This window comes from Cynocephalus volans, chromosome 1, assembly GCF_027409185.1.
Source record: "Cynocephalus volans isolate mCynVol1 chromosome 1, mCynVol1.pri, whole genome shotgun sequence".
NCBI lineage: Eukaryota > Metazoa > Chordata > Mammalia > Dermoptera > Cynocephalidae > Cynocephalus > Cynocephalus volans.
Window position 1 is genome coordinate 2,097,981 of NC_084460.1, and position 288,358 is coordinate 2,386,338.

Below are 288,358 nucleotides of genomic sequence, written 5' to 3' on the forward strand. Positions count from 1 at the left end.
TTCAGTGGCTATGTCCTCTGCCCGGCTTCTGCACAGCTCCGCACACTGGGGCTCCACCCTGCCACACCTTCCAGCAATTCCTCTGCCTCCACACCTCCCAATTGCCTTATGGTTTGGACAAAGAGCCTAATTATCATCATTATAGATTGAAAGTTTAAAATTGTTCCCCAGGGCCAAAAGTTTAAAGTTCTCAGTCTAGTGTTGAGTCCCCCTATAATCATAACTCCCACCCTGTCCCAGCCCCTTGGACTACTTAGCCAGTCCCCAAATAGTACATATGCAGACAAGTTCTGAGGCAGACATGTGGGTCAAAGTAAAGAAATGTGACTTTAGGAAAGGCAGGTAACACAAAAAAGAACAAAATGAAAAGTAATGAGTTGTTTTGTTTTTTATCAATAGAAAGTCTTTTCTAGGCTTCCACCTGAAAATTAGAGTCAAAACAAATTAAAAATGTGCAGTGCCTTCCATTTCTGGGACAAGATGGAGTAGACAGGTTTATCTCTATTTCTCCCCACTAAGGGCACCTAAAAACTCAGGGCATTATATACAAAAAAGAATAATAAATAAGAAGACTCTTAAAAGGGGAGAAGAGAGGGCAGACTGGCTAGACATCTTGGGACCTAAAGAACAACACAGATGTGAGCTCCCTGTTTTTTTGGTGCCTAATATTTGGGTGTCCTTGTCTGGATGCTGGAGAAGTTACAACCTGCAAATGCTAATAGACACAGACAGTAAAAGCCGCAAGAAAAACCTGTTCTAATGACAAAGGTTCTTTCCTTGACCAAACTGTCATCAGCCTTCTGAACCTTCTCCTAGGCCCATCTGTGCACTTCCTTGTAAAATACAGTGTTAGCCAAAGAACTCTGCTAAGTCAGTGTTGCCAGAACCCCTCATCCTGGCTATCCGATCACCCTTGGTACCTGATCATGTTCCTCATCCTCCACCATCGCCCAGGTGATGTCTGAGCACTCTGGCCTGTCTTCAGCAAGGTTGGTTTAGCCAGAATTCTCCTTATCCCCGATGTTTCCTCTTAGTAATTTCTCATTCACTAACCCCCAACCTGCTCCCTGGCTGTAAATTCCCACTTGCCCATGAGATATTCAGAGCTGAGACCAATCTCTCTCCCCCACTGCAAGACCCCGTTGCAGTTCAGGATCACAATGGTCTTGAACTTTATTTATTTAAAGTCACTTACTGCGCTTTAACAAGTATTATGGAATAATTTTTTAAAACACTAACCAAAGGAACAGGAAATGGGCAGCCTAGCAAGACAGAAAACATTTAGACCATTACGGCCCTACTCCAGCCGAACACTCCTGAAAAGCTTGCTGTGCCACACTCATTCCATCCCCAGGGCCATGTGGGGGGAGCATAGACTCCCATCCTCACCCTCGCTGTGGCGGTGTGTACCATCCCCCGTCCCCCTCCAGGGTGGCATCACAGAAGACCTAGTGGAGAGCCAGAACTGTTTCCCCTGTCCCCCATAATGTCAGTAAGGGAGCAGTAATGAAGTGACCGTCCCCCTCTCAGTGAGTGTGGTGTCAGTGCAGACCTAGTGGGAAACATGGACTTCCTCCCTCACCCATCGGGAATGAGGCAGCCCTTCCCACCAGGTGACAATGGAGGCCGAGGGGGGAACCTGGACTTTCACTCCAACCTGGCAGTAATGAGATGACTTCTCTCTTTCCCCACCAGAGCAGTGTCAGAACGTTCTGCTAAACCAGAAGATCTGAATAAGGTCCAGAGTCTCATAACGTAATATTCAGAATGTCCATGATGCAATAAAAAATCACTGAAATGATTGAGAAAAGGCAATCAATAGACATCAACCTCAAGATAATACAGTTGTTAGGTGCTGGCCGGTTGGCTCAGTTGGCTAGAGCACAGCCTTATAACAGCAAGGTCAAGGGTTTGGATCCCTGTACCAGCCAGCTGCCAAAAAAAAAAAAAGATAATACAGATGTTGGAATTGTCTGATGAGGATTTTAAAGCAGCTATAGCAACAAGCAATTATGAACATGCTTGAAACAAATGAAGAAAATAGTAAGCCAGCAAAGAAACAGAAATCTCAGGAAAGAAATAGAGGACATAAACAGGAACCAAATGGAAATTTTAGAACTGAAAAATAAAATAAATAAAATTTTTAAATTACTGGATGAGCCTCAATAGCAGAATGAAGAGGAGGGAGAAAAGAATTAGTGAACTTGAAGACAGAACAATAGAAATTAACCAACCTAAACAACAGAGAGAAAGTGGACTGAAAAATAATAATGCATCTCAAGAGTCTGTGATTATAACAAATGATTTAATAGTCTTGTCATTGGATTCATAGAAGGAAAGGAGAAAGTGTGGGGCCAAAAAAAAAAAAATTAAAGAAATAGGGGGTGAAATTTTCCCAAAATTGGCAAGAGACAAAAGCCTACAGATTCAAGAAGCTGAGTGAGGGCCGTCCCGTGGCTCACTCGGGAGAGTGCGGTGCTGATAACACCAAGGCCACGGGTTCAGATCCTTATATAGAGATGGCCGGTTGCTCACTGGGTGAGCATGGTGCTGACAACACCAAGCCAAGGGTTAAGATCCCCTTACCAGTCATCTTTAAAAAAAAAAAAAGAAGAAGAAGAAGCTGAGTGAATCCCAAATAGGGTAAACTCAAAGAAATCCATGCCCAGATACATGATAATCAAGCTTCTGAAAACTAAAGACAAAGAAAAATCCTCGGAAGTAGCAAGAGAGAAATGACATATACAGGGGGAGAAGAGTTCAGATGATAAATTTCTCATCAGAAATCAGAAAGACCAGAAAGAAGTGTCACAACATTTTTCAAGAGCTGAAAGAAAAGAGCTGTCAACTCAGAATTTTACATCCAGCGAAAATATCCTTTAGGAATGAGGGGGAAATCAAGACATCCTCAGACCAAAAAAAACCAAGAAAATTTGTTGGCAATAGACCTACTTTAAAAGAATGGCTACAGAAACTTTCTAAATTAAGAAATGCAAAGGAAGGAAGTTTGGAACATCAGAAAGAAAGAAAGAGCAATAGAAAGTGTAAAAATATGACTAAATACAAAAGACTTTCCTTTTCCTCTTGAGTTTTCTAAATTATGTTCCACAGTCAAAGCAAAAAGTCATAACACTGATATGGTTCTCAAACTGTATAGAAGAGATATTTAAGACAATTATATTATATATGGGGGAGAGTAAAGAGGCTTGAAATAAGGTAAGGTTTCTGCATTTCATCTGAACTGGTAAGATGACAACACCAGCAACTGTGATAAGTCATGCATGCACAGCAGCAATGGAATAGTTCTGACGTATCTTGACTGTAGTGGTGGTTGCATGAATCTACACATGATAAAATGGCATAGAACTATCTACCCACAATACCAAAGGCAATTTTCTGGTATTGCTATTGCATTATAGTTATATAAAACATATCCACCGGGAGAAACCGGGTGAGGGGTACACAGGACTGCTGTATTTTTGCAAATTTTTATGAAGCTATTGTAATGGATTGAATAATGTCCCTCCAAAACTCCGTGAAGCTCAGATTGTGTCCCCAAGTTTTATGTATTAGAAATTTAGCCCCCACTGTGATTGCTGAGGGTGGAAAATCCTCTTATGGTAATTTAAAGGTGGAGGCTTAAAGAGGTGATTGGGTTGTAGGACCGTGCAGTGGTGAATGGATTAAAAATGGTGGTCAGGAGCGTGGTTCTGAGGGCTTTAAAAGAAGAGGAGAGTCTCTCTTGCTCTCTGCTCTCTCTGCTTCCACCGTCTTGCAATGTGAGACCCCTGGGTCACTGTCACCACCACCAGACAGACTTTGGACTTCCCAGCCTCAGAAACTGTAAGTAATTTCATTTTCTTTATAAATCACCCATTTCCATGTACTTTGTTATAAGCAACATAAATGGACTAATACAGAAAATTGGTACCAGAGAAGTGGGGTGTTGCTTATAAGAAATAACTTGAAAATGTGGAAGCAGCTTTGGAACTGGGTGTTAGGCAAAGGTTGGAAGAGTTTTGAGGAGTCAGAAGAAGACAAAGAGATGAGGGAAAGTTTGGAATATCTTACAGACTGGTTACGTGGTGATGAGCAGAATGCTGATAGAAATATGGACCCTAAAGACCAGTCTAAGGAGGTCTCAGATAGAAATCAGAAGGAGTTTATTAGAATCTGGGGCAAAGATCACCCTTGCTGTGAACTGGCAAGGAACTTGGCTGCATTGTGTCCATGCCCTAGGACTTTGTGGAAGTTGGAACTTAGGAGTTGTGAACCAGAGTACTTGGCTGAAGAAATTTCTAAGCAGCAAAGCATTAAGGAAGCTGCATATCTACTTGCAACAGTGTATGCTGAGTTATGGTGGCAAAGACATAACATAAAGCCAGAATTTAAAGGGGAAGCAGAGTATAAAAATTTAGAAAGTTTGCAGCCTGGCCATGTGGTAGAGAAGCAGAGAGCATGCAATGGTGCAGCCCAGTGAATATTAGCTAAGAAGATTAGTACAAAGAAAGGGGACTATCAAGAGAAGGGGAAAGGGGCCCTGAAAACATTGCAGAAGCCTCTGGGGCCAATCCTTCCATTTCAGGCCCAAAGACCTAGGGAGACAAAATGGTCTTGGGGAACAGACCTGAGGCACCTTCCACAGGCTGACTGCTCAGGACCACCTCGGGAAGCTGCTTTGGCTGCTCCAGCCATGGCTAAATTAGTCCTAGGTGTGGCTGGACCCACCGCTTTGGAAAACACAAGCCAGAAGCCTTGTCAGCATCCACGTGGTGTTAAGTCTTTAGGCTCACGGAATTCCAGAGCTATGGAGGCTTGGGATCCTCCACCCTGATTTCAAAGGATGTGTGGAAAAGTCTGGGGGCCCAGGAAGAGATTTGTCACAGGGGAAGAGTCACCATAGAAAACCTTCACTAGAGCAACACCGAGCAGAAATGTGGGGTTGGAGTTGCAGCAGAGAAACCCCATCAGTGCCATGTCTAGTGGAGCTGTGAGAGCAGGACCACCATGGAAACCCCAGACCTGTGGAGCTACCAGCATGCAACACCAGTCTGCAAGAACTAAAGCGTCACCTGAGACCAAGAAAGCCATAAAAGTGGAGCTGCCTGAGGGAATGGGGACCCAACCCACACACCAGTGTGCAGACGATGTGGAATATGGAGTTGATATACCAGATTCACCAGCTTTGATAATGCCTGCCCTGCTGGGTTTCAGACTTGTTTGGGACCTGTTACCCCTTTCTTTGGGCCTATTTCTCCCTTTTGGAGTGGGAATATGTACTCTACGTTTGTCCCACCACTGTATCTTGGAAATAGATAATTGGTATTGATTTCACAGATGGGACTCTTGTGTTGAAACAAGTTAAGAATTTGGGGATGAAATGAACGCATTTACATGTGAAAAGGACATGAGTTTTGGGGGGCCGGGGGCAGAATATAGTGCATTGAATTATGTCTGCCCAAAACCCCCGGAAGCTTAAATTGTGTCCCCCCAAGTTTTATGTATTAGAAATTTAGCCCCCACTGTGACTGTTGAGAGTGGGAAATCCTATTATGGTACTTGAAAGGTGGAGGCTTGAAGAGGTGATTGGGCTGTAGAACCCTGCAGTAGTGAATGGATTAAAAATGGTTGTCGGGGGCATGGTTCTGAGGGCTTTAAAAGAAGAGGAGAGTTTGTCTTCCTCTCTCTCTGCTCTCTCTGCTTCCACCATCTTGCAATGTGAGACCTCTGGGTCACTGTCGCCACCACCAGATGGACTTTGGACTTCCCAGCCTCAGAAACTGTAAGTAAGTAATTTCATTTTCTTTATATATCACCCAGTTCAGTGTACTTTGCTATAAGCAATGCAAAACGGACTAATACATCTATAATCGTCTCAAAATTAAGAGATTTTAAAAAATAATAATAATAATAATCCCTACTCTACACAAATTGACTGCTGAAGCAGATCACTTTCTGAAATTACAAATCCTTTATTAAAAACACACAAAAAATAGTGGCAACCTCTGGAGGTGGCAGAGACTGAAAAATCAAGGGACAGAGATGGGAAAGAGGTCACTTTTCACAGTTTTTTTAGGTATTTTACATTTTGTATATTGAAATTTAAACTTTAAAATAGACTTGTCTACTAAAAATCAATAAAATAATTTGATAAAAATCACATCCTCATGTGTCACTTTATTTCAGTCTAGAATAGGACAGAAGTTCACTCAGCTAGAAAGACCAGCAAGTCTTTCTTTCATTGCTCAGAACACTGGGAACAGTGGCCTCCCAATGTTAAGTTCATAAAAATCACCTGGATAGCTTGGTTAAAATGCTGATGTCTATGTTCTAGGCCTAAAGATTCTAATTCTGTAGATCTATTAGGGGACCAGGGCATCTGTATTTTAACAAATGTGTCATATAAATAAACTTACATTTCTGTCCTGAGAAGCTCACAAATCCATGAGGGAGATGGGCTGATTTACCATCGATGTGATTACAACACTGCAGGAGACACCAACATGGGCCAAGGACCACCAGAGGACAAGTGAATGCTGAGCCTGGGTGTGTGGTATCTTGTAAGCTACATAAGGTTCAGTCCCTGCAGCAAAGGGAGCACAAGTAAGGAAGGTTAAAGGGACAAGAAAGTACAAATCACTTTAATGAAGGACAAATAGTTCAGGGTGGTCAGAATGTGGAGATGGGAACTGGGATAAGAATGATGACAGCTGTTCACGGCATTTTTGAGAAAAAATAATGAAAATAAGCTAACCTAAATGTCCCAGCCACAGAGGAATGATTAAGTAATTTATGATGTATAATAGCTAAGTAAATTATGGTAACTCCATTCCATAGGATGTTAGAATATTACGGGCAATAAAGAGAGACTATTGGAGAAAGTGCAGATTTTAGAGTAAGATAGTGATTCCTTTCCTTACTAGCCAGGTAAACTATGCATGTTATTTCACTTCTCTAAACCTCATTTTCCTTAGCTGCAGAGTTGTTATGAGATATGGGATAACCTTTGTAAAGTGCTTGGCATATTCAGTAAGCATTAGATACTATCATTTGTATGGTTCTTGTTTTTTAAAAATGTGAAGGTCGTACTGCAACATAAAAAACTGCTTACGATAAAACACTAAGTGAAAAAAATGTCTAGAAACTTGTTTAGGTTCCCTGAGCTTCCTAAATGAGGTCTTATAGGAGTTCCAACAGTGTCACAGTGCCACTAACAGCCAAAATTTATTTAACCCTTAGCATATCTGCTGTTAGAGGATTCCAGGCCTCTGCAAGATTTCCTTAAGTATTTCTAAAAGTCCCGAGAAGGGTCTCAGAAACAATCCAGCCAGGCTCCATGTAGCATCTCCTCCTTTTCATCCTCTAGAACCCCCTCCTGGATGGTCTCTCAACCAAACACCGCAGGCTTGCACAGCACCCCTTGCTTTATTCTGTGGAATACCAGGTACCTACTGCTTCAGGAGATGTACTCACAGGCATCTTAGAAGTGCCGAAAACTATGAGACATCCTGTGTCAAAGCTAGGAAAATGTATCCCTACTTTTCATGCTCATATGGTTGGGGATGGGGAGTAGCAGAGCCAATCTGTTTTGTAACCCACAGGACCACTCAGTGGAGACTGGTCAGGAATATAGAACTGTAGGGGGTACTGTTTGCTGAAAAGACTCAGGCCCAGACCAGAGTTTCCACACAACCCAGGTGTCCCAGACCTCATGAGACCTAGAAGTACATACAAGGTTGACAATTAAAACCTGAGCTGCACAAAAAGCCTTCCCCAGGGAAGCAGCAGCAAAGCAGCAATTTAGCTTAGCTCAATGACAGGGCTCAAGTGCTGGTCCCCACAGGAAGTTCCCCCATTTTAGAAGCAAAGGACAACAAATTAGTTCCGACCTATTTTTGTAAATAAAAAATTGGGGGAACACATAAATGAATTGCCAGTGGCTGTGTTTGTGCTACAACAGCAACATTGAGTAGTTGTAAAGGAGTCCATATGGCCTTCAAAATAGTTACTATCTGGCCCTCTACAGAAAAAGTTTGCCGACCCCTGGGCTAGATTAGATAAAAAGGCAAAGCTCGACTGTCTTTGGTCTATAAGAGACTCGTGTTATATATAAAGACAAAAATATGTTGAAAGTAAAAGATTGGAAAAAGAAATACCATGCAAACAGTAAGCATAAAAAACTGGTTTGGCTATATTAATATCAGACAAGGAAGACTGCAAACAAGGAGTATTACCCAGGAGTACTTTAAAAGAGATTTTTAAAAAGTAATTATTATAGTAAAAGGGTTAGTCAGTTAGTCGGACATAACAATCCTGTATATGTATGTACCTCATAACAGAGCATCAAAATACATGAAGCAAAAACTGACAGAACTAAGCTAAATAAACAAATCTACAATAGTGGAAAGAGTAATCATTAAAACAATTAGAGCACAAAGTTAGTAAGTATATTTATTTTCTGTTACTGAGTAACAAATTACTACAAAGTTGGTGACTTAAAACAACACGGCTTTGTAGGTCGGAAGTTTGGGCAGCGTCAACTGCATTCACTGCTAAGGGTCTCGCAAAGCCAAAGTCAAGGTGTCAGCTGCTTTGGGCTCTTATCTGTAGTCTCTGGAGAAGAATTTGTTTACATGGTCATCCAGGTTGTTGGCAGAATTCAGTTCCTTGTAGCTCTAGGACTGAGGTTCCCATTTCCTTGCTGGTTGTTAGCCAGGGCCACTCTCAGCTCCTAGAAGCTACCTGTATTAATTCCACCTAACCCCCTCATCTTCAAAGCCACCCATAGAACATCACATCCTCCCCACACAAGAACTCACTCTGAGCTCCTCTTCAGTTACCAGCCAGAGAAAACTGCTTTTAAAAGTCTCATATGAATGAAGCGGGTACACTCAAACATCTCCTTCCCTTAAGGTCAACTGATTAGTGACCTTAATGGCCATGTAACATAATATAATCATGGGAGAAACAGGGGGTAGAGATCACGGGGCCCACCCTAGAGTTCTGCCTACCTCAGGAATGCTAGAGAAGAGCTGCGCAACACAATCAACGTGGCCTAATTGGCATTTACAGGACACTCATTTATGGGTGAAAGCATAGGCCTACCTTAGCTTGACTGTGAATGTAGCTGATGTATTCAGACAAGTAATTGTACGACTCTCAAACTGGCAGGGTGGCTCTGCTAAAAGCTCTGTGCTTCAGGGCTGAGGTGGACCCTGGGAAACTTGACTCACCCCTTTATATTCTTTCTCCCAGCCCAGCGCAGCTGGAGATGAAGACTTTCTAGCCCATCGTTTCCTTTCCGGGCACTTTGCCATTAGGACACTCTTCTGCCAGTTGTAAAGTTAATTCTATCTTCCCAGAGAGCTTGGCTTTTTATCCCTAGTGCTCCAAGCCCGTGGTTTTTGCAGCCTCCTCTGAGAGGCTCTAGGAACTCCATACAGATGGATCTGGGGACGATATAAAGGCCAGAAGGTGGACAAGGAGCTAGCACAGTACTGGGGCCTCTATCCTCACTTCTTCCTGACTCCACCAGAGTATCTTGCTCTTATCTGTTTCACAGATAAGCTCCTAGAGAAGGAAGATTTCAACTGAAGAAAGTGTTAGGCTGCTCAAAAAACCTGAAAGAAATAACTTTCTATTGTTTGAAATGTGTTATTATTGATGTTTTTGTCATTTATTGATTAATATGAAAGGTGGAAAATAGCTCATTGTCATTTAAATTTGCATTACTAATTAGGTTGGCCTTTTTCATAAGCTTATTAGTCAAATATCTTTCTGCTTTCTGAATATTTCCATTTGTATCTTCCACAAACACCTCCAAAGTTAGTTTATCTTTTTCCCCTTGTAAATGTGCTCTCCTTCCAATGTTCCATGCCTTGGTCAAGGGTGCCACCGAACAGCCGGGTTCCCAAGCCAGAAAACTTGGAAGCATCCTTCATTCTTCAAATTCATCTTCCATATCCAGTTTATCTCAAGATGTATGGATTCAACTCCCTAAATATCTTTCAAACTGATCTCTTCTCTCTATCCACTCTTCCAAGCTATCACCATGTCTTGGTTGAATGACTTCCCCAGACTCAGCTGGTCTCCTTGCCTACAGTTCTGCCCCTTTCTGATCCCCTTTGCACGGAGTAATCAGATCTTTCCAAAGCACAAATCTGGTATTGCTGTTTTGCTTCAAGCCGTTCATTGGTTCCTGTTTCCAGCTGGATGAGGTCCAAAGTTTTTAACACGTATAAGGCCTGCACAACTGACTCCTGCTACTTGTTCAGCCAAGTTTCTTCATAGTACTGTCTTTGTTTCCCCTCTCTAGGATGTCCTTCTCTTTTTGTCCAACTTCATGGTGTATCAAACTCTTATCCTGCAAAGTCCAGCTTAAACATCAGCTTCCCCGGGATGCTTTCCCTAATTCCCCATTCAGCCAGTGACGTGCTCCCGTGTTCCCATGTTGCTTTGCTGTTATCTCTGAAATAGCACTACCTGGCTGTATTTTAACTTATCTGTTTACATCCACATCTTCCCCACTAGACTTTCACTCCTTAAAGGCAAAGAAAATATCTCCTTCATCTCTGATTTGCATAACCTAGAATAGAATTCAACAGACAGTACTGTCTCAATAAATGTTGAATAAAAGAATTAATATGATTAAATCTTATATAGCTGCTGGATATTTTACATACCAAATTATGTCACCATTTGGGTCTGTTTTGGAGCTCTACTGTTTCACTGATATATCATATTTTGTGTCAAGTTGAATTCTATTTTAATTATTGAAGCTTTATAGTATTTTTAATATCCATTTAAATTCCCCTTGGCATTTGATGGATCAAGACCCTGGATACAAATGAGAAGTTATAAAATTGGGTTTAGAAAGGAAGAGCACATTTTCTTCGAGAAAATGTTTTGTAGAATCACCAGTTGACTGTATTGTTTTATTTACTTATTAATTCCTTTTTTTTTTTTTTTGGCTTTGTCGTGACCGGCACTCAGCCAATGAGTGCACTGGCCAGTCCTATATAGGATCCAAACCCGCAGCAGGAGCATCACTGCGCTCCCAGCGCCGCACTCTCCTGAGTGCACCATGGGCTCAGTCCCATGTTTTAGACATTCTTCTAAGTACTCCACATACATTAATTCATTTCTCACAGCCATCATATGAGTAGACACTATTATAACCATTTTACAGATGAGCAAACTGAGTCACAAAGGGATTCAGAAATTTACCTAAGATCACCAAGCTATCAATTATTGGAGTTGGGATTTGAAACCAGGTAAGCTGTTTTCAGAATCTATGCGGTTAACCTCTATCTTATAACAGAGATGATATCACAAATTACTGGCTAAGGAAAAGATTACTTACTAAATAACAGAAAAAAGAAAGTCACAACTTCACTATATACTGTGCCCCAAAATAAAATTCAGATATTTTAGAGTTAAGCATTTAAAAAACATAAGAAAATATAGGTAAGTAATAACTTGATATTGGTAAAGAGAAGAATAATGGAAGAATCCACAAATGAAACTATTTAATAAATTTGACTAAATAAAAATTTAAACTTCTACATACTAAAAATCAAGTAACCAACTGGAAAAATATTAGCAATGTATGGTATAGGGTTAATAAACTATACCATGTAAAATGTTTTTACATGTTAGTTAAAAATAGTTCATCTCAATGAGATAATATGCAAATTGTCTTCAAAAAAGAAGTACAACGACATATAAACATATGAAAGATATTTTAATCATTCATGATTAAAGGAATGCATATGAATAAACAAGATATTCTTTGTACTCTATCAAATAGGCAAAGATTTCAAAAAAAGAAATGTATTCAACATTAGCAGCTTTCCATTTCCTGAGGAAATAATCAGAAATGTAGGCAAAGTGTACAAGACTGTTCTTTGCAGAAGTACTGAGTTAAGGCCATCTACGAGGTAACACTTTGTCACACCACACGGGACTCTCATCTCCAAAATGGGAAAATGTAATTTGAAGATTTATCTCACAGTAACTTACCTGCTTTCCTGGAACAGTTTTCTCTGGGAGTGGGGATAACATATGAGAGGACTTCAAACAGCTCGTGAGAAAAATGGAATTAAAAGATATGAATAAAAAACATGAATTTTATTTCTCAACATAAGTTCTATGAAGTTTAAGACACTTTTGTAAGTGATGATACCAGTCATTTAGATCATCCCTAAAGAATCAAGGGTTCTGGGAATTTAACCATGTCAATACAGTCTTTTTTCACATTATTAACTGAAGAAAAGTGGGTGTCCTTTAAAGATTCTTTAAGTTCAGAAAACAAAAAGGAGTCAAATCGGGACTGTAAGGTGGATACCTAATGATTTCCCATTGCAACTCTCACAAAATTGCCCTTGTTTGATAAGAGGAATAAGCAGCAGCATTGTTGGGGGGGAGAAGAACTCCCTGGTGAAGCTTTCTTGGGTGTTTTTCTGCTAAAGCTTTGACTCGTTTTCTCAAAACAACTCTCATAATAAGCACATGTTATCATTCCTTGGCCCTCCAGAAAGCCAACAAGCAAAATGCCTTGAATATCCCAAAAAACCTTTGCTCTTGACCAGTCCACTTTTGCATTGACTGGACCCCTTTCACCTCTTGGTAGCCATTGTTTTGATTATGTTTTGTCTTCAGGATGGTACGGGTAAAGCCATGTGTCATCTCCTCTTGCAATTCTTCAAGGAAATCCTTCAGGATCTTGATCCCACTTGTTTAAACTTTCCATTGAAAGCTCTGCTCCTGTCTGCGACTGAACTGGACTCAACAGTTTGGGCATCTATTGAGCAGAAAGTTTGCTCAACTTTTTCAGTCAGAATTGTGTAAGCTGAACCAAATGAGATGTCTATGGTGTTGGTTATTGTTTCTGCTGTTAATCACAGTCCTCTTCAATTAGGCCACTGTGAAGGTTAATTCTAGGTGTCAACTTGATTAGATTAAGAAATGCTGAGAAACCTGGAAAAGCTATCTTTTTAGGTGTGTCCATGAGTGTGTTTCCAGAAGAGATTAGCATGAGAGCCTGAGTGGACTGGGTGGGAAAGATCTGCCCTCAATATTGGCAGGAACTATCCAATCTGCTAGGGGCCTGGAGAGAACAAAAAAACAGAAAAAAAGGTGAGTCTCTCTCTTCTATCTGCAGAAGCTGGGATACAGTCTTCTCTGCCCATGGACATCAGAGCTCAAGACTCTTCAGCTTTTAGGTTCCAGGACTTCCACCAAGGACACTATCAGCTTCCCTGGTTTTGAGGCCTTTGGACTTGGACTGAGCCATGCTGCCAGCATCCAGTTTTCAGGTGGCTTATTGCGGGACTTCTCTTCACAAATGCATGGGCTAATTCCACTAATAGATCCCTTCTCATAGATTTATAATGTATCCTATTGATTCTGTCTCTCTGGAGAACCCTAATACAGGCATGAACAAGATTAATTTTTCTTCCCAAACTGATGTGGCTGGTCTGCCACTGCAGGTGTCATCTTCACCATCATCTCGTCCTTTCTTGAACTGAGTTATCCATTTGTAAACTGCTGATTTCTTTGGGGCATTGTCCCCATAAACTTTTCATAAAGCATCAGTAATTTCATAACTCTTTCACACAAGCTTTACCATAAATTTGATGTTTGTTCTTACTTCAATTTTAGCAGAATTCATGTTGCTCTGAAAGGGGCTCTTTTCAAACTGATCCTTCTTACTGCCTCAAACTAGATCCTGTTCAGACGTGTTATAACAAGTTAGTATGAGTTTATTTTGCAAAAAAGAAAGCAAGCATAGTTTTTTCATAATACACGCTTTTCATAAACTTTTCAAAGACTCCTTCAGAAAGATTTCAAAGACTTTCACTCTGGAGTTCTAATCCTTGGGATGTGTTGTGATATCAACGTTGCCATTTTCATCAAGAGCAAAGGAACCAAGTGCAGCAAGGAGTTGAGGTAGCCATGTTGAGATCCCAGAAGTCTGAGAGTTTCTAGATTAGTCTCCCAGTGTCCTTGGTGTGTCTCCCAATTCTATCCTCTTCCAAGGACTCTTCGCTCCTCTTGGCTTTCCCTCAGCACTGATGGCTCCCAAATCTGTACCTTCGGTCCTGACTTTAGCCACAGTGCCAACCATGGACCTTAAAATTCTCCTATCTGATTCCTCATGATCACATCAGAGTCCACGTGCCTAAAAAGAACGTCAGTATCCCTATCAAACTAGATTCCCTTTCTGACTCCTGTCTGATTCTGGCCCCAATCCAGAGTTTTTACCTTATTATGGGGAAATCGTTTCACTTTTTTAAATAAGGGAATAAAAATTCAGCTTTTATATTCAGGAGAAAACTCTGACAAGAATGAGATTTGGAATGAGTAGAGCTCAAAGGTAAAAAGAATGATTAGGAGGTCTTTGGAGTAATGTCAATTTCTTAGTTATCTTTGACTCCCCAACACCTGGCACAAAGTCTAACATGTCATGACAGTTCAGCTAAATAGAATCAAATGGAAAATCATGCGACGGTCAATGAAGGCAACTGAACCAGAGTTATTTTCTCCCACCCAGATGCTACAGAGCAGCCATTTCTCTTGTTTTTATTCAATTTCTTCAATTATAAAATATGGAGGTTGGACTAGATCATCTAAATATCCTTTCAACTCCTAATTCTAATTTTTTACTAGTGCTTCCATCCAACACCCTCACCCTCACCTCCATAAATTATTCACCCTTATGCAGCCATTCAGGACCTTATCAGTGAGGCGTAGCTACTTTAATTTGTGCTAAGGTGTTAATGTGCAATGTTTTATTAATATGATACTTTATCCTCAGCATCTACTTAGATAGCTTCAGTTACCATCCCAAAACATCATCACTTTCCCAAAGGTACCCCAAAAGAGATTCAGCTTTAAACATCTGATGCTGAGAATGCTAGACCTGCCAACAAAGATCCTTGCCCCATAAGGCTGACCTTTTCCCCCAATCTCCTTTTGGCCCTTGGCCCAGTCTCAGAGAAGACAATCTCTGTTGATAAGCTGGGGGTGAAAATACATGACAACACAGAAAAGTAGCCAACCACATTGTCTTCTTGGACCCCAGATTGGGGGCAGAGAGGAGATTTAAGGCTGCCACCTGGAGTTTTAATTATTACATGAGACAGGGCATCCTAATTATCAAATTGAGCCTATTATCATTTGAGATTTTTAATACAGCATCAAAACTGTTATTACCTGAACAAGACCAAAACAAATACAGGCCAGATGGAGTTTTCATCTACTAGTAGGGAAACAATTTCCCCTACACAATTCATTCATTTATTTAACAGATGCCTGGCACTGTTCTAGGTGCTGGAGACATAACAGTGAATATGACAAATAAAAAGTCCATAGGTTTTGTTTAATATGCTTTCATGTTACTGTCAGACCACTCTCTCCTGGTGTTTGAGGCTAGTCCCCTGTCTGTGCTCTGGGTTCTGTTCCTTCCACACGTTGTGCCCCTCTCTCTCTGCACGTCACCATCTGCTCACATCAAGGTCCTTGTACCTTTGCATCCCCCTGCCCAAGGCGGCCTTAACACTCCCTTCAGCCTGACTAAACTTTTGTCTGGCTTCTTCCTGACATTAGGCCCCTGACCTCCCTTTTCTCAGCAATGTCCCTCTCAAGGACCTGGGAGCCATCCTTTGAAATGTAATCAGCAAAGGAGATAGCACCCTTCTCTCCTACTTTCTGTAGGTAGGTGCCCACCTAACCTCGGTGGGCACCTTGCTCCAAGCTGCAGAACTACCTCCTGTCATAAAGATAAAAAGGTTTATTTTTCCATTGGATAAAGCCAATCAGCAAACACAATGGCCTAGGACCTCCCTCTCACCCTGACCCTGACAGAATCCAGATGCCTCATGTCCTCCAGCACTTCTCCACTAGCTCACTCCGCCCTTAAACCCCACCCCTCTCTGCTTCTGCAGAGCTGATTTCAGACTTCCTTCTGGTCTCTCTCCCTTTCCCTCCCTTGCAAGAATCTTTTCAAATAAAAGTCTCTCCTACTAAGCCAGATGTGTTTTTCACTGACATCTCAGCTTTCAGTGATGCTCTTGCTCTCTGTCTCTTCGGGTTTTCCTTCACAGGAAAGGTTTCTTCGAATACGCCTTCCCTTCCACTACACCTCCCATTCATTCCATGACCTTCTAGCATGTAAATCTGATAATGTCTTTCTCCTGAGCATCCTTAAATCCTTCCTGGAACAAGTCATCTATTTTGTAGCCAGATTAATCTGGGTTAGAAAACCAACTCAGCTTCTTACTAATGGGGCCATATACCTTCTCTAAGTCCCTGTTTCCACCAGTGAGAAAGTAGGGATCCCTCCCTCCCTTTCAGGAATGGCAGCTATTTTATTAAATCAGGAGACAAAAGTATGGACTCAACCACGCATGGCATCCCTACTTAAATTATAACAGCTCGCATTTACTCAGCACTTATGACGCACCGGGCTCAGCATTTCAGGTGCATTCTCTCATTTAATTTCTTACCATAGTCCCATGATGTGGTTATTATTACCATCCCCATTTCACAGACAAGGAAATTGAGGCTGAGAAAGAGAAGTCAGGTGACTCGTCCAAATCTCACAGCTAACAAGTGGAGGAGCTCCTATTTACAGCCACATCTGTGTTTACCTGCTAAACCACTCTGCGATTCCTCTGAGATAAAAGTTAAACTTGTCCTCGCTCCCAACACACTGACCCCACGTCCTACTGATCACCATCTACTCATTTAAGCCCCTGTTCTCTTCACGGTGAATGACGGCTTCCAAGATAAAGGTTAAACTCCTAAGTGTCCCTTCTCGTAACACACTGACCCTGCCTCCCACCGTAACCTCCTACTCACTCCTGCCCCAGTGCATTTGCTCGTGCTGTTCTGTTCATGGTGAATGATTGCTTCCTCCTCACCCAAACACACACACATACTTCCCCTGGTTAGCTCTCAAGACACAGCTTTAAAAATCCATTTTCTATGGAGTTTTCCCTGGCCCTTCCAGAGACAGACTTTTCCTTACACTTCAAGCTCTTTGCATATATTTCCATATATGCTTCCACCTCAGAACTTATATTTGTCACTATGATAAAGTGTGTGAAGGATTTCAGGGCCTAGCAAAGCTAAGAGAGGTATACAGGAGGGTCCCAGAAGAACATGAAAGGAACTTAAGAGTAGAATCAGAAGGGAAATAGACTTGTTGAATTATGCAGGTTCAATGATAAATGTTAGGTAAATGATAAATGAAAATTTAATGATAATGGGGTGGGTTTAGTCTTGCAGGCTCAAATCAGCTGTAAGGATCAGGTAATATGCAACCTGAATCCAGAGGAAATGGGCTACAAGCAGACCTCTAGGAGGACATGGCTCCAAGTCCCTATAGAGCAGCCCCCACAGGTGAGGACTTTATTCATCCTTCCTCAACATGAAAACAATCACCCTGGATATGTGTATCAGATCTTATGCCCAGTTCAAGTTCCTAGTCATGTGCAATCTTCACTGGAAATCCCAGCTAGCTCGGGATGGTAAAACTGCTTCCTTAGTTAGTACTATGATTTGAATGTTTGTGTCCTTCAAAAATTCATGTTCAAACTTAACCCTCAATGCAATAGTATTAAGAGGTGGGGCCTGTAGGAGGTGGTTAGGTCACAAGAGCTCTGCTGTCATGAATGGATTAGCGCTGTTATAGGAGAGACTGAAGGAAGCACCCTACTCCCTTTCTGCCCTTCCACCCCCTTCCTCCACGTGAGGACGCAACAAGTTGCTTTCTTTGAAGCAGGAAGAGCAGCCCTCACCAGACACCAAATCTGCTGCCTACTTGATCTTGGACTTTCCAGCCTCCAGAACTGTAAACAATAAATTCTATTACTTATAAATTACCCAGTCTCAAGTATTTCATTATACCAGCAGGAACAGTGTAAGACAGTTGGTAAAGGCCTTCTACCTCTGAATGACTTAAAATTAAATATAGAGAGTACAGTAATCCAAACTCATTAATATTTTACGTTAAATTTGGGAATAATCTCTGCATTGTGGTATTTAAAGTATTTGTAATATTTAAGAATTTAGCAGTTTATATCATTTAGGTTTTTTTAATTGACACATTAACTATACATATTTATAGGGTACAGTGTGATGTTCTGATACATGTATACATTGTGTAAGGACCAAATCAGGGTAATTAGCATATCCGTCACCTCATTTGTTGTTTCTTTGTGATGGAACAATGATTGAAGGGCACTGTGGGCATTTAGTGGGTGGGAACCAGGAATAACAGACATACCATGGTGTCAGAACATTAACACAGAAGTTAAACACATCCCACATGACTCTCAAAAACCTATGCAGTCATCTGAACTTAGAATCTATTTTACAGATATAAATGATCCTTGGTATGGGGTTAATATATCCTGAGTTTTCTAAGAATGCAGGTACCATGTACATCTAGGGAGGATTCTATCTTTTGTTATGAACTTTACAAGAAGTCGTTCACTATTCCAGACATTTGACATCACAAATAGCAATGCTGCTCACTGTATTTGTGGCCAGCACAGCCTACACCTGCAACAGAACAGTCAGCATTGGTCGCTGTCGCATCCATGGTGATTGCCCGCAGGGATGACAGTGACTGACAACTTCACTACGCCTTTAGTGTCCTTGTGCTCACACATCTATATACATGTTATCTTATTGTGTGCGATTTTCCTTTAATTTCCTGTTTATAAAGGCTTTATTTTATATTTTGATTACATGTGTAGATAGGTTAGAATAACTATGACTTTCATATGAGGATAATAAAACGTGCATTACAAAATATTTGTTACAAAAGGGGGCACTAGGTGGGATAGGAAAGAAAAACTATCCTGGTTGAATTACAGTTTTAAAAAAGCAAGTACGTAGCATCCTGAGTCATGATACAAGTTAAAGAGATGAGAAACAGCATTGCTAGAAAATGTAGACATTGTAAGAGAGGACACTGTACTTATAAAAGTACTGTTTCTTTACAAATCAAATCCACCCATCTGTGTGCCCACTGGCCAGCTTATGGCCAGCAGGGGTGTCAATCAAAATAATAGGAGATATTGTCTGAAGAAAAAACATGAAGCTGGAGTTGGGCTCGTTTCCTTAGTACACTGGTTCTTACATATTAATGTGCGTAGGATTAAACTGGCATATTTAATAAAAATAAAATTCCTGGGCCCTTCTTTCAAAGATTCTGATTCAGTAGATCTGGGATGGGGCTCAGCAAGCTGGATTAATAATAGGAATCACGGAACTCTGACACAGCTCTTCTGTACAGCAGTGCTGCTCACACATTAATGTGCATACAAATCCCTTGGAGACCTTGCTAAAATGCAGATTCTGATTCAACAGGCCTGGCATAGGACCTGGGATTCTGCATTTTTAACAAATTGCCAGTTGATGTTGCTGATCCATGGACCACAGTCCTGACCATTTTGAGACAAAAAGACCCTAGGGGATGCAGAGTGGGCAGGTAGAGAACTCACCTTCAACATTCTCTGTAAGGATGGGATGGGCATTACTATAACCAAACAGGGTTTTTATTGACATTCTCATCCTATAGATCAGGAGGCTGAAATCCAGGGAACACAGTGACCGACCTAGGCTCACCTAGGATGGTGATGTGTTGGCTTCACCACAAATTATGGGAGTTTTTAATTATACTGTACTGAGGGATTTGCCAACATTAAATCAACTGTTCATCTGGATCTTGGCTGCCATTTTAACAACTTAAGCAAAAAAGTCCTAATTCCTAAGCACTGGAATCACTGACATAGAGGCTGTGGCATCTCCTTTGCATGGTACAGAATCTATCTATACCCGTGTGTCTGAAATAATCTAGATGTGGTCCTAACAAAATGGGGACGGAGGCTTCAGATTGCTCAGATCCAAAAAGACTAAGGAGTTACTGCAAGGGGTTTGAGAATCCATGTTTACAGACAATTTATACATATACACACACACACACACAGACATACACATACATACATATATATAACTATTTTAAAAATATATATAGATATTATTAAAATAAATTTTAAAAACACCTTAAGTGTGAATAAATTCATATTAGTTATGGGACACTGTATATCTTCACATTTAATGGAGATTAAAAGATAATCACATATCACTTGGGGTCTTCACAATATTTTACCATTAAAGAAGGATGCCTGTCTTTCGGAACATATGCTAGAAGTGGCTTGACATAGAGAAATTCAAACCTTCTGGCATTTCAGAGAATAAATGATATATAGGTCATTATTAAATGTATATATTTAACAAAAATTATGCTCAGGTTCTAAATGACTAATTTCTCATTTTATAAATCAAGAAAGAAAATGATGCAGAATTTAACCTTAGATGTTTTAATCGAGGGATCTTATTCAGTATGAACAGGATTCTCTGAAGAATGTAGGCTGACCACTAGCCACGTGACATGAATGACACCCAGAACCAAGAGCTACTGAGAGGGCACTAGATGTTGACGGTCCTGGCCGGCTTCACTTCCTCCATTTCAGCAGACAGCCAGCGGTAAGGGCGATGACGCCGCAGCACCTCAACAGCCTTGAGTTCCAGTGGTGTTGCCTGAATACCAAGGTCTTCTAAGCCAGGCAGGTGAGGTGATATCATGTCTGTGATATAAATCTTTGAATAAACAAAAGACCACAGAGAATGCTGAGAACTGGCCAAGAACAGAAAGTGCTATCTTAGCAAACACTTAAACACTCAAGCTGGCCTGAGTCCCATTACCAAGACTTTCAAAGAATATACGACAATTTTTGATTCTTGGAACTCACTAAAAGTAGAAAACAAAAAGGGGGATTAAGAAAAAAAATAGGCAAGACCACCAAATATCAGATCAAGGTCCCTAGCATTAGCCACAAGCACAGGACATTAGCACTAGATGTATCACTCTACATAGAGATTTCAGCAGAAATAAATCTAGGGCAGGCAAGCACAAGTCATCACATTTGCCAGAGGTGGCTTAAAGGAGGGTTCAGGAATAAAATAGGGGCAGAACTAGTCCATTCCCCAATCTCTCTTGCCCCTGTTCTCTGAGCACAGGCTTTCTGCCTCAGTTTTAACTTTTTAATTAAGAAGACAATGTAGCATTTGTTCCTTGCCCATTAAGAGATAACCCATTAACCATTTTTGCTCCAGCTGTTCTCAACCTAGTTGACTAATGCTCACTACAGAGCTAAAAACCAAACCCAACTTGTTTGTAGGGAAAGAGAACAGACTTTAAGACTTCCAAAATTCCACGATCATCCAAAAGCACATAAACAGAATCAATTTGCACACAGAGAAGCATCAATCCCTCACCCTACCTCCCCTCCCCCGAAAGTCTGAGATTCTTTTACCAGAGTTCTGCAAGGTAGCCTCCAGAACAAATCCCAGACCCACTGAGCCCACTGTATCAACACTTTCTCAGTTATAAATGTAAGATAAACTGCAGTGTCTGACAACCAGTTCTCCTGCCTGATCTTTAATGAACACAGAAGGGATATCATGAAAATGGCCTCAGCTTTCCAGACACAGCCTGTCAGAGGGGATGATGACAGCTGCCCATTCACACCTGTTCCCTAAGGACTACTTTCTCATCTTCTCTACATTTTAGCTTTTACGTAACATTCAGAAGACAATGTGGCTGCTTCTTGTCAATATATGGTCACAGGGCTTCAAAGGCAGAGATGGTGTAGTATTTTTATTTTATTTTGCATTCTCCCAAGAAGCCCGTGTGCACGCAGTGATCAAATGATCAACAAGGAAGACTAGGACAGGCAACAGCAAGATGGGAACAGCCAGAGATCTGCAGCTCAACGCTCTGGAAAGGGACAAGAGTGGCAGCAAGACCAGCTAAGAGAGGAATGAGAAAGGACTGCTGCTTGGATGTGTGTGGGTAGACACAATTGTATACTCCACCTTTCTCTAAGCTGAAAACGTTCAGTGTTATTATAAACATTTTCATAATAAAAAGCTAAACAAAAAGGTAAAAACAGGGAGTAGAAAGGTCTGGCATATATTTTGAGGGTTGTCTGAATACTTGCTGATGGTCTAGATCTGTGTTGTCTAACACAGAAGCTACTAGCCAAACGTGGTGATTGAAATTAATTTTCAAATTAATTAAAATCAAATAAAATTCCAATTTTACTTCTGCAGTCACACCAGCCACATTCCAAGTGCTCAATAGCCACATGTTGCTTGTGACTACATACTCGTACAGATACATAACACTTCCATCACTGCAGAAAGTCCTACTGCACAGTGCTAGTTTAGATCTAGATTGGCAAAGGAAAAACATCAAGGGAGATTACTAGATTTTTGGCTCAAGGAAGAGAGAATAGGACTATCGCTGAGATGAGAGAGCCTAGGAGAGAAGCAGGTTTGCAGTTCTACTTATAGACATGTTACATTTCAAATGACTATAATATATCTAAATAGTTGGATATAAGTCTGAAGCTGGCAGCAGGGTGGAGAATTTAGGGCTGGAGCATGGGATGAAATGAGACTGAAAAGTACAGCCTCGAAAGAGGAGGCAACACAAGAGAATGTGTACTGAGCCAAAATGCAGATGGAAAGACAGGGTGTCAAAAAGGACAGAAGGGTCCCCTCAGACAAATGCTGCTCACAGATGAGGTAAAATGAGATCAAAGCAACGACTATTGGACTGGCAGTATGGAGATCATGGGTGGCCATGGAAAGAGTACTGTCAGGGAAGAGATGAAGATACAAGCCTGATAGTAGTGGGTTAAAGAAAGAATGAGGTAAGAAGCTGTCGCCAGCAGGTACAGACAGCTCTTCTGAGCAGTTATGATGTAAAGGAGCACAGAAAAACAGGGAATTGGGTAGAAGCGATATGGGAGGAAGAGAGGGTTTGGCCTTTAAAAAAAAGGTCTGGGGAGCTATTAGGCATGCTTGCATGCAGATGGGAATGACCCAGCAGAAAAAGAAACATTGATAACAACAGAGAGAAGATAGTGGAGGAACCGCACCCTAGAGGAGGAGGTGAGTGGAAGAGTTTCAGTGCATGAGTAGATGGGCTGACTGCAGACAGACGAAGCATCAGACAGACAAGAGCATGGAAATAATCCAAGCAAGCAAACAAAAGTAAACTCTCACTTCCTGTCCCTGCAGCCCTCTGCCCAGACAGGTGTTTAACACACTCATACTCACCCGCTCCACTTTATCCCTCGTTGTCCTGGGCTCAAACAGGCTAATTTCAAAGAGTCTTCCCAACAATCTGGAAAAAGGAATATACACAGCACAAGTGATGAACATTTCTATGCCCAGTATGTAAGATAGCCTATAAGAACCACAGGAAGAGAGGCTGCTGTAGAAACAGGAATTCACAGAATTTTTTTTTTTTAAGAAAATAATCAATATCCTGGCACCACTGCCTGTGAGACTATCTCTGCTTTTTAGTACTTTCCTTTCAAGCCCACCCAGCTGAGTGCTGTAACTGCTGACACACCTTATTCTCCTCCAAAGAGAGAAGAGACCTTAAAAACTAAAAACTGGGACAAAATAAAGCCAACAAACAACAAAGCAAACAAAAAAGATCCAAACTGCAATGATGTCTATGTAATGCAATCTAATCTAAGCCTCAGACATTCAAATACGCTGCTGTCAAGGATACAAAGCAAGCTGAGTGTTTTCAAAATATAAAATGAAATCCTTAAAACAGGGACCCCTGGGGACAAAAAAGCCCAAGGTAAGGAGAAGCCTATGATCTATGATTTGAGTCAGGAAGAAAATATAAAATAGGATGAGAGGGGCTATCTCTCTCGATTACAGCCGTCTCTTCCCCGCTAATGAAAACTCAAGGTTTTCCTCACATGTCATCTGAGCTTCCCTCCTAAGTAGCCTTGGGGCAGCGGGTTTTAAACTAGTGTCTGTGGAACCCTAGGAATTCCTTGGAGTCCCCACAGAGGCTTGGGAGCCAGGGGTTGGAGGTATATGTCCTCCCATCCATCACTACAACCAGACCAGCACTGCTTGCATCTGACTTGCCTAGTAAGCCTTTATGTAAAAATTCATTGAACACAGGGTTCTGCAGCTTTTCAAAACACTGGAAAACATCATTCGAATGGATGGTGTAAATAATGAGAAAGGAAACTGAAGACTGGTCAGAACTTCTCCGCACAAAGCCTCAGATTCCAGCCAACCTGTCCCAATGGCAGAAAAAAGTAATTGACTGCACTAACACAGCTTAATAAAAACAACCCTTACGAACTTCTGGTTCTACACTAACAGATTATTTCCAGTCTCTATTTTAATGTCTTCAGTGGGCCATGCCATGTGCATATGCCAACTCCATCTATAACTCTCCATTTTACAGCATGTCAGTCCTATATAACTCTCCATTTCATGTGCAACCATGAAAGCTCCTCACTGCAATCTGGCTTACATGCCCTCCACTGCATTGAAGTCACCAGCAGAAATGACCTTACTAGCCACTTATGAATATTTTTTTTGTCATGCCATAAATATTTACAGTGTGACTACTGTGTGCCAGGCATTGTTCTAGGTGCTAGATATACAGATGGGAACAAAACAGCAGGGTTTCCCCTTCTGAAAACATCTATTCTCTCTTTAAAACACTCCCTTCCCTTTGGTATCTAGGCTTCCAAACTCTGTTCATTTTCCACTTAAGTTTCTAATCACTCTTTTAGCCTCCTTAGTAAGTTTTTCTTACTGTGCTGGTCTTTTTTTTTTTGACTGGTAAGGAGATCGCAAACCTTGGCTTGGTGTCGTCCACACCACGCTCAGCCAGTGAGTGCACCGGCCATCCCTATACAGGATCCGAACCCACGGCCTAGGTGCTCCCAGTGCTGACTCTCCCGAGTGAGCCACGGGGCCGGCCCTACTGTGCTGGTCCTTTAACGGGAGGTATTCCTCACGCTTGTGTAGCCCTGCTCCTCTCACTCCACACACTCTCCCTACCTGCTTCATAGAGTCACTGTATAAAATGAGAAGCAAATGGCCTGAAAAACAGAATATTCTGAATAAACATATCACCACACTGCATTCTAACTATTTTTCTGATAATCTCGTTACACTGTAAGTTTTTTGAGGGTTTACTGTAACATCTTGCTTACCTTGTACATGTCCTAAGACATGGTAGGCATTCAATAAATATTTTTTGAATGAATGAATGAACAAGAGAATGAAGGAGTGAATTGCCATGGTGGTCTATAAATCAGTCTCTGGCAAACGGGATGTGAAAGTCTCTGACCAGACCACTAGGGTGTGACATGGTAAGTCCAAGATTTTAAACCCACAAAGGAAAGTAGTGAACCAAGAAACAGAGAAAGAAGAGGAGGCCCTTGCAAGGCTAAGTCTGAATCAGCCTGGCTCCAACTACATGATCAGCCTGGTTTAGCAAAAAGGGGGCAGTGATGGGTTGAATGCCCCAAAAGTTCATGTGATGAAAACTTGATCCCCACTGTAACAGTGGTGTGAGGGTGGGAAATCCTTTGGGAGGATGGGGCCTTTGAGAGGTGATTAAATCATTAGGTGTGTGCCCTCGTGAATGGATTAATCCATCCATGGAGTAAGGAGCTATCGTGGGCATGGACTGGTGGCTTTATAAGGGGAGCACATGAAAGAGCTCTGGCCATTCTAACCATGTGATTGCCTATGTCACCAGGGGACCCCACAGGGAGCCCCCACCAAGAAGGCCCTCACCAGATGTACCCCCTGGACCACGGACTTAGACTCCAAAACTGTAAGAAATAAATTTTGTTTTCTTATAAATTGCCCAGTTGCAGGTATTCTGTTATAAGCAACAGAAAATGGACTAATACAGGGTCCACTTGTGGGTGAGTGGCATGAAACACAGGGAAACTTGATTGCTTCCATATACAATCTACCAAGCAAAACACTTCTCCAAATTAAAAACCGCTGGGTTTATAATTAGAGTGGTTTAACCCAGTGGTTTTTAATTAGAGAATTTGAAAAATTGTAGATTTAATTTCCCAATACATATCGTGGGTTTTTTTTGTTTGCACTAATCTACGTTTCCCCATCTCAGACAACTCTGATTCTTCCCTAGACTAAAGTGATGACACTGGGAGCACCTCCCAGTTAGAGATTCGGGGACTAGCCCTTCACTGTAACGAATACACTCCCTATAGCCCGAACAGAGGGCATTAGGAACAAGTGAATCAAGTTAGCTCTTTTTAAAAGCACATAAAAGCATGTTACTTACTGATAGGCAAAATGTGGCATGGAGTATGGGAGAAAGGGTCTGTGAGCCATAGCAAAGATGTACTGTACCAGGTCAAAGAGGACGTATCGATTTGGCCTATACAAAGAAAATACATAGATCTTCAAATTATTTTCTTCTCATAAATTTTCTTTTTTAAGTTAACAAGTAACATTTTTCTTATGAAAAAGGAAGCATATATGCACTGTGGTAAATGCAGATTAGGACAAAGAAAAATCACCCATAATGCCAGAAGATAAAGATAAAGATAATATATTTGATTATAAAGCTAAAGTTAATATATTTGACATACATCATTCTCATTCCCTTACGTACACTTATTTTTTGTTTCTATAAGATTACATCCTATTATGTGATGTCTTTCTCATTTAACATTACATCACAATCATCTTTCTATGTCAATAAATATTCTATTGCATGTTTAATGACTGTACATATTGCATTGCATGTAATCATAATTATTTATCAATTTTCAGTTTTCGGATATTTAAGCTATTAAAAATCATTTTATTTTATAATGTTTTAATGAACATTCTTGTAGCAAATATTTGCACTTATCCATGATATGAATTTAGAATATATTTCTAAAACATATTTCATGGGTAAACTATATGTAATGCTGCCTCTTTAGGAACTGGGTCAAAGAATAATTTGAAATTTTAAGGCTTTTATTGAATACTTCTAAAGTGCCTTATAAAATGGTTTTATCAATTTACTTAAAAGACTGATAGGAATGTCCCCTCACCAAAAATAAGTTTTGAGTCATAACAAATAAACAAAATTTTGCCAATCTGCTAGGTAAAAAAGGTACCTCAATGTTTTAATCAGTATTTCTTGAATACAAGAGATTAACTTTTTCTTCATGTATTTTTTGTCATTCATACTTTTCTTTCCTCCTGGGGTCCCTGTCCATAACAATGATTTGCAAGAATTCTTCGTATTTTAGTGATATAGTTAGAAATATATTTTATTGTTTACATTTTGCCTTTTAATGTTGTTTATGGTGTTTTGTGTCACATAAAAGTTTAAACATTTTCATTAATCAAAACTACAAATTTCTTTTCTTTTATGATTTGGTTTCATATTTAGAAAATCCCTCTGACAGTGACATAAATTTTTACATATTTTGTCTAATGCATTTAAGTTTTTTTTAACCATAATTACTTCTGTGACATATTTTTGTACATGATATAAAGTAAAGATGTAATTATATTTTTCCCTAAAATGTAAGCCAATTGCTTCAAAAGCATTTACTGAATCATTTACAGAATCAACCTTCTCTCCATGTATTGAAATATCACCCTTATCACATATTATATTCTTCCTTGTGTTTCTGGACTTTCTGTTCTATTCCATTGGTCTGAATAATTTTGTACCAGTATAACTTAGCTTTAATAATTATCAATACTTATAATCACTTCTCAGTCTTTTGGCTAAAATCAAGTGTATCATCACCTATAATACATTTTAATATCTCTTGACCCATTTTCCTAATCCCTTTTAACTCAGAAAATCTATGACAGCTGAGAGCTGAATGAAGGTAATTCAGTGAGAATCTCATTATTTTGACCTATCTTACAAAAACAAAACACACACACACGCGACATGAAAATGTCAGCTAGGGGAAGAATCAGACAAAGCCCTTAAATAGCTTCCTTCAAATTCCAGAAGGATTTGTAACGATCATTGCAGGACATATAATACATGCTATGCCATGAACAACTTGAGTTTTTATGATGACAGGCAAAACTGATATCATGGGTAAACTAATTATACATAATGTTGCCTCTTCAGCTGTTCTTAAAGCACTTTGTGTTCCATTAAGTGTGACTAGAAGACTAGCTTTAAGTGCCCTTGTTCACAGAGAAAGGTACATTGAAGGCTGCGTCTTCCTCAGCTTAGATGTCATGGTTCAGCATTATAGTCATGCCCCTGCAAATATCCCCAGCAAAACCTTGTCTCCCAGTTCCCTTTCCACTCTACTTGTTCAGCAAAACCCTCACTCTAGTTAATCCAAATTATCTGCCTTCTCTGGGCCTGAAGGCCCCGCAAAACAAAGTTGTAGAGAACATACAACTGAGCTGACGGACTTCACATTATATTACTGATCAGTAATTTCAGATGGAACGCTCAGTTCGGCTTGCCAATTCTACTATGCTCTCCAAGGAAATGCTCTTTCCTGTTCTCCCAGGGAACACTTCCTATCTTCTCCTCTGCCCTCAAATTTCCCATATACTTTTCTGACCCACCTCATCCTGCATGTTAGCTGATGATCACCTCACATTCCAATGAGAAAAGATACTCCCTTACATTCCCATAACCAAACCCACCTGCACCTGCACATATCCCTGCCTTCTTTTCCCTGTTGAAATGGAAGAACCTTTGCCTTCTATGGAGGCCAAGCACTCACCTGCACTCTGTAATCAACTGCCCTCAAATCCTGAACAACTTTGCTCCTTTTTCACTCCCCCTGTCTCCGAAGTTACCAACTACCCTTTTCCTGGATCATTTTTATCAACATACACAAGCTCTACAATCTTCCTACTCCAGGGTGGGATCTCCCTGACAGCACACTCATCTTCTACTGTCATCTCTCTACCTCTTTCCTCTGCTCCCTTGTACAGCAAAACTTCTCCAAAGAGTTGCCTACCTGCTGCCTCCACTTCTTATCCTGCCATTCAAGTCTCACTGCAGTCCAACTGCCCATTGTCCCAATGCTCCGACAAGGTCATAAGGTCATTAAGATGACCATGAATCTCCATGCTGCCACTCCCTCAGCCTCTCGGCAGCATCCAATATAACTGCCAACTCCCTCCTTCTGGTTTTCTTCCTAATTCACTGGATTCTCCTTTTTGGTCATTTATTTTATTTTACTTTACTTGATTATTACTTACATGTCTCAACACTAATCTATAAGCTCCATAAAAGCAGAAACTTTATCCATGCAATTCACTACTGTGATATAATATAAATATATATATATACTATAAAATTCACCCATTTAAAGTATAAAATTCAATGATTTTTCATAAAGTTACTGAGATGTGTAATCATCACTATAATCCAGTTTTAGAACATTGTTTCTTACCCCAATAAAGTCCCTCATGCCCATTTACAGTTGATCTATTTCTTACTTCCAGGCTCAGGCAACCACTAATCTACTTAGGTTTGCCTTTTATGAATATTTCACACAAATGGAATCATACAATATGTGATCTTCTTGGTCTGTTTCTTTCACTGGCCACGATGTCTTCAACATTCATACATGTAACACCTGTGAGTATTTCATTCCTTTTTATTGTTGAATAGTATTCTATTATATGGATATGCCACATTTTATTTTTCCATTCATCAGTTGATGAATATTTGGGATGTTTCCAATTTTTAACTTTTCTGGTAATGCTGCTATTAGGTCTTTGTGTAGACATATTTTCATTTCTCTTGGGTAAATACCTAGAAGTGAAATTGCTGGATCACATGGTAAATTTAACTTTTCAAGGAGATGTCAAGTGGCTGTACAATTTTACATTCTCACCAGTGATGTATGAAAGTTCCTGTTTTTCCACATCCTTGACAATATCTGCTGTTACCCACCTGTGAAGTGGCACCTCACTGTGGTTTTGATTAGAATTTTCCCTAATGACTAATGATATTGAGCATCTTCATGTGCTTGTTAACCATTAGTATACCTTCTTTGGTGAAATGTCTATTTAAATCTTTGGCTCACTTTTTAAATTAGGTTGTCTTCTCATTTTAAGAGTTCTTCATTCTGGATACTAGGTGTTATCAGCACCATGCTCTAACCAACTGAGCAACCAGCCAGCCTGGACACTAGTCCTTTATCAGATATGTGGTTAACAAATATTTTCTCCTAGTCTGTGGCTTGTCTTTTCATTTTCTTAATGGTTTCCTTTGAAATAGAAATGTTATTAATTTTGATTGTCTAATTTATCTATTGTTTCTCTTACTGATTATGCTTTTGATGTCATAGCTAAAAAATCTTTGCCTAATCAAAGGACTAGAAGATTTCCTATTTTTCTTCCAAAATTTTTATAGTTTTAGCTCTTACATTTAGGTCTCTGAATTATTTTGAGTTAATTTTTTCACGTACAGTGTGAGGTAAGAGTCTACGTTCATCTTTTTTTTAATGTGGATATCCCAACACCATCTGTGGAAAGACTATCCTTTCCCCATTGAAGTGCCATGGCACCTTCGTTAAAAATCAATTGTCCATAAAGTTTTCTTTCTGGACTATCAGTTCTGGTTAACTGAACTACAAGTCTATTTTTATGTCAGTACCACACTGCCTTGATAGTTACAGCTTTGGAGTAAGTGTTAAAATTGGGAAGCTTAATGGTTTTGGATATTGTGAGTGTTTTGCATTACCATATAAATTAAGAATCAATTTTTCATTTTCTGCAAAAAAGTTTGAAAATTTTGATAGGATTGAGTTGAATCTACACATTAATTTGAGAGAAATTGCCATTTTAATAATACTGACTCTTCTGGGGCCGAGCCCGTGGCACACTTGGGAGAGTGCAGCGCTGGGAGCGCAGTGACGCTTCCGCCGCGGGTTCGGATCCTCCATAGGAATGGCTGGTGCACTCACTGGCTGAGTGCCGGTCACGAAAAAGACAAAAATAATAATAATAATAATAATAATAATATTGACTCTTCTAATTCATGGACATGCAATATCTTATCATTTATTAGGTATTCTTTAATTTCCCTTAGCAATGTTTTCAGGTTTTGCATGTCTCTTGTTAAATTTATGCCTAAGTAGTTTATTTTTCTTTTTGATACTACTGTGAATAAAATTATTTTCTTAATTTTATTTTCAGGTTGTTCATTTGCTAGTACAGTAATTGATTTTTATTGATCTTGTACCCTGTGATTTTGATGAACTTGTTTTATTAGTTCTCATGGTTGTGTGTGTGTGTGCATATGTATGTATCAATAGGTATTTAATGAATGAATGACAGATGGAATGGACCACATAATATAATTAATAACTACAAAAAACTGAGGAGGAAAACTAAGGTCTTATGCCTCTGCCTTAGCCTCAAAATATCAGAGTAATAAGCAGTTTTTTCCTGGGGCTGAAGAGACAAAAAGAAAAGCATAGATGTCTATCTACAATTTCATAAGGAAAAATGCCTACATTGCCATGTCGAGTATGACTTTTCTCATCACTGTGCCAAACAAGAATGACTTACTGAAGCCTAGCAGAGACTATGCGGCTGGCAAAGGTCAAGAGGAAAATGTCCAACTTATCCAAAGCACTTCCACTGAGCAGCAAGCAAGCAAAGCTCACAAAGCCATTTCTATTCATTTATTCCTTGGAATCCTCATCTAAGCGCCTCTTGACTGGAGCCTCACGTCTTTTGAGTCTAGTGTTCTATGCAACCTGCGCTGAATATGTTTTTCAGTGAATAATTTTCCTAGAGTACATAACTGATTATGTGCTAATGTACCAAATTGGGAAACGAAAGAGAGACACACATTTTACAGCAGCTAGTTGCACTGAAAAAAAATCTTTACTAAACTAATTTATTAATAAAATAATAGTGGGACATAATTCAATAATATATGAATTCAGAATCCTGGGAATATATATACCATGCCTCTTGGGTAGAGAGAAAAGTGTCATTTTCTCTAGAAGCAAGTATTTCTTAGGAATTAGGCTAACACTTAAGTGCTGAATCAGATCCGTACCTTTTATAGAACACCAAGTATCGTTAGTTTACTTCACAGAATGACAAGGTTCTGGACCACTTATTAGGTGAATTTGATACTTCTCAACTTGGTAGACTGAATGTTAGTTTTTAACTTTTAGTTAATTCAGCAAAGAGGTTCTAGCTGTGACATGATTTAATAATTTCAGATAAGTCATATAACTTAACTGTGCCCCATTTTTCTGAGAGCAAATTTTAACAAAGAAAGCATATAACAAGTGATTAGTCTTCCATAGCACTAGTAATTGTGCTCAAAACCAGCTATTTTCAACCTCTGGAGGAATTGTTACTCTAAAAAATTAATTTGATTTTGCAACTATACTAACTCTGTAAAAGTATTCTGTTTATGTTTTGGAATTTATAGCAATATCCTTTTATATACAAAAAAAAAAAAAATCACTGGAGTAGTACAAAACAATCCCTACAGATCACTGGACTAAGTATACGAGGGTACTTCAAAAAGTTTATGGAAAGATTTGTATTATCTTTTAATTCTATTTTTCCAAAAACTTTTTGACGTACCCTCACACGTAATAGTCTAGGGCAGTTGTTCTCAGACTTTGGTGGCAAAAAATCATTTATTAAAGCATATTCCGAGGTTCCCCCAAATTCTGATTTAATGTAAGCATTCAAGAGATTCTAATATTGTAAAAATGCAATAAGTAAATCTAATTTAGAAATTTTTGTTGTTATAAACCATTTTGATACCTTAATTTTAACAGACAGCACTATTTTAAGGTCAAACTCCAGGTACTTACCCAACAAAAGCAAAGGTTTTCCCTTTGGCATCTGGATCCTTAATTGCATTAATAATTCCTTTGCATACATCTACAACCTTAAAAAATTATAACACATGTTTAAGTAAGTGTTGAAAAAGAGAGAGGGAGAAAGTAAGATAGAGGAAGAGATAGGAAGGAGAGAGGGAAAAAGGAGGGAGAAAGAAAAGCAGGCCACACGAGTCACTACACAGACAACGTGATAAAATTAAATAACGGCACTGTTTTCCGACAGCTTATCATATTAGAAGGCTCAACTACAAATTTTCTCTAGTCAGCAGCGTTTCTCTTCAGATGGCTCAAGGCCTTTCTGACTTGCTTTGCTCACTGCCTTGCCGACCTCGTCTCTTACCACTCCTCCCAACTGTTACTAAACCTCACAAACTATTAGGCTGAACTACATGGAACTGTTGATATTCTACCATTTCAACTTTCAAAGATAGTAATTTTATATGGTTTTAGACCCTGTGGTTCTCAATCGGGTGGGTGATTTTGGCCCCCAGGATATTTGACAACCGTCTAGAAACATTTTTAGTTACCACAAGTAGAGGGTGGGGCTACTGGCATCTCGTGGCTATAGGTCAGGAACGCTGCCCCCATAGAAAATAATTATCTGGCCCAGAATGTCAGCACTGCCCCTACTGAGAAACCGTTGTTCAACCTAATAAGGAATCCCACATGCTCTTTCACCTCTGGGCAGACTTTTCTCTCTGAGTGAAATACTCTTCCCCAACTCCCTTTATCTGACTTACTGTTAGTCATCTCTAAGGTCTTACCTTAGAAGTCATTTCTTCTGAGAGGCCCAAGTCTGAATTAGGTGCCCCTCTGATATAATTACATAAAGCCCTCTCCCTATCACACTACTTAATACGTTGCATAACAACTGCTTAACGTACCTGCCTCTGACTGAGAGCAATTTGAAAACAGCAATTTGTGTTTGTCTAGTTAATACCTCTATACCCCCAGTGAAATGCAGTGTGCCTAGCAATGAAAGATTCCATAAATTTTTGTTAACTGAATGAACAATTAAAAACACAGAGAATACAATGCACCTCTTCTTGAGTAAACTGAGAGGCAACCAGTTGAAGCAACTAATGAGGAAGAGAATGATGAAGTTACTGGATTAGGATAAAACCAGAAAATCACTCAAGCCTGACTTCAGGTAAAGCCCCTTTCTAAGCTCTTTCATCCAGGGTACTTACATATACTGGTTGTTTCACTGTCTTCTTTCCCAAGGAAATAAGAGGTACACCACCAAACCAACGACTCTCTGCCAGATGAAAGAATAAGAACTATTAGGTTAACATAATTGTTCTGTGTAATAGAAATAATATAATAAATGTAGCTGACTCTGAGGAAGCTAATGATCTTACAAGGAGCAACCACTTGTCTTCCAGTTTTGTTGTTTTACAACCAAATAGAAAGCCAAAAAAAGCCAAACATTTAAGGACATGGAAAGCAAGCAAAAGAGGCCAAATGGCTTGGCAACTAGTCTTCTACTCTATAATCCTAAATGCATGGCCATTCCCAAGACTGAATTTATCTGCACTCCATTCTAAGGAGGACTACAGTTATCAACAGTGGTATAGTTTGAATGTTTGTCCCCTCCAAAGCTCATGTTGAAGCTTAATCCCCAGTATGGTATTCAAAATGTGGAACTTTAAGAGGTGACTGAATCATGAGGGCTCTGCTTTCATGAATGGATTGATCCACTCATGGATTAATGGGTTATCACAGTAGACTGGCTTCATAAGGAGAGGAAGAAAGCACGTTAGCACACACTCTTTCCCAGTCACCATGTGACACCCTCCACAACTTGGGACTCTACAGAGTCCCCTCCAGAAAGAAGGACCTCACCAGATGTGCCTCCCTCAACCTTGAACTTCCAGCCTCCAAAACTGTGGAATATACTAAAAAGCATATGTACTTCACAGGGCCTGGTTTTCCAAAGCCTTGCAGTTTCAAATATTGACCTTGCGGAGGACTGGAAATTTCCCTCAGAATATAAGTCTCTGTTGCAAGATAAGGATTGTGGCACAGCAGGCTGCTGGCTCAAAGACAGACTAGTTACTGATTGTTATGTAAAGATACTGAGAAATTGCTCTAGGAAGGAATGTTTGCTATGGTCAAACTGTTCTTGATAGGACCACTTAATTGCCTCACTGGAATGTCATCTGGCTTATTTCACTGAAAGTTACCAGCCTATACTGTTAAACTATAACCCCACCTATGTCTCTTCCTATAACTTCCTGGTCTGGAAAATAAATGCAGGAAGAGAACCCCAATTTGGCGTTAATTTCCCAAATGGAAGGGTTGGCTCTCGCTTGAGCATTCCCAGGGAGATTAACCACTTTGAGGCCTCTCACTGCTCAGTAGAGATAGGCTTTGAGTAATCTTTTGCATCTCCGTCACCCAGGGGAAGTGGTGTGACAAATCCACGGGGGGTGAAGCAACGCAAAGCAACACAAAACTGTGAGAAATAAATTTCTTTTCTTTATAAATTACCCATTTTCAGATATTCTGTTAGAAGCAACAGAAAATGAACTAATACAAATAAATGAGTGATACGGCATAAATAACCTAGAAAAAGACCCTAGCAAAAAAGGTAATTTAGTATATGATGAATACAGTACCACAAAACTGTGGGAAAGAGTAATGTTATACAATACATGGCACTAGGATAATTGTTCTACTATTAAAAAGGAAAATCAAAGATAATGGCTCACTTCTCACCATAAACTAAAACAAATAGCAAATGGATTAAATGTAAAGATTTTTACAAAGGTTTTTTAAAGCATTTAAAAGTAGAAATTATTTACAGTAACATCAAAAAGAATAAAATACTTAGAAATAAACAAGGAGGCAAAAGACTTGCATACTGAAAACTACAAAACATTGCTGAAAGAAACTAAAGAAAACACAAATAAATAGAAAGACATCCCAAGTTCATGGATTGGAAGACTTAACATTGTTAAGCTATTGCTATGGTCTGAATATGTCTCTTCCAAAGTCCAGGTGAGGCCAACATGACAGTATTAAGATATGGGACCTTTAAGAAGTGATTAGGCCATCAGGGCTCCTCCCTTGTGAATGGGATTAAAGTCCTCATAAAAGAGGCCTCATGAAGTAATCAGCTAGCTTGCTCTTCTATGCTTCTGCCACGTGAGGACACAGCATTGGTCTCCTTTACCCTTCTGCCTTCTGTCATGTGAGGACACAGCAAGAAGGCCTTTACCAGATGACAACACTTTGATCTTGGACTTCCCAACCTCCAGACTGTAAGAAATAAATTTCTATACTTTATAAATTACCCAGTCTTAGGTATTTTATGATAGCAGCACAAAATGGACGGAAACAGATGTCAATACCACGCAAAGCAATCTACAGATTTAATGCAATCCCTATCAAAATCCCAATGGCTTTTTTTTTTTTCTTCTGTAGAAATACAGAAAAATCCATTCTAAAATTCATATGGAATCTCAAGGGCCCCAAACAGCCAAAACAATCTTGAAAAAGACAAGCAAATTTGGAGGTCTCATACGTCCTGATTTCAAAACTCATTACAAATCACAGTAATCAAAACAGTGTACAGTGATCAAAATAGTTACATAAAGACAGACATACAGAACAATGCGATAGAGAGAAATAACTCTTGTATACATGGTCAAAAGATCTTTGACAAGGGCAACAAGATCATTCATTTGGGAAAGAACAATCTTTTTAACAAATGGTGTTGGGAAAACTAGATATCCACATGCAAAAAAACTAATTTGGATCTTACATTATACCACATAGCAAAATTACCTCAAAATAAATTTTAAAAACCTATACCTAACGGCTAAAACTGTAAAATTCTTAGAAGAAAACATGGGGGGAAGCATCATAACATTAGACTTGGCAATGATCTCTTTGATATGATACCAAAAGCAACAGCAACAAAAGTAAAAACAGATAAACTGGATTACATCATAATTAAAAACTTCTGTGCCCCAATGGACACAATTAGGAGTGAAGAGGCAACCTACAGAAGGAGAGAAAATATTTGCCAATCATATATCTAATAAGGGTTTAATATCTAGAATATATTAAGACCTCCTACAACTCAACAACATAGTAAACTGAATTAAAAAATAGGCAAAGGATGTGAACAGACATTTCCCTAAATACATGAGTGGACAACAAGCACATGAAAAGGTGCTCGATATCACTAGTCATTAGGAAAATGTAAATCAAAACCACAATGAGCTACCTCACACCCATTAGGATGGCTACTATAAAAAAAAAAAAAAAAAAGAAAAGAAAATAACAACTGTTGACAGGGATATGGAGAAATTATAAACCTATGGACCACTGGTGGGAATGTAAAATGGTACAGCCACTATGGAAAACACTATGGTAATTACTCAAAAAAGTAAAAATAGAATTACCATATGATCCAGATTTCCACTTCTCAGTACATACCCAAAAGAACCAACAGTGAAGTCTCAAAGAGATATTTGTATATCCATGTTCATATAGCATTATTCACAATAGCTAAAAGGTGAATGTAACCCAAGTATCCATTGACGGATAATAGTTAAACAAAATGTGGTATATCCATGCAACGAAATATAAGCCTTAAAAAGGAAGTAAATTCTGACACATGCTATATAACATGGAAGAAACTTGAGGACACTATGCTAAGTGAAAAAAGCCAGTCACAAAAAGACAAATACCATATGGTCCCACTTATGTGAGGTACCTGGAATAGTCAAATTTATAGAAGGAGAAAAGTCAAATGGTAGTTGCCTAGGGCTATGGGGAGGAGAGAATGAGGAGCTGTTGTTCAACGGGTATAGAATTTCAATTTTGCAGGATGAAAAACTTCTAAGAGATTGAATGTGAAGTATACCCACTGTTGTTGCACAATAATGTGAATCTACTTAATACTGCTGAGCTGTGCCTTAGAAATGTTTAAGATGGTGTCTTAGTCTTAAGCCCCAAAAGTCTTAATTCATTCCAGCATCAATTCTAAAGTCCAAAGTCTCATCCAAATAACATCTAAATCAGGCATGGATGAGACTCAAGGTCAACCAGTGGCAAAATTCCTTTCCAGCCATGAATCTGTGGAACCAGACAAGTTATGTGCTTCCAAAATATGAAGGTGGGATAGGTGTAGGATTGACATTCCCATTACATAAGAAAGAAAGGGGTGACCAATCCTAAGAAGTCTAAAACCTAGCAAGGTAAATTCTGTTAGGAAAGAACAGAATCAAGAACAAGGATCAAGATTAATTCTCTTTGCCTAGATGTCCTGCCTTCTGGACCCACTGAGATGGCAGTCTTACTTTCAGGACCCATTGCAGCAGTAGTCCTACCTTTAGCACCCGCAGGGCCAGCAATTCCACCCCAGTGGCTCTGTTGGGTAGGGGTCACACCCCAAAGGTTCCAGGCAACCCTGTTCTGAAGGCTCCAGGCAGCCCCATCTCCAAGATTCTGGGTGGCACGACCCCCAAGGCCTCTAGCAGAAGCCATCTGGTCTGTTGAAACTGAGACAATGTCCCCATCCTTTGAAACCAAAGAGTCAGACCCAAACTTCTCTGAGCTGCCTTTGGGGTCACTCTTCTGGATTCTTGAAGAGTAGCTTATGGGCACAGCTGAAAAATCATATTGTCTTGTCTGACAGCATTCCTTCATTCTGTCCTGCTCTCTACCACCTCTAGTGCAAACTGGTGTTGTCTTTGCTGATATCACCCCATGTCTCTTCCTTGCTTCTGTTGAGATGCCTGGTTAGTCCATAAGTCACATCCATAATGTCTTTATGAAATGCTGTTCAGCCACCCTTTGGGTTCTCTTCAAAATAAGCTTTATCACTTTTTGCAATATAGACAGGCTGAGAATTTTTCAAATCTTCAGGTTCTGGGTCCTTTTTGCTAAACTATTCCTTCTTCAATTCATCTCTGTCCTTTAGCATTTTACTATAAGCAGTCGGGAAGAATCAAGGAGCTCCTTCAACATTTTGCTTGGAAATCTCCTCAGGTAATAACCAACTTCACTGCTTATAAGTTCTACCTTCCACAAAACACTAGAACACAGTTCAGCAAAGTTCTTTGCCAGTTCCTCTAGTTTCCAATAACATGTTCCTCATTTACATCTGAGACCTTAAAAAATTGCCCTTAACATCCATATTTCTGACATGCACCTCAAAATTCTTCTAGCCTCTACCCATTACCCAGTTCTAAAGGCACTTGTACATTTTTAGGTATTTGTTACAGCAGCACTACACTTCTCAGTACCAAAATCTGTATGAGTCTGCTCAGGCTGCCATAACAAAATGCCATAGATTAGGTGGCTTAAACAACAGGAATTTATTTTCTCATAGCTCTGGAGGCTGGGAAGTCCAAGATCAAAGTGCCAGCCAATTTGTTTCCTGGTGAGGGCCCTCTTCCTGATTTGTGAACAGCCAGCTTCTTGCTGTGCTCTCCTACGGACTTTCCTCAGTGTGTGCATGCAAGGAGAGAGAGAGAGAGAGGAGGAGAGATACCTTTCTCTCTTCCTCTTCTTGCAGGGCCACCAGCTCTATGGAACCAGGACCTCACCCTTATTACCTCATTTAACCTTAATTACCTCCCAAAAGCCTATCTCCAAATTAAGTCATGTTTGGGATTAAGGATTCAACATATGAATTTTGGGGGACACAATTCAGTCCATAGCAGACGAAAAATTTTATATGATGTACATTTTACCATACTTTTTTTAAAAAAGTTGGAATTAATACAGAATGTAAGTGGATGCAGGCAACAGGGCGAAAAACACATGATAAAAACATCAGAGTTGAATAAACAAACTGACGTACATCCATACAATAGAACGTTATTCAGCTACACAAAGAAATGAGCTATCAAATCACAAAAGACAAGTAGGAACCTGAAATGTATACTGCTAAACGAAAGAAGTCAGTCTGAAAAGGCTACATACTGTATGATTCCAATTATATGACATCTAGAAAAGGCAAAACTATGATGACAGTAAAAAGATCCATGGTTGCCAGGTGTTTGGGGCGGGGGTAGGAGGATAGGGATAAATAGGTAGAACACAGGGTATTTTAGGGCAGTGAAATTATTCTGATGGATATTCTTCTAGCATCTCACCAAGGTTACAAAGCTAGTATGGCCAAGATTTAAACTCAAGTCTCTGGTTCCAAAATTCAAACTTTTTCATTGATCTAAGTAGCTTCTTTTTGCTTGACCTTAGTGTTAGAACATCATGCTCTATCTGTTTGAGCCAACTGGCCAGCCCTGTTGCTTTTTTGATAATGAGTAACAAAGACCACGAGAAGGACCATACTAACTATGAAAACATAACCTTAGGGAAGAAAAAGGCAATTGCAGGAGAAAAAACACAGTATCCCCCCTTATCTGCAGGAAATACATTTTAAGACCCCAGCAGATGCCTGAAACCACAGCTAGTACCAAGCCCAATATACTAGGATGAAGCATGGGTGAAACCTTTCCATAAACAAGATGGTTGTCACCATCGCTTCCTGATTATGTTGCCAGAACATGGGCAGATACTTTCTGTTTTTGATTTTGAGAGTGCATTGGTTCTTGCTCTCTACACTAAACATGGCTTTATCATATGCCCTACAGCACTGCCACATAGTACCAGAGTTAATCCGTCATTCCATGTTTCATGCCCTGATGCCTCCTTCACACTTTTATGAGTCAGTAATGTACTTTCCTTGCCTAAACATTATTCTCAATCTCTAAAAACTTCCATGATGATAGCATAGCAAAACTTCAGAAACAAACTCAGTATCTGCTACTAGAGAAATGGTTAAATTTAAATGTTTTTTGACCACAGTTGGCCACCCATGTAGGAATTACTGTATAACCTTAGTTTGTCAAATCAGAGAACACTGTTAGCTTGTGCTCAACTTCAACCTGGTCAACCAGTATCTCTCTCTTCCACTGTTAAGAAAACGTACTTGCAAAATGATTGAGGAATCTGTCCTCCCTTCCAAAGATGTCCGATGGCTTTATGATAGTGGCTTCCGGAAATGCTTCTCTCACCTCCTTCTCTCCAACAGCCTAAACAAACAACCAAGCAAAACTGTTCTAAGTTCTGAGACAAATGAACAAAGTTTCCATTCTCTCCACTGTCAGGACACTGCTTGTATTTCAAAGGTCATATTTTCCTCCAGATAAAGGTAACCATACTATTCACAAAACTCAATTACAGAATTTTTTTTAAAAAAATAACACACAAAAATGCCCTGTCTCTTATGGCTCTTGTTTCTTCCCATTTCAATGGGTTTCTTCCCATTTTTACTCTAGGGAAGCTTATGTCGAAGAAGAAAGGAGAAAAATAAGGGTAGAATTTTTCCAGACTCCATTTTCCTTTATTTACAGATTCTCTGGTTTGTATCAACCATCTAGCAGCCTGTCAGAGACAGGAGAGCATGGTGACAGTGGGCAAAAATAATGGAAGTGGCAGCAGTATGTACCTGTCCAGAGAAGGCCAGGGACTGAGTCAATTACCTTCCTGATGTCAAATGCTATAACATCCTTACTTGTTATCACCTATTAACCTCCTGGACAAGCCCTCTGGTTCAGTGAAGGTATCATCACCTAGTTCAGTCTTCCTTTCCACCATAGCACCATTGTGGTGACATCAATGTCTAAGTGGACTTGGACATCTCAGGTTCTTGAGCTTCTCAACTCTGATGATCTCCTCTTCACTTCACTTCTGCCACTCTCAACTCAGTGACACCACAGCCCGTACCAACAACTGAAAATGCCCTTCTTCTGAAACACTGAATGAAGACATCCTACTCTAAGATGACAATCTCCAGCCTGCTTGCTCTTTGTCTACTCCCGATTCTGCTTTCCCTGTATCAGCTCCTCCAAATTTTCCTGCCCTCCCATCTGTACTCCAGAATGAATTTGGCCCATCTTTTCAAACACTCTCTTACCAAAATTGTAAACTACCTTGTCCCATTGTCCTTTACTCTACCCACCAGGTAAAATCCTAACCTTGGAAGAGCCCCATTAACCTCCTTTCAGCCATGCACTCCTACTGGCTTCAGCAGCTAAAGAAAATAAATTTAAAAAACAAAAAAACTATAAATTCATGTCATTCAATTTTAACTGGACCCTCAATATTTCCCAGAAATAGTGTTTTCCTCTAGTTAATTTATCTCTCATAAGACAATCTCAAACAGTTTCTATTCTATTCAAATTTCAGACTTCCCCTTCTTTCCTCCTCCTTCTAGTAAATGACTTTACTTTCTAATTCATAGAGAAAATAAAAGATAGCAGAGAAAAACCACCTCAAGTCCTCACCACTAAACCTACAAACTCAGGTAGATGAACCACCATTTCCTCCTCCTCTTTGCACAGCAGAGTGCCACACCAGTGCTTTCACTTTCTCAGGAATCTGCCCAATTTACTCTCTCCCACGTCTCAGTCTCACTCGCTTTACCAGCATCTTCCCGCCTGCACTGAAACAATATAGATCCTCTGCCTTAAAAGAAAAAAAATTCCAACTCCACATTGCCTTCCAGCTTCTACCCTCTCTCTCTCTTTCCCCTCTCGGAAGCCAAACTACTTGAGAATGTGCCTACCCGTACTGTCCCCACTGCTTCAGTGCCAACTCACTCCTCATCTATACTCTGGGTTCTGCTCCAACAGTTGCACTGAAGCTATTCCTGATAATATCACTGATGACCTCCATGTCAACTGATCCAAGGTGACTTCACAGTTCTTATCTTGACTTCTCAATGGCATTCGTAAGTATTCCCTCCTTCTTGCGACAGTCTTCCCTTGGCTTCTACAACATCGTACTCTCCTGGTGTCCCTTCTACTTCACCATGTCCACTCTTGCCCGGTCTTTTGTTTGTTTTGGTTTGGTTTTTGCAGGTGCCTCCTCCTCTACCAGGTCACTAACCATTGGTATTCCTCTGGGCCCAGTCCAAAGTTCTCTTCTCAATCCACACTTCCTCGCTTGGCCATCTCATCCTCTCCCATTACTTCAATTAACAACAAATGCTGGTGACTCCCAAATTTATACCTCCAACTCAGACCTCTCTTCTGAGCCACAGGATCATAAACACCATTCATCCCCATTACCTGGATGCTTGACACACACCTGAAACCCGAGTCCAAAACTGGATCACCTTCCATTCTCTCAAGCAAAATAGTGCTCCTCAGTGTTTCCTGTGCTTGGAATTACCTAAAGAGAGTTAAAAATACTGCTGCCCCAGTTCTACCCCAGGAAATTCTATTCAATTGGTCTGGGGTGCAGCCTGGGCATCAGGATTTTTAAAGCTCCATCAGTGACTGTAACGTGCAACTAAGGCTAAGAATGATTGCCTTAAACCCTAGTCTTCTCAAGTATTTCCTATCTCTTTCAATAGTGCCACTGTCCACCAGTGGCTTAAGCCAGAGGGCTGGACATCTTCGACTCCTTTCTTTCTCACCACTGACACTCCCTACCCCTTCCAAACAATCATAAGATTCAGATGATTTTATGAATGCTAGCGCAGAGGCAGGCACAAGTGCTCCCACTCATTTTCTCTCTTTCTCCAGTGTAGTATGAGAATGTGAATCCTGGACATACGTATGCCAGCTCTGTGACTATAAGAACCAAAGCTTACACAAAGAAAATGTCAGAGTTAAGGGAATCGGAGAAACAAAGCTGGAGCCCTGATAAACCCTGGCACCAATCTGCAGCTAAGGTTCCCTGTTACTTACCGCTGCTTCCCTGATTTGTTAGATACGAGGGCCTATAAATTCCCTTTATGTTTAAGCCATTTGACATCAGATTTTCTGATGCCAGTAATTAAATGCTCCTAATGGATAGGTGTTCTCTCCCCCATTATATGCCCTGATGGCACAATTTGCTACTTTGCAACACTTGGTACATCTGGAATTATTTTCCCCAGTGGAGTAGAAACTTAATATAAGCCAGGACCATGTCTGTTTTATTTACTACTGTATCCCCAGTGCCTAACACTCCATGTGGTACATAGTAGGTATTTAATAAATAATTTGTTGAATAAGTAAACACAGTGCGTTAAAAGTTGCAGGCATTGTCAAGGAACTCTGTTGTTCTTATCAGCATGACTTAAAACAGCCTTCCATATGGCAGAAACCAAATGTTAAGGACAATCCCAGACACTGATATCCCTTCTGAGTCCCTGATGACAAAGACATTTCAGGTTATAGACTGACTCCAAACTAGACTGGTCAATCTCTAGGTATGGGGTTTCTGGGAGTATTCACATAGCCTAAGTACCATGTGAATAGCCATTTCTCTTGGCAAATATTTATCCCCGTCATTCTCAGTGTTCACATCACCCTTTTAGGAGTGCCATAAAACCATGACTACACAGGGATTTGAGAAAGCAAGTGGTCCTATATCCATGGTAGGTGACACAGGTCTGACTCCTTTGGAAGGAGTCATATTCTACCTCTTATGATGGTTTCTTGGTAATTCTATTATCTCCCAAAAAACTTTAAACATCTGAGGGCTGGTAATAATGGTAACAATATGGTCTATTTATCTTTGAAGCCCCTTAGCCCCTGCAAACAGAAGGTGCTCAACCAAAACCTCAGAATACAACACAGTCTCATACTTAGTTCTGTATATGGAGAATTAGAAACCCTTTTAATTCTGGATATGTCAATGAGAAACCCTTCTCACTTAAATCATTTTTCAAAGGGGCCAAGAAACTCAAGGTCTGTGATCCACTTCCCAAGTCAAATTGCTATGAGGGTACTTCAAAGAGTTCGTAGAAATATTCATATTATCTTTTAATTCCATTTTTCCACAAATCTTTTGAAGTACGCTCAAACTTGCCTTATTTCTCAGATATCTAGAAGAGCTTTTAATATCAGCATTCAGATGTGAAATGTGGATGAATTTTTCAACTCCAGCTTCCTTGGACACTTGAGCAATTGCTTGGGGAATCTTCACAAAAACATCTTCAAAATAAAAGTTTCTGGGAAGGAAAAAAAAGGGGGCGGGGGGGATTAGTTAAGAACTCCAGACTCAGGATTTCAAAGCTTTCTGTGATAGGCTGGTTTTCATAACAGTACTGGAATTCATAAAAGTTGAACTTTTAAACAGCAGTGATTTAACTTAAAGCCAAAGCTAATGTTTTTGTTTTTGTTTTTTTAATTTTACAGGCCTGCTTGCCGTCATTACTGTACATAATTTAAGGTTTATTCTAAATTATAAACCCAGCATACATCACATTCTGTGTTCTCAAGGAATCCTGAGGCTGAGGCCCTTTCATAAAAACTGGCTGCACTGGTTGGTGGGGAGGAAGGAAGTGCTGGGAGCTGGAAGGGGAATAACTGGTGTTTTCTTCAGGGGGAAAAATACTAAAAAATCAGTCAGTCACCAATTCAATTCAATAACATTAACTAAATGCTTACTCTGTACAATGCACCGTATTAGTCAGTACAGGGGATATACAGTTGAATAAGACCCTCTAAGTCACCAAAGAACTTACAAAATATTTGATGAGACAGCTATATATAAATAAACCTAAGTCAAACTTTAATAAATGCTAAATGACAAGTGTAAGCAAAGTGTTGTGTAACTACAGGATCAAAATGTTATTTGTTGATAAACAACCCACACAAAGGCTAAAAAGAACTGTACAAATTAGTACTCAAACCATCTTTAATTAATAATGCAGAGAAGAGATCTAGAATGCTGTCCACGGAAGAAAAACCAATGTTCAGTTTGCTGAACAGTGAACAGGCAAATACTACCTCCCATCCCCATCCAAGATGGACAGAACGATGCACAGGTCCAACACTGGTCTTTCTACCGAACTAATAACACCAGCCACATTAACACAACCCACACTAGCTCTTTATGGGCAGCACATCACACTGCTGACCTATACCAGACTTAGTGCCAACTAAATCTTCTAAGGGGCTTCTATATAAATGGTTGTTCAATCAACCCCTACTGATGAACCATGTCTGGTATATAGAAGGTGCCCAATAAATGTCTACTGAAGCCTAAGAGAGACTTACGCAAAGAAGAAATAAGAGTCAAAAACTTACCTAGTTTCCCATTCCCGTCCAACAAGATTGATGACCACATTGCTGTGCTGTACTGCTCGTTGGATAGAATCTTTGTCTCTCCCATTCCATTCCTACAAAAGCAGTAGCCAATCAGACAAAAACATAAGGGATGCACCCTGGCACTTAACACTTCTCTGTCCACCCCCACTGGCAAGTTTCAAAATGGGCCATGAGGTCTCAAACTCCTTGCTGATTCTCTGACCCTTCTGGAGACAAATAGGTCAAAGTTTGTTGTACTCAGGTAATCAAATAACAGAACTAGAAAAGAAGCTGTTTTTAATAGAGCAAATTAGTTTTTGTCCACCCAGCTGCCTCCCCCTCCATTACCATGTTTGTACAGAAATCCAGGAATCAGTCTCCCCTCTTGAAATATAGCCAAAGAAGCAAGGATTGTTAGGGAGGTTTAAAAAAATTTTTTTTTTAGAAACAAGAAATTTCCAATATAAGTATTATACTTAGCTAATGAACATTCAATAAAGAATAAATGAAATGTCATTAAAAATAAGTCAAAATGTAAAGGGATTACAAGTAATATGTGTGAATATAATTAAGGATGTTTACCAAACATTTTTTAAAAGGAAAGTGTGTCAACGGAAGAGTTGAGTTTCACACAGGCTAATATAGTAGGAAGTTAGCTAAAAGAATAGTAGACCAGAGCATTAAGGCCCAGAGAGCACAGCAATCAATAGGATGGCTGTGGGCATTTTGAGCAGCACAATTTTGAGGAAAGGGACTGCCCCATGTACTGTAGGATATTTAGCATCCCTGCCTGCTACCTAATAAACTAGTATGGTTCTCCCATCATTGTGACAACCAAAAGAGCCCCATACATTTAAATCACTGCCTTAAAGGTTCTCCCTCACCCCCTTCCCCCTGCCTTGCCCCATTGGCAAGTACAGGCCTAAAAAGAGAACCTGTAGATTAAAGCAGGATAACAACAGTGAATGCTCAAGAAGGACTGTTCTAAGTTAAATCTAGGCCAAGTAAACCAAGTTATAAAAGACCGTATTTGTGATTTTTTTGTCTATAGAAGAGCTGTCCAATAGAAATATAAAATGAGGCACATACATAATTCTGAATTTTCTACTTTCTGAATTTTCTTCTGACCACATTTAAAAGAGCAAAAAGAAACATGTAAAACTCATTTCGATAATATATTTTATTTATCCTAATATATCCAAAATATTATTTCAACATGCAATAAATGTAGAAAATTATTAGTGACATATTATATACAATTTCCTTCATACTGTCTTTGCAATTTGGTGTGTATTTTATACTTACAGCACATCTCAATTCAGACTAGCCACATTTCAAGTGCTCAATAACCACATGTGGCTAGTGGCTAACACATTGGACAGCACAAGTCTAGAGCAGTGGTTGGCAAACTATAATCCATAGGCCATATCTGGCCTGCAGCCTAATTTTGTAAATAAAGTTTTATTGGAACACAGCCATGCCCATTCATTTTTGTATTGTCTATGGCTGCATTCGGGATACAAAGGCAAAGCTGAGTAATTATGACAAAGATTCTATGACCTGCAAAGCCTAAAATATTTACTATCTGGCCCTTTACAGAAAAAAATTGCCAACTGTCGGTCTAGAGCTTGCATGCCAAAACACGAGATGCAGGAACTCAGCTGAAAAAAATGTCCTCTGGATGGAGGAAGCCCTTGGTCCACTGTGGGATGAAACTGCTGCTTTATTATACTGGCTCTTACTCCTAAAAATGACCTTAATAATTTACATTTGTCAACTCCAATAATAATTTCTAAAGGCTTTTACCAGAAAGATAAGCTGGCCCAGGTCACCCATGGGACGAAGGTGCATGGTGTCATATCTCTCACACCGATAGGGTATTATCACCTGTGATCCCATACGTCCTAAAAAAGAATGGATTGAAACAGGGTCAACATCAACATAGCATGATTACGTTATACAATACTGATTTGGTAAATATTTAATTCTAGTATGATATGTGAACTGATATTACATTTAACAAAAAACATATTTTTGCCATGCTAAAGATGCCAAGGGACTTTTCAGAGTCCTTTATTCCCATTTTAATGTCCAACATAGGAAGCAGATAAAAATTACACAAATCCAAAACAGGAGTAATTTGTAATACTGTTAAAATGAAGAGAAACATAGCTCATAAGCTTTGTATCAGGCAATGCTAATCAACGGCAACAAAGCATACTGAACTCAGGAAACTTTACTTACCAAGATGGTTGACAACATATCGGCCCAGGAATCCTGTTGCTCCAAACACAGTGGCCACCACCCCACTGACTGAAGAACGCCCACCTTTCCCATGAGGTATGAGCGCATGATGAAGATGGCGGCAGGGTGGGCCGTGAAACAGGGATGTAGCTATTGCAGTAATGGCAGAACCTTAAACAAAACCCCAGAGTGGACAAATATGGCAAATGTTAATATAAAAGCATCTATGAATACAAATAGATTCTTTCACAAGAAACTTGTAACATTATTTTGCCATCAATACCTCAGTAATTTAAGTCCCAACGGCAATAATAAACATAAACTTTTACAACATAGATTCCATAGGATTTGAGGAAATATATAAAAATTAGAAAGTAAACTCCCTAATCTATAGGATATAACTTACCTAGGAAGGAAGATAAGTCACATTAACCAAAAACATGCAGCAGCTACAAATTAAGTATAAACCTCTGTGGTGAAAGGAACTGAGAATACAAATTAAGGGAATGATAAGTCACAATACCATGACGAAGGATTCTTAGATGAAGCATCTTGAGAAAGGTTTTAAGAAGAATAACAAAAAATAGAATTCCATGAGAAACACATAACACATCTAACCATGCAGAGGTAGAAATGAATAACCCTAATGCTGGGTAACAACAAAAGACTTACCTGAAACAGATTCTGAAACTGATGATTAATGAAAAATAAAGTTGACATGGATTGAAGGCAGAGGACTGTTAGTACAGAACTTTTTTTTTTAAGCAAAGAGTGCAGCTCAGACTTAATAAAAACCACTGAAAAACATCAAAAACTATGATAAAAGGAGTAGAGTGCTTGAGAAAAGGTTTTCCGACTTTTAGAAAGGTTAATTGCAAGTGATCTGTTTAACCTCCCACCATTTCTTCTTCATAGACTCAGTTTCTAGGTACTAGAAGAAACCCTCAAAGTTCATGCATCAATGCTTACAAACGTATGCATAGGGACCATCTGGCCTTAGCCTGAACACGTGCAGAGTTAGGAAACAAAACTTCCTGTAGCAGCCCACTCTATTTGAGCTATTCAAACAGAATGCTCTACCATAAGGGGAATCAGTGACTGCTTCCCAGAAGTTTTTACCCTATGTTCCTCTGGAATGCCAAAGAACAAATCTGATCTCTTTTCTGCATTTAAGAGCAGCACTAAGTATTCTCTTCCCCAGGTTAAACATCCCTAGCTCTGTCAACTATTCCTCATATGGCAGAGATGTAGATCTCCTTTGGATACACTCCAATTTTCAAGTCCTTTCTAACTTATTAGTGCAGAGTTGTTGTTTTTGTTTTGTTCTTTTGTGGCTGGCCAGTACAGGGATCAAAAGTGAAGAGTTTTAGAGCAAGTTACCCAACTTTCGCCAGGTATCTGGCATTGTTCTAATTGCTTAGGAGGTATTATCCTATTTAATGATATCTTTATCACCACTTTACAGATGAGGAAACGAAAGTTCAGAGAGGTTGGTGACTAACCCAAAGAGCCAGTAAAGGAGACTGAAAAGCAGGCCAGTGAGATAGGAGGGAAAAAAAAGAAATGGCATACAGAAACCAAACCAAGTGTTTTAAGCTGGCCGGTTAGCTCAGTTGGTTAGAGCATGGTGCTGATAACACCAAGGTCCAGGGTTCAGTCCCTTTACCTGACAGCCACACAGAAAAGAAAGTTTTGAGGAAAGAATTGTTACTCTATGAAATGCTGCTGAAAAGTGAAGTAGGAAGAGGACAGAGGACCATAGAATCTGGCTGTAGATGGCCTTAACAAGAGCAATGTTATTGGATTAGTGGAACTGAAAGCCAGACCGTAGAGGGCAAAATAGGGAATATGAGGCAAGGAAATAATAAGAGGAGTATCGCTAATTCTTCTGAGGAGATGTGATCTAAGAGCCAAAAAGAAATGGGACCAGAGGAATGGGACAAGGAAGGTCGTGGGTGGTTGTTTTTAATATGAGATATTATAACATATTTATACACTAATGAAAATGACTCAATAGAGGGTGGAAATTACTGATTCAGAAGAAGGAATGAATAGGTAAGAGAGGCTGGGATTGAATGCAGAGTGAAGGAAAATGCCTTAGATCAGAGCAGAAGTAGCTGATCCACTGTTAACAAGAGGAAAGGCAGAAAATTATCACAGGTCGGCTCTTAGATTTTATGGTGAGAAAAAGACTTTCTCTGTAAAGCTGAGAATGAGACAAAAGCGAATGTTAGGAGTTTTAGGAAACTGGCAATGTTAAATAAAGATTATGGAGAAAGGGAAACCAAGTTTCCTAGAAAAATGTAGTGTTGAAAGTTTACTTGATATCTGTATTCTGAATTTAAACTAAGGCCAGTTAGTTTGGAGATTTCCCTTGACCCATTCTTCATTGTTCAGGGGCAGGCAGGAAATATGTGGAAAGTTTGGTTTAATCAGGATCAATATTTTTTATGACAAAAGAACATGGGATGAGGAGCTGAGAATATATAAAAAGGACCAATTAAAGTGATGATTAAGAAAGTAAGGACCTAGGATATAAGACAGGGAAAAGATGGCAGAGTCAATAAAATGAAAAGAATTACTGCAGTCAAGGAATGAATACCTCAAAGGACTATTGTAAGGATTAGAGTAAATATACATAGAGCATCAGCACATTACCTAGCACACATTAAGCACTCCACCAATAACAGTGGCTTTCATTTATTATTACTTCAAAATTCCTTAGTGTAATGTTACATTAACCTTTGTTTTTCAACAATTGTGGGCCAAGCACTGTTCCAGAAACTGTAAACAGCAAAAAAGACAAAATCCCTGGCCTAATGGACCTCACAGTTTAGAGGGCTGACATGAGAATTAATAATATACAGAAAAGCATCTGTCACAGTGCCTTGCACGTGGTAGGTGCTCAATAAATATAAATTATTACTCTCTTAGGCTCCAGCCTCCCCACTTTCTTCCACTTATTATGAACACCACAAGGAGAATAATTTTTATTCTAAATACACTCATTATATTCCTCTGCTCAAAAACCTACATTAATTTCCTACTGCAGTATCCAAACGAACAGTCCAGACATATTTGCTTGCACACTGAATTAGTTTTTAAAAAATATTTATTTAAAAATTATATACATGTTCTATGTAGTACCAAATATTTTACACACATTATAAAGCACATATTAAAGTACTTAAAATAATGTTTGCTATACAGTTTGAACTGTTTGTATTAGCTATTGTCATTACAGAAAAGGTTTTTTTAAAGCTCTAATATTGTATTTTTGCATCCTATTGGTTCCTCTTGCACAATCCATTTTGGAAACCACTGGTCTAAGCTCTGCTTGGCTCTCAAAGGCCTTTATTATCAGATCCCATCACACATTCACCCTTCTCCTTTCCTACTATCCCAGATACACAGGTAGTCATTCCACTGCCTCTTGAACATCTTGTGACTGCATTCTCACCCCCTTGTCATGGCCAGTGGCCGACTTTCCAGACTGTAACAACCCTAAAGAGATCAGTGAAAGCACTAGAGTTCTCCACCAGTCTTCCAATCTCCCCTCACTATTTCAAGTGATACTAATCTTTCCCTTTTCTGATTTCCTATGGTACTTAACAGTCTTGCCACACTTAACTATATGCAATTGTTTCACACAGTTCTGTCCCATAGTGTTTGGATTACGTTACACACTAGAATTGCCTCTCCAAAATATACTCAAAAGCTTAGCTTACCAAAGGCAATAAAGCAGAGTGTTTAAGAGCACAAGTAATGATGTCAATTTAAAGAAAAAAAAAATTGATGAAAATATCTAGAACTGTGGTTAGCCGATAGTAGGCGCTCAAAAAAAAGCAGTTATTATCATTCACAACCTACACTATGTCATACCAATGTAATAGTTTAACAAGAACCAGTCAATGCCCTTGCAAGGAAGTCATGGCTACAAAACCATCTACTATAAATGATGTGCACGGAAACCTTCCCAGTAGTATGTAGGAGTTCTACCTAAGATGGAAAACAAAAAAGGATCGTCTAAACACTTCTGATTCTTGCCTCAGGCGAGAACTACCTATAGTTCTTTTAAAACTTCAAGGTAAACGGAGTTAATCTCAAAAATTCTGATTCAATAGCTCTACAATGAGTTCCCCCTTCTATTTCTGATAAAGCTGAGTGATTCTGACACCAGCCAATTTTGAGAGCAAATAATATTCTGTAAGGACTAAAATACACTATGGAAAAATACAACTTTTGGGGGTTGATTGTGGAGAAGTACAGAGTAAAAAAATGATGATAAAGCATAATCGTATTCTAATTTCCTTGCTTTTCTAGCCACTTAGTGAGTTGAAAAACAAATGTATGTTTCAATTTGAGGACTGAGAGCAGATCCAATCAGAACAGAAAGAAAAATGAACAATGTTGACAAATCCCACGAATCCTTCAGTCTTCTTCACTCTCCTTTCCAGCAAGCTCCTGATTCTTCTCTCCACAAACACCCCTCTCTCCCCCAGACCCCGGCGCTTTGACCTAACACACCCTACATCTACAGAGAAGCTTTCGGTTAAAAAAGGTACTTTTACAAATATTACTTCGGCTAATTTTCTCAGAGGATCCCTGACATTGCGGTATTATCATTTCCACTGTGACAGGAAGAATCTGAAGTCGAGGCCGATTGCACAAGATCACAGAGTCAATCCATGAAATTGGGCAGTCAATCCACTGCCCTTTTCCCCTCTCCCTTTCTGATTCCTCCCCTCCCCATACAAATATTGCCCATAACAACCCTATCAGAACTCTGATTCTCTCGATCCGTTACGTGTCCCCCACCTCCTCCTCTTCCCTTCCTGCTGATGTTCTCTTGTCCTCTCCCCAAATGCACAATTTAATATGTGAGCCGAGGAGGTGGAAAAGAAAAGAGAGGAGAAATGGACAGACCAGGGTACCTAGGCAGTTGGCGTGACCTCCGCAGCACGGACTCACTCCCAAAGCCTTAGATCCCCGTCTCGAAATCCCGATCCAGAGCTGCCGTTCCCGGTGACACTTACGTGACATTGGCAGGACCCGGACAAGCTGGCGGTGAACCGCGGCCGCCATCTTCCCCCACAATCCTCCACGGCCGGTGCGCCCGGATGACTACATCCGGGGTCTGGAAGCTGGGTCTGCGCAGGCGCTACCCGGGAAAAATAGACGAAAAGAGATCCGGCAGAAGAGAGGACGAGACGGGAAGGGAAGGGAAGTGAAGAAGAGGGGGAAGAAGGGAAAGGAGAAGAATTTGGGGATCTGGAATGAACCGTAAAGATGATCTCTTATTTTCGAGGAACCTGAAGTTCAGAGCCAAGCACAGACTGATTCAGGACAGACGAAATGGCTGAACGCGAGGTGGAGGAGCTCAGCTTTCCTGACTCCTTGTTCATTGTTGCCTGAAAATGTCAAATAGGGCAGCCCTGGTGAGGCTGGGGAAAGAGGAGGCGTGGCGCCGGCTCTCGGGAAGTCCAGGGCCCAGGGAAGAGAAAGGGTGTGAAAGAAGGGGCTGGAGCGGGGATGAGGAGAGGAAAGGTGGGAGGAAGAGAAGTAGAAATGAGGACGTGCCCCAAATAAATACGTGCACGTCGAGCCCGCCAAGCACATTCTCTCCTCAGGGCCTCTGCACGTGCTGTTCGCTTTTCCTTGAATGCTTACTGAGACGTCTGCACCAGCTCAAGCCTGCTTATAGGTGGCCACTTCGGAGAAGACTTCCCGGACCACCCTATCCAAGGTGGTGATCATTCCCGGTTTTTTGGTTTTGTTTTTTCATTTTATTTATCAAAATACTTATCGCCACCTGACATATGAGTCGGGAGTTCTTAACCTGGGGTGCGATTCATGAGTGGGCTTTAGGAAATCTGTGAACTTCCTGACATGTTATGTAAAATTCAGTGGCCGTGTATGCCATCTGAACATTTTTCTGAAAAACTACCGATGGTTCTCTCCAGAACAATGGTTTCTGTCGTTGTTTTTTTGTTTTTGTTTTTTAAACTATGGAGGCTTTTGAGAATCTGCATTATTCTGGAAAGAGCCATCTGGAGCTTGAGGAGATTCCAGAAAGATGAGACTAAGTACATGTATTTTAAAATACTTCTAACCAATTGTCCTGTGAGACGTGTGCTTTGGGCTTATGAGAAAATAACCTAGTTTGGAGATCTTTCTAGACTGGTAATTCAGTGCTTTGTTTTCTCAGGAAGCGTGTGTGTTGCTGGGGTAGACAAAAAGCGGTTGCCTGTCACTAGGCTTATAAGATTGACTGTTTCCATTCTATCCCAACCTTACCGTTGACTGAAGTGTCACCTACCAAATTGAATTAGAAGAGGAAAGAAATCCTTGGATTTTATCAGAGAAGCTTAGTAATGCTACACTGTCTTATATTTCTTGGCTACTTTCACTTAGCAATTAAAATTTGCTAATACTTGATTCTGGGGTCGAAATGAATATTAACATACTTTCCTGATTCTAATAAATTGACAGAGCCCTCTGTCATCAGCAACCTCCTAACCCCTGTATAACATCTCTAAGTTAAACACTGCTTCATGTTATCAATTCTACTTTCATGTCATGGGATAGTTGGAAGACCACTGATTTTAACACCCAGAATATTCGATCTCAGTCTCAGTTCTACCAGTTATTTGTTGTGACCTGAGGAAGCTTCTACACCTGTCTAACTGGGAAAATATCTGCTCCATTATCTCAAAAGGTTATTGTGAGGATGGGATGAAATAATGATGTGAAGTTGCTTCGTCAACGGCAAAGTGCTATATACAGGTACACGCAGTCCTACTCAGATACCACTGAAGTACCAAAACCATTGAATGTTAGAGTTGGAAGGGATCTTAAGAGATCGACAAGCCCAATCTTTTTATTTTAAAAATGATTAAATGACCTAATGTAAAAGATCATCAATAGATATAATTTAGTTGAAGGAAGTCTATAATAAACCAGTCACTTTTGAACCCATTACAATCTTAATCTTTTTGCTTCATGGAAACTATATTAGTCATATTTAATTGTTAATTACATAGTACCTAAGGTAACATTTCCAAAGAGAATATACTAATAAAGTCTTCCTCAAGTCTGGAAGGAATCGCCAACCAAACGCCTCTTGGTCTGATTTGTCCCAGTACAGTTCCTCAGGTCAGGCATTGCAAAGGATGGATTAGCGTTACTGTATCTCTGACCATTTAAGACAAATTATAACCCGGAGATGGTCAGTTTAGACAAAATATCCCCAAAGTTATTTTTTTTTTTGCGAAAGGCAAAATACTTACAAATGAGAGTCCAGGCTGGATCCCACAAAATGAAGTGATTCCATGGGCTTTGCTTAAGAAAATTAGTAAACCCTCAATTTCTTTTATTTCTTCTCCACAGTCATCTGAATTAAATACATAAACTTACTCTGCTGTTTTAAGCAGAATCCATTGGCAAAATTTCCCCATCCCATATTTCCCCACCTAAATTAAACATTCACAGGAGAGAATTAATTGAGAGAAAGCAAGCCTAGTTCCGTATGTGATAGGGGTTGCCTGTCACTGCGCTTATAAGATTGATTGTTCCAAACTAAACATCAGAGCCTTGGAGTGTATTTCACCCCTCCTCTTGTCCTTTTGACCACTCAATTTCTGATAGCCTCACCACTGTTGCTATAGAGACAGTGATATCACCACTTGTGATTCTGATGTCACTCTCCAGTCCCAACAAGGGGGAGTTGCATGGAAGGCTGGGGGAGGAAACAAGATCTTGAGCTGAGCAAGAACATCCCAGCATCTTCGTTGACTTTAAAAGTGTATTCTGGAGTCTTCTGTGGTTCACTATCCACTGCTACAGAGGTAGGAAATCCCACTGGACTGATGAAACAACCCATTTTTTGATCCTCTGTGGTTAGAAGGGAGAATTCAGTGACAAGTGAAAGGGCACCTTTTTATGTTCAATCCAGCCTCGTTCTTCTGCCCAGCTAATTTTAATTTTATCTCTGAGTCCTTTGGAAATAAAAGAGCCTCTCTCTCAGCAGCATTACAGCCAACGCTTTCACCTTTGCTGCTGAAGTTTTAATTTTGTTACAGATTTGACCAGATTTCTTTGGCCATTCTTTTGGAGACATGGAGGGGTCATACTCCCTACATCTCAATTTGACAATGAGAGTATAAGCTTGACTACCTACTTTTCTTCTCCATTATGTGACTATTCCAAAAGTTCATTTTTTCCAGTGCTCTAAGAACAAAATCAGACTGGTATACCTCTGAGTTCAATTCTCATCAACTCTCATCATCTCACTGTTATTTCTGAAGTTTGGCTAGGCTACAGAGAACTGGAAAAGAGCAGGATATATACTCTGTGTAGAGAAAGTGTCTGCAATAATGAGGCTCTAGAGGAAGCTATCACTAGAGGAAAGTGAAAATAAAGATCCACAGGAAAGCCTAATAATGAATGGTGCCATTGAAAGAACCACACACACACATCTAATCTTTATTTAAACAAAATCAGTTGAAACTGTTTTCAGCAACAACCAAATTTATTGAGTTTCTAAAATGTACCAGTCACTTACAGAAAGGGAGGGAGAATGAATATAATAAATATTTTCTTCCCTTTTAAAACTAGAAATAAAACCTGTTAGAATAAACCTCAAAATTTGATCAGCTATGTAGCAACACAGCAAGAGTTTCATCTATGCTGCCTGTAGTTTGAATTTCTCTATGAGTTTAGGGACCTTGAGTAAGCAGGAGCCTCTTGCTAAAGACAGATACAGGAGAAAAATGCCTTGAAGTGGAGCTGTGGTGTAGGGTACAGCAGTTATTACCAGCACCTGTGCTGCTTATGCCCTGCCTGACTGGCATGCATGACTTGCACTCCTCCTCAACTTGACGTAATAATCACTGGCATTTGTGAGGAACATTTTAAGCCAATCCCTCTATGGCCATGGGAACCCTCTATTGGTCATAAGAAAATTTCACAGCTTCCAGGATGTTAAACTGCAGAATTGGAATATCTAAAAGAATATATATATATACATTAGTTCTAATATTCCCTTTCTGGACCTCAGTTTCCTAGTCTGTAAGATGAGAGTCAGTTTAAAAGTTTTCTAATGTCCATTTGTCTTTACATTTTGTGTATATTCAGCTTTCTTAAGCTGAATGTAATAGCTTATCAAATGTAATAGGTACACAAAACATCACTTTTTCTTTTATTTTCTACCCTAACTCCAGGAACTATTCAACAACTTTTGAACTTGTAGTAAAGAAATTTATCAATACATTCATTGACTTCACTAAACTCTAGGTCTTCCTTCCTTCTCTCTATTTCATTATAGGAAATGTATAAATTGCTTTAGAAGTTTGAATATCATTATTGTAAAAAAGTATTTAAGTACCTCTTTATATATGCTATTATCCAAAACAATTTAGGGAGCTTTAGAAGTCTAAAACAAGCTTCATGAATGCAGATAAACACACAGAGGGCATAGAAAATAAAATAAAAACATTAGGACATACGTAAGTGGTGTGTGTTGGATATATTTGACTAGTAAGTGCAGTTCCTGTTTGTGAAAGTACAAGGGCATTTCTGAGATGTTAATTTATCTGTATTATTGTAGTATGAAGATCTGTTAGTAAATCACGGATAAGCCTCTGGGATGAACTTATTCCCAAAACGAGTCAAGCTTCAAGGAGACCTGAACATTGGCTTACCATCATAACAAATTTGAGCAGGCCATTTCTTTTTTGTTCTCAGATTCTCCAATTTAAGGAGGAAAAAATGAGCTGTCTGGAATTAGACATGGGCAGAATGTGTATATTCATTCTTTTTGCAGGCAATTATTAAGCACCACCTTTAACATACTAGCTATTATGATAGCAAGATGAAGCCCTCTAATAAAGGACACGTAATACTAGATAGGATGTAAAGGCTGAAACAAAATATAATGCAAGCTTCGATGAGGAGGCAATCACATTCAACTAGGTATTTAGAAAATATTTTATGAATGGGGTAACTTTTGTCCTGGGCTGTGAAGTAAGGCTGGGATTTATTAGGGAGCTGGATGGATACTCCAAGATGAGAGTTCAATGTCCTAATGTCTTCTGTTAAAATGTCTTAGTAAAGATAACATAAGGAATTAATTGATCTGGGAGACGTTAACTATAAACACCCTTTATAACACAAGGATGTATATTTCTCTCAAGTCTTACAAAGTGTTACAAAGAAGTGCTTACAAAGTGTTATAAGATCCTTGAATTCGCAGCACTTATTTACCACTCCAGCTATTTATCTTCTGACTTTCTATTCAAGCAAGTTTGAGATTAGGCTAAAAACTTTTTAGTGTCCTCATTGTTAAATAAGCACATATACCAATTATTCCAAAGTAGAGAATAACAATAGTCATTTGAGATATTATTGGCCTGGAAGTGGCTATCTGGGTACCATCAGAATACACTCAGATAAGATATGGACACCCTCTTTGAAATTTGAAAGTCATTTCATGCTCATCACTTGTGTGCACATGTGAAAAATAACAAATAAGTCAAAATCATTAATTGGTTAATAAAAGCAATAGGCTTCATATTATAAAAATATTCATTTTTATGTGTGTCTTTCCATTGCAGATTCCCTGTATTACATGGCAGGAAGGGTGGGTAAACTTAGGAATAGTGAAGACCCAACAAATTAATCAAGAGCTTTCCTTATATCTCAGAACCTATCCTCAGCAAGAGTAAGTAAGCACATAATTTCCTTCTTTTTAAACATAATTTCCATTCTTTTAAATGGTAGTATACAGCTTAAATAAGGCAGTAGATCCTATTGATTAGTCATTTTCTATTAGAAGCAACTCATTAGAATGAAATATAAACTGGAGATTAGTTTCTGACTCTAGCTTGCCCTGTCAACAATCTACTGCTTCCGAGTCTTCCTATTCTTTGGCCAAGCAATCGTGCCATTTATACTTTTCTTAATGGTAATACAAGCATAAGAATATTTATATGTGAGCTGCTGAGGACAAGGCAAGTTTTAACTTCATAGACATTAACAACTTCCTTCTTAAGGTAACAAGTCATTAAAATAAGATATCAAAGTTAAGAAATCTGTCTCAGAGAAAAGTGTTAAAGAAAAGGGTAGTTATCTTTCTGTACCTGGCCCATCTTTCTCTGGGAGGGTCCTTCCAGAAAAGCCCTAGCCCAGTAATCTCAATTCTGGATGTACATCAGAATCACCCAGGGAGCTTGTAAAAAATTTAATGCCTAAGTTTCCAAAGCCTAAAACCACTGAAATAAGATTTTCTAGGGGTAGTAACCCAGATTCAGTATCTTTACACTGTTCACTGGGTGATTCTAAGATCTAATCAGGGTGGAGAATCTATTGTTTGCCTAAGGAATCAATTGTATGATGGTATCTGCAAGAGTAAAAGAAACTATTTCTCTAGATCTCTAATCTGAGTTATTTATTTGGGTGTGAAATGGGAACAAATCCTTGTGGAAGCAAAGAACAAGTAGCTCTTGAAAGGTCTTATATTTTCTTTTTAATAATCATCCATAATACTCTGAATAACAAAAATAATATATCCACTTATATAAGTTTAAATCATGTGTTTAATCTGTCTTTGATTTGTATTGTTTTTATTTTGAGGGAGGATGTCTACCCTCACCATAGCCCAAAAGTTCTTTAAAACAAATATTTCCAATTAATCAGATATCCATCCCCTAATAATTCTCCATTTATTTCAAGAAATTCTTTATAAAACATAATTTCACTATTAAAAAAATTAGGATAAGCTTTTGGGCTTTATCATAACAGAATTTTAAAAGAGTATTTTGTTGGAATCAAAATATAAAGATAAAGGTATGTTTCACAAAGATGTTTGGGACATGGTGAGAAAAAATTGGCCATCTTATTCCACCTTGCTTATTAGGAAGTATAGACCTGAGCAAAGTTTGTAATGAAAGAAGAGAAACTTCAGGGTGGAATCCTGGAAGTGAAGGTCTGGCATTGAAAAAGAGGGCGAAGAGAAACTTCTCATACTTTTAGATTACCAGTGGATAACTATAAGTCATAGTGATAGTTGGCCACGTTTTCAAAGACTACCAAGTTAAATGCAGTGTTGTGGAAAGTGGATGAAACTAAGGCCAAAAACCAAAGAGTATATGGAATAGGGCCCATGATACTCAGTTGTGACATGAGGCAATGAAATCAGCAATTCGTTTAAGAAAAATGGCTACAAATGAGAGAAGAGAGAATCAGTAGCTAGAAAGAGGCATGGGGTGGAAGAAGACAACTAAAATGAATCTCAGCTTTCTGGCTTGGAAGACCAGGGAGATGGTGATGCCATTACTGACACAGGGAACAGAACAAAGTGTTGGGAGAACTGTGAAGGAATTCACATCAGTAAGGACATCACTGCCTCTGTGGATGGTGCATGTAACATCTCTGTTCTCCTGGCATTCAGAAATGTGGCTGAACCATGGAGACTGAGAAGGATTCCTGCCAGGATCCTTGACTAATTGGAGGAAAGACTGGTCTTAAGGAAAAGCTGCTAGACTTACTGCTAGTATGAATATTGGTCTAGAATCAATTAAAAATAAAGCATCTATTACTTAAGAAACAAGTTGGTGGGGCAAGAATAGGCAAGGGAGAAGTAAATTAATACTATTAAGGTCACATTGAATTTTGAGTGTCTACTGAAAATCCAGAAGGCGGGGAGAGTGTTATCAAGCGAGGACACAAAGAGCAGGACATGGCTGCCTATGATCATTCATTTAACAAATATGTATTACACACCTAGAGTATATGCCAGGCACTAGCCTCATCACTAGACCTACAAACATGTTTAATAAATAGTCGTACAGTTGAGAGCTGAGGATGAAGATATACAGAGTTAAGTGTGTCTGAAGTAGCCCTTGGAGAAGGTCTCTATTGAAAACACTGCTCCTATTTTCCACACCTCTGTCGTTTACCTCATTTCTCCTTACTTTTATATTACCTGCCTTTTTGATTACACTTTCTCATTTTTTTCTACTTCCAGATGTCGGATAGGGTTGACTGGTTACAAAGCCAAAACGGAGTATGCAAAGTTGATATTTATTCACCTGGAGACAACCAACCCCAGGCCTGGAAAATGGTAAGGTTCAATCTCTATGAATGCTAGGTTAGGAATATGTGGGGTGTCATTAAGAGTAGCCTTATTCTCTCCACCACCACCACCCCAAAAAGTTCTAAATAACTGTTGGATATTAATAAAAAGCAGTTCCTGATTATTTGCCAAATAGATTTTCTGGACAATAATTGCCATACGTGTTTTAAAGAATGGATTATTTCAAAATGGAAGGTGGTCAGAGAAAATTTTATAAGGTATATTTAACTGCATTAGAGGTGGAGGAAAGAAATAGGACAGGGAGGTGTATAGTTGATTAAAACTAAGCTGCTGTAACAGAAGATGGTTCAGCAGAGAAAATTAAATCTATTAACCCTCTTCATATGAACATGAAAATTTGCTCTGGCCTTAAGAAAGACTCAGAGGTAATTTGGCATTCTTCTTTCCCAACTGCTCAGGCTACTATTGTGTAAGATGAAGGTTACAAGAAGGCAAAGGGGTTTGAAGAGTTGGATGTTTGTAGACTTCATTGTGGGAACTTAGTTTTTCAGTCAGTCATTATGGGTTGAGCAACCACTTTTGCAAAATTCTTGTGGATCGAGTAGTACAGTGAACAAAGGGTGCACGCATTTTTAGATTTAAAAAAACATGAATAGACAGTAAAATCTAACAAACACAGCAAACTAACACACCTCTATGAACTCCATTGTAAAGCTCTATGCCATGCTGTAGATTTTCTGGGTTTTTTGTTTTTTGGTTTTTCGGTTTGTTTGGTTTTTTGTAATGTTCTGTGAGAAGAATTGTAAAGGATAAAAGAATAAACCCTACATCTGAATTATAATAAGGCTTTCCTGTACATGTCACAGTCCAATTGTGGAAACATGCCTATTTGCAGGCTTGTATGCCTATCTGTGAATAACTAGCTAGTATTAACTGATAATTTTCAAAAAAAGGACAAAATCAACACTTTCATACAGATATGAAAGTGAATAATGTTCATGTTAAAGATTCTATTTAACTCATTAATGAAGAAATTGGTGAGGTTTTACAACCAGTCCAAAGGAGAATTTTAAAAGATACATGTATAGATCAGGATTATTAGAATGAATGTGCAAATGGAGGCAAAACTTCTAAAGTGGGGCAGGGAAGTTGACTAAACTTCGATTGGACAGAATTGACATTTTGGTAGAAAAGAATTATTTTGCACTGCTATCAATTATCTACAGCTTTTAGAGTTATAAATGCTCCCACAGAATCAGAATCAGGTAATGTGGAAGGCTGCAGACAATGCTCAGTCTATAGACTATAAACTATAGATAATGCACAGTTTTCTATTGAAGTACAAATTTTTTTCCTATAGTCTCCTCCATTTTAATAAAAAATAATCTCAAAGTAAGATTACCCTGAATCACAAAATAAAACTGGTCTCAGATTTGGCCTATTTAGGTGCAGCAATTTATAGGCCTTTTCAAGTTTGCTTTACTAGAAGTTTTCATAAGGAATCTCAACTTTTACAGGCCTCTGTTATTTACTATCCTGAGACCAGGAAGTCAAGCCCATGAAACACTCTCCACTAGGTTTCAACTGCAGTACCTAGAAAAACAAGCACATGTACAGGTTTCTCTGAAACTATTGTTCCCAGGTATAGTCTCAACTACTTAATTAATCATAACTTTTAACCAAAGTACTTTCTATTCTTTCTATTTCACAAAGTAAACTGGGGGGAAGAGGGGCAGGGAGAGGGTGCAGTATTTCACTGTGAACTGTCACATACCAGCTAGAATACAGATGAGCAGAACTTATGCACAGACATGAGGACAGCTTCCTACAGCCATACATACCTTACACAACCTCTCTAAGTGGCAAAAATGAACACACTCTTTAACAGACCCAAAGTTATAGCCTCTCTAGAGTCATAAGAATAAGAAGCAAAAGCATATAAACTTTATTCTTAGCCATCGATGTTTCAGTATTCTGTCTTACTTAGAAATGATCTACGTATCTAATGAATATACATTAGCTAACTCAATTTAATACCAGTTCAGTGCTTTAAATTACATAAAGATTTTAGAAATTTATCATCAAGCTGACATACAAAATAACTGTTGAAATAAAGTTTGTCAAAGTATTTATTCAACTTGGTTAGGACACAAATTTACATTTTTTGTTATCTTAAAAATTAAGTAGAAGTAATACTCGTTTATTGGATCTGTGTAACCCGTAAGTTTATAAAGAGCGTTTCAAAATAAAACTAAAATGTACACTTATACTTTACACTGATAAATCAGAAAAGACATAGCTGTTTTTATGAAACTTAGTCTCATTTGCCAAAGATTTGCCTAACTTACATGAAATTAGGTCCCTAAAATGTTTTAGAGTTAGGTTCTATAAAAATACTTTTTTCCCTAGCACATTTAAAATATTAGAAGTTCGATTTCCTTATTTTCTGGGGATATCAAGAATATTCAATTTACTTATTTACTCAAGAATATTCAATAAATACTTATTTATATTTACAAGTCAATTGGAATAGAGATCTTCTAATTTAAGAGACTTTATGACCTAACTTATTAATACTATCTGGAGGTAGGAAGATGTTACTGCTTACACTTAATGCTTTTCTGAATTACAGACACATAGTGATACAGACACTGATATAGTTTGTAGCTTCAATTTGAAACTTTCAGCCATGTGTCAAAAGTAAAAACAGAAACACAAAACTCACCTGTCCAGATATCAAAGATCTCTTCTCCTTCTAAGTGGGCACAAAATTCTAAACTGATGTGGTCTTAAAATGGACAAAAGAGTGTGCACGGAGCAGGTAGACGTCCAGCAGGGGATGTGGAAGCTCCGCAGAGACCACACGCCCTGCAGTGCTGCTGCCACGTGATCCAGCAGCCCAGCCCAGTGTGCACGAAGCAGGAAGACGTCCAGCAGGGGAGGCAGAAGCTCCACAGAGACCACACGCTCTGTGGTGCCACCGCACGACCCAGCAGCCTGGCCCAGTGTGCGCAGAGCAGGGAGATGTCCAGCAGGGGAGGCGGAAGTTCCACAGAGACCACACACCCTGCGGTGCTGCTGCGTGACCCAGCAGCCTGGCCCAGTGCACATGGAGCAGGGAGACATCCAGCACAGGAGCCGGAAGCTCAGCAGAGACCACACACCCTGAGGTCCCGCCATGCCACCCAGCAGCCCAGCCGAGTGCAGGCTGAGCAGAGAGGTGGCTCCCAAGAGAGGCCCAAGACCCAAGGCAACCACACATGCAAGGCACTAGTGACCAACTGAGCAGACACTGAGGTAGCCATACCAAATTGGCAAAACCAGCAACATCCTAGCCAGACAATAGTGTCAAACCTGTGGACTATGAAACCCCCTGTCACAATGACTAAACATCATCAAAGGAAAGATACCAGAAATATGAAAAATCAAGAAAGTACACCACCAAAGTGTAATAACTCTCAAGCTCTAGATCCTATAGAACAAGAAGCCCTTGAAATGTCTGAGAAGGAATTTTGAGTGATAGTTCTAAGGAAACTAAATGAGATACAAGAAAACTCAGCTAGAAAACACAATGAAATGAGGAAAAGTATACGGACCTGAAAGAAGAAACGTACAAGGAAATCAATGCCCTGAAAAAGAATGTAGCAGAGCTTGCTGAGCTGAAGAATTCATTCAACAAAATAAAAAACACAACAGAGTTTAACCAGCAGCCTTGCAGAAGCAGAAGAGAGAACTTCGGACCTTGAAGATGGGCTGTTTCAAATAACACAGGCAGACCAAAAATAAAATAAGAATTAAAAACATTGAAGAAAATCTAAGAGAGATATCAGACAACCTTAAGCACTCAAATATCCAAGTCATGGGTATTCCAGAAGGGGAGGAAAAAGGAGATTGCATTGAAAACATATTCAACAAAATAGTGGCAGAAAACTTCCCAGTTATTGGAAAAGACACAGATCTTCAGATTCAGGAAGCTCTAAGATCCCCAAACATATTCAACCCAAAAAGGTCTTCTCCAAGACATGTTATAGTCAAATTGGCAAAACTCAAAGACAAAGATAGAATCTTAAAAGCTGAAAGAGAGAAGAATCAAATCACCTATAAGGGAGCCCCAATCAGACTAACATCAGATTTTTCATCACAAACCCTAAAAGCCAGAAAGGAATGGGATGATATATTCAAATTATTAAAAGACAGAGATTGCCAGCCAAGAATACTCTACCCTGAAAGGCTACCCTTCCAAAATGAAGAGCAAATAGTATATTTCTCAGACAAACAAAAACTGCGGGAGTTCACTACCATACGACCACCCTTAGAAGAAATTCTCAAGGGAGTACTGGGTTGGTACCTGAAAAATAACTACCACTGCCATAAAAACCCAAGAAAAATCAAAACCCACTAGTATAGTAAAAATGGCATTCATGAAGAGAAAACAAACAAACAAAAAGGCTATCTACAACCCAAGGAACCAACAAATACAGAAAACAAACAGTAAATCAGAAAGAAAGGAACAAAAGACACCAAAGACATCCAAACAGCAATCATTAAAATGCTAGGATTAAGTCAACACTTTTCAATAACAACTCTTAATGTAAAAGGCTTAAATTCCCAATCAAAAGACACAGACTGGCTGACTGGATTAAAAAGGAGGACCCAACTATATGCTTCCTTCAAGAGACCCACCTCACCCATAAAGACTCACATAGACTAAGAGTGAAAGGATGGAAAAAGATTTACCATGCAAACAGAAATGAAAAACGAGCTGGAGTAGCTATTCTTATATCCAATAAAATAGACTTTAAACTAAAAACCATAAAAGAGATAATGAGGTACACTACATAATGATAAAGGGATTGACCCATCAAGAAGACATAACAATCATAAATATATATGCACCCAATGTTGGAGCAGCCAGATTTATAAAGCAAACTCTATTAGACCTAAAGAAGGAAATAGACACTAATACCATAATAGCAGGGGACCTGAACACCCCACTGTCAATATTAGAGAGATCATCTAGGCAAAGAATCAGTAGAGAAACACAAGATCTGAACAAGACTCTAGACCAATTGGAATTGGCAGATATCTACAGAATATTCCATTCAACAACCTTAGAATATTCATTCTTCTCATCAGCACATGGATCATTCTCCAGGATAGATCACGTATTATGGCACAAATCAAGTCCCAACAAATTCAAAAACATTGGAATTATCCCATGTATGTTTTCAGACCACAATGGATTAAAATTAGAAATCAATAACAAATGAAATTCTGGAAACTATACAAACACATGGAAATTAAACAGCATTCTACTTAATGACATATGGGTCCAAGAAGAAATCAAACAAGATATCAAAAAATTTATTGAAACTAATGAAAACAATGATTCATCATACCAAAACCTGTGGGATACTGCAAAAGCAGTATGAAGGGGGAAATTTATTGCATTAAATGCTTACTTCAGAAGACTGGAAAGATGGCAAGTGAACAACCTAACACTTCACCTTAAAGAACTAGAAAAACAAGAACAATCCAAACCCAAAGTTAGCAGATGGAAAGAAATCATTAAGATCAGAGCAGAATTTAAAGAAATTGAAACCCAAAAAACAATACAAAAGATCAACGAATCAAAAAGTTGGTTTTTTGAAATGATAAATAAAATTGACAAACCATTAGCATGACTAACTAAAAAAAGAAGAGAGAAGATCCAAATAACACAAATTAGAAATGAAAAAGGTGATACTACAACTGGTACATCTGAAATACAAGGAATCATTCGAGACTACTATAAACAACTATGTGCCAACAAATTTGAAAATCTGGAGGAAATGGATAAATTTCTGGACACACCCAAGCTCCCAAAACTGAGCCAAGAAGATGTAGAAAATCTGAAAAGACCAATAACAATAAAGGAGATTGAAACTGTTATCAGAAGGCTCCCAACAAAGAAAAGCCTTGGACCAGATGGATTCACAGCAGAATTCTATCAAACATTCAAAGAGGAATTGACACAAATTCTCTACAAACTATTCCAAAAGATTGAAACGGAGGCAAATCTCCCAAACTCATTCTATGAAGCAAACATCATCATGATACCAAAACCAGGAAAAGATACAACTAAGAAAGAAAACTACAGGCCGATATCCTTGATGAATATAGATGCAAAAATCCTCAATAAAATACTAGCTAACAGAATACAGCAAAATGTATGTAAAATTATTCACCACAATCAAGTGGGATTCATTCCAGGGATGCAAGGTTGGTTCAACATATGCAAATCAATAAATGTGATACACCATATTAATAAAATCAAACACAATGACCATATGGTCATCTCTATAGATGCTGAAAAGCATTTGATAAAATTCAACATTCATTCATGGCAAAGACCCTCTGTAAGTTAGGTATAGATGGAAATTATCTCAACATAATTAGAGCCATATGTGATAAACCCACTGCCAATATCATCCTGAATGGGGAAAAGCTAAAAGCTTTTCTTTTAAGAACAGGAACTAGACAAGGATGCCCACTCTCACTACTCCTATTCAACATAGTGTTGGAAGTACTAGCCAGAGCAATCAGAGAAGAGAAGGAAATAAAGGGCATCCAGATTGGAAAAGATGAAGTCAAACTGTCCCTCTTTGCAGATGACGTGATCCTATATATCGAACAGCCTAAAGCCTCTACAAAAAACTCTTGGAGTTGATAAATGATTTCAGCAAATTTGCAGGATACAAAATCAACACACAAAAATCAGTAGCATTTCTTTTCTTCAATAGTGAACATGCAGAAGGAGAAATCAAGAAAGCTTGCCCATTTACAATAGCCACCAAAAAAATAAAATACTTAGGAATTGAGTTAACCAAGGATGTGAAAAATCTCTATAATGAGAACTACAAACCACTGCTGAGAGAAATTAGAGAGGATACAAGAAGATGGAAAGATATCCCATGCTCTTGGATTGGAAGAATCAACATAGTGAAAATGTCCATACCACCCAAAGTGATATACAAATTCAATTCAATCCTCATCAAAATTCCAATGACATTTTTCTCAGAAATGGAAAAAACTATCCAGACATTTTTATGGATTAACAAAAGACCACGCATAGCCAAAGCAATTCTGAGCAAAAAAAATAAAGCTGGAGGCATAACACTACCTAACTTTAAATTATACTACAAAGCTATAATAACCAAAACAGCATGGAACTGGCATAAAAACAGACACACTGATCAATAGAATAGAATAGAGAATCCAGAAATCAACCCACACACCTACAGCCACCTGATCTTTGACAAAGGCACCAAGCGTATACACTGGGGAAGAGACTGCCTCTTCATCAAATGGTGCTGGGATAACTGGATATCCATATGCAGGAGAATGAAACTAGACCCATACCTTTCACCATATACAAAAGTCAACTCAAAATGGATTAAAAAATTAAATATACACCCTGAAACAATAAAACTTCTTAAAGAAAATATAGGAAAAACACTTCAGGAAGTAGGACTGGACACAGACTTCATGAATACAACCCCAAAAGCACAGGCAACCAAAGGAAAAATAAACAAATGGGATTATATCAAACTAAAAAGCTTCTGCACAGCAAAAGAAACAATGAACAGAGTTAAAAGACAACCAACAGAGTGGGAGAAAATATTTGCAAAATATACATCTGACAAAGGCTTAATATCCAGAATATACAAGGAACTCAAACAACTTTACAAGAAAAAAACAAACAACCAAATTAAAAAATGGGCAAAAGAGCTAAATAGACATTTCTCAAAGGGAGATATACAAATGGCCAACAGACATGAAAAAATGCTCAACGTCACTCAGCATTCGGAAAATGCAAATCAAAACCACACTGAGATACCATCTCACCCCAGTTAGGATGGCTAATATCCAAAAGACTGTGAACGATAAATGCTGACGAGGTTGTGGAGAAAAGGGAACTCTCATACATTGTTGGTGGGACTGCAAAATGGTGCAGCCTCTATGGAAAATGGTATGGATGTTCCTCAAACAATTGCAGATAGATCTACCATACGACCCAGCTACCCCACTGCTGGTAATATACCCAGAGGAATGGAAATCATCAAGTTGAAGGTATACCTGTTCTCCAGTGTTCATTGCAGCACTATTTACTATAGCTAAGAGTTGGAACCAGCCCAAATGTCCATCATCAGATGAATGGATACAGAAAATGTGGTATATCTACACAATAGAATACTACTCAGCTATAAAAAAGAATGAAATACTGCCATTTGCAATGACATGGATGGATCTAGAGAGAATTATATTAAGTGAAACGAGTCAGGCACAGAAAGAAATATCACATGTTCTCACTTATTTGTGGGAGGTAAAAATAAATAAATAAATACACAAAAAAACTGGGGGATGGGGAGGGGCAAGCAGAAGACACAACAATTACAATTCCTTGAAGTTGGTATAACAAGCATACAGAAAGGACATTGTTGGGAGGGAGGGGGAGAGGGCAGAGGGATGGAGATTTCAGTAATGGGCACAATAATCAACCACATTGTATGTTGACAAAAAAAAAAAAAAAAAGGACTAAAAATACTAGCAAAATAGATTTTCTGTTGTCTCTCACCCAACAAAGGATAGATCTTTATAAGCCATTAATCTATTAAGGACATCACCAAATGGTCAAATAATAAAACCAAATTTCCAGTCATTGCTGCCACCGATGTTCATTGGCATAAACAAACCAAATGAAAGCCAAAAATAAAATGAGTATAGAGGAAGATGAAAACTAGAAAAATAGAATGTCTGCCACTCTGAGGACCCAGAAAAGATGTAGCTGGTGCACCTCTCTCAGCAAATCTACTGGGCATCTTGGTGGAAGACTTCAAAAACTGTTAAAAAGAAACTTTCAGAGAAGAGTAAAATAATGAGTCTCATACATATATAAAAATCTACACATACTAATGATTTTATTTAACTCATTAACAAGGAACTGGTGAGGTTCAAGAGATACATATTGATCAGATAAATTGAAGTGACTGGCAAGCTGACCTTTTGCACAGTGGTAGAGGAGGCTAGTGGAACCTCCCGCACGTGTGGGTCGACAAGAATTACATTGCACTGCTGTCCGTTAGGTAAAGTTTACAGAGTTTTGCAATTGCTCCAAGAGAGCAAGAAGCAGATAACATGCAATAGACAATGTGTAATTTTCCACTGTAGTAGCTATTATTCGAATTAGTAGAACCATTTAGGAGGATTTTGAACCAAGCCCTATGGCCCTTGACCCCAACATAGTACAAAGCAACTTATGCCAGCCCTGTAGAGGACTAGTACAGCTAGTTTTCTCCTCTTTTCAAGTATTGAAACAGCAGGATTTTAGAGTTACAGGTAGATTTAAATACTAGCCTCCATCTGTGAGATGCTAGCCAAATCATGTAATTTCTCTAAGCCTCTGTTTTCTTACCTGTAAAACTGGAAGAGTAAAACCTACTGTACAGGGTGAGCATAAGGATTAAGTAAAATAGAAATGTGTGTAAAGCATTGAGCATAGTATTTGGCAAACAGTACGAGTATTTAACAAATAGTAGCTAGTAACTATATGACACTTGGCAATAAAAATATCAAAATTATTCTTTAAAGATGGACAATACTTGTGGTAATTCCCAGAGAGACACATGAACTCCAATAATTACAGTGGTCCTCTACATTTGAAAGTAAGTGGGACACTTTCACATATATTATTTTATCCTATGTTCAAGTGAAAGTTTTTTACACATACAGATTATAATATGTAAACATATAAATATGTACATGTGCTTATCACAGGTTGTGTCCATTAGAAAGTCTATATTCACGCAAAACTAATAAATTGCCTACAGGTATTAACTCCTCAGTTGTAAATCACATTGTTAACTTAAATGATGTCAATTACTCTGTTGGAAGCCATTTAGTATATCAAGGCTGTGCTTATGTATTCTGGCAAAGAGATTAATTATGCACCACTTTTCTTGAATTTTCTCATTTTTTTGAAAACTATACTTGTAATAAGAGACCTAAATTAAAACAGGTAAACCATAGAAAATAGCAATTAATATCAATCAATACAAGAAAAAACTGATTCAGTTCAAATGCTAACTCTTCTCTGTACCTGATGATTATCAGATATTAAGGATACATGTTGTTAGAAGCAAGATAACATAGTAGCTGTGAGCATGGGCTCAAGTCAAAATTCCTGCTCCATCGATGATCAGTGATTAGCTATATAACTTAAAATAAGCAATTAACTTAGTTTCTCAGTACTTCAATTTTGTTCTCTGTAAAATGAGGATGATAAGTGATATGTTTATTATGAGGATAAAAGTCTAAAGAAACATGGAACAGTGCCTGATACATAGTAAGCACTCAATAAATGTTGGTTATTTTCATTGAGAAGACAGAGCAAGCTTGAGAGAGGTGACAATTTTGTAACTGACCTTTGAGGTTGTCTTGAATATTCCGTGTCTTTACTGTGGTATAGTCAGATGAATCCTTGTCTGTTTTTAAGGAAGCCTCAACGGATCCTATCAGAGTGCTCAGCTGGCTTCGCAGAGACCTGGAAAAAAGTACAGCAGAATTCCAAGATGTCAGGTTCAAGCCTGGAGAATCATCATTTGGTGGGGAAATGACCAATTCAGGAGACCCACGCAGGGGTTTCTCTGTAGACTATTACAACACCACCACCAAGGGCAGTCCAGGGAGACTGCACTTTGAGGTGACTCACAAAGAGAATCCTTTCCAGGGCCCCAAGGCCTGCCCTGGTAACGCGAGTTCAGTAGATGAAATTTCCTTCTATGCTAACCGCCTCACAAATCTAGTCATAGCCATGGCCCACAAGGAGATCAATGAGAAGATTGATGGCTCTGACAACAAGTGTGTCCATCAGTCATTGTACATGGGGGATGAACCCACGCCCAACAGAAGCCTGAGTAAGGTAGCATCAGAACTGGTGAATGAGACCTTCTCTGCATGTTCCAGGAATGTTGCCCCAGACAAGGCTCCTGGCTCTGCAGACAGAGCCTCAGGATCATTAAGGAGTCCCCCAAATTTGAAATACAAATCCACTTTGAAGATCAAGGAGAGCACTAAGGAGAGCAAGGGCCCAGATGACAAGCCTCCTTCTAAGAGGTCTTTCTTCTATAAGGAAGAGTTTGAATCTCGTAATGCAGGTGATGCCAGAGAGGGTGGACAGTCCTTACCTGGGGAGAGAAAGATGTTCAGAGGGCAGGAAAGGCCTGATGACTTCACAGCTTCCATTAGTCAAGGGATCATGACCTATGCTAATAGTGTGGTGTCTGATATGATGATCTCCATCATGAAGACACTGAGGATCCAAGTGAAAGACACGACCATTGCCACCATCCTGCTGAAGAAGGTACTGCTCAAGCACACGAAAGAGGTGGTCTCAGATCTCATCGACTCCTTCATGAAGAACCTCCACGATGTCACAGGGACCCTCATGACTGATACAGACTTTGTCTCGGCTGTGAAAAGAAGTCTCTTCTCTCATGGAAGTCAAAAGGCTGCAGATATCATGGACGCCATGATGGGGAAGCTATACACTGTTATGTGTGCCAAGAAACCCCCTGAGAATATCAGGAAAACCAAGGACAAGTCTGAGATTTATTCCCTTGTCTCCAGAATGGGTGACCCTAAAAACCAAAATGTTAACTTTGCAATGAAATCTGAAGCTAAATTAAAAGAAAAAATGTCATCTTCTGCATGCAAACCAGAGAAGAACACTTGTGCTGAAACTCTGGGAGAGCACATTATCAAAGAGGGACTGACAATGTGGCATAAAACTCAACAGAAAGAATGTAAATCTCCAGGTTTCCAGCATGCAACATTAGAGCCTCCCAAAGAACAGTATAAGCCTGCTCCAGATATTCCCTTTGGATTTCCTTCAGATACTTGCAACCTCAGTCCACCTATGCATCACCCAGAGAAACCTGAGAATTTTGTGTGTGATTCAGACTCCTGGGCCAAGGATCTGATTGTGTCTGCCCTACTTCTGATTCAATACCACCTGGCCCAGGGCGGAAGAATGGATGCACAGAGCTTCCTTGAAGCTGCTGGCAGCACCAACTTTCCCACTACCAAGTCCCCCATGGTTTCAGACGAGTCCGGTCTTAAGTCTCCTCATGCAGTAGGTGACCAAGAACAGGCAGAAAAGAAGGATCTAATGAGTGTTGTCTTCAATTTTATCCGGAACTTACTTGGTGAGACCATTTTCAAGAGTGACCATACCTCTGAACACAAGGTGCCAGAAAAGCCAGTTAAGGAAGAAGATAGCAACCAGTGTGAAAGACCTGTAACCCCTTCTTCCACCAAACCGCATGAAGGTGATGAGCCTGGTGGTACTTTTGCTGGGCTGACCAAGATGGTTGCCAACCAGCTAGATGGCCACCTGAATGGGCAGATGGTGGAACGTCTAATGGACTCAGTGATGAAGTTGTGTCTCATCATTGCCAAGTCTTGCGACTCTCCCTTTGTGGAGCTGGGAGACGATAAGTGTGGGGATTCCAGCAGGCCAACTTCAGCCTTCCCAGATAGTTTATATGAGTGTTTACCTGTCAAGGGCACAGGGACAGCAGAAGCTCTCCTGCAGAATGCCTATCAAGCTGTCCATAATGAACTGAGAGGTGTATCAGGACAGCCCCCTGAAGGGTGTGCAGCACCCAAGGTGATTGTCAGCAATCACAACCTCACTGATACAGTGCAGAACAAGCAGCTCCAAGCTGTCCTTCAATGGGTAGCTGCCTCTGAGCTCAATGTCCCTATTTTGTACTTCGCTGGTGATGAGGAAGGGATCCAAGAGAAGGTAAGAAGAAAACTCAGAGGCATTTTGAAATCTTTATGAAGGGCTAATTAGGGTTTTAAGTTCTGTTTTCTTTCTGAATGGGAAGATAGCCACAGGAAATATAAAAAAGGAACAGTAAGGATTTGAAGACCAAGCCTCTTGGCAGATATTAGCTTAGATTTTGCCCAATAAGAGGCATATCAAAGGGAGAAAAGAGGGATAAGTGATATTTTTCTCTGTTTTCTGCATTTAATGGTGGTGAGGAACCTCCAAGAGACTTGGTGAAAGAATCAGATTAAGGTCTGGGCTCTGTGCTGAGTTTTCAACAGGACAGCGTTGCCCAAAGAATGAGATGGAGCTGCTGGGAAGCAGCCCTGGGGTGCGTTGGGTGGGGGAGCAGAGAGTCGGGATCTATGACCTTTTAAACCTGTTGTTACTCTCTTAGCTGGTTGTCTAGGTGGTGTCAGGGGCTCGAAGGGATTCAATAAATAACACCCCTCTTCCCCCCACCCTAAGTTTTGAATCAATTGAGAGGTAAACTAAAGAATAAGGCAGATGGAAAATCAACCTATCACTGTTATTACTGATAAAGGCAAGTGTGCCTTTTAAGTCATTGCTCCTCCACCAAAGGCTCCCAGTGAGCCTTGAAACTGCTCATCAAAAAGAAAGTTTGAGTCTGAAGAGCATGGACTCTTACCCAAGTTGCTGCTTCTTACTAGAGTGGGAAAATTAAAAAAGATAATCCATCCCCACCACACACACACAGTCACACAGTCACACAGCACAGTCTCTCTCTCTCTCTCTCTCTCTCTCTCTCTCTCTCTCTCTCTCTCTCTCTCTCCCCCCTCCTTCTCCTCCTCCTCTCTCTCTCCCCCCCTCTCTCCTTCCTCTCTCCTCTCTCTCTTGGCTTTTGATGATCTCCTCTCAATAGAGAAAAGTTGAAAGTAGTAAGGAGTGGCAGAAGAGGCTGAGATTATTGAGATAAATTCATGTCCTACAAACAAGATGCGGAGAAAGAGCCTGTCTCTGTTTAGCAGGTGGTATTAATAACCCTTATAACTGGGTTACTGGGTTTGTCTGATGACTAGAAAGACAGGATTATATAGCATCCAGATTAGGCTACACCAAGCCTCAACAAGAAACTGTATGATCTTAACTTTAGTTTTAGGAAGAGTGCACTTGCTATTCAAAGTGTAGTCTGAGGACCGACAGCACTGGCACCACCTGGGAGCTCGTCAGAAGAATCTCAGGCTTCGCTCCAGACCTACTAAATCAGAATCTTCATTTTAGCAAAATGACCAGGTGGTTTGCGTGCACATTCCTGTTTGGGCTGTCCAATACTAGATATATCCCTCATGGTCCTGGCAAGCTCTGTCTCCTTTCGGCATTTCCAATCTGTAAGACAGAGACCTGTTTTGGTACATAGCAGTTAGCAGGGTAGGGAGGTGTTTTTAGAAAAAAATTAGGCTGATGAAAACAATCTGAAAATAAGCATAGCCTTCATGTATACAATGTGTTCTGTAGCCATCTTTTAAGTCAAACCCATACATAACAAAATATAATACATTCTGGCTTTAAATTATTTTGAATTAGAATGTCTAAAATACATTTACCTAAAATAAGGACAATAGACTCACAGTCCCTCCTTCTACACACATACACAACACACATACACATATTTGTCCACTCTAAATATAAAGACAATCTTCTGTTTTATTAAAGGAAAAGAGTAGAAAAAATGGGCAGCAGCACATTCAAACTTCTACTAAAGAGCAGGCTTGCACTGAACATGAGTATATTTTTAAGAACAGTTGGATGACATATACAGCAAAGTAACTACCTAAAAATGATTTCTTTGAAAAGAGATTAAGGCAGCTGAACCCAGTGACACTGGGATGCCCATTAGCCCAATTCTTTTAAATAAATTTGTATTTATTTTTGAATAGGTAATGTGTGTGCATAGTTTAAAATCCAAACCTACAAAAGGATGCACAGTGAAAATTAAAGGTTTTTTCCTCATTCATAGGCCCCGTCCCATTGCCATCTCTGGAGGAAAAAGCATTCTGATCAATTCAATTTTTTGTATAACCTTCCAGAAATACAAATACATACAAAAATAAATACTTACGTATGTACATATTTTTTAAGTCACAAATGACTTTATATATATATGCACGTACAGATATATCTTCTTCTGCAATATATAGAGCTGCCACATTCTTTTTAATGGCTTCATATTTCTTTAGAGTATGAAGGTTTTGTAATTTATGTAACCACTCCCCTATGTAAGGACATTTTAGTTGCCAATATTTTGCTGCTGTAAGCAATGCTGTACTGAATTTCCTTGAACATACATAATTTTGCACAGATTCAAATGTGTTTGTATATGCTAAGTACCCAGGAAAGGAATTTCAAGGTCTCTGAAAATGTGTATTTGTATATTTGATATATATTCTTAAATTCCCGTTCATAAAGCTTGTACCAATTGACACATCTATTAAAACCATATGCAAGTGACTGCTTCCCCACACTAACCAACAGTGAGTGCTAAACTTTATCTTTGCCAAGTATTAGCTTTTTTTTTTTGCATTTGTCCTGTTAGGAACGAGGGTGCACATCTTTGCATATGTTTAAGAGCCGTTCGAATTTCCTTTCTCATGGATGACTTGTTTGTTCATAACTTCTGCCCATTTTTCTGTTGGGTTGTGTGTCTTTTTCCTGTTGGTCTATAAGAGTTTTATATATTGCAAGGAATCAGTCTTTATGATATTAAATACAAATTTTTCTTTGGCCATTGGTCTTTTGATTTTTTTTTTTTTTTTTTTTTTTTTTTTAGTTCTGTTTTGTCATACAGAATTTAGTCAAATCTAAGATGTTGTTTCTTTTATTTTTGCTGGGTTTTGTGTCATATTTTGGAAAACGTTCTTCAATATACAATATTAACAAAACTTTCCCATGTTTTTTTCTAGTACTTTTATGATTTTTAAAATCTGTTTAAGACTTTGATCCATTTTGAATTCATTCTTATATAAAGTATGAAGCAGAAATGCAATCTCTTATTTTTTTCCAAATAGCTGCCTGTCTTTGCTTCTTTTTCTGAACTTTCTATTCTGTTACATTGAATTGTCCATCTATTTTTGAACCAGTAGCATATTATAAAATACTGTAATTCTATAATATTTAAAAATATCTGATAGGACTGGAGACTCCTGGTTTCTCTATCTCAGAATTTTCTAGGTTGTTCTTTATCTGTTTACATTCCCCCGTTTGCGCTGCTCCCCCCGACCCCCATCCACAAGCAGCCATTAACCTGCTTTCTATCATCATAGATTTGCCTTTCCTTGACATTTTATATAATGGAGGTATAAAATATGTAATTTTTTATATATGGCTTCTCACATTTACCGTAATGTTTTTGAAGTTCATCTGTGTCATAATATGACTTATGTACTACATATGTACTATGTATCAGTAGTTAATTCTTTTTTATTGCTGAATACTGTTTCATTATAAGGATATACTACATTTTGTTTGTCCATTCATCATTAATGGACATTTGGATTGTTTCCAGTTTTTGCTATTATAGAATAACACTGCTATGAGCATTCATATATAAGTCTTTATGTGGATACGTGTTTTCATTTTACTTGGGTGGATAATGAGGAGTGGAATCGCTGCATCTTATAAGTGTAATTTCCTAAGAAATTGCCAAACTGTTTTTGAAAGTACCTGTACCATTTTGCATTCTCACCAGCAATGTATGTGGGTTTCAGTTTCTCCACATTCTCATCAACATTATTCTTTTATTATAGGCATTATAGTGGTATCTCATTGTGGATTTAATTTGACATAAATGATTAAGGATATTGAACATATTTTTATGTGCTCATTAGCCATTCATATATATTCTTTGGTGAGATGTCTATGCAAATCATGGAAATTTATCCTTCTGAAAAGGTTCCTGATATTTGGCCTGTTTATTTGTCTTTTGACTCTTTCTCATAAAGAATCAAGAGCAGAATGCACAAAATAAAAATCTGGTTACTTGAGATAGTTCGTTGCCCGTAGGACTGCAGACGAATGACAATGTATTGTGTGTGTATTTGAATGGTCGCTTGGACTAACTTTTCTCATTTTATATTTGGAAAGAGAACTAAACATAGGGTTCAGAGACCTGGATGTGAGTTTTGGCCCTGCCAGTCTCTAGCAGGGTAATTCTGACCAGTCTCTTCACCTCTCGGGGGGACATTTTCATGAGGGTTGAAATGCCCTCCGAGGTGCTCTGACATTCTGGGGTCTGGTCTATGGGGTGAGGGAAGCGGCACCTACACTTGTCCATGGATGTCTGCTCTCTCACCCTTGTTGGTCTTAGGACAACAATGGAGACTGTTTTAAGGCATCAGGGTGAGCTTAGAACCTTAGAATTCCTTAAGAGCAGGAACACCATTGACAAACACCCCCTGAGAGACTTATAGGAAAAAAGTAGGAAGATTGCAGTCTTAGTTGAAAAATCACATTTTCCATATCATGAGCAGGTAGATATGAAGGGTGATATCACCAACTTTTTTCTGTCAAACAGGCCAGCAAACTTCAAGTTAAGAAAGTCTTTTCAGCATCTCATTGGAGTCCCTTTGGCTGCAGTTTCTCAGTCTGCCTGGCCTCTTTGTTTCAGCCTTGCAGGCTCTTTCCAGCCTGCCACGGGATGCTCTGCCCCTCCGCTGATGTTTTCTTTCCTTTCCACAGCTGCTTCAGCTCTCGGCCGCCGCTGTGGACAAAGGATGCAGCGTGGGTGAGGTTCTGCAGTCAGTGGTGCGCTATGAGAAGGAGCGACAGCTGGACGAGGCGGTGGGGAACGTTACACGGCTGCAGCTGCTGGATTGGCTGATGGTGAACCTGTGATCCGAGGGCACCACCGCTCACTGCCTTCCTCTTCCAGCAGTGGGCCCAGCCCTTCCTGTCCCCTGTCCTCACTTCCCCAGCTGCCCTTCTCCACATTAGCCCAGAGCCCTAACATTATCTTCATTCCACTCACATCAAAGACATGTCATCTTATGCTAGTCACTGGATTTTGCAGATTTTCCTGTCCATGCGAGCAAGGACATAAAATTTAAAAATTAGAAGTAAAGGGCTCTGGCGTTTGATTTCCTTGGGATCCAATGGGACAATAAGATAAAGAAATCTTGGGAGTGAAAAAATTCTCAGATGGATGGCAGGGGTAAAATAGTGCTGGGCTGAGAGGCACTGCCGAAGGTCACCCGGCCTGTCCCCTACGTATCCCCCGTTTCTGTGCCACAATTTGCAGTTCCCCTCCTTTATTCCCTTAAAATAAGCCACAATTTATCAATAATTCATTTTAGTCTTTTATAGCCATGAAAATCAGAAAATAGTTTCTAGTATCCAATCAAAATTATTCAATTATGATGCTGGGGACATGGCTGGTTGTCCTGTCTCTATAGAGCTGTAGAACAACTACCTACCTCCAACTTCATCCATTGATTGAAGATAGTGTCAAAAGAGATTCCCAAGACGTGAGTTCTATTGCCGGATCTGTGGCTTTCCGGCTATAGAACCTGGGACCTGTTATGGCACTGCTCTGATGTATATGTCCAGATCACCCCACTTAATATTTTCTGTTCTTATCCTGACCTTTCTGTGGACTTTATATTCTTGTCCCTTTTTTCCTTCTGGAAACTTTCTCTTCTTTTGGCCTCTAATTTTCCTCCTATTTCTCTGGGCCTCTTGGGGGCTCTGTTCACCTCTGTCAACCCTTCTATATGTATCTTTCCTAGGACTTTCTCTTCACCTTCTACTGTTCTCACTCTGTATCATCTTCCCTAGGTGCTCTCATCCAAACCCACAGCTTCAATTACCTGGTATCTCCTTTCATGGAATATTACACAGCAATTAAAATGAACGCTATGAAGCCAGGCATATTTTCCATGTTGTTTATGATATGAGCTTAATTTTCATGTAAAATTTTATCTGTCCTATGATTACAATCATATAAAAGTATGCACTTATGTAGAGAAGGACTAGAAAGGGAAATAAATAAGTGGACACGATTAGAGTTTGGTGGTGGTAGATGAGTGAATAGATCCCGCCTGTTTTCTCAACTTCCCTTCCTTTGGGAAACACTCCATCCTAGAGAAGCATCCGTCATGGGCCTTCACCACCACAATGTGGGCTTGTGACCCAGGCTGGCCATTCAGAGGACCTCAAACTCCCAGACACAGCAATTGGTTCAAATACAATCATTTCTGAGACTTCCCTGCCAGCAAGGAAGACTGCATCTTTTATCTGGACGTTGGTGGTCATCGTAACTTCTGAGCAGAGCCTGGCATAAGAATGAAGTTAACTACAAACAGAAGCAAGGCTAACAGATGAAGAGGGAGTCTGAGCCTTGTGTGACCTTGTCTGAATTCCTAGATCCTGCCATGCCTAAAACTACATCTGCCCTTCTCAATTCCCCTATTATACAATCCAGTAAATGTCCTTTGTTGTTTAAACTAGTTTGGATTCAGCTTCTATTTTTTTCAAACAAGAATCCTGACTAACATCGGTTGGCAGTCATAGGGAAGAAGAAAAACACTTTTCTTTTTGTTTAGAGTTCCATTAATGATGCTATAACACTGAGTATTTAAAACCACCCCTTGCCTCCTCCCCCGCCACCCCCCACACACATAAGAAGTGAATATAGGTGCAGGGACATCCTCCCTCATCCCTCATAAGAGGAATCATGCCAAATGGCCATGTAAATAGAGTTTTAGGCTTTTTAAAATAAACCTTTATGCATTAAAAACCCAACAATCTAAGTATGGTACAATATAACTGCTGTCTCTAATACAAATCATTGGCGGAAAGGAACGGGACACACCCTCAGCAAAGGTCATACAATAGGTGGTGAAATATTTGTGTTCTTGGAAGAGAAGTTTTTGCTCTGTTGTTCTGTGGAGGTCAAGGACACGTCTGGCCCAACAACTGCCTCTGGCTTTCCAGGAGCCTTTGCTAGATGGGGCAGCTGGACAGCATCAGCTGTGTGCTGGAGAGAGCCCTGCTGATCACCTGAACTGAATTTCAGCATGCTTAGTTAGCGGTGCCATCTTTCATTTTGTCTGTCGTCTCTTCAGTGATCTCATCCGCTGAAAGAGAGAGAACAACGAAGGAACAAGTCTTCAAATGTGAATAATGTTCTAACTGTCCATTAGCCTGTGAAGCACTTTGGGGAAATTGTGGTTGTAATGATACAAAAACTTCATTCGTAAAGCATATTCTATATGCCAGGCATTATTCTAAACACTTTACATGTACTAATTCATTTGATCCTTTCAGAGGATAGGATCAGAAAACAAGCATTATTCTCATTCTCATAAAGGGAGAAACATATACAGAGAGGTTAGGTAAATTGCCCAAAAGCCCACACCTAGTAAGTGGTAGAGCCAGAATTTAATCCCAGGTCAACTTATCCTGGTGACTGTCTCCTTGACCACTACATTATATTGCATATAAAATATTTGCATAATACTATAATCTGTCATTGATAAAAATTCAAAATGTAATTACAGGGCATGAAGGGGTGAACACAGTGAAAGAAAAGAGAAGAAGGAGAAAGGGAATTGAGTATAGGAAAAAAATGTAAAATCTGAATGACAAAAAACAAAAAAGAAGAGCCCAGATAAAGCCAAGTTTTTGAAAAGGAAATCCCAAAAGTAAGGAATGGCAGGCTAATAATGAATTATCCATGGTTGAGCTCAGAGAAATTGACATGCAAATCCTCCAGAAATGTCCGGCTCCCTGGACTATGGGAGTAGGACTGGCTGTTCGGGGAGCTATACCTTTTTTGTTTTTTGTTTTTTTGTTTTTTTTGTTTTTTTTATTTATTTATTTTTTTAAATTTTATTTTGTCGATATACATTGTGGCTGATTATTGCTCCCCATCACCAAAACCTCCCTCCCTTCTCCCTCCCCCCCTCCCCCCCAACAATGTCCTTTCTGTTTGCTTGTCGTATCAACTTCAAATAATTGTGGTTGTTATATCTTCTTCCCCCCACCCCCGGTGTGTGTGTGTGAGTGTGAGTGTGTGTGTGTGTGTGTGTGTGTGTGTGTGTGTGTGTGTGTGTGAATTTATTGGAACCAGCCCAAATGCCCATCATCAGATGAGTGGATACGGAAAATGTGGTACATCTACACAATGGAATACTACTCAGCTATAAAAACGAATGAAATACTGCCATTTGCAACAACATGGATGGACCTTGAGAGAATTATATTAAGTGAAACAAGTCAGGCACAGAAAGAGAAATACCACATGTTCTCACTTATTGGTGGGAGCTAAAAATTAAGCTATACCTTTTTTGACTGAGTCATGACATCCTTGAACCTTGTCCTTCCTTGTCTCAGAAGGGGAAACAGAAACTGGATTTCCTCAGAGTCTGAGGCCTGGGCTGTACTTGGAGGTTTCGTGGCTCGAGGTTTCGTGGCTCATGAACCCAAGCATGCTTGAGGGCCTGGTCAGGGGTCATTCGAAGAGAAGGTTCCCATCTGCATACCAGCAAAGCCCAGCTTAGGTTATTGTTTTACTTCCTATTTTATGTTGAAAAAAATTTTAAAACTTTATAAAGATATCTTTCATTTAAGCTGTTATATCTCAAAGACATGATATTATAACATATAATTTTAAAAGTGCCTGCAAACAACTACCGGAAATAATCTTTTTAGAAAATTCGCATAACAAGCCAGGGAATATGTTAGAATCCAAGTTTTTCAGAATTCCTAGAAATTCCCTTATAAAAAATATTATAAACAGTCTTAACCAATGGGATTTAGGATTTGGTAAGCTAATAAGATAAAAACAAAGAGTTGTTTAATTTTAATTCTCAAACTACAGAATTGGGCCTCTAAATATGTCACAAAGAAAATTATTGAACTCTAGAACCTTAAGATATATAAAGTAACTTCGGATATAATCCAGGCAGACTTTTAATGCAGTAGCAGAGTCCATCTGACAGAATTCCCAACATGGAACCATCCTGCCATTCTTGCATAATTTCAGTGACAAGGAAGTAATGCAGAACTACCTATTCCAATTCTGAAAAACAATTCTTTAAAAGTTCTTTATTTTTAGTGAGCCAAAATTGGCTCACTTTCCAGTTACTTTTACCCGGGTCCTAATTCTACCCACTAGCATTATACAGAATGAAAGAACAAATTCTTGTTTTCATTAGTTTCAATAAACTTTTTGATTTCCTGCTTGATTTCTTCTTGGACCCATATGTCATTAAGTAGAATGCTGTTTAATTTCCATGTGTTTGTATAGTTTCCAGAGTTTTGTTTGTTATTAATTTCTAGTTTTAATCCATTGTGGTCTGAGAAGATACATGGGATAATTCCAATTTTTTTGAATTTATTGAGACTTGATTTGTGACCTAATATGTGATCTATCTTGGAGAATGATCCATGTGCTGATGAGAAGAATGAATATTCTGAGGTTTTTGGGTGGAATGTTCTGTAGATATCTGCCAATTCCAATTGGTCTAGAGTCTTGTTTAGATCTTGTGTTTCTCTACTGATTCTTTGCCTAGATGATCTGTCTAATATTGACAGTGGAGTGTTCAGGTCCCCTGCTATTATGGTATTAGTGTCTATTTCCTTCTTTAGGTCTAATAGAGTTTGTTTTATAAATCTGGCTGCTCCAACATTGGGTGCGTACATATTTATGATTGTTATGTCTTCTTGATGGATCAGTCCTTTTATCATTAAGTAGTGTCCCTCATTGTCTCTTTTTATGGTTTTTAGTTTAAAGTCTATTTTGTCAGATATAAGAATAGCCACTCCAGCTCGTTTTTCTTTTCTGTTTGCATGGTAAATCTTTTTCCATCCTTTCACTCTTAGTCTGTGTGAATCTTTATGGGTGAGGTGGGTCTCTTGTAGGCAGCATATAGTTGGGTCCTGCTTTTTGATCCAGTCAGCCAGTCTGTGTCTTTTAATTGGGGAATTTAAGCCTTTAACATTAAGAGTTGTTATTGAAAGGTGTTGATTTATTCTTAGCATTTTATTGGTTGTTTGGTTGTCTTAGGTGTCTTTTGTTCCTTGCTTTCTGATTTACTGTTTTGGTTACATCATACCAAAACCTGTGGGATACTGCAAAAGCAGTATTGAGGGGAAAATTTATTGCATTAAATGCTCACTTCAGAAGAATGGAAAGATGGCAAGTGAACAACCTAACACTTCACCTTAAAGAACTAGAAAAACAAGAACAATCCAATCCTAAAGTTAGCAGACGGAAAGAAATCATTAAGATCAGAGCAGAACTGAATGAAATTGAAAACCAAAAAACAATTCAAAAGATCAACGAATCAAAAAGTTGGTTTTTTGAAAAGATAAATAAAATTGACAAACCATTAGCATGGCTAACAAAAAAAAGAAGAGAGAAGACTCAAATAACAAAAATTAGAAATGAAAAAGGCGATATTACAACTGATTCATCTGAAATACAAGGAATCATTCGAGACTACTATAAACAACTATACGCCAACAAATTTGAAAATCTGGAGGAAATGGATAAATTTCTGGACACACACAAGCTCCCAAAACTGAACCGTGAAGACGTAGAAAATTTGAACAGACCAATAACAATAAAGGAGATTGAAGCTGTTATCAGAAGGCTCCCAACAAAGAAAAGCCCAGGACCAGATGGATTCACAGCAGAATTTTACCAAACATTCAAAGAGGAATTGACACCGATTCTTTACAAACTATTCCAAAAGATTGAAACGGACGCAAATCTCCCAAACTCATTCTATGAAGCAAACATCATCCTGATACCAAAACCAGGTAAAGATATAACCAAAAAAGAAAACTACAGGCCGATATCCTTGATGAATATAGATGCAAAAATCCTCACTAAAATACTAGCAAACAGAATACAGCAACACATACGAAAAATTATTCATCACGATCAAGTGGGATTCATCCCAGGGATGCAAGGTTGGTTCAACATACGCAAATCAATAAATGTGATACACCATATTAATAAACTCAAACACAAGGACCATATGATCATCTCTATAGATGCTGAAAAAGCATTTGATAAAGTTCAGCACTCATTCATGACAAAGACCCTCTATAAGTTAGGTATAGAGGGAAAGTATCTCAACATAATTAAAGCCATATATGCCAAACCCACTGCCAATATCATCCTGAATGGGGAAAAGCTGAAAGCTTTTCCTTTAAGAACAGGCACTAGACAAGGATGCCCACTCTCACCACTCCTATTCAACATAGTGTTGGAAGTACTTGCCAGAGCAATCAGAGAAGAGAAGGAAATAAAGGGCATCCAGATTGGAAAAGATGAAGTCAAACTGTCCCTGTTTGCAGATGACATGATCCTATATATCGAACAGCCTAAAACCTCTACAAAAAAACTGTTGGAATTGATAAATGATTTCAGCACAGTAGCAGGATACAAAATCAACACACAAAAATCAGTAGCATTTCTTTTCTCCAATAGTGAACATGCAGAAGGAGAAATCAAGAAAGCCTGCCCATTTACAATAGCCACCAAAAAAATAAAATACTTAGGAATTGAGTTAACCAAGGAGGTGAAAAATCTCTATAATGAGAACTACAAACCACTGCTGAGAGAAATTAGAGAGGATACAAGAAGATGGAAAGATATCCCATGCTCTTGGATTGGAAGAATCAACATAGTGAAAATGTCCATACTACCCAAAGTGATATACAAATTCAATGCAATCCCCATCAAAATTCCAAAGACATTTTTCTCAGAAATGGAAAAAACTATTCAGACATTTATATGGAACAATAAAAGACCACGAATAGCCAAAGCAATGCTCAGCAAAAAAAATAAAGCTGGAGGCATAACACTACCTGACTTTAAGCTATACTACAAAGCTATAATAACCAAAACAGTATGGTACTGGCATAAAAACAGACACACTGACCAATGGAATAGAATAGAGAATCCAGAAATCAACCCTCACACTTACTGCCATCTGATCTTTGACAAAGGCACCAAGCCTATTCACTGGGGAAGGGACTGCCTCTTCAGCAAGTGGTGCTGGGATAACTGGATATCGTTATGCAGGAGAATGAAACTAGATCCATACCTCTCACCATATACTAAAATCAACTCAAAATGGATTAAGGATTTAAATATACACCCTGAGACAATAAAACTTCTTAAAGAAAACATAGGGGAAACACTTCAGGAAATAGGACTGGGCACAGACTTCATGAATACGACCCCAAAAGCACGGGCAACCAAAGGAAAAATAAACAAATGGGATTATATCAAACTAAAAAGCTTCTGCACAGCAAAAGAAACAATTAAAAGAGTTAAAAGACAACCAACAGAGTGGGAGAAAATATTTGCAAAATATACATCTGACAAAGGATTAATATCCAGAATATATAAGGAACTCAAACAACTTTACAAGAAGAAAACAAGCAACCCAATTAAAAAATGGGCAAAAGAGCTAAGTAGGCATTTCTCTAAGGAAGATATCCAAATGGCCAACAGACATATGAAAAAATGCTCAACATCACTCAGCATCCGGGAAATGCAAATCAAAACCACATTGAGATACCATCTAACCCCAGTTAGGATGGCTAAAATCCAAAAGACTATGAACGATAAATGCTGGCGAGGCTGTGGAGAAAAAGGAACTCTCATACATTGTTGGTGGGACTGCAAAATGGTGCAGCCTCTATGGAAAATGGTATGGAGGTTCCTTAAACAATTGCAAATAGATCTACCATACGACCCAGCCATCCCACTGTTGGGAATATACCCAGAGGAATGGAAATCATCAAGTCGAAGGTATACCTGTTCCCCAATGTTCATCGCAGCACTCTTTACAATAGCCAAGAGTTGGAACCAGCCCAAATGCCCATCATCAGATGAGTGGATACGGAAAATGTGGTACATCTACACAATGGAATACTACTCAGCTATAAAAACGAATGAAATACTGCCATTTGCAACAACATGGATGGACCTCGAGAGAATTATATTAAGTGAAACAAGTCAGGCACAGAAAGAGAAATACCACATGTTCTCACTTATTGGTGGGAGCTAAAAATTAATATATAAATTCACACACACACATACACACATACACACACAAACGGGGGGGGGGTAAGAAGATATAACAACCACAATTATTTGAAGTTGATACAACAAACAAACAGAAAGGACATGGTTGGGGGGGAGGGGGGGAGGGAGAAGGAAGGGAGGTTTTGGTGATGGGGAGCATTAATCAGCTACAATGTATATCGACAAAATAAAATTTAAAAAAAAATAAAAATAAAAAAATAAATAAATAAATAAATAAATAAAAAAAGAAAGAAAGAAAGAACAAATTCTTCTTTTATGTCACAGTCCTTCACCTATCTGAAAACTTTTACATCATACTAAATATTGATCATATCATGTGGTTTCCACCATCTGGCCACCTTCCGAGACAGGAAATTTCAGATGTTGTCTAACTGGTGTCCATCATACTGGGAATAGCTTCTAACTGCAAGGAAACGGTATTAACATTCCAGACTCATCAAGGTTGTAAACAACTCATGCTCCCAGTGCTTTGTCAAATGAATTGCTGTGAATCTCCCCTCTTCTGAATTTCTGGAGCGAGCCTATGAAACCTAGACACAGGGCTTTACATTTACCCCTAATGAATCTGGCTGGAAACTTTAGTCTTTCATTCCAAAGATTTGCTAATTAGCAATATATGAATAAGATAACAGGTCCCATCAGCCCTACTGCTTCTTGCAAGCTGTGAATAATCAGTCCTTTGCACTAAAAAAAAAATAATGTCTTCCTTGGTGCTGAGCTGTGTTCTGGGTGGTTGGGGTTTCTGGATAACTCACCTCTGTCTCAGTGGTCAGTTTCTTTCATTTGTTAGGGCACATTCATTCCATAGCCTCAGCAAGAGGCTAGAGTGGGGTAGGGGTAGAGATGGGGTACAGGATACTTCTCTAACTCAATTATTCAGGTGAGTAAATAGCATGACTATCCAAGATGGAATACTTTCAGCAGTACCTGATGGCTTACTCTCTGAACTAGTACCTAAACTCCAGAGTGCACAAATGCCAGAAGAGTATTTTGCTTAGATGGCTCCATCCCACTGGAAGAATGAGGGAATATAAATATACAGTCTTCTAAAAATACTAAACAAGCACAGGACTGAGAGAGCTGGAAGGGACCTTAGGGACCTTATACCCCATTTTATAGAAAAGGGAACTGAGGCCCAGAGAGAAGTGATGATTTGCCAAATGTCATGCAGCTAATCCACTTGCTACTTGCAAAAGAGACTAGCAAAACTTCTTAACAGCTGTAAAATAATAACAATAGCTGGTACTTTCTAAGCACCTTCTAAACTGGGCACTGTGCTGAGTGCTTTATGTGCCAGTTCCTTTTTTGCTATGACTTAAGTACAGAACCTAATTCCTAAGATTCAAAATGTGCATATAGGTTGGAAGAATCTGTACATAATAAATAATTTGCAGTTTGCCCTTCCCCTAATTCCCTAATACAAGAGGATCTGGGCACCAAATCCTAGGAAAATGGGGAGGGACCCTGAAAGAAGTTTACACTTAATGCAAACAGTGACCACAGGCACACTGGAGAGGCTGGCTGCCGTTTACAGAAGCAGAAAACATGTAGGACTTGCCTGCAACCTCCTGGCAGGCATCCTGAGGCCAAGAAGAAAACAAGCTCTGTCCACACACTGTGTAATCCAGGGCAAGTCACCTAATCTCCCTGAACCCCAGCTTCCCTATCTGCACAACAGAGCAAAGCCTCTGCCTGGACCATCACACAGTAGGGGGAGAGATACCTGCTGAGATAAACAGGAAGGCCATTTGTGGACTTTAAAGCTCTATCGTTTTTAGTATTTTATCATTTATTATTGTTATTTTTATAACTATCTCCTAGCTTTAGACTTTCACCGGCAAACGTGTGAAGTACAGTATTTAAGAAGAAACCCTGAGGCAAAGATACCCCATCAAACTCACGCCAAACACCTTCTGAGAAAGTCCAGGAAGCTCATGTCATAGGTTTTCAGCACTGTTGTGAGATCCTTGGAATCCGGGTATCTCTTTTTCCCCCTCTTGTTGGTTATATTTTTAGGAAAACCTTTGGAATCTTTAGAGATACAACATTCTGTATTCAGTTCCAGGTGTAAATACTCATTGGGCATATCACAGCTGTTCACTCACCTGTGCTGCTTCTGGGGGTGATCTTTGCAGCTCTTTTGCTCTCTGTCTTACACGCCCACCACATCCCACTCACCCACCCCCACACACACAACACACCCGCACTCTCGGTCAGTCTGAAAGAACCACTGTAGATTATCCAGTGAATTAGATTAACATTAGAAACAATTTTTCCCACTATTCAGTATGTTCTGAGCCTCCTTTCCACCATCTCCTTCCCACATCAAACAGTTTTAAATTGTTTAACATTAACCACGGTATTATTGTTATAATAATAACAATAACAATAATAAATCTGAAGTGACAAAAACATTCAGCTCTGAACCGAAAAGGATAGTGTCCATTCTTGGATTATCTATGCCCTTACTTGCTTCTTCATTAGTCTCATAAAGTGAGAATTTGGGACATCCATAGGGTATAACCAGAAAGCCATTTTAAGACAATGCTTTCAGAGCTCATTTATAAGCCACACATGCAAATTAACTTCATTACTTCTTTAGAGTCACACCAAAATTTTGTCCATAACTGGAATGTTCAAGCTTGGTTGGTTGCTTAAGACATAGTTTGGGACGGCGTTCTTCAACCATTTCTGCTGATTAAATCCCTCACCAAATGTATATTTGCCATCCCTGAAAAGAAGCCCTGAAGACAGCTGCAAAGGTTTCCCAAAGGTGCTGTGTGCAATGCTTTGAAGGTAAGACTGCTCCCTTGCACATCCAGGATCTGGCATGCATGTTCTGAGAAGCTGACCACTTATGCTCACACCTCGTAAGTCTGCATGTACATGGGTAGATGTGTATATGCACACACACAATTTGCACACTAAACCCGATTCTCACAAAAACTCAGTGGAGTTTATGTAACAGACCTCCTAGAAGGTGCATAATAAAGTGCTTCTGTTACTTTTGTAACCAATGTAATTTCATGGGCCTCCAAAAGAACATCTGCTCTTACTGAATTCCTGGAAGAGAGACTTCCACGAATGTGTATATGTGTATGTGTGTGCATACACATGCATATCTGTTTATTTATATGGATCAAAATATGTCAGGGAAGGTCCTGTAAACTCACACAGATCTCCATTTCCTTCTGGATCATGGCACCAGTGTTCCTTACCTTATCTGATGTTGTTCTTTTTACAAATGACCAAAGAAGAATAAATAACATAGCTCCTAAAGTCATTGCTATGTAATTGTCTCTTGTACATAGTTTTCTCATTCCTCTGGCCCTCCCCAATATCTAGTCATTCTCTCCATCTTCTTCTTGCTGCTGTGACACCTAAGCATCTTACTACCCTTGAGGCAACACCCCTTTGCTGTTAATTGGGGGCATTACCCAGGACTGGGTAGGGGATGAGGAGCTGTTGGCAGCCCAAACCTGGGAAAGGAGGAGCCAAGAACTGAAGTGGAAACAGTGTTTCTCAAAATCACTTTGTCATAAGAATCACAAGGAGCTTTTGTTAAAAACAGACACCTGAACCTACTATGTATTAGGTTATAGAGGAGGATGGGAATTAGCATTTTTTTGCCAAATGCCCAAATAATTTTTATAATTAGACAAAGTTTGGGGAACACTGGGAAGGATGCAGCTCCTAGCACACTTGCTTCTTACACTGGAAATGAAGACATGTTGATATTGCTACCAAAACCCCACCCCATCCTAAAGCCTGGTGCTGATGGTGGAAATCAGGTCATCCATGAAAGGGACATGCATAACTCTTTGGGACCTTCCTACCAAGATGTCCTATATCTCCTTCCTTCTAGCCCCCTCCTAGATACTATCTTATGATACTATCTCTTCTTGACACTGTCTTCATGATACTATCTCCTAGATACTATCTTTTCCCACAATGTCTTTGTCTAGCAGGAGGGAACACCAATATCCCCACTTTTCTTCCTCCAAACCCTTCAAAATCCAAAAGGCCGAATTATAAGTGGTAGTGGGGAAAAGTATGTTTGGGTCAAAAGACCTGTTCCATTGCTCCATGTGTACGTTGTACCAGAGAGTCAGCGAGATGCTCTGCCTATCATCAGACTGCTCCGGAGGAAAGGTAGCATGTGGGCACTGTTCTAAGGCAACCAGGACACTGCCCTGCTCGGAGGCAAAGGCTTCAAAGTCCATCCATGACTACAAGGTGATGTTTAAGAGATGTAACCACTGATCTGGCATGGCACTGACCAGTAAGAATGGATGACAGCCTTGACTGAAGTAAAGTCATGGAGCATCTCTGCTTGCTGAGCCTTCAACTTTTAGTTTCTGGATCACAGTTCTGGGAGAGGGCCAGGGAGCCTGTGGCTGTGGTAGAGCTCAGGGCTTTGGCTCCTTACCAAAAGGTAGAAAAGTAGACTACAGTTTAACTTCCACATGGCTGAATCAGTACACACCAACCAGCATGACTGAAAGCCTTTTGTCCAGAAGGATCTGCTATGAGGGTGTTTTGGCCCACCTACTACGGTGGCAAGTTGTGGGGAGAACTTGTGTGATCTGCCTACCCATTCTGAGGCTATTCTCAGGTGAAAATAAGAGGCAGGAGGGCTCAGAATGACTGGAACCACAAAGCCAGTGGGAGCCTGTGAACTAACCTCACAATGACTACTCAGAAACGTCCCTCCAGACAGCATGGCGTCCCTGTCTGTGGAGTCCCCTTTCCCTCATGTCTGGCTCTATTCCATTAGGCTGACCTTCAGGCCACGATGGCATTTTCTATCTGGGAATTCCTTAGCTTCTCATGGTTCTTCAAAGGGATTTCAAGTCTGGGGCTTAGTGTTATCTTTTTTGTGCAAAGTGCCCTGGAATCCCTGCCTTGGTACCTTGTTGATCCAACTGTCCATCTTGTGCAGCGCCACTCAAATACAGAGACAGAGGATCATAAAATCCAGAGTGTGAGAGTTGTGATGAGAGGTGCAGAGTGGGGCTGTGGGTGGGCTCAATCCTCGCCATCACCCAGATGACCTATGGAGAACCCACCAGCCGCAACTTATCTATAGCACAACTACCTTGATAGCCCTTGCTTACCCGTTTCATACCAGAGCTGCAATGAGCCTGGGATAGTAAGGGTCTGAGGGATTAAGACAATTTTAACAGGAAAGAATAATGCTCCATTAATGACAGAATGTAACAATGGAATTTCCTTCTATTCTTGAAAAGAAGCTCTGCTCTTTGATTTCTCTGTACAGTACATTGTGTGGCTCCCTTACATTTTCACAACCAAGACCCCACTCCCATTGTGATTTCCCCACCCCATCTCCATCATGCTATCTGGTGCCATTTCTCATTACCTTTTTACTTTTCTGAAAAAGGTTCATAATCACAGCTTGCCCTTTTAGGGTATGGGGCTGAGAGAAAAGCACTAAATGAGGTTTAAGGTACACGAGGTGTCTTCAAGGCCTGTGATACCTCATTAGACCCAATGGGAAAAACAGTGGGAGCTGGGGACTTACCAAAGAACTTCTGTCTTCTCGAGGCTGTCTGAATGAATCGGGCTAGCGGCAGGCCCAGCACCTTCAACAAGTACAATGCAGTCGTTTCACTCTTTGTGGAGTCACAGATCGAAAGACTTTTGGACTAGGTGAGACTTTATCCAAACTTTGCCTTCTACAGATAAGGACCCAGGGATATTAAGTAATAAAAGTCAGTGACAGAACAGGCCCAGAGCCTGGGTCTTTTAACTCCTAATCCAGGGCTGTTTCATTATCTCAAGAATCAGTACTGGCCATGTTACTCTAAACAGGCATCAGCACCAACTAGAGGTAGGCCACCCTTGATGGCAGCCAAATCTAGTTGTCAGAGCAAATAAACTAGTATACACACTACTACATATGAATTTAAGAACGGCATATCCCATCAAGGAGCACTGGGAAGGGAGGAGAAAACAAAAGATAAAAATCATCACATGGACATGGGACCATTATAAGACCGAACACCTTGAAAAGAAAAGGGTAGCACCTCTTGTTCACTGTTCCCTAGTGCAACTTATAGAGGGGCACGAAGAGAGAGAAATTACAGGGGTCACCCTTAGCCCTGGGTCACCTATCCTTGCTGCTGGGTTCACAGCAACAATCTATGTATGGCCCAGCCCTCCTGTCGTCAGACCCACTGAGGTCAAGAGAAATCTGAGTCAGTTCTAGGGCAGTAGAAACTCAACCCACACACCCTATTCTCCTTGGTATTGGAAGCAGGGATGCATCATAAACTCATCCATCATCCACCCTAGAAATCATCCACTCTGATACCCTCATTTGCAGTCCAGAGTGGGAAGTGACTCGCCAAAAAGACAGAGCCAGGGCTCAATCCCATGTTGACTGACTCCCAGTGTTCATTCCATCATAGCTACCACATAAGCAATTTTTACCTAAATTATTTTAATATTTCATTATCAGTTCCAACCATGAAATAAAATTATTTATCTATATTTAATAATTCTCAAGGGTATGTGTGTCTCTCTATCTGTAACTCTGAGACAATCTAGAAAATAGAAATTTGGCACACACACACACACATAGATATATAGATAGATCTATCTTTGTTCACAATCAAAATATCTTTGTTCACTGGGAAAATCCTAAAATGTAAAATTTCCAAACTTTAAAGGTTATATTCCCCTATTTTGTCTAATTTAGTTTCACAATAAGATGCCTATAAATGAAAGTAATACATATAATTAATGATGACGAGTCTCGCTAAAGCCTTTTTATTGGGAGATAGTCCTCCCAGAATTAAGATAGTGAATGACTAATGACTGAAAATACATATTTTTTATAAGTCAGGTAATCTCCAGTTCTTTGTTTCAACAACACTGTAATCAGGTTGTCAGCTGATAGGCTGGTAAAAATAATTTTTGATGGCAAGTCACCATTTTATTCTTACACAGAACTCAAAAGGAGTCACAGAATTAAGCAACATAGCTAGAACAGGCTTCCTTCCAGGCCTCATGACTAACTGAAACAAAGGGCATCGGTGCCAAACCTGTTCATTCTAGCAAGAAGTGATAGTCAACTATAGGTACTGAAATTGGAAAAAGAGAAAACCCAGCTCGATTCATTTTCCTAAGAACTGTATTCTCAATAAAATACCACATTTTATGCTTAATAATTACTTATCGAAGTTTGTGCACTAGTTATATTTTAATGATAATTCACCAGAAAAAACATTTTTTTCCAGATGTAACTTATGGTAATGGAACATTTTTTGAGCAATAGTGATTGATAAAAGATTTCAAAACATAAAACTATTAAATTACAGTAAAATTCTTTGAATGAAATGGAATGGAAAAAAAACAGTTCCTTCAAGGAGAAAAAAGAGCAAAAGTAAGAGAAATATAAACTGTTAAAGAAGAATTTGTTTACATACTTTTCAGATAGATTTTGTTGGGCATCATGTCACTCTGGCTTTTTGATTCTTTTGGATATATTTGAAAGACTGGTGTAACGATTTTATTTTAAAATGTCATTATTTCCAATATGGCAAAATGACATCCTTCACAACTATTTAAATTTATGATAAAAGCGTCAGATGTCAACTCAACAGTTTATAAGGGGACACGTAATTTCAAAAATACTTTTAGAAAACATTCAACCCCCCACCCCCCAAAAAGAAAGGATTCTGGCCAGTGCCCTGGGTGAGTCTGGGGAAACCCAGTGTCTGAGGGCTGAAGCCCTCCTGCTGAGCTCGGCCCCAGCCAGCAGCCAGCAGCCAGCAGCCAGCAGCCGGCAGCCGGCCCTCTCCTCACCTCCATGATGCAGGCCAGCTGCTCCACTTCATTCTCCCCGGGGAACAGAGGGTAGCCTGTGTACAACTCTGCCGTGATGCAGCCCAGGCTCCACATGTCAATGGCCATGTTGTAGGGGTGGCCCACAATCACCTCTGGGGATCGGTAGAACCGGCTCTGGATGTACGTGTATACTGTGGGGGTAAAAAGAGATACACCTGGCATGGGAAAAATTCCTCCTCTCCAGGACTCTCCTCTCCAGGATGCCTTTGCAGCTGAGGGAGGCTGATGATTTAGACTCCTACCCCAACCCCTACCTTCTTACCCCACGGGCCTTACAGAGAGAGGGAAGGAGGTAAAACTGGCCAGCACTGGTGAGTCACATCACATATCCAACATCAGCAGCCTCATTAGAATGGAGCTATTATTATCCCCACTTTATTGATAAAGAACCCCAACGTAGGCATTGTTCTAGGGAAGTGATGGAGTTTGGATGTGTTGTCCCCTCCAAAACTCATGTGGAAATCTGATCTCCAATGTGGCAGTGTTGGAAACTGATTGAGTCATGGGGGCGGATCCCTCATGAACAGATTAATGCTCTCCCTAGGTGGGGGGAGTAGTGAGTGAGTTCTCGATCTATTAGTTCCCCTGAGAGCTTGTTGTTTAAAAGACCCTGGCACCTCCCCTCTATCTCTCTCTTGCTTCCTCTCCCCATGTGATCTGCCTGAACCCGCCGGCTGCTGCCACTTTCCACCATGAGTAGAAGCAGCCTGAGGCCTGTGCCAGATGCAGCTGTCCCAGAATCGTAAGCCAAATAAACCTCTGTTCTTTATAAATTACCCAGTCTCAGGTATTTCTGTTATAGCAACACAAAACGGACTAATACAGGAAATAAATTTAAGTCAGCTAAGTTTCTTCTTTCTAAAATAAAAATTGAAACAAAACATAAGACTAATTATAAAACTTAGTTTCCAAACTGTCAGATTAATTTGGGGTAGACATCTTTTGAAAGTATTGTGATTGACAAGGGAGGAGACGTATCAGAACTGGAAAGGAAGCATGCAAGATGCATAATTTAAAAATGTATATTTAATATATTATGTGCATTTATTGTGTAATATAAAGCATAGAAAGAAAAGCTCAATGAAATCTCAGCAGATGAAGATGAATAGAAGATGGTATTGTAGGGAGCCAAGATTTCACAGATGAAGAGACATGATAGTTATTTTCACGTAATTGTTATTGGCAGTTTCCTGGATGAGGAGAGAGGCAGGGACTCCAATCGCTTCTCTGTTGTTTAAATTGGTTATTGTAAGGATGTGATAATTCTGTGATTTTAAACAAAATGAATATTTAATAAAAATGACTTTTTATACCCTACTTGCTTCCAAAATGGATTTGAGGTACTTTGCAAAGTAAATAGACACAGGATATTTTAGAACATGAATTTAACGGTACTTACATAGTGCTTAACACATGCCAGGCACTATTCCAGGTGCTTTACACAGATGGACTCTTTCATTCCCTACAACAACCCTTTGAAGCAGGTACTATAGTTGTCTCCATTTTAAAGATGAGGAAACTGAGGCATACCAAAGTTAAATAAATTGTCAAGGTCACTCAGGTATAAGTGGTAGATCTGGGATTTGAAACGAGGAAGTCTTGTTCTGGTATCCATACTCTATACTGCCTCGTGGTTGAAATAAAAGAGAAGCCAGAAAATATATAATGCAGGAAATAACTGTCAGAAGCCAACGATAAACTAATTACAAATTCAGTTCCGAGCATCCTGGCAGCCAAAATAAACGGTAACTAACAGATTACATAGCTTTCAAAATCTGAGAAGAGTAAACACAGAAGTTCTTTTCAGAAGGCGTGGTTTTCTAGCTGGAATTTCCTATAGGATCCATACATAAAAGATATAAAAGACATATGTCCTCAAAAGTGGGTCTGCAGAATATTGGAAATATCCATCTGGTAGCTCTTTCTTCAGCCTCAGGAGGCTTCCTCTGATACCCCCTGACACCATAAAGGCTGGTCCCAAAGTCCCTCTTTTGGGTGACCTTAATATAGCCTGTGCGTATCTCTAATCATTGTACTTATCTTATTATCTTTCTATCTTTCCATCTCTTACATTAGACCCTATGCAACCTGAGGAGAGGAAAAGTTCACTTTTGTTCCTGGTACTCAGGACAGTGACTGACACATAATAGATACTCAATAAGGGTTTGTCAAATGTACGTGCCTTCTCCATCAAACTTGAGAGAAACCAAAGGAACAGACTATTAAATCAAGTTCAGTAAAGGTTGTACATTGTATTCCAGGGCTACTTTCTCGATTCCAGCTTTAAAAAAGTATAAAGCCCAGAGAATCTAGGGCAGTGAATTCCAAAATTTAGAATGGCTATCTTTTCTAAAGTGTAGACTCCCAGGTACTCCCCAGAAATTTGGATTTGGTGCATCTAGGGTAAGATTCTGGAAACTATAATTTTTCAGCACTCCAAAGTGATGCTGATGCCCATCTAGTCAGTTTTGGGACCCAGTGCTCTGGGTAATTCCACACCTACAGAATATGAGAGCTCCAAAGAGCCCTGATGGTATTTGAATCCAACTTTCTCATTTTACAGATGAGTAAACTTGGGCTCAGAGAAGGGAAGCACCTTGTTCAAGACCACACTGGCAACTGTGATGGCTGAGGCCAGGACAGAAGGAGAGAAATTGCAATAGGAAAACTCAGACAAAGGGACTGGCATGGGGCCCACCTTTCTGGTGTTCATAACAGCTTGATCCAAAGTCAATAACTTTAATGGAGACTTGGCCCTTTTGGCATAGCACTATATTTTCCTAGAAAGAAGAAAAGACGTTTGCCAAGTTTTAATAATGTTGCCCTGGGCACTGTGCTCACCATCCTCGAGGGTCCAGTTCAAATACGATCACCTCCAAGGGCCTTTCTCACATCTACTCCAAATCCCATTGTGCCCCCTCCTACGACTTCCCATTTGGCTTGTGGTCTGTACTTCTTATATGGACCCAGTACTCCCTGCTTTGCAGTGTTTCTTTTGCATACATTTTGTCTCTTTCCTCATACTGATTGTGTAACTCCTGAAGATTGTGGGTTTATTTTTATCTTTGGCACCTGGTTCTATGCCTTGCTTACCTAAAGCATTAGAAATGCCATCGACTGAATTTGTTTGATGTTTCCATTAAATGCCCCCACTGACATACCACTATGACATTAGAGGACAACCCCCCCCCCCCGCTCCCACCCCCACCTCCTCAGAGGCAGTGATCTGATTGGGATTTGCAGCTCTGACTTTGGGGAAAATGTGAAACCAGGTGTTTCAGCAGAGGCACAGATAAGAAGGCAGAGATGGTGGGCTCTCCTCTCAGCATGAGAATGCACTGGCTAGGGCTGGAAGATTAAAGTCCCAATCATGTGTTCAAGGATCTCAATATCAGATGAATTGATTACGTGAGTGCCTACTGAGTACCCTAACATTTCAGATGTGACATAGAAGGCCTGGTCTGAAGCCTCTGGCACCACAAACTAAGAAAGCACAAATTCTTTTCTAAAGAATGTTTGTGTTAACTGGAGGAGGAGAAACAGCAAAAGCCGTAAAAGAGCAAGAATTTCTAGTGTGTCTCAAGCTCAATGGAAAGGCTCCTTAGCTAGACGGGGGTAGCCTTCCCGTCTCATTGGTGAAATAGCTCCACAGAAGGGATAAACACAATGGGTAATCATAGCTCAATGATAATAACCATTAAGGCCACGAGAATAATTCTGTGATTCTTGAATCCATACTCACAAAACACTGTCCTGGTTGTGTGTACACTTTCCTACCCGGGACACATATATTTTGATCTACTAGATATATTTCTGAAGGAAATCTGTCACCTGATATTTTGGCTCCCAAAATGTTTTGTGAACTTCCTTGGTGACAGTCAGTCCCCTAAGCCCAAAGACATGGGTGTTGTGACACTTTGGAGCTGCAAAGCTGAGGATTAGGAACTTGGATGTGGAGAATAAATCAGTGTACCACATCCTTGTGAGGCTCTACCAGTCAGCACCAAGAGAACATCTGTATCTTGACAATCTTCAATTATAAAAATATCCCCAATTTACCCAATGAGTTATAGTTTTTGAAACAAATTTTTAAACTATTGTGGGGGGTGGGGAGAAAGGAGTGAGGAAAAGTTGAGAGAGATTTACAAACCTGTGCGGGTCAGGCTGTTCTTGGAGCCAGCTCCTTATACCTTGTCTCTAGCAACTGTGCTAGTTCCTCATGTCTTCAATCATTAACTAATGTAGCAAGCATTACTTATTGCCTGCCATTGCTATTACCAGTACCATGTTAGGTCCTGGGAACATGATGGTGAAAAGACATCATGGTTCTTGGCCTTGGGGGAGCTCACAATCCAGTGGGGGATACAGATAAAGAAACAATTCCTACACAAAGCAATCAGTGAAGTAATGTAGGAATGCCCCATGCATTTGGAATAAAGAAAGTGGTCTGGGGTTTGCTGCACCCTAGGACCAACTCAGAGTAGAGTGGAGATAGTGAGGACTTAGTAGAATAGAGCAGTCCATCTGCTTGCACAGCACACGTCTCTGCAGAGCAGACAAGAGAGAACTCCGGGCCCCCAGGCACAATCCTAGGAGCTGCAGGTGGCTGTTAATTTTCTCAGGGAAGAAAGGGCAAAAAGGGTAAACCCAGACTCCCAGGACTTCTTACTACACATTCTGATACTCAAGACACAACCACTCACCTCTAAGCCTTCCATAGGGAAGCTCTCAGACCTTCTTGTTCCTGTCTGCCTCAGTTATACCACATCTCTCTTTGTTTCCCCAGTATCCTTGCTTTAGTCTTCCCGGCATCTCACTTGGCTTACTCACCTATATACAGGATGCTGGGCTCCTACCCTAGCAGCCCTGGCCATGCTGGCTGCCCCAGCCAGCACTAGGGAACAGAATGGGGCAAAGAGCTCCCAAGAATGGGACCCACTCCCATGGCAGGACAGAGGTGGTACTCACAGGCTTGAGATCACAGTGAATGATTTTCTCTACATAGAGCATTTGCAAGCACTTCAAAACAGAGAGGGTGAAGTGCCGAACTACTGACAGGCTGAAGCCTTGAAAGCTGTTATTCTTCATCAACTCGTACAAGTTGATTCTGGGAAAGAGACAAAAAGCGACGCGTATGGGTGTAAACAGTATAAAGGTGAGCTTGAACCGCAAACGACCCTGCATCACCTGGCTTCTCTCTAGCAGGAGGCAAGCCTCAGACCAGGAGGCAGGGCTTTTGTGTCCTACAAACTCAGCTTTCCCACCAATTCCTGGTGGGCCCCAGTGAAGCTCAACCATGCTGGCCCCTCAGAGGTCCCCTCATTTCTTATGTGACAAGGCCACTTAAGGTTCTGCTCTCTTGCCTTATTTACTCAAAATCAAAGACCTTTCCCCACGCTGAGCAGCCAGCTGCCTGTCCCTTTGGGTTCCAACCTCTGCACACAGGGTTGGGAAGCCAGTGAGTGGGGAGCATGGGAGCAAAGGAAAGGCCTTTTAACATGTTCCAGTTTAGCTCTTGAGGACAGAGGCCTTGTTCTGGTTCTGTCACACTGGTATTCAGCACCAGGGGAGCACACCATGGCTCTGCTGGCAGGGGGCAGACATGCTGAGGGCTGGGGACATGGCTTCCTGTGATCCCAGCCTCCTTGCCACTGGGCCTTCTAGATAACCGAGTGGCACTTGTGTCCATTCTAGTCGTTCAGTAGTCACCTGCAGAAAAATCTAGCATTCTGACCTCAAAGTTTGTCTTCTGTCACTTAAGCAACTTTTCAAAAGAGATGAATGAAAAGAAAAAGTAGCTGACCCCAGGAGTTCAAAGGTGATGCAGAGGTGATTGCGGAAGTAGAAGAAGTCCTTCATGTGCACTACGTTGTGGGTGTTGTCCTTGTCCTTCCTTCTGAGGGCATCCAGGATCTTCAGCTCCACCAGGGACTGGTGGTGAAATCTGAGGTGATTGGGGAATGTCAGGGAGGGTGGCAAGCGGGGCAGAAAACGCAGATGTCACGTCATGCTGCAGCAATTGGCCTCCATCCTCAGCCCCTCCCCACAGCCCCAACAAGACTCTCCAGTGGGGCAGAGAGCACTAAAAACTCCAACTCATGCCTTGTCTTTGCCCCTTTGTGGATTCAGACAGGTAGAGAGGGGAAGAGGAGAAGAGGAAGGTCAGAGGAAGAGGCCATCCCAGGGGCAGAGTCAGGAAGGGTTGGCATTCTGAAGGAGCCAGCGTCCTGCAGTCCCTCCTCTGTGGCCTGTGCCATCCACCAAGCCACACCTCTTCTTGTTCCTGATGATCTTCAGGGCCACCAGCTCATTGTTTTTGTGATCCAAGCACTTGGCCACCTGTCCATAGGACCCTTTCCCAATCATCTCCAGAACCTCGTAGCGGTAGGCGATGTGGTCATGCAGGACCTGCAAAAGCAGGCCAGGGTGAGGAGCAGAGCCACAGGCGCAAGGCTTCCCTGACACTGGGGCCCCTGGATCCCCTCCCCAGCTCATGGCTCCCTCCCAGAGGAGTTTTCTGAACTGTGCTGGGCACCTGTGCAGCTCCCATCTTCATCTCATGGCTACTGCAATGGCTAGGTTGTTGTGTGGATCCCAGGCACCAATGCAGTGCCGAAGGAAAGTCCCACAGGCTCGATCCACATCCAGCAGTGCAAAGAACATTGGATGGTCTGTGGGAGACTTGGGTTCTAGTCCCAGTCTTGTAGTTCCAGTCCCTGTCCTCTAGTTTTCTGCATATTTTAGGACCTGTAAAGTAAGCAGGTTGGACAAAGTGGCCCTGAAGGTCCTTTCCAGTCTGGACATTTCATGCTTCTTGAAGTTGAGCAGCAGCTCAAGTCTGAGAGAAGTTCTGTTTCTGTCTGCTGATGTGTCTCCCTTAATCAGAGAAGGCTTTACATCTGTTCTGTCTCTTCCTGGTCAGATTTGCTTCTCCCCTGGACTTATTCGGATTTAATCCTTTCCTAGAGCTAGCAGTACAGAACTTGGACCTTTCTTGGCTAAGAAGCGAAATATTTTTTTAATGACAATATCACCCATGTCTCTCCCTGTGCTGGAAATCAAGGAGCAGGTGTTTAGTCAAAGCCACAGGAAATTTCTGATTAAAAAGACCTTAGCTGGGTGGCTTCAGACAAGCCACTTTCCCACTTGGAGCTGTAGTATCCTCACCTATAAATTGAAGATTCTGGATAAGATAATATCTAAGGTTCTAAAGCTCTGTGAATCTGATTTCTACTGTAAAATTCATGAGTTTTGGAGAGGGGAAGGATGAGTGTTGGTGCCCATACAAGTCCTCAGGATGCATTTGTGACTGTATGGTGGGGGTCTGCTCATATAGGAGCAATCAAGACCATGAATTTGTACACATACAACTTTATAGATGCAGGAAAGTCAGTGAGTCTACTTGTAAATGTGTGTCATGAGCATGTGCGGGGAAAGGATGGGAACAAGATCTGCACGCATGTTGGTAAAGGCACATGTGTGCTTTCCCAGCAGTTGCACATAGCTTCTACATACCACCAGCTTGATTGTATCATAAGTACTTGCTCACATGTCAACGTTGGCATAGATTGTGGATACTTGAGAGCAAGGACCATGCTGCACTCACTTTTAATGGCTTTCTTTGTATTTTCAGAGTCTAGCAAATGCCCAGGCTTATGATAGGTGTTCTATACATAGGTATTCAACTCACATTTGTTGGCAGAATGAATGTGAGAATGCAGCTGTGTTGCTTGTTTGGGAATTTGACTGTGTACACTGGAATGCAATAAGAATGGAGATTCTGAGCTCATGGAGAGCACACATGATCCCTCTTTACACACCAAAAACATAGTTCTCTAACATTTGAGACCAAGGAACTGAGTTTCAGTGAATTAACTTAAGGGTAGTGCTGACATCCCTAGAGAATTTCCCAGAGACCCTAAGCTCAGGTAGGGTAAGGAGGGGAAGACAGCAGGGAGGGAGGGCTTGAAGGTGTCTGGCTGAATTAGAGGTAAGGTTTGCATTGGGGATTCTCAACCAAGGACCCATTAATCCCTTGAAACTTTGTGTATGTGCAGATTGCCTTTTCTGGGATGAGGACTCATAGCTTTTCTCAGACTCCCAAAGGGATCCCTGACATAGAAATTTTGAGAACCAGGGCTCTAGATGGAGGCTGTATGACAGAAACGAAATCCTTGCTTCTCAAAGTGTGGTCCGAGGACCAGCAGCATGGACATCACCTGGAAGTTTTTAGAAATGCAAAATCTCAGGCCCCACCCCAGACCTGCTGAATAAAAATGTACATTTTAACTAGATCCCCAAGTGTGCATTTTAAAGCTTGAGAAGCATGATTCTAAATGCCATTAAGAGTATCTACCTCTTCTATGAAGCCATTAAAGACTCATCTTATCTCCTAACACCAAGTTGCGAAGAAATGTCCAGAAGAAAAAGTTCCTGACAGCCCACAGCCTAGTGGACTAAGAATCATGCATCCAGACATCTTTAAAAATGGAAATCATTGCCCAGATTTCACCTCCAGGCTGGGAAGAGGCACTATCTTGGGGAACCCCAGACGTACACAGTTAGAAGAGGAGAACAAAGAGTTGTTGGGATCAATTTTTGAAAAATGGAATGAAGTTAAGCTCTCTGCACCAGGAATTGTAGTGACAAAAACTTTTTCTGTTGTAGAGAAAATGACATCAATGATAAAATAGAAAAATGCCCATGATAAAACAGAAACGGGCTTGTATTGAAGAGACACAAAAGGGAATGTTGGAGAGACTGCATCTTATTCTAGCCTGGCCTTTTCCAGTGGGTGCAGGGGTGTGCAGGACAAGAGCCTGTGGGAGTTCCCCCAGGATGCAAATCTGTTGCCCCAAACACTCTTGGAGAAAATCAGTGTTCTGTTAGCAGAGTATTTCGCATACTCAATTGCATGTTTTCCCATTTTCAAACATGGTATTTCTTTGGTTTAGCTTCTACTAGAATCCTTCAGGATGCCTAGTCCCCTATATATCAGCACCAAACACTAGAAAACACCCCCTGCTTCTTTCCTTTGCAGGCAATCTCTGTGCCTGAGCCCCCTGAGGTTACCACGCCCCGCTGCCCCATCACCTTCTTGTAGGAGCCATGCTTGTCATCAAAGCACGTCTCGCTGAATTTCTCAGGATCCACTTTGAGCTTCTCAGCTTCAAGACCCAGGAACCACAGCTCTGCGTAGCCCAAGGTTTCACTTTGCTCATAAGGAGACAGCTGGTTCTGAAAGGACTTCAGGGCCTCTGTGTGAAAACACTGTGGCGGTCAGTTAAGTTGAGACAGCATGGTTTGCCCTGGGTGCAGATGACAGCACCCCTTCCAGTCTGAGCCGAACAGCCTTCCCTTACCTAGTCGCTTCTAAGGACCGTGCATCTAGAATCTCGCAAGGTGTAAATGTAATGCTAAATGTCAAGGCCTTGTACATATTTCAACAGATCGGGAGGAAAACACAATGGTAGGGAAAGGGAGAATTTAGTCTCCAAAGAGCTGTGGGTTGCAGCAGCAAGGGGAGATATTCAGGAGTAAACTCAGTGCCAACAATAGTACAGAATTAAGGTGGCATTTGCCCGAGTTAATGTGGGATTAGGCTACACAAATAGTCTATCTTGAGAGGCTTTGAAAACCATAATGTCTCCAGGGGCCAGCCAGGTATCATAAATGCAACTTTTAAAGGCCCAGAAGGTATTATTCCCACTCAAATCTGCAGTGGAGCCAGTGAGGACCTCAGACTACAAGGTAGGAATGTGGTTAATCCTTCCCGGCTCTACACTGGCCAGATCACATCATGTTGGGGCTCTGGTGTTTGGTCAGGGGGCAGGGGACGGGGGGGGGCAGGTAAAATTCACACTTTAATAAATATACTGTACAGTGCTCAGAGGAGAGAAACCAGGATCGGGGAAGGGGGTAACACATTACTTGACAAACTGCTGAAGAGTTGGAGAAGAAACTGCAAGGAGAAAAAAAGACTTATGGGGGTAAAGACCTCTGTCTTCATACATGTGAAGGGCAGTCGTGTGTAAGCTGGATAAGGCAGAGGACAGAACCAGGATTAAGACATCAGGGAGGCAGACAGCAACTCTGCAAAGACAGAACTAGCTCAGGGACTAAAGTTATCTCCCCATGCATAGTGCCTGAGATCGCTTCCAAAGGACAACCGATGTCAGTTTCAAAGCTGTGGTGGAGAAGCTCCAAGCACTGGATAATGCTGGCACAGAGTGAATGCCCAGCGGATTCTGGTTCCCTTTCTTTGAATCCTAACAAGTTATGAGCCTCTGAACCCTGGGAGGAGTCTAGCTCCTGGCCAAAAACTTATGTGTGATCTTTCAGGCCCAGCCACAGGCACTTCCAAAGGCTCTGCCTGGCAGGCCCCATGGGGGAGCTGCCCACCCGCACCAGTCCTGATGCCCAGCCAGGGCACTGTACCCTCTGAAGGGAGCTGCCGCCAGGGACTGAGCCCCTGGCTGACTATGCTCCTGCACATATCTGCATTCCTAACCCAGGAGCCCCCACCAGAGGCCTTCCTCAGGCTCCTCTGCCAAGACCTCCTTACCAAGAGGAAGGGGAACACTTCAAGACACTTTTCTCTACTCTGACTTAGTATTCAATACTTTTCCACTCTCAGATCTTCCCCCTTCCCCCTTACCCTGGTCCCTAGGTCCATAAAATAACAGGAGCCTTTGGTTTGGGCTCCCCAGGCAGTGAGACAGTTCTCTGTCTGATACGGCTGGCCCTTGTCTAGTGCTGCTCCACAGGGAAAAATGGAACACTGGGAGCTGCTGCTCTCTCCTATTTAGCCTCTTGCTTTTACTATCATGGTAAGAGATTAAAGGCTTGACTTCTACTTGCATTTGGGCTTGTTGCCTTAAGTGACTGCTCTGACACCTGGCACCTTAGCCCTCTCCAGCTCAGCTCAGCTCTGGATGCCCCAACCATCCATAACCACCGCCCACCACACCCTGCTGCTGCCCCAAAGGCATACCAGCCACCGTCAGAGGCACCTTGTGCTGCTGCCTTGGTGACTCCTTCTCTGGCTTGGAATCTTGAGTTTCTAAGCTAGAGCGGAAAGCCTTGAGCTCAGAGGCTGGCACCTGCTTGTGAGTTTGGCGCTCCTGTCCAGGGAAAGAGGTTTGCAATTAATGACTACTTAGGCTTCTGCGGGGGTCATAAACCTTTGATCTGATCAAGAACACCCACATCTGGCTAGGCTCTTTTCCTTCCTCTCCAGAGAGAAAACAGTAACTAAGAGACAGTAGGTTTTCTCAGTTTTTCTCCCAAAGGAAGTATCTGTCTGACTCTCACATTCCCTGGGAGAATGTACATTACAGTACGCAGGTGACAACCGCAGTGACATCTCACTGTAGGGAGAGATGAAAACAGTTTTTTACTGCTGCTGTTGAGAAGGCCAGTTCCCGACTACATGCAGTAACCTGCCCAAGGGCACATAAACTTGAACTTCCTTAACTTGGCACTTTCCCACATACTATCTCATTTGGTCTTACACAGAAAAAGTAGGACATGGGAGAAAAACAATATTTTATATGGTCCCACCATTTTTATACCAGAACTTAATTTTTCCTTTCTTCACTGAATCCTCATGATGACCCTGTAGAGATCCCATTTGGTAGATAAGAGAAAGTCAATGACTTACCTGCTAAAGTTTGCATTCACTACAGGAAGAGTGAGAGCAGGACCAGAGCCCAGGTCCTCAGCTGACACTGTGCCTTCCCCCAGCCTCCTGGGCCTTTATAAACTTGGTTCTGGACTGAAACCAGGTCTTTCGCCTGCCTGCTCAGGGGCATGTCTACCGCCCTGTGCTCACCTGATACAGCAGGGGTGGTTTCAGCAGGATTTTGTTGCTGATGAGTGGGAAGTTTAGCACGTTCTTCTTCCCCTTGGCATCCACAGAAGGGGATGAAGTAATGCTGACGTTTGTACTCTATAGTAGGGAACATTCAATAAGTTACAGAAGCCTCAGGCAAGAAAATGCCTCCGGGGGTCATTTCTTCTAGCCCCCTCCCCACAACAAGAATGAGCCTAACCCAAATCCAGGCCCAAGCCTATTCTTGGAGTTCTCAGAGAGAAAAGCAGCCTCCAGGGCAGCACAGTAATCAAGTGGTGGGCTCTGAACTTGAATGCCTGCTCCACAAGCTATCGGCTGTAGACCTTGAACAGGTCACACTGACTCTTTCTCTAAGCCTCAGTTAATTCATCACTACCATGGGGACAAAAACGGGACCTGCCTCATAAGGCTGTTGTGAGGTAAATGAGGCAGTCTACGTGGAGTGTTCCATAAGTGCAAGCCATTTTTATTATGGTTCTGAAATCCTACCACCTTTACATGGGGAAGATCCTCCTGCTATGGAATGCACGTCTTAGCAGGTGCAGCATCAGTGCCCATCATGGCTACATTATTGACTGGAGCTACCCACTTGGATCCCTGCTCTCCTGCATTTATTGATTGATTGCTGGTTCAGGAAAGATGTAGTCTGACTATCAATGAATAGCAACATATAAAATTGGGCAGAAACGGGGCACGGTGATGTGACTAGAGTGCTCTCATTGCATGAGGCTGAGTTGACCAAAAATGCGTGTTGGAAGTCAATCCAGCCATCTGCCTGCCTCATCCTCTCCCAGAGAAAAGGCACTCACCACCTTATGCAAGAATCGGGTCATTCTGGGGTTCTTGATCTTGGAAGGCAGCTTCTGGGCTTGAACCAAAGGCTTACTCTCAACCTGCATCAAGTGGAAGAGAATTGGAATAGTAATTGGCATGGCTTCATCCTCTGACATTTTTTTGTTTCATTACAATAAACGAGATACACCTGAAGCCAGCTGTCCTGACCCCCAAAGCTAGGAAGAGCTAAGACAGGTGGACAGAAGTACTCAGTGAATGGATGAGTGCATGGCTACCCAAACAAATGATCTTTCCAGAAGTGTTAATCCTCGACTGATCTGTCCTATGGTTTTCGTGCTTTTTAAAAAAGAAATTGATGTGACCCTTTCTTCAAAGAAAATCTTAATTTGAAGCCCTGGACATGGGAAGGAATGAAAGCTGAGCTGCTCTTGCTCTTGCTCTTTGGACAAGAAAATGCCCATAACCTTGTCCAGAACTCTGCACCCTCAGTGTGGCTCCAAAGGTACCTTAGTGGAACTGCCAGAATATAGGTGCCCAACCTGAACACCAGTGACCTGATCGGAAGAAATATTTCACATCTAGAATGGGGTAGGGGGAGAAGACCAAAATACTTGAGCACCATGGAGGTATGTGACATAATTGTGTGCAGTACACAGATAAACAGTTATCTAATGGTTATGCATTTATTTTAATATCCATTCAAAAAACTATAGATAGCACATTAAACCTGTAATTTTATGGTTATTATTTAGGATGAGAATAAAACTTAAAGTTAAAAAAAATAAAATGGAGTGTGAGCACTATGGCAAAAATCATGATGGGGGCATGGAAGTGACTAAAGTTTAGCAAACAACAGGCTACAGCTTACATCTTAAATCTGCTATTTAAAGCAGAACTCAAGGAATCTCCTTCTTCCGGACCTCTCTTAGAGAATTGAAGTACATTTATCCAAAATTAAGACACAGCTAGGGCAAGATCCAAGTCTATAAAATTTGGCCACATCAAATTAAGGACTGGATACAACACTTCAACTTAATATCATCCAGCACAGCTAAGTCCTCCACAGAGCTGTAATGATAGAGACTATTTGGAATTGTCTGTCTTGACCTCCTGGAATAGGGAAGTGGTCTGAGGGAGAGGGGATTGCATAGCCTTAGAGCACATTAGTGAATTTGCTAATGTGTGCTAAATGCAAGATTTGGCCGTCCATCAGACAGGAAATTATGATATGTGAGCAAATACTCCACACACAAATCTCACTGAGTCTCAACTTCTCATCAGGTAGGTTTGTGGGGATTAAAACTTGTAAGCATCATCAATAACAAGCCGGCATTGAGGATGCGGTGGGGAGATTGGACAGATCAATGAAAAGTACATTAACAAAATACAACTTGAACTAAATACCAAACAAAGGGCAGGGACAGTGAGTGCCACAGTAAGAGATTACTATGAATGCAATCAGCCAAGGAGAATGGGGGTGGGGGTAAGGGAGTGCATTTTGGAATGGGTGGGGCTAGGTCTTAACTGCAGAGGACTTAACTGTAGAGAGCATGCTCATTCTGTAAATCAACAGTGTCACCTAATGTTACCCAGGCGTGCTCTGGGGGTCTTCACTGCTCATGCTGGTTAAGCTGAAGCAGAGGGTTGACTGTGGATTGTGGAAAGCACTGAAAGCTAGGCTAAAATACTTGGTCTTTATCCTATGGGCACTAGTGAACCACTGACAGTTCGTATGACTGGGCGTTACTTGCATAAAACAGGATTTCACAAAGACCCCTTTAGCAGCAATATGACATAAAATAATGTTCGTGGGTATGGACTCAAAAGTCACACTCTTTCATTTTGAATCCCAGCTCCACTACTCATAATTGAACTTGGGAAGTTATTAACCTTTCCTCATATGATGTGTGGGTACTCTCAGTACCAACCTCACAGAGCTGTTGTGAGGAGTAATGAGCTAATGTGTGCAAAGGGCTTAACCCAAAGCCTTGTGTGTGCCGAGAGTGTTTGCTAGAGCTCATTTTCCTCATTTGCAAAATGGAGAGAGTGATCTGTGCTCATTTCCCATGAAACAGGAAAACCACAGACTCAGAACTGATGGAGGATGAGCAAGATGGTTTGGAGCCTAAAACAGTTAAAGGAGCTGGGGATGTCTAATCTGAGAAGAGAATGAAACAAAACAAAACTTCTAGAAAATAGAATAATTGTTATCAGAGGCCAGGAAGAGAAGCGGGGTGGGGTAGATGGGAGGGAAGAGGTGGATTAATGGGTACAAAGTTGCAAGTAGATAGGAGTAATAAATTCTGGTGCTCTAGGCTGACTAGAGCTAATAATATTGTATTGTGTATTTCTAAATAGCTAGAGAAGAGGATCTTGTCTGCTCAGGGGATGGATATGCTATCTACCCTAAGTGAATCATTGTACAGTATATGCATATGTTGAAACAACACACTGTGCCCCACAAATACGTACAACTAAGTTTTTAGAAAACTTCTGTGGGTTTAACAATTATGACACTGCCATATATGTATACTGGAATTGAATAATTAAATAAATGGATGGCAGATGGTAGGAACCAGGTTTTTCACCATTGAAGTAGAAATTTGTAAAACAGCAAGATTAAATCAGCATTACCATCATGTGATAATGGATTAGAGTCAAAGACATAAGAACTCATGTTTAACTTAATACAGATACAGATGGTTACATATAGAAATATTTATAGATATGTGTATGTGCATGGATTAGCACACATGCACACACACGCTTCTTTGCTCTGTCAGCTGAGAGGTCCTAGAAGAAATAACACCCATAGAAGCAAGCATGCCTAGCACCCGGATCTTGGTTTCTGATATCATCCTCCATTAAAAGGAAGCAGGGCTCCTTGGAGAAATGACTAATTCAAGGACTGGGGCAGAAAATATACAAGGTGAGCCTGGAGCATCTTGTAGTCACAGAAAGTAAGGAAGTGCTAGAAACAAAAACAAAAAATTCCACTTTGATGGAAGCATGTCAAAGGGGCACAGGAGCTCCCAGTGTCTAAAGCTGGAACGATATGGGAAACAAAATAAAGAGTAGTATTGGATTATAACTGAAAGTAAAAAATAAATATCCACAAGTCCATACCATTCCAAATAAATGACTTAACAGAGTAATAAATGGGGGAGAAGAGACAAATCTCCCATGCAAAAGAATTTCTAGTAAGTTATAAAGATTCTCCACCCTGGAGAAGGGGGCCATAACTCCCCACTCCGTAAGTGTGGGCTGCACATGATGACTGGTTTCCAAAAAGCACAGTACAGAAAAGGGGGAAAAGATTAACTTTACAGTGGAGAAACCTGACAAACACGACCTCAGCCAGGTGACCAAGGCCAACATCAACAGTCACAAATCACACTGACAATACGAGTATGTACCCTTGACATGCTCTGATGACAACAGCCCTTTCTCTCAGTGATCTTCCTGCCAAGACCTGTAACTCCAATCTAATCATGAGAAAAACAGACGAATTCCAACACAGAAGCATTCTTCAATATACCTGACCAGTACTCCTCAAAACCGTCAAGGTCATCAAAAATAAGGAAAGTCTGAGAAACTGTCACAGGCAGGAGGAGCCTAAAGAGACATGGCAGCTGAATGTAACGTGGCGTCCTGGATGGGATCCCGAAACAGACAAAGGACATTAGGTAGAAATTAAGGAAACCTGCATGAAGTATGGAGTTTCGTTAATAATATATTAGTATTGATACATTCCCTTTGCAACAAATTCATCATATTAATATATTAATAACAGAAGAAACTCAGCATGTCCTTGTCCTTGCCATCACGGGCTGGGCTGGAACCACCTCCAGAGCCAATCCTGGATTTGCTGACTGTCTCAGGATGGGGGTAGAGCTTCCATCAAGTGCCATCTTCCTTGCTGGGGAGGAGCATGTGTGGTAGGTGGCCTCTGCAGAATGTCACAGGGAAGTGCCTCAATTGCAAACCCAGATTTATCAACACAAGCTGACTACAGTGAGCACACCCTCTCACCTTCAGGAGCGAGAGTGAGAATGCTTTTTTGAACTCACAAGTTGTCACTTACGATTTCCTGCCATGAGCAGTATAATTGTGTGAGAATAAAGATACCCCTTTAAGACTCTTTGCCTACCATACCCCCAGCTCAGGCACCTATTGCAATGGTCTACTAAGCAGTTTCCCTGCCCCTCCCCAATCCATCCTCTACTCTGCCACCTGAGTGGCCTTAGAAACTAAAAGTGAACATCTGATCATGTTCATTCATTGACTTCCCAGGGCATAGAGGTCCTCCCAGCCTCATTTCTTGTATGGCTCTGCTCCTGCTCTCTTGGCTCCTGCCACTGGGAATGGCCACAGTTTCAAACAGCATGCTGTCTCAGCACTTTTGCTCCCACTCTGTTTCTGCTTGAAAGTTTCTCCCATCACCTGCCCCACCACCATTTCCCTGATAAGACTCTGTGACCATCCCTCTTGCATTCATAACCTCCACTCCCCCAAGCCACATGCTCCATCCCATCACAGCCCCCGTGAAGGTCTGTTGGACAGGGCTGTTTCACATCTGTCTTCTGCTGGACTACAGACTCTTTAATGAAAGACCTGGGACTTACCGTAGGATCCTGAAGCCTAACATGGTATCTCACATTAGGAGTCACTTAAACATCTGCAAAAGGAAGGAAAGAACGGGAGGAGGAAGGAAAAGAGGGAGGCAGGGAGCAGGATGCCCTAGTGGTTGCCCCCCCCCCAGAGCTTTCACTTCCGCTCCCCCTCCTGGTGGCAGTCCACCCTTCCCCCACGGAAGCCTCATTCCCGCTCCTGGTGGCTTCTGTTCCCACCAGGGAGCAGTGCTCTCCTGCTCCCTGGCACCTCTTTTTGGAAGGAAATCCTCCTAATCAGCCAATTCACACAAGAGGCTCCCCTCCCAGAGGCATTTTCCAAGAGAACGCCTGGAAAAGAAAGTGCTTTGTTCCAAATAAGTGAATCTCTGCTCAAGGAAGACTTCCCCGTGCTGGGGAACTAGAGGACAGAGGCAGTTCACTTTAGGAAAGAAGGACATCGCAAACCTATCAGGCAGGAGCCTGTTCCCATTATGAACCACACTGCCCCAACCACGCAACCTCCGCATGGTGGAGAGAGGTGCAGAGAGCGGCATCCTCAGTCCTGCAGCCACTATCAGCATCCTCTCCCCAGGCTCTCTGCCTTCCCCTTTCCTACTTTGTATTTTCATTATGCCAGGCTCCCACCCCCAATACGCATGCTCCCTCACCATGGGTAAAAAGCTCTGTGCAGTTTACCCACTGGCCTGCCCCTCACGCTAGAGCTAGCTGATAATAGGACTGGTCCCTATTTAGGCCTAGTTAGGACAGAATCCCGAGAGGCACTGCCTCATCTTACTACCTTGGACAGAATCCAGGATGTCCTCATCTGTGAAGTTCAGGGGAGAAAGTAACTGGGCTCTCAGCAGGCATCAGGCCACCCTGGTCCCCTGCACCCAGGCCATGCAGCCTTTTCAGAAAGGCACACTTCCATCCACAGGTCACGCCTCAGTCATACTTCACTGGCTATTTTCCTATTTTCCCAGGTGGCTCCCCCTTGTCTCTTCTTCCCCATTAAATGAAACAAAAAATCCCCAGTTGCCTGCTTGTGGTGGGATAGGCGGGTGCAGATCAAGTTCTGTAATATCAACTCACAGCTTCCTCCTTACATGCTCCATAACCCCTTCACAGACACCAAAACAACCAGGAGTTCAAAACAAATGCATTAACGCAGGGAAGGGGTTTGAGGAGGAGAGAGAAGAAAAATCTTTGGGGATTCTCAATAGAACACAAGTTAGACGATTAGGCCCAGCAGAGCATTACAAGGAGCTGGGAGAAAGAGGGAGGTGCCTGGGCTCCTCTCCTCCCCAGCTGAGGGATCAGGCTACTGTCCCAGCCGCAGACCTCAGGCAAATCACGGCATCTCTCCCACTGCCACTTCTAGCTAAGAGTCTGCCCTTAATGCCCCATGGCTGTGCATGAGGAAGCTCAGGATGCCTAGACAGGAAGGAGATGCCTCCTGATTACACCTACAGCCAAAGCTGCACTCCAGAGACCCATGAGCAGGATGAAAGCGACCAGACACTTGGGAGGACAAGGTTTTCACCTCACTGATGCAGTATCCTTCCTGGGGTCCAGCCCACCAGGCTCTGCCCCTGGTGAAGGTGGAGGAAGGAGACCCTAGCCATCCTTGTCTGGAAGTTGAGACATGTGGAGTCATTTTCAAATGTACTTTCCCTTCTGAAAACCATGATGCTGGAGGTGACCTTAGGGAATGTGTAATGTAATGCTTTCATTCTACAGAAGGCGAAAGAGATGCTAGGCCATCGAAATGGCTTGTCCAGGATAACACAACTAATAGGAGCAAAGCTGAGCCTAGGATCTAAGCCCTCTAGGGTCTTTTTACTACACCATGCTGCCATCCAGTGATCTCCTCTGATCTTTTTTGTATTCTCCCATGAAACTTGGAGACAAGGGATTATAAAGCACTTTTTCTCCAAAGGTCTCAAATTAAAAAACAGATCATGATTTTTTTCTGATTTTGCCTGGATATTATAGTTGACAATAGATTTTTAAAAAATATTTAGAAAGCAGAATTTATTCTATAAATTAGACACTAAATTCCCTATAATATAAAGTAGAATTATACATAAGGTAGGAAAGTTAGAGTAGACAATTTCTAAGGCTCTATTTCCACGGATTTAGATTTCCTCCATGTCTTTGTATACGTTATTCCTTCTGCCTGAAATGCCCTCCCTGCAGCTCACATGTAGCCTCCTTGCACAACTCCAGGAAGCATCGTTAACTTAGAAGAAAATGGGAATGTGTCCCCACTAGACTGTGCATGCTATGCAACAAGAGGTGTGTTCTATTTATTTTCATATTCCAGCACCATGGACAATGCTTGGCTCAAAGTTGTCATTACTTGTGGATGACTAATGAAAGAGTTTATCAGTCAAGGGTCTTTAAGGTTTCACAGAATACAGAAAAGTACATGGATTGTGGAGTCAGACAGACTTTGACTGTAATTCTTGCTCTGTTACTTGCAAACTATGTGACCTCGGCAAGCCATTTGCCCTCTCTCAGGCTCAGTTTCCTTTTCTGCAAAACAAGACTAGTAACCTCACAGGAAAAACAAAAACAAACAAACAAACAGAAAGTTACAAAATACACAAGGAAATGAGGTATTGTGAGAACTGGCAGAAACTAGACACCAGGATCAGATCTGCACAACCCCCATTCAATTATCGGAATTATCAGGTAAAGGTTACAAAATAACTATGCCTAAAAAAATATAGGAGACTAAAAATGTGAGTAAAATATAAAATACCACACAAATGACCAAACAGGTTTAAAGATGAACAAATTAGAACTTTTAAAAATAAAAAATATAATAATTGACATTTAAAACTCAGTGAATAAACTTCATAACATACATAGCCAAAGAAAGAATCAGTAAACTAGAAGAGACAGTAAGCATCACAGACAAAGATGAAAAATATGGTCAGAGATTAGAAGCATGAAAGACCAGAGTGAGGTCTCACATACATCTAACTCGATTTTCCAAAGGAGATAAAGAGTACAGCAGACACAAAGACAAAATGGCTTGGAGAATTTTTCAAAACTGATAACAGGTAAAATTATGAAATTTTTAGAAGGGAATATCTGTTTATTTCAGAGTAGGGAATGATTTCTTGATCAAGACAAAAAGTGTACACCATAAACTTACCAATTTTAATTAAGTACTTCTGTTCTCTAAAGACAACACAACAAGAGTAAAAAGATAAGCTAAGATTATAGCAAAACTGCAGGATACAAGATTAATATACAAAAGTCAAATGCTTCCCTACATATGAGCAATAAACAATTGGAATTTGAAATTAAAAGTACAATGTCATTTACATTAGTATCCCCAAGAAATTGAAACACTTAGGTACAACTCTAACAAAATAGGTACAAGATATATATGAGGAAAACTTTAAAACTCTGATGAAGCAAATCAAAGATCTAAATTTATGGAGAGATTTTCTACATTCATGGATAGGAAGACTCAATATCATTAATATGTTATTTTCTTCCAACTTCATCTGTAGTTTCAATGCAATCCCAATTAAAATCCCAGCAAGTTAATTTGTGGATAACAACAAACTGATCCCAAAGTTCATATGGAAAGGTAAAAGACTACGAATAGCCAGCATAATACTGAAGAATAACATAGTCAGAGGACGGACTACCCAACTTTAAGGCTTACAGTAAAGCGACAGTAATAAAGACAGTGTGGGACTGAGGAAAGAACAGACAAATAGATCAATGGAACAGATAGGGGGCTCATAAATACACCCACACAAATATAGTCAACTGATAATTGAAAAAGGAATAAAAACAATTCAAGGGAGAAAGGACCCTCTTCAACAAATGGTGCTGGAACTGGACATCCACATGCAAAAACTGAATCTAGACACAAACCTCACACCTTTCATAAAAATTCAAAATGGCTTATGGATCTAAATGCAAAATGCAAAACTATAAAACTTCTAGAACACAATGTAGGAGGAAATCTAGGTGACGCTGGGTTCAGTGATGACTTTTTAGCTACAATGTGAAAAGTACGATCATAAAAGAAAAAACCGATATGTTGGACTTCATTAAATTAAAACTTCTGGTCTGCAAAAGACAGTGTTAAGAGAATGAAAAGATAAGCCACAGACTGGGAGAAAATACATGAAAAACATATATCTGATAAAGGGCTTGTATCTAAAATATATTAAGAACTCTTGAAACTCAACAAGAAGAAAACAATCCAATTAAAAAATGGGCCAAACTGTCTGAACAGACATCTCACCAGAGAAGATATACAGATATCAAACAAGCATATGAAAAAATGGTCAGCATCGTAAGTCATTAGGCAATTGCAAATCAACACAACAATGAGATACCACTACATATCTATTAGAATGGCTGAAATCTAAAACGCCGACAACACCAAATGCTGGTGAGAAGGCAGCACATGAGGAAATCTCATTCATTGCTGGTGAGAAGACAAAGATGGTGCAGCCACTTTGGAAGATGGTCTGGCAGTTTCTTACACAGCTAAATGCAATCTTAACATATAATCTAGCAATAATGCTCCTTGGTATTTACCCAAATAGTTAAAATTTATGTCTACACAAAAACTTGCACAAGAATGTTTACAGCAGTTTTATTCACAACTGCAAAAAAAAAAAATGGAAAAAAACCAAAATGTTCTTTGATTGGTGAATGGATAAACAAACTGCACATCCATACAATGCTGTGTTATTTAGCAATAAAAGGAAGTGAGCTATCAAGCCATGAAAAAGACATGGAGAAAACTTAAAGGCATATTACTAAGAAGCCAGTCTGGAAAGGCCACATACAACAGGATTCCACCTACACGATATTCTGGAAAAGGCAAAACTATAGACAGTAAAAAAGAGTGGCTGCCAGGGGACCGGAGGCAGGGGGGAAAAGGAATAAACAGGTGGAGAACAGTACATTTTTAGGCCAGTGAAACTATCCTGTATCATACTGTAATAGTGGATACAGGACACCATGCATTTGTCAAAACCCACAGAATGAACAGCACAAGGACTGAACCCTAATGCAAACTATGAACCTTGTCAATAATAATGTATCAATATTTCTTCATCAATTGCAACATCTGTACACTAATGCAAGATGTAATAATTGGAGAAACTATGGACGATAGCTGGATATTATGGTAACTCTCCTCCTCCGTTCAATTTTTCCGAAACCTAAAATGTATCTAGAAAAATTAAGTACTTAAAAAATAGACAAGCTAACAATGAGGAGAAGGTATCTGCAGCACCCACACCTGGCAAAGGATTAGTAGACAAAATATATAAAATAGTCTACAGCTGTCTGGTTGGCTCAGTTGCTTAGAGCACTGCCTTGTAACACCAAGGTCATGGGTTTGGATCGCTGTACCAGCCAGCCACAAAAAAAAAAAAAAAAAAAAAGATAATACAATGGCCACAAATCAATAAGAAAAAGACAAACAACACAATAGAAAAATATTTAAGTAGTAATAAAGGCATCACCAAGCATTTCATAGAAGAGAAAACACAAATGGCCAATAAATACATGAAAAGAGGTTCAATCATATTAATAATCATCAAAATGCAAATTAAAATACAATAAAATATTGTTACCTACCTACTAAAACTGGCAAAATAAAGAGTCATACAATATCAGTGACAAAAGGATGGGGAAGAACTGGCACTAGTGTACACTGCTGGTGGTAAAGGATGCTGATACCAATGTTTTAGAAAACAGTTTGGCATTATCTTGTAAAGTTAAGCATTCACACACCCTGCTCCCCAGCAATTTCCCTTCTGTGTAAATACCCTATTTACAAATGCTTGCACATATGCACTAGAAGACATGTACAAAAACACAGCAACACCATTTTTAGTGGGGAAAACAAAAAAAAACTAAACGTCCATCAACTATAAAACTGATTAAAAATGTGGTATTCCCATACAATGGAATATGGCAGTTAACTGACTGATGAACAGGTTCCCAAGAACAGAGGCGATATTCGCCATGTGTAAAGACTCAGGGCACAGGAAATGATTGATCAAAATAGGGGCCTGATCAATCCAAGCAAAAGCCAGATAATTGCTGTTCCAGTGGATGCTGGCTTAGTGCTGAGCATAGAGAGCAAGGTGCAGAAGAACACATAACAGTACATTCCATGTATATAAAAAACAAAAATATGCAAAATTAACCAGTACATAGTTTAGAAGGCTTAGAAACATATAAAGAAAGGCCATGAAATAATAGGCGTAAAACTCAAGAGAGTGGGACAATGAATAGGACGAGATATAATGGGGAGGGATGCACAGGGAGCTTCTTCCTTAAACCTTGTGTTGGGTTATTATTGAATTATTATCATATTGTTGAAAGGGATCTCAGCCAGAAAAACAACCATCTTTGTGGTAACTAAGACCAAGCGGGATGTTTCAGTCAGCCGTTAACTTGGGAACTGATAACCATCAATTCCTTGAGGATAGCAGAAGAATTGAGAGACTGACCACGTGGCTGAGACTGCGCAGAGATGAAATCACCCCCTTATGTTGATTTACTTCAGAGGTTGTGCACCTACCATTAAGGACTGAAAGTAAGTTTCTTGTTTTTCTTACCTCTCTAATCAGCTGTAAACAAGAGGAGATACAAGAGAGAAGCAAGACAACCTAGCTGGTTGTAAACTCCCCCTCTTACTTAAAGGAAAACTGCATCCACGTTAATTAGAAATTCAGGTCAGGTATTTTTATGATGTTCGACTAACGTTACTATCCTTGAGCTCTCCCTAGGAGATAAAGACTCCAACTTCAGGGTAACGTCAAGGACTTGAAGCTGACCACAGACTCTGATGCTGAAGTTTCCAGTCCATCATGGGACCCTGACATTTGACTCCGACCATCTGCTGCTCCCAGATTCCCCCCCACCTTTTCCTTCAGAACAAAGACCCTTACTTCATCTTCCTGCCTCTTCTCCTTTATAAACCCCAGAACAGGCATCAAAAGTTGGGATGTTTTTAGCCTGTTCATCCCCCAGATGCCGGTTATCTGAATAAACCTTCTAATCCTTGCACAAACTTCTGGATTTTTGAGTCATTTGTTTAATGCAAGAGGGCAAGCTGAGCCTGGTCTGGTTGTAACATTACTATTCTTTATACCTTACACATATTTCTCGAGCATTCTTTCATGTATACTTAACATTTAATGATTAAAAAACCAATTTTTTTTTAGAAAGTATTCATGAATTACAAAGTAAAACCTGAATCCTGATTTCAGTTTTTATTAACAGAATGACTTTGGGTATCTTGCTAATATCTTTGGGTCTCAGTTTCCTCATCTGTAAAATGGGAATGATGACTACCTCAAATTGTTGAAAGGAGCAAATATAAAGAGCTAAACAGACATGGGGAGAGCAGGGGTTGTATTTCCAGCATCTCCTTATCCCCACCTCCAATGTCAAGCAGATATTCTATTTTTCATGGCCTGAAGAAGCTTTCAGCAGAAGTATCTACTTGCTATAATTAATTCTAGTACTCAGGGACACTCCCTCTCTATGCCTGCTTGCTTTACATCTTTTTCACAGCAATTGAAGGTAATCACAAATCTTTCTTCTCCTCTCTCTCCATGGGAATGCAGAACAAAGGAACTGGTACTTAAGATCTCAGAAGGAAGAGTGGGGCCCTGGGAGAGAATGGAAAAAAGTATATGAGCTCTCTCTTTCAGGACCCCAAATCTACCCCAAATGCCGATACTACATAGTGGTGTATATACTTCATTGAGCCACCAGTTCTAGATTGGCTGCTTTTAAATGCTTTTAAATGTTTTAATGTTTTAGTTCTGTGATCATTAGAAGTTCTTCTAATGTGAGCCTCCCATCAAAGGCCACTGTGAGAGTTCTTTGATCCATACAACTCAACGGACAGAGAAGCTCCACAGGCAACAAAGACAAAGGACTCTCAGCGGTAGATGTTGGCTCTTTAATATTTTACCATGTTTTAACCAAGTGAATGGGGGCACTGGAAAAAGAATCCCATATTACTAGATAGAGGACCATGCTGTCGTCTTAAAGGCAGGTGTAATCAATTTTTAAAAATAACATTTAAAAACCCCCTTGACTAAAGTATTACCAAGATCCATATTTAAAATATGGAAATATTTTATTGTAATTATAAATATTATGGTTACAATTTATAACTGAAAGAAAGTGAGACACTGGGTACCGATCAAGCTTTATTAAAGGAAGAGAATCTTCTGGGCTGTGCTCAAAGTGGAAGGCAGCCTGGGGCTGCCCTCAAAATGGAGGACAGCACCAGGCTTGGGGGTGAGAGAGCTTATATAGGGCACCAAGGGCTGGCTGCTACAATCAAGGAGGGGCATCATGCTAATGTGGAAGCTATGCAACCAGGGTGGAGAATTGCGCCCTTGCAGAAGCAAAAGGGTTTCTGTTCAAGTCACGAGGCTTCTCATAAAGGGAAGGGGGGGAGAGGGTTGGTGCTGGCGTGGAAGACAAGGTCGGGGGCTATTTTGTGCTTATTGTATGCACAGTGGCACCGGTCATGTCCAAAATCCATCAATAATATGAAATACTAAGAAATAATATAAATTATAAATATTTTTCATCATTTGGGGCAGTTGATATGTTGAGATCCACAGCTCTCTTGTCTTCAGTGTTTTTTTAGGTGAAGGATTATAATTCATATAATTCATTTTCATCCTCCAGTTAATATCACAACTGTCCACTGAAACTCAATTTCTTATGTGCAGAGGACAATCATTAACTTGTTTGTTTGCATTCCCTTCCCTAAACCTATTAAATTCAATTAGATGAGAAGTACATTGGGGAAAACCAACAGATGGTAAAAAGACATTTATTTAAGGCCCATCAGGATAATGAGCAATATGTAGACAATAGTTATATGCTTAAACACTATTTAAAAATGATAATGTGAACTTGCCTGTACTTATTGTAAAATACAACATAAATGAATTGATCTTGAATGTGGTGTTTTTATTTTATTTTTGACAATTCCTGTCACTGTAACTGCAGCAGAATTTGCATTCTTTAAAATTAATTTAAATGTACAAGATACTTTGTAGGACAATATTGAACAGAGTTGGCATCACTCAGCAGAGAGGCATGGAATAGAGTGGTTAAGAATATGGGTTGAATTCTGTCCTCCACTCACTGGCTATGACCATGGGCTAGTGAACCTTGCTTGTATATCAGTTTCCCCATCTGTAAAATGGGGATAAAATAGCACATACCTCTAAGGTGAGACTCATCCAAGCATTCAGTAAATGTGCACTCAAGCAGCTAAAAAAAAATGCAAGCTGCAAAACTCATGATGATTATGCTAACATAAAATCATGACTAAGACTATTCTGTTTGTGTAATATTTTAAAACTTTAACAGGATGTTATCTTTGTTATATTGTCATGTTTTACTATAGATTTACTATTTCAAATATTTTTCAGTAATCTTTGTTTTATCAAAAGAAACATGTTTTAGGTATTAATAAAATATGTAGCTATGAATTGCAAAATAAAACGTGATTTTTTTGGTTGTATGTGGTGATGGCAGGGGCGGGGAGCAATGCAACGGACATTGCATTAGAATCGATTTTTATGGATATAATCCTGAGAGGGAGAATGCTAGAGTTAAATCAGGAACTCTGCTGGGAGGAATTGACCTGGAGTCACAAATTTAAGGAAGTGGTGTGTGATCTAGGCAAGGAGAATTTTTCCTAGGCCTTGGGTAGGCTGCTGAACTTTGGCTCTCTCTGACTCACAGATGAGAGTTAGAAAGTCAGATCTGAAAGCTGTGAGCTAAAGTTTGCTGCAAAACTTTCAGAAAAAAGATCCCAAACAATGTGATCTTTTTGACGAGCTGAGAAATTCAAATTGAGTGGTATCAGACTAAAAACTATACCTGATTTAGAAGCTGATCTTGCAGATGATAAACACAAAGTCACCATATCGCACTCTTACCTTCGGTGCTCGGGCATTTCACTAGTTTTCGAGGCAGAGTAAAAAAAAAAAAAAAGACACCATGTCTGTGTTAGGAGAAACACAGAACTTTTCTGGAAATGTTCTTGAAGACTTGCTCAGAACTATTCCAGGACACTTCTGGTATACTTCCAGACAGAGCAGAGTAAAAGACACTGTGGGTACAACAGTCCAGGGCTCCTCTAGTACCAGTTGCCTTTGCGATTACAGCCTTGTTCTCCAGCTGCTTTGTCCTCCAAGCCCACCAGCCTGGTCCTCACACCTTTCCCTCATACTGTCCTCTAAGGTGCTTGGGGCACAGCAATCACCCCTGGTCCTGGGTCCTAAGTCTTCATGATGATACCTCTCTACCCCAGTTGAAATTCAAGGCTTCTTACCTTCAGAGAGGTGAGACTTTGTTTCTTTCTTGCTTTCAAAATCGGGAAGGAAGTCGGACAGCATTTCCCTGGCTTTCTAGAGTCCATTTGAGTCCTGTAGGAGGGCGAGTGAAAAAAATTAATTGACAGTGGGAGTAAAACATAAGTAATGGCCCACACACCCAGGGGTAGAAGAAAGCAGGGCAGGCTTGTAGCTTCCTTCAAGGCAGAAAGGCCAAAAAGCAGGAACACAGCCTCTGCTTCTCCACTCGCTTCCCTCTGAAGGTCAGAGGAGGTCAAGCGGGCAGAGGGAGAGACAGGAGCCAGGGAAGGAGCAGGAGATCACCGGGTGGTTAGCAGTTGAGGACGACAAGCGGAAAGACCTATTTCCCCTAGTTAACCACAAAGTAAACCTCATTCTCTTGCCACAAACACAATATCCTCCTACAATATGGACGTATTAGAGGGATGCCTAGATAGTTTAAAAGAAAAGGGGGACAACTGGCAGAAACACGTTCCCTGGATCTCATTCAGCCATTTCTGCACCTTTTCTTCACTCAGAGCACAGTTCTATGAATAATCAACTCACCGCAAGATGAAAACACTCACATAAATTTATGGAATCTAAAGCGATGATTTATAGAAGTGGAGGGTGATTTTTACAGGGCTCTCTGGTCACTTACGCTCCTTGTTACATTAGCAGAGCACTGTTGAAACTCCACTCGGCGTCCCTTGGTAGTCCTTTTTCAGCCTGTAACACTAGCAAGAGCTAAGGGAATCAGTAACACAAGAAATAGGGACAGAACAGGGAACAATGCAAATGTTATTACAGCTTCTGCAAGTCACTTCACTGGTAGGCTCTTGCAGACACCATAATAAATGATGATGGCATCAAAATTTTGAATTATTCAGAGGACTGAAGACAAGAAACGCTACCGTTTACTGTAACATAAATATTGAAAAATCAGAACTTATTCATCCTACATAATAGGAAAAATATATCACACATGTTTTATGGAAAATGATGCAGTCATTTTAAAAATAAGGTAGATCTTGATGTATGCTCATAATGAGTCATATTTATTTAATAAAAAATAAGATGTTTGCATGTCTTTATATGGGCATATTGAAGGATCTGGAAGATGTGAACTGTAAAAAGTAATTACCTCTGAGTGGGGTAGGGGAGGTGAGCAGGAATGTTCATTTTAAGACACATACTACAAATATACACAACACTAAGAAAAAACCTGTGCAAAAGCAAACAAAAAGTAATAATCACTTCTCTGCTAATGATCATCGTTTCACTTCTTCCTGCCCTTTCTTCCTTCCTTTCTATAAACATTTGCTGAGACAATTCCACTAATAAACCAAACATGGTCTCTGCTCTCAAGGAAAACCCTGTATCCAGGAGAAGAGACACATGGGACAGGTTGTTACCATGAGTGAGATGAATGCATTCATAGAAGCGTGTGCAAAGAGCTCATGGAGCCCATTTTGAGGCGATGACTACCCCACAGGGACAGCTGAGGAGGCCTTCATGCCTAAGCAGAGTAGAACCGTTCTTGAAGAATGAGCAGGAGAGCACAGAGTCAAGGGAAGGTGGACGAGGCCACACAAAGAACAAAAGCATGAAAGATCATTGCCTTTTCCAGAAACTGTGGGTACAGACATAGGACATTGTTGGCAATAACAGTGAGGACAGAGTGGAAGCACGGACTTGGGAATGATCTGGGAGACTGAACAGGTAGAATTCTGACCATAAACTGGACATGGAGTTTATAAAATTCCAACAGTGGGGAAAAATAAATACGTTTTTCCTGCCAAGACTCTGTATCACGTGCTCCCTTCGTCTACTTTATAGGGATATGAAAGACCCTATAAGTAAATGTGCATCTTTCCAAACAATTGGAGCTCTTCCCTCTGTTTAGCTCTGGCAGCTCTGTTGGTGAAGAGAAGCAAGCCCTGGGGACTTTTGGAGTCCTGTCTCAGTGCCGCCCAGCAAAAGGTGCCGTGATTTTAAATGAGTCCTTTGTCTTATCTGTACTCAGTTTCCTCAGCTGTAAAACGATGAGACTGAACCAGGTAACTTCTAAAGCCCCTTTTGCTTCTAAGTTTCCTAAATTCTAATCTTATGTTACAATACTGTAAGACTAAAAGAAATAAACAAAAATCTGTTGAGCATTCCATAATTTTCCTTAGATAAATCTGTGCTTATCAAAGACTGTATTTTGTGCCTTTACTTCTTTATGCATTCAATCTTGCTTCCAATGATAACACTTAACCTCTACTCAAAGCTTTGCAAATGACACTTTTTATGCTCAAAATATGTGGTAAACTATATAGGAAAAAAATTGCAATATTTTTAATATTTTGTTTGTGTCTTGTTGCATGAAGGATCGAAGATAACTAATAAACTCAACTCAGAGCTACAGTGAATGCTCCTTTGAGAACTGAAGCTAAAATTTTCAAAATCCTCATTATTATTTTACATGCAGATCAGAGTGTCCCTACCTCTTTACATAGATTTCTTTCCTCTGGAATTCAATGGCACTTTTGTCTATTGAGCTCATTTTGTCACTTGGTCAACAGCCTTAGTGCTAATTATCTCAGGTGTATATATTTTTGTCTCATTTTGATTGTGAGTCTCTTGGGGATATGGATGATGAATTTGTTTCATTTTATTTTTTATTCCTCACGGGGTGAGGACAGTGACTTGTCAATTGAAAAGTCTTGATACAAATTTGCTGAAGAAAGAGAAATGTAAGATAGTTTAGATTAATTCATCAAAAAGTTTCAGAGCATCAACTGTGTGCCAGCTACTGTACTAAGCATGGGAGACTCAAAGATAAATAAAACAGAATCCTTGTTTTCAAGGAATTTGAAGTATAGAAGGCAAGACAGACCTAGGACCAGTGGTGTCAGCATGACTGCATTGCATAGTATTATATATATATATATGCATTATCCATGTATAGAGTACTTCAACATCCAGGAAGGAAGTATGTCTTTGGAGATTTACCTGTTATGATTTCAGCACATTTCTACTGCAATTGTCAGTAGCTTGATCTTTATGCCTTTGGGGCAGAAATTGTGGCAGTGTAGGGCTTGCATGGCCTCCCTTTGCATTTCTGTGAACAGCAATAATGTGCTTAACGTACTTAAGTTACACTTACTTCTGCCAAAGAGAACATGAGTCCCTCCCTCGGTATATATCCTTGAAACTCTTGAGGGTTCACTGACTCACAGACTCTTAAGAACTGGAAGTGGTTTTAGAGACCATCTCATCCATTTTCCACCCTGGGCAGGAATCCTCTCTACGGTATCCCTGACAATCACTCTATCTGCGCTGGAATATTTCCTCGACAGAGCACACTGTTTTTCCAGGCAACTCATTTCACACTTAGCTATGAAGTTACATGTGGTTGGTGATCAATAAATATTTGTTGGAAGAATAAGTTATATTGAGCAAAATATTCTCTGCTGATCCTTGCTAACCTCTGCAGAGCAACAAAGAACAAATCTACCCTCTTTTGTACTCAAGAGTTCTTGAATGTTCAAAACCTGAATAGAAAAAACAAAAACAAAAACCAAGCTTTCTCCTTTGAACCTACCCATCTCCAAGCCTTCTGTGGGTTTATTTTTCAGACCCCTCCTCCTGTGACAGAGCATCCCCAGCATGACAGAGAGAGCCCGCATCGTGGCTGTGGCCGTTCCCCTCTATTTTCTAGTTTTGTTTTGTTTTGGTTGTTTTTTAACGATCTCTCTTAAAATGGCTCCAGTGTTCTAGAGTCTAGACTATGTTCTAATCATTGCTGAGTCAGGCAGTGAGACCTGCACATCCTTTGATGTGGTCATCCTGTTTCTACTGCTGCAGCCTGGACCACCATCTGCTCTTCTTAGCCAACACAACACACTCACGTTGGGTTTGGAGTCAGCTGAACCTGTAACTCCCAGTGGTGCTCCACTAGTGTGAGAAGCATGCATCCAGCTCCGTTGCAAGCCACACGTGGAGGTGGAGAGGCAAGGTCAGGCAATAGTGGCCTCTACGCTGCTACAGACTACCCTCGGGCTGACCTCTATCCTCGCGGTGAGGACTAAGGGAAGGAGCAAGCTTAAGTCACAGAACCAATTAGATAAAGTTTATGTTGGAAGAATTCCTCACAACTCCTAGATTTTACACACCTACCACACGTAGGTGATTAACTCCCTCCAGTGAGACGAAGGACATTTACATCTGTCGTTGCCACAGTTTGAACTTCTCCATTTAGATGGCCTCCTACTTGTGCCAAGTCTCTATTTAAGCCTTAACAGTGAGGCATGAATTAAGATTGGTGACACTGTCGCTTACTTAAAAATCTGTCAGGAGGGTCGCAAGATTCTTAAGGCCTAACGGGCTGGTGGACATTTTCCAAACAGCAAATACCACAAATTAACTAGACTTTAAAAATCCTTAAATTTTCATCTGTTCATCTTTTTAAGGAAAGATTTGCTAATATTGGGAATTTCCCTAGAGTAGGAGCCAGTACCGGCCTGAGAGGCAAGTGCGGCTCTGGGCGTGTGACCCACACACCTTCAGGAGCGCTGGGCCAGGGGCTGGCTCTGCAGGGCGGAGGCGCACGGGCACGCGGGCCGGGGAGTGCGCGTAGCCGGCCAGAGCCTCATCACCGCGGGGCGCGTGGTCGCTCCCACTCTTAACTACCAAGAAGACCGGTAGCGAAGGTCAAGAGAGGAAGAAGGTGTCGGTCTCAGGGCAGGCTCCCTCTCTCGGCTGGAGTCGGCAATGCAACATTCTCTGCACACAGGTGTCCTGGGTATTGATTCTGGGTTCTGAGGACTGCTGAGACCTAAAGTTCTCCCTGCCTTCTCTGCGCACGTGCACCCGCACTTCCCTCCTCCGACCCACGCTCCGCCGCCTACTTTTCGCCCCGGATGCCTCCTCCCCTGGAAGGGCTCGCTGTGCCCGGCGGGCCCACACTCACGCCCGCGGATCAGCCCTCTGCCTCCCGGCCGCCTCACTTGCTCCGGTGCGGGTGGGCGGTGCGAGCAGCTGCATCAGGCAGGCTCGGACTGGCGGCCGCCGCAGGGCCCACCTGGAGAGTGCAGGGCGGGACCACGCCCTCGTGCCGTCGCTATAGAAACGACCTCCGCCCTTTTTGTGACTCCGGAGCCGAGGGCCGAGGCTCTGGTCCGCTCCCAAACCACCTTTCACATCAGCCTGAAGAACACAACTCTTTCCGTCCTACTCCTATTCTCTTGCCCCAACTCTTTAAAGAATAGAGCAAGAATTGAAAGAAATCCCAGGATAGAGATTAAAGTTGGTGGCGCAGACCACACACGTGAAATTATCCCTACCCTCCCCTCTTCAAAGAAAGTGCTTATCACAAGTACCTAGAAAGTTCTGGATATAATTTATTCATCAGATGAACACTTTTGAGCGCTTACTTGGCACCAGGTCTAGGAAAGCATGAAAAGTGAAGTCATCACCAACTGACAGCAGCTTGGCTGGAGTACAGTACGGTCCAGGGAAAAAACACATTCAAATAAAGCTTCTTGAGAGCTGAGTTGAATCTGAGTCTTCAAGAAGGCAAATAAACATCAGCCTGAAGTCCCAGAGCCGTGGGAAAGCCTGGTACCATTGGTGCCAGTGGCCAGTGTGGTGGCGTAGGGGTCAAAGGTGCACAGGGGCAGGTGAGACAAGGTTGAAGAAACAGGCAGGGGCCAGCCAGAAGCAGAGCAGCTTGTGAACTAGACAGGCTAAGGTGCATGTGTGTGGGCATAAGCGGAAGGGTTCATGCTCAGATTTTATTTTAGAAATCTCCCTGTAGCAAAACAATATGGGGGTAGCCAAGAGTAAGTTAAGAATTAAAGGATGCCTGTTAGCAGTAGTAACTGGTGATGTTTCAGAGTAAAGGAGAGCAGATGGAAGAGCAGTCTTGAGAAATTTAGGAAACGAAACTGAGTGTGGTGACTGGATATGAAGGGTGAAAGAGAACAGACTAAATCCCAGGATTATACCTTAAGCACTCACAGAGGTGCCATTTACTAAAAGAAAACTTTGGAAGGAAGACTTCAGGAATAAGGGAAGATGTTGATTTTAGTGACTGACTTACTACATGATATTGTCAAAGTACCAGGCAACAGGGCTTGTGTCAAGAACTAGATGTGAGCTAAAGATCTTAACTCGGCAGTCACTGTCACACAAGTGACCACTGGAGCTTGAAGTCACCTAAGCTAAAAAAGAAAAAAGAGGTGGAGAAAAGAATGGAACTGCACAGAGCATGACACTGTGGTAGGAGAGGAGGGTTGTAGGTGACGCAAATGATTAGAAGCTGCAAAATAATGAAGAGTAAGCAGGGCGGTGAGAAGAAAACTACAAAAGAAAGATATCACGTGAGCCAAAGAAATAAAATGTTTTCATTAGGGTATGCTAAATAGAGTGCATAAGATTGGGTAAGAAAAATGTAGACTGGGTTTGGCAACTGAAGGTCATTAGTCCTTTCAGCCAGGCCAGTTTTAAGAGACGTTGAGGTAATTTTCAAATAGAAAGAAACTATTAATATGAATAACATGGCAAAAACACGTTCATCAAGCTGGTGCCAGATGATTAATGAATGACATCAGTACCTAATACAGAGTAAGCTCTCAATGTTTATTGTTAAACTGCACCATATATAGTATCTCAGTACTATGTAACAATACTCATATGTTTTACAAAGGAGGGTGGGCAGGGTAGGTGAGGTGGTATATGACAGTATAAAAATATACACTAGATGAGAAAAAAAGTACAGCACCAATAAGCAAATGCTCACCTTAATCACAATTCTAAATTACTTATTTTCCTGTTAACATAAATGTTTCCATAAAGCAAGAAGAAATAAGTATTATACATTTTTTTAATAGTTAACAGGATTTAAAATTTTTTATTAAAAAGTGATCCAGAGCTGGTTGAAATTCTCACCATAAACATAAAATATTCATCACTATTTTTATTCACAATTCAGATCTAAGCTTCCTAAAAAGCTCTGTCATCTAATATCATAATAGGGATGACTTAGTACTTGACAGCCACTCTCTACAGTACTGGCTAACATAATGTAGTTATTTTAAAAAGCAGCATCCTCTGTTTATATTTACAACAAAAAGGCTAACATTCTTTGCAGAACTCATTTTATCATGAAATACAGACAATAAGAGACAAGTGGATCAATGAAAAGAGCATTTCAAAACTTTATTATTATTATTAAAGGTTTTGATAATAAAGACTTCATAAAGACTGTCATTAAATTCTATTTGCTATACGATAACCATCCATTTCTAAATAGGAGACACAGGCCATAGTACAACAAACCATTTTAATGTGTAAAATAATTCTGAATACTTACTTAAAAAGATTTGGCTGAATTACAAAACATCTTTGCAATAAAACAGACAATATGGCTTAAGCAGCTTATAAGATTTCAGAAACATCTCCTGAAAGAAATGGGGATGCTTCCCTTTGCTAGATAAACTCTGAACAGTTAAAGTTAAGGTGCCATCAACTGAAGCTAGAAAGATCGTGTTACCAGAAAAGAGCAGCATTTGATGTGGACTTCCTCCATGTCAAACTGACAACCACTTAATGACAATGGCTTATTATACATAAGGAAAATAGAGTATCTTCAGAAAGAAATGGTATGAGAAGATAATTCTTATAAGCAAACCTCTTACTTAAGTATTTAATAACTTTTCAGAGAACACAATCACAAAATGAGTAGAGATCATTTATATGACATGTTAAATAATTTCTTTATATTACAATGCCCTCCTAAAATACAAACACCAATCAAGTATAAACACGCTAGTAAAACTGTGATTCTCCCAATCAAACATTTCTTTGCTACTACACTCAGCTACTAATGGCATTTGGATGCAAAGGTCTAACTCGTGCAAATCTGGACAAACCAAGACGGAGGCTCTGATTTGGAGACTTAACGGACACCCCTGCCAGTGGGCTGCTGCTGTTGCTGCTACTTCCAGATGCCGCTGAAAGAAAACATATGACTTGATGCTGACAATGTCAGAACTCTCTTAAAGATTAATTTATAAAACAGAAGAAATGAAAAAAGTAGTTATGCATTTTTGAGCTTTCCAGGGTCTATCAAGCAATAAACTAGATCAAAAGAATGGAAAGTACTAAAGGGCAGAAAGAATATATTATTGCCTATTCTCAAACATCCCAGAAGCCAAGGTAATGACAACAAAACTTCAAACATGAAAGCTGAAATAGGAAAGCTGGGAGCAAATAACACTGGTTGTAAAGGTATACTGAAACACACACAGTTATAACTTCTAAAGTAACAGAAAAATCTAATGTATTTTTACAAGTACTTCTTGAAAAGAGTCTATTTTTCAATTATTAAATAACTTTAAAAATGGCAAATACTATTACTATTTATTTATACTATTTTTATTTATACCATCACCCTAACATAGCAATTATTTCCATCTAGTATTAAATTTCAAAATTTATCCACATAAATGTTTGTAGTTGATCATGACTGTAGTCACTGGCCTATAAAGGGATTATAAATTTAAAATAAATAATTATACCTGCTGCCCCATAACCTAGAGTGTACTGGATTACACTGCTTTATTATCTTCTAGTTTGAGACGTATAATATAGTATTTGATTATTTGAATTTACGCTTCCTTAATTACCAATGAGACTGAAACTCCTTTCATATTTTCTAGTTGTATTTCTTGGGGGCACTAGTTGTTTATGTCCCTGGCTCATTTGCCCTTTGGGGTCTTGGTGGTGTTTTCATACTTCTATAAGATTGGTAACAAACTGGCAACCTGAGGGCCAAATCTAGCTCTCAGATATATTGTTTTGTCTGCATGATGTTAAAAAAAAGTCAGATGTGGAAATACCTGGCTCATAATCCTGCACAGAAACAATCAGATGAACTAACAGCTGCTTTCTTCAAAAGGTGTGTGGGCTCTCAAGTCCAATACAACTCCATTCGCTCAAGTCTTTACATCGGCCCAATGCACTTATTTACATCACTTGCCTGACCACCTTGTGCTTTATCATATTAACTCTTTATCCATTATTCCATTATTTTCTTCTTATCTTTTTGATTATGCTACTTTTTGATTTCTATAGTCATTGTATCATTACTTTTAAATTTTTCTTTCAGGAGTCACTACTTACTATAAGGAGAAATCTACAAAGATTACTCTTTGAATGCTACGCCGTCATCACTTTGGTAATCTCCCTGCCTTTCCTTCTTCAAAAAACTTTTAAGTCCTCATTGAAAATCTTAAAATTTGTAAACCAGAAAGGACTTTGAAGATTATATTAGTTCCTGATATTTCAGATGATGAAAAGAAGACTGAGACAAATTGAGTCATCATGCAGCCTCACAGCTCACCCTAAATCTGTCTACTAATACCAAGTTATCATTAGAGAGGTGACTACTGTGGCTCAATCACAGCAAGGTCACTCAAAAGAAGTAAATCAAAACCTGAGCTGATTTGGAAGGACTTAGAAAAGGTGAGGGGACAAATGAAGCAAGACATACCAGACAGAGAAAGCTGGATAAATAGAGGCCATGACAGAAGAATTACACCAAGTGTTTAAGCTTCATAAAAATGCATCAATTTCACTAAACTATAGTGTTCATGTAGTTGGATGAGGGAAAGTCCATATTAGGGTTGTAGTAATGTCTAAGAAGAGTAGAGGTCAAAGAATTCTTGAAGGATTAGTGAGACTTGGCTGTGGAGTAAAAAAAAACAGAGAGAACTCCAGTTCATAAGAAGCAGAGGTTGAGTTTGCAAGGGCATCTGTTAAATGCTGGAATTCCCATGTATAGGCCTTGAGCCTTCAGTCAGACCATGGAGGTCAACGGGTCCTGAGCAAAAGATCTGATGCCAGAAATATATGTATCAGGAATCTCAAATGTTTATGCCCTTTAACACTGTAATTCTACCACTAGGAATTACATCCTAAGAAAATAATCAAGAATGTATCCACAGATTTCTAAAATAAGGACATTTATGCTTATTGCAACCTTATTCATAACAATGAAAAAATCATAAACAACCTGGATGCACAATAATAAGAGAATGGTTAAATAAATAATGAATAAATGCAGCAATTAAAAACACTGGTTTTGAAGAATAAGTAATAATATGGGAAAATGCTCATATATAACATTTATGACAAGGAAAATATCCAACAGTGATAGCTTTCCAAGCCCCTGCCCTTGATCGTAAGTATACCATACCTGGTGGGACCCACTTAGGTCTCCTGTTTTCCACTGAAGGGCTGTGTATTTGTAATGGTTTCCTAGTGGCCTCAGAAGAAAGAGAAACCTTTTTTGGTGAGGACGGAGATTCTGATTTGGCAGTAGCTGGAGCAGAGTCCACTGAAGTCACTTATTTTAAAAATATACATAAAAAAGTTTATCATACAGGAAGGTAAAGTTTACATCTAGCATGTATGTGTAAAAATTATAAAGTTACATAATCTTATAAGAAATTAAAAAGGCGATATCATAAATTTTAAAATTTATTAATTTTCTCTTATTAATCAGCAAACACTTAACTGAAAGTCTAAGAAAAGCCATCTTTTATGAGCATTTATATGCCAGGCAGTGTGGTAAACAAATTACACACATAACCTTTAACCCTTTACAACAACTCTGATACAGATATTACTATCCCCGCTGTCAGTTAAGGAAATAGAGAGGTTAAGCTCTCAGTTTGATAGCTAGGAAGTGTGAACTGGGCTTAGAAATCAGGTTTACCTCCAAATTTCATACTAATAACTATTACACAACAATGTGCCATCATTATGTGTTAGTGAGACGATATATTGGGCTCTAGGGTTACAAAGAGTATAATTCACGGGTCCTACGCCCAAGAAAACTATGGTCCAGTCACAGATTCTTATGGGAAGGACAGGAAAGTAAAGAGATGTGTATAATGCAGTGTGATAAAAGGATACGACAGACTCTAGAGTTGTACCCAGTAGGAAGGGAAGCTACAGTCTGGATGTGTGTGTTTAGAAGTCATGGGGAGGTAAGTGAGGATCTGAGCCAAATCAAGACTGAAGAATAAAGATAAATTTAAGGAAATTTTGCAGGCGGGGGAGTAGAGCATGTAAAGCTGGAAACTACAACAAGTTCCAGGACCAGCACTGGTTTGGTGTGACTAGAGCCGGAATCTCAAGGGTAGGAAAGATGAGAGAGGTAGACAGGGCGCAGATGATTTATAAAGAACTTTGCAGACCTTGAAGAGGAGTCTGACTAGTTACAATCATATATTGGTTTTTCTCAGGAGTGATTTGCATTTTACAAACATCTTTCTTGTGGTGGTGTGGGGCAAACAGACCACTTAGAAGGCTATCATGGTGAGCAGATGAGAGGTGATAAGGGCCTGAACTAAGGTGGAGAATGAAGGGAAAAACACATTAGATATGTTTCGGATGGGGGGAGGCGGATATGGAGATGCAGAAATAACCCATGACTTGCAAGTTACTATAATGGGCACACTGCTTTATGGTGCCAGCTACCTAGGGAAGGAACACAGGAATGGGAGTAGGTTTGGATTCTTTTTTACTGGGGGGAGGGGGTGGCATGAGGAATGAAGAGGGGAGGAAAACGGAACATAAATTCACTTTCAGATAATGCTTGCTTTGAGATACCTAAGGAGGATGTAAATGCACGTGCATATAAACATCTTCACTATATATACAGTCTCCTAATGTTAACATCTATACCCCCAGATCAGCGCTGTCCAGTAGAACTTTCTGTGATGACAGAAAAGTTCTATAATTCACCCGATATAGTAGCCACTTGTCACATATAGTTACTGTGGACTTAAAATGTAGCTAGCACAATTGAAGCACTGATTTTTAAATTTTATTTCATTTTAATTAAGTGTAATATAGCCACATGTGGCTAGCGGCTACCATATTGGACAACACAGCTCTCAAAATTTTCTCTGTCAGGAGAAAAATTATAATGTGTGCTAGATAAAAGACTCGCAAAGGTTACCCAATACGCTATAGCAGGACAAGAAATATAATCTATTTTTCCTAATTCGTAATCTATTTCTTAACAGTTAAATTTCACTTCTAGGATTATATATTAATTCCCCTTATAAAGCAACTTGCTCTAAGATATATGGAAAAGACTTAAAATGGTAAATTCCAACTTGAAAACTAAAATTTTACTTTTAGTTTTTAGTATGTTTTGATGAAGAAGCATCAAAAGAAAATATATCTAAAGAAAATATAAAATATATTCATATTGTGAATAATATTTTCATATTACAGCTTGTGGTAAGCAGAATAATGGCCCCTCAAAGATGTCTACATCCTAGTCCCTAGAACATGTGAATATGTTGCCTTACCAGGAAAAGGGACTTTGTGATGTAATTAAGTTAAGAACCTTGAGATAGGGAGATTATCCTGAATTATCTGGATGGGTCCAGTGTGATCAAAAGAGTCCTTATAAGTAAAAGTGAGAAGCAGAAGAGGCAGAGTCAGAGTGACATGACATGAGAAATCCCTGCCATTGGTGACTTTGAAGATGGAAAGGGGCCTTGAGCCAAGGAACACAGTCTTCCTCTAGACACTGAAAAAGGCAAGAAAGTAGATTCTCCCCTAGAGCGTCCATAAAGGAGCACAGCCCTCTGACAGCTTGATTTCCACCCAGTGAGAACCATTTTGGACTTCTGACCTTCAGAACTGTAAAATAATAAATGTGCTGTTTTAAGTCACTAAGTTTATAGTAATCTGTTATAATAGCAATAGGAAACTAATATACAGTTTTATCTTTAAAAGCCCCTACGTTTAAAATCTAATTTCTGGGGCCGACCCCATGGCTCACTCGGGAGAGTGCGGGGATGGGAGCGCAGTGGCCCTCCCGCGGTGGGTTCGGATCCTATATAGGGATGGCCGGTGCGCTCACTGGCTGAGCACGGTGCGGGCGACACCAAGCCAAGGGCTGCAATCCCCTTACCACTCATAAAAAAAAAAATTTTTTTTTAATTAAAAAAAAATAAAAATTAAATCTAATTGCTGGAAACTAGATGAATTTGTCAATTTAAAAAAAAAAACACTCAAATTAAAACCTCATTAATTCAGAATACAGCAAGGGAGAAATATGACTCAATCAGTATTTAATTCTTATTTAATTCTTAGTAAGTACTCAACACCATGCTATTTAATTTGAGAACAACTCCTACTAATAAATGGGAAGTCTGAATAATGGAACTATTAGTTTCAAGCAGTATATATGTTAAAAAAAAAACTAACACATAAAAATGGGTATCAATAAATAAATTCAGTTAATGAAAGTTATTTCATAATAATCTATCACAGATTATGAACTCAAAAATATTTTAACTTCTTATACACAAGTATCCCATGTTCAAGTCATCACAAATTCCAAAAGTTTTATTGTAAAAGTGGTTTCAAATGGAACTTGTTTTGAGGGGGGCAGGGAAAGGGCCCTAAACATGTGACAAAAAAGCTCTCAAATCAAATACTAAGTCAAACACGAGAGCAAGAAGTTAGAATCATGCAAACTTCCCTGTTTAATTGCCCAGATAAAACATGATCCAGTGGATAGAGCTTAGGCTCTGAATGAACAAACCTAGGTGCAAATTCTAGCCCCTCACTTAGATGTATGATTTCCAACAAATTATTTAATCTCTCTGAGCCTCAGTTTCCTCACTATAAAATGGGTGACAGTAGCTACCACAGAGGGGGCCATGAGTATTAAAGCGAGGTAACACAGAGTCTGTGCCAGCACAGGCAGCAGGGCTCTTGTCTGCTTTTCTCCCATCCCGACCCCTACCCTGCTCTCTTTGATGTATTTTAACTAGAAATGAACATTAGGAAAATGTTAAGGGGAACAAAGGCAAAGATAAGAAAAACACAGCAAACACACCAAATACATTTCCTTTATAAAATTAAGCGTTTTGAACCAAGCTTACCCAAAACGTTACATGTGGATTTAGATTTCTTCTCTTTCTTGTCTACTGGGTATTTTACCTTCACTTCTTTCTTTTTATTTTCTTTAACTTTACTTTTTCTCATAGAGAAATCTTTGTCATCATCTTCATTCTCACCAAAATCAGAATCATCCTCAGAATCTTCGCCTAAAATGGAAGATTACAGACTTCATCTCTATCCTAAAAAGTGAAGCTTCTGTACCTCAGTGTCATCCACGGCTTCTGCATCAGATTGGTTAGCACCTTGGTGCTACGCCGTTTCCGGTAGAACACTGCAGTGGAGGAGATTGTGGGTGCCTGCGTGTGAATCCTAGCCCACCATTTACATGCTGTGTGACCTCAGACAGGTCACTGACTTCACCATGCCTCAGTTTCCTCATCTAGAAAATGGGGATAACCATAAAACCTACATCACAGGGTTGTTGTGCAGATTAAATGAGTTAATACATATAATGCATTTAGAATAACTTCTGGCACATAGCAAGCAAAACATAATTGTTTGCTATTACCATTATTGCTGTAATTTCCCATCAGTAGTAATCTTCACTTCAGATTTTACCAGTTTAACTCAGTAACTTTTGAAAAGAATGGTAGGGTAAGACAATAGCTAGTCTTTCAAAACAATGACATTTATGGTAATAATGCTATACCTTCCCTTAATCACACAAACTTCAACATTCTGGAATAAAGACCTACTGGGACTTGAGAAGAGACTAAGCATACCACAACAATCTTAGCTGATAACCCTATATCTGATTTCATTTGGGACACACCTCTGTTTCGCACAAACTCTTCTCTGTACTTCACGGGGTGATATAAGTCCTGCAGCTGCTCTGGAAAGAAGCATTGTCTAACCTGAGAGTTAAGCAATGATCCTTCCATTGTGGGGAGGGGTGGGGGAGAGGTGAGGATAAACTCTGAAGACCAAGTATAAATAAGGGTTAGTCCTATATCCATTTAAAACTTTTATATATTTTTAATATTATGTACATGCTTACTGCAAAAAATATTAAAGAAAAAATCTACTCTCTAATCTCACCACTCAGAGATAACAACTGTTATCCCCACATATTAGTATGCACCTATCTATATGAATAATATATTTTATATAAAAACTAAAAACACATATGGAAATTTTCAAACCTACACAACAGTAGATAACAATAAACACCCACCCACATTCAACAATTATCAATATTTTGCTACATTTGTTTCACCTGTCTCTCCTTTCTTTTCTTCTCTTCCCTTCCCTTCTTGTAGTACCTTAAAATAAGTCCAAGGCATCACATCATTACACTCATACATACTTCCGAATACATCTCTAAAACACATGGACATTTTCTTACACAAAAATGCCATTATCATATACAGCAATATTAACCATAGTTTCTTGGTATCACCTTCTACCCAGTCTATATTAATCTCTTTTAATATAGAGCAATGTTCTCTCCCTTTTTCCTGCATGCCTTTGACTTGCTGAAGCAACCATGTCAGTTGTCCTGCAGAATGTCCTACATTCTGGATTTGTTTTCTTCCTTATAACTAATCCTTGCATTTTCTGTGAGCTGGAATTCCACTCTCAAGGCTTGATTAGACTCAGGCTCACTTTTCTTTCTTTTGGGCAAGAATATACTTCATAAGTGATGCTCTGTACTTCATAATATACCATATCAGAAAGCATGTAATGCGTGGCTGTCTCGTTCTTGGTTCAGTTGATGCCAGCCTGAATTCTCCATTGTATAGATCCTCATCAACCTTCCATTGGTGATCCTTGCCTAAATCAATGATGTCATCATGATCTTCAAATTGTGATTTCCTTATTTCTCATTCTTTCCACACAAATAAAATTTTAAAAACAAATAATAATCAACTGACATATTCACATTATGTTTACTGTGTTATGTAGAATTAGCCACAGAAGGCCAGCAGATCACCTGAAGGCTGTTCTAAATAGTACCCTGAAAATTCAAATAATTATTTCTGGAATCCCTAGAGGATCTAGGTTCAGGGAGGGCAAGCAGTGGAGGAAATTTCTCCAAAATTTCAGTATTTAAAACCTAGGAGGACAAAACTTTCTATGTATGCAGTAGTTCTGGTGTTGCACATGTTCGGTGACTGAGAAGACCTAAGGGCTCTTTTCTTGGCTCAAGAGGATAAATGGTAGGAGCTGGCTGTAACTCTATTTAACAAGCTTGTCCACAGATGGGGTCTAACTCATCTCCATCAGTCAACTCAGAAAGCAATTTAAATAAAAAAGAGGTAGGGTGAGAGAGTTCCAGAATCCCAAGTCAGGAAGCCCATATTGGAAGATCTGGAAGGCCCATACACTTGAGCTATGGATTGTGGAAATCTTTAGATGGTCTGACGAAAAGGCTTCTTTTGTCTGAAATTTTCTCTTTTCTTTCCCTAATAAGGGTCCATAAATGATCCATTCTCTTCTTATCTAGGGCAAGCTAATGCAGGGGAAAACTGAAATGTCACTTTGGGTTGTTTCCACCTGTTGGCTGTGAATAATGCTGCAGAGGACATGAGTGTGTAAATATCTCTTCAAACCCTGCTTTCAGTTGTTCTGGATATATACCCAGAAGTGGGACTGCTGGATCATATGGTGGTTCTATTTTTAATTTCTTGAGGAACTACCATACTGCTTTCCGTAGCAGCTGCACCATTTTACAACCCCACCAACAGTACACAAGGGTACCGATTTCTCCACATCCCCACCAACACTTCTCATTTTCTGGGTTTCTGTTTTCTTGTTTTTTGATAGTAGCCATCCTAATGGATGTGAGGTAATATATCATCATGGTTTATATTTGCATTTCTCTAATGATTAGTGATGTCGAGCATCATGTCATATGCTTCTTGACATGATCTTTGTTGAAATGTCTGTTGTTAGCTATTTGCTTTTAAGAGCAGAAGGGCAATTTTAAAATCACTATCCAAATCATGATTTCCATATAAACTGTACTTTTATTAAATGGTTCAAGAGAGATTATCTAAAGTTGGAATGCAAACAGCAAAATATTTTTAGATATCTATCATACCCCTTGAGACATAACTCATGAATTATTTAAACCCAACAAACAAAGCAAAGGATTCATTCTCACATATACAAGAATAGCAAACTTTTCAATCCTTTATTAAAGATACAGACATTAATTTGGCCAGCATGCTAAGTAGAGTGTAATTTATAACTTAAGAATTGCTTACTGATTTTTCTGACAGACATGCATCAAATCATGATATTGACCTTCTGGAGGTGCTACAATCATTACTCCCGGGAAACACACTTACACTGCCAAGGAGTTATTCTGACTACGTTGGTCTTTTTGTACTAAGTCACCTCAAGTTGGGAAGCATTTAGTCCATGCTCTATTATGCTTCCTGAAGGTATTTTCTTTCATTGGCTCCTCCTTTTTGGTGCTCCCCTTAAATTAATGTTTCTCAAAAGAAGATCCACAGGCAACCTGCTTTGGGATAACCTAAGTCAGGCAGAGGGGCAAATTGGTTAAAAAGGCAGATTTCTGGGCCGACCCCGTGGTGCACTCAGAGAGTTCGGCGCTGGGAGCGCAGCAGCGCTCCTGCCGCGGGTTTGGATCCTATATAAGGATGGCCGGTGCGCTCACTGGCTGAGTGCGGTGCGGCTGGTCACAAAAATGACAAAAAAAAAAAAAAGAAGAAGGCAGATTTCTGGGCTCCACACCTGTTCTGTGGAATCAGTCTCTTTGGGAGGTGAGGCCTGAGAATCTGCATTTTAACAAGCTCTTGAGGTGATTCTTAAAATCTGAGAACTACTGCCTTAAGTGCCAATATTCTTCCAGATTCCCCTCTCTTCTCTTCTCAGGCTAACTTGCCCATTCCACTAGCTTTAATTATTATTTATGTAATGATTACTTCTCCCCTTTCCTGAATTTATGTCAGCTAAGTCTTTGCACAAATATCTGGTTGGTACCTCAAATTCTAATTGCTTAGAACAAAATGCCTTCTCTCATCTGCCTAAATCTGATCCTGTGCATATATCTCTTATCTTGGTTTTAGCATTTTCATCTTTGTAATCATCTAGTCCAGAACTTGGAGGCCATGGTTGATTTTCTTTTTTCTCCCGCCCTCCCCAGATTCTAATCCCTGTTACTCTGCCTCTGCAACATCTTTCATACAGAGCCCACCTACACATTCCTGCCTCCATGCCTCCTGTTCACACCTTGAACCACTTCTTACCTTGGACGCAACTTGTTAACCATTTTCCTGCTTCCTATCTCTTCAAACTCATCCTTCATACATTTCCAGGTCTTCCCTCCTAAAACAAAGGTCTGCAAATAATGGTATCTAGAGCACTGGTGATCCCTCATATATATATATATATATATATACACATATATATATACATATATATATATATGTATATATATATGTGTATATATATATATATATTTAAGATCAGTTGATAGATAGCATTTTCTCAATTTCATGTTTTCTTTCTTTCTTTTTTTAAACCTTTGGCATCATTTTTTTCCCCTTTTTTAATCAGATCATTTCCATGAACCTACACACATGGAGTAAATATCAACCATAAAAATCCTCTATACAACATTACATTTCTCTGCTACCCTTTACAGCAAAACTCCTCAAAAGGTTATCTTACACTCCCTGTCTCTCATTCTTCTGAACTCAGTTCAGTTGGGCTTTCATTTCCATCATGCTCACCACTGACCATGCAAACCCATTGGTCATTCCCAATCATCTATTTGACCTAGTGAGTCATTAATAACTGACTCCTCTTCGAAATAATTTCTTCAATTGGCCTTTGGATACTGTTTCTTCGTTCAGTATTTTTAGCCATTCCTTTTCAATCTTCTTTGCTGAAAGTTCCTAATTTTTCTGACCTCTAAACATTAGTGTTCCAGAGCTTGTATATAGACCTCTTCTCTTTTCTATCTAAAGTCATTTTCTAAGCAATCTCAGTCTCATCCAGTCTCATGGTCTTAAATACACCCTATATGGTGATGCTTCCAAAGTTATATTCAAACCTGGGCTTCTCTCCTGAACACCAAACTGTATTCAACTGCCTACTTAACGTCTCCACTTGCAGTCAGAGGTATCTAACATGTCCAGTCTTTTGATTCCAGTCACTACCACCTCTTTATCCAGCAAACCTGCTCCTCCCCCGAGTCTTTTCAATTTCAATGAAAGACAAAAACAAAACAAAATGCAAGGCAGTATATGACCAACATACAGTCACTCAAACCAAAAACTTTAGTCATCCTTGATTACATTTTTTCCTCCTACCCTACAGCCAATCCATCTGCAAATGGATAGGCTGCTCCTTCAAACATATACAAACTGATGATTTCTCAGCATCTCTACCCCTATTACTCCGGTCCAAGCCACCATCATCTCTCATCTAGAGCACTGGATGTCAACTGGTGTCACTACTTCTGCCCTTGCTCAACTTCCAGTCTATTCTCAACCTAGTAGCTTTAGTGATCCTATAAAATTTTAATTAAGAACCCGTTCTCTCCTCTCCAAATACTTCCAATTGCCTACTACACCCTATCTGATCTGGTTTCCTCTCTAATCTCATCCTTTACCAGCACTCCCTGCCCTTACTCAGCTTCAGGCAAAATAGCCTTACTATTCCCCAACACACTAAGCACACTCTTGCCGCAGGACCTTTGTGTTTGCTGCTCCCTCTGTGGAATTCTTTCTCCAAATCTCCACGTGGCTTGCATCCTCACACGTCACCTCAGAGAAGCCTTCCCTGACGACCCCACCTGAAATAGCCTCTCCCACTCCAACCCCACCATCCTCTTACCCTCTACCCTGCCTTCCCCTTCTTCACAGCTCTTGGCACTGGACACACTATGTATTTGTCTACTGTCTGTGTCCCCTCACTAGAATTTAAGTTGCATGAGGACAGGAGCTCTGTTTGTTTTGTTCACTATTATATCCCTACTGTCTAGAATATAGTGCCCACAATAGGTACTCAAATATTTGCTGAGTAAGTGCTGATAAACATGTTATTGTTTGTCAACAGCATGTTAAAATCTAAAATAAAACATCTGATTTGGCATAAATTTATGGATTTATTCATTTTAATTTTAATTAATATATTACGATGCTCTGTCAAGGTCATTATGCTTTCCATTTCCCCTAATTTCTTTTTTTCTTTCACTTTTATATCATCATATTTTGCTATGTCTTTCTACTTTTCTCTTAGTCACCCTAATTTCTGAATGAATCTGAAAACAACTGCTGTAATAAAATACAGGTTTCATATCACTTCTACCTCAAAATATTTCTTGAATTTCTATTACCTAGAGAAAAAAGTCTACACATTTTAGAACGGGTCTGAGACCCTCCATGATTAGTGCCAGCCTGCTTGTTAGCCTCTTCTGCAACATTGTCCCCAGCAAGCCTCCCTGAACTACTGTATGTACACCTGTCTATTCCATTGCTTATGCCTATCAGTGAGAAATGCTATTTTGCCTCTTTAGTTTGTCTAAATGCTACTCATTTTTCAAGCATGGCTTAAAGGTCACCTCCAAAATAAAGTTTTTCCCCGAGATGCCTTAGCTGAATTTAACCATCCTGTGTGCTGCTCAAGTTTGCATACCCACAAGTTTAGCACAGTACTTTGCATACATTAGTGTCCTTCAAGAACTTTTCACTGAACTTCCAAAGAATTAATTTTGAAGTAGGGTATAACTTACTGGTTGCAGAGTCTGATTCGACATCATTAGCACTATTGCCATCACTATCTTCCAAAAGAATCTTCCTCTGTTGTACTGCAGCTTTAGAGGCTGCAGTCCTTTTCCCCTGAACACCATGAACATCATCTTCCTCAGTAATCTTATCCAAATCTTCAGGAAAAGCATAAAAATCATTGAAAAATTTCTTGGACAGCTGATAATTCAAGAACTGTAGAATAGACTCTATTACACCTGTTGCTTTCATTTGCCCAGGATCATCCCTCCCCTGCTTCTAGAAATGGACTACATGGCCCAATCTGGGTTAATCATAATACATCAGCCCCCTGGCAACAGATTCTTGTTTTAAGGAAAGTCTAAGACCAAAACAGAGACTTTCCCCAAGAATTTTCAAACTGAAACTGGGAAGATGTAGCCCCTTTCTTCAGTGGTCAATTGCTGTAGACTAGAAGCCATGGGTAGTCATGTCTCTCCACAAGGGAAGAAAGTAGGTCCTGCAGTAAGAGGAAGGCTCAAACACAAAGTACAAAGGCCAAGAGATGAAGAGAGAGCCTCGACAAATTTAAAAACCTTGTTTCTAGCTACAGTTTTAGAAATTTAAACAAAAGTTGGAAAAATAGCATTGCTAATGAAAAATATTATTATTAATATCAAAGACTTACCTAAAAAATCACTGGCTACACTGCAATTAGAGATATGAGGAGACTTATTCATTGTTTCTGTTTTACTATTGCCATGTTTTTCAATGCCTACATATAAGAAATAAAAAAGAAAATTCAGATGCACCTTAATCAACCAATGTCTAGAAATGGAAAGATTAATGCTAAAATGTAATACAGTATAACATCTAGATACAGATAAATGATCCCAAACTCAAACTAGCACAATGATTTTACTTGGAAAGGCTACCATATGGTTAAGAGTTTGGGCCTTGAAATCAAAAAGATTTAGTTGAGTTCAAATTCAGGCTCTGCTATACAAACTGGCTATTTGATCACGGGCAGGTTGCTTATCCTAAGACTTCATTTCCTCATCTACAATGTGGGAACAAAAATAGTGTCTCATAGGGTTATTATGAGAGATTAAATTTCAGTCTCACATGGAAATTGCTTATTACAGTGCCTAACATATGGGAAACAGTTAATAAATACTACCTATCATATCTGTGTAGGCAAATCCATGCTTTTACTAATAAGGACTCTCCAATCATTATAAATGATCTTAAAATGATCTAAAGCATTTTCGGAATTATGATAATTGGTACTATTAAATCTCAGTGCTACAAAGTACTTTATTCAATGAGAAGTGGTACTACCAAGGAACTCCTGCTATACATTCTACAATGTGTTGTAAGAGAGAGATAAATTTCATTTTCTCAAATTTTAGATATGACGATTCTCTCTTGAAGTTTCTTTGATTCCCGATTACTAAAAGTTTTGCTAATCAAAACTATTTCATTTATTTTTAAATAGGAGGCTATAGCTTTAAAAAACAAACAAAAAACCCCAACTATACCACTAAATAAGATAATGGACTAAAATATCTCTTAACATAAAAGAATTTAATCCAAAGCAATTCAATTCAAAAAGCATTATTTCTGCCACTCCAGAATGTATTATTACCATCTGCCGCATGGTTGCCAGAAAAATCAAAGGAGGAAATCCTCAGAGAAATTCAGAAATCATTCTCTTAAGTCTACTGAGCATGCTAACCAAATTAGTACCTTCAACCTTCATCAACGATAGAAATTACCATCATTAAGCCACAGTCAACTAATACGGATTTAGGGAAAAAGGAGGTGGATTGTTAGGATTGCATAGATCAATTCATTTGACCAAGAAATTAAACTTTCACTGTACACCAAGATGCAGTTTGAACACCCAGGCTAATTGTCCACGTACTCAAGCTTACTTTGGGTATTAAGCAGAGGTGTATGTATGTTTGTATGAGATTTATGCAGCTGAATAAAGGATTGAATCCAAGTGTACCCTCTGCAAATTGCTCTATTTATATTCAAAATATTTCAAATTTTATTCTCTCCTCTGTGAAGGCCCATCCAAAGAAATAATTACAAAACCAATAAGGTTTTTAAAATAAGTACAGAAAATAAAGTACTTTTCTCTTGAGACTTCTGCACATCAGTGGTGACCGTTGGGAGTTCCTTCACTGATAAAGCCAGTGCAACTTCTAAGTCTCTCTGGTAGAGCTTGTCATCTAAAGCCATCCTAAAATAGACATACAAATAATAATGAGTTTTTAAAAATATCAATCTCAACTAAAGAGCAAAGCTTGAGATTTTCCTAAATTACTATTTGAGTTGCTAATGTCACAAAAATGTTTTTAAACAATAATCATCATTAATTGACCTTTGATAGTAAGACTTCCAAAATGTAAAGATGTCATGTTAAATATAGCAAAACAGGTTTGAAACAGGAGCAGCTTCTTTGCATTATTGTTCCCTTTAATTGTAATGTCTCTCCTTACTACCAGCTTTACCTAGGTGGGAAGCACTTGCTCAGCCTAAAACAGACTTGGTTCAAATATCAATTCCAAGCAATCCTGAGCAAAAAAAAAAAAAGCCAGAGACATAATACTACCCAACTTCAAATTATATTACAAAGCTATTGCAACAAAAGCAGCATGGTACTGGCCTAAGAACAGATACTCAGACGAATGGAACAGAATAGAAAACCCGGAAATCAACCCACATACTTACAGCCAATGATCTTTGACAAAGGTTACATGAACATACACTGGGGAAAAGACTGCCTCTTCAATAAACGGTGCTAGGAAAATTGGACATCCATATGCAGAAGAATGAAACTAGATCTGCACCTCTCACCATATACCAAAATCAACTCAAAATAGATTAAGACTTAAGTGTAAGACCCAAAACCATAAACTACTAAAAGAAAACATAGGGGAAACACTTCAGGAAGTATGACTGGGCAAAGACTTTACGAATAAGACCCCAAAAGCACAAGCAACAAAAGAACAAATAAATAAATGGGATTATATGAGACTAAAAAGCTTCTGCACAGCAAAGGAAATAATCAACAGAGTGGAAAGACAACCTACAGAATGGGAGAAAATATTTGCAAATTACACATCCGACAAAAGATTAATATCCAGAATATATAAGGAACTCAACTTCACAGTAAAAAACCAAACATTCCTATTTAAAAATGGGCAAAGGAGCTGAATAGGCATTTTTCAAAAGAAGATATGCGAATGGCAAAGAGGTACATGAAAAAATGCTCAACAATCACTCAGCATCCAGGAAATGCAAATCAAAACCACACTGAGATATCATTGCACCCAAGCTAGACTGGCATTATTAAAAAGACAAAGAATAACAAATGCTGGTGAGGATGTGGAGAAAGGGGAACACTCCTACACTGCTGGTGGGACTGTAAAATAGTAGTTTTATGGAGAACAGTATGGAGGTTTCTGAAACAACTACAGATAGAACTACCATATGATTCAGCAATCCCACTTCTGGGTATATACCCAAAGGAATGGAAAGCATCATGTCAAAGTGATACCTGCACTTCCATGTTCATCACAGCTCTATTTATAATAGCCAAAATATGGAACCAACCTAAAAGTCCATGGATGTACAACTGGATAAGAAAAATGTGGTATATATACACAATGGAATACGACTCAGCTATAAAAAAAAGAATGAAATTCTGGCATTTGCAGCAACATGGATAAGCTTGTGGATAATTATGTTAAGTGAAATAAGCCAGACACTGAAAGAAATATTGCATGTCTTCACTTATATGTGGGTGCTAAGAAGGAAGGAAGGAAGGAAGGGACCAGAAAGAAAGAAAAGATCAGAAAGAAAGAAGGAGGGAGAGAAGGGGAGGAAGGGAAGAAGGAAGGGAAGAAAGAAAGAAAGAGAGAAAAGTCAACAATAGTATGTTGGTCTTTCAGAAGGAGAGAAAAAATCTATGGTTACTAGAGGTGGGAGGGGAAGAGGTGGTTTGGGGCATAAAGAATACTTACGATTTGTAATAATGATTATGCTAATAATCCTGATTTGATCAACACATGTTGCACACAGATGATGGTAGCCAATGCTGTACCCCAAAAATATGTACAATCAGTTATGCTTCAATAAAAAAAAAGAAAGAAAAAACACTTCCACGTAGAAATCTTCCTTGACCTCACTCACATCCCTTTAGCAGATATTATACCTCCCAAATTAAAATTATTTTCTTGCATCTGTTCTTCCCAATCTAGACCTTAATAAATATTTTACCAAGCACTTACTGTGTTCAAGGCACTGCACTAGCTGGAATACTAAAAGTACCCTCAAGGACTCTGCAATTTAACGAGGATGGGGAAAAAAGACATACTAATAATTATCCTATATAAGGCAGATTGTAATAAGTCTTCTATTCAAGTTGGTCAAAAATGCTATGGAGTGTAAGAGGAAGAAAAATCAAAGACAGTTAGATAAAGAAAGGTTACATAAAGGAGGGAGAACTGAGATGCATTTTGAAGGATTTAATATTCTTTAAATAACAGTTTTATTGAGATATAATTCACATACCATAAAATTCACCCTTTTAAACTACACAATTAAACGGGTTTTAGTATATTCACAGTTGTAAAGCCATCACCACTATCTCATTTCAGAACATTTTCATTACCCCAAAAAGAAACTCCACATCCATTAGCAGTCACTCCCTGTCTACCCCTCCCCCAGCTCCTGGCACCCACTAATCTACTTTCCGTTTCTGTGATTTATTTGCTTATTCTTTTGTGTCTGGCTTCTCCCATTCAGCATGTTTTCAAGGTTCATCTATTTGCAGTACATATCAGTAGCTCATGTCTTTTATTTTTAATTGAAACAAAATTATTGTACATATTTATGGGGTACAGAGTGATATTTCAACACATATAATGTGCAATGATTAAATCGGGGTAAGCACACCCATCACCTCAAACATTTATCATTTCTCTGTGTTGGGAACATTCAAAGTCCTCTCTTCTAGCTATCTGAAAATACACAATAAATGATTGTTAACTATAGTCACCATACAGTGCTATAGAACACTAGAAGTAGTTCATTTCTTTTTATGGCTGAATAATATTCCATGGCACGGACACCACATTTTATTAAGCCGTTCATTAGTCAACAGACATTCTGGATTGCTCCATTTTGGGGCTATTATAAGTAATGTTGCTATGAACATTCATGCACAGGTTTTGAGTGAACATATGTTTTCATTTCTCTTGGGTGTGTACCTAGGTGGCTCATATAATAACTCTACATTCATCATTTTGAGAAACTGCTAAACTGTTTTCTGATTTGGCTATGCCATTTTACACTCCCAACAGCAATTCCTGAGGGTTCCAATTTCTCCACATCCTTGCCAACACTTGTTGTCGTCTGTCTTGTTTATTAAGCCATCTAGTGGGTGTGAAGTATCATCTCATAGTGGTTTTGATTTGCATTTTCCTGACAGCTAATGATGTTGAGCATCTTTTCATGTATTTGTTGGTTATTTATCTTGTTTAGAAGAATATCTATTCAAATCTTTACACATTTTTGAGTCATTAGTCTTTTTATTGTTTAGTTTTAAGAGTTCAATATATATTCTGGATACAAGTCCCTTACCAGTTATATGATTCGCAAATATTTTCTACTATTTGTGGGTTGTTTTTTCACTATCTTTAAAATGTAGTACAAGAAACTCAAAAACCAAAAAAAAGAAGAAAAAAGTAAAGAGCATGACATGCTGTAAGTTTCTCTACGCTAATTAACTTTTCGTAGAGAAATCTATAGCAGTAAAACCTCACATACCCATGTTCCATCTGCTAATGTTCCTCTTCTGCCCATCTCCTCTCCATACGACTTCCTTCCCTCACTCTCTCCTCCCTCTTGGTACTAGCTTGGTACAAGTGGAATTCCAGAGTCAGTCTAGAAACTACAGGACCTTCTCACTGCTGGACAAATCTCAACAAAGTAAGGAGAAAATATCTTTCATCTACAGAAAAACACATGATTTTTAATTTTTTAAAACAGTCCTTACAAATGTAATTTTCAACAAAGTAGTCTTGTAAGATTTGAAGACTTCAGAACAGGTGCTGGGTCCTGTAAAAGTCAGCCATAACTTCTAAACTTTGCAATTATTATTGTCTTAATATCTAAATGGATATTTCCTTATGTTTGTGAATTTCTTTTTTAAGTGAGGAAGTCAGAAGGAGATTAATAGTATGTCCCTGTTCCCCTGGGTGCAATAAATTAAATAAAAGTCCTATGACTCTGCTTGAGTTCTAAATTAAATTAAGAGTTCAAATCTATGTCTCTTTTAAATTAACACATCTAATTTACTGTATGTCTTACCTCTCACCTTTTTTTAGGGGTTTTCTCTTGCAGTGAGATGTCTTCTTTCTGGAGATTCTTTGAGTTAGGTTTTGGTCTGTCTTGTTTTAACTCCTTTGGTGTTGTTCTGGATCTCTTGTTTGAAGGTACAGTGGCAGAAACAAAATCGTCTATTTATGTGTGAATTAAAAGTAAAAGAAATAAAATTATTTTCTTAGCAGTTGAAATTCATTTCAGTGCATATTCAAGTTTTACAGGTTAAGCAATTTGTTTAACTTCCACAATTCAGAAATCACTGTTGGTGTTTTGTTTGTCTTTACTCTTACTCATCTGTTTCAACTCTTCATTGTTTTGATGGCCTTTGTTTTTTAAAATACCAGTCTATCAAAAGCCAATTTGCTAAACAACTGCAAAGGCAATTAAGGTATTCTATAAATATCACAGAAAAAGTGATTAATTAAAAACCTGTAAAACCATTAGAAAAACTGTAGAAATTTATCACATTAAAAAGTGGAAGGAAATGACTTTTATGAAAACTTCACAATGTAGCCAAATATCTTCTTTCAAAGGCCCACTACCTATTCCTAGTACATTAACCAAGCTAAGGAAAGTAACAAGCATCATGAGGAAAGAGAAAGTGGCTCCTCCTTGAGGATTTTTACAATAGTAGTATTTTCTCTTTCCATTACCATAGTGACCTTCCTATGACCCTACCAAAGTAACTTCTTAATTTCTGGCAAAGATGCTCTTTTCTAGTCCATCACTGCTTCTCACAGGTTTTCTGTCTTTTCCGTCCTCAGAACTGTTGTAGTTCTCATGACACTCAACATAAAACTGTTGCTGGGACTTTTCAACACATATATGACATATGTATGCATACCTTCAGGGTTCATGTAGTCTTAATCACATACTTTAGCATTTATTAATATGTGCTTCTCTTCTATGCTTCCCCATGTAGGAATATGATAACTTATGACTTTCCACACACTCCCCTTCCCCACCCAATGTCCAGAACACAACTGGCAATTTAGAAATATCAGATGACAGACTAAAGACATTCATACAGAACTAGAAGTTATATTCCATACTATTTCTTCCAAGTTGTAGACACACTTAAGGCTGTGCTCAAGGCCAAAACAGATTCCTTCAAACTTAGGAATTACTAAGTATTTGACTTACACAAAAACAATGGTGGTCTGAGAAAGAAAACCTACTTCAAAGTATAATGCAATCACTGGCCTGTCAGTTCAGTTGGTTAGAGTGCAGCCTTATAACACCAAGGTCATGGGTTCAGATCCCTGTATTGGCCAGCACCCACCTTCCCCTGAAAGGACGAGTCGACACCAGTTGACGATCCACCAGAGAGGGCTCGTTTATTAGGCGGCACACACACATATATATAGGGCTTCTAGGGAAGGCTGATTGGCTTAAAATACAATCCCTACTTAGAGGGCAACCAGCGCCATGATGGGGTGTGGCCGAGAAGGACTTATGTGATCAGGGTGTGATCCCTTGGGGCATTTGGGTTCTTACATTCCTCCGTGTGATCCCTTGGGGCATTTGGGTTCTTACATTCCTCCCTTTTTCTTGTTTTAGGAAAGGGGACGTTGAAGTCATCGAGCTACTTCCTGCTGAACTGGGGCATTGTGGTGGGGGCAAAGGGAGGAAGGTACATAAATACCCATTATGAAATCCCAAAGGAGGGTGGAGAAACAAGTAATTTCAAAAGGGGAAAAGTCCATAAACGTTCCTTGAAGCCACAAGTCGAATATGCACCGGTTCCATTGTTCGTAGTTGGAGACTGGAGGGAGCAGCCAGGCGTAGGTGCCAAGGGCGTGTAGGAATGTGTTTCCTCTGTAAGGTGGTGTCTCTTCAGCATCAGCTGAGGCACTCACGAGATGAGGCGGGGGGTTCATTGGTACCTAGAAGCTGGTAGTTTCTAAGCAAAAGCTGGTTAAAGGCCTGATTAGAGATTTTTCCCACTTGAGTTTGAAGAAACCTAATGATGCAGGGCAAGAAAAGGCAGGTTATGAGGATAATGATTAGAGGTCCCAAAATAGGCCAAATCCAAGTTAGGATAGGGTTTAAGATAAAAGAAGAAAAGGGGTTAGAACTGGCGTAGGCTGGAAGCTAAGTCGGTGAGTTTGATGATGTTTGTTTCTCTCTACGGTTTTGGAGGGTGACCTGAGCTAAAGAGGTAATTTGTCTCTGTAGAGAGGAAAGAGATTCGGCAGTGGAGGTCAGAGCCCCTTCAAGTTTAGCATTTATGTCTTCGACCACCCATAAACTGTGTCCTAAGTCTCCTCCCAACAGGCCAGCTCCGACCGCTGATGTTGTTAGGGAAATACCAACCATGATCGGGAGGAAGGCGGCCCTTTTTTGCCTTGAGGGGGGATGAAGAAGATGGAACAGTTCTGAACTGGTGTACAGAGTGAGTTGAGGGACAATGGTGACAAGAAGGCATGGGGCAATAAGATTAGGCAGGATGGAAGTAGAGAGGGTTCCATTGCACAAGAAGAAAGAGGCTGGTGGGGCGACGGTGTGGTTATAAATGGTTGAGGAAGGGAAGCATTTAAGGGGACGGCCGCCAGGAGCGGTTGCATGAGAGAAAACAATTTCCGGGAGAGAGAGAGAAAGATGAGTGTTTCAGAAATGATCTGTTGCCAGGTGTAAATGGGTGACCCTGGGGAGCTAGCAGAGAGGCCTGAAAGCTCCCTGGGTGAAATGAAAAGAACAGGAGAAGGTTCATGTCTCCGGAATTGGGGGTAAGGCTGAGGTCCGGGATAGGCGGAGTTTGAAAGGGTCGGTAGGATGAGGGATACACTTAAAAGAATACTGTGTTAAGTTCTTTTGCAGCTTGTTACTGGAGTTCTCGGTGGCCGAGGGCGGATCCTGAGTGTAAGGCTTCAGCCTGGAAATATGAATCCATGGAGTAACATGATTACCTGGCAGGGCAAGTTTAGCAGCAGTTGGAGTGTAAAGGATGACAGGACATGGGCCTTCCCACTTAGGGGTTAGGGGGGTTTTGGGTTCCGGGGAAGTGTAGAATACTAATTGGCCTGGGCTGAGTGAAAGGTTATTTTTGGAAAGTGACGGATCTGGAAGTAGCCAGTCCTGGTACTTCCATAATTCGGTGCGAAGGTGGGAGAGCAAGGGTAAGGCCATGGTGGGTGGTATGGGTCCTTCAGTTGCTGTGATCCCCGGGGGTAGGAGGGGCCTACCATACATGACTTCAAAAGGGGAAAGATTGGAGGGATTTTTGGGGAGAGCTCTGGTCTTGAGTAGAGCGAGAGGTAGAAGACGGACCCAATCAAGGTGTAATTCCAGAGACAATTTAGATAGTATGGTTCTCTCTACCTTTCCAGATGCCTGAGGTCGGTAAGGGCAATGTAGGTGCCAGGGGAGAGAGAGTGACTGGGAGAGCTTTTGTATTATCTGGGCGGTAAATTCAGGTCCATTGTCAGATTGAATGGAAGTGGGCATCCCAAATCGTGGGATGATTTGGGAAAGGAGAGTCTGGGCTATGGTGGAGGCCTTTTTATTGGATGTTGGGAATGCCTCTACCCATCCTGAAAAGGTATCAACAAACACCAAGAGGTATTTGTGGTGCCGGACAGAAGGCATGTGCGTAAAATCGACTTGCCAGTCGGCTGCGGGTGTGAGACCTCTGGCCTGGTGGGAGGGGTATGGCCCAGGTTTGAGAGGGGTGTTAGGATTGGTACGCTGGCAGATTGTGCATGAGGAGGAAATTTTTTGTAAGAGGGCTTTGTCAGATGGGGTGCTTGAGAAGAAGGCTTGTAAAAACTGGGATAAAGCTTGGGGGCTAGAGTGAAACAGGTCATGGAGCAAGCGAAAGAGAGAGGACTTATCATCATTAGGTGGTTGAGGCTGAGAGGGTGTCTGTGAACCTTGGGAGCAGTATGGAAGGTTTTGTGTCTGTGGGTGCACTGCTGCAGTGCATGCGGCGAGGTCAGCCTTACAATTCCCGCGAGTGATTGGGGAATCGTCCCTCTGGTGGGCTCTGCAATGAATGACTCCTAATTCAAAAGGTAAATGGGATGCCTCAATTAATGTGGAGATTAAAGCTGAGTTGGTGATTGTGTTACCCTTGGTGTTAAGCAGACCGTGTTCTTTCCATATGGCGGCATGAGAGAGAAGTATATGAAAGACATATTTGGAGTCAGTGTATAAGTTAAGAGTTTTTCCTTCAGCTAGAATACAGGCTCGCGTGGCGGCGATAAGTTCAGCCTGCTGGTTGGTAGTACCCTTGGGTAAAGGTTGGGCCTCTATAACCGAATCAAGGGAGACTATGGCATAACCTGTGTAATGAGTGTTTCCTTCCTTGAATGAGGACCCATCCGTGAACCATGTGAGATCAGCGTGAGACAGGGGCCCCTCAGTGATGGAAGAGCGGTAAGGTATGAAATTTTGAAGGCTTTCTATGCAGCTGTGCAAAGGGGTGTTGGGGGAATCTGGTATAGGCAGTAGGGTGGCCGGATTTAGGGGTGGGCAGGTAGTGAAGGATAGGGCAGGATTTTCCAGAAACGAGGATAGGAGGGTTAGGATTCTGGAAGGTGGGAGGGATTGGAGAGCCTTATAGGTCAGGAGGTCTTTGAGGTGATGTGGTGAGAGAATGGTGAGAGGTGCCCCAAATGTTAATTTGGATGCCTCCTTATGCAGTAACTGCCCCGCTACTAGGGCTCTTAGACAGGGTGCCCAGCCTCATACAGTGGGGTCCAACTGTTTTGATAGGTATGCTACGGGGGCAAAGGAGGGGCCATAATTCTGTCCTAGGACGCCTAGAGCTTGTCCCGTATTTTCATGAACATAGAGGAAAAAGAGTTTAGTTAGATCAGGGAGATGAAGTGCAGGGGCTGTTAGAAGGGCCTGCTGAAGCTTGAGAAAGGGGCGCTGAGGTGAGGAGAGTAAAGGTTCTTCAGGAGGACCCTTACTCATATTATAGAGAGGTCGGGCTAGCAAAGAGAAATTGGGGATCCATGCTCTGAAATATCCGGCTAGACCCAGGAAAGATAGGATCTCTGTTTTGGTTTTGGGGATGGGCAGGTCAGTAAGAAACTGTTTTCTGTCCAGGGTGATTTCCTTCTTTCCCGGGGAGAAGAGAAAACCAAGGTAGGTTATAGACGGTAAGGAGATTTGGGCCTTGGCGGGGGACACTCGATATCCCCTACCCACTAGGAAGTTAAGCAAATGGGCAGTGTCAGCTTGGGATTGTTCCCATGAAGGACTGCATAGAAGGAGATCGTCCACATATTGTAATAAGGTGGACTCTGGATGGTTTAAGTGAAAAGATTTGAGGTCCTGTGCTAGGGTCTGCCCTAAAATATGAGGGCTATCCCGAAATCCCTGTGGCAGGACCGTCCAAGTGAGTTGTTCGTAGTGGCGGGAGTGAGGGTCAGTCCATGTGAAGGCAAAAATGTCCTGAGTATCAGTTTCCAGGGGTATGGAAAAGAAGGCATCCTATAAGTCCAGAACTGAGAAATGAGTAGAGGTCGCTGGGACCTTGGAAAGAATAGTGTATGGATTTGATACAAGGGGGTGAATGGGAATGACAGCGGCGTTAACAAGGCGGAGATCTTGGACGAGACGAAAGGCGCCATTAGGTTTTTTTATAGCGAGTATGGGAGTATTGAAAGGGGAGTGAGTGGGACGGAGATACCCCTTTTTTAATAGGTCCTGAATGATGGGGCTTAACCTGAGGAGGGCTGTTGTGGTTAATGAATACTGAGCCTGACAAATTTATTTGGAGGGGCCTTTTAGTTTTATGTGTACAGGGGAACACTGGGCCAGAGCGGGGCTGGCAGTGTCCCAAACTGTGAGATTAACAGGGTGCATTAGCATGGGTAAGGACTTCTTTGGAGGGGTGGAATTAGTAGGATCTTGGGCTTGAACTAGCGCTAGGAGGAAGGAAACGGGGGAAGAGGAAGAGGACAGGGGCAAAGTAATGGAGACTTGAAGCCGTGATAGAATGTCCCGACCCAACAAGGGGATGGGGCATTGTGGCATGACTAGAAAGGAGTGTGAGAAAACGGATTGAGTGCCTTGAAGGCAGCAGGTTAAAAGAGAGGTTTTTTGGGGAAAGATTTGTTTACCTCCTACCCCGACTATAGGAGAGCTGCTGGAGGTGGTGGGGCCTTTATATTCCCTTAAGATTGAAAAGGTGGCTCCAGTGTCCAGGAGGAAAGATATTGGGTGGCCATCCACAACCATGGATACCCTGGGCTCTTGCTTTGTTATAGAGATGGTCAGGAAGGGCCCAGGCTCCTTCAGTCCTCCTCAGCGAGGCCCACCATAGGTGGTGTCCACGGTTCGGGGGACTGTGGGGCAGTTGGTCCCTTACCCCTTTGGGTGAGGGGGCAATCAGATCCCCAATGTCCCTTCTTTTTGCATTTTGGACAAGGAGTGGTGGGTGGCCTGGGGGTGGAGCAAGCTTTTGCCCAATGCCCTTCCTTTCCACATTTAAAGCAGGCTCCAGGTGGCTTAGAGGTGGAGGCTGTGGGAGGGCGCCCAGGGGGTTTGATAAGCTGGGCCAACATCTGGAAGTTGGCGTGGTCGGCCTTTTGTTTTCGATGTTCTTTTTCCTCCTCCCGATTATGAAAAACCTTGAAGGCCACTGACAGGATTTCGGTCTGAGGGGTTGCAGGACCCTGCTCTAATTTTTTAAGTTTAGTTTTAATGTCAGGGTAGGATTGGGCCAGGAAATAGGTCATAAGGACATGCCGGCCGTCTTCTGAGTTGGGGTCTAAGTTAGTGTATTGTTGAAAGGCCTGAGTTAATCTATTGAGGAACTCGGAGGGAGTTTCCTCCTTTTTTGGACAATTTCTTGAATTTTTTGGAAATTGACAACCTTGCGAGCCGATTTTTTGAGGCCAATTATTAAGCAAGAGGCAAAACGGTCTCGAGCCTGGATTCCCTGGGCTGTGTTATAATCCCAATTAGGTTCCTGTTCTGGGACTGCTTGGGGGCCTGGCGGGTGATTCGGATTGGTACGATGGGTGTCAGTGGCATGGGTTTGGGCTGTATCCCAGACCCTGCAGCGTTCCTTGGGGAGGAGGGTATTGGCTAGGAGCATGAAGATGTCATGATGTGTGAGGCTGTAGGCCTGCAGGATCCATTGGAATTCTTTAATGTAGGTGGTAGGGTCGGTAGAGAAAGAGCCTAGTCTTTTTTCTAATTCTGTAAGGTCAGCTAGGGAAAAGGGAACATGGACCCTAACTACTCCTTCAGCCCCAGCTACCTCACGTAGTGGGGCGATTGTTAAAGGGGCGGGGGGAGGTCCTTGGGAACAGGTGAAAGGGGGGCTTAGTGGGTCAGTAGTAGGTGAGGGTAAAGACGGGGGAGTGGATGGCGCAGGAGGTGCAGAAGGTGACGCGGATGACGGGGGAGGAGGAGCGGACGCCGGAGGCACTGGGGGAGGAGGAGGTCGGTAGAGTGGGGGTTCATCAGCAGGGTTGAAGGTGGAAGAATCGAGGGGTGACTGTGAAGAGGGCTTACAGGCTAAAAGGACTTGAGAGGGAGCACAGGAGGAGCAGAGGGCGGGGTTCTGAGCCAAGAGGCGAAAAGCCTCAATGTAGGGGATCTCCTTCCATTTTTTTAGGTGCTGGCAGTAGTTAAAGAGGTCTCGTAGAATGTTAGGATCTAGTGTGCCCTCAGGGGGCCATGTGTTTTGATTATCTAAAGGATAATAAGGCCAATCGTGTGTACAGAATTTGGTAAGGAGTTTGGGCTCAATATCCGGCCTGAGGGAAAGGTTGGTGAGGTTTTTCAGAAGGCATTGAAGTGGAGAGTCCCCTAGGGAGGAGGAGGAAGTGCCCATTCTTGTCTCTTAATGGGAATTTAGACAGAAATCGAACAGAAATTTAGTGATAGGACAGATCCTTCGGCCGGTTGGGAAAGGCGGGATCCTAGAGGGCGTCCCCAGTAGGTCACGTCAGTCCCGGCAGGTTCAGGTACGAACCAGGAGGAGAGAAGGGAGGTGTGGGTCGTCACTCAGACCTCCACTTCTCTAGGGCAAAAGCCCGGTGCCTGAAGGAACCTAGCGCCAGGATTTTCTGGTCGGGTCCCGGACCCGGGGAGTGGAGAGAAGAGAGTGGTGGACAGGAGGGTGAAGGAGAGAACAGAATGGGGCTTTTAACCTCCAAAAATGAAAGTAAAAATTTACCGGGGCTTTGGAACCTGTTATAGTTTGGGAATTTATGGTGGTCGTGAAGACCGTGGTGGGGTGGGGTATGGGCGTTAGGGGCTACCGGACGATCTAGACTCCCTGTGGTAGCCTGAAAAAAGGCTGGTGCCCTTTAGGAAAGGGGGCTTACTGAATGATGAGCCAGTGGTGAGTGGAAGGAGCCAGCGCCAAAAAGAATGGACGAGGGTGGACCGTCAATGGTGAGCGGTGGAAGGGAGGCCGGTCCTGGCGGGACGGAGTTCCCGAGGGGCGACTTGGAAAGTGCTGCCGCTGCTGCAATTCGAAAAGTGTCGCCGCTCGAGAGAAGCTCCGTCCCAGGTTTCAGCACCAAATGAAAGGACGAGTCGACACCAGTTGACGATCCACCAGAGAGGGCTCATTTATTAGGCGGCACACACACATATATATAGGGCTTCTAGGGAAGGCTGATTGGCTTAAAATACAATCCCTACTTAGAGGGCAACCAGCGCCATGATGGGGTGTGGCCGAGAAGGACTTATGTGATCAGGGTGTGATCCCTTGGGGCATTTGGGTTCTTACACCCCCCACCAAAATTTATAATGTAATCTAATACAATGTTTCTCTAACCTTTCAATCAAAGTTCTCTTAACAGCAGAAACAAGTTAATATTGTGATGGTTAATTTTAGGTGTCAACTTGACTAGATTAAGCAAAACCTAGAAACCTGGTAAAGCATTATTTTTAGGTGTGTCTATGAGGGTGTTTCCAGAAGACATTAGCACGTAAGCCTGATTGGATGGGATGGGAAAGATCTGCCCTCAATATGGGTGGGCACCATCCAGTCTGCTAGAGACTAGGAGAGAACAAAAACAGAGGAAAAGGTGAACCTCTCGCTCTGTCTGCTGGAGCAAGGACACACTCTTCTCTCCTGTCTTGTAGACATCTGAACTCAAGACTCTCCAGCCTTTGGGTTCCAGGACTTACACCAGTGGCACCCCCGGTTCTCAGGTCTTTGGTCTCAGACTGAGAATCACATCACTGGCTCCCCTGGTTCTGGGGCTTCAAGACTCGGACTGAGCCATGCTACTGGCATCCAGTTTGCAGGGACTTTTCAGCCTTCACAATTGTGTGAATCAATTCCCCTAATAAATCCCCTCTTATATATTTATATACATATCCTACTGGTTCTGTCTTTCTGGAGAACCCTAACACAAACATGTAACCAATATGGCATAGCATAAGCCAAACCCTTCTTTAAGGTCTTGTTTCATATTACTTTAATATGGGGATTTTACATAATATCCTACAACACATTTGTATCTCAAAAAAACTGTGTTCCTTCTTCAGGAAAGGGATAGGAGACAAACCCCAATTTGAGAAACACAGGCCTAGAGTAGTTTAGACCTAAAGAGGTGTTTTCATTGGCCCTGTTCATTTGTCACTTACCTACACAATTCTTACCAGTGTAATTAGCAGCATAATTATCCCAAATGCTTAGAAAGCTATTTTTCCAGATCTATACCTCATATGCAATTGGGAAATATGTTCAGTATTTGAGCTCTATATATCATAGAAATCCTGAGGAAATAAATTTCTAAATCTTTAAAGTAAAAATAAGCTCTACTTACCATCACTATCGGAGTTCTCAAACTGTGAGTAATTGACTGGTTTCTTATGTCTATGACCAAGACAGAGATTTTTCATTAGTACAAATGTCAATTTCTCATCTCCATTCCTTAAGCGTATTAACTAGTCTTGAATAAGTGAAAATGTGTTTTAATTCTCTTAAAAATACTTAAACCTAAAACATGATTTGCATTTTACAGCAGGGATTTAGCATTAGCTGAAATAGTATAACCATACCCGACACGGAAAAAAATTAATTCAGATAACTAACAAAGTAAGAATAATCCATTATAATTAATGCTTAAAACTTATATAGTGTTTAACTGCTATTGAGCATATATGTTTCTGTTGTATTTGTTCTTTTGTGTTATCTGTGCATTTATCTTATTAGATTATAAACTTCTTGCACTGAAAGCCATTTTCTTTTTTTTAATTTCGCCACAATACCAAATAATGTCTTTTATGCAATGGACATTTTTAAAATGGTGAGTGGTTTTGTTCCTGCCACCTGAAACAAATCTTTATACTACTTTAGAGGGCATTAAAAAAAATGATATTCAAAGTGAAAAAAATAAAGTTATTTCCATCCTCTCTCTTCTAGGCACTAGATGAAATGGTCTTCTAGCTTTCATTCTATGTTCTGCCAGATGCCCAAGGTGAATAACCTAGTTTTCTAGTTGACTGCTCTTCCAAGTAAAAATTGTGTTCTATGAAAAAGAGCCTAGTATAGCTCAAAACTCAAACAACCTCACAAGTGCTTTTCCTTGAGATAACCATCACACTTCAGTATGTAGAAGTGCTTTACGTGTACTCCCCAGTTCCTCAGAGCATGTTAAAAAGTGTACTCACGTTACTCTCTTACTCTTTGAAGTTAAAGAATTTGAGGTCTGAATAAAATACAGAACCCCTTTAGAAATTCTGAAATTAAATAATAGTAAAATAAAATCAAGTCAATTAAAAAAAGAAGTATACTCAAGGGTTGAGCTATAATGAATATACTAATTATTATTGCTTCATCATGCATATTCTTAAGTGAAACTGAAGTATGGCAGAGTATGGCAGTAAAGAATGCAATGGCTACTCGAACAGTTTGGGGCCATTGCCTTGATTTGTGCTGAGGCATGAGTAGTTTTATCATCACTGCAGTGCAAATGGCAGAACAGTGAAAAAAGCAAATAATGTCTTGGTATTATTATGAAAATAGTTTTGACGTTATGGACCACCTGAGAAGATTTCAGGGACTCCCACAGTTCTGCAGAGCATACTCTGACAACTGCTGTTCCATAGAAAGGGATATGTCTTCGCTACTTGTATTCTTGATCCCCCAACCCCCCTGAACCTGTTCCTTTTCCTAGTCTTCCCCATCTCAGTTAATGCAAAGATCATCCATTCAGTAGCTCAGTCCAAAAATATTGTGGAGTCATCCTTGATTCTTTTTTTCCCTTGCCTCCACATCCACTTCATTAGCAAGTTCTGTCACAGTACCTCCAAAATATATCTCAAATTCATCTGTTCCATTCCTTCCATTGAAAATACTCTACCCCAAACCACTACACACTGATGTAATAGCCTCCTAACTGGTTTTCCTGCACCTGTTCTCGTTACCCGATCCCCCATTCATTCTTCACCATCAACCAGTGACCTTTATTAAAGCAAAATTAGATTTCTCTCCCCTACTTAAAAGCCTCCATTGATTTCCCATTGGACCTAGAATAAAATTGAAAATCCTTTCTAAGGCCTACAAGGCCCTACCTGCTCTGACATCTGCCTATTTCTCTGACCTAAGCATTCTCTACACTACTTGCTAATGCTACAGCTTTAGTCTGTCCCTCAAACATGGTCAAGCTCAGGGGCTTGGCTCTTACTCCCTCTAACTGGATTGCTCCATAACCAGGGAAATGGTCAGCTTCTTCTTGTCATTCATGCCTCCAGACATGTATTATCTCCTCAGAGTTGCACGGCCTAACTATGCTATTTAAAATACGGCTTTCATCCTTCCCACTCTATCACATTGCAATGTTTTTTTTCAGCCCCCTAACCTCACCTCCCACCAGAATGTAACCTCCAGCATCTAGTACAGTACATAAGTAAATATATTCAATAACTTAACTAAATGAATGGCTGACCCTAGGCTTCCATGGCACTCCACTGTGGAGGAATACTGCAGTTTCAAACAGTATAATGGAAAACACAGAAGATCTGGAGCCAGATGACTTAGGGTTTCAGTATTGTCCTGCCAATTACTAGCTGTGTGACTCAGGCAAATTGGCCTTTATGCCCAGGAGTTTAAAAGCGATAAAATAGGAAAACATGCTCTTTCTGTATCAAAGAACCATAGTGATGAGCAACTGAAATAATATATAAGGCTCTCGGTGAAATGTACAGCTCTGTCAAACGCTAACATAACAAGGTCATTTGAATGGGTTGGGTAAGAGAAACAGCAATTGCTGTGAAGGGAGGCAAAGAGAGGAAAGAAGCTGTGGTGCCAGGGCACTTCTGAGCGACAGGTGGCTCCCACCGGAGACCTGCAAGTCAACAACCCCATCACAGCCCTCCGTCTTACTCGGCTTTTTCCCCTGGATCCTGTGTAGAAGTTGCCTACAGCCTCTTCCTACTCTTTCTCCCTACCCGCGCGGATGTCATGGACCACCCACCTCGCAGGCCGCACCATGGTCACCTCCAAGGCTGGAAATTTGCAGCTCTCAAGTTCTCAATGGCAGCAGCAGCGGTTTCAATTCCCGCCCAAAACCAGACATTGACGCTCTCCGCCCCTGCCTCCAGCCGTCCAATCAGTACCAGCCATCCTTGCAGCGGCGCATGCGCTCTGGGAAGCGCTCGTTCCTCCCGCCCTCCCCAGGCTTCGCTTCCGCATCCGGTCACCACCGCCGAGTCTGTGCTTTACCGCTGCACTTTCGTCACGACCGCGGCTCTTGCACCGTCCCCGAAATACACATTAACAGTAGAAATACACCTTTTTGCACTTTTCAAATATTAAATTGAAGCGGGCTGAAACGAAGGGGTACTTGGACCGAGGATTTTTCTACAAGGTGCCAGAAAAAAGGAAAAGGTGTGGGCGAATCTACCGTGGCCGATCTGCTGGCTGTAAAAACAAGTCGGTAAGTCGTTCCCTGTGCCCCGGCTCGGTGACAGCTCCGAGTGTGCGGGCAGCTCAGGACTTCGGAACTAGGCGAGGTGAGCCCAGAACCAAAAGCCAAGAAGCCCCTTCCGGCTGAAAGTCCCTAATGCAGGAGCTGGCCCCTCCGTCGGCTGGAGCTTCTCGGCCTGGCCCTCTGCTGTCCTCCCTGACCTGTGAGCCTCGGGGCCTCCGCTCCTTGGGCTGTGGGAGTTCGGTCCAACCCGCCTCTGTCCCGTTTTGATGCAGAAAACCTTCCTTGATTTCACGGCTGCTACAACTGATGCAAGGCTTCAGGATAGACCGTTAGCCAAAAACAAAACCGGCGGGGGGATCGGAGAGCGGAACTGAGGTACCAGTTTATTGAAACACAAGTCTAAAAGTTGAAGCGATTGAAACCAGAGACAGAGGTTTTATTGAGAGAATACTGAATCGGAACTAGATTAGACCATAAACCCGTATTTCCGCAACTTTCAATCCCCTGCTACAGTGTTCCTTTACTGCCTCTGATTTTATCGCGTGTACTGAATTAGTAGCCTGTGATTTAGATACTGATATGTTCGTAGATAGCTTATTTTGTTATTATTGGCTTCCATTTTATTGATGGCCGTTTGTTTGTCGGGTGCTTCGTAATTATGATTTGGTTAATCCTTATGACAGACAGTCCTGCAAGTTACATGGCATTATCCCCAATCGACAGTTGTTCAGCAGCAAGTAAATGGCAGAGTTTGAAGCATTTGAATGACCAAGTCAAAGACCTATTCTCTTGTCCCTACGCTGCCTTCTTTTAGCAAATATTTGCTTAAAGTCTATTTGCGCCGTGTTAGGGGCTATGGTTCCACTCTAGATAAGCTACACTCTTGTCCTCAGGATACTCACAGTCTGATGAGGACACGGTAGAGATGAAGCTGGAGATGTAAACAGGGATTAGATCCTGGAGGGCCTTGTAAGCCGTGCGTAGACTCTTTCGGAGGAGGTATGGGGGGGTTAAGTGAAGAGAGTCTAAAATGAGGAGGATTAGAGAGGGTTGGCCCACTGGCAAGGAAGCCACTTTGGCTCTTTAATATAATCCAGACCAGAGATGATAATGCAACAGACAGAGTCAGCGAGCATGTCTCTTTTGGTATCATACTCCTCTCTTCCTCACTGGCTGAGGTCGGAACGTCCTGATTGCACGTAGCTTTGGATTCTGTGCATTAGCAGACACTCAGTATTGACCAACACAAAGATTTCTAATGTAGGTTCTTTACTTTTCACTACATGTACATTGCACTTAACAGAATCAGACATTTTTACATAACTTATATATGTTAGCTGGTTTTTTAAAATGTATTTTCACACGTTGCTTTATCATTTCTTTGTAGAATTTATATTTCTCAAAGGCAGAAACTGCTATATCTTTAGTGACTTCAGTACAGGACAGCCATTTCTCTCTCTTCCACTTGCTGCCTCACTCTTTTTTTTTTTTTTTAATTAGGGAATACATTAAGTAAAGTGTGAAAAGAGCCAATTTCAGGTGAATATTTTGATGAATTTACCACTCAGATGAAGATATAGATCATTTTCCCTCACTCCTTAAGTCTCCCTCAAACCCATTTACAATCAATAATAACTCTCCACCCCGAGAGGCAAATCGTATTTTTAGTTTCATCACCATCAATTAATTTTGCCTGGTTTTGAACTTATAGAAGTAGAGGCATATGGTATGTACTCTTGTGTGTGTCTGCCTTCCTTTGCTCAACATGTGAAATTCATATTTTTGCATTTATTACAGTTTTTCTAATTTTATTGCTGTGTAGTATTTCACTGTATGAATAAACCACTGATTTACCATTCTTCTAATGATAGGCATTTTTGTTGTTTCCAGTTTGAGCCATTATGAATAAAACCTCTGTGAACATTCTTCTGTGTCTTTTAGTGAAGTGTGTGTGTGTGTGTGTGTGTGTGTGTGTGTGTGTGTGTGTGTGTGTGTGTGTGTGTGTACTTGGATATATTCTTAGGAATGGAATTTCTGCCTCATAGAACAGACTTTTTGTAGTTTGGGTAGTTATTACCAGTTTTCTAAAATTTTTGTACAAATTTTCATTGCTTTACATTTAATAAATGTTAGTTAACTAATTCTGTGAGTAAAACATAAGTACCCTATGTCTTTGCATTATGGTGAAATAAATAGGCTAAAATTTTTGTATGCAGCCTACATGCAGATTTGAAAATACAGTCTGGATAATTCAGTCATCTGCCCCCCCCACCCCCCCCCCACCAAAAAAGTCCTTTGTCTGTTATTTTTATAATTCAGGTGACGTCTTTTTAAAGAACAATATGAACAATTCCTTGTTCTCTTTATTTTTTGTGAACACCATAAAATAATAACACTGTGCAATTCAACAGATATTTATTAGCTCTTGCTATTATTCAGAAATAAAATTTGTGAATTTGTGTGTTGGGGAGGAGGGCTGCAGGTGCTGGGAAGAGTCTGTAGATAAAAGCAGGGGCATTGTAAACTGGGTTAAGGAGTTTGAATTTTATTTTGAGAGTGATGGAATGTCAGGAAGTAAAACCCACAATATGAACAGATAAGCATATTCTTCTTTTTTTTTTTTCTTTTTTTAAGAAAGATGACTATGACTTCAGTGTAGAGAATAGTGTGAGAACTGATTTGATGGGGGAAAGCCTAGTGACAGGGAGTCCAGTTAGGAGGCTGATGAATAAATGTTTAATTGATGTTGATTCTTACTCCCTCTAACTAGATTTCCTTCTTTCTGAGTAGCGTCCACTTTGCCTTGTGGGGAGAGGGGCATCCTGTACTTTCTATTTTCTGTATTCTTCTTCCCATGCGGAGATCTTTCTAACACTTTCTTACCTCTCCCCTCCCCCAGTCAGATGTGATGACCACAACCTCTAAGATCTCCAAGATCACTGCTTGGTCCTTGATCTGTTTCTTTGACTTTGTTTTCTCCAACTGTTTCATAAGCTCTGTATCTGCCCACCTGGGTATCTCTTCCTAAGAATCCTCTTTGCTCTTCTCTTTATGTTCCTTCCCTGTTCTTCAGAACCCTGCCTAGGAATACAAAGTACTTTGTGGGCATTTTTTTTTTTTTTCTTTAATGAAATTTAAAAGAAACAGTGTTTTCGGTTTTTTTTAAAAAAGGAGCACTTTGTTTTTATCATGAAGATGAAAGTACAGGGACAAACACTCAAAAAATTAGAATAACTGATTCAGAGTCACAAAATCTCTGAGTGGTGCAACATTTTCGTAGAAGTAGTACAGCAATAATAAAACATCTAGGTTATTTATGGACTTATAAACTACTGCTTTTTGTTGTTGTTGTTGTTAGTTTTATAGAAATCCTGTCAAAGAATATGAAGAAAAACAGAGAAAGATTCTGCGACAGAGAGAGGGAATTTGTGTATACATTCAAGGTGGGAAGTCAGTGCTTAGAACTGAGGGTACCCCTCAAATTTCCTCTGCAAGAGAATGCCAGTCATTTGCATGGACGTCTGATGCTGCTGCACAGTTTACCATGCTTCATAGAGAATGGTGAGGCCTTTTTTTCTTTTAAAGTAATTACCAGTTTATTATTTTCCTATAGTCTCTGTCATTAGACGTTTCATATTAGAAAGCATAAACTTAAGAAGCATTGGGAACAGCCATAAAATATGAATTGTTTAACTGCTTCCAAGAATAAAAAAGGTTTCCCAGACCTTTGTTTTGAGTGTTTTTTCCTGTAACCCTCGTGGTTGTTTATAAAGCAGTTTAGTATAAAAATTAAATTATATAATAAAAAATTAGTTACGAAGTCTGATGAGAATTCCTAACCTCTGAATTTAGTTGGGTGGTTGCATAAGGCATTTCAGCTTTTACTAATTATGGTATTATAGAATTTTATTGTTAAGATGTTTGCCAGTTTAATGACTTGGTCATCAATTCCTGAGATGCCAGGAACAGAAGGAGTACTAATCTTTGAATAATCCTTGCTTACCTAAATTAGTTCCATAAAGTGATCTGTGTTAAACTGTTTTAAAAGGTTTTCATGTTCTATCTCGCAGACTAGGAAAAAATTTAAAATTGAAAATATTTTGGATCATAGTAAGTTAGAGTTATAAGTGAACCTAGAAGCTTTCTAGCACAATTACATTGTGCAAACAAGGAAAGTGGGACATAAATAGGTTAAATGATTTACCTAAGGCAGTGGTTTGCAAAATATGGTCCCTAATCAGCAGCAACAGCATCACCTGGGAACTTGTTAGACAAAATCTTGAGTTCCACCCCATTTCTGCTGATTCAGAAATTCTGGGGGTGGCATGCAGCAATCTGTTTCCAGAAGGCCTCCAGAGATTCTGGTGCACACTCAAAATTGTGAACCACTATCTAAAATCACAAACATAGTGAGAGAGCCAAAGACAGAACACAGGGGTCCTGACCTCCATGCCAGTGTTCTGTCATTACATCAGTCTCTGAGTAGTGACTCTAAAATTGAATTCTGAATTAAATCAGTTTTAATATGCTAGTCATTCAACTTCTCTCTCAAATTCAAAAGATAACAATATACCCTTTAAAGATATGTAGGAAACTCTTTTCACTTAAATACATTAACCTTCAGACCCTGAAAATATCTGGGTTTTTCATTATGTACTTATACCTACTCAGCTTCAAACTGATATACCAGGCCTAAGGAATTAACATAATTAGTATTAGGGTAATACATAAGAGTTAAGAATTTTGAGCTATCTCCATGGACTTTCACCTATAATAAAGAAAACTACTTGTGAAATCAGTTATAAGCTTGGTAAAGTAAAATTTCACATTGGACTGCTTAGTCAGGTAATGTTTTCTGCTTATGTCTGGATTTTGCTGATGACAGCAATCATTGTCCCTGTTACAGACTTAAAAGAAGCTCTGAGCCGGTTTGTAGAAGAAGAATCTCTCAGAGATTATGATAGAGATGCCGAAGCCTCTTTAGAAGCTGTGAAATCAGGTGAAGTAGATTTACATCAACTGGCAAGTACATGGGCCAAAGCTTATGCTGAGGTAAGAAAGTCGGTCAGATTATAAATTTTGAGGACATTCTGGACTTTGATGAGGATTTTTAAATTACTAAGGTAATACTGAAACAGATTCATAGAACTCTTTTTTCTCTACATACCAAGATTCCATAATATGCAGTATGTTTTGCAGCTTCTGTGCTTCCTTACTGCATTAGGGTGAGCACATAAGACAAAACACTTTATGTAATACCTTTGTAAAACACGAGGCTTCTTTTGTATTTCTAACCAGCATAGGGTTACCAGATTTAGTAAATAAAAATACAGAATAACTAGTTAAATTAGAATTTTATTTTATTTTTTTCCATGGAATGTATCTGAGAGTCTATTATTCTTATTTTTTTAAATTTTATTTTATTTTGTCAATATACAATGTGATTGATTATTTTGGCCAGTTACCGAAACCTCCCTCCATCTTCCTTCTCCCCGCTCCCTTGCAGCAACCTCATATCTGTTTGCTTGTTGTATCAACTTCAAGGAATTGTAATTATTGTGTCTTCTTCCCTCCCGCCCCCCGCCGCAGTTTATTTGTGTATTTATTTATTCATTTATTTTTAGCTCCCACAAATAAGTGAGAACATATGATATTTCTCTTTCTGTGCCTGACTTGTTTCACTTAATATAATTCTCTCTAGGTCCATCCATGTCATTGCAAATGGCAGTATTTCATTCTTTTTTATAGCAGAGTACTATTCCATTGTGTAAATATACCACATTTTCCGTATCCACTCATCTGATGATGGACATTTGGGCTGGTTCCAACTCTTAGGTATAGTAAATAGTGCCTCAGTGAACATTAGAGAACAGGTATACTTTCAACTTGATGATTTCCATTCCTCTGGGTATATTCCCAGCAGTGGGATAGCTGGGTCATATGGTAGATCTATCTGCAATTGTTTGAGGAACCTCCATACCATTTTCCATAGAGGCTGCACCATTTTGCAGTCCCACCAACAATGTATGAGAGTTCCTTTTTCTCCACAACCTCGCCAGCATTTATCATTCAGTCTTTTGGATATTAGCCATCCTAACTGGGGTGAGATGGTATCTCAGCATGGTTTTGATTTGCACTTCCCGAATGCTGAGCATTTTTTCATGTGTCTGTTGGCCGTTCGTATATCTTCCTTTGAGAAATGCCTATTTAGCTCTTTTGCCCATTTTTTAATTGGGTTGCTTGTTTTTTTGTTGTAAAGTTGTTTGAGTTCCTTGTATATTCTGGATATTAATCCATTGTCAGATGTATATTTTGCAAATATTTTCTCCCACTCTGTTGATTATCTTTTAACTCTGTTAATTGTTTCTTTTGCTGTGCAGAAGCTTTTTAGTTTGATATAATCCCATTTGTTTATTTTTCCTTTGGTTGCCCATGCTTTGAGGATCGTATACATGAAGTCTGTGCCCAGCCCTACTTCCTGAAGTGTTTCTCCTATGTTTTCTTTAAGAAGTTTTATTGTTTCAGGGTGTATATTTAATTTTTTAATCCATTTTGAGTTGATTTTAGTATATGGTAAGAGGTATGGGTCTAGTTTCATTCTCCTGCATATTGATATCCAGTTATCCCAGCACCATTTGCTGAAGAGGCAGTCTCTTCCCCAGTATATAGGCTTGGTGCCTTTGTCAAAGACCAGATGGCTGTAGGTGTGTGGGTTGATTTCTGGATTTTCTATCCTATTCCATTGATCATTCCATTGTGTCTGTTTTTATGCTAGTACCATGCTATTTTGGTTATTATAGCTTTGTAATATAGTTAAAAGTCAGGTAGTGTTATGCCTCCAACTTTATTTTTTTTGCTCAGAAATGCTTTGGCTATGCGTGGTCTTTTATTCCATATAAATGTCTGGATAGGTTTTTCCATTTCTGAGAAAAATGTCATTGGAATTTTGATGGGGATTGCATTGAATTCGTGTATTACTTTGGGTAGTATAGACATTTTCACAATGTTGATTCTTCCAATCCAAGAGCATGGGAATTCTATCTTCTTCTGTCCTCTTTAATTTCTCTCAGCAGTGGTTTGTAGTTCTCATTATAGAGATTTTTCACCTCCTTGGTTAACTCAATTCCTAAGTATTTTATTTTTTTGGTGGCTATTGTAAATGGGCAAGCTTTCTTGATTTCTCCTTCTGCATGTTCACTATTGGAGAATAGAAATGCTACTGACTTTTGTGTGTTGATTTTGTATCCGGCAACTTTGCTGAAATCATTTATCAACTCCAAGAGTTTTTTTGTAGAGGCTTTAGGCTGTTCAATATATAGGATCATGTCATCTGCAAACAGGGACAGTTTGACTTCATCTTTTCCAATCTGGATGCCCTTTATTTCCTTCTCTTCTCTGATTGCTCTGGCTAGTACTTCCAACACTATGTTGAATAGGAGTAGTGACAGTGGGCATCCTTGCCTAGTTCCTGTTCTTAAAAGAAAAGCTTTCAGCTTTTCCCCATTCAGGATGATATTGGCAGTGGGTTTATCATATATGGCTTTAATTATGTTGAGATACTTTCCATTCATACCTAACTTGTAGAGAGTCTTTATCATGAACGAGTATTGAATTTTATCAAATGCTTTTTCAGCATCTATAGAGATGACCATATGGTTCTTGTGTTTGATTTTATTGATATGGTGTATCACATTTATTGATTTGCATATGTTGAACCAACCTTGCATACCTGGGATGAATCCCACTTGAACGTGGTGTATAATTTTGACTACATGTTGCTCTACTGTGTTAGCTAGTATTTTATTGAGGGTTTTTGTGTCCATATTCATCAAGGATATTGGCCTGTAGTTTTCTTTCTTAGTTGTATCTTTTCCTGGTTTTGGTATCAGTTGATGTTTGCTTCATAGAGTGAGTTTGAGAGAATTGCCTCTGTTTCAATCTTTTGGAATAGTTTGTAGAGAATTGGTGTCAATTCTTCATTGAATATTTGATAGAATTCTGCTGTGAATCCATCTGGTCCTGGGCTTTTCTTTGTTGGGAGCCTTCTGATAACAGCTTCAATCTCTTTTATTGTTATTGGTGTGTTCAGATTTTCTACATCGTCTTGGCTCAGTTTTGATAGTTTGTATGTGTCCAGAAATTTATTCATTTCCTCCAGATTTTAAAATTTGTTGACATATAGTTGTTTATAGTAGTCTCTAATGATTCCTTGTACTTCTGAGGTATCAGTTGTAATATCACCTTTTCCATTTCTAATTTTTGTTATGTGGGTCTTCTATCTTTTTTTAGTTAGACATGCTAATGGTTTGTCAATTTTATTTATCTTTTAAAAAAGCAACTTTTTGATTCATTGATCTTTTGTATCAATTTTTGGGTTTCAATTTCATTAAGTTCTGCTCTGATCTTAATGATTTCTTTTCCTCTGCTAACTTTGGGTTTGGAATGTTCTTGTTTTTCTAGTTCTTTAAGGTGAAGTGTTAGGTTGTTCACTTGCCATCTTTCCAGTCTTCTGAAGTAAGCATTTAATGCAATAAATTTCCCCCTTAATACTGCTTTTGCAGTATCCCACAGGTTTTGGTATGATGTATCATTGTTTTCATTAGTTTCAATAAATTTTTTGATTTCCTGCTTGATTTCTTCCTGGACTCATATGTCATTAAGTAGAACGCTGTTTAATTTCCATGTGTTTCTATAGTTTCCAGAATTTCGTTTGTTATTGATTTCTAATTTTAATCCATTGTGGTCTGAAAAAATACATGGGAAAATTCCAATTTTTTTGAACTTGTTGAGACTTGATTTGTGCCCTAATATGTGATCTGTCCTGGAGAATGATCCATGTCCTGATGAGAAGAATGAATATTCTAAGGTTGTTGAGTGGAATGTTCTGTAGATATCTGCCAAGTCCAATTGGTCTAGTACATTGTTTAGATATTTTGTTTCTCTGCTGATTCTTTGCCTGATTCTTTGTCCAATATTGACAGTGGAGTGTTCGGGTCCCCTGCTATTATGGTATTAGTGTCTATTTCCTTCTTTAGGTCTAGTAGAGTTTTCTTTACAAATCTGGCTGCTCCAACATTGGGTGTGTATATGTTTATGATTGTTATGTCTTCTTGATGGATCAATCCTTTTATCATTATGTAGTGTTCCTCATTATCTCTTTTTATGGTTTTTAGTTTAAAGTCTATTTTATCAATATAAGAATAGCTACTCCAGCTCGTTTTTCATTTTTGTTTGCATGGTAAATCTTTTTCCATCCTTTCACTCTTAGTCTATGTGAGTCTTTATGGGTGAGGTGGGTCTCTTGAAGGCAGCATATAGTTGGGTCCTCCTTTTTAATCCAGTCAGCCAGTCTGTGTCTTTTGATTGGGGAATTTAAGCCTTTTACATTAAGAGTTGTTATTGAAAAGTGCTGACTTAATCCTAGCATTTTAATGATTATTGTTTGGATGTCTTAGGTGTCTTTTGTTCCTTTCTTTCTGATTTACTGTTTGTTTTCTATATTTCTTGGTTCCTTAGGTTGTAGATAGCATTTTTGTTTGTTTTCTCTTCATGAATGCCATTTTTATTATACTAGTGGGTTTTGATTTTTCTTGGGTTTTTATGGCAGTGGTAGTTATTTTTCAGGAACCAAACCCAGTACTCCCTTGAGAATTTCTTGTAAGGTTGGTTGTGTGGTAGTGAACTCCCGCAGTTTTTGTTTGTCTGAGAAATATACTATTTGCCCTTCATTTCGGAAGGATAGCCTTGCAGGGTAGAGTATTCTTGGCTGGCAATCTCTGTCTTTTAATAATTTGAATATATCATCCCATTCCTTTCTGGCTTTTAGGGTTTGTGATGAAAAGTCTGATGTTAGTCTGATTGGGGCTCTGTTATAGGTGATTTGACACTTCTTTCTTGCAGCTTTTTAGATTCTCTCTTTGTATTTGAGTTTTGCCAATTTGACTATAACATGTCTTGGAGAAGACCTTTTTGGGTTGAGTACAGTTGGGGTTTGACTTCCTGAATCTGAAGATCTGTGTCTTTTCCAATAACTGGGAAGTTTTCTGCCACCATTTTGTTGAATATGTTTTCAATGCAATCTCCTTTTTCCTCCCCTTCTGAAATACCCATGACTCGGATATTTGAGTATTTAAGTTTGTCTGATATCTCTCTTAGATTTTCTTCAATGTTTTTAATTCTTTTTTTTTTTTTTTTTTTTTTTTTGTCTGCATGTGTTATTTCAAACAGCCCATCTTCAAGGTCAGAAGTTCTCTCTTGTGCTTCTGCCAGCCTGCTGTTTAAACTCTCTGTTGTGTTTTTTATTTTGTTGAATGAATTCTTCAGCTTGGCAAGCTCTGCTACATTTTTTCAGGGCATTGATTTCCTTGTACATTTCTTCTTTCAGGTCCTGTATACTTTTTCTCATTTCATTGTGTTGTCTAGCTGAGTTTTCTTGTATCTCATTTACTTTCCTTAGAATTATCACTTGAAATTCCTTGTCAGACATTTCAAGGGCTTCTTGTTCAATACTATCTAGAGCTTGAGAGTTATTACTCTTTGGTGGTATATTTTCTTGATTTTTCATATTTCTGGTATCTCTCCTTTGATGTTTAGTCATTGTGGCAAGGGATTTCACCGTCCACTGGTTCGACACTATTGTCTGGCTAGGATTCTGCCGGGGCTGCCAATTTGGCACAGCTGCCTCAGTATCTGCTCAGTTGCCTGCTGGCACCTCAAGCATGAGGTCACCTGGGGTCTTGGGCCCGTCTGAGGAGGCACCTCTCTGGTCAGCCCACACTCAGCTGGGCTGGGGATGGGGTCCGTTGGCAGTGAGGCCTTCCTGCTAGGTTGTGTGCTTGCACCATGGCACATGTGGTCTCCACAGGACTCGGACCTCTCCTGGGGGGGCACCTCTCTGGTCGGCGCACACTCGGCCAGGCTGGGGATGAGTTCCGGGGGTGGCGATGCCTACCTGCTTGGTCACGCACTAGCGCTGTGGGGCATGTGGTCTCCACGGATCTCGGGCCTCTCCAGGGAGATTCCTCTCTGGTCAGCACACACTCGGCTGGGCTGGCGATGGGGTCTGGCTGCGGCGAGGGCTACCTGCTCGGTCACGTGCTGGCACTGTGGGGCGCGTGGTCTCCGCAGATCTCAGGCCTCTCCAGGGAGGTGTCTCTCTGGTCGGCGCACACTCAGCCAGGCAGGGGATGGGGTCCGGCGGCGACGAGGCCTACCTGCTCGGTCGCACGCTGGTGCCACGGGGCGCGTGGTCTCCGTGGATCTTGGGCCACTCCAGCAGGGTGCCTCTCTTGTCCTAAATTAGAATTTTATTTAAACGAATAATTTTTCAGTGTAAGTACATCCCACATATTACATGGAAAATCTGAAAATTCTTATTTAACTGAGTGTCCTGTCTTTCACCTGGCAACCCTAAACCAGCAGTAGTAGTTCATTTTAAGCTTTGCTTTACATTTGTCCTCTCACTTATATTCATTGTTATTATGTAGTTACATAACATCATAATTTTCCATTTAAATAATATACCTTATTTCATAAAGTCTCAGTTGCCATTGATTGTAACACACCATTATTTTATTCACTAAGAGAGAACGCCAACAATTAAACCATGATAGAATGCCAAGATGTCATCAAGTGTAAGATGCAGCAAAGAAACCAAAAATATTCGTTGGGGGGCCGAGCCTGTGGCGCACTCGGGAGGGTGCTGCGCTGGGAGTGCAGCGACGCTCCCGCCGCGGGTTCGGATCCTATATAGGGATGGCCGGTGCACTCACTGGCTGAGTGCCGGTCACGAAAAAGACAAAAAAAGACAAAAAAAAAAAAAAATTCGTTGGGTTTATCAGGTAATCCTATCTATGGCAAGATCAGTTTCAGTGGATTAGTGGGGGCAGAAACTAGATTTCAGTGACTTAAAGAATGTGTGGGAGTGTGGAAGTAAGAAGACTGAGTATAGATAACTCGAGAAAAAATTTAGCTCTATAGACAGACAGATGGGGCACATGCTAAATGGGAACACAGGGTCGGGGCTTGTTTTTTTTAAGATGGTAGAGTTGAAGACTAGAAGGGATAGAATCCAGAGCTCAAGTGGAGAATTAATCTTAACTAGAAGAGACCTTCTTCCATTACAGCAGAAGGGAAGATGGGAAGGTTGTATATAAATTCAGAAAATTTTACTAATTCAATAGCAGGAAGTTGAGGATATTCTTTTGTGATTGCTTCTACTTTATCTGAGAAATAGGAAAGATGGGTAATTTGTTTAGGCGAGATGGGGAGTGATGAGATAGTTGGGTGTTTGAGGAGAGAACTGACCAAGGAAAGATAGGATTCCCAGGCATCACTGAAGAGCAAGGTTAGAGTGGCACCAATTTGCTACCATAAACTTTGGAATTTTTAATTTTTTTCCTGCAGCTCTCGACAGCCTGACTGCATGCATAGACAAGTAGAATAATATTAGTATTTTGTTAGGTGGATAAGAGAAAGAACATCAGTCAAGGGAGCTAAGGATATTAGCAAGACAGTGATTGAATGCTGGACCATGGAATGTAGGCTATACAGGGAAGTAGAAGGGTTCATGGAGTGGAGGTCCTCATAAGGCTAAAGAACCAATTACCTGGGATTAATTGAGTGAGAAATCTTGACTGGAGGTTATAGTCAGAGACCGAAATGTTTGAATTTTAGAGGTTGAGCTGTTCCTGGTGAGGATATGGAGTGGAGACTGAGATGGAGTGGAGAATTATTAAAGATATGGAGTTCAGGGAAGTAAGAAGGCAAGGCATTGAATGAGTTGTCCACATGGACCTCCAGGTGACCCAGGAGATGGTACAGAGAGGAAGTCTGTGAACTTGGCACCAAAGCTTTCAATGAATGAAGTTGAGTAACAAGTAGGTTGTTAAATAATGATCTCCATGAAAGATAAAGGATACCAAATGGTTTGAACCTCAGAGAAGATGGACTTTATGCCTGAATGTGGAAGTGGAGAAATAATGGCCTGGACATTGAATCAGTTTCTATCTCCGGTTCCTTACTCAGTGACTATTCCTCTCAGCTATCACAGTCTCCTTTCTAGTATTTCCTCTCCTGAGGGAATGATGTGAATTTGATCAAGGAAAAACTCTGTTTAGTGCTTCTCATGTAGGCAGCTTCTACCTACTCATAAGGCTTGTCCCAGACAGAATTTAAAATTGATGCTGTGAATTTTTGAAGTTAGCTGATTTGGTTAGTGGAGTTACCAAATGTCTGTTGTTATAGGTGGCCAAGCAGATCCATATGGATCTTGCACTGACTTTCCTACAGATTTCAGCCTGAGGCTGAAAGTGAATTTTGAGCAGAGGTTAGTCCATGGGTTGGTTATAATTCCTAGAGTAGTGCTAACTCTAAAGATGTAGAGCAGTTATCAGAATGCAGTTTTGGGGTTTCGGAGGCCTAGAGTAGATGAAATCCTAATTCTAGGCTCAGCGTCTTCTTAAACTCCTCCCTCTTGATATGGCAACTGATTGAAGTATATAAGTGAAAGAGATCAAGAGGAAAGTTTATCTCTTTCTCATTAGATGACTTCAAGATACTTGTTTCTGTGATTTATTCATTTATTTTAAGATAAGTTATTACTCTGTCATATCATAGATTCCAGTTTTAATATTTTAATTGGTAAGAAAAGGGAAGAATTTAGATAGTTATTTTTTACAAGGATCTGTTTGCAAAGATCAATAATAGAAAAAACACCAAAATCTTTGTTTTATGTCCACTTTTGCCATTAAATTGTGTGATCTTTGACAAGGAACTTCTGAGCATATCAGTTTCCTCACCTATAACAGCACTGTGTCTCTCTAATGGGTTGAGGTGGCTGTCCTTGTGATAAGCATCTGTACCTACCTGGATGCACCTGTGTGTGTGCTGAGCATATCCCCATTTTGCCTCTCTCCATGTTTCTGTTTTTCTTGTTCATCAGTGTTTACTCAGTTTGTCATTTTGATAGCTACCATTTTCATATACTTAAAAGCATGCTTATATTTTAAAAAGAAAGTATAATACTAGAAAATGTCACAATAAGAAAATTGCATATTCATCTTGATATAGATATGCATGGATTGGGTTTTCAAGGTCAACATATTACTACAGAGGCGACCACATAAGTAACCTCATCTATTAAAAATAATAACCTATAAAGCCTTTTTAGCAGTATACTTCTAATAATGAAAAGGTTTTTTCTGATTATATCATTAATACATGCAAGTCATTGTATTGCGCAATACGTTAGAATATAAGGAAAGTAAAGGTTATCAGAAATCCCACTGTCCTGAAATAGACACCATTAGTGTTTTGTTGACCATCCCTTTGTGTGTGTGTGTGTTATTTCACAAAAATGGGATCATAGCATACTAACTTTATTGTGGACAGTTCTTATCCCTTCCTCCACATTAATAACCTCTCCCTCATACCTGCCATCAGGTCACTCATATTAACAAGTTAGTTTGTATCTCTCCATATTTTTTTCTCTATCAGACAGTCCTGTGTGATACACACACACACACACACACACACACACACACACACACACACACACACAATTAGAGGGTCTTTTTGTCTTTGATGTACAAAAATGGAATCATAATATACATACTTTTCTAGTAATGTGTGAGATAAAAATACTGTGTCATGATTTAAGAATGTCTGTGTATCATCTTGTAGACCACATTAGAGCATGCAAGGCCTGAAGAGCCCAGCTGGGATGAAGATTTTGCAGATGTGTACCATGACCTAATCCATTCTCCTGCCTCTGAAACCCTCCTAAATTTGGAACATAATTATTTTGTTAGTATCTCAGAACTGATTGGCGAAAGAGATGTGGAGTTGAAAAAATTACGAGAGAGGTATTTCAGATTTCTTGCATTATCATAATTAAATGTTACATTGTCAAATATGATGGCCTGCAGAACTTTTTATTTTTTATAAAATTAAAGAATAAAGTGGAAAAGTAATTTTAACATTGGAAATTTATTTTCTTGTATGTTTAAATATGTAATTTCAACTGGAAGGGTCCTCGTAGGTTTATAAAACTTCTCAAGTGATTTACCTTAATAAATTATGCTGGCCTTATATATTCTTGTTTCTAATAAGAGGAATAGATTACCTCTGTTGAAGGTTTGCTTTGTTCCGGGCACTGTGCAAAGTGCTTTGGATGCCCTATCTCATTTGATCTTTACCACAGCCCTAACTATTATTAGTCCTACTTTACAGATGAGGAAACTTTGACTTAAATAAGTTAAGTATCTTGTCCAGGGCAAGCTGGGATTTGGAACCAGGAAGTCTGACTTCAAAGCTTTTAACCTCTATTATGCTATCTCCCTATTCAGAATCTCCTTATTGCCCTGCTCAAACTAAGCCCATGGTCTCTTTCAATTCATTTTGTAAGCTTATTTACATTAGAGAAAAAAAGTATCACTAGTATTGTTTCAAGAAATTTTAATAAGATTTGAATTTATTCTGTATGGATTACTTAATAGAGTATGCAACCAATGCTTTTATAATTCGGGGTTTTTTTTGTTTTTTTGGTTTTTGTTTTCCAGAGTAAGTAAAAAACTGCCAGTATTATTTATTTTAAAGCGTGGCTTTCCAGACTGCTTCCTTATAATTCTATAAATGGTGAAATGAATTCAGGACATACTCTTCCTTCTAGATAATCCATTTTATAAAATTTTTTTTGTTGAATTCCTATTTGTCTTTTTTTTCCTCACAAGTAATTTGCTTTTCTTTAGCAAACCAGATTCTAGGTGTTTCTTTAAACTTTAAAAATGGCAATGATACTTTTTATCCACTAGAGGGAACATGTGTAATGTAAAATATTACTATATATTTATATCTGTTTGTATTTTTAAATGTTTTGCAGTTATTTCTGTTCTAAATAGAAGAAAGATCTTCACCTGACTTGTAGTAATTTTAAAAAGTTAATGGGGTCACCTGCATTAGAGCTAAGTGGAGATTAAATGATATTGAATATTTAATAGCAGAAGATGTATGTAAAAATGTGTATGTATAAGTTGTATGAATGAGTTTTATTTATCTCATATATAAATATCTTAATCAGTTATAAATAAGAATAAGTTCACTTTTAAGAGCAATTTACTTAAATTAACTACAACGATACTAAAATCCTTATAGTTTTTGTCTGTGTTTCATTCTTTCCCAGTTTGAAATATGTTTTAGAACAAACTGTTTGCAAACTATCTTGCATATTACAGGATAATTTTTAATCTGAAAATTCTTAAATGAACTTATTTATTGAAATATAACATATATACAGAAAAGGCAAAAAACCGTGGGTGGCTCAATAAATTTCCACAAAATAAGCATATCCATGTAGTCATCACCCAGATCAAGAAATAGCATAACTTCAGCACTTCAGAGCCTCCCGTATGTCCTTCTAGTCACTACCTTTTTTGCCCCCATAAATAACTATTATCTGTACTTCTAACACTATTGATTAGATTTTTTCTGTAGGAAAAACCGTTTTCAATTTTTGCTCATTATTTCTTTGGAAAATGAAGAAAGTAAAACTATAACATGTCTTCAGACTATATTTTACATTCCTCTATAAAGGTAATTTTGTGACTTAATAACAGTTTGACTCTTGACTAATTGGCAGCTTCTGGATGTACTTTAACTTTTAGAAATTGAAGTCACATCAGTTTATATACAAATAAATAGAAAATCTGTTTAATCTGAAATTGCAGAGCGTCTTCTTTGAGGAAATTTGCATATGAAAAGTGGTCTGGAATTCTAAACATTACCCATGGTGATTGAAAGGTGACTTATATTTTGACTGCTTTCATTTGTGCATTAAATTTAGATTGAAATTTAGCTGCACAAATGATGTTGTTGCTATTTTTGACAATATCATCATTATTTTCACATCTTCCTTTCCAAGGATTCAAAGTGCTTTCTGGATATTATTATAGCTGCTATTCCTGGACATATTCCTATAAAATAAAAATTTTGTTTTCACGTTACAGAGATCATTCAGTGAATCTGAAGTGGTCATATACCTTGAAAGTTTGATGAATATATCTGATTTGCTTATTTATGTTTTAGACAGGGTATTGAAATGGAAAAAGTGATGCAGGAATTGGGAAAGTCACTGACAGATCAAGATGTAAATTCACTGGCTGCTCAGCATTTTGAATCCCAGCAAGTAAGTGAAATACAATGACTTTTAGATACACAGTTGCATTTTCTTTTACTTATATTATGTCTATAAAAACGTTAACCAGTTGGTGCACTGTCTCTTTTAGGACTTAGAGAATAAATGGGCAAATGAGTTAAAACAATCAACTGCCATCCAAAAGCAAGAGTATCAAGAATGGGTGATAAAACTTCATCAAGACCTAAAAAACCCGAACAACAGTTCCCTCAGGTATGAACCATGTATTGTTCTTATTCATATAAATGTCCATTGTTGGTAATGTTTTTTTTTTTTTTTTCATTTGCTGTAAAATAATTGACCTTTTTAGTTGTATATATGTTTAAGTTGCCAGTGAAAATTCAAGATAAGTTTATGCTTCTTTTAACACCTTTTGTGTTATAGGCTTTATGTGGATTATTGGGGGAGAGGTGATTGGTTGGTTTAAAATAGTGATTTCCCCCCTAGAACTTTAGCTTTTTTGTAAATATTCTAGGCACTTGCACCTAAATACCAAGTACTATCTCTTATTTCTATAAATTGGTTTCCACTTAGTGCGATAAACATTGGTTGAATACCAAACAGTCTTTAAGCAGAAAAAGAAAAAATACCTGCTCATGTGGAGATTATATTCTTGAGAGACTAACCTATAAATAAAATAATACATATAGAATGATATCTGAATAGAAACATGTACAAGGTACAGAAATAGTATGGGGATCTTTTCATAATTCATAACTTATATGGTACCTTATGGCCCTAAATACATTATGTTTTGCATATTGCCATAGAGCTGACCATGCCTTTGTTATTTCCTAACTGTATACACATATGTTTGAGAATTTCTTTCTTCTTCCAAATCCTAAAGTATATTCAACTGGAAATATACTGAGTACAGTATAATAATCTTATTTCCAGAATATGCTAGGATATGCTGTAAACATTTTAAAATATTATTTTACTTGTGTAATGTCAGTCTCTCCCACTAGTCTTGCCTTGAAGGCAAGAATCATGTCTGTTGTTGTTTTGTTTTGTTTTATGCTGTTTTATGCCTAGCTCTTTGCCAAGTGTGAGGTCTTGACACTGACACATAAGACATGATCAGTAAATGTTTATGGGATGGATGGATGGATGGACAGATGGATTGATGATCATTAAACTCTTTACCTGATATCTATATTGCCTCTTATCTAAATATTATGATCTTTCATTTGCCTTATTGTTTTCGCCAAACTGTTGGTTACAATCTGCTAGAGACCATTATAAAGTTGTTACTTTCCACCAACCTTTAAAATGACAGTGAGGGCCGACCCCGTGGCGCACTCGGGAGAGTGTGGCGCTGGGAGTGCAGCGGCGCTCCCGCCGCGGGTTCGGATCCTATATAGGGATGGCTGGTGCACTCACTGGCTGAGTGCTGTGCCTACGACACCAAGCCAAGGGTTGCGATCCCCTTACCGGTCACAAAATAAATAAATAAATAAATAATAAAATGACAGTGAAATAAAATGGAATGGAATGGAATAGAATAGGGAAAAATATCCGAATGCATCAAGCATGAAGATTTCTATAAATGAATGTGTGTATAGAGCCAAAACATAAAATATACACTGTATATTATAGTGAAAAAATTGAAAGTCACTGATCTAAGGAAGCAAAGAAAGCCCCTTGCTTCAAAAGTTATCCCTCATTTTGCTGCTATAGTTTCAGTAATCGATCTATACAATCAATGCCATTGTATAAACATTAGCTTCTAACTGCTGTGTCTTTGAAAGGAAAATATTACTAGGAAAGAATATTTTTACCGTTACGTTGTTAGTTTGCTTTCCTTTTTGATAGGTGTTTCCTTGGATAGTGGAAACCTGTTTTCAACATAACTATTTGTAAAACCCCTAAACAAGATTGATAAAGGTTGTATTTTATTTTTATTTTCTTATTGTTGCTTTTTTTTTCATGTCAGCTTTATTACGGATAAATTGCATAAAGTAAAATTCATCTGTTTTAGATGTACAGATTGATGAATTTTTGACAAAATTAGTCAAAGTCACCTCAATTAAGATACAGTATTTCCGTTTTACACTTTCATAACAATCCCCTTTCTCCATACCCAGCCCTTGTTAGTGTATCTGATTTCTGTCCCTGTAGTTTTTATTTTCCCAGAATGTCATATAAATGGACTCAAACTGTGTGTAGCAGTTTGTGTCATGCTTCTTTCACTTGGCATAATTTTTTTGAGACTCATTCATGTTGTTCCATGGAAGAGTGGTTCTTTATTATTACTCAGTAGTATGGTGTTACCTGTTTGTTTATCCATTTACTTGGTGATGGACATTTGGGGTATTTTCACATTTTGACAATTATAAATAAAGCTGCAATAAACATACATGTACAGGTGTTTGTATAGACATATATTTTTATTTCTCTTGCATAAATACTTGTAGGAGTGCAATTGCTGGGTCATGTGGTAAGTATATGTTTAACTTCATAAGAAACTGCCAGACTGTTTTCCAAAGTGGCAATAAAATTTTGCACTCACACCACAATGTATGAGGTTTCCACATGCTACACGTCTTCATCAACACTTGGTATTGCTATTAGTCATTCTAGCATATTTCATAGTGGCATTTTATTATAATTTTACTTTGCATTTCTCTGATGACTAATAATGTTGAACATTTTTATGTGCTGATTTTCCATCCATATCTCTCTTCTGTGTTTTCTTAGTATTCAGTTCTTTATATAGTCTGGATACAAAAGTCTGTCATCAAATACGTGTTTTACAAATACGAGGGTAACTCAAAATGTTCATGGAACAATGGAATTAAAAGATAATAGGAATCTTTCCATGAACTCTTTTGAAGACCCCTTGTATTTTCTCCCACTCCGACTTGTCCTTTCATTTTCTTAATAGTACCTTTCAAAGAGCGAAGTTTTTCATTTTAATTAAGTGCAATGTATCAGTTTTCTATTAAAAACCTAATTTTCTCAGAGTAGTTCTTCACAGCAAAATTGAGATTTACCAGTAACCCACACATTATCAGCATCCCCAGCAGAGTGGTGCATTCATCTCAACTGAGAAAATCATAATCATCCCAAGGCCATAGTTTACATTAGGGTTTACTCTTGCTGTTGTATATTCTATGGGTTTGGACAAATGTATAGTGGCATTTATCCATTATTGTAGTATCATGCAGAGTACTTTCACTTCCCTAAAAACTCTCTGTGCTCTGCCAATTTATCAATTTTTAAATGGTTTGTGTCTTATCTAAGATATCTTTGTCTAATCCAAGATCACAAAGGTTTTCTCATGTTTTCTTCTAGAAGTTTGATAGTTTTAAGTTTATCTTATAAATGTATATGACAAATATCCACCAACATATATATGTATGTATGTATGTTGGTCTATGATATTTTTTCTTATAATATCTTCATTTGTTTACATTCATCAGGGTAATGGTGGCATTTAAAATGAGTTGATCTGTCATCGTCAATCTGATGTCATGTTTTCACTTCTAGTACAGACTGAGTATCCATTACCTGAAGTGCTCAGAACCAGAAATATTTTGGAATTTGAATTTTTTTGGATTTTGGAATAATTGTAGAATATGTACATACCTGTTAGGCAACTGTAATCTGAAAATCTGAAATTTGAAATGCTTCACAGAGCATTTCCTTTGAGTGTCATGTCAGCACTCAAAATGTTTCAGATTTTGGAAGATTTTGGATTTTCAGATGAGGGATGTTCAACCTATATTTCCATTTGTTTTCTCTCTCTGCTGAAATTCCATCTGTTCTCATGTGTTGTGTACCCTTTCCACTAGATCTTTTAACATATTAATCATAGTTATTTGAATGTCCCTTTCTTTTAGTTTCAATATCTGGATCATCTCTAAGTCTGTTTCTGTTGATTGCTGTATCTCTTGACAGTGTTATTTTGTGTTTTGTTTTTTTTTTCCTGAATGCTGGATATTGTACGTATTAGAAAAGAGAAGTTGTGGTAAATAGTATTTATGTCCCAAAATGAACAGGCCGTTGGCTAAATCTTAGCAATTGAGCTGAGTTGGGTTTTTGTTGTGTCTTCATTTTCCACAGTAGTAGGCTGCTGCTACTTTGTGCTTAGAGAGGGACTTGGGGGGTTCTAGAGGGTTTTTCTCTGTCATTCTGCTCCATCATCATCTTTCAGCAGTCTTTGTGTGCCTGTGCTGCAGAGATGAATCTCCCTCTATGCTCTTGCTCTACCTCCAGCAATAGACTATTGCTAATTATTACTTGGTGCTAGCCTCACAATTGAGGATTAGGACAGGTCACTTCATCCAATGTTGTCCAGCTCTGTTGTCTTTGTCCAGCTCCAGTCTTAGACAGTCTGTGTGCATCTGGGCCTTGGATATGGGGCATTTTCAGTATTTCTGCCTCTGCCCCCAAGAGGGCTCTCTAGTCTCCTGTCTTCAGTCTTTCCTTGGAGGCACCTAGTGGGGCGAATGGAAAAGAGTTTGCAAATGCATGTGCCTGTGACTCCTAACTATTCTAAACTGGCAGGCTAGGTCATACGTGGCCTTTAAGAATCTGTTAAAATTTTAGCTGATTTCTTTTTACCCCCTTGTATGACAGCAACCTATTTCTATCATGCTCTGAAAGAGGAAACTATATGTCCTGTCTCTACTTTGAGGGGCATGTCACACTTTGAAATTCAATTTACTTGGTTGCCTTGTTACCTCAAACCTCTGATGGGTTCCAGAAAAGTTATGATTTTGTAGCTTATCTGGCTTTTAAGTTGAATTTACTCTATTTACTGTTGAAGTCAGTTAGTGAGACTAATGAGGCTGTTTAGGTTAACCCCAAAAATTTAGTCAGGGGAATGGATGACTGTTATTGACTTTTATCATCTTCAGCACATCATGAAATATGAATTGAACAGCTGTACAGTTATAGTTCCTCTGTGGAAACATTTTCAGGAAATATAAAGAGCATAGCGGAGCAAAAAGAGAGGTTGTTTATTGGGAGGAGAATGTTGGAGGTAAAAAAAACAACAACAGGAAATGGTAAAAAAAAGATAGATTCTGTGTGTATACATGAAAATGAGCTTCATCTTTTTTATTATTATTTATTTTATTTCACTTTTTAATTTTTAATTTTCATTGCTATCACTTCACCTGTTTTCTAATTTTTCCTAGAACTAGCCCTGGTATAGTATGTATTATATATTTTAAAATATAATGTGATTTTAAAATAATAAGTTAATCACTTCATTTAATCTTCTCTTAGGCAACTAAAGAAATATTAAATGGTAATATATTAATTGATATTATAATGATTGAAAGGAGTAATTGGCATTACTTACTGTGAGAAAATGAAAGAAAACGTGGGAATTTTAGAACCTGTCGGTGCTTATGGTCTTACTTGTCACCATTGATTAAGGATAAGTTTAGGAATAAATTAAACAAGGACTACTTTCAGCTGTTCAGTTTTCTCTCATTTCAACATAAAGCTTGCTTTCCTTTAAGTTTTTGACAAGCATACAAAGAAAATATATCAATAATTTTATTAATTTCAGTGAGGAAATTAAAGTTCAGCCAAGTCAGTTCAGAGAATCTGTAGAAGCAACTGGAAGGATTTATGAGGAACACAGAAAGTTAGAAGAAAGTTTTACCATTCACTTAGGTAAGTATATTAATTTTTTGTGATTATAAATTATTGTAACAGTTGAAACTTTTCTTATGCTACATGAGAAAAATCCTTAGCATATGAGTAGAGTGTACCCATGTTATTTCTAATTCCAGATTGTGTTCTGCTCCAAAAAAGCCTACAGTTTGTTGGCTATAAGTTTTCTATTTTAGTAAGATTAAATTGTAATAGTTATTAAAGTTGAAAGTTGCGAGGCCCATCTTTAATTATTATTTGTAGCACAGATTTATCTGGATTCTTGCCAAAGAGATTTGTCTCCTGTTATACCAGACATTTGCAGCTATTTAAGTACCTTTCTGGGACTGTTACCTACCCCCAGGAGCCCAGTTGAAGACCATGCATAATTTGAGATTGTTGAGAGCAGATATGCTGGACTTCTGTAAACATAGAAGAAATCATCGAAGTGGTGTGAAACTCCATCGGCTCCAGACAGCTCTGTCACTTTATTCCACATCTCTCTGTGGCCTGGTTTTACTGGTAGATAATCGAATTAATTCATATAGTGGTATTAAAAGAGGTGAGTTAACATAATACCTTATTATTTCATTAAATTCTCCTTGTAATACTGTTCTCACAAAGAAAAGAATTATGGAAAAACTGAAAAATAATTGTAATCACCCTAATATTTTTGTAGACCAAACAACAAACATACCCAGGTATAACTGTTTTAGATTTGTTTCATATTTTAGCATTGGTAGAAGGCTTTGTGATATTTAATTATTCTTGAAATTCTATAATATGTTAAATAATGCTCTTACAGGATCCTTATTTCAAGGTAAAACAAAAAATAATAAAGATATAAATGTATTTTTCAATTTAGAAATAGATCCTGGCTGTATAAATTTTAGTTTATCTGTTTTTTGGTTTTTTGGTTTCTTTGTTTTTTGTTTTTGATAAACTGTGTGCTAGGTAAAATTCTACTTTCCGTCTAGGTACAATGCACTTTTTATGATTATCTGTAAATTTTTGGATATATAAAATGTATTGAATTATTTTTTGAAAAAATTCTGTTTTTGAAAGAAGCTTGAATAGAGTTTATTTCCTCTCATAAACATAAGAGCTTTCATGCATTTTGTGGCACTTTTTGGGATAGATTATGATCAAAGAATATATATTTTTTTTGGAGGCTAGCCAGTATAGAGATGGAGCCCTAGACCTTGGTATTATCAACATGATGCTCTAACCAACTGAGCTAACAAGTCAGCCCCCAAAGTATCTATTATTTAAAGAAGACTTAGAATTGTATTAAAATTTTCTTGCTTATTAATTATTTACTTTTTTAAGTGATTGAGAGATTAAGTTTCTGTTCAAAACAAAACTGGTGTACTCCAACTTAAGACATAATTATTGAAAGGATAAGTGTAAGAAATGATACTTGGAAGACTTCTTTTCTGTTTCTATTAGATCTCATTTTCTCTAAGTAAATACTAAATATTTGATGGTTCACATTTAGAAGCTTGTAAATATTTTGGGTCCCTTAGACTTTGCCACAGTTTGCCAAGAATGCACTGACTTCCATTTTCCCCGAATTGAAGAGCAACTGGAAGTTGTCCAACAAGTGGTGCTTTACGCTAGAACCCAGCGCAGGAGTAAGCTGAAAGAATCATACGGTCAGTAAAACTCAAATTTTTAAAAATTCCACTTCTAGTATGTTCTGTCCCTAATCACTCTAAGGGTATATGGGTCATCATTAAAATCATATAGAAAATTATATTGGCAGAAGTTGGAAAAAGGAAATAAAGAACAAAACCTAATTTCTTCAGAAGCTTGGATTCTGTTCTTAATTTCCTTTTTTTGGATGATTTTCTTCAAGATCCTTAGTGAAAACTATTTTTAAATTTCAGTACTGTGGTAATACTTGAAGTAGGCACTCCATGGAAAGTTGGTGATCTTTTGATCCAAGTTCTATGTCTCTAAAGTGGACATAATTATTACTACAAGGGGCATTGAAATTATAGAGTAAAAGGTAACACAAAATAATACACTTTTTATGTGTTTCATCTTTGATTGACTTAAGTAGAATGAAGTCAGTTTCATGAGTTGGTTTTGGTTCTTTTAAAAAATTGCTATGTCCCCGAATGACTGCTTTTTCTATATGTATCCCCCATACAACATCCTTTCTAACTATTTAGGAAATTTACTGGAATTTTTTTAGCTTATTGAGGTATATTTGACAATTAAAGATGGTGTATATTTAAGGTGTAGGAGTACAATTTGGTGATTCAATATACATATACATTGTAAAATAATCACCTCAAGCTAATTAACCTCACATTGGATAGTTACCACTTTTTCGTGTGTGTAGTGAGAATACTTAAGATCTATCCTCTTAACAAATTTCAAGCATGCAATAGAATATTGCTAAATAAAATCACATTGTTTTCCATTAAATCTCCAGCACTTATTCATCTTGCATAACTGAGATTTTGTATCCCTTGATCAACATCTCCCCATTCTCCCTCCCTCCATCTCCTGGTAGCCACCATTCTACTCTCTGTCTCTGTGCGTTTGACTTCTTTAAATTCCACCTGTAAGCAAGATCATATGCTGTTTGTCTGTCTGCATCTGGCTTATTTCACTTAGCATAATGTCCTCCATGTCCATCCATATCATTACAAATGTCAGGGTTTCCTTCTTTTTTAAGGCTGAATAATATTCTATAGTGTGTATTTTATTTATCCAAATGACATGTACATTGTTTTTATATCTTGCCTATTGAATAATGCAGAAATAAAGATATCTCTTCATGATACTAATTTCATTTCCTTTGGATTTATACCCAAAAGTGGATTGCCGGATCATAAGGTAGTTCTATTTTTAATTTTTTGAGAGACTTCCATACTAGGAAATGTTTTTAAAGCTATGGAAAGAGTTCATGGCATCTTTCATCAGAAGCTCTCTATCTACACATAGGGAAGATATAAGTAAACCAAAAAACTTTGACTCAAATTACAGAATAATTCAGCTGTTTTTTAATTGGAAATTTAAAGTTTAAAAAGTAGTTTCTGTATAACTTAAATTGGTACCAGAAGTTTGCTTAGTTAGGAGCTAAATATTAGGGTGATACTCATTTAAAAATATTTGTAAGGTATGTTTTTCTTATTTTTCTGGCATTTTCATGTGATATCACTGACATAAAATCACAGCAGATGGTCTTTAGTATTTTATTATTTCTTATAAAATCTTGATGTTGGTGCCCAGGAATAAAACTTGGCAAGTTTTAAAATTGGGGCTGCTCAAACCTTTAAAACTGCTTCAGGTACTTTGGATCTTTGGATGCTTTTTTTTTTTTTTTTTTTTTTTTTTGCAACTGCAGTGTTTAAAACATACCATTATAGTACTTTAGGTGCATATGTTTGTATTTTGTAGTAAGCAGAGAGATATTGTTATATCTTTGCTTGCTGTTTTTGATCCTCTATGCAAATTGTAGAAGTCCTCCCTTTCCCCTGAACTAGAGTATGGCTGTCTAGTCTTAACTTGATTAGCATTCACTATAGTTTCCTTATCTATTCAATAGACTTTTAAAAAATGTTTTATGTATTTTTTAATCATTTCCTAAATAGATAAAACTTTCTCACGATTCACAATTCAAACTGTACAAAGGAGCATGCAGTGAAAGTCTTCCTAACTTCCCCAGCCATCTGATTCCCTCTCTAGAGGAAGCCAGTGCTATCGCATATTTACCTACCAGACATATGTTTATGTATATATGAGCACATATATGTGTGTATTTATTTCTTCTTTTTATACAAATGGCATCTTTCTGTACTCTTTTATCTTGAGATCATTTCATATCAATCCATAAAGGCCATCCTTATACCTTTTTGCTGTTTCACGGGAGTCCATTGCAGGATACCTTGTTATTAATCTGTCTCCTACTAGTAGACATTTAATCTATTCCTCATTTTTTGTTGTTATAAGTAGTAATGCATGAATAACCTCGCACATGAATCATTGTGCATGTGTTTGAGCGGTAAGCATATACTATAGAATAGATTTCTAACAAGAATTCTGGGTCAAGGGGCAAATACGTTTATAATTATGAAGTGTTAGCAATTGCTCTCTACAGTGGTTCCACCAGTTTATAGACCCACTAAAGGTAACAAAGCCTTGCTGTAGCAATATGTATTACATGTGACAGTCCCAGGTTGAGTTTTAGGAAATCAGTAGAGAAGTGTATCCTAACAAAGTGACCTTTTAGAAAATTCCAGTATGCCTTTTTATTCTACCAACTTCTTCCTCCATCTCATTCAAACTAGCAATGATGTGATCAGAAACATTTTAATATTATTCTTAGTAGTGACTAATAGCCTGACGATTGAAATCATAATAGGTATGGGAGAAGGAGAAGGATTCTAAGTATATTTATGAGAGAAAGAAAGTTTGCCGTAAATGACAGGAAGTTTTTAAACCACATACAGTTAAGGCAATGCATGTATATCATGGTTTTATTTTGTTCTTGTTCAAGCAACTACTTTGTGGTTTAAGTGAGTCAGTGAAGCAAGTAGGTTTATAAAAGACAACTTTCTTAAAGGAAACTGCATGTTGTTATAGAAGAGCTTTGTGAAAATACTTTCTCTGTCTTTTCTTTTTCTGTGCATGCCTACGTATTCTGCATGTTTACATCCTGATACACAAATACCTGTTTACTCCAAGACATTCCATTGTTTTTCTTACTGGGATTATTAGCATCTTTATATGTCTACAGTCCACAATAAAAGGTCAAAACCTGTTTAATGTGCATTTTATATACATTTTTGAAAAATAAAAAGTAGCCATGTTAGTATTACTAAACAAGGTATTACCATGGAAGAGGGGATGGACTCTCTTGTTTACTTAATAGAGATTCTGTTTGTTCATATCCCATGGAAACAAAATTAGAGTCCTTATTTATTGTCCTTTGTTATCTGCATTCTGATCATTTAATCAAAGCCTATCAGTTACATGGTTCTGTATGAACAAAATATTACATTAAATATGGATTCTAGCAACACAGAGCTTTCTGTCTGTCTGTACATATCTCTCTCTCTGTCTCTTGATTTCCAAAATATTTGTGTTTACAAGATATGATGTTATAAATCAATTCATCAAAGTAGTTAAAAATATTGTTACTTTATTTAGATCATTTTTGAAGCCATAATATTTTGGTATATACAGTTTATTCATTTGAAATTCTGACTTTTCATGTGATTTTCTTTTTTTTTTTTTTTTTTTTAATAGATTTTTTTTATTTTATTTTTTTTATTTTGTTTGTCGTTTTTTCGTGACCGGCACTCAGCCAGTGAGTGCACTGGTCATTCTTATATAGGATCCGAACCCGCGGCGGGAGCGTCGCCGCGCTCCCAGCGCAGCACTCTACCGAGTGCGCCACGGGCTCGGCCCTTCATGTGATTTTCTGATGCTTAAGGCCATTCCAGAATGGATTTCAAAATAGTTTTTAATTTAATTGGAATAAATATACAGTCCCTTAAAGAGAGCCACTTTAAAGGCTAATATTAATTTTGCATTTGTGAGTTCTGATAGAATTCTTATAAATTTCAGATGTATCTTCTATTAAAAAAAATGTATGTATGAAATGCAATTTGTGTTCAACTTTAATAATATATGTTTAATTGTAATGTTTATTTTACCAACATTTATCCTTCTAAGAAATATCATGCCTTAAAAAAAGACAAAGAAAAACCATTGAATATTCAAAAAAAAAAAAAAATTCCATTTGAAACAAAGTCTCACATATCTGTTTGAAATTAATTGTATTTTGTGTCAAATAAGAAATAAATTTCAGGAATGGGCTGAATATAAAGCAATTTCTGATGCTACTGACTATTTACTTGTAGTCCTGAACAAGTTATATCAACAACAGTGACTCAGATTCTAAAAATAAAGATGGCCACACTACAACTATCTAATGAAGTTATTTTATGTGTAGTTAACTTAGTGCCCTTAACCTCCCAGAGAAAAAATAGGGTTTTGGCAAGTCTAATGTAGTTAAGGACATAGGTTTTAGAATCCAAGTATGTGGGTGCAAGACCTGATTTCATCACTTATCTCTGCACGCTTGGTTACTTAACCTATCTTAGCCTCTGTTTCCTCATACGTAAAATGAAGGTAGTAATAATACTTACCTTGTAAGGTTGTGGTTATAGGGGTTTGTAAGAATTAAATGAGACCATCCATGAGAGGTATGTATGCCTGGTATATAGAGCCCCTTAGTAAATTTTTGCTCTTATTGTGATTGTTTTGGGAATAGTAGTAGTAATGTGTTTCCACATGTTCTAATGTTCTTTCATCTTGCATTATCTTATGAATAGATACTGGAAACCAAAATGGAGAAAGTGATGACAAGACTAAGAATGCTGAGAGAAGCTACTTAAATATTTTACCTGGTAAGTATTATTTTATTTTAAATTACTATTTTCTTATAATCACATACATTAAAATCAAAGATCTGAAACATAAATTCTTATGGTATACATTAAATATTTTACCTGGTAAGTATTATTTTATTTTAAATTACTATTTTCTTATAATCACATACATTAAAATCAAAGATCTGAAACATAAATTCTTATGGTATACATTATAAAATGTTTGTTAGTATATCACTTTGAAAAAACATTTTGTATCTGTATAGTACACTTTCACAGATATTCTCCAATGTACATATTTTTATACTAGTACTTTTTTTAGATCCATATGAGAGAAATTGCTCAAGAAGTTGCACAAGTTATATTGTTATTTGTTGCTATTTCAAATTTCCTCTTATGCTTTGTTTCTTAAGGAACCAAGAAATAAGTTTTAATCAAATTAAACAATAGTACAGAGATGTAAACAGTCAAATTCATGCAAAGAACATGGGTCATCTGATTTAGAATCTTATTTCCATTTCCCCTTGCATTTTCCTGCTTTCCATTTCCTTTACTACTCTTGGATATGTTATTTAACAACTGGAAATTCAGTCTCTTGATCCTCCTTCTGAGTGAATTCACTGTAATGACCCTTAATAGCGCTTGTATGACAGGGCATAACAAGACTGGCCTATCTGTGTGCATTATGTGTATAAAGTCTTTTAAACTAATTGGTAAGTTTTACAATTTCAGAAATAGCCACTCTTGATAGTTCTTTGTTCTCCTTTAAGGGAGTTTCCTCACATTTCCTTCCCCAGGTCTTCAGCATATAGGTCACATTACATTTAATCTAAGCAAATTTCATACCCATTTCTGGTATTCATCTTGTCAGGCCCAGTCAGCTAGTTTGTGGTCATCGGCCTCTGAGTTTCCTTCCACCTTCAGATATCCTACTTTAGTGGATAATGTTAGAATCACCACATGCTGTTTTCTTCACTTTGTGGAACAGGAAACCTTCCTCCTCTCCATCTAAAAATACCTTCAATGAAGGATTTATTGTATTTCTCTTCATAGATCCATAATTTAAATCATCCATATTTTGTGGCTTTCTTAAAATGTGCTAATCTTTTTACTATTCTGGAGGTACCAATGTCTGTTTTGTTTCTTCTTTAACTTAACTCTTTATTGTTATATGTGTTTCCTTCTTTACTCTTTTTTGGAAAAAGCCTATAGGTTACTATTCTCATTATTACAACCAAATCAGGAGGGTATGTCATAAGTCTGAGTTAGAAAAGGGAATATTAAACAATTTAGTTAGATATCCTAGTAGCATCTGAATTTTCATTTAGTTAAAGGACACCTACACAATCAGGATGCTTACAGGAAATGAAAAAGATCTAAATCGCAAATTATTTTAAATTTTTAAATTGTGAAGAAAAAGTTTTATTTACGTACTTTAAAGTCAGTAATAGTTTACTTTATCATGATCTAAGTATTTACAGTTTATGTTATCTGATTCTCACAACAACCTTGTAATAAGGAAAGCAGTCAGGCAATATTTTTCCCACTTCATATACAAAGTAACAGATGATCAATAAGTTGAATTGATTTGTCCATGATTACTCAACCAGTAAATGTTAGAGAACACATCTTCTTAACATCCAATCTAGTCCTTTTTCTACGATATCGTATGAATTTCATCATTACTGCCAACTCCATGACCCCCATTTTATTAATGGGTAAAATGAAGCCAAGAGACAAGTCATTTAAGGTCAAACAAAGCAGTGCCAGTTTGGAGAGTAGGAGCACCTGACTTGTTCACTAAGTCATCCTGCCTCACTGCTGGACCATGGCCCATATTTAATACTATGATTTCCATCAGCTGAATTGTCAGTAGGAGTGTAGGCAGTAATGCACTCCATCCGGCCCAGAAGGGTATTATCTCATATAGTGTAGTGTGTGTCTTTCATTGCCTTCCTGGGAAAGTATAACTAGACTGTTCCTCCCCAGACAATTTTCTTTTTCCTGTCTCTTTTTTCAATTCATTTTGGTATCTCTGTCACTGTTCTTTCTTTGATTTCTTTTTCTGTTTATCTAGTTCCTTTATCTCGTTCAAGTTAAAAAAAAAAGAAGAGCCCTTTGCCTGGGGTCTGTCAGAGGCATCTGTGGGTACAGCTTTTGTACACTGGTAACAGAAATGTTGGACATAGTGCTAAAAGTATACTAGGTACTTGTAAATATACCATGTGTTTATAAGTAAAATCCTAAGATAATGACCTTGAAGCAAGAGGGAGCAGAATTTGTGAGGGCAAGGATTAATAGTGGAAGAAGAGAGATGAGAAAACCTTTCCTAGAAGGACATGTCAGAAGTTCCAGGGAGGAATGTGTATTTGTGAAAATATATTCTTTATATGTTTTATATTTTACTTATTTATATTGACAGAAACTACAGAAAATAGAAGCTGATGAGATTTTTCTTTGCTAGTGAGGCTACATATAAAAACGAATGATTGTAGGAGGCACAGATTTTAAGAATTGAGAAACACTGTTCCAGCATTCAGCCTAAAATCTTTCATTAAATAAATGATCTAAAATCATTCATTCAACATATCTTTATTGAGTACCTTCTGTGTACCAGGTACTGCTCTGCATGCTAGAGATAGAACATTAAACAAGATAGAAAAAATCCCTATAGACATGGAACATAAACCCTAATTTCTTTAAAATAATCTATGTAAACAAGAATTTCATTGCTAAGAGAAGATACAACAGAATAATGTGAGAAAGAGAATGAGTGAGGGCTGGGGAGTCCTATATCAGATAGGATAGTCAAGGAAGACTTTTCTGAGTGGGTAACATTTGATCTCAGATGAAGGGAAAAAAAGAGAGAGAGAGTAAAAGGTGACAAGAAGTCAGGTCAGACGGGCCTTGGAGCCCACAGTAAAGAGTTTGGATTCTGTTCTAAATGTAGTATGAGGCTCTTTCAAGTAGGGGAGCGATATCTGATTTATATTTAAATCATTTTGGCTGCAGTATGGAAATGGTTTGTAGGTGGGCAAGAATGGGCGCAGAGAGATCAATTAAGAGGATATTACAAAAACCTAGGTGAGAGGTGATGGGAGAGTGAACTAGAGTGATAGCCGTAAAAGTGGAATGTTCAGATTTGGGACATTTGTTGGAAATAGAACTGAAAATATTTGATGTTGAACTGGACCATGCATGCGGGAAGAGACATTGAGGGAAAGAAAGGAATTAAGGATAACTTCTATATTTCCATCCCAAGCAACTAATTGGACAGAGATTGGTCTCATTAATTGAAATGAGGAAGAGCAGATTTAGTGTGTGGGGAAAACAGATTGTCAAGTAACATGTTTTTACATGTTAAGTTTGGCATTTTAATCATTTACATCAAAATAAAGATAATGAGTACTTATTTGATTTGTTTACTCCTTGGTAGTCACTTCATATCAATTCATAAAGCTATTGCAAAATTGTTCTTCTATAATAGCAAAATTGGCTATTGTCTCTTATTTATATTACCATCTTTTCAAGAATTGAGAATCTGTAATCATAGTCACTTCCGGAGTCCCATTTAGGTTCCTGATACATCCTTACTAGTTCAACACATTGACTGCCCGTTGCAGTTATTTGTAAGTCTCATTGATTTGAATGAATGTAATTTGTGCATTTGAAAAATCACGATTGTATTTGTTATTCACAGGAGAGTTTTACATTACACGGCACTCTAATCTCTCAGAAATCCATGTTGTTTTCCATCTTTGTGTGGATGACAATGTGAAATCAGGAAATATCACTGCTCGTGATCCTGCCATTATGGGACTCCGAAATATACTCAAGGTCTGCTGTACCCACGACATCACAACAATAAGCATTCCTCTCTTGCTGGTGCATGATATGTCGGAGGTAAACAGATAGAAAATCTCGTAATTTTGTGAATATGTTAATATGTTTTATGACTGTGTTATGTGTTAATATTGTATAATAATCTGCCTTACATTTTAAAAGAACTTTTTTTTAATTAACGGACCTTTGCATCTCCTATCTGGCTAATAGAATTGAGTGACATATAATACAAAACGGTGAATAATCCTTAACCATTTGTGTTCAGAGAATTAAAGCATTGTCGTATAGTAGGTAAACTAGAAAATCAAAATAATCTTTAGCTTTGGATAAGGCATGTGCCCCTAATCTTTCTCCCCGTCCTTCTCTGCTTCCCCCTTCTCCTTCTGCCCCTCTTCTCTCCTTCCACCTCCTCCTCCTCCCTCCTCCCCCTCCTCCACCTCCTCTTCTTCCTTCTTTTCCTCCATTTTTGTCTTAAGTAGCATCAGATTCTTATCTCCACATTTACATTTGGCTTAGGTTAACATTAAAATTAGATTGCATTCTCTGAGTATGTATTAATAGGTAATGGAAAGAGATGGTAGGTGACAGGGAAAAGCCAGCTTTAGTTTAACATTTTCTCAAGGATGTTCTTTGGATAATATAAGTATTGGTTTATACAGTTAAGATGTGGCATAATTACTCATCCATTTTATTAGGTCATGTAATTTATTTGATATTTTTAATTCTAAAGTCTCTTAATGACTGGTTTTACTCTTGCTTTCTTTTCCTTACCCACATAAAAACTGGTTAGAGGACATAAGTTGTAGAAATAATACAAAGGCTTAAATTCAACTTCAGATGGTCTGCAGAAACAATGGAGCCTCAAACCACATGGGTGCAGACAGGTCCTTCTAGGAGAGCCAGTGGTCAGACTGGTGATGAGGACCCATAACAGTAACTCTGTGCCTGCTTGTTTTCAGGAGGCATTTTTAAAAAAGCAAAATTGCTGACTGGTAAATGCAGATTGTGAAGGAAGTTTAATAATTGATTTTTAAAAGTTATTTACCCAAATAAAAGATTTGTATAAATACTATTTTGTAAAAGACAGTGTAAAAGATTTTATGTTTTATTTTTTAGACTGAGTCTCCACTTACACTCATTATATTACAAGAGGCCTGATTTTAATTTCAATGCACTATATAAGCACAAAAATAACTATTCCATCTAAGACAGGATGATTCTAAATGGTTTCCCACTTACAGTCTAGTCTGATACATTTTCACAGACACATTGTTGTTTTAAGACAGTTCTGGCACCATCCTATGAAAACTGCATTAGACTTCCAAATTTCTCATTCCATATGCTTCTGTAGCCTCAGTCATACCTAATGTGGTATCAGGATTGATGGACAAACATGTTTGTTTGTTTGTTTGCTTGATCATTTGTTTTCCCACTGTAGCTTTCTAAAGTTTTAGTTCCATCAGGAATTTTTAGCTCTTTTAAGTTATCATCACTAACTGGTTCATCTGGTCTTTGGGGAGTAACAAAGAAAAGTTTATGATGAATTCCTTCCACAAGGAAAACATCCAACCATTCCTGCAGCTGGACTCCTGGTTAACCAGTTTATAAAAATGGTTATATGTAGGTGGGAAATAACCTCAAAAACAGTGTTTCCAAAAGTCACTAAGTTCAGATTTACTTCCAGACATCTGATACTACTAGCATTCCCTTTCCCACAATGTTACAAAAGTTACATGTTTTAAATTGGGACAGCCAGCTGCAGAACATTAAGTTTGTTTCCAGAGTGTCCAATTTAATTCACAAAAGTATATTGAGCCATGATCCTCCCATCTGTTGTATTTAAACATCCATTCAGGTCAAGAAGTTTATTCTGCAAACTCAGACAACACTACACAGGATATAGAGGTAATATTTGTTTTAGCTTTCATACAAGGATCCCAGATCATTTTCAGGTGATGTTTTTCAACTCTAACAAACAGAATCTCCGGACACTCAGTTACCATTTTAATGTGTGTATGGTAATGGTGATATCTGAAACAGTCCATGTCCTATGACAGATAAAAGAACTAGACAGATAAAAGAACTAGAGAAATTAATTGTAGTTTTAAAAGAAAAGAAAAAATAATCTATAAGCAAAAAGAAAGACATACTGGCATTATCTCTACAGATCTTTGTAATCTGAAGATACTGTTGTATGAGAGTCAATCTAACCTAATAGATGTCGAATGAACCTGAAAGTCAAGAATCCTGAGTTCCTGACTTCCTTTTATTTTTAACTTGTTGAATAATTTGGGGGTTAGGAGTTTTAGCTTTGTAATTATTTTCAATGAAGATGTTGTTTGTTTTTAACTTTTTATTGGAGTATAATACACATATAGAAAAATGCACATAAGTATATAGCTCAAATTTTCACAAAGTGAACATCCATGTAACCAATACCAGATCATGAACCAGAACATTACCAGCACTCCAGAAGCCACACTCATGTTCCCTTCCAATCACTTAAATTGCACCACTGTTTTCACCTCAAAAAGCAGGAACTGGTTGGGTTTGTTTTTGTAGTTTATCTTCTATCTGGCTTCTTTCATTCAATATCATGTATGTGCCATCTATCTATATTACTGTGTGTGGTTGTAGACTGTTCATTCTTATTGTTATGTGTTATTATATTGTGTGACAGGGCCACAATTATTTGCCATTCTACTATGTATAGACATTCGGGTAGTTTCCAGATTTTGATTATTATGACTAGTGTTACTACAAACATTCTATTACGTATCTTCTGACGTTTCTGTTGGGAATATACTTAGGATGGAATTGTTTGGTCCCAGGGTATGTATATGTTTAGCTTTGGTAGATACAGCCAAATAGTTTTCCAAAGAGGCTGTACCTACCCTGTTGTTTTTGGATGTGAAAACAAGAAACAAAGCAAGACTGTTTTCTGATAATGGCTGTGAAACTGATTAATACAAGTGTTTCAGGTACCTCATACATATATGAGGCACATATTTGAGAAGTAAAGAATAGTCTTGGAATTTTCCCCATTGATGCACAAACTCAGGGAATAATTCTTATATCTAACTTCCAGAACATACAGTGAAAACTTGAAAGTACATACTGATTAATTCCACAGTTCAGCCTTACCCTAATCAGAAGATTCAAGTTGAGTAGTCAACATATGGCCATTAACTTTAGATAGAAGGTATTATCTCAATTATAATCAGAATTGAGATTTTAATTTCAATTTCACAGGTTTAGAATCTACTCTTTGTTCAATTCTCACCTTCTAAAGCATAACAGTAGAGCCCAAGTTTCTGCCTCAGTTCCAAGGGTCTATGAAGTGTTTCACATGATCCATACAGCTTCTTCAAAGGATTTTTTTTTTTCTGAATGCATTTTTAACAGGCATGTCACTAAGATTTAGTCATTTTGCCATTACTTAGAACTAATTATCAAAATCTCTCTGTACTGTTACCTAACCTACTGTCTTGTATATCTTATCTACTGTATAATGTCTACTAAGATTTATTTCCAGAAGTGAGCTCCTTGTGAAACTACTGGCCACATTCTATGATGACATCCAAAAACTCATATCTTCTCATGACTTTATTGACTTCTTTCTTTAAATATATTTTTTGTTACTATGTTTATCATTACACAATGTAATCATTTTTTTGTGGTACTTTACCAATTTCTTCCTAACCCCCTTCTCCTCTTTTCCCATCTCTGGTGGCCTCAGTTCTGTTCTCTCATTTTGAAAGTTCAACAAATTTTTGTGATTTTTATACCTTTATTTATTTTTTTATTTATTTGTTTATTTTTTTTAGCTCCCACTTATGAGTGAGGACATGCAGTATTTCTCTTTCTGTATCCAGCTTATTTCATTTATCATAGTTTTCTCTAAGTTCATCCATTGTCACCTCTCCCCCAGGGTGACGGAGACACAAAGGATTACTCAAAGCCCATTTCTTCTGAGCCATGAAAAGCCCCAAAGTGGTTAATTTCTAGGAACCCTCAAGAAAGAGGCATTCCTCCTTGGAAAATAACACTGAACTAGGGTCTTCTCTCAGTATTTATTCTCTAGGCCAGAAAGTTACAGAAAAGGAACATAGGTGGTTACAAAAGAACAGTAAGATAATTGTCATGGCAACAATCATTAGATTTAGCTGCACCAAGGACATCTGCCCTTACAGCCAGCAACTTTGCTGTGTTACAGTTCTTTATCTGCAACAGAGACTTTAGCCCAGGGAAGGTTTCCTGTCTTTTGCAAGCTTAACATTTCTCTGTGTAATTTTTAAAAGTTAAGCTATACCTGAAACTACAGGGCCTTGGAAGCTAGGCCCTGTGAAATACATTTGCTTTATAAATGTTAGTATACTCCACAATCCATGTTGCTGCAAATGGCAGTGTTTCATTCTTTTTTATGGCTGAGTAGTATTCCATTGTGTAAATATACCATATTTCCTTATCAAGTCATCTGTTGATGGACATTTATGTTGGTTATAACTCTTGGCTATTGTAAATAGAGCTGTGATAAAAATGGGAGTGCAGGTGTCCCTTGAACATAAGGATTTCCATTCCTTTGGGTATACACCCAGCACTGGGATTGCTGGATTTTATGGCAGTTCTATCTGTAGTTGTTTGAGGAACCTGCATAGTGTTTTCCATAATGGCTGCACTAATTTACAACTCCACCAACAGTGTAGGAGGGTTTCCCTTTCTCCACATCCTTGCCAGCATTTGTTATTCTGTCTTTTTGATAACAGCAAGTCTGACTAGCATGAGGTGATATCTCAATGTGGTTTTGATTTGCATTTCCCTGATGCTTAGTGATATTGAGCATTTTTTCATGTGTCTGTTGGCCATTTGTATATCCTTTGAGAAATGCCTATTCAGCTCCTTTGCTCATTTTTTAATTGAGTCGCTTGATTTTTTACTAAGGCTGAGTTCCTTGTATATTCTGGATGTTAATCCCTTGTTGGATGCATAGTTTGAAATATTTTCTCCCATTCTGTAGGTTGTCTTTTCACTCTGTTAATTGTTTCTTTTGCTATGCAGAAGCTTTTTTGTTTGACATAATCCCATTTGTTTATTTTTTCTTTTGTTGCCTGTGCTTTGGGGGTCTTATTCCTAAAGTCTTTGCCCAGTCCTACTTCTAAAGTGTTTCTCCTGTGTTTCCTTCTAGTAGTTTTATAGTTTTGGGTCTTATATATATAAGTCTTTAATCCATTTTGCATTGATTTTAGTATATGGTGAGAAGTACAGGTCTAGATTCATTCTTCCACATACGGATGTCCCATTTTCCCAGCACCACTTATTGAAGAGGCGGTCCTTTCCCCAATGTATGCTGCTATTGCCCCTGCCAAATATCAGCTGGCTGTAGGTATGTGGGTTGATTTCCAGATTCTCTATTCTGTTCCATAAGTCCAAGCATCTGTTTTTATGCCACTACCAGGCTGTTTGGGTTACAATAGCTTTGCAGTAGAATTTAAAATCAGGTAGTGTAATGCTTCCAGCTTTATTTTTTTCTTTTTTGCACAGGATTGCTTTGGCTATTTGGGGTCATTTGTTGTTCCATTTTAATGGAAGGATTGTTTTTTCTATTTTATTCGCATTTTGATGGGGATTGCATTGAATCTGAAGATCGCTGTGGATAGTATAGACATTTTCATGTATTAATTCCTCCCATCCAAGAACATGGAATGTCTTTCCTTCTTTCTGTGTCCTCTTTTATTTCTTTCAACAGTGATTTTTTCTCTTTGTAGAGATCTTTCACTTCCTTGGTTAAATTGATTTCTTGGTTTTTTGTTTTTTGGGTTTTTTTAGCAACTGTTATAAATGGGCTTGCTTTCTTGATTTCTTTTTCTATTTCATCATTGGTGAATAAAAACACTGCTAATTTGGGGGTATGGATTTTATATCCTGCAACTTTACTGAAATCACCAGCTCTAAGAGTTTTGGTAGAGTCTTTAGGTTTTTCAGCATAGGATTATGTCGTCTGCAAACAGGGACAGTTTGACTTCATCTTTTCCAATCTCGATGCACTTTATTTCTTTCACTTATTTCTGCTATGATCTTAATTATTTCTTTATGTTGACTAATTTTGGGATTGGATTTTTCTTGTTTTTCTAGTTCTTTGAGGTGTAGCATTAGATTGTTTATTGGAGATCTGCTATTTTGATGTAAACATTTATTGCAATAAACTTCCCTCTTAGTACTGCTTTTGCAGTATCCCGAAGGTTTTGGCATGATGTGTCTTTATTTCATTAGTTTCAAGAAATTTTTTGATTTCCTGTTTAATTTCTTCTTGGACCCATAGGTCATTCAGGAACATGTTGTTTACTTTCCATGTATTTGTAGTTTCCAGAGTTTCACTTGTTATTGATTTCTGGTTTTAATCTGTTATGGTCTGAAAAGATATTTGAAATAATTTCAGTTTTTAAAAATTTGTTGAGACTTGATTTGTGACCTAACATGTGGTCTATCTTGGAGAATTTTCCATGTGCTTTGTTGGATGAAATGTTCTCTAGGTATGTGCCAGGTCCGGTTTGTTTAAAGTGTAGTTTAAATCCTATGTTTCTCTGTTGATCTGTTGCCTAGATGATCTGTCCAGTGCTGAGAGAGGGGTATTCAAGTCCTCTATCATTATTGTATTGGGATCTGTCTCATTCTTTAGGCCTAATAATGTTTGCTTTATATATTTGGGTGCTCCAATGTTGTTGCATATGTATTTATGATTGTTGCATCTTCTTGCTGGATAGTGGCTTTCTTTGTCTCTTTTTGTGGTTTTTGGTTTAAAGTTTATCTTATCAGATATAAGGATAACTGTTCCTGCTTGTATTTACTTTCCATTGGTGTGGTATATCTTTTCCATTCCTTTATTCTTAGTCTGTGCATGTCTTTACAAGTGAGGTGAGTCTCTTGAAGACAGTCTGTGGTTGGGTCTAAGTTTATAATCCATTTAGTCTGTGTCTTTTGAGGGGGGCATTTAATACATTTACATTTAGGGTTGTTATTAAAAGGTAACATCTTAATCCTGGCATTTTATCAATTTTTCTTTGAATGTTTTAAATATCTTCTGTTCTTTTCTTTACCTGTTACTTTGTCTTTGATTTTGTTGGTTTCTTAGTGGAATGATTTAGTTTCTATCTCTTTCTCATTTGCATTTTTGTTCTACCAGTGGGTTTTGTTCTTTCCTGTGTATTTGTGGTAGTGGTTATTGTTTTTCAGATTCCAGATGCAGGACTCCCTTGAGGAGTTCTTTTAGGGCAGGTGTGTGCTGATGAAGCCCCACAGGTTTTGTTTGTCTGGGAAATACACTATTTCACCCTCATTTCTGAAGGATAGCCTTCCAGGTATAGTGTTCTTGGCTGGAAGTTTTTTTCTTTTAGCATTTTAAGTATATAATCCCATTTTCTTCTGGCCTGTAAAGTTTCTGTTGAGAATTCTGCTGTTAGTGTGGTGGGAGCTTACTTATAGGAGACTTGATGCTTTTCTCTCGCTACTTTCAGGGTTCTCTTTCTCCCTTTGAGCTTTGCCATTTTGAGTATAATGTGTCTTGGACTTTTTGGACTGAATCTGTTTGGGGATCTTTGAGCCTCCTGAATCTGAAGGTCCGTGTTTCTCCCTATACGTGTTATTTTCCATTATTATTTCATTGGATAGGGTTTCTGTGCCTTTTTCTTTCTCCTCCCCATCTGGAAAACTCAGGATTTGGATGTTTGTGCACTTAGGTTGTCTGCTAGCTCTCTTAGATTTTCTTCATTTTTTTAAAATTCTTTTTTCCTTTTTTTATCTGCCTGGGTTATTTTGAAAAGACTATCTTCAAGATCAGAAATTCTTTGTTCTGCTTTCTCTAACCTGGTGCTTAAGCTCTCAGTTGTGTTTTGTATTTCATTGAATGAATCCTCCAGTTCCAGGAGTTGGGCTGCATTCTTTTTTAAGGTACTGATCTCTTTGTAAATTTCCTCCTTCACACCCTGAATATTTTTTCTCATTTCATTATGTTGTCTAACTGAGTCTTCTCATATCTCATTGAGCTTCCTTAAGATTGTTGTTTGGAATTCCTTTACAGTCATTTCAAGGGTTTCCTGCTCTATGGGGTCTAGTACTTGAGAATTACTGTACTCCTTTGGTGGTGTCATATTTTCTTGGTTTTTCATATTTCTAGTATCTCTGTGTTGGTGTGTGGTCATCTGGTAGAGCAGTTGCTTCTTCTATTACTCTGCAGTGGGCTTTGAGGAAAGAGACTTGGTCTTATTTTTCTGGTCTCCTCTGGTGACTGTCCTTATGTCGGTGCAGTCAAATGGGCAGTGGGCTGTCTGCACAGTGGCTATGGTGCCAAGCTGCCCTTGCGGTGGCAGTGGCTGTGGTGGACCACCCATGCAGAAATGGTGTTTTCGGCATGCACCTCCCTTTTCCTAGGTGGTGGGTGCTGCCCCCAGCTCCTGCCTAGAACCCTAGGCATGCTCCTGCCTTCTGCTGGGTAGTGGGTACTATCTGCAGCTCCTGCCTAGGACCTCGGGCATCCCTTATTGACTTCTGAAGCTTACATTTACCTTTTCTAAGTACCCAAAGCCATTCTTTTTAGGTGTTGGTTTTCATCAGAGACAAATGACAGGATTTAAAAAAAAAACCTGACAAGCATCTACTTTAAGTTTGGGATGGAGTCTCTATGTAGGCATATGGAATATATTAAAACAGCTCAGGTGTGTGTGTGTTTGTGCACATGTACATGTAGCTGTTTAGTATTTTCATTCAGGTTCATATGCTGCTAAGCAGCATTAACTTAAAGTAAGCTGAATATGAGGGTTTATATCATCTGAAAATTAAATTAATTTTTGGACTATGTCTGTCTCTTCAGATATATGCTGGGATCCTGCCATGATTTGGTATTTTCATATGTTCTCTAAGTAGCATTGATGACACTTTGTCATTAATTCCCATCATTCTGAGGAGTGTGAAGTTCTTAATTTGTCTCATAGATATTTGCTCTAGATCCCACTGTTAACCACACATATATAAAAAGCAAGAAAGCATGGTATTTAATGGATAAAATGTGATGATCTTTGGATAAGTGGGGCAATGAAAGGACTTGATTATTTTTTCCCCATTTACTTTTGATCATACCATCAGAACCAACCCTATTCTAACTTATGCTGCAGTCTTTCATCATTACCATCGTTATCCTGATGTTAATTTATTGTTATAATATATATTCTGTATGCTGGTGTTCAAGGCTAGCCCTTCAAAACTCTGTGCTTACAGTTCACATTAATTGCTTCATGTGAGTAGTGATGCTTAGACTTGACCTTAGCCTGAAATGTATCATAGATGTCAATGAATTACTCTACAGATTATAAGACAAATTACTGTGAGATAATGATTTTGAGTGTTTCTTTAAAATAGTTAAAATAGTAATGATTCCTTTATTCTGATTATTTCCATGGTATTTCAAAAAATATGTTTTAGAATAATATCTTAAGGTGATGCAAATACTCAGTTATACTTTATATATATTCCTACCTATGATTCTTGAACAGAATGTTTAATATAAGTGAAAGATAAGTAGGCCCTTAAAGAAATGAGACACCATGAATGAAAACCAGCAGAAACAACCAAACATAAACATGTATACACAAAGACTTGAGGCACCGGAATTCTGACAATATAGTAGTTGATTAGTGTGTTTAAAGAACTTGAAGACAAGCTTAAAATATCTTCAAGTAAAAAAGATGCTACGAAAAATGACATTGCTAAGAGAAATTTTAAAAGACCTAAATGAATGCAAATATATACTGTGTTCATGGATTGGAAGACTCTATATTGTGAAGATATCAATTCTCCTGAAACTGATTTATAGATTTAAATTCCAATTAGAATCCTTATAAGGCAATTTTGAATATATTGACAATCTAATTCTAAAATTCATATGGAAATTCACAGGACCTAAAATAGCCAAAACAATTTTGGAAAAGAACAAAGTTGGAGAAAGTACACCACCTGATTTCAAAACTTGCTATACAGCTACAGTAATCAATGCACTGTGATATTGGCTAGCAAAAGAATAAACTATGGGTTAAAAGAACAGAATAGAGAATCCAAAAATAAATTCATACATATATGATCATTTGATTTCCAGCAGAGATACTAAGGCAATTCAGTGCAAGAAATGATAGTCTTTTCAACCAGTTGTTTTGGAAGAATTGGATATTCATATAGAAAAAAATAACCTTAACCCTTACATTATATCATATATAAAAATTACCTTAAAATGGATCATGGACCTAAACAACAGAGCTAATACCATTAAGTTTCTAGAGGAAAACGTAAAAGAAATCTTGATGACATCAGGTTAGGCAGGTTAAGATTTTTTAGGACACAAAAAGCATAAACCATAAAAGAAAAACTTAATAAATGGTACTTCATCAAAATTCAAAACCTTTGCTCATCAAAAGACAGTATTAAGAAACTGAAAATGCAAATCTCAGGCCGTTGCATGACCTTGAGCAATTCACTGTACCTCTCTGAGCATCTTTTCTTTTAATTTACAAAAAGTTATTTTTTGTGAGATTGTAAAGTTCCATGTAAACATAAGACATTATTATTGTAGTTTTTAAAGCTATCTGCATTGTCTCATAGCTGTAGCATTTCTTAGTCACCTGCTCTCACTGTACATTATGTTTTTAGCTAAGAGGAAACAAGACAAAAATCCGGACACTCGTCCCTCCAGGCATGTGTGTACTCCCATGAGGCACTGTGGCTGTTTTGTAACAACCTTATGAGGAAATACTCTTCCTTTTTGTGAACCTGAAGCAGAGAAATTTTATAAACATAATTTAAAGTTAAACATCAGATAATTCTACTAGTCACTTTTAAAAGTTTCTAGGACCTTGGAAAAGAGAATTCTTTACTTTTTAGCCCACTAAGAAATCAGACTCCATCTATTTATCAATACTAAAACAAGGAGTCTTAGACACAAATTAAAAAGTAGTTTCCCATCAACCCTATTTCTAGCTACAGAGAAAGTCACTCTTTTTAAATTTCCATGGACAAAAGATAATTTACTCAACCTATATTTTTGGGCATCGGTATGCCCAGCATTGTAGAAAGCATTGCGAAGATAATAAAGGTGAGTAAAAAGTGCTTCCTGGGCTGGCCCCATGGCTCACTCAGGAGAGTGCGGTGCTGGTAGCACTGAGGCTGCGGGTTCGGATCCTATATAGGGATGGCTGGTGCGCCCACTAGCTGAACATGGTGCAGACAGCATCGTGCGGAGGGTTGCGATCTCCTTACCAGTCAAAAACAAAAAGTGCTTCCTGCCTTCAGAGAGCCACAACTTAATAACTTAATAAAGAAGAGAAAGCATGAATCCCACCCTCCTGCCTATTTCTCTGCCACCCTCCCGCACCCCCCAAAAACCCCAGGATAAAATGTGATCATTGAAATAAAAGAACAACAAAGTACTTTGGGAGTTCAGAGGATGGTGACATCATTCGTAGCTGGAGAAACAGGAAATTCTTTAGGGAGGAGAAGGCTATTAAGCTGGACATTGAAGAAGGAAGATTAGGTTTCAATAGATGGAATTAACAGAAAGGGTATTCTAGGCAGAACAAATGGATTGAAGGAAAATGGGGGGAGGTGGGTGAAGAAAGGTTTAGGTGTTATTTATGGCACATTAGGACACAATCGTAAGTTGTTAAAACAGGAATGTAATGTGATCAAAAATGTACTTAAGATAAGTTAGCAAAATCAGAGGTTTGGAGGGTAAATATTAGAGTCTAGGAAACTGGATAGGAAGCTATAGCAGCAAGGATGTTTGAGGTCACAAAGACCGTCAGAGATAGATGAAGAATTAGAATAATTTGATGACACATCAGTCCCAAGCCTGGGTGGGAGGAGTTTCATGAAAGAAGGGGAATGATCACTAATGTGAATTATACAAGTAAGGTCAATTAGAATAATACTGAACAAAGGTCTGGTGATTAATAACATTGATGGTCTCACATATGGCATTTTCAGTGGAGTGGAGTAGTTGGTAAGAAAGACATTTGCCTTTTCCATTCTCATTCTTACCCAAGTACCAGTGAGATCATGCTTTGTGATAACACAACAGATTGAATGTAGAGGCAGATATGAGAATCCAGATGTCTTCTATTCAGCCAGACACTAATGAGATTTGCAGAAATACAAAACATTACTGGGACTTCTGGTCAAGATGACAGAATAGAAGGTCCCCAGCATCACTCTCTCCTACAGTTAACCAATTTACAACTATTAAAAAGCAACAACAGCCAAGCTGGGGCCACTAGAGCTCAGGGGAAGAGGAAGAGAGACCTACAGAGTTCATGAAAGTAGGAGAAGCCACAATGAGAGAAAGAAAGGACCCTCTGATCTTTTTGAATCCCAGCCACTTCAAGGCCAGCCCTGGTGAACACATAGAGCAATAGCGGCAAAAGCAGCAGATGTGCCCTTTGTATGAAGTTGCTTGGAGACTGCAGGGGAGAAGAGGGCCTTGGTTACCCCCAGGCCAGCAAAACCACTACCAGGGTTTCTTTGGACCCACATAGGAGCACAGGGCCACAGACAAATGAAAATTGGAGCCACTCAGAGGCCAGTGAGTCATTGCAAGGGACCAGTGCACAGCCCATCCTGTGGTAAGTGTTCAGAGTGCAGGCGGTAGGGGAGACCGGCCACCAGGGGAACATTGGGGCACAGCTCAGACGGATGATCTGCCCTCCAGTCATCACAGGACCATTCAGTGGACACTGGCCAGGAATATAGAGCTGCAGATGGTGCTGAAAAGTCTCAGGCCTAGACCAGAGTTCCCACACAACCCAGGTGTACCAGACCTCACAAGACCTGTAAGTGCTTACAAGGTCAACAATCAAAACCTGCACTGCACAAAAAGCCTTCCCCAGAGAATCAGTAGCAAAGAAGTGATTTATCTCAACCACAGAGCTCAAGTGCTGGTTCCCATAGGAAGTTCCCCCATTTTAGAAGTAAGCAAAGGACAACAAATTAGTTCCAGTGCATAGTGTAAGTGGTGAGAATAGCAAATAATCCAACACAGAACTGAAAGAAAAACAAAAAACCCACAGATCGGAGACAATATTCTGGTATTAACTAGTAAAGGTCTAACACCACCAAAGAACATTTATAAAGCCTAGAAGGACCAGAAGCCCCCCAGGCTCCTAAGCTGGGTTGGGGAGAGGGCCCAGGGCCTCATCCACACACACCCCATGTCCTCATCCAGCCAAATGATGAACGAGTCCACAACAGAAGCCCCCCATGCTCCTGAGCTGGGGTTTGGGGGCCAAGGGCCTCAGCCATGCACCCCCTACATCTGTATCCAGCCCAGCAGTGACCACCAGAACACCACTGGAAACACCCTGGACTCCCAAGCTGGGGTGGGGAGGGCTGAGGGCCTCAGCCACACCCCCACAACATCCACATCCAGCCCAGCAATGACCACCAGGCCACTACTGGGAGCGCCCCGGGCTCCTGAGCCAAGGCAGTTGGGGGACCAAGGGCTTCAGCCATGCCCCCCCCCATGTCCACACCCAGCCGGGTGACAGCCACCAAGCTACCACCGGAAGCCCCCACGTCTTCCCCGTCAGAATGATGGGGGTGCCACAGGCCTCAACCACATACCTCCTCCTCTCTCCTCTTCCTGCCCTGTTCCCCTTCCACTTCTTCTCTCCCCCTCCCCTTAATTGCTCCTCAGCAATAATCTTAGAATGTAAAAAAAATAATAATAATAAATAAATAAATTTTAAAAAATAAATAAAACATTACTACTCTTCTCACTAAAATTTTTTTGTTTTGGAAAATATGGTCATTTTCCGTAAAAAAGTATGTTATTTATGTTAACATGCAGTGGGTTTATCATTGCTGTTTTTCAGTGATATTCATATTTTTATCTTTTTCTGTTTAAATTTTTAATGTAATATCAAGATATATAATTCATATAAACAAAAGGTTCATTGGAGTCCTCAGTGATATTTAAGAGTATAAAAGATCCTGAGATCCAAAAAGATTGGAATCACCATGATGAAATAATAAAAGTGTTTTATAGTTTTAATTATGAAGACTTGTAAACTGGAAAATTACTCTGGTGATAGTGAAAAGAAAGAGGATTTAAAATGGCATGCCCACTGATCATAGTATGGAAAATCATAAATGTGTTGGTTATCATCTGACACTGGTACTTGTGTGCATATTTGGCCAAAGATTACAAAGGAACATAGAAAACTGAATTCATTTGTTTTGGTAGGTGGCTAGGATGGCATATTTGTTTATTCCCATTATTTTTGTAGTAACATCTATTATATAATAAGAACATTTATTTCATTGCTTATGCAAATATCTTATAATGTAATAGAATTATTCATGCTAACATTGAGATTAGTAGGTGGAGTTCCTGCGTCACTTTTATGTCCTTAGAATTAATTATCTGGAAAGTTTTAAGGATATGTTTATTTTTTAAATTATATTTACTAGGCTAATTAAATTAGTTTGCATTCCACAAGTGTAGTCTAACAGCTGGCAGAAGCTGCATTGCCTAAAAACCAGAGGAAATACAGTTGGAATTAGCAAATAGTTGCCTGAATCTGTTCACAACATGGACAGTCAACACTATAGATAAATAAGGATCTGGCTGGGGTTTTTTGGGGGTTTTTCTTTTTACGAAGTTCTGTTAAAAATATACAATTTGTTTTGTTTCTGTTTTTAGGAAATGACTATACCCTGGTGCTTAAGGAGAGCAGAACTGGTGTTTAAGTGTGTCAAAGGTGAGCATAACCTTATATTTAACAATAGCCACCTGTATTTCCTATCAAATATTGAAAGTATTGCAACCCAAGAGAAAGAATGCAAAAGTTACTCTTGTCATCTTGCCTCAATTAAATAGTTTAACAAGCAAATATTTTATAACAAGATTTTTTATTTATCTTTTTCCAATCACAAAATAAATCTAAAATTTTCCTGAAATACAAGGATGTTGGATGTGATTTATATTTTGTTAATTCTAGCTTGGTCTGTATTGCCTTTTATTTTCTTAAAAAGAAAAAAAAGCCACATATTTAATTAACTTTTAATAACCTGTTGTAGCTTTATTGTATGGAATAATGAATAGTAAATAATAATAATGGAATACTAAATGGAATGCTAAATAGGACTTGAGAAATCATAAGAGTGTGTTAACAAAACTATGTTAAACCTCTCTGGCATGGAGAATTAGAGATTAAGGAAGTTTATCTGTCCTTTAGGCTTAACCTTTCCTATAGGCAAATGACTACCTAAAAAGTTAAGACACGAAGCCCCACAAATGAAAATTGAGTTTATCCAGACCAGACTCATAATAAAGCAATCTTTATTGTTCTATTTTAGGCTTCATGATGGAAATGGCTTCATGGGATGGAGGAATTTCTAGGACGGTGCAATTTCTGGTACCACATGTGGGTTATCTGAATAGATCTTTCCCCAAATTAATCTCTTTTAATATTTCTCACAGATATAGATAAGCATGCTGCCCTTAACTCCTAAATGTAACATAAAATACTAATAGCCTCCTATTTTTTGAGGGGACTAGTGTTTGGATGCCATAAAGTAACTTCATTTATTGTCAAAGATGTCAGTATCTACCACTCAAGGGACCTTTTATTTAACCCCAAAACCAAACTTGACTCATCTTTTCTGTTTTTTCCCACATTTATGTTATATAGATTACAAAGGGCTCATAAACAACAGCATTAGCAGAGAATGATTCTGTATTCTGTAGGACTTAGCAAAATTAGTGGTATTTTGTTATTATTTGCAGTAGTGCTATCTAGGGTTTTTTCTAGTAATCAAACTTATTAGTTGACAAACAACATAAGTTTTCAAAGGATGGAGCCATAAAAACAGCCTCTGTCCATAGCCATGCAGTTAAATCAGTCACAAAAGATAATTTTTACATATTGCACTTCATATCCAGAACTAGGTTCATATTTTGAAATACTTTTAAAATTTTTAAAAAATTGATGGTGATTTAGCAAGTGCAAACTTTTTTTTTTTTTTTTTTTACCTATTACAGAGTATTTCTGAAGAAATGTTTTATCAGCTTAGTAACATGCTCCCCCAGATCTTCCGAGTGTCATCAACACTTACTCTGACATCCAAGCACTGAACCCTTATAGAATGACATGCTTGCAGAAGAGGATTGTTTAGCTCTCCAGGAACTTCAGCTATGCTGGGATTCTTCAAGCAAAAGATGCACAGAAAGAGAACCTGCAACCCAAGCCACAAATCAAATCATGATATGTGTCTGTTAGACATTCCAAAAATTTATGTACTGCACAGACTAGTGATGAGTCCTGGCTTAAGCATTTGTTCTTAAAGTCTCTTTAACAAAGAATATCTCTTTTTTTCTACTGTTATGTCCTCCTATCTGTGAATATTAGTAAGTTAAGACTTCCTATTTATCATACATGGACTCTTGCTATAGAAGACCGTTCACTACATTTTCATGGATACATTTGACTTTTTCAGAAGTCTTAAATCGTGTCAAGTGCAAGCCTTAATTAAGCATACAAATAAAATCTTTCTTCTACTTTATTTGCCAAATCAATATTTTTTAAAAAGCACTGAAATAGGGGGTCTGGCCAGTTAGCTCAGTGGGTCAGAACATGGTGCTGGTAACACCAAGGTCCAGGGTTCGATCCCTACACTGCCCCCCCCCCCAAAAAAAAAACTCCAAGTAAATAAAAAGCACTGAAATATATGTTGCAAGTATGAGTTTATTGTGAAAATCTTTTTGTAGAAACACAAATATATGAGACAAATGTGCCTATTCTTTTAAATTCTCCTGTTTCAAGACCCCGCTTTTAATCTACTCTTTCTAAGGTCGTATAAGTTAGAAAAGGCTTTGGATTCTTTATCTCCATCTCATCTTCCCTCTTGGACTTTGCCTTGTCTATTAATAACATTTCATGGTCTGGGAAAATAGTGTTATTTTTTGCAAGCCTGCTGTAAATTTAGTCTTAACCAGCACCTGGTGGTATTTTAGTGCTCATCAGCAGTGTGACAATCAGACAGTGAGGATCATTTTTATTTATTTGTCCTCCTTCCTGCATTCTCAGCTTCCTTAACCATTTCTCTACCCCTTGCATTTCTTTGCTTATAACTATGTCCCCATTTCTGTCTCTGCTCTGTTTCCCCTCCTTTTCCATGGTCTTTCCTTGTGGTGCTGTTTTCTCAGATGTCACATATTTATCCCATTTATAACATTTTCTGAGAATAATGATTACATTAATCAAAGGCATTTACGAAAGCACATAGACATTTATTTACAAAAGCAATAGTTGCATCAAATCCAAGTCGTGTGGATGTTGTAATTGGCCAAAGGAATGAAATGGAGGGCCTGATAAGATGGCATAACTTGATTACAAGAAAAAAAAAAGCACTGTGTTAGTATGCCTAAATGTAGTAACTATTATAGAAACTCTATTGGCATGCAAGATGCTATTCCATAACAAAACATGTCTTGATTTTTCACTTAAGGAAGAGAGGTGTCCAAGTAACACAAAGGAGAACACCCACTCCAGCAGCATGTCCATTAGACACTAAAACTTTCCTTTTCAGGGAAACTGGTGATTCCACCACAAAGTAGATGTCTTGCCCTTAGAACCTATGCTTTGGAGAAATTGTCTTCCAGGCACCACTGTTATCATTGAGACTGATTCTAATGTAAAGCACGGAAGACAGAGGCAGAAACCAGGGATGTGATAGATCAGTGTCCGAGATTGAGTTGGAGGTGGGTGTAGTGTGATCAATAAAAGGCATTCAAAAAGAGGCATTGAGAGTATTTCCACAGAATTCTGTAACTGAGGTTACAGCCAACAGCTCAATGGGTACAGCCAAGTATCAGGGTGTAGGAGCAAAGGTTTGTTCATGGAAGTTTGGGAAATGCTGCTGCCCAACCCTTTCTTTGTCACCTCAAGGCTGTTTTATTAAATTACTTGCAAACTGGTGGCTCTCACCTGGGGACAGTTTAAAGGGACTCTTTGGCCTATGAAATCAATGTAACATTACTGTGTCCACTTTTCACTTGGCACTGTTATATACAGAAGCAGTAAGATTGGAATAATCATGCTTATGATGTTACATATCACTGATGAGAATACAAACACCAAGCTGATAACAAATATATGATTTAAAACACTAATAATATCCATTTGTTGGAGATGTTAGTAATTGCAGTAATTGAGGAGGTCTGGAGCTTTGTATTTAGACCAGGCAAATGAGATTATGATCCTTTTCTGAGCATTCTAGAAGGCTTGGAGGGGAGTGGTTTCAGGCCCTTCCTGTGTGATGTGAAGAACTTGCCTTAGCAGTCCAAGAATAGGAAGGTCATTCCAGCTTTTTAGGTATAAGGTGCAACAGGAGCAGAAGTAGAATGGAGGCGGTGTAGAATGGCCAGGAAGTTGGAAGAAGCTGACCACACAAGACAGGCTGGGGGCAGAGGGTGGGGCTTAGCACAGGCATTGGTGAGGAGTGTCTCAGCATAAACTAAGACAGATGACAAGGTCCTTGAGGCTTTAAGAGTATGCTTTGGACATCAGGCAGGGGCACTGAGCCCGAGGTCTCCATTCTGTATACCTCTTCCCTTCTCTTTCCCCCATTTTTGCTCTCAAAGCACCAAACCAAGCAGAGCTATAGCCTTGCCATTGATCTAGAAATGTTGCACCAGCTGTTCCTCGGCATGACAGTGTGACCAGATGGAAGAAATGCATGAAAAAGAATTTCAACAGGAAGAAATTTAGCTTGCCTGGGATTTGGCAGGTCTCTTATTACCACAGTACACCCCATCATCTGTGTCACTTCACTGGATCCTGGCTAATTCTCACAAGAAGAAAAAACATTTCACAAAGAAAAGATGAATTCACAGAAACATTCCTGTTCTGGAGGCCCTAAGGGAGAATCACAGAGCTGTGCAGAAAGAATAAAGCTTGGAGAGTAGAGCCTTAGGGCTATTTTTCAGTTTCTGGGTGAAAATGGTTGCTTTTCTGTGACTGAATTTTCCCGTTTTAGATGAAATTGAACTGTTTTGCTCAAAAAGACTAACAGCAGTGTGAAAATCATCATAAATGTGAAATAATAAAAAATTAACACCTATTTGAAAAAATTCCATGTTTTCAGAAACCTTTAAATCAGTGGTTTTCTATTCTTTAACCATCCAAGAAACTTTTAATTATCTTCCCCATATTTCTCTGAAGTGTCTTGAAAACTTACAAACAATTGAAGTTATTTGAGCAATCTTTTTTGTTAATCAAAGACATGTCTGTGGCGATGAGCTTCTGATTAGCAAGCAAGACATACTATTATCACAGAATTATCATTGTATAGTTCCCATACATAGTATTAGCACGTAAAATACATAGCATTATCATTGTGTAATTCCAAGCAAATTTGCAGAAAAAAAAAAAAAAAAAAAAACCTTGGCATTTGGTTTCACCCATAGAGTCTAATAGATGTGAAATGTATTTTTTTGAAAAATACTTTAAATAGTTCAATGGCATCATAAGGGACCACTATTCCAGGAACCCCAAGCTGGGACCCACAATTTTAGACAGAAATATTTACATGACAGTATATTACAAAGGGAGGGCAGAGATAAGCACAACATAAATAGCAGACTGACCCCAAGAAACATGTTCAATGAACAGCAAGTGTGTACAGAGTTTGTTCCATACACAAAGGCACAATGCTGAGCAAGATTCAGCCTTTAGAAAGTTATACAAAGGCCATGGGACTTGTCAAGTAAGACTTGGCAGGCTTCTCTGTGGTCTGTGATGCTGGCAATCTCTAATGACCAAGACAAAGTCCCAGCTAATGCAGGGGAATGGATGAGTCACCTCCAGAGGTTTCCTGCAGGACCAATAAGTGCTTGTGATATCCTATTCACATGTACACGGCTAAAATTATTATGATATGCTTCAGATCTCTCCTGCTGTTCTTTTCCTGTTTTCCGGGAGAATAGTTTCTGATGCATCCAAATCGAAGATATACCAGGCTTTTTTTTTTTTATTGGTTTTGAGTATTCATGAGATACAAAGCTGATTGTCATCTCTCAGGCCCAAGATGTGAAGTCTTCTGATATATCCAAATCTGACTTGGCTGAACTTCATGCCAGACATAGTCAGCCCTCATTAATCACAGATTCCATATGTGTGAGTTCAACTACCCACTAAAATGTATTTGTAACTCTAAAATTAATGAAGGCATTTACAAAAGCACACAGTCATTCACAAAAACAATAGTTTCATCACATCCAAGTCGTGTAGATGTTGTAACCGGCCAATGGAATGAAATGCAGGGCTTCTGGCAGCCCTTTCAGGGTTGTTAGTGACATGTGCAGTGACAAAAAATTTGAGTCCCCCCAATACACACATTCCAGCTCAGAGGGAACAAGGTGAAGCTCTGCCTTCTTGTTTCAGCTTTCATAATGTAAGCAAGTGTCTTTTTCCTGGTCTATTTAGTGCAACATTTTTTGCATTTTTGTACTTTTTATTGGTGATTTCGCTGTTTAAAATAGCCCCAAGCATAGTGCTGAAGTGTTCTCAGGTTCCAAAGTGCAAGAAGGCTGTGATGTGCCTGACGGAGAAAATATGTGTCTTAGGTAAGATTCGCCCAGGTATGCTATACAGTGCTGTTGGCTGAGAGTTCAATGTTAATGAATCAACAATATATGTTAAATAAAGTGTCTTTAAACAAAAGCACACATAAAACAAGGTTATGTATTGATTGGCTGATAAAAGTGTTGTGGCCAGAGACTTGGCAGGAATCTAACCCTGTATTTCCACCAGGAACGATGATTTAGTGTTCGCTAATTCAGTGCTCACAGCAAATTTATAGACCGTAACTACTGTGAATAATAAGACTTGACTGTACGTATCTTCTCTCACACGCAGGAGAGCTAACTGTGAATACCTTTGGCACATGGAGAATTAAACCTGGAACACATTACCAAAGAAACAAACAGATCCTTTCTGGACATGTTTAGGAATTAAGCAGAAACCGTGCTGTCTGTCTTAGGTTAAGTGTGACATCTGCAGGAGGAGAATATTAGTGGGTCTCCCCTCTCTCTTTCTCGCATGCTGTCTAGCCTTCTCTCCCTTTTTCTTTAAAATGAATCCTAGTTTCCTGTTATCTGCTCATCTGTGCTCAAAAGTCTCTACTCCAATCAACACTATAGCATCAGAGATCAGGAGTATAGTCCCTAGAGTGAAATAAACCTTCAAATGCTGGCCCTCTGACTTACTTGCCGTGGCTTGTCACATTGGGCATATTACCTAACCCTCCTAAGTATGTTTTCTCATCTGTAAGCTAGGAAAAATTAATAATAGTATCTACCTCATTGAGTAGTTGGGAGGATTAAATAAGAAAGTGCGCATTACCTGGCATATAGTCATTCTATAAATATTTGCTGCTATTATCCTTCCTTTATTCCTTCCTGTCTCCTCTTGCTTCCTTTCTTCCTTCCCGTCTGACCTTTCTCCTTCCTTTCCTTCCTTTCACTAGATAGGAGGGATACTAAGTCACTTAAAACACTGTGTCCTCGAGAGGTTTAGGTTTGAGTTGCTAATAGGACACACGGTGACTCCCAGTGCCAGCCAGCATATTATAAGGGTATACAGTCAGTGCAGAATAAAGAATACACAGAGTGCTGCGGAAGTCAAAACAGAAACATCAGCGATGCATTAGGCCAGGAGAGATGTTAAGCCCTTTAAGAGCAGACTGCTTATCCCTGCCTTTCTCTGGCTTTGAATGGGTATCCTCAGAGCCCTTGTCACACTCGACAGGTCAAGCACAAATCCTCCTGGCAGACAGACAGAATGCCACCTGTGCCAGTAGTGGCAACAGCTTCAGATACAAAGGAGGGCAGGTTAGAATGTCAGGAGGAAGTCACAGGGTAGGTGACTAACCCCGTATTTGAGTGGAGCAGGAAGGAGTATCATATTTTTATCAGGTGAGCCTGGATTTTAGACATAACAATAGTATGAAGTAGTTATGGAATTTAAAGCCTCCTACCCACATAGCGTCTACAATGAAGTTTCCCTGTAAAGCTTCCCTGGTTCATCTCTTATGACTCTCTTGTCAGTGAGCTGGTCAGATGTTTCCTGTTTTACTGATGACCAACTGAGGCAAGAGGATTAAATGCTGGGGAGGTGGAGGGAAGAGGATTAGAACACAGAAGCCACTGACCTACCCAGTCTACTTTGTGTGCATGGTGGTGGTGAGGGGGAGGGGAAATAGGATAAGAACTTTTCTCTGTTCTTCCTAAAAATCACTTTGGCTAGCTCGGCTAGTGTAGCACATTTACTCCTCTAGCTGAATTTGTGCGTGTGTTTGCGTGCGCGAAATACTTCAGTGTACAGAAAGGTTAGGAGAATTACATACCAAATGTACCTATTACCTGTATTTGTTAAATCATAACATTTTGCCATACTTGCTTCCGGGGTCTCTTTTCTAACAGTTCAAGCATCACAGATACAGGCTGAAACACTCCTCTTTTGCTTCTCCCAGCTCTCCAGTCTCCCTCCTTGTATAAGCTATTTCTGAATAGCAAACCACCCCGAAGCTTTGTGGCTGAAACAGTAAGCATTTATCCTTCACGATTCTATGGGTCACCTCCGCAGTCCTTGTGGTCTCACCTGGGCTCATTTATGAGTCTTCAGTCGGCTGTAGGTCAGGTAGGCAGTTCCAATGATCTTGGTGAGGATCTCGCACATGTTTGGGGGTGGCTGGCTGCAGGCTGGAATAGATGGCCTCAGCTGGGACAACTGGACTTTCCTTCCCCGGGTCTGGTCCTCCAGGAGGCTAGCCCAGACTTGTTCACATAGTGCTTGTAAGGTTGGAAAAGAGAGAACTGACACACCATCACTTCCACATGCTGTTGATTAAAGCAAGTCACAAAGTCATCCCAGACTGAAGAGGTGTGATGACTCCACATTGTGATGAGAAGTTCCACAAAAGCCACTTTTCAAAGAGAATGAACACAGGATGGGGAGAAGAAGTGGGGGTATTTTTGCTATCAGCATCATGCTCTTTTTCTCTCCTCAGCAGTAACCACTGACTTTATTTTGTTGTCCTTTATTCTCATGGGTTTATTTATAGTTTTAATGCATATCTATGTAGTAGAGCCATAAAATGTATATAGTGTTGTATTGAAAGCTATATCTTTTATGTATTGTTTAACATCTTGCTTTTTTAAAATACAATACCATACTTTTGGATTTGACCATGTTGATACACACATACAGCTACTTTATTAATCTTGGTTGCATTATATTCCTTTTTTTTTTTTTTTTTTTTTTGACAACTGCACAGGGATCTAACCCTGGACCCTGGCATTATCAGTGCCACACTCTAACCAGCTGAGCTAACTACCCAGCCCCTACATTATATTATGTTTGAACACTCTGAATTATATGCCTGTCACCCAATTTATTTATTTATTCATTCTCCTATTCATTGACAATAAGGTCGCCTTTCCTTTTGTGTCATTTTGTACTGTGTTGCAACAACCACATTCTTATATACGTATCATTGTGCACATATGTTAGGGTTTCCACAGGGTTTATATCTGTGAGTAGATTTTCTGGATTGTAGAATATTAATATCTTCAAATTTAATAGATAAGTTCCAAATTTAAATCCAAATTGGTTGTACCAAATTTTCCTTCTACTGGCAATATATGAACACTCCTTTTTCTCCATATTCTCATATAAACTAGGCAGGAATTTTCAGAAATTTTAATTTTTACCATTCTGATAAGTATAAAATAGTATCTCACTGCTGTTTTGTTTTGCATTTCCCCATTTACTCATTATGTTGAACAATACAGCATATGTTTCTCAGCCATTTGAATATCCCCTTTTCATAAGCTGCCCATCTGACTACTTTGCCCGTTTTTCTCTTTTGGGTCATTTGTCTTTTTCATATTGATTTTGCAGACATTCTTTCTATATTCTGAACATTAATCTTTTATAAGATATTTCTGAAAATCTCTTTTCCCAGTTTATGGTTTTTTTCACATTTTATTATGTTTTATCTTTTATAGAGGTTTTAAATTTTAATGTAGTACAATTTATCATTCTTTTCCTTTACAGTGTAAACTTTCTTTATCTCACTTGAGATATATTTTCTTACCCCGAGGATCATAGCTATATATTCTGATGTTTTTTCCTAAGATTTTAATATTTTGCTTTATCTTATTTAGGCCTTCCATCAAATTGATATTCACTTTTGTGTATTGTGAAGTAAGCCTTCCATTTTATTTGGATATAGAGAGAAACAGGGAGAAGAAAATAATCAAATACATTATAACTAAAACTTTTCTGGAATTGATGGACACGAATCTTTAGATTCAGGAAGCGGGTTGAGATCTGAGCAGAAAAGCAAAAATAAATCTGCAACTAGACACTTTATGGTGAAACTGCAGAACACCTAAAACAAAAATAAATCTTCAAAATTTCTTGAAATATTTTTAAGAGTCAAAGAGAGATTTTAATGACAATTTTAGAGACTACAGACTTCTCAAGAGCAAAAGTACACACCAGAAAATGATCAGTGCTAAGAGAAAATAACTGCTTACTTAAAATTTTATACCCAACTAAACTGTTATTTAAAACTTACCCATCACCTCCGTTACTAACTTGTTGTGACCTTGGACAAATTATTTTATATCTTTGGATATCAGTTTACTTGTCAATAAAGTGTGATTAATTCCTTTTTTCCTCTCTACTTCATAGACCCATGCAAGAAAAAAATGTGAGAATGGTTTACAAATTATAAAGTTGATTCTTGAGAGCAGGACCATATTTGAGTGTAGGGTCTTCATATTTGGGGGAAGATGACACAGGGTATGGATGGGTGGATATGTAGAAGAAAGGAAGAATAGGATTATGCATTAAATAAATACTGAGTTTCTGTTGTATGCCATGCACTGTTTTGGATACTGTAAACCTTGCATAATGATGAACAAAACAGGTATGATTCCATCTCCAATCAGGTAGGAGAAACATATATTAAATCAATGAACAATGTAATTATATAGTATAATAGGTCCTATGAGAAAATAACCAGGGAAATGTAATTAATATGAGAATAAGAGAAAGATTTTAGGATGAAATGTCACTTAATCTAAAACCTAAAAAATGAGTAGTAATTAGCTAGCCAAAGGGTAGAGGAACATGCTTTCCCAGGCAGAGGAAACAAAACAAAACAAAAAACAAATATACAAAACTAAAAAGCAGCGGTCACAGGATGTACACAACCAAGGGGAAGGGGGGAACTAAAGCTCCAGATTTCTGACTAGAAGACTGAAAATGGGAGACACAGGGAAAGTGCCAAGGAAATCATAGAAACCCCATAAAGTTGTTTATAAACTCCTGAGCTTACCCCAGGGATGCACCAGCACCTGACTCTAAACATCATACCAAAGACTTTGATAACTAAACTATGGAATAGACACCACCCAGATTCCAGACTGTCCACTGAGTGGCATACATGTGAGACAAATTTTAAGAGCACTCTCAAGTCTTTCAAAATGGAACTGACATTGGAACCATAACCCACAAAAGATTGGTCTGAACGTGTGACCTGAAAGAAACTGGGTTGATTACCTGCTAAGAGAAAAATGTCAACATTCTCCATAGGATTGAAACAAAACCCGGAATCTCATAACCTAATAGTAAAAATGTCCTAGATACAATCTAAAAATATTTGCCATAAAAAAACTAGAAAAATCTCAACTTTCAAAAGACAATCAATAGATGTCAATTCTGAGATGACAGAGATGTTGGAATTGTACAACGAAGACTTTAGGACAGCTATTATTAAAATGCTTCTTTAAATAAGTTTTGTTCATTTCAAATGAATAAAAAGATAAAAATTATTAGCAAAGAAGTAGACATAAAGAAGAGCCAAATGGAAATTTTAGAGCTAAAAAATACAATTTCCTAAATGAAACACTCACTGTATAGGCTCAGAGGCAGAATCCAGAATCAAGGTGACAGCGAGAAAAGTCGATGATCAAAGAACTTGAATATAGATCAACAGAAGTTTTCCATGCTGAACAATAGAGAGAAAAAAAGACTGGGAAAAAAATGATCTGAGCCTCAGAGGCCTGTGGGAAAATACCAAAAGATCTAAATTCATGTCACTGGAGTCCCAAAAGAAGAGGAGAAAGAATCTGGTACTGAATAAAATATTTGAAGAAATATTGGCTGAAAACTTCTCAAGTTTAGCAAATGACAGAAACCTATAAATTCAAGAAAGTCAGCAAACCCCAAACAGGGCACACTCAATGAAATCTACAGTCATAAACATAACCAAACTGCTGAAAACCAAAGACAAAAAAACCCAAAACACAACCTTGAAAGCAGCGGGAGAAAACCAACACATTACTTACAGAGAAACACCAATTTGAATAACAACAGATTTCTCATCAGAAACCATAGAAGACAGAAGTTGGAACAACAGTTTTAAAGTTCTGAAAGAAAAGATCGTCAACCCGGAATTCTACATCCAGTGAAATTCTACATGCATTCATCAGGAATGAAGGTGAACTAGACATTTTCTGAGGGAAAAAACACTAAAAGAATTTGTTGCCGGCAGACCTGCTTTAAAAGCATGGCTAAAGGAAGTTCTTCAGACAAAAGGACAATGACTTTCAGAGGAAACTTGGAACTTAAGGAATGAAGGAAAGGCAATAGAAATGTTAAATGTCTAGGTAAATATATAGACTATTTTCCTCTTGAGTTCTTTAAGGTATGCTTGATGGTTGAAAGCAAAAGTTGCAATGTTGTCTAGTGAGGTTTTCAATGAGTGCAGATGGAATGCATGAAATGACTACAACATAAAGGGAGACCGACAAGGTGACAGTATTTCCACATTCCATGAACTGAGTGATACAGAGTCTAAGTAGACTGTGAAAACAGCAAACAAAAATTGTGAGACAAGAAAGACTGGTGCATTCAAGTAAATGAAAGAAATCAAATAGTATCAGAGTGCTATTTGGTCACTACTGCTTCTACCTCAGCTTAGAAAAATTCCAAATGGAAAGTTTGCCTCATGGGCCATCTCTCTCACACACTCTCTTAATTGAACAGTCATCAAATCCTTATTATCTTCCAAATCTGTCCATTTTTCTCCATCCCATTGGTGCCTTCATAATTAAGGCCGTCGTTTCTTGCCTAGATACCATCTTTCCGTAAGGTCTCCCCAACTTCAGTTTTGCCTTTTCTCTTTTCTAAATCCCATCACAATTACCCAAAATTCAATATCATCATGTTGTGTTCCTGTTGAAAGTATGCTAGTTGCTCTCTTGTTGCTGTTAAAATGAAGAGTTAACTCTTTAGACTGGTTTACAAGGTCTTTTATAATCTGTCTCCTGTTTACTCGGCCAGCCTCATTTCCTGCCGCTCTGCAACCCTCCCCCCAGACTATGTTCTCTAGATTGGCATAGTAAAGAGTTTGAGCTTCGAGGGCCATATGTTCTCCATTGCTGCTACACAACTCTGCAGTGCTAGTGCAAAAGCAGCCATACACCATATGAAAAAGGATGGGTGGGATTGTGTTCAAGTAAAACTTTAATTACAAAAACAAGTGGCTGGCTGGATTTGGCTCGTGGGCCGTTATTTGGTGACCCCTGCTTTAGACAACTGAACTACCTGCAGCTCTGTGGAGATGGCATTTTCTTTCACAATCTGCTTTCTGGAATGCCTCCCTCCTTTATTTGGCTACTTTAGATTCATCACCAGGCCTCAACTTGGATGCCTCTTCTTCAAAAACTCTTTCCCAGGATTCTCTGGCCCTCTTCCACCACCGTTGCACTTACTACACTGATGTATTTACCTGTTTACTGTCTATCTTCCCCCATTGGTCTATAAACTTTTGAAGGCCAGAAACAATCATGTCCACATTTTAGTCCCTAGTGCCTAGCAGAGTACTAGGCACATACAGCCTTCAATAAAACTTTTATTTTTTCCATAGGGTGAGTGGAAGGCCAGTGGCCCTCTCTGGCTGGCCCAGCTATAATCTTAAAACTTTAGGGCTTGGGAAACATTATCTAACTGGTTAGTTGTATCTCTACAGCATCTGTAACCTGTTTGCAGCAAATCATCTCTTCCCTTTGGCCTGGCTTCTTCTCCTGGGGCAGTAGAGGTCCAAAATTAAGGACCAACCACTGTATCTTGTCTTGGGCAGCACCCCTCTCACCCACCAGGCAGCTCACAGTTCTCAGCTCTGTCTGGCCCCACTTCCGGCAAGCACTCTACTCCACTGATTTTAAAAATAAGCCCCAAGGGGGAAATTGCTACATCTCTTTCCAAATGCTGTGGTGAATGCCCAAAGTGGTGGACAATGAAGCATTTGTGGTTAAGGGCGGAGCAACCACCATTCAGCCAGGCATCCTGGGGACTCTCCCTGCCTATTCAGTGTCCTGCCTTTTCAGCCCATCACCAACAGAGTGTAAAAGGGACAACTTTCTCTGCCAAGCCATCAGGTAATTAAACAGTTAAAGGATCAGCCATGTGTCCTGTTCAGAACTAGCGCTAAATCTCAGATAAAGGCTTAGACCCCTTCCTGCGGGATCTTGCAATCTAGTTGAAAAAACAAGCACAAGTGAACCATTAAGAGGTTAGTAAAAATAAAATTTAATCATTACTCATTCAGTTTTTTAAGTGTGTACTCAGCGTCAGACATTGTATAGGATGCTGAGTTACAAAGATGAAAAAAGAAGGGTCCCTTCATTCAAGGAACTGTCAGTCTACTAAAATTTATGCCAAAGTAGGAATATTATAAATGCAAAGAGGGTTTAGAGTCTGAAGAAATCAATAAAGGCTAGAGTTTTTGGAGAGGTTGACCTCGAACTGGTCTTGAGGAAAGTATGGCATAGAGATGAATAGAAGGAGAGAAGGAGAGAAGGAAGTGACATGACCAGAGGTGTGGAAGAGGGTTGAGTGTGGGTAGTGGAGAGGGGAGCTGAGTGGTGGGAAACAAGGCTAGAGAGATAATGGAGGGTTGTACCGTGGAAGACTTTCGGGATCTGAAATTAAACTCCAAGTGGGGGATGATAATACCTTTCCTCTTTTTTTTTTTGAGCTGTAATTCACACATCACAGAACTAATCCTTTTAGTGTGAAATTCAATGGTTTTTAGTATATTTACATTAGGTAACCATCACTATAATCTAATTCCGGAACAGAAAACATCCTTCTGAATATTTCTGAATACAGAGTTTATGGGATAAAATTGTGTTTCAAGTGGATTACCCTAGCTACAAGAGCAGAGATGACTATGTGGACTTGGAGGCAAGCTAGCAGGCTCAGAGGCTTGGGACCCTGGACCAAGATAGCTCACAGTGCCACCTCCTTTCTGTGATCTTCTCACCTCATCCACAATAATGGGATTAATGGTGGGATAATTTATTGAAATAATAATCTGTATTCTTACCTCATTGTATTTTCCTTCCCTCATTCCAAGAACACGGCCAGACATTTGTGTTCCCTAGCCTAAGCAGCACTGGAAGCTAGCAAGTTGCCTGTGGACAACGTCCTTTCCTGACTTCTGTTTTAGGAATTCTGAACTCAGTGTTGGGATTATATTGGGGGAGAGGAAAAACATGACTGTTTGGAGGCAGTGGGAGCTGAAACTGAGAAAACAGAGAGAACAAAAGGCAGAGGGAGACTCCCCAAAACTTTGAGGAACCAGTGATTTCTGGTTCTGTGAGTAGTAGGGACCTCAGAAGGGGTGACAGCATGCTACTTCTTGGGGGCTTGAGCCCAGGCCCTAGAGCTCAAGGACCCCAAGCCTCAAAGCGACTCCTGTGTCCCAAGTATGGCACAGAATTCTTCTTATGGCCCCAAGAGACCACTGGACTTGGACAGTGAGCGTATCAACTCTAAGTGGACTGAAACCCAGAAGAGGCTCTCCTAAGCATTTTACTCTGCATAAAACTCCTGGGATTTTACCTTGTCGTGGGTTTCGGGGAGCCCCAGTAATGATGAGACTATGTTAAACCATCAGCTTGGCAGGATGGGGCTCAAAGTCACATTTGAAATTGACGTATTGTGTATTTCCTTGAGAGGCTGTATAAGGTAGTGGTTAACAGCACAGATTCTGGTGCCTGACTGCCTGGGATTGACTCTACTATTTATTGGCTGTAGGAACCTAGACATGTTACTAAACCTCTCTATATCTAGGTTTCCTTGACATGGGGACAATGAGAATCAACTATGTCACAGGCTTGGTCTGAAGATTAAACGAATGAATATATGTGCAACATTTATAACACTGCCTGGCACACAAGAAGTGCTGTATTAGTGTTTGCTTGTTATTATTAACAAATGAGAGGTAAATAAATCATTGGAGCAGGGTGATGAAGTGTTGTCCTGTAAGGGAGGGGAACTATTGGGTGGAAACAAGGGTGGGAAAAGGTGTAGGAGGAATGAAGAAGAAAAAATAGAAAAGTGAGGGGAATATTAAGGATGAAAGACTTTTTTAAATTAATTTATTTTTTAAGTGACAAAAATTGTACGTATTTCTGGTGTAAAATATGATGTTTTGACATATGTATACATTGTGAAAAGCCTAAATCAAGCTAATTAATGTATCTATGACCTCACGTACTTATCATTTTTTTGTGGTGAGAACATTTAAAATCTACCATCTTAGCAGTTTGCAAGTACACACGATACATTTTCATTAATTAGAGTCACCATGTTGTACAGGTAGATCTCTCGAACTTATTCCTTCTCTCAAGCTGAAATTTTTTATTCTTTAACCAACATCTCCCTGACCCTCCCTCACTCCCAGCCCCCCAGCAACCACCATTCTACTCTCAGCTTCTATGAATTCAACTTTTTTAGATTCCACATATAAATGAGATCAGGCAATATTTGTCTTTCTGTGCCTGGCTTATTTCACCTAGCATAATGTCTTTCAAGTTTTTCCATGTTGTCTCAAATGACAAAAGTGCCTTCTTTTTTAAGGCTGAGTAGTATTTTGTATACCACACTTTCTTGATCCATTTATCTGTTGTTGGACCAGTTGATTCCATTACCTTGGTTACTGTGAATGATGCTACAATTAATATGAACGTACAGACATCTTCAACACACTGCTTTTGGACGTGTACCCAAAGGTGGGATTGCTGGATCATATGGAAGTTCTATTTTTAATTTTTCAAGGAACCTCCATACTATTTTCATAATGGCTGTGCTGTTTACATCCCCACTAACAGTGTCCTGGGGTTCTCTCTCCTTCACATCCTCGCCTGTCCTTATCATGTCTTGTCTTTTTGAGAACAGCCATCTAAACAGGTAGGAGATGACAGCTCCTTGTGGTTTTAATTTGCATTTTTCTGATGCTTAGCCATGCTGAGCATTTTTTCATATCCTTGGCCATCTGTATGTCTTCTTCGGAGAAATGTCTATTCAGTTCCCTTGCCCATTTTAAAAATCAGATTGTTTTCTTACTATGTAACTGTTTGAGGTCCTTATATATTTTGGATATTAGCTCCTTATCACATGTATAGTTCCTGTTTTCTCCCATTCTGTAGGCTGTCTCTTCACTCTGTTGATTGTTTCCTTTGCCGTGCAGAAGCTTTTTAGTTTGATGCAGTCCCATTTGTCTAGTTTTGCTTTTGTTGCCTGTACTTTTGGAGTCATATTCAAAAAGTCTTTGCCCAGACCAATGTCAAGATGTTGATAGACCAATGTTTCCCTGTTTTCTTCTAGTACTTTTACAGGTTCAGTTCTTACATTTAAGTCTTTAATCCATTTCGAGTTGATTTTTGTGTAAGGGATGAGGTAAGCGCCCGATTTTATTCTTCTGCATGTGCACATCCAGTTTTCTTCACACCATTTATTGAAGAGATCGTCCTTTCACTGTTGTGTGTTCTTGTCACCTTTGCTGCAGATCAGTTCATTGTAAATGTGTGGCTTTACTTCTGGGCTCTCTGTTCTGTGCCATTGGTCTATATGTCTGTTTTTGTGTCAGTTTTATGCTATTTTGATTACTGTGGCTTCAGAGTAGATTTTGAGACCAAAACTGTGACGCCTCCAGCATTGTTCTTTTGTTCCAAATTGCTTCGGCTATTCGGTATCTTTTGTGGTTCCACATGAGTTTTAGGATTCTTCTTTCTATTTCTGTGGAAAACACCATTCGAATTTTGATAGAGATTGCATTGAATCTGTAGATAGCTTTGCGTAGTATGAATATTTCACCAATATTAATTCTTCCAGTCTGTGAACATAGGATATCTTTCAGTTTATCTGCGTCTTCTTCAACTTCTTTCATCAACGTTTTATAGTTTTCACTGTACAGATCTTTCACCTCTTTGACTAAATGTATTCCTAAGAATTTAACTTTTTTGATGCTGTTGTAAATGGGATTGATTTCTTGATTTCTTTTTCAGATAGTTCTGTATTAATGCATAGAAATGCTACTTATTTTCTTACGTTGGTTTTGTATCCTGAAACTTTATAGAATTGTTTGATTAGATCTAATAAATTTTTGGTGGAGTCTTTGTGGTTATATATAATAAGATCATGTCATCCACAAACAGAGACAATTTAACTTATTTTTTTTTAAATTTAATACCACAGATATACTATATTTCTCTTTGTGACGGTTAGTTTATTCTTTTTTTTTTTTTTTTTAATGGGTTGGTGAGTGTGGGGATCCAAACCCTTGACCTGCATGTTGCAAGGCTGTGCTCTAACCAACCGAGCTAGCCAGGGAGCCTGAGACAATTTAACTTCTGAGGATGAAAGACAAGGTTCATAACCATTTAGACATAAAAAAGAAAGGACAGAAAAATTAAACATATAGATGATGATAAGTAGAGATTAAAAAAACATAATTTGACAGACAATAGATATGGAGATACCAGACAGATAGATAGATAGAAAATAAAAAGAGATTGGAAGTAAATAGATCACAAAATGAAAACATTATAGAGACAGAAAATGGTGGCAAAAATGTATTGATAAAATTATATAAGTAAGAGGAATCAACTAATCTGGATAGGTGATAAACTCAAAATGAATATAAAAAATAGCATTCGGTGATAAATAGAAAAAAGCATAATGATAAGATAAAAGGGAGGAAGGTGGTAAGAACCAGGTGAGGAGGGAAGGACTGGCTTTCAGCCTGCGGGACGGAGGGCACTGCCGTCCTGTGGTGGCCCCTGCTCTCTGCCCACCCCACTCCCACACGGTTCAGCTCACCTCTCTGACTTCCAGGCCAGGACACTCTCTCCATGTCGGAACTTATCGTTCTCTGTTCTAAACAGTTCAGAAATCTATTTTCTTCTGTCTGGTTTTCTAATTGTTTTGTGTATGCAATTCCTGTCTCCGTTCCAGAAGACTGTGTCCTCAGTAAGAGCGGGCCTGCCACTCCACTCTTAGGATCCCACCCAGTATGGGGCCAAGACAAAATGTGTTGGAAGACAGTCCTGGTATAAAAGTTGGGCTAGTAGGGGCAGTCCAATTTCCAACTACCACTGTCATCACCCTGTAGCAGATCACCAGTCACTCCTGGAAGGGCCATCTCTAAAAGCATAACCCAGAGAGATATTGTCCAGCCTGCACAGAGAAAAACATATGCAGTATCTGATGGTATCTCCCCCTGTGCTTCTTAAGGGTCCAGAACTCTGTCACTTCACATTTTTCTATAAGTAATTGGTCTCCCCTACAAAATTGTAGCTCCCGGAGGGCAGAGACTATGTGGATAGAATTGCAAAAATATTGCAGAGTGAACAGGAGCTTATGTCTTGTATCCATCACTTCTAACCATCTAAAATTTCCACCATCTCCTCGTTGATGTGCTTGGTCCTAAGGAGAGAAATTGTGTGTAAGGAGAAGGGAGATTTTGGTATAAGAGAAGAGACGTAAGAACATCTGTTACACAGGTCCTGAATATAGGACAGGGGCCCTGTTAGGATCCAGAGAGAGTTCTGGTCATCCTGGCCAAAGGAAACTCCCCCAGACTGATCTAAACCAGTTCTCTTCCTCCTAGACAAGAGGAAGGAAAAGTCCCATTCATAACCACAGAGAAATAGAAGTTTTCCTCACTGATTATATACAATTTACAGCAGAGTGTTTCATTTGGTGCCTGGGAGCCTGTAATAGCTGGAATTACCCTTGTTCCTCTTCCTCTTTGAAGAGCCAGAGCTGAGAAGTGCTCTGTGATTATTTGACAGGGGATGACATCTCCATGCCAAACTTGCCTGGCTCTGGTCTTGTGCGTAAGCGTGTGTGTGTGTGTGTGTGTGTGTGTGTGTGTGTGTGAGTGTGTGTGTCTGTCTGCTTCCAGAACCAAAATTTTCCCATCTCCTTGCACTGTTTTTCAATTCCCAAGTAATAAATTTAAATGTTTTTGATCATTTTGCCCATCTTTTTTGGGAAGAAAGAAGAAAGAAAAAAGGGAAGGAGGGAGGAAAAGAAGGAAAAAGAAAAATACATGCCCCCCATCCCACAGCTCCTTGTGTGGATTAAGAACTCCAGTATAAACAAAGCAGAAAAACTGAAGTGGGCTGGGCTGCGATGTACTGGTGGTTATCACAGTCCAGGAGATGAGAACCTAAAGTGACAGACTCCCTAGATTATGCAGGCAAATGCTGCCATGTGGAGATATGTTGTGCCTGGTTCTCTCCAGGAGTTTTGCAGCAGAAGCCCTGGGTAGGGTAATACACAATATGAAATATTAGAAATCCTAAGTCTGGGGTTGCAAACGTTTTCTGTAAAGGGCCAAATAGTAAATATTTTAGGTTTTGTGATCATTATGGTTTCAGTTACAGTCACTCCACCCTGCCATTATCCTGCAAAAGCAGACATAAACAATATGCAAACAAATAGGCATGGCTATATTCCAAAGAAACTTTATTTACAAAAAACAGGCAGAGGGTCAGATTTGGCTGGCAAGCCATAGTTTGTTGACCCCTGCCCTGATGATTTAATATTATGAGGACCTAGTTTTGAAAAATCTTGAAAATTTTGAGTAAGTGCAGAATCAGAAAGGATGGAAAAGGAAAGGAAGGGAGAGAAATAACATTGTTTTTAGAACAAGGACTACTTGGAGGGTCTGGGTCTCTGGCCCAGGTACACGGGGGGTGGGGGGGGTAGACAGGGGGAATCCTAGTTTGAGTAATTTGTGGATGAATTTAGGAAAGCCTCAGGTAGGGCTTTGAGTACTTGCAAGGAAAGCAGTTGTGATCAAGAACCGAGGAGTAAGATTTGGGTCCCAACATAAAAGGATTTGCTACCTGTATTAATATGTTCTGTGTAACAAATTGACCCAAATTTAGTGGCTTAAAACAAAATAAGTATTTGTTATCTCTAATAGTTTCTGTAGGTCAGGAATTCAAGCATGGCTTAGCCAGGTGGTCTGTGGTCTGGCTCATGATTTCTCAAAAGTCACAGGTCAGCCAGACTGAAGTCATCTACTGGTTTGAATGGGACTGGAGGATCAGCTTCCTGTGACTGACAAGCTGGTGCTGGCTATTGGTGAGAGACCCCAGTTCTCAACATGGTCCCCTCCCAAGGCTGCTTGAGCGTCCTCACAACATGGCAGCTAGCTTCTCCCAAATGAGCAATCCAAGAGAACAAGCTAGAAGTTTCAATGCCCTTTGTAAACTGGCCTTGGAAGTCATACACCATCACTTCCACCATCCTGAATTGGTCATAAAGCCCAGCCCTGATTCAATACAAGGGGGAGGCTAACCAAGGTTCTAAATACAAGGAGGTGAGGATCAACGGGGCCCATCTGCGAAGCTGGCTACCTACCACCCTAATAACAAAGAGAGCTAAAAGACGTATATCTGGTCTCAATCTAGGATCTGTATCTAGGATGGCCTGGGGATTTTTATTAGTTAGAATGCATTTGGTTGAAGATAGAAAACAAAATAAAATACTCAGCTTGAAGTTGCTTAAACAACAGTATTCATTTCACTTAAGAAAGAGTCTAGAGGTGGGAGGTTTCAGGATAGGTAAATTCAGCAGCTTGATGAGAGCAGGCTCTTATTCAACCTTCTGCAGTTTTCTTGGCTTTTCTTCATAGTCACGATATGGTTGCCACAGCCCACATTTCATGTTTACACATTTGCCTGTGAAAGTAGGTAGAAGAAAGGAATATCTGTTGGGCAGCCAGATACAGGTGCTTGTCAAAGAAACCTGAAATATATGTAAATGTATGACAGTGAATTCAGGAATATGGAACAGAATTCTCATACTTGTAACTTCTCCAGAATCATGGTATCTTAAAGATCACCAAGTCCAGCCTCCATCTGATATTTGTGTCCCTTCTAGGATATCAAGAGAACATACCCATACACCAAGACTTATTTTTACTGTATTAAATTAGCATGGACACCATAAATATATGACATAGTCTTTTGGTCAAAGTACAGAATTGTAAGAAATGTAAAAAGTTCAGGTCAGGCTATTTGGAGGACAATCCCTGAGCCTTTAACTGGTAGCAAGAGCTATGCAAGCACTATTGGAATCTTTTATTGGGGACTGCTTCAGCCAGTCTCTGACTACCACACACATGGGTACCTCATATCTCCTGCCCTTAAAATGAGTTCCAGAAGAGGCACATCCATTAAATGACTTTCACTCATAACAGTAAAACCCAAAGTTGGATAACTAAGACCCAGGGTTAAAAGTTACCAAGAGAAAGATTGCCAGTTCAGTACTAGCAAGACATTTTTCTAACATTAAAATAATTCAAGAATGAATTTGTTTTGCATGGTGGTGTCTGCAAGCAGAGGCTCTGTAATAACCTATAAAAGATTCTATAATGGGGATTCTTGTACAGGATGAAAAGTTGCATAATATGAGGACCAAGTTCCCTCCTAAGTCCAAAATCAATTATTCTCCTATATTTATTGCTAGGAATTTTTTCCTGGTGTCAAGCCTAAACCACCTTTACTGCGCTTTTAATCTATTTCATGAAGTCGTAGAATGTCAGAGCTGACATAACCTTAAAGACTGTATACGTATGTATTTCTCAAGGAACTTGTTAGTGCTTCTATTAATTTAGAAGCACTATTTTATGACCTTCTGTTATTTGGAATTTCAAGGTTATATTTTAATCCACTTTCTGAAAATATAATCTACATAGAAAAATATATAGTCATTATAAGTATACTATTCCAGAAGTTTCAAATAATGTAGAACCATCACAACAGTCAAAATATAAATTATTCCATCACCCAAAATGTTCCTTCATACCACTTTGCATTCAATCCCTACCACTCCTGGCTCAGTGCATCACTAATCTGCCTTCTGTCAGTACAGATTTTTTTTTCTATTGTAGCATTTTATTTTAAGAAAATGGAATCATAAGGCATGAACCCTTCTCTGTAGCTTGTCCCAGCTAATTGTTTTTGAGATCCCTCCATGTCACTGCATATAACAGCAAGTGCTTCTTTTTAATTGTTGAGCAATTGTCCGCTGTAGGGTTATACCACAGTTTCTCAATCATTCTCTTATGTACATTTGAGTTGCTTCCAATTTGGAGCATTTTTGTATGTGTCTTCTATGAATTTTCACGTGCAAGTTTACAGTCTTTGTATGAAATATATTTTCATTTCTCTTGGATAAAGACCTAGAAGTGAAATTGTTGACTTGATAGCAAGTGTACGTTAAGACTTATAAGAACTGCCAAGTGGTTGTACCATTTTACATTCCCACCAGCAGTGCTTGAGAGTTCCAAATTGTTCCACATCCTCACCCTTACTTGGTATTATCACACTTTTTAATTTTAGCCATTCTAGTGGGTATGAGATGGTATCTCATGGTGGTTTTAATTTGCCTTTCCCAGACAATTAATGATGAAAAGCATCTTTTCATGTACTAATTGACTATTTATATATTTCTTTTATGAAGAATCTGTCAAAATCTTTTGCTCTATTGAATTGTTTATCTTATTAATGAGCTGAATGAGTTCTTTATATATTCTGAACACTAGTCTTTTCGTACATATATGTATGACGAATATTTTCTCCCAGGTTGTGGCTTGGTCTTTCATTTTCTTAATTTTGTCTTTTAAAGACCAAAAGTTTTAAATTTTGATAAAGTCCAATTTAAAATTATTTTCTTTTATGGATCCTGCTTTTGGTGTTATACCTAAGAAATCTCCTAAACAAAGTCACGAATGTTTTTTTCATATGTTTTCTCTTGGAAGTTTTATAGTGTTAGGTTTTACATTCAGGCCTATTTTGAGGTAATTTTTGTGTATCTTATAATGTATAGATGAAAATTCCTTCCCCTCTCCCCACTGTATTTGTTTACTATTGCTGCTGTAACAAATTACCACATATTTAGTGGCTGAAACCAACACAGACTTATTATCTTGCAGTTGTCTAGGCGAGAAGTTCAATATGGGTCTCACTGGGCTAAAACCAAGATGTCAGCAAAGCCATAATCTTCTCTAGAGACTCTGCAGGAGAATCCATTTCTTTGCCTTTCCAGTTTCTGAAGACCGCCTACATTGCTTGGCTCATAACCTCATCTCTCCATTTTCAAAGCCAAAGACACTGCATTGCTCTGTGCGTTTCTTTGGTAGGCACATCTTCCTCTGACTCTTTTTTTGTTTCTCTCTTCCATGTTTAAGGACACTTGGAATTACATTGGTCTGACCTGAATAATCCAGCATAATCTTCCCATCTCAAAGTCTTTCATTTGATCACATGTGCAATGACCATTTTTACCATGTAAGCTAATATTCCCTGGTTCTGGGGATTAGAACATGGACATTCTGCCTGCCACGTCTGTGAAATGTTCCAGCACCATTTACTAAATTACCTTGGCATCTTTGCTGAAATCAGTGGTCTGCATATGTGTGAAACTATTTCTGGATTCTATTCAGCTGCATTGATCTATAGACCTGTCTTACACCAGTACAACACCCTCTTAGAAGTCTCAAAATCAGATAATGTAAGTTTTTTAACTTTGTTCTTCTCTATTGAAATCGTTTTGGCTATTTGGGGGCCTTTCCATTTTCTATAAATTTTAGAGTCAAATTGTCAATGCCCATGAAAAGCCCTTCTGATTTTTTTTAAAACAGCTTTATCGAAGTATAATTTGCATATGATAAAACTTACTTGTCTTAAGTGTGAAATTCAAGAAGTTTTAGTAAATTTACAGAGTTGTGCAACCATCACCACAATTTGATTTTAAAACATTGCATCATCCTGAAAACATCCCTTGTATCCATTTACGTAACTGCCATTTCTGAGCCTTGGTCTCTGGAGGTAACTAGTCTGCTTTCTGTCTATAGATTTGCCTTTTACAGACTTGTCATGTTAATAGAATCATACAATATGTGGGGGTTTTTTGGTCTGGCTCTTTTTATTTAGCTTAATGTTTTGGAGGTTTTTCCATCATATCTTAGTACTTTGTAAACAGTTTATTGCCAGATAGTATGCCATTAAAGATTTTGTTTATCCATTCACCAGCTGATGGGCATTTTATTGTTTCCAGTCTTGGATTACTCTGAATGATGCCTCTTTGAACATTCATATACAAGTCTTGGTGTGGTCACATATTCTCATGCCTGTTGGGCAGATACCTAGGAGTGGAATTGCTGAGTCATATGGTAAATTTATGTTTAACTTTTTGAGGAACTACTATACTATTTTCAAGGCTGTATCATTTTACATTCCCACCAGCAGTGTGTGAGGGTCCCAGCTTTTGCATAATCTCATAAACCCTTGCTAAGAGAAGATCAGTCTTTTTCTTCTATTTAGTACTTCAGCTGATTGGATGAGGCCCACCACATTATGGAGGACAATCTGCTTTACTCAAAGTCCACTTATTTAAATATTAATCTCATCCAAAAAAAAAACCCTCATATAAACATCTATAATAATACTTGACCAAATACCTGGGCACTGTGGTCCAGCCAAGTCAATGCATAAAATTAACCATCACAGATGCCTATCCATTCATTTAGATCTTTCAACATTTTTTTTCAACAATGTTTTCTAGTTTTCAATTCAAAGTAGAACATCTTTGGTTAAATTTATTCCTAAGTACTGTATTGTCCTTGATGCTATAGTGAATAAAATTATTTTCTTAATTTCATTTGCAGGCCGTTCATTCTTAGTACATAGAAACACAATTGATTTTTCTATATTTATATTGTATCCTATGACTATATGAACTCAATTATTAGCTCCAATTTTGTCATTGTTGCTGTTGTTGACTCCTTGGGATTTTCTCCCCACAGAATTATATTATCTGCAAATAACAGTTTTATTTCTTTCTTTCCAATGTGGATGACCTCTACTTTTTTCTTTCTTTTTTTCTTTTTTTTTTTTTTTTCATAATTGCTCTGGTTAGAACCTTCACTACAATGTTAAATAAAAGTAGTAAGAGCAAATATGTGTGCCTTGATCCTAATATTAGGGTGAAAGTATGCAATCTTTCATCATTAAGTATAATGTTAGCATGGGTTTTTCATAGATGTCCTTTACAAAGTTGAGAAGTTCCAGTTTATCCTCGATTTTCTGAGAGTTTTTATTAGGAATGGACATTGATTTTGTTAAATGCTTTATCTGCATACATTGAGATATCATCTTTTTTAGTTTGTTAAATGGTGAGTTACACTGATTGATTTTCAAATGTTAAACTAAGATTGCATTCCTGGGAAAAATCCCACTCATTCGTGAGGCTATCCTTTTTATTTATTACCATAATTGATTTACTAAACTTTTGTTAAGAATGTTTGCATTTATGTTCATGAGGGATATTGTTCTATAGTTGTTGTTGGTTTTGTGTTATTGTTGTCTTAATTCTAATGTCTTTATCTGGTTTGGATCATAATGCTGGTCGCATAAAACAAATTGGGAAGTATTTCCTCTTCATCAATTTTCTGGAAGAGTTTGTAGAGAATGGATATTATTTCTTCCTTGAATGATTGATAGAATTCACTAGTGAAGCCATGGTCTAGTTTGTAAGTATACCACATGCCCTTGAAAATAACGGGTATTCTGCTATTGTTAGACGGAGCGTTCTATGACTTTCTATTAGGTCAGGTTGGTTGATGACTGTTCATGTCTTCTCTGTCCTTAACTAATCTTCAGTCTATTTGTTCCATGAATTATTGAGACTACTGAAATCTCAGAATGTGATTGTGGATTTGTCTATTTCTTCTTGTAATTATATCAGTTTTTGCTTCCTTTTTTCTGAAATTCTACTATTAGGAGCATAAATATTTATGATTTTTATGTCCTCTTGATTATTTGACCCTCTTCTCATTATGAAATAACTTCTTTATTCCTTATACTATTCTTTGCTCCAAAATATATTTCAGTTGATTTTAATTCTCTAGTTTTCTTTTTATTTTTGAAATATTTGTATCTTTACATTTACAATGGCTTTCTCCTAAGAAGCATACATTGTCATGCTTTTTGAATCCAATACAACAATTTTTGCCAGTTAATTAACACATTTGCATTTAATGTGATTGTTGGTAAGATTGGGTTTAAATTTATCATCTTGCAATTTGTTTTCTATTTGTCCCATCTCTTCTTAATTTTTTCCCCTCTTTCACTCTCTTTCTCTGAGTTGAGCATTTTTTAACATTCTATTTTAAGTCCTTTGTTGACTTATTAGTTATAACTCTGCTACTGTTTTGGTGGTCGCTTTAGGGTTTATAGTACATTTCTAAATTATCACACTCTGCCTTCAAGTGACCTTATGCTACATGTATAACATAAGAACCTCACAACGTTTCTCTTCTCCTGGACTTTCTGATATTATTGTCATAAATACTATTTCTACATACATTATAAACTCGGCACTATATTGTGGCTGTTCAATCAGTCGGTTATCTTTTAAAGATAATTAAATAATAAGTTTTTTAAATTTTATGTATTCACCAGCATATTTACCATTTCTGGTACTCTTCATTCCTGTATGTAAATCATTATTTCCATCTATATCACTTTTCTTGTCCTAAAGGACTTCCTTTAACATTTATTGTACTGTGGTCTGCTATTGATAGATTCTTCAGATCCTGTTGGCTGAAAGCATCATTATTTTGCCTTCTTTAAAAGATACATTGTTGGGTATGGAATTCGAGATTAACAGTTTTTCTTTCCTTATCGTAAAGATGCTGGTTCACTGTCTGCTTGCTTTCAATATATCCTACAGAAAAATCTGTCGTCATCTTCCTCTTCATTTCTATAGACAATATTTATTTTTCCTTGGGTTGCTTTAAGATTTTTTGTCACTGTTTTTCAGTAATTTGATTACGATGTGCCTTGTAGTTTTCTTTGTGTTTCTTGTGCTTGGCGTTAATTAAGCTTCTCAGATATATGACTTTATAGTTTTCCTCAAATTTGGAAAATTTGAAGCATCATTTATTAAAATATTTTTTCTGTCCCTTCCCCTCCGTTAGAGACTCCAATTACCCTATAGTGGTTGCTCAAATGATGCTCTGTTCATTTTTTAAACTAATAAATGTTATTTTTTTAGAGCAGCTGTAGGTTCACAGAAAAATTGACTGGAAAGTACAGAGTTCCTATATACTCCCAGTTCCCACACATGCAAAAACTCCGCAGCTATCTCTGTCCTGCAGCACAGGGGTCCAGTTGTTACAACTGATGAATCTACGTTCACACATCACTATCACCCAAAATCTATAGTTTACAGTAGGGTTCACTCTTGGTGGCACACATTCTATGGGTTTTGACAAATACGTAATGGCACGTATCCACCGCTGTAGTATCCCACACAATAGCATCCTGCCCTACAAATCCTCTTTTCTCTGCAATCATTCCCTTTCCCCTATCCTCTGACAACCTCTTTTTACTGTCTCCACAATTTTGCCTTTTCCAGAATGTCATATAAATTGTCACATACAATATGTGGACTTTCAGATTAGCTTCTTTCCCTTGGTAATATGCATTTAAGTTTTCCCTATGTCTTTTCATGGCTTGATAGTTCATTTTTTTCTTAGTTTTCCAATCCATTGTCTGTATGTACCACTGTTTTTTAATTCATTTACCGACTAAAAGATGTGTTGGTTTCTTCCAAGTCTTGGCAATTGTGAATAAAGCTGGTCTAAACATTCATATGCAGGTTTTGTGTGAACATAAGTTTTCAAGTCATTTGGGTTAATGCCAAGGACTGCGATTGCTGAATCATGGTAAGAGTATGTTTAGTTTCATTAGAAACTTATAAACTGTCTTACAAAATGGCAGTACCAGCAATTTCATTCCCACCAGCAGTGAACCAGAGAGTTCCTGTTGTTCCACATCCTTACCAGCATTTGGTGTTGCCGGTGTTTTAGATTTTTACCATTCCGATAGGTATGTATTGATAGCTCATTGCTGTTTTAATTTGCAATTCCCTAGTGATGTATGATATTGAACATCTTTTCACATGGTAACTTGCCATCTGCATATCTTCTTCGGTGACATGTCTGTTAAAATCTTTGGCCCATTTTTCTAATCAAGTTGTTCATTTTCTTATCAATGAGTTTTAAGATTTCTTTGTTTGTTTTGAATGACAGTCCTTTGCCAGATGCATCTTTTGCACGTACTTTCTCCCAGCCTGTGCTTGTCTTCTCACTCCCTTGACATAGTCCTTCATGGAGCAGAAGTTTTTAATTTTAATGAATTCCAGCTTATTAGTTATTTCTTTCATAGACTGTGCCTTTCATGTTGTATCTAAAAAAGTCACCACCATATCCAGAATCATCTCGGTTTTATCCTATATTACCTTTTAGGAGTTTTATTGTTTTGCATTTTACATTTAGGTCTATGATCTATTTTGAGTAAATTTTTGTGAAGAGTATGATGTCTGTCCAGATTAATTTTTTTCCACATGCCTGTCCAAGTATTCCAGCACCTTTGTTTCTAAGATTATCTTTTGTCCATTGTATTGTCTTTGCTCTTTTATCAAAAGCAGGTGAATATGTGTGGGTCTATTTCTGGTGTCCCTATTCTGTTCCATTGATCTGTTTGTCTGTTCTTTCACCAATACCACACTGCCTTGATTACTGTAGCTTTATAGTAAGTCTTGACGTAGAGTAGTGTGGGTCTTAACCTAGAGATCAAATTGAGAAGAATGGGCATCTTGACAATATTGCATCTTCCTATCCATGAACATGAAATATCTCTTCATTTACTTAGTTTTTCTTTGATATCTTTCATTAGAGTTTTATAGTTTTCCTCATGTATCTTTTGTACATATTTTGCTATATTTACACATACATGTTTCCTTTTTATGCCTAAGTACATTCATTTTGGTGTAAATGGTAACGTGTTTTTAATTTCAAATTGTACTGTTTATTTCTAGTACATTAACCTTGTATCCTGCAGTCTTGCTATAATTGCATATTCGTTCCAGGAGAGGTTTTTTTGTCAATTCTTTTGCATTTTCTTCATAGACAATAATGTCATCTGCAAAAAAGACAGTTTTATTCCTTCTTTCCCAATCTGTATACCTTTTAATTCCTTTTCTTGTCTTATTACGTTAGCAAGGACTTTCAGTACAATGTTGAAACGCAAGGGGAGAGGGACATCTTTTCCTTGTTTCTGATCTTGGTGGGAAAGTTTCTAATATTGCACCATTAAGTATGATGTTAGCTATAGAGTATTTATAAATGTCTTTTATCAAGTTGAGGAAGATTTCATCTATTCCTAGTTTGCTTAGAATGGGTGTTGAACTTTCTCAAGTGGTTTTTCTGCATTGATATTGATATGATTACCTGATTTTTCTTCTTTAGCCTGTTGATGTGATGACTTACATTAATTATTTTTTGAGTGTTGAAACAGGCTTGTATACTTCAAATAAATCCCATTTTTATACATTGTTAGATTTGATTTACTAACATTTTGTTAAGAATGTTTGCATCTATTTTTATGAGAGATGTTGGTCTATAGCTTTCTTTCCTTGTAATGTCTTTGTCTGGTTTTGGACTTAGGGTAATGCTGGCCTTATAGAATGAATTAGGAAATAGTCCCTCCACATCTATCTTCTGCAAGAGATTGTAGTGAATTGGTATAATTTCTTCCTTAAATGCTTGGTAGAATTCACCAAATGAACCTGTCTGGACATGGTCCTTTCTGTTTTAGAAGGTTATCAATTATTGATTCAATTATTTTTTAGTAGATATAGGCCTATTTGGATTGTGTATTTCTTCTTGGGTGAGTTTTGTCAGATTGTGTCTTTCAAGGACTTGGTTCATTTTATCTAGGTTGTCAAATTTGTGGGCCATAGTATTCGTTTATAATCTTTTCGGTGTCCTTGGAACTTGTAGTGATGTGCCCTCTTTCATTTCTGATATTAGCAATTTGTGGGTTTTTTTGTTTGTTTTTTTTTCCAGTTAGCCTGGCAAGGGGCTTATGTAGTTTACTGATCTTTTCAAAGAATCAGCTTTTGCAGGAATGGGTAAAGGGACACGAAAATCAACTACAATGAATATTGATAAGTTAAAAATTTTTTTAAAAATTGAAATTAAAAAAATAATAAGAGAGAGAGAGAGAGAAAGAAAAAAAAAGAATCAGATTTGGGTTCCATTGATTTTTTCTATTATTTCCTGTTGTCAACTTCATTGATTTCTGTTCTAATTTTTATTACTTCTTTTCTTCTGCTTAATTTGGATTTAATTCACTCTTCTTTTTCTAGTTTTCTAAGCTGGAAGCTTAGATTATTGCCTTTAGATGTTTATTATTTTCTAATATATATGCATTTAATGTTAAACATTTCCCTTTAAGCACTGCTTTTACTACATTCACATTTTAACAAGTTGTATTTTCATTTTTACTTAGTTCAAAGTATTTTTAAATTTCTCTTAAAATTTCTTTTTTGACCCATATGTTACTTAAAAGTGCATTGTTCAATCTCCAAGTATTTTGGGATTTTTCATCTATATTTCTGCTATTAATTTCTAGTTTAATTCTATTGCAGTGTGAGAGCAGACACGGTATGATTTCTATTCTTTTACATTTTTTAAGGTGTGTTTTACAGACCAGAAGGTAGTCTGTCTCGGTGAATGTTTCATGGAAGATTGAGAAGAATGTGTGATCTGCTGTTGCTAGATAAAGTAGTCTACGCATGTTAATTACATCCAGTTGTTTGATGGTGCTGTTGAGTTCAACTGTGTTCTTGCTGATTTTCCGCCTGCTTGATCTATCCATTTCTGATAGAGGGGCACTAAAGTCTTCAACGATAATAGTGTATTATCTTTTAAGGGTTGCTGTGTCTTCCTGGGGTATTTATCCCTCCTCATTATGTCATGTCCCACTTTATCTCTGATGAATTTCCTTGCATTTAAGTCTGCTCTGTCTGAAATTAATATAGCTACTCCCACTTTCATTTGATCAGTGTTAACACGGTATATCTTTCTCCATTTCTATACTTTTAATCTATAAGTGTCTTTGTTTTTAAAGTGGATTTCTTATAGACAACATATAATTGGGTCTTGTTTTGGGATCCATTCTGACAATCTCTGTCTTTTAATTGGTGCATTAAGCCTTTGATGTTTAAAGTGATTATTGATGTAGTTAGATGAATATTTACCATATTTATTACTGTTTTCTATTCAGTGCCCTTGTTCCTTCTTTCCTGTTTTGTCTTCTACTCTTTTTGTGTCTTTTGAGTTTTAGTTGAGCATTTTATATGATTCCATTTTCTCTCCTTTCTTCGCATGTCAACTATACTTATACTTTTTTTTTTTTTTTACTTTTTCTGGTGGTTGCCCTAGAGTTTGCAATAGACATTGACAACTAATCCAAGACCACTTTTAAATAACACTACACTACTTCATAGGTAGTGCAAATACTTTATAGTAACAAAATATTTCTAATTCTCCCTCCCATCATTGCTGTCATTCATTTCACGTATATGTAAGCATATTATATGTACATAATCAAATACATTATTGCTGTTATTGTTTTGTTACCTGTTAAATTCATAATGAACAAGAAAAATAAATATTTTTATTTTACCTCCACTTATTCCTTCTCTGATGCTCTTTCTTTCTTTATTGTAGATCCAAGTTTCTGAAGTATATTATTTTTCCTTCTCTCTGAAGAACTTCTTTTAACATTTTTTTCAGGCCAAGCCTACTGTCTGAGAAAGTCTTTATTTTTCCTTTATTTTTGAAGGATAATTTCACAGGGTAGAGTATTCTAAGTTGATGAATTTTTCTCTTAACACTTGAAATATTTCACTCCACTCTCTTCTTGTTTGCATGGTTTCTAAGTCAGATATAATTCTTTTGTCTTTGCTCCTCTCCAAGAAAGGTGCTTTTTACTCTGGCTTCTTTCAAGAATTTTTCTTTATCCTTGATTTTCTGAAGTTTGAATATAATTGCCTACTTAGTTTTACGGCCTTTATCCTATTTGATGTTCTCCAACTTCCTGTATCTTTGGTTTGATATCTGACATTAATTTGGGGAAATTCTCAGTCGTTACTGCAAATATCACCTCTGTTCCTTTCTCTTCTCTTTCTGGTATTACCATTATGCATATTTACATCTTCTTTAGTTGTCCCAGAGTTCTTGAATATTCTGTTCTGTTTTCTTTCAGACTTCTTTTGTCTTTGCTTTTAAGTTTGAGGACTTTTCAATTATCATAGCCTCAAGTTCAGAGATTATTTTCTCAGCCACGTCCAGTCTACAAATGAACCTATCAAAGACACTCTTCATCTCTGTTACAGTGTTTTTGATCTCTCACGTGTCTTCTTTATTCTTCCTTAGAATTTAAATCTTTCAGCTCACAATACCTATCTGTTTTTGCATGTTTGCTTTTTTTTAATTAAATCCCTTAGCGTAGTAATCATAGCTTTTAAAAATTCATGGTCTGATCATTCCAACATTTCTGCTATACCTGACTATGGTGTTAAAGCTTGTTTCGGTCTCTACAAACTGTGTTTCTTGTCTTTTAGACTGCCTTGTAATTTTTTGTTGGAACATGGTCATTTTTTGTTGGAACTCAATAGAAAGAACTGCAGTAAATAGTCCTTTAGTAATGTAGTGGTAAGGTGTGAGGGGCGGGGAAGAGTTCTACAGTCCTATAATTAGGTTTCAGTCTTTTGCTGAGCCTGTGTCTCTGGACCGTGAACTTCATCGGTGCTTTCAGTTTTTTCCCTGTCTTAGGTGGGACAGGATGTTTAGAGGGGAGCTTCAGTTGGGTATTTCCCTTCTTCCCCGTGGAAGGCTAGAGCCTGCTGTGCTTTGGTATTTGCCTTCCCCGGTAGGTCAGGCTTTGATAAAACTCAAGCAGGTTAGGCTATGGAAAAATAGTTTCTCCTGAAGGCATACCTTGTTAAAAAAAAAAAAAAGTTCTGGTTTATTTCCAAATGGTTACTTGTTCTTCTCCCTGAGGAGTCCTCATGGGTTTCTGCTCCAGTAAGTTGTGATAAGTTGTGATTCTTTATATCAGCCTGTTTGTCTTTCCAGTTTTCCCAGCAGCACTTTGCCCCGTAACCTTATTTCTCTGAGTGATCTAAGAAAAATTGTTGATTTTTCATGTTCAGCTTTTTACTTGCTGTTAGGATGGAGTGACAACTTCTAAGCTATTTCCATCTCAGACTGGAAACCGAAGTCTGCTGTTCATTTTAAAAATTTTTCTCTCTGTGATTCACATTGGATAGTTTCTATTTAACTCTCACTAATGTTTTCTTCTGCAATGTCCCGTCATTAATCTCATTCAGTTTATTTTTCATCTCAAGCGCTGTGGTTTTCATCTCCAGAAGTTTGATTTGGGTCTTTTCTTACATCTTCCATGTCTCTACATTTTGATCTTCTAGTTTTTGGAACATATGAAACACAGTTATAATAACTGTTTTGATATCCTTGTCTGCTCATTCTAACACCTGTCTTAATTTCAGTTAGATTTCAACTTTTGAATTTTTCTCCTTGTTATGACTTACATTATCTTCCCTCTTTGCATAATTGGCATTTTTGTTTGTTTGTTTTTCTGTCAGACATCGTAAATGTCACCCTGTTGGGAGCTGGCTGTTTTTTTATTTTTATAAATATTCTTAAATTCTTTCCTAGAGTGCATTTGATTTACTTGAAAGCAGATTGATCCTTTTGGGTTTTCCTTTTAATATTTGTTAGGTGGAATCAGAGCAGCATCTGTTCTGGGGGATAATTATTCCCCACCACTGAGGCAAGACTCAACCCAATGCCCCGAGAGTTATATTTTCCAGTCCTGTGTTGGCTTCACATACTGTTTTCTCTCCAGCCTCAGAGATTCCACACGTGCTAATCAGTTCTCTGTGGCCACTCACGGGTGTCCCTCTGTACATCTCTAAGTTCTCTCTCTGTGCAGCTGTCGCTTCTCTGGTGCCCTTCTCTGGAAACTATCTTTGCCTTAGTCTCCCTCAGTCAGCTTTCAGCAACTCAATTCAAGGTGTTTTCCAGGCTCCAACTAGGTTCTCCCTCCCTGCACCTTGCCTGAAATCTCTCTTAAGAAAGTAAGCTGGGGCAAATATAGGATTCATCTCAATTTCTCATTTCTCAGGGATCACTGTTCTTTGTTGCCTGATGTCTAATGCCTTAAAAACTGTTGTTTGACATTTTTTTCCAGTTTTTTAGTTATTTTGTGCAAGAAAATAAATTCAGTACCTGTTACTATGTCTTGTCTGAAAGTTCTGATGGAAATCTTGTAAATGTTGGGGAGAAGTTCCAGAGCCTTGCTTCAGAGGGTCTGTTTATCACTATTACTAAGGTGTGATCCCTCTGGGGTCTCTGCTGAATATTCTCCTCTGAGAACATCTAATTCTCTCCACCTGGCTGGCCTGAACACAAACTGACTAACCTGTGTGAGCTTTCAAAATTGTTCAACTTACTGCTCCATGTAATGCTTTTCCTGGTCTCATGGAGGTTCCCCCTGTACTTGTGAGGTTATTCATCAACAGGCTCAAGGGAGAACCTAGACATATTTCTGGAGCTCTCTGTGCACACAATTTCCTCTATTTTGGTACTGTTCCTTGCAAATTCTGAGTGCCTTAGCCTCCCCAGACTTTAATCTCTGTATTTTCAGCTCACTGCAACCTCAGGGCTCTGCTTGGGTTCCCTTTCCTGCACTGAGGTTTGGAAAGTGCCTCCAGGCAGAAAGAAGTGTCTATCACAGGATCCATCTCATTTTTTCCTTTTTTTTGCGATCACAGTCCCATGCTGCCTGTTACACAATGTCTAACAACAGTTGTTTCATATATTTATCTAGTTTTCTTGTTGTTTATTATGGGAATGCAAGTTCAGTACAAGTTTCTCCATCGTAGCTGAAGCAGAAGTCTCTAACGTAACTCCTTTCAATGACAAAATGCAAATCATAATATTGAAAGTGCCTTTTTCAAATTAATGTGCCCCACCCCCACCAAAATTGTGATCATCCCTTCACAGAGGGCTTGTCTAAGAATCACTCATCTGGTGCAATCCATGGACTCAAAGCCTTTGATTCGACAACATTTATTCAAGCATTATTCAATACACATAAGCTATATTACATAGCAGGCATAGTGCTCAGTTCTGAACATGCAGAGATGAGTAAGACACCATTGCTCCCTTAAGGATTTCACTGTCAGTGAGCAAGTGTCAGATTATTATAAGCCTGGTAAGGGCAGTGATAGAGATATGTGCAAAGCATTAATGAGGCAGGGGTTGGGGGAGGAGAGGCAGGCACCAAATCCAGCATAGAGACAGGTGGAAGGTTAGAAATTGCTTCCGGAGGTGACATTTAAGCTGAGTCTTTAAAGATGGGAAGCAATCCACCAAGCAAAGAGAGGACAGTTTGAGCAAAGACCTGAGGCAGAAACAGCACAACCACAAACCATTTGAGGTTGCTGAAGCAAAAATTCCCAGAGAGGGAGAGGCAGGGGATGGAGCTGGAGAGGCCGGCAGAGGTCAGGACACAGAGAACCTTTCATGCCACACCGGGGAGCCTGCCACTCAGGGCTGAGTCTCTTACATAACTTTGCGTGGTGGCTGGCGGGGTGCATGACCTCCTCAGCACGCAGTAGGTATTATTAGATGATGATCATGAAAGGCAAACCCGAGAAACCGCAAAACCCTAAGCGGAGCCAAAATCCCTTTCGTTCTGAGGTTCCAGAAAGTCATCTGACTCCTCGGTCCCTTTGCAAATTCAGCTGAGATGTGCGGTCATGGTGGCCAGCCAACCCTGAGGTGCTGCCTGCTTGGCAGTTGGCTCACTCTCTAGGCTTGAAGGTATGGGGGAGAATAGTAAGGAGGGGGGAGGGGATGCAGAGAATGGGAGAGTGAGTGAGACAGAAAGAGAGAAGAAAGACAGAGAGCTCAGAGGTAGGAAGTCACACTGACAGACACAGCAAGATCGGGGCTTGGATTGAAGGGGTAGCTCATGAAATGCTTTAACCCAGGATGATTTCTGGGATGCAAAGGAGGATATGACATCCTCCCAGAAAATTCTGCAAATACTCGGGCAACCAGACCATGAAGCTGAGTGTCCAGGGATCGAGGGGATGCAGTAGGGTCTTCCGCCTGAACTTTTGCAAAGATTCAGACATGTCTAGACAACGCATGAGCTGCCCCAGAAGAAGCCTATTTGAGGGTTGAGGAGCCCCCTGAGAAAGGATCCACCTAGCGAAAAAAGGGAGCCCAAACTGAGCTCAAGGTCAGGTGTTCCTTTAACAGGTGTAACATCAAGAAGGGTCTAAGGTACTCTTCCCTGCTTTGAAGCCAAACATAAAGCAGCTCAGGTTCCTTGAGGGCTTCAGATACTGAGCTGTAGTGAGAAAGGTAATGCCCATCGGCTGCCCAGCAGGAGGCAGAAGGGCCGGGGGACAGGGTAGCTCACGCAGATGCCCTGCAATGGCCCCAGACAGGAGCAGTCCACTTTCACGAACACATGTGAAACATCTCTGGAACTCCAGAAATAGCTTGGGGGCGATTTATAGTGGGGCGAGGTTCCACATGAATTGGTAGAGGCGAGAACTAGGGAAATTTGGATTATGACTGTTAATAAGTTCCCACTTATATGGGTGAGACCTGGAGAAAGCTGTTCTGCTAGGAAAGTACAGGTGTAGGTTTCCCCATGCACAGTTAGCAAAACGACAGCTGACTCTTCCCTATAGAAGTCCAACCTGGAGTCCTTTGATCTGGTTGAAACTTTTTCTCTTGAGTTCTCCCTCTTGCCGCAAGCTTCAAGAGCCCTAAATGCCCCTCTCTGCAGAAGAGTAGGGCAGGGGTCCTTCCTAGACCCTCATCTGTACACACGCCCATCTAATGCCAAATAAATCCCGTGAGCAACTCTGCCACTGAACACCATGGTAGGTGCACGGGCGCCTGTCTGAGCAAGAGGGGAGAAGGGGTGAAGGGAGCACTCAGGCCCCTGTGTCCTGGTAGCACAAAGACTTGAGACAAAAGATGTAATGACACTAAGCACGAACAGCTATTTTATTTTCTATCTTATAGTTTTCTGTATTTTCTGAATTGCTTATGGAAAAGGCAAATGTTACTTTTTCAAAATCAAATGCGCAAAGTAAAAGTAAGCAGTTTTTCACAACCTACTTGCATATGGCTCTTCTGAGTTTTGCATGCTTTCCCTTATGGTCATTCCTGAGGTGTTTGTACATAATAAACAGGAGTCATGGAGCAGCTACCTGGCTGTCACAGAGGTGGTTCTACCATGCGACTCTTATGAGAGGCAGGTGTAGTAAGCACCACCAGATTTTCCCATTCTACATTTCATGGCACCCCACTCAGGGACAAGGACCCTGCTGTGAAAGGAGACAGACATTAACATACTTGCCTACTCACCTTCACTAAATCTTGGCTCATCCAGCGAGAGTGATTGACAACCCCCAAAGGCTGATGGGCAACTATTTGAAAGAGGGGTCCACAGAGAGTTCTCTTCCACCTGTTACTCTTTTCTTTATCACTTCACATCCATAGGAGTCCCTAAGCCCCAAGAGAAGGGTCAAGTGCAAATCTGGTAAACCAAGAAGCCCTCGCAGTTGTCAACTTAATTAGCCTTCAGGAAAAATATATGGATCTCTGGGCACAGTGGAGTTACTATAGAGACAGGGACAGCAGGCACATTTAGAACAGGGCCTCATCACATCACCCAAATAAAAATAAGACCCATGCTTTTTAATAGAATGAATTACTTAAGTTTTATATTTAACAGGGACCACACCAAGGCTATTACTGGTTTTCAGAATATTTTAGGAATCTGTGCTGCCTGCTTCTGCATATGTTAACAGCGATCACAGCATATGCTCTGGTGGACAGCAATTAAGAATAGGAGTCCACATGTCTGTCCCACCCTTTGAGATGAGAGGTGGTCCTTCTCACTTTGGGATTGTCCTTCTTTAATTCAGTGAGAGAATCTCAGCGCGTATCAAAGAAAGGTCTGGGGAAGAGTTATATTGTGCTCTGCATTGGGCCCTTTGCATATATTATCGCTAATCACTACAACTACCCTCTGAAGTAATAATTTCATTTTGCAGATGAAAAAAAATGAGGCTCGGAGAAGTTCAAAATTTTCCTGAGGTCACACAGCTAGTAAGTGGTGAAGTTGGGATTCACTATTCCAAAGCTCATTGCTTTGTAAGACATCAGCCACAACCTCTGCACACAGAGGAATCTGCAAAGAGGTGAATCTAAAGAGATTTACCATTTTTATTGGTATACAGCATGGGCCTGGTTATTATAGTTCAGTCTCTCTTCTAAGGCAATCCCAAAGCAGATGGATCCTAGGAAATACTCTGCAGAGCTTCTGACCTCTGCTGATGAGCACCTTTCCAATTATCCAAGACAAGTGTTAATTTCATACTAACTTCTCCTGACCAGCCAACATGACCCTGGGCTGCCTTTTCCCTAAGTCGAAACAACGAGCACAGTTAACACAAGATTCTAAACTGAACTTCATTAAGAAAGTTCCCTGCTGCTCTTGCATACAGGAAAGTTTAAATATATGAAATCAGGTAGAAATCCAAAGTGAAGTTCTTTTTGTGGGCAATTTGTCTTTGGATTAGTCCTGACCCTCCTACTCTGCAGAAAGATGTTTTCAAACCTTTTTTTTTTTTTTTTTAATAATTTTCCAGCAAAGGCCTACCCAGTAGAGTCAATCTGTGCCCACAGCACCAGTCTTTCCTTGTTGAAAGAAATGGTGGTGCAGGCGATGACAAGGCTGGGCATAAGGCCACCGAGGTGACACGAAGGCAGAGCCGGGGGCAGTGGTGAGGGTGGTAAGCAGGGGTGCGTATACCGTCCCCACTCAGTTCACCAGCCCAGGGTGACAACAGAAGTGTCTGGACTTCCAGGGACCTGAGAAAGCATGTCTAGGGAAAAACTGAAATACACGGCTTGACAGAAATTCTAACCAAAGCACCAGCCCAAAAGAACAAGGTGGAGGGCAGTGGGCAGGTGGGAGCCACAGACCAGAGGCAAGACCAAGGCCTGAGCAAGAGGTCAAGGTCAGAGGAAAGGAAGCCCTTGGTACCTCAGAGGAGTCCCTGAGCAGTGGAATTCACCCTGGGAGCCTTGCCAGGCTGCCTGCAGTGTGGCTGCAGAGTGTCGCTGAGAGAACTGCCCACTAGGACCGGCTCCTACCTGCACAGGACGTTCAGACCCCTCCTGCCACCACGGCCACCCCCTCCCCCACATGCCCCTTCCAGTCCCTGCACCATCGGAGCGGATGCTCCACAAAGAGACTAAGACCTGGACTGAAAAACAGAAAACTAGATTTTAAGCTCAAATTCAATCCCCATGTGACCCTTTTTTAACTTATTCACTCTCAGAAGCACAGTTCCTTCCTTCTTATATTTGCATTGCAATTTGTACAGGTTTTTAAATAGCTTTTTTTAAAATCTTCATCTTTCTGTTTTTCATTTATTTTTATTGATTATACATATTCGTGGGGCACAGAGCTGACCATTAGCACCTGTGCCCAAGATGTGATGATCAAATCCACACTATCAGCACGCCCACCACCTCAGGTTGCAATCATTCCCCGTGTCCCCTACCCACCCCCCTAACCCCTCTCCCCCACCCCTACCCCAGCAACACTAGGTTTGTTTTCTCCCATTTTTAATAGCTTTTTTAAAGGATTTTTTACTTTGCTTAGACATGTAATCTATCTTAAAATAAGATGGGGAAAAAAATTGGGTGTAGGAACAACTTCTTAGCAGAAATATTTTTACCAGTTTTTAACTAATTTCAGCAAAAGGCATCTGCAAATGCAGAAATTCCCACGTACATCAAAGGTGCTCCATAAGTATTTTTTTTTAACAAATGAATCATTTTGTGTGACTGAAATAATTCTATGATGGACTCTTGGCATATAAAGAGCTAGACAGACTCTCTGGGCCAACCTGGAAATCTAACTTCTACTTCAAGCAATAATCACGTGCAGGCTTTGGACTCCGGCAGACTTCGCTTAAGTTCTGGCTTTGCCACTTAATAGCTGTGGTAACTCAGGCAAGCCACTTAAGCTTTCTAAGTCTCAGCTTTCTCATCTGTAAAATGGGAATATCAGTCAGATGTCGAGAATGAGCCCAGGTAGGAGAATGACCAGCAAGCTATGTCAAGGGCCAGACACCACTTCCACCCCTGGGCAAATGCTACAACCAGGATGGTGAGTGGGGAAGGCTGAACCCTAACCCTCCCTCCCTCCAAAATCCTAAAGCTCCTTGGATGAGCCCCTCACCAGAATCTCTGTGCTCTCCTGCTAAAAGGATGTGGCCTTTCAGTGTCCCTCTCAACTGTGAGCTTTTCCGTGAAAAGGTCTCAAAGATAACCTGTAGACTACAATATAACTGCCGCCAAGCCTTCTCCCATCCCCATTTTTACCTTTTGCTGTCTAAATAAGGAAGCCAGAGCTGCCAGGCCAAGAGTGCTCCTGCCCAATTTGGGTCCTGGGTGGCCTCTGCCTCCTTGATCCCCTGGGCCCCCAGCCAGCTCCCCCTCCCTCAGAGATGCTCTGCTAACTTCATTCCTGCCTCATAGTTGGAATGACAGTGGCTCCCAGAATCCCCTGGGGACTGTGGAGGTTGATGGGGGTCTGGGGAGGCAGCCAGCCCCAGGAGCAGGTTAATGTTACAGCCCTGGATAAGTAAGCTGGGCCAGCTGATGTCAGGGTGATGATGGGTGGAGGGGAGGGCTGGGCTGCTGGACTAACTGTAAAGATAGGTCAAATCAAATATAAGCAACTCGGGCTCAGGCCAGAGCAAGCGGGCGAGCTAGAGAGTGTCCCCAAGCCATGGTCCCTACCGACCATGGTGCAGCCTGGGTCCCTCTGCTCTCAACCCGAGTGCCCGAGGCAGGCTTTGGTTTCATGTCAGCAGCCTTCATCTGCCTTCCAAAAATAAGCCCCTGCCGCCATGCCGAGGGGAGAAAAACAAGAAGGGAGGTATTTTTAGGGCCATTAATTCTGACCACGTGCCTGAGAGGCAAGGTGGATGGCCCTGAGACAGAGGCTGTTCATCACTATGTCCCGGGGAGCAGGACGTCTTCAGGGCACGCTGCAGGCTCTCGTCTTCCTAGGCGCCCTAGTGGGCATGGTGGTGCCCTCGCCTGGAGGCACCCGTGCCAACGGCACGCTGCTGGACTCGAGGGGCTGGGGCACCCTGCTGTCCAGGTCTCGCACTGGGCTAGCTGGAGAGATTGCTGGAATGAATTGGGAAAGTGGCTATTTGGTGGGCATCAAGCGACAGCGGAGGCTGTACTGCAACGTGGGCATCGGCTTTCACCTCCAAGTGCCCCCCAACGGCCGGATCAGCGGGACCCACGAGGAGAACCCCTACAGTGAGTGCCTGTTGCAGCCTGTTGGGACACTTGGGGGCTTGGACTCAAGCAGGGCTGAAAGATAAAGAAACTTGCTCTGGTGGATGGGATCCTACCATGTCAGTGAAAGCCCAGATTGATCACTAACCTTAAACAGATACATAAGTGGTCATTGCGGTCCTTCCCTCTAATATCAGAATTTCCCATTGCAGAACTAGATTTTTAACAGTGTAGTGGAGAAATGTCAGATGATTCAGTTTGACCCTGCCTAGGAGCAGGCTCAATATGCTGAGGTCCAAGCATCTTGGTGTCCTTTGCCATCACCCCAGGGAGTCCCTGTAGCACTAATTACTTCAGCATTACTGGCCCATCTGAGGCATTGTAAGACCCCTGGGGACCATCAGCCTGGGAAGCCATAAAGCAGGGTTGGGGAGGAGTTAGGATACTTGAACCAAATTAGACACAAGCTTATTTCTGTTCTGCTGCCCTCCTGGAGAAGGAAAAGCAATTGCTTTGCAAAATTTTCAGCTGAAGCACATGCTTCTATTTATTTCAACCTGTTCCCTCTGTCCCCAGGTCCTCATCCTACAAGGTGATAGGTTGCTGCATGGATAGTCTATCCTGCAGAGGACGGGGGCTGCAGGGTCCAGGCAAGCCATCAGCCGCTGTGTGGCGGCAGTGTTTGCGAGATTAGAAGTGTTGAGATTTGTTGAAACAGGTGGAGTGTACATTAAAAATAATAATAATAATTAGTATTTATTTTTTTCCCAAAGTCAAGGACTTCAAGTGATTCTGTCAGTGAAAGCTAATCTTAAATAGATACATAAGTGGTCATTGCGGTCCCTCACTCTGATGTCAGAACTTCCCCTTGCAGAACTGGATTTCTAGCAGTATAGCGGCAAGACTGGACATCGAGCAGCCCGGATCTCCTAAAGTTAGTGGGACAGAGGTGGGGAAGGTCTGGCTTTCTAGGAGCAGGGGGCAGACTTAGATATCCTTGCTGGCTTGAGTCCCCAGTCTGATTTACACAGCCTTAGGTAACATGGCCCCTGTTTCCTTGTCAGGCCTGCTGGAAATTTCCACAGTGGAGAGAGGTGTGGTGAGTCTCTTCGGAGTGAAAAGTGCCCTCTTCATTGCCATGAACAGTAAAGGAAGATTGTACACAACAGTAAGTTCCTCAGGCCAGGGGCAGCTGCAGGTGGCACAAGGCCTGCTGCTTTCACAGTGGAAGAAAGTCATGCAAAACTCTGAGTACAGAAGTACCTCAAGTGAGAAGGGGCCGGGAGAGGAGCCCATGCAAGTGGGGGGCCTTCGGGCTTATGCTTTGTTAGCTTCACAGTTCACGGGCCTCTGTGTTGGGTCACGTCACCTGCAAGAGTCTTTGCAGTTAAGTAGAAACCATAGCTCAGAGAGCCCCTGGGTCAGAGGGAAACCTGCCTTCTGGTGTAAAGCTGTCATCCAGGCTCACGATCAGGTGTGATCCCCTGAATTGGAGAGGCCCAGACAAGAAATCCTGTCTTCCAGCTTGGGTTTGCAGCTCCACGGTGCACCCTCTGAGGCTCACCCCCAGCCTAGAGCACAGCAGAAGGAGGGGAAACGAAGGCTATGTGTCCTGTTCATCAATGTGCTGACATTTTATCCTAAGGTTTTAAGTCCTCTGGAGTCTGACGGTGCAGGCAGGCTGGAGAAGCATGCTCCCTGTTACACGCTTTCAGCAGGTGCCAGGCCCCACCCTGTCCTCCACCACCATAGAAGAGGGAGAGCGAATACTAGCACTCTGGTTAGTGGAACCAGCTTGTAGGCACATTCACCAAAGGCTCTGCTCTCCCTGGCCCACTCATTCCTGGGCTCTCAGCCTATTATTTGGCTTATTCCCAAATATGGGTTGGGGAAACATCCCTATGAGGTTGAAGAAACAGTTTTTCTTATGGAAACAAGAAGGCTGAAAAGGAGGACCTGGGAGCGATCCTCAGGAATACCAGTTACTTCCGACAAGGGTGTGGAGGGCTGTTCTGTCACCCCTTGGAAGACAAACTGAGGATCAGGACATGAGCAACTGGACCTGGGGTTGGTGCTGGGTTCTAGAGGGGTTACTCGAGCAGAGGAGCTCTATTAAATACTAGAGCGGTTGACCAGGTGGCCCCTACCCCATAGTCTTTGGTGCTAACCTCTCTCAGTCTGGGTTGTTTACATGAACATGAGGCATGAATTAAATCCGTGGGTCAGCTGTGTAGATGGTTTGCCTTGCTATCACCTTGGTGACTTGTTACTGGTACAGATTTCCTGGGACCTCCCTCAGAGACCTTACTCAGTAGAGCTGGGACGCAGGTCTGGAGATCCGTTTGTTTTTGATTTTTTCATTTCTCAGGTGTTTTTGAGGCACAGGCAGGCTTGGGGACCAGCAGGCTACATGGTCATCCTGCCCAGGGTTATCACACCAGCCCTGAGAGCTGCAGGGCCAGGTGACATGAAACACAGCATGAGACTTGGGATTCTCAGACACTCTTTTCACCATGTCTGGAGAAGTGGTGGGAGGACGGGAAGCAGGTACCCCTCTGTGGAGTGGGTCACCCAGAAAGCCCCTTCTCACCAGCCTACACAATGCCTGAATCCCTCTGAATTTGGGTTGCTGGCTATGGGACTCCACGCAGGTGACTTTTTAGCAAGTAAATCTGGAAGGAAACACAAATTACATAAACTCTTACTGACTGTGAAGTGGGGGCTGACTCCTAACACAGGAGATACCCTGGCCCCACTCTGCAGCACCTTTAAGCAAATGACTTTAAAGGGGCCAAGTGGGTTGATGAACAGTGGGGCTTTCTAAATGTCAGTGTCCAGGAGAGAGGGGCTCTTCTCTGAGAGAAGGCTCGTCCTCTCAACCCCTCCCACACCTTCCAGTAGCGTTGGGCCGAAGAGCATCTTCTCCAAGGTGGGCGATTCGCCTCCCTGGACCCCAGGTCCAGGCAGGCCTGTGTACAGAGATGTGGCTAGACAGCTGTGTCCCAAGCCTGGGACACCTAATGCTTTGTGTGGCTGGGGACCAGATGCTCGTGAACAACTTCTGCCCCCAATACTCTGCCCCTTAGGGGCCCGTTATCACAGTCTAAAAAAACAATTGCCAGCTGATCCCCGGAGCCACGAAGACTCCCGCTGGGTGATGATTTCATTCACACTATTTCCCTTTAAGCCCCCTGAGCTGCCTCCTCTCCCAGGCTCAGCTGCCACTGGAGCTAAATGGGATTTCTCATGGGGGGAGGGGAACTGGAGTGAGGTTGGGGGTGTTGGGGGGGGGACAAAGTGACAACTTGTGGTCAGAGAAAACCCACCTAGGAGAAGTGGCCTCCCACATGTTGGCCTCACAACATGTTGTTGCCTTGGACAACATAAATAGCTGCTCTGCACTAAGCGCCTAAGCTACATAGAGTGCTGGACAAGCATTATCCCACAGCACCCCTGAGGTGCATTTGATCTTCACCCTCACTTTGCAGATGGGGACACCGGGTCTCCAAGGTCTCATGCCCAGGCACAGCTGTGCGCAGACCTGCCTCTGGACTCTGCAGTGGGGCACAGAAGGCCTGCAGCACAAGCACACTGGTGGTACACTCTAGGACCCGAGGTCCAGTTCCTCGGCTGAACTACCCTCTGGCTACTTTGGCCAAAACCACTGAATTTCTCTGGGTGTGGATTTCTGCTCCCTCAGGTGTAAACTGAGGCAGCAATCGGTGAATTCCAACCCTTTTGATCCCCTTTAAAATTAAGATAACAAAACATCAAGGATCCACTTGACAGTGGTCCTATTAGAATCCCTTGGTTGAGAAAAATACAGACTAACAAAAAGGCACTAGGAACTCAGTTATGCTGTTAAGTGATTTTAATTTTACTAGTTATAACTGCACTTACATCCTTTTAATCTATAGTGGTATGACAACATGCAAAGCACAAAATTGATTTCTTCCATAGAAGCCTTTAATTATTATCTGGAACATTAAGTTGGGGGCGGGGAGGACCAAGCCTTTCCCTTGCTCAGTTAGCTGCCATTCTCATCTTGTAGAGAGCAGGGTTCCTGTGGCAGTGGGACAGAGAACACCCCCCACGTGGAGGTGCTGGGAGATGGGCCAGCAGTGCAGAGAGAGGCGTGCGCTTCCCGAGGGGTCTGAGGCCCTGCACACAGATCCCCACCACAGGAGTGTCCTAAATGGACAGTGCAATCGTGTGTTGGGAAAGGGGGTAGAAAATGCAGGCATCTTAGGAGCTGGAAGGTATTTCTCCATTTCAGCTAAGGACAGAAAAAGAAGCAGTCAGGAGCTTCAGAAGGAATGAGTCTTAGGACAAAGAGTTTTGTTTCTGTTTTCTCATTGCCCACCTCTTTTCAGCCCACGTAGCCTCCATTCCCTGCCCCACCCACCCACCCAGGAGTAAGAGGGGCAAGTGGCCAAATCTTTAAGACAGGAATAGACCTTCATTAGTGCAGGTGACCTGGCTCTGTCAAAAGACGAGATGATGGTGTCCTGCCCCCCGCAGACTGTTAGGGGCAATTCTGCCAGAGGAAACTTACCCCCAAAACACCCACGGGCGTGCTGCTCTGCAAAACGCCCTTCTTCATAGTGGGAGCTGAATGCTCTTTTATCGCGGAGCCTGGTTCCACGTAAGTCTGATTAGGACTACATGGAATTTAAGACATTGTCACGCTGGGGCTAGAGCCCGGCAGGCCCAGGAAACGTGATCCGGCAGAATCATTTTCATTGGTTCAAGTAATCATATATGGTAGCTGCTTTTATGAACAGGCGTTCACTTAGCCCGAGGGCTTTTCTCACCAGAGCTGAGGAGCCAACATTTCCTGAGTCATGAGAATCAAAGCCCAGGAGAAGTACAGATGCGATAAATACAGGGGCTGGGTCTTGAGCATCTCTCTGGTCAGCAGGAAATGCCTGGGCCTGAAGCATCGGGCTCAGTGCGGAGTTCAGGGAAAACTCATCAATTCCACGTCATGCACAGGCCCTGCAGCCACCAAGCCCAGGGACTGAGCGGGGGCGGTGACAGGAGTGGGCAAGGGAATGGCAGAGGGCTTCTAAAGCCAACTTCATCTAGTTCTCCTTTTCCACTTTAGGTTTGTGCAGAATTCTGGGGAAACATGGGAATATGAGATAGGCTAGAGGAAAAGGACAGAATTGGAAAGAGACAAAATAGTAAATTTCAGAAAAGGGGGAGGGGATTTGAATAATCAAAGTCTGACCAGCAGACAATAAAGCACGCTAGATACAACCACAGTCATGCACGCTTACACAAATAATGTTTTAAGTGGCCCAGACGTTTAGGAAAGCAGGGTCCTTAGGTGGACACATTCTGGACAGGGGGCTGGGGGCAGTACCTTAGACCTGGGTGTTCCAGTCTCTCACTTCCTCCTCTTCTGCTTCCTCTGCCCCACAATTTGATTTCCTCTCCAGTGTTTGCAAACAACACACGAAACCTCTCCTTTAACCACCAGCCAGATCAGAAATAAATGCTCCTGGACACTGACTAGGCAGGTTCCTCTTCGGGGACATATAAAGTCAGAACCATGGGAAGGCAGGTGGGTGGACAGGGCCCGTGACACAGCAAGGGAGAGACCACCCGGTTCTGATGAGCATATTTTCTCACTCCATTTCCCAGCCTATCTCTGTCCTGAATTTCTTGCCTGCTTTAAATAATTTACTTATTTGAATAGGTAACTGACAAACATGATATAAGAAAAAAAAGGTGCAAAAGAATATTTGATGGAAATTAACTGTCACTCCCACCATTGTCCTGAAGCCACCAAGTTTTCCCCCAGAGGCAGTCACTGTCACCAGTTTCTCATGCATCATTCCAGGAATAACCTGTGCATGTGTACACACTGGTACCATTTTTAAGTCACACAAACAGGAGCATACTGCACATGGTTTCAAATCTGGTGTCTTCACTTGACAATGTATTTTTGAGACCCCCTCCCAACAGTGCACAAAGAGGTTTCTTATTTTTTTACGCTTATAGTATTCCATCGTGTGGATCTACTATAACTGAGTCAACCACTCCCTTCTTAACAGATGCTTACGTTGTTGTAGTCTTTCACTCTTACAAATAATGCAGTAACTGGTGCACATTTGGGAGTGTGTCAGTAAGATAAATTCCTAGAAGTGAAATTGCTGATCACTTGCTATAGTCATTTTTTATTCTGGCAGATATTGTCAAATTGCTCTATAAGAGGTTACAATACACACACCAATTCCTAGTCTCTGTACCCTCACCAATGAAAGCATAGTATCAAACACTTTACTTTTTGCAATCTGATCATTAAACATGTGATCTCACAGTTGTGATTTACATTTCTCTTAGTAGGCCTATTTTCTTATGCTTAAATGCTACTTATATTTCCTTTTCCATGAATTTTTGGTTTATAAGTGTTATTCATTTTCCAGTGAGTGAAGGGTTCTCAATATAGTAACAAAAGGTACTCTTTGACATTTGTGCATTGGAAATATTTTTATCCAGTTTACAATTTATATTTTTATTTTGTTTAGGTAATATTTTTCTGACAGAAATCAAATTTATTAGGTTTTTTTTAAAAATGGCTTCTAACTTTTTTGTATCCTCCTTAGAAAGATCTTCATGATTCTGAGATTATTCAAAAAGATTTTCTGGACTTTAATGGTTCTCTTTTTACATTTAAATCTTCTTTTGGAATTTATTTTGGAATGTCAATCTTTATTATTATTATTTTAGGCATGATTCAGTTGTTTCAGCACCATGTTTTCTCCAGTGATTTGATATTGCACTTTTATTTCTGTTCATTTCAGATCTATTTCTATTCTATGATCATGTATCTGTTTGGATCTACTTCTGGGCTCTCCATTTTGTTTGTTGTTCTGTACCAGACTTTTAATTAGTGTACCTTATGTCTCACTTAACTTTTACAATCATTCTGAGTTTAATTTCTCCCAGTGCTGTTGCTCTGGAGCTTTGCCCATGAACGATCCTCAGTCCTATGACTGACTGCACACCCCGGGCACAGATAAAGATGCCATGGTCCAGAGAGGCCCTGATGAGTGAGTTCAGCCCTAGAGCTAGCATCAGCCCCCTCCTGCCCTGGCTGCGGCTCTGCTCATGCAAGCTCTCTGTTTCCCGGTCACTCAGTCAACAACTGCAGAGCTTAGAAGCTAAATTGTCCAATAACCCACAGCAAGTCTTTTAGGACTTCTAATGTAGTTTACAATTTAGTTGGAGAGTAATAATAGTAATCATATTTTTTTTACATGTGCCAAGCATTGTATCCAGGACTTTTCATGCATTATTTCAATTAATGCTCACTCCAATTCTATGACATAATTATTCTTACTTTCTCCACTTTGCAGATGAGAGAATTGAGCCTTAGAAGTTAAATAGTTTGCCCATGTTCATATAGCTAGGAAAGAGGTGATCGTACTCAGTCTAGTTACTATCAGCCCAACCTCAAAGCTAGGGTGCAAATAAGCTCTTTACTTACTCTGGTTAGTTTATTCTTGCTACCTTTGGGACATTCCTTTGTTTATCTATTTCACAAATATTGATGGACTGCCCACAACAAGGGAAGCACAGAAAGGCTGTGACAACCCCTCTCCGCGGGTGGTATTAATGAGCCCACTGGAAGTGGCTGGTGAAGGCTTTCCCATTAATCTCAAGCAAATTAACCTAAGTGAAAGCAAGGGGGAAAACGCATCCGGCTGGGGCAGGGGCACAGGCCCCATCTCCGGGATCTCAGAGCTTGGGGGAGAGAAAAACACATCCCTGGGGGCTGCACACTGATTGGAAAACTGTCTGTGAGTCTCCTCCAAGGGCTCTGGGTGTCTGGCTGGGATGAGTAGGCTCCCTTCCCCTGTTCCTACCAGGAAGAGGCTCTGCCGACCCCAGTGCCCAGGCTGGGTGCTCACAGATGTCTTCCGAGGAAGGCAGAGGACACCTCTGGCACAGCAGGACTACCACTGAGCGTTTTTGGTTTGCTTTTGTTTTTTATAGCTCATGGCCTCAGGAAGGCATCAGAAATTATACTCCACCTATTTCTCTGATTCATTCCATACTTCTTTTAAAGACTAGATAGATCTCAGGTGTCCTGGCTCCCACCTCACTCGCTCTTAGTCTAGACCCCCCCCCCTGCTTCCCCTCAAGGGCACAAAAGTCCCCACAGACTCCCTCAGGGCGGCGACCCCTGTGGAGGAAAGAGCCTTCTTTTCTAGGAAGAGATGGAGGCTTGGGCGCTTTGCTGGGGATGAGCTCATTGACATGTGACAGGAAGTCCAATGTTTACTTTCTGAGCAGGTGGTCCACGCACACTGCCCTAAAAATTAGCACTGAAGGGGGCGAGCTACTGCGGGCCCCAGACTCCTCTGCACCACCTGTCACATCTCGAGCCAGGTTCTCTTCCCTGTAAAAATCACTGCTCCTCACCCTCTCTGTTCCTGCATGTCCCTGAGAGCTATGAATGTCTAGGAGGAAACGGACACCTTCTGGGCTCACAGTCAGAACCGAGAATGGGCCTCCATGAGGGATAACAAACTTGGGACTCAACTGGGGAAGAAACTGAGGAACCGCAAGTGGAGAGAAAGAGACAGACGTTGCTGGAAAAGACTGACCAGATCATCTGTCTTTCCCACCAACCCCCCTTCCACTTGCTCCCCCCACCACACACAGTTTGCAGAAAAAGGAACTGAGGCTGAGGGGGAGGAACCTGCCTGGGTCACACAACTAGGAAGTAGAAAAGCCACTAAATAGAACCCTGGGTCTTAGTCCTGCTCCACTAAACTACCTCTCACAGTGGACTTGGAAAAACTGCTTATGGTGTCCTTTCTTGGCCCCTTTTCTGAATGGAATAATGATCATCTAGGGACTTAGGAGAAAGTGCCCTGAACCAGAAGTCAGGAGACCAGACCAGTGCAGCTTCAGCTCGACCCCATTGCATGTGATACAGACCATCCGTCCACATCCCTGGGAGGGAGAGTGAGAGACTTGCAAGAGCCCTGGTGGTCCTGCTCCCTGGGATGGCTCTCGTGGTGGTCATCTCACAAAGGCAAGGGAAGGGGCACCAGCAGGGGAGCCAACTCTGACCACTCGGCGGGCGTTTGCAGCCTTCCTCATTCATGACTCAATGTCTGCTATTTGTCCATTTCTTTCTCAGCCCAGCTTCCAAGAGGAATGCAAGTTCAGAGAAACCCTCCTGCCCAACAATTACAACGCCTATGAGTCAGACTTGTACCGAGGGACCTACATCGCACTGAGCAAATACGGACGGGTAAAGCGGGGCAGCAAGGTGTCTCCAATCATGACTGTCACCCACTTCCTTCCCAGGATATAAGGACCCACGAAAGAAGTCTCACAGCTGGAAAGCAGCATCTTTTCTATTGGAATTTTGCACAAGCGAACAATTTTCCTTGTTCCCCGTGACTTCTGAGTCAGGCTTCTCGTGCTGGGGAGACCTGAGTTGGTTCCCTTGGGCACTGGATTTGATGGTATGTAACCCACCCGAGGCAGGGGCTGCAACCAGCATCTGAGAATGGTAATGGAGCCTGTGTTCTGACCTTGCCAGAGGAGAGAAGGTATAGATGAGATGACACCTGTGGAATGTGGCCACGTGCACAGGAAAAGGCCAAGGTGGGGGTGTGTATGTCAGCATACATCCACACGTTTTTATGTATTCTCAAAGCAAAGGCATTTCAAAGCATCAGGTTTCTTTCTCCCAGCATTACCACTGCAGGAATCTGCCTGCAAGAATGTCACTTGTCAAACCAGTAGGATTGATGTGTGGTCCCACTCTGCTCCTTTCCATCATCTTCCCGTTCAGAGGCTGCTGACCGCGTGGCTTGCTGGGTAGTAGGGAGCAGCTGTCCTCAGAGTGCAGAGAGGGAGCAAGACTGAGTTGCCAACCAGAAAGAAAGTAAGCAGGTGCTCTAAACTTCCTGTGCAGGAGCCTGGGGTACACTGTTAGGGAAACTGGGGCAGGACAGGTCCACTTCTTGGAAGAAAGGTATAGAGCCCATCTAGGGTGGTTGAGGGAATTCTGCAGAGGCGGAGGAAGGGACTAGGTGTTCCGTGGAGAGCCATTCTGCCTGGAGGACTGAATGCGTGTGTGGCTCCAAGAACAGGCAGGGGCAGGCTGCCTGCCCATAGCTTTTCCTCACTTTGAACTGAGTCTTATTTTAACCTCAGATGACAAGGATCCTAATAATGGCAATCTCTTTGGCAAGGGGTTGGAGGGAGTGTAAAATAGGGCATGAAGGAAGTAGAGAGGCTTTGGACTACAAATGATAATTCCTCTCCAGCTATGTCCAGGAAACTCACCCAAGTTCTCATCTGATACTCTTCACTTCCTCCATGGTCGTCCTCATCTCGCATATACACTGTGGCCTGGATGCAGTAGAATGGGTGCTGTGACCTCCAGAGTCTGCCTCCTGATTCCCTCCAGCAGGGGAGGACTGATAATCCTGCGAAAGCAAGCAGCCAGGCTGAAGCACTCCCTGCAGGACAATGCCTTCCTGCCTCCTGTCCTGACAGTGCTTAAAGCAGAGGTTCCCCAAGCAACTATTAATATTGTCTGCCTGGAGCCTTCGGATTCCTGAACCATCGGAATGTTCCCAAATCCGAAACCAGAGAGAGCCATATCAGAGTGCAAATATCTTCGGCATATGTGAACCATCGAGTTACAAAACGACCTGACACCCTCTGCTACTCTCAGGGGCCCCAGCCTGCAAGACAATCCCTCATCTGTTGCAAATACCTTCATCTTCAACATACCTCTCTATTTGCAGATGCATCCATCTATAGATAGATCTGGGCTGAAGGATTCTGAGCTGAAGATGAAGATTGGCCATGCAAGGAAGAGACAGCACACTGGCCACCTCCTCTGCCCAGCAACTATCAGGGAGGACGTGTGCTGGGAGAGGAGGAAAGGCCAAACCATGGCAAGCTGAGATTGAACAGACAGCAGGAGCTCAAGAACACATGTGGACATCATCAAGCCTTGCATGGAAACTGGAAGAGCTGGCTTCTTTGATCTAGAAGAAGGGGCAGAAAATTGGTCCATCTTGACTGCTTGAACTATTGAAAGGCAGGTCTGCCTGGAGGCAAAGCTGGTTGTTTCTTGGGCAGTCTTGTCCAGTGTAATCAGTCTCTCTAACAGGGTACCTCAGAAACGGAGGCACCTAGAACCTCGGGTCCTGATGGTACTGGGCATGTAGGATGGCTGGGTGGGCAGCTGGACTGTGATCTGGATAGGAGAAAAGGTTTCAGGTTCCAAAGCGTTGGTTCCTTCCTTCCTAGATCTTTGAGCTAACGAAGCTCGAGAGAAAGCAGTCTTCTAAAGAGTGTCTGCAAAGCCTTGGATGCCTAAACCTTTCCTGCATCTCTCTAGAGGTTCATAAAATTGCTCAAATCCTGACAAGGAGTTTTCCCAAATGCCCACTCCTACTTTTTTTGCTAGGAGTGAGATGGGGGAGCTACAAAATGCCTAAGAGCAAGTAGGCGTGACGTTCAGCCGCAACGCGGTGGCACCTGCACACCAGTAGTCCACAACGAGCATTGGTTTCGGGGGGCTGGGGGTCTGTTCTCATTGGTACCAGGGCCCATGCTGTACTGGTTGTTAAGTATTTTGAATATCACCCCTCATAACTAGTAAAGATGTATGATTATCTCTAAAATCCTTTCCATTGAAAGGAATTCTCGAGGGCTTTCTCTTTGACCTAGGTTTAGGTCAAATAAATGCCTTAGGCTTCAGAAAAGTCAATCCCCATTCATAGAAGGGATAGCAACAGAGGAGGGTCAGCAAGGGGCACTTCAGTCGCATCTGTGCGCAGAGTGGAGAGCTGCTTCTTACCTGGTCACAGGTCCACTGAGTCCTGGACTCGGCTGTCAGCCCTACTAGATCTAAAAAGTGCAGAAGATGTTGCCACAAGCAGGGGAAAAAGGGTACACCCACCTCCCACTGACAATGTGCAAAGAATGACTTAGGTTCTCCCTCCCTCAAACCCTGAGTAATGAGCCTGTTTTATAGAGTTTTATAGATAACTGGCTTCTCTTCTATCCTGAACCTTCCCTGGCAGCTCCCTGCAAACTTGGGGTGCTAAGAGTCAAAGTCAAGAGGCTATCTTATTCCCTCTTCAAGAGCAAATGGTAAAGAAACAGCAGCATATCTGCACACCCCTGAAGACGGCCTTCTCAGCTGGGAGGAGGTTAGCTCAGAAGCAGTGGGGGAGCCCCAGGCCCCTGGTAAAATCTCTACCCTCTTCAGGGCAATGGATGGACCTTGTAGGAGACCAGTAGACTCCAAAAGCCTTGTTCAAGTTACTGATTGTGTTAATTTTCTCATTCACTGCCTCCTCACACCTCTTCCCTTCCCACTTCTCATGCATTTTTGAACCTCCCTTGGTAAGCAGCATATAACTTTGTAATTAACACCCTATCGTTATCCTTCAGAGCCTTCCCTGCCTCCACGTCCCACGTACCTCCAACACACGCACCCTCATGCACTCCAAGCCCTCGGTCAGAGCCATTGTATGGCTTCAGCAAGAGAACATTTCCTCTTGTCATCTGACCCAGGGAAAACCTCTCTCCTCTGCAGACATATAGTTTTCTCCCCAGGCCAGGAGCCCAGGCCTGCAGTTCTCTCCCGACCCTAGGCCTATTCTGGGCAGCTCGGAATTCTTTCTCCCCATGTTTGGTGCCTGTTGCCTTTGCCCACATGGTGCCATAGTCACTGGTGCAAACATGTTTACCAAATGCAACCCGGCCCTCTATTCCTCTGCCCTTTTCTGCATGGGCACCAGCTAGAAAACTCCTACATCTTTCTAGCCAGCATTTTCCCCCTAAGACTCTGGGTTGGTTGTCACTGAGGTGGTAATCTCTGCCACTTGCCACTCCTGTGTCTGCAAAGTGGGTCTCTAATATTGGCTCTTCCCCTACCTACCCCTAAAGAACCAGCCACTCATTCTGCTGTCTTCCAGAAAAATGCCAAAGCCAGGAATGTTTGGGACAAGGCTGGAAGAATAGACAGAAATGCTCCGGTCTGTGCTCCCACCTGCCTTGATGATTCCTCTTCCCAGAACAGGAGGAGGTTGTGATTACGCCCCAAATAGACCCCGAGTCTAGTCCCCCATGCAGATAGCCCACGCGGAGCCCTGTTTGTATACCTCATGAACTACTGAAATTCCAGCAACAGACAGCTGTGTCCTCATGCGGTTTTTTCCTTTCTGTAAATCAGTTAAGTACCTCGGGCTGAGTCCCAGTGCAGAGCTGTCCTCGAGCTTAGGTACAGCAGGTAGGAAAACCCAGAAGCTGTTCGGTCATGTGCTTGTAGAATGTGATGCGTCTATTTTTTTTAAAAAATGTATGTGCTATGCACAAACCATATCCTGTCCCGGCAAAAAGTAAAAGGTCTTTTTATACATTTCTCTAAACTGTTTGACTCCACCCCGCCTATTAAAATCGACAACAAACCTCTGTGTTGTGGTTGATTTTCATCTTAATCCTTTTCCCCTCTCAGGAAGGCAGCAAAGGGAAACAGAAGGTGCGGATTGATAGTGCTGTCGATCAGGAAGGCAGGAAGAAGCCATGTGGCTGCCTAGCCCTCCTACCCTATTTTACAAATGGGGAATTAGGCTCAGAAGGGGAAGGAAGCAACCAGGACCACAGTGGGGCAGCAGCCCTCTCCCCCTCTGCCGCAAAGTCAGACATGCGCAGTTCTGTGATTGTAGGATTCATTCATCACCTTTCTAGGAACACTTATTGCTCGCTCAGCCCTGCACTGGGCTAGGCTTGGGGATGCATGAGTGAACAAGGTGGACACAGTCCCCATCCTCTCACAGACTTGCATCACAAAAATCATGCAAGAGCATGTTAGCATGTTACATTCCTAAACCCAGTCCCAGAGCTTCAGATGGAGGGCTTGGGTGGCCACACTGCAGGTGATTCTGATATTGAAAAGCACTGGTCCGGTAAGGTGACTGGAATTGCAGAACATCCGAGCTAGGGAAGACTCTACAAATCATATAATTGTTTTATAGATTAAACAAGGAAGAAGACCAGGGAGGTTGAGTCACGTACCTAGGATCACACAGCCTCTGGAGTCTCCCCCCTCTTTCACACTCCCCCATTCCTGAGCCTCCCACCATCAGACCTGCAATCTCCTACCAGGCTCCTGCGCTGGCCACACGCACTTCCACATTCCTCTTCCACCTCCTCATGCCATCTCCAGGGGAGATTAAGATGTGCCTGCAGTTGAGCAATGCTGGGTTCTGAGTAAATCTCTGTACCTTCGGAAGAGCTGCCTGATCCTTTGGCCTCCACACCTCATTCCTGTGTTTATTCATGCAGTTACTATTTCTAAGATCCTACTGTGTGCCAGAAGCCACGCCGGGCCCTTGGAATACCACTGTGACAAACTGCATATGGGCTTATAGACTGGCAAGGAAGACAGATATTAAACAAATAATTATAGCAGAACATGGTGAGTGGCATGAGAAGTGCCATAGGAGCACAGAACAGGGTCCTGACCTCATCTAGGTGCGTAAGAGACTCCAGCTCAGAGAAGGCTGAGCTCTGAAGAGTGTCAGACAGATTTAGGGCACGGGGCAGGGGCTGGCAGTCAGGTGAGGAGGAGAGTTCTGTGGGAGGAAGGACACAGCAGGTGTTTCAAGGTAGAACTGGAGGGCAGCGGGGACGAGCATGACCCCTTCAAGGATCTAAACCAGGGCCAGTGTTGCAGGTACACAGAGTGAACAGGGAGGTGGGCAAGATGGGGTCTTGAGACAGGTGGTCAGGGACTGTTTGATGGAGCACCTGGTAAGCTATGTTAAATTGCTTGAACTTCTTTAAATTTTGCATATCATATAATTCACCCTTAACAAGTGTATAACAAATGATTTTTAAGTAAAGTTACTATCACCACAAATCAGTTTTAAAACATTTCATGCACATTTACTCTTCGTCCCCACCTTCCCTCTACCCCAGGCAATCTACTTCCTGCCTCCACAGTTTTGCCTTTTCTGGATGTTTCATATGAAGGAACCATGCAATATGTGGTATCTTGCATCTGACTTCTTTCACTGAAGGAGCTTGAATTATAATCTAAAAACAGTAAGAGGTCCTTGGTGAGTTTAAGAAGTAACAGGACCAGATAGGGGTTTTAGAAAGATCATCAGAACTACCTCCTGTAAGGTGACTTTGAGGGGTGAGCCTGTGTGCAGGGAGAACAATCTGGAGGCTTCCTAAGCAGAGTGTTCCAGAATAGAGGAGAAGCTGTGGGGTAGAGTGGGAGTCTGAGCCGTCAGCGCACAGGGAGCTCCTCCTGGGGTGAGCCCGATTCTTCCAAAGCATACAAGAAGCAGCCTCCACCATTTCCTGAGGTGAGTCTCTGGGGACATCATATTCCTTGTCTGGCCATTCATGTCACCTAAATGGACTGGCCAAGAGGCCAGGCTCTCCTGCTGGCATCTGTGTCCGTTGTCAGGGCCCAGAGACCAACCACGGTGGTGCTGACCACAGGGACACTACCACCCCTCTCACACACAGGTGCTCGACCAGGGTGGCACTTTCTCTCCTTGCCTCAAGCTTGAGGAGGAAGCTGAAATGCCAGGAAAACAAGCTGGTGACAGATGCTGATGTTTTTGTTGGGCAAGCAATATCCCAGGGGTAATCTGTCACACGCAGGGTAACCTGTCCACACTTAGTCAAAACTTCTATACGGTGTCACTACAGTCTTTTACAACAGGAAATGAGGCTCAAAATGAAATCAAAGATCTGCAAAATCCTCAGTTGATGAAGGTGTTTATTAAGGAACAAATGCATATTTTAAAAAAGATTTTTCAACACAAAACTTTGGACCGCCACCTCAAAAAGAATTGAATGCTCAGTTTTTTAAAAAATTAACCAATCAAAACATTCCATTTCTTGAGCATTCCTGTGAAGGATTCTCTGCTAGAGAGAAGGGAGGCTGGTGACTGAAGCCATCTGGGAGGCCAGGGCTAATTGAGGAGGTTGAAGATTCACCAGGTTGGCCAGTTGCAGTGCTCATTATAAATATTGATGATTAATCATTGTTTTTACAAAGAACATAAGAGCTCTCCCATCTGGTTTTGGTAGGACTCTCTCCATCCAACAGGCTGGGAAAATGTCCCTGTGAGGCAAGGCCCCTCATGTTTCCAAGGGTCTCAGAGGCTGCCTCTCCCTCCTTAGAAGTGACTTTGGTTTTCGTCAGCTCGGGCTGCCATGACAAGACACCACAGGCTGGGAGGCATGAGCAAGTGACATTTATTTTCTCGCAGTTCTGGAGGTTGGAAGTCCAAGATCCAGGTCCAATAGGGAGGGTTTCTGGTGAGGCCTCCCTTCCTGGATTGTAGACAGATGCCTTCTCACTGTGTCCTTGTACAGCCTGTCCTCTGTGCACAAAGTGGGGAGGGGGGAGAGAGAGAGAGGGGGCATGCTCTGGAGTCTCTTCCTCTTCCTATAAGGCCACAGTCCTACCAGATTATCGCCCCACCTTTACGACTTCATTTAACCTTAATTACCTGCTTAAAGGTCCTATCTCCTAATCCAGTAATGCTGGGGGTTAGAGCTTCAACATATAAATTGGGGGCAGGGGGTCAGGGGGACACAAACATTCAGTCCATAGCAGCGCCTCACTGCCATCTGGGGAAGCCTGGCCTCACACATGGTGTGGTGGCATTCTAATGACATTCCAGGAAGGAGGTTAGCAGTTGGCACATGTATGAGACCCACAAGGGTCTGCTATCATCACAAGCAGGCCTCACGTGGGGGCCCTATTCCTTTGGGTAAGTGAGATAGGGAGTTACCTTTAAGGCAATGGTTCTCAACTGGGAGTGATTTTGACATCTAGAGGACGTTTGTCAATGTCTGGAGATGTTTTTGGTTGTCACAAATATGGATGGGGAGTGTGCCGTGCTACTGGCCTCTAGTGGGTAGTGACTAGGGACGCTGCTGACTACCCTACAGTGCACAGGACAGCCCCCTACCGCAAAGAATTATTCAGTCCCAAGTATCAGGGTGCCAAGGGTAAGAAACCCTGCTCTAAGGTATAGCGCCCATCTGATTTGATCTGAAATTCTTAAATTCACTCTCGCTGAAGACCCAGGTTTGGAGGTAAAGGCTGGGAAGAGATGCTTTGGAGGCCATCAGCAACCCTGACACCTGGACTCCAGTCCCCAGGAAGTCCCTGTGCAAATGTGATAACGATGTGGGTCACAAGCACCGTCCAGAGCACAGGGTTGGCCAATGGGCTGGCAGATGGGCCCTGCACAGTTTTATACCTGGGGCTAGGTAAGAGCTCCTGGGCTGAAGGGGTAGCACGAGGGGCAGTCGCCTGGTACCAAAGGGAACTAGGTGAAGAAAGTCAGGCAGCACGACCCTTGTCCCGGCACCTCCCCTGTCTTCTGGCACCTGCTCAGGCCCCTCCCCCACCACGCTCCACCACAGGCCCAAAGACGTGTGTCCAGAACTTTTAGCCAGAGATCATTTTTACCTGTATAATCTTAATTTCTTCACTCCTTCTTCAAGGATTACTGTTTATTTTCATTTCCTTAAGATTATGAAATTAAAACATGCTTATGGTAGAAAATGTAGAAAACCCAAGAAATTAGAAAATAATCTCATCACTCATAATCTCACCCCTAAAGACCACTGCTGTTAAGGTATGGCTGTGCCTCCCCTCAGTCTCACATATGCAAACCAGAGTCAGTATGTGAAACAAGCTCGGACGGGCGCTACTGCGGAAGAATTTTATATTCGTCTCTCACTGTTCCCTTTAAATCTGCTCGGGAAACTAGTGTCCCTGGAGGGCAACTCAGGCAGTCTCAAGACTCTTCTGGCCACTCATAGCTGATACAAGGCCATATGGTCACTCAAGTTGCAGAAAAACAGTGACAATTCAGAAATAAGAATGTCAGTAACAACAATCTGCACTTCAGCTATTTGGACCAAGGGACAGGAATAGTTGTCCCCTAAGAGGTTTGACTAAAACTGTTTGACGCCTGAGTGTGGTGGCAATTCTGAGGTAAGAGCTCCAGCAGAGGAGAGTCAGCCCTTTTTATGCCTGGGTGGTTACAAAGCAGGTGGTCCTCAGGCCACACTGTGGGGAACACTGTCATGGAATTCTCACGGCACTCTTTACCAGACCTCAGCCCAAAGGGAGGAATCCTTGCAGACCAGACAGAGAGCTTTTGAGTAAGAGATGCCAGGCAAAAAAGAGCACATACTGAGTGATTCCATTTCTATAAAATTCTAGAAGCTGCAATCTAATCTATAGTGACAGAAAGTAGATCACTGGTTGCCTAAAGAAGAGGACGGAAGAGAGAGACAAGGATTACAAAGGGACACGAGGCAGCTTTGAGGGTGATGGAAATGTTTGTTATCTTGATTGTGGTTATGGTTTCAGGGGAATGCATATGCCAAATCAAATCAAATATGTTAAATATGCAAAACGTAGTAACAATCTGCACTTTGGTCTTCATTCAAAGGGGCTTCTCCCCTCACCTTCAGCCGGGGCCTGCTGCAGGTGGGAAGGTGTGGTCACGGTCAGTGTCTCCTCTCTTCCGCGCTCATCCCCTCCCTGACTTACTGACTGTTGCTTCTGACCCTTCTGGGCTGCAGCAGGGAGGCCAGGAGGAAAGGTAAGGTGAGTAGAGAAGGTCTCAACTGAGTGGCCCTTGTATAAGTTGGCTCTGTGCTCTTTGAGCCAAGTAAATACCTAAAACTGACTCATTCGGGACTGCTTCAAGTTTTTCAGAGACCCTCTGTCTCTGGAGACCTCTTGCCTGCAGCATCCAGGACCCAGTGAGTTCATCGTCTTTGAGGGCTTTTTGCTGCCTGTTTTCCCAGCCCTATAGAAAGCCAGCAGCTTATCTGCAGCTTCCTCCCACCACGTGCCATTAGCTCTCTAGGTGGCCAGACTGAACAGGTGTCTAAGTTACCTCCTCTCTCATATGTGGCCCACACCTGGTCCCTGGGAAACATGCAGAAAATCCTGGCCCCGACAAATTCCAGAAATGAACCCTGAGCTCATAGCAGCAGCAACATGCCCTGCACTCTTCCCATGGAAGCAGCGGGACCACACCTTTCTCCTGCCTTGGAATTTTCCAGGTAGGAGTCGCACCACAGTCCACGGTCTCCCTCAACTTCAGCAGCACATGTCTAGCCTTCCCAGGGATCTTACGGAGGTCTCTCTCTTGACTTGTTAAGGTACTCCAAGTCCTCTTTAAAAGTCTCCTGTCATTTAAATATGCACCCTGAAACAATAAAACTTAAAGAAAACATAGGAGAAACACTTCAGGAAATAGGACTGGACACAGACTTCATGAATACGACCCCAAAAGCATGGGCAACCAAAGGAAAAATAAACAAATGGGATTGTATCAAACTAAAGAGCTTCTGCACAGCAAAAGAAACAATGAACAGAGTTAAAAGACAACCAACAGAGTGGGAGAAAATATTTGCAAAATATACATCTGACAAAGGATTAATATCCAGAATATACAAAGAACTCAAACAACTTTACAAGAAAAAAACAAGCAACCCAATTAAAAAATGGGCAAAAGAGCTAAGTAGGCATTTCTCTAAGGAAGATATACAAATGGCCAACAGACATATGAAAAAATGCTCAACATCACTCAGCATCCGGGAAAGGCAAATCAAAACCACACTGAGATACCATCTCACCCCAGAGGATGGCTAAAATCCAAAAGACCCTAAACAATAAATGCTGGTGAGGTTGCGGAGAAAAAGGAACTCTCATACATTGTTGGTGGGACTGCAAAATGGTGCAGCCTCTATGGAAAATGGTATGGAGGTTCCTCAAACAATTGCAGATAGATCTACCATACGACCCAGCTATCCCACTGTTGGGAATATACCCAGAGGAATGGAAATCATCAAGTCGAAGGTATACCTGTTCCCCAATGTTCATCACAGCACTCTTTACAATAGCCAAGAGTTGGAACCAGCCCAAATGTCCATCATCAGACGACTGGATACGGAAAATGTGGTACATCTACACAATGGAATACTACTCAGCTATAAAAACGAATGAAATACTGCCATTTGCAACAACATGGATGGACCTTGAGAGAATTATATTAAGTGAAACGAGTCAGGCACAGAAAGAGAAATACCACATGTTCTCACTTATTGGTGGGAGCTAAAAATTAATATATAAATTCACACACACACACACACACACACACACAAAACCGGGGTGGGGTGGGAAGAAGACATAACAACTACAATTCCTTGAAGTTGATACGACAAGCAAACAGAAAGGACATTTTTGGGGGAGAGGGAGGAGAGGGAGGAGGGAGGGAGGTTTTGGTGAGGGGCAACAATCAACCACAATGTATATCGACAAAATAAAATTTAAAAATAAAAATAAAAAAATAAAAGTCCCCTGTCAAGTCTTCTTCTCGAAATCCTCTTATTTTCCAGCCATCAGTATGGGCAAATCCCGTGAGTTCTTGAGCACAGGCCCATAGTGGCCACCAGCATTCTGTGGTTCTCCTACATCCCTCTCCATCCAGCCCTGCCCTATCCTTCTCCACGGTACTTTTGGGTTCCCTCTGATCTCCAACAGGGCTAGGAAAATAACATATCTCAATTTTTAAGGCCTTCCATTCATTTTTAATTGAAAAGAACCTTATCAAAACAACAATAACAAATAAATGAAATATAAATAAGCTATAGTTCTAGATTTAAGACACTGTAAATCCATAGACAACAAGAGAGGTAACAAAATTTGGCGAAGAAAAATGATAGAAAATAGTATTAATTATTTTTGGCCCTCTCTATGGATCGAAATGTATGTTTTCCTTTTTAATACAGAACGTGTTATGTGTTTCTTGGTTTGCTAATAAAATTACATTTAAGAAATGAAAGATGTAAGTGTTTTATAAAGAAGGACAAAGAATACTCAGCAGATAAGGCTATATTCCCCATCTTTTCCAAACTTTTTAAAAACCCCAAAAGTTAGGAAAAGCTTCCAAAAAATTGTTCTTTTTCTAACTTTCTTCCAATTTTCCTCCCACGCTTTACATTGTTGTTTACTTTCTTGACTAAGTATATTTCAATTATTTTATGCCTTGGTTCCTCTGCTGCTCAGAGCCATTGTTTTAGTGGGAAGGACCTCTTACACAAGACACCTGTCCCCTGGATTGGACAGTGAAGGCAATTCATTACAAGACCCATTAGTACTGCCCCCTTGTGGTTATTTCCTTAATAATATTGTCTTCATCACTAGATTTCATCCCCAGAAGTCCAAGAAAGATCCACTGAATGCCAACTGTGGGTTGGGACTTGGGTGCTGGTTTGAGAAATGCCTGGAAAGAGCTCATAGACCTGTGTGGACAGTCACCCGTCCAGCTAGTGCACTTTAGATCAGAATACATTATGTTGCACAGGAGAAAGCGACTCACCAGAGTGGATAGGACAGGAAGACTCGTGGAGGAAGGAGCACTGGAGCTGGGGTGCGAGGATGAAAGACACGTGAAGAAGAAGGGATGTTCTAGAGAGAACAGTAGAGCCTGAGCACAGGCCCCAGTCAAGGTATAAAAGCACAAAGTGCGTTCGGCTTAGTGTAGGGGTGAGTGTATGGACTTGAGTGGCAGACAGGTGGGGGTTCATGTCTTGGCTGTGCCATTCAAGAGCTGCATGATCCTTGGTAAGTTACTTAAGCCTTGGTTTCCTCTTCCATGAAAACAGGGGTAATAATGGTGCCTATCTCACAGAGTCCTTGTGAAGACTAAATGGATTAATAAACAGAGTTCTTTGCACACAGTACTCGGCCTTTACTAAGTGTTCAATAATTGTTAGCTGCCATTGGCAAGTAGTGCAGGGTGTTTTAGGGTATGGATGGCGTGTAGAGGTGTGGAGGAGAATGTATGTTGAAGACAGATCTTGAGTGCCAAGCTAAGGAGCTCAAAATGATCTGAACCACTGCAGATTTCTGCAGTAAAATAGCATGATGTGGTCCCATTTTAAGAGGCAAATCCTGTGAAGAGGATCAAAGATTAGAAGCAAAGGAAGCTGCTTTCATTCGTTAAGTAAATATTTATCTTAAACCTACTAGTTTTAAATAACTGTGCTAGTGCTTGTGACGAACAGTGAATGAGAGAGACAGCAGGCTCCTGCCTAGTGGGAGCTTCCATGCTAACAGAGAATGGACATATGCATCACCCCCGGCTCAGCATTACTATGCGTCACAGGGGGTGGCCAGCAAGCAGACTCAGGACCAAGACGGAGAACAACCTTGGAGAAGTAAGTCACTGCAGTTGTGTGTGCCTCCTAAATGCAGCTTTCATTCCTGCCCCACCTACCTCGCAGAATCAGGGATCTCGCTCAGGAAAGAGTGTTGTGAAGTGTAAATCACTACAGCGGTAAAAACAACCATGGATTCTTGAGATCCCTACTGATGACGGGTTCTTGGCGAAATCTTCAAGGGATTTGCTCTAGGGTCCCCTCACGGTTGACTCATCTAATTTTTCCTTAGCCATTTGACACAGCAAGCAGAGCTATTCGTTCCCTTTCCCTGCTCCCACTTCTTAGAATCACGTGAAAAGACTAAAGGAAAAAGGGGAAAGAGAAGGAAAGGGAAGAAGAGAAGCAGGAAAATTTCTGTAAGTGCTAGGCACGTCAAGACCTGTTACATTGGTGGCTCTCAATGGAGCATTTTGGCAATTTGGGAAGGTATTTCGTTGTCATAATGTTTGGAGACACTACTGGCATTAATGGACAGAGGCCACTAATTAGAGACATCTGCAACTTGTGGGACAGTCCCCATCATGAAGAAGTGTCCTGCGCTCTGCTCAACTTTCAGAGTATCATGCAGGTGAAACACCTGTTTATAAATTTGAGCCAAGAGTCAGACTCTGCTTTACATAAAGCAGAAAGTATTTTTCTCCATCAGCTTAATATGCACCAAATTTTCCAACTTGAATTTGTAATTCCAGGGAAGACTGTACGTTGCTTTGCTTGAAACTTTTACAAGCAGTTCACTGTTTTGGAAAATCATACCATGTTAATGCCACCAGTGGTATTCCATCATCAGTACAACTACATCCACAGTGCTCCTCTCCACATGTATATTTACACAGAATACTTACTCTACCCTATTTCAAATGTCAAAGTAAGGCACATGATCTCTAGTTGGCCATATCCTTGCGGCTCTTAAATCCACATGTGTCCATTAACTAGGAACGAGCATCTGCATATGTCATTGTTTATTAACACACTGGCCTGAGGGTGTCGATACTGAAATATGTGCTATTTTAAGTTACTTTCCTTTTATTTCTCCTACAGTAAAGGCATTAAACTGATTTTTTAAAAATGATGTACGTAGGTAGGTGACATTAATCATGAGTTTCATTTTAACTAGTAAAAACAGTGTTACAAAATATTTATTACAAGTGCTGTTTTGGGTGACAGAGGAGAGAACTACTGTGTTTGTTCATTTAACTAGAGAAGCCCCAGGGTAGATTGAGAACTGTCACCGAGATTATTTACTCCATGCCTCCCTGGCCTCATGGCTTCCTTGTAAGGTCTGTCTGAGCAGTGGCTAAGTCTGTCTGGTCTGAATTTAGCAGCCTGGTCACCTAAAGCAAGGTCCAGGGAGGATGTCCCAACAGTTGCTGATAAAAATTCATACTCGATATCCAAAATCCCATATTAACCCATGATTCTCCTAGGCTGTGATCAGGGGCAGGAGAAGCCCCCAAATTACAGAGAATAAGCAGTATTCTGATGGTTCTTCCTGGGGACACTGCATAAGGCTGTTGCAGCCAGTGACCTGAGCCTAGTTGCCTGGGCTAAATTTCAGTCCCCCGGGGACCCTTCCTTCCCCATCTAGATCCCTCTGGTGATCTGTCCATCACCCCTGGAGTCCTGGTTAGCAAGAAGATGCTGTATTTATAGAGCATCTTTCTGAGAAGAGCTCCAAGCTCTTTTTGGAGACTAGCTCATTGCGGCAGGGGTGGAGCGGGAAGACGGAGCAGGAAGACGGAGCAGGAGGGCTCTGTGTGTTTCTCTCCCTTTAAGGCAGAGGAATGAGTCCCACGTCATCAGAGGCTGGGAGACTTGGGCTTCCTCAGCCTCTGTCCTGCACAGTGACCTCAACTGAGTCACATGAATCTCTCCCCCTTCTGGCTGGCACTACACTCCCGGCCCCTACGGCCTGAATGTTGAGCAGCAAGAAGTCTGAGCTTTCTCTAAATTTCAACATTTTTCATGTCCCAAGCAACGCAGATGCCAGCTGGCTGCAACTCCCTCCGAAGCTCTTAAGGACACAGCAGGACCTCGGATTGAATTTTTTTTTTAAATCGTGATAAAATATACATGAAATTTGCTGTATTTGCCATTTTTAACCATACCGCTTAATGGCATTGAGTACACACACGATGCTGTGCCACCATCGCCACCATCGCCACCGTGCACCTCCAGAACTGTTTCATTATCCAGCACTGACGCTCTGTCCCCATTACACGCTAACTCCCCGTCCCCACCTCCTCCTGCCCCGGCAGCCACTACTCTACTTCCCGTCTCTATGAATTGGATTATTCTGGGTACCTCATGGAGGTGGAATCAGAACATATCTGTCCTTTCGTGTCTGGCTTATTTCATTTAGTGGAATGTCCTCGAGTTTCACGCAGCAGACTGGATTCTTAAGCCCCTCTCTCCTTCCCTCCAACGTAACCCTCGCGCCTGAGACTCGGGGTCTCCTCTCGGGCTCACACACAGTGGCGAGAGGGATGCAGCCTTGACGTGACACCAGACTTGGTATTTCACAAAGTTTACCTCCCCGTCACTGTGTGTTGTCATGCTTCTGATGTAGGTGCCGGGTCGAGCAAATAGAAAAACAGGACACCCAGTTAAAACAGAATTTTAGATAATGGTTTAGTACAAGTATGCCCCCATGCAATATTTGAGACATGCAGAAAAATTATTTATTCTTTATCTGAAGATCAAATTTAACTGGGTGTTTTGTATTTTACCTGACAGCCTTACCCCAACGCCCCTCCACACCCGTGGAAACCCCCTCGCCTTCCTGCTCTTCCTTCCCCATATCAGTCATTCGCACCTGCAAATGTCAGTGAAAAGAACATGAGGTTCATACGTAGAAGACCTGGTTTGGATCTCAGCTCCATAACCCACTGGTAGAAAATCAGTTGGTCTCTCTGAGCTTCCTTTACCTTGTATGAAATAAAGATGATAATATCACATGCACAGTGTGGATTTAGGGATCAAATGATATAATACGTCTGAATATTCTTGAAATGTATTAGTGGTTTCTTTGCCCTACCTGTGGAGTAACAGACTCGGCTTATCCTCATTTCACCTGCTTTCACAGGAATTACCTGCTGTAATGACTGGTGAGGCAACACATGGACCAGGGGCAAGCAGGGGCCTTTCTGGAGCTCCAGAGATCCCTTCACTCTGGGCAGCCCCGCTTCTCCTGCCCTCATTGTCTACAGCTGCCTTGGGAGCCCTGGCCATGAGAGGTAAGAGGGCTCAGAGGACAGCCTCGCACACAACTGAAATGCTCCTGCCCCATGCTGTGTCCCAAGTGTTGGGCCACAGGGAGTCCCACATGGAGCCAGGCAGGCCTCAGAATCCCACAAACTCTTTCCTCTGCCACCCTGACCACGCCCCCGCATCTGAGCCCCCAGCCTGGAGCCTGTTTGGGGCCCTGGCATGGCAGAGGGAGGTGCAGCAGGGGTGTGCCTTGCCTTCCCAAGGCTCCTCGCATCACTTGCCGGAGACGTCTTTAGGGCGGGGCTCCCGGCATCTCTGCTGAGTCCCGACCCATGCAGGGCAGGGCTCTGGGAGGGGTGCTTGACCCCAGGGGTGGAGGCCACCTGTGTCGCAGAGGCTTTTCATAGGCTGACCTGGCCTCCTGGGGCTTTGCTCGGGCTGCAGGGTAGAGCTTGTCCAGCCCTGGTGCTACAGAGTCAAGGCCAGAAGAATGAGACTACATGAGACGCCTGGCTACCAGGGCTGGAACAAGGGTGGGGCAAGTGAGAGACTTCACCCTTGGGAGCAACATGTAAGGGGTGCCATAAAGCCCAGTAATCAATATAAAGAGCATCTTAATGCAATATCTTAAAAATACAAATTAATGTGCAATAATGTATAGTGAAGAAATATCAAAAGTTTAAATGGAAACAGTCAATATTGCTGACTTTCCCTTTTGACTCGGCTCTGTACAGCACCGTGGCTGATCCCACGGGCCTCACCCCAGTCCTAGCCCTGCTACCTATGCTCCAGCCTCCCCTGTCCCCAGACCTTCTCTGGTGATCAGCCCACACTACAGGGGCCTGTCCGCTCAGTACAAACCTTCTGGACTCGTCCCCCTGGAAGCTAGTGCCACGTGGTACAGACGCAGCTGCATTTAGGCACACCCCACACTGTGGAGACTCTTTCTGAATGAGTGGGTGTGAAGCTCTGCTGAACTCTGCGGATGGGCTTGCCTCCATCAGGAGGCCCTCCGCGATTGGTGCTGTGCCTGCATGCATCCCAGGATCGTCCTTGGAACCTGCCACAGAATCATGAGAGAGGAGCTAGATGGAGACCAGCCCTGAGTGGAGGTTCACAGAGCCCTCTCCAGGGCCGGCCCCTGCAGCAGGCGGCTTTTCACCATGGCCGGGCCCCCACACCAACAGTGCAGGGTCTGTCCTGCCCACATGGGCAGCAAGTCCCAGAATCCAAACCCTGCCCTGCCCACTTGTAGAGTCACTGTCACTTCCTCGCTGTTTCCTTCCTTCTTCCCTCTTTCCCTCGCTTCCTCTTTTTCTTTCTCTTTCAAGTACAGTCACTGGGCTCGTCATTACATGGCAGGGACTGTGCTGCATATGGGAACACGATATTGAGTGATGACAGTCAGAATCCCTCCCTCAAGGAGCAATTGGCTGGTGAGGGAGACCAAAGACACTAACCCGTAAGTCACATGCTCAGGAACGCGACCACAGCGAGGCAGCTTCTGTGGTGCTGCGGGAGCAGGCGACAGGGCGCCCGACCCGCCAGCGGAGGAAGCATCCCTGAGGTGGGGGGTGGCTGCTGGTTGGAAGGTGGGGGAGGGGAGGACATTTTAGGAGGGGTGTGGCCAGCTCTATCTCTGATGCTGAGCACCACAGTAGCTCCCATCCCACGTGCTCTCCTAACCACGTGACGTCAGTACTCCGCCCTTGGGGTCCTTATTCTCTCCACTTGAAGGGACTCCCTGTGGCTTCCAAGGCTGCCTCATAAACAGCAAAACAACTTCCACTTGGTCCTCCTGGGATGCTCACTCTTGGAACCTAGCCACTATGCTGTGCAGAAGCCCAGGCCACCCGGACAGCGTGCGTGCAGGTGCCCTGACAGACAACCTCAGCTGAGGTTCAGCTGGGGTCCAGTTGACATCCAGCAGCAGCCACCAGGAACGTGACTGAGGAGCCTTTGGGATGTCTCTACCACCAGCATGGTATGACTGCAGCCACATGAGAGACCCTGAGCAAGAACACCCGGCTGAGCCTAGTCAGCCCCAAACCTGTGAGATGCAATGATAAAATGATTGCCGTTTTTATAGCCACTAGATTTGGGGGTAATTTGTTCTGCAGCAATAGTTACGGGAACAAGTGAGAATAGCCAGTGCAAAGGCCCTGTAGCGGGAGAGTGAGTCCATGTTGAGTAGCACAGGGTGATGCCTTTCTCTCTCTTGGCCTTTGTAAGTTCAAGCAGGCAGTGCCTTAAGGGCTGTACCCAGCACAAAATCTCTATCCTTCACATCCTTCCCCTAAACCTGCTCCTCCTCTTGCATTACTCTTTTCTTGCTAATGACACCCCCATCCGCTTGGTTGCTGAAGACGGACATACACGACTCCTCCTCCTCCTTCCATGATAATAAGAGCCACCATGGACAACGCACCCTCCATGGGTCAGGCACTGTGGATATATCATCCCTCTTAGTTCTCATGTCTCTCTAGGGTGGGTGCTATGCCCCTTCCCCTACTGACAGATGAGGATCTGGAGGGACAGAGATGTTGAGGAACTCACTTACACTCACACAAGTGAGGGGCAGACCAGGATGCAAACCCAGGAGCATCTGACGCTGCACTCAGGTTCTTACCCACCGTGCACTACTGCCTTGTCAAACTTACAGCTTCCCAGTGTCCCTGCTGTGTCTCTTTGTGCCTTGTCGTGGGCACTTGGGACATTGGCAATCATTGTCTGTGATTTGTCTCAGCCTTCTTCGTTGTCCTCTGCAGGTCACCTCATGCTGCCATGAGGATGAGGTTCCTTTGGCCCACATCTCCTGTAGAATAAGATCTAAACTCCCTTATCAGGGAAGCCAGTCTCTTGCAAGCCCTTCACAATCTAACCCTTGGAGACTTTTGTTATCCACCCCTCCCATACACCGTGCAGTGTCACACAGAGTACACTGTCCCCCAGCATCCTGCTCCTTCTGGAATGCCCAATGCAGTCTTCACCGACGCAGCACAACGTCACCTGCGGTGGCAGACTGCTTGTCATTGTGCTGTCATTACTGCATCTTTACCAGCTACTCCCGCTCGCTGGCCGGTTTTTGAGGGTAGGGATTAAGTTCTCGTTATCTTTTACCCCCAATCCCAAACCTACTGGCTGAGACATGATAGGAGCTCACTAAAAAATTTGCACTGAATCAATGAATAGATAAGTATACTTGGGGTATATAGGATGGATTAAAATGGTTGGGAAGTAAGTGGCACCAAGGAGAACGTAGAGCGAGCTCTTTCCCATCTGTTGGGAGAGGTGAATGAATGAGGTGCATTGCTAAGTGAGCTCTGGGTCCTGGGTGTGGGTGAGTGGGCCACCGGGTTGTCCAGTCAGCCCAGCAAGTGCCTGGGGCGCTGTCATCTCAGGAAAGCTACGACCCCTTTGGCCTCCCACCCTGAGGCTCTCAGGAGAGAAATGCTTCCCCGTTGCCTCATCCTGCCCCTCCCCACCTTACAGGAGCTGTGAGTCATTGGAGAGGAAGCTTCCAGGGAAAGCCCCGCATAGCCAAAGAAATGCTAGTAAACGGCTGCCTGACGCTGGCTGGCCCGCAAGATAAACATCAGGCCAGACGCGATTCCTGTCACCTTTAGCCCCACGCTGTGGTTTATCGTAAGCATCTCTCTTCAGCCAGCAGTTCTAGGAATCAGGCAGAACATCGAATCCTTGGGCTGGAAGAAACCCACAGGGACCAACCAGCCTCCATCTCCACTCTAGGCTGAGCCTCCCCAAGACGCCCACTCTTTCTTATGTGTCCTCAGAAGATTGCTTGCAGCCACCTGGGGCACCCGTTCTGGAAGTTTCTTGAGCGAAGGTGGTCACCCACAACCAGCACTATTTTCCACTCAGTTTGGTCCGCTCAGTTCATTTTCTGACAGTGCTACTCTGTGTTTGGAGCCATCGGGCACAGAGGGAGGACACTGGGAGTGTAATGTACGGAGAGGCCCACGAGTGCAGGGCATGAACGGGCATGGCTTCAAGACAGACCCCCATGTCCAGATTCTGCTTCACGGCTTCCTGGCTGCATGATCGTGGGCAAGACACTTAACCTCTCTGAGACTCGATTTCCCCACCTGCAAAATGAATGTGATCTTTCTGCAAAGTGAATGTGCCTCTTTTATAGAGTTGTTCTGTGAATTACGCCAGTAAATACATCTAAAGCACTTAGAACAGAGCCTGGCACACAGTGAACAGTCAACACATGTCAGCTGCTGCTAAGACCCTTTTGGGGATTCAGACATGCACATGCCAGTCGTTACTGATAGAAGCAGCGCAATGGTAAGCCTTCTTACACGTATCCTACATCATAGCACGCTTCTTACACTTTATCTCAGTCAAGAAAAGATAAGAGTGAGAGGTGATAAAGACAATAACCTGCTACCAGAATTAAAGTGCACAGAGCTGAGAGTGATCTTAGAATCAGTCTAATGCAGACCCATCATTTTGCAGAGGAAAATGAGTTTGAAGTCACACATCTCGCTAACAACAAAACTTGGGACTAGATCCCTGGTCTTCTAACTCCCCCGCATGATATCTGTTTCCCTGCACCATCAGCACACACACACACACACACACACACACACACAGACACACACACACACACACACACACACAACCACAACAGAGTTGAAAAGATGAAGACGTCCCACTGGGAGGAGTCCTTTCTCTTGTTCTTTTCTTGGTGAGGGTAGGGACACCGGGTGAGGCACTTTCTATCTTCCAGGGCCTAGGGAAACACTAAGATAAGTCAGGCCAAAAACCCAGCAAACAGCACAAGTCAAAGGCCCCACACTGCTAATTCCACTCAGAGTGAAGACATTTGGCCTAACTGATACAGAGAAAGAAGGCTTGAGCTTCTTAGGAGGCCCAAATTCTAGTCCTGGCCTGGACACTTACTGGCAATATGACTTTGGGCAATTTACTTCACTTCTTTGGGTTTCAGTTTTTACATTTGTCTATTCAGATTTACTAAAATCTCGTTTGTAATAGAAACCATACGTTTCAGAAAACAGGGTTTGCATTTAACTGCTTCTTTGATTTTGTAGGGTGGGAAAGTACATTTTGGGGCCACTTAAGAGCAGTTGGGAAGGTAAAATGCTTAAAGAGAATGCTTGGAGAGCTGTCTGGGCAGGTAACAAGTGCTTGATAGACGTGTCTAATTAATCAGTGGTGATGCAGCATTTGGTGGTTCTTTCTCTGGAAGCAGCAACCTAGAGTATTTATCAGCTCACCCATGTGCTCGATCACAAGCCGGGTGCTCAGTCTTCACACGGGTCTAGCTCTGAGCTGCGCACAGTGGAGGGAAGTAGAAAGCCAAGTCCAAACCCTCGACGGGGTTACAATACACACATGGAAGCAAGCCTGTGACGTGCAGTGCTGCCATTGATGGTGACACTGAGTAGCGCTGTGGGGAGGGCACAGCACAGCGTGTGGCTGCTGTCAGGTGAGCAGCGCAGGAGGGAAATCTCAGGCTGGACTTCAGGGCTTGGAGGAGGCTTCATGGCCTACATGAGTCTTGAGCTGGATCCTGCCAGAGAAGCAGGCTTGGATGGCAGACAGAATAGAGGATCCGAGAAGTCATTCTGGGAGGCAGGAGGTAGGGGTACGGCCTGGGAGTCAGAGAGCCTTGGCTGGCTTTCCGACTCATTTCTTACCTATGTGGCTCTGGCTGTGTTCATCAACCTCTCTAAGCCTTAGTTTTCTCACCTATAAACACGATCACTCTCTTTGCCAGAAGCTTGGTCAGGCCACTATAACAAATACCATGGACTGGGTGGCTTAAACAACAGACATTTATTTCTCATGGTTCTGGAGGCTGGAAAGCTGAGCTCAGGGTGCCAGCGGGACCAGTTCTGGGGAGGCCCACTTCCCGGTTAAGTCCTCACGAGGGATCATGTGTGTCTTCCTCTTTTTATAAGGCACTAATCCCACCATGGGGCTCCACCCTCATGACCTCATCTAACCCTCCCAAAAGCCCCACCTCCAAACACACTGGAGATCAGGATTTCAACACATGCATTTGGGGGGGGCACAGACATTCAGTCCCTAGCAGTAACAGAGCCCATTTCCTGGAGCAGCGGGGAGGACAAAATGGGAAAGCGCTATGCCTGCTACTCAGCAAACAGTTCATGAGCTTCAGCTGCTACTAGTTCGACACTGTCGAGGCAGAAATGCCCAGGTGGGTATAGAGAATGGACCTACGCTATCTTCATGAAAACACGGACAGTGTGAGAGCAGGAGAAGAGCTCTGCTAGCACTGAAGATGGCTTGCCCTGTTCAGTAGAATCTCTCTGACAGGAGCCCAAGAGAGCTCGCACAGCAATCTCGAAAAGTTGACGTGGCACAGTGCCTTATATAAAAAGTAGCCATTTGGTAAATGTGTTGGGTGAATAGATGATCAGATGGGCTAGAGAGTTACTCCGGAAGTTTCCTTGTTTGCCTGATTAACCATGTTACTGAACCTTTCTTAAACCGATTGTGCTTGTCTACCCACGCTGCTTTCCAGACTCACGAAAAGCATATTCGTATGCATGGCCCCATGTGAGGAAGAACTCGTGCAGCTGGGTGGCCCGAGCTGAAATCAAGGCCCTCCGCACTTTTTAAAAGGCATCCTTGCCCATTACCAGTTATAAAATAAGCACATTTCTACAAGTATCCCTCCAAAAGTTCCTTACAAACTGGGAAGAATCATCACAATGCACGTACTTTGTGTTCATTAAATGTGCATTCATTTGCACATACATTTAATCAGCTATCCTTTAGTCAAAGCACTAAAATTTGAAAGTTATTGCTGCAGGAGACCACAGAGATCATCTGGGTGTGTGGTTGTCTACCCTGACTCCACATTAAAACCACCTGCGGGCTTTTTAAAACACTGGTAACTGGGATCCACAGAACCATCTCTGGATTCTGCATCCAGAGTCATTTCTGAATTGTTCATCTAGGGTGCAGCCTGAGCATTATATTTTGCAACTGCCCAGGTGATATAATGTCCAGCCCAGGTAAAGAATGAATAGTCTCAGCCAGCCCCCTCATTTTGCAGATGAGAAAACTGAGGATCAGAGGAGATAAATATCTTGAGGTCACTTCTAACTATGTGGGGACAATACTGCTTTTCAGATCACATAAGAACTACATCTGGTTCCCACATGTGAACCTCTAAGGCGGTGTGTTGCTGCTGCCCCCAGTATTCCCTATAATTACATCATAATGAGCTTCAGTTTCCTCTTTGAACTCAAGTGAGTGCAAGGACTCTCCTGTCCTTTCACTATTTTCCCTCTATGTAGCCTCAAGCTAAATGTTACCTTTAATTTTTCAAGCCCTCTGCAAGTGGAGGGGAGAAAAAAGTCAGTAGCAGTCATAATTTTATAAAGACGAAAAAATTGGAAGAGTTCAACATTTCCCATATTAACTGATACAAAAAGTTCCATCCCAAGTGCCAAAGGTTTTGGCTAAGTGTGGTCTACAACAGATTGTTTCAACATCTGAGGCTTTCTTTGCAGTTAGTCCAGATTACTACATGATTTTTATACTTTACTATCCTCCTTAAGATGGCCTGGATGACTAAATCTCTTAGAAACAGTCAAACTAATGGCTTGTACACAGAAGACACGACAACTCGTTGAACAATCAAAACCAAATCAAACAGCCCATGTTAACCAAGCACTAACAAAATGACTTTCCTCTATTCAGACCTCACTAACTTGGTCAAATTGGTCCTCTCAGTTGGCCTCTTGTCCACAGCCTCCATCACATTTATTTCTGTTGAAAATGTCTCCGCATCAGCAAATGTGGGCTGCAAAGAGTACCTGCTAAGAACTTTTAAGTGCTTCCAAAGTTTTGCTTGTGAGATGTCTGACGTTTCTGTCTTTCCATATGATCCAGCCCTCTGTCTCTCTCCATCCCCAGGGAAGCAGAATTTCTAACTATCAGGCTGCACAGTATAGAATCCAAGGCTTCGGATGTTGCCTCTCTTCCTTTCTGTCCTGATGATTCAGGCCCTTCCTGAGTTCCAGAGGTTCTTGGAATTTGAACCACACTCTGGGGTACACTGCTGACAAGAAGGGGTGGGAAGAGCGGGAGAAGGTGGCAGCAGGAGGGAGGCACGGTGGGCAGCAAGACCCTGGGCCTCTGTGCTTTTGCACAGTTTTGTTTCCCAGGACAATTGTACGTTTTCTGAGAAATAACCATTATTGCTGTTCTCCTTCCTGGACCAACTTTGGCAGATCCTAGCCGGAAACACGTCTTTTCTGCTCTTTACTGGAATGGTGGCCTTGTTGCTGTTTCTGGAATTGGCGTGTTATTTATGCCTTTCTCCCTCTGTACCATAAAGGACAAGTCTTGTGCATTGGGCTGTGCTCATCTGTGCAGTCCGCTCACCAGCAGGCATTCCTCTCGTACCTCTTGTAGGCTCAAACCAGTGTCAGTACTATGAAGAGGAATCAAGTCACTACAGAATTAGAGTATACCCTTGTCCTCTAACAGTGGCCAGTCCTAACAAGAGGATGACACAAGTGGAGAGAAATAAGACGACCATTTCCCAAAGACAGCAGTGCAGTTTAACATCACCTTATGTATTACCTATCTTCATGAAAACTACATCCCCAAATAATATGGGTACATAAACATTATAAGTACATTAAGAAAACACACTCTTTTAAAGTTTGTGAGGAAGGTCACTTCACTAATACTAGAAAATAGTCATATGAAGTCCTGAAGGTCCTTTCTGACTTTAAAATTCCATGATTCCTTGAGATCAGCCCAGATCTTGCCCTAAGTTTAAAAAGACTTAAAAGAAAAAAAAATTAATACTGAGAAAAAGGCAGGGATATGATATGACCAAAGTCTGCAAACTAATTAAGTATAATTTGGGTAAATATGAACCTTTTACAGCAAATCTCAAAATGCTAAAATTTAAGCTGCCATCTTAAAACTTATAAAAGTTCTAGAAAAACTAAAAATGAATAAATTTACACAGGTACTAAATTTTACACAGGTGGTAAAGTTGTAGAACTCATTATGACCAAATGCTGATATAGATTGACAATATGATTAGTGTTGGAAAAGAAATTTTGATGTTAGTGGACGAGTTACCATAATGGGGATGTCTGAGGTTCCTGACATTTGAGGCTAACAGCCAAAAGAATAATATGTCCCGGCCTGGGTTCTACTCGCTGTGACATGGTCAGCTGTGAAAACTCAGACAAGTCACCTCCCCTCTTGGGCCTCAGTTGCCTCACCTGAAAAATGAAGGGGTGGACTGGAAGGTCTCCAAGTCCCTTCCTTTCCCACCATTCTGAGAAATGCTGGGGAAACAGGATATTGGGCTAAACACCCACGGGTCAGATGTAACAGGTTGATTGTGGTGTTCTGAAAAGAAACCTACAGTGAATTATGTAATTATGTAATAAAACCTGAGTTTCCATGTGCTCTCCCGTAATTTCTTGTACTTGTGTAAGCATTGAGAGGCGGTGGAGTCCACAAAGGATCAGAGAGGCCTGGGTTAATCAGGGAAGGTGTCTTGGAGATGAATCTTACTTGGGTCTTGGAGGGTGAGCCACGTGATAGAAATCAGGACCAGCAACATGTGCCCTGCGATCATTAAGGACACAAACTAGAACCAATGAGCACCATCGTCACCCAGGAATGGCCAGTGTAGGCAGCAACCTGTAGGATCTGATTTAAGGTGGGTCAGAAATTACTCGGGGAAGTTGCCTGGAGGCGGCAGGGGAGAAGAGGGCCTTGGTGGCCCCCAGGCCAGCAAGACCACTAATAGGGCTCCCGTGGACCCACATAGGAGCGAGGAGCCAGAACAACTGAAAAAAAGGAGCCACTCAGAGGCCAGTGAGTCACTGCAAGGGACCCATGCATGGCCTGTCCCATAGGAAGGGTTTGGAGCATGGGTGGTGGGGGAGATGGGCCCACCAGGGGAACACTGGGGCGCAGCAAGGACGGCTGACCAGCACTCCGATCAGTGAAGGACCACTCACAGGAGACTGGTCAGGAATACAGAATTGCATGTGGTGCAGTTTGATGAAAAGACTCAAGCCCAGACCAGAGTTTCTACACAACCTGGTCTCTGGAAAGCTGGAAGTACCTACAAGGTCAACCATTAAAACCTGAGCTGCACAAAAAGCCTTCCTTAGGGAAACAGCAGCAAAGCAGCAATTTAGCTAAGCTACACAGTGCAAGTACTGGTTCCCACAGAAAGTTCCCCCATTTTAGAAGTAAGCAAAGGACAAAAAATTAGTTCCGGCCTAGGCACACTACCAGTGCCTCGGGGCCCACCTGTGGACCCAAGGTATGGAGCCCAGGACCAGACCCCCTCCTCCCACAACCAGGCACACTGCCAGTGCCTCAGGTCCCACCCAGGGTCTGGAGGCATGGATCTGGGGACCAGACCGCCCC

The 288,358-nt window shown here is 40.3% G+C and overlaps 6 protein-coding genes across 9 annotated transcripts; 3 read left to right on the forward strand and 3 right to left on the reverse strand.

Moving 5' to 3' along the window:
* Window positions 1–20,380: 20,380 nt before the first annotated feature.
* Window positions 20,381–53,198, reverse strand: NDUFA9 (NADH:ubiquinone oxidoreductase subunit A9). Its single transcript, XM_063098213.1, has 11 exons — window positions 53,116–53,198; window positions 48,080–48,250; window positions 47,642–47,739; window positions 45,836–45,927; window positions 44,613–44,754; window positions 40,738–40,840; window positions 33,974–34,041; window positions 32,754–32,830; window positions 26,243–26,338; window positions 23,206–23,272; window positions 20,381–20,676 (listed from the first exon to the last, which is right to left on the reverse strand). The coding sequence occupies exons 1-11, from the start codon at window positions 53,162–53,164 to the stop codon at window positions 20,506–20,508; spliced, it is 1,134 nt and encodes a 377-aa protein (XP_062954283.1). The 5' UTR covers window positions 53,165–53,198; the 3' UTR covers window positions 20,381–20,505.
* Window positions 53,199–61,103: 7,905 nt separating this feature from the next.
* On the forward strand, window positions 61,104–78,897 carry AKAP3 (A-kinase anchoring protein 3). Its single transcript, XM_063077987.1, has 3 exons — window positions 61,104–61,199; window positions 71,707–74,019; window positions 78,742–78,897. The coding sequence occupies exons 1-3, from the start codon at window positions 61,104–61,106 to the stop codon at window positions 78,895–78,897; spliced, it is 2,565 nt and encodes an 854-aa protein (XP_062934057.1).
* A 1,987-nt stretch (window positions 78,898–80,884) lies between these two features.
* On the reverse strand, window positions 80,885–128,163 carry DYRK4 (dual specificity tyrosine phosphorylation regulated kinase 4). Its single transcript, XM_063114940.1, is given in 19 exon segments — window positions 80,885–81,070; window positions 81,073–81,137; window positions 82,345–82,399; window positions 82,401–82,536; window positions 89,035–89,164; window positions 92,676–92,736; window positions 94,964–95,136; window positions 97,704–97,785; window positions 99,974–100,112; window positions 100,809–100,949; window positions 101,277–101,413; window positions 104,099–104,262; window positions 105,999–106,128; window positions 106,839–106,955; window positions 107,672–107,752; window positions 122,649–122,742; window positions 127,154–127,322; window positions 127,644–127,829; window positions 128,070–128,163. Coding segments are annotated over 19 exon segments (2,340 nt in total).
* A 2,325-nt stretch (window positions 128,164–130,488) lies between these two features.
* RAD51AP1 (RAD51 associated protein 1) lies at window positions 130,489–162,202 on the reverse strand. The gene is made up of 9 exons (XM_063077387.1): window positions 162,122–162,202; window positions 159,470–159,519; window positions 149,710–149,851; window positions 145,457–145,566; window positions 144,004–144,090; window positions 143,345–143,494; window positions 136,617–136,781; window positions 132,896–133,045; window positions 130,489–130,649 (listed from the first exon to the last, which is right to left on the reverse strand). Exons 1-9 carry the CDS (start codon window positions 162,136–162,138, stop codon window positions 130,513–130,515), a joined length of 1,008 nt encoding a protein of 335 aa, XP_062933457.1. The 5' UTR covers window positions 162,139–162,202; the 3' UTR covers window positions 130,489–130,512.
* Window positions 162,203–162,586: 384 nt separating this feature from the next.
* Window positions 162,587–212,233, forward strand: FERRY3 (FERRY endosomal RAB5 effector complex subunit 3). Of its 4 annotated transcripts, XM_063104179.1 has the most exons (15): window positions 162,603–162,659; window positions 162,850–162,952; window positions 165,936–166,138; window positions 167,484–167,629; window positions 177,260–177,441; window positions 179,660–179,759; window positions 179,860–179,981; window positions 185,296–185,402; window positions 185,746–185,943; window positions 186,908–187,036; window positions 191,738–191,812; window positions 195,495–195,697; window positions 210,372–210,429; window positions 211,028–211,095; window positions 211,713–212,233. In XM_063104179.1, the coding sequence occupies exons 3-15, from the start codon at window positions 165,961–165,963 to the stop codon at window positions 211,803–211,805; spliced, it is 1,659 nt and encodes a 552-aa protein (XP_062960249.1). In that variant the 5' UTR covers window positions 162,603–162,659; window positions 162,850–162,952; window positions 165,936–165,960; the 3' UTR covers window positions 211,806–212,233. The 4 variants fall into 4 exon arrangements, with proteins under 4 accessions (XP_062960255.1, XP_062960262.1, XP_062960272.1 ...); XM_063104185.1 differs by lacking the exon at window positions 162,850–162,952 and having other exon boundaries at window positions 162,587–162,659; XM_063104192.1 differs by having other exon boundaries at window positions 162,593–162,952; window positions 211,028–211,086.
* Window positions 212,234–252,093: 39,860 nt separating this feature from the next.
* Window positions 252,094–261,758, forward strand: FGF6 (fibroblast growth factor 6). Its single transcript, XM_063079855.1, has 3 exons — window positions 252,094–252,439; window positions 253,483–253,586; window positions 261,582–261,758. The coding sequence occupies exons 1-3, from the start codon at window positions 252,094–252,096 to the stop codon at window positions 261,756–261,758; spliced, it is 627 nt and encodes a 208-aa protein (XP_062935925.1).
* Window positions 261,759–288,358: the final 26,600 nt, after the last annotated feature.

What these genes read in the sequence shown, in the direction of transcription:
- AKAP3 (XM_063077987.1), top strand. Translation starts at nt 61,104, where the DNA reads ATGTCGGATAGGGTTGACTGGTTACAAAGCCAAAACGGAGTATGCAAA. An exon ending in AACCCCAGGCCTGGAAAATG is followed by an intron (nt 61,200 to 71,706) that starts GTAAGGTTCAAT and finishes TCTGTTTTTAAG; the next exon opens with GAAGCCTCAACGGATCCTAT. An exon ending in AGGAAGGGATCCAAGAGAAG is followed by an intron (nt 74,020 to 78,741) that starts GTAAGAAGAAAA and finishes TCCTTTCCACAG; the next exon opens with CTGCTTCAGCTCTCGGCCGC.
- FERRY3 (XM_063104185.1), top strand. Translation starts at nt 165,961, where the DNA reads ATGAAGAAAAACAGAGAAAGATTCTGCGACAGAGAGAGGGAATTTGTG. An exon ending in TTGAAAAAATTACGAGAGAG is followed by an intron (nt 177,442 to 179,659) that starts GTATTTCAGATT and finishes TTTATGTTTTAG; the next exon opens with ACAGGGTATTGAAATGGAAA. An exon ending in ATATAGTGGTATTAAAAGAG is followed by an intron (nt 185,944 to 186,907) that starts GTGAGTTAACAT and finishes TGGGTCCCTTAG; the next exon opens with ACTTTGCCACAGTTTGCCAA.
- NDUFA9 (XM_063098213.1), bottom strand. Translation starts at nt 53,164, where the DNA reads ATGGCGGCCGCGGTTCACCGCCAGCTTGTCCGGGTCCTGCCAATGTCA. An exon ending in AAAACCTTTGCTTTTGTTGG is followed by an intron (nt 26,339 to 32,753) that starts GTAAGTACCTGG and finishes TTCTTTGTATAG; the next exon opens with GCCAAATCGATACGTCCTCT. An exon ending in ATGCCACATTTTGCCTATCA is followed by an intron (nt 23,273 to 26,242) that starts GTAAGTAACATG and finishes TCCTTTTTCCAG; the next exon opens with ATTGTTGGGAAGACTCTTTG.
- FGF6 (XM_063079855.1), top strand. Translation starts at nt 252,094, where the DNA reads ATGGCCCTGAGACAGAGGCTGTTCATCACTATGTCCCGGGGAGCAGGA. An exon ending in CCACGAGGAGAACCCCTACA is followed by an intron (nt 252,440 to 253,482) that starts GTGAGTGCCTGT and finishes TTTCCTTGTCAG; the next exon opens with GCCTGCTGGAAATTTCCACA. An exon ending in AAGGAAGATTGTACACAACA is followed by an intron (nt 253,587 to 261,581) that starts GTAAGTTCCTCA and finishes TTTCTTTCTCAG; the next exon opens with CCCAGCTTCCAAGAGGAATG.
- RAD51AP1 (XM_063077387.1), bottom strand. An exon ending in GAGAAAACCCCTAAAAAAAG is followed by an intron (nt 145,567 to 149,709) that starts GTGAGAGGTAAG and finishes TGTCTATTTTAG; the next exon opens with GATGGCTTTAGATGACAAGC. An exon ending in ATCCACATGTAACGTTTTGG is followed by an intron (nt 133,046 to 136,616) that starts GTAAGCTTGGTT and finishes TTTTAAAATAAG; the next exon opens with TGACTTCAGTGGACTCTGCT.